Raw genomic sequence first — 288,358 nt, forward strand, 5'->3', positions numbered from 1 at the left:
ACATAACTCACACACAACACAGTATATACAACTCACACACAACACAGTACATACAATTCACACACAACACGGTACATACAACTCACGCGCAACACAGTACATATAACTCACACACAACACACTGTGTAACTCACACAACACACTACGTATAACTCACAACACAGTACATACAATTCACACACAACACAATACATATAACTCACACACTATATATAACTCACACAACACACTACATATAACTCACACACAGCACAGTACATACAATTCACACACACCACTCTACATAAAACTCATACACAACACAGTACCTATAACTTACACACAACACAAGAAGTAATATTGCCACAAATAAATGAACAATTAATCTAAGGCCTCCGTTGGTTAGAATTGACCATGGATATTGTATCCGAGCTGTGTGGCTACACAAGCCTGGGCAGTACAATATGGAGAGCAAGCTGTTCCCATGTAGCAAGCACCCCCTCTCCACACATCTGACGAACCCAAAGGAACGGCAGAGACCGATACAGTTTGGTACCAGCAACAACGCAGGAGTTGCCAGTCAACATGGAACTCAATGTAGGGCTGCTTTAAGGACTCCAGCTCCGGATTTTTCCTTGGAATTTACTCCCAAAGCCTTCCTCATGAGCGGGTACAGCCACAAGGCAACGGAAGTTTGAGATCAGAGTTTTCCTTCACCCAGATGAGCTGCCAGCCACAGCTGACGAGCCCCGTCTGCCTGAAGCGAGAGCTTGTCCCAATTACTACTCCCGGCTGTAACAAACTTAAGGATTAATAAGGCGCATTTACGACGCAAGTTAAAAAGTAAACAGTGTAACACTCCTGGCACTCCATACGTGATGAGACCTGAGCTGTGGCAGGAAGTTCGTAACCTCACTGCCTGTGGGAAGGAGCTGATTCCAACCATAACAGTTCTTGTCCTAACGCTCCGGTACCTCCTGCCTGATGCTCGGAGGCCAAAGAGATTGCTGGATGGGTGGGAGTAATCACCGGCAATGCTGAGGGCTCTGGAGAAATATCTTTGACGGGAGGAAGAAAGACCCCGACGATCCCCTCTGCAGACCTCGCGATCCTTTGCAGGCACTTGCGGTCTGCTGTACTTGTGCCATTGTCAATAAACTCGACTTTGACTTAGATTCAGCAGTCGCTACACGTGAGACTCCTGAGTTTGATATCTTTAAGTGAATTTTATAGAGAGAGGGGTTATAGAATAGACTTTTGACCTCACGATCTACCTCGTTATGACCTTGCACCTTACTATGTGCCTGCACTGCACTTTCCTTGCAACTGTGACACTTCATTCTGTGTCTGTGTTGTTCTCCTCAATGCCTCGTTGCAATGAGGAATGAATGGAAAACGAAGTTTTTCACTGTGCCTCGGCGCATGTCTGCTTGCCATTGTTAGAATTATAACTCGCTGTTTCCTGATCCTTCCACCCCCGTGCTACGTATTTCCAGTATTTTGTGGTTTTATTCAATTCATCTGCGATTTTGCAATTTTGCACAAGTTTCTTGGAGACGCGATCTGAAATCTTCAAATGCAGCCGGCCAATGGGAGAGCGGTACTGTGAGAAAATGCCGGGGGCCTGACCAATCAGTGAGGGTGAGGGCGGGGCCTGCAGGGCGGCGGGGAGACATTCGCGTGTTCTGATCTTCAGCGGGAGGGAGCGCTCCTGCCCTGAAGCGGTCGGAGGGAGCGTCCCGTCTGAAAGCAGCCGCTCTGCGGATGAGAGTCCTGCGCACGGAGGAGGGTCTGATGTGGTCACTGTCCGGGAACTTTGTCAAGTAAGTGAAGACGGAGAGAAGAGTGAGGGTGGAGTTCAGGTGGAGCTGTCCATACTGGTGTGTGTGTGTGTGTGTTTGTGTCTGTGTGTGTGTGCGTGTGTGTGTGTGTCTGTGTGTGCGTGTGTGTGTCTGTGTGTGTGTCTGTGTGTGTGTGTGTTTGTGTGTGTGTGTGTGTGTGTGTGTGTGTCTGTGTGTGCGTGTGTGTGTCTGTGTGTGTGTGTTTGTGTGTGTGTGTGTGTGTGTGTCTGTGTGTGTGTGTGTGTGTGTGTGTGTGTGTCTGTGTGTGTGTGTGTGTGTGTGTGTCTGTGTGTGTGTCTGTCTGTCTGTGTGTGTCTCTGTGTGTGTGGAGCGGGGTGGGGGACGTTAGGCAAGTTCAGCTTTGATAGTCTACGTTTGCTGCTTCTGGTTGGAGCTCAGCTCTCGGCAGCCGCTCCAATACCGGGAGAGATCAGCGGATCGAGCAGCGGCTGACAGTCAGCCCGAGGTGCCGAGAATCCGCGTCAAGATTGACTCGCACCTCTTGCCCTCCCGGACGCTGCTCGATCCGCTGAGGTCTTCGAGCGCTCTGCTCCAGATTCTAGCACCTTCATCCAGCTCTGTGTTCGTTCTCCCGGGGTACGATTGACCCTCTGACGGGCCGGGGCAAGGGGCTAAGAGTGTCCTATGATTCCCAGACGAGTAAGCTCGGGGGTGCAAGATCTTGTGGAGTTGGCGGGCGGAGGCTTCAGCGGCTGGCTGGGGTGGGCGAGGGCAGAGGAGATCACTGGCGCAATGTCAGCGCTAACAGTGAGAGCTAACAATGTAGTTATTCAACACTCCTTCACTACAGCTAGGAGAATCCCCAATCCTCCTTTGGACTGCGGTGCAGTGGACAGAGAGCGGAGACGGACACTTTTATATTCTAGTCCTCTTGAAATGAACGCTAGCGTTTCATTTGCCTTCTTCACCAGCGGTTCAACCTGCAAAATAACCTTTTGGAAAATTCTGCACAAGGACTCCCAAGTCCCTTTGCACTTCGGATTTTTATATTTTCTCCCCATTTAGAAAATAGTCTATGCTTTTATTTCTTCTACCAAAATGCATGATCATACACTTCTCAACACTGTATTCCATCTGCCACTTCTTTGTCTGACTTTGGTCTGTCAAGTCCTTCTCCAGCCTCCCTGCTTCCTCAATACTTCCTGCCCCCCCCCCCCGATCTATCTTTCTATTGCTTGCAAACTTTGTCCACAAAACTATCAATTCCATCATCGAAAACATTGACATACCATGTAAAAAGAGAATCGGCCCCAGCACCGACCCCTGTGGAACACCACCAATCACCGGCAGCCCATCAGAAAAGACTTCCTTTATTCCTAATCTTTGCCTCCTGCCAGTCAGCCAATCGTCTATCTATGCTAGCATCTTTCCTGTAATACTCTGGGCTCAGCCTCACATGTGGCTCCTAACCAAAAGCCTTCCGAAAATCCACGTACATAACACCAACCAATTCTCCTTTGCCTGTCCTGCTTGTTATTTCTTCAAACAATTTCAACAGATCTGTCAGGCAAGACTTTCCGTTGAGGGACCTATGCTGACTACGGCCTATGTTATCATGAGTGATATCTACTTTCGCCTCTCTGTTATTCTTTATATCTATGAAAAATCTTTTGATGTCCTCTTTGAGAGTGTTAAGTTGCGCCTGGTTTGAGGAAGTGAATGTCTCGGACTGGGCTACAGAGAGATCTACAGGCATGGTCACAGTGATAAGTCGTGTCAGCCCCACGGTCAGGATGGTGAAACCGAGGATCTTCTCTCTGGAATAAAGCAGGTGTGGGGAGGTTAGAGAGCAGCAGGGGGATGATGTCAGTCAGGGACGCCTACCCATCATGGGACTGGAAGACACAGGTGATGTGAAGAAGAACATGAACAATGAGAGCAGTGAGCTCAGGTCTGTCAGACGAGGGGTGTGCAATCAGGGGCGATGGTCTCGCCGAGTAACAGTCAGGGGCGATGGTCTCCAGTAACAGTCAGGGGCGATGGTCTCGAGTAACAGTCAGGGGTGATGGTCTCGAGTAACAGTTAGGGGCGATGGTCTTGCCGAGTAACAGTCAGGGGAAATGGTCTCCCCGAGTGACAGCTTGACTGGGGGTGTGCAGTCAGGGGAAGAATGGTCTCCCCGAGTAACAGTCGGGGGAAATGGTCTCAAGTAACAGCTCGACCGGGGGTGTGCAGTCAGGGGAGATGGTCTCGATGTGTTTGTGAACTGGACTGATCTGCACCAGCACAGCTCTAGACTGATACACTGAAAGCAGGGCCAATCCAATGTGTGACTTGGTCCCGTCAGGGAAATTTTCATTGCTAAAAACATGTGTTTTTATGGAAAATGTGGTCCTTTCGCTGTAATGATGTCAATTGAAAAGCAAACTGCTTAATGTTTACATTGAGCAGAACAAAGGGAGAGATTGAAACCACCCAAGGAAGTTTTGATTGCTGAAGAAGATCAATTTGATAAAGGGGAAAGTACCGATGTTCTGATTATGAGTGAATTCCGACCAACAATGATATCTCAACCCGGGATTCTTATGCCTATCTGCTGCATTTCCCGTTGCTCCTGAGTGGAGCACAGAACATTGGAGACTATAAGACATAGTAGCAGAATGAGGCCATTCAGCCCATTGAGTCTGCTGTGTCACTCGATCAGTTTGTGTCAATGACCAACACAGTTCGAGGATTGTGCTGGGGGCAGCCCACAATTGTCGCCACGCTTCCAGTGCCAACATAACTTGTCTACAACTCACTAACCCTACCCGCATGTCTTTGGAATGTGTGAGGAAACCCAAACCGTCACAGAGAGAACGTACAGACTCAATGCAGATAACGGTGGGAACAGACTCCGATCTTGGCACCACAGTAGCATGACACTGTAACAGCTCGGGGTATTGGCGTTCAGAGTTCAATTCCAGGGTCATCTGTAAGAAGTTTGTATATCCTCCCCGCAGAATGATTGAATTTTCTCCTGGTGCTACATTTGCCTCCTGCATCCCAAAGTTGTACCAGTTAGTAGGTTAATTGTTCATTGTAAATTGTCCCATGATTAGGTTAGAGTCAAATCAGGCATCGTTGTGTGGCAAGGCTCGAAAGGAAGGAAGAGCCTATTCTGCACTCTATCTCAATAAATAACCAATGGCAGACTATATATTTACAGCCTGCTGTTGTGAATTAGCTCTTGGAACTATATTGCTTTGCTAGCACACATTTGCATTGTTTTAATCTATTGGGTGCTATGTAAATACTCTTCATCATTGCTGGTCAATTGAGAAAGTTTTTCTGGGGTTGGGAGTAAGCTGACCCTTCAGGTAATAACCCACAGTGCTGCAACCAATCACCTGTTCAACAAATACTGAGGGAGGGTCACACTGTGGGAGGGGCGGTACTGAGGGACAGTCACACTGTGGGAGGGGTGGTACTGAGGGAGCGTCACACTGTGGGAGGGGTGGTACTGAGGGAGAGTCACACTGTGGGAGGGGAGGCACTGAGGGAGAGTCACACTGTGGGAGGGGTGGTACTGAGGGAGGGTCACACTGTGGGAGGGGTGGTACTGAGGGAGGGTCACACTGAGGGAGGGGTGGTACTGAGGGAGCATCACACTGTGGGAGGGGTGGTACTGAGGGAGAGTCACACTGTGGGAGGGGTGGTACTGAGAGAGGGTCACACTGTGGGAGGGGTGGTACTGAGGGAGAGTCACACTGTGGTAGGGGTGGTACTGAGGGAGGGTCACACTGTGGGAGGGGTGGTACTGAGGGAGAGCCACACTGTGGGAGGGGTGGTACTGATAGAGGATCACAATGTGGGAGGGGTGGTACTGAGGGAGAGTCACACTGTGGGAGGGGAGGTACTGAGGGAGAGTCGTACTGAGGGAGAGTCACACTGTGGGAGGGGTGGTACTGAGGGAGGGTCACACTGTGGGAGGGGTGGTACTGAGGGAGAGTCACACTGTGGGAGGGGTGGTACTGAGGGAGGGTCGCACTGTGGGAGGGTGGTACTGAGGGAGAGTCACACTGTGGGAGGGGTGGTACTGTGGGAGAGTCACACTGTGGGAGGGGTGGTACTGATAGAGGGTCACACTGTGGGAGGGGTGGTACTGAGGGAGGGTCACACTGTGGGAGGGTGGTACTGAGGGAGAGTCACACTGTGGGGGGGTGTTACTGAGGGAGGGTCACACTGTGGGAGGGGAGGTACTGAGGGAAAGTCACACTGGGAGGGGTGGTACTGAGGGAGGGTCACGCTGTGGGAGGGGTAGTACTGTGGGAGAGTCACACTGTGGGAGGGGTGGTACTGAGGGAGGGTCGCACTGTGGGAGGGTGGTACTGAGGGAGAGTCACACTGTGGGAGGGTCACACTGTGGGAGGGTGGTACTGAGGGAGAGTCGCACTGCGGGAGGGGTGTTACTGAGGGAGGGTCACACTGTGGGAGGGGTGGTACTGAGGGAGGGTCGCACTGTGGGAGGTGTGGTACCGAGAGAGGGTCACACTGTGGGAGGGGTGGTACTGAGGGAGGGTCTCACAGTGGGAGGGGTGGTACTGAAGGGGAGTCACACTGTGGGGGAGGTGGTACTGAGGGAGGGTCACAATGTGGGAGGGGTGCTCTGTTTTGCTCCCTGACCTGCGTCAATGCCTGAGGACCCCAGAAAAACCACTGAAGCGATCCAGTAATTGGTAAAAGTCTTTGCTTGAGAGTGCCTCTCAGGGATGTGAAGCCAAAGAGGGTGAACGGGGTCTGTTGTAACGCAAACTAAAGGTGGAGCAGGCTTGACGAGCTGCATGGCCTGGAGGAGTCATTGGGCTGGGGAGGTGTCGTGACCATGACCTTGGTGTCGAGGATGGATGCTGGGGTCCCCGTGTCCTTGCTCTGCCGTGAAGTCGCTCCTCAGCACTCCGCCGATGAGCAGAAGAGCGGCGATGGCAGAGAGTGGAGAAGAGCCGAGTCAGCTCGGCGCGCAGGCGCGGCGCAACAACAGCCAAATGACGCCTTGTTCCACAATCTGTATTTTTAGATCTGCTGTGTCAGGAAGAGCACTGATATTCAAAATCCTTCACCTCCCGCACGGGAGGCAGGATGGAGAGTGAGTTGTACTCGTATCACTGTGCATAGTTTGTGTCCCCCTAACTCAATAAAGATGTCCTAGTGTGGTGGACAGTGCAGACGGATGCGAGGCTAATTCTAGGGCTGAGAGCCTCTTCCTACCCTGAAGGGCTGAAGAAGTAGAGTTTGCATTCTTCGGAGTTTAGATGAACGAGTGCTGATTCTCACTATTGTCTTCTCTCTTTCTGCACTAGTTATCATTTTCCAGACACAGTGGCCACTTTATTAGGTACACCTGTACATCTGCTCGCTAATGCCAGTCATGTGGCCGCAGCTCAATGCATGCAGAGGCTCCGTTGTTCAGATCAAACATAGAATTAGGAAGGAATGTGCTGTCAGCGACTTTGACTGTAGGTTGATTATTGGTGACAGACGAGGTAGTTTGAGCATCTCAAAACCTGCTGATTTCCTGAGATTTTCACACACAACTGTCGTGAGAGTTTACAGAGAATAGTGCAAGAACAATAAAATCACCCAGTGAACGGGAGATCTGTGGGTGAAAACATCTTGTTAATGAGAAGTCGAAGGAGAATGGCCAGACTGGTTCAAGCTGACAGGAAGTCGTCAGTAACTGGAATAACCAGGCGTTACAACAGTGATGTGCAGAAGAGCATCTCTGAACACACTCACAACACGCTGGAGGAACTCAGCAGGTCGGGCAGCATCCGTGGAAACAATCAGTCAACGTTTCGGGCCGGAACCCTTCATCAAGACTGAAGAGGGAAGGGGCAGAGGCCCTATAAAGAAGGTGGAAGAGGGTGGGAAGGAGAAGGCTGGGAGGTTCAGTTGAAAAACCAGTAATTTGAAAGACAGAGGGGTGGGGGAGGGGAAGTAGGGAGATGATAGGCAGAGTCGCGATGTAATGATGCAGCTCTACAAAACTCTGGTTAGGCCACACTTGGAGTACTGTGTCCAGTTCTGGTCGCCTCACTATAGGAAGGATGTGGAAGCATTGGAAAGGGTACAGAGAAGATTTACCAGGATGCTGCCTGGTTTAGAAAGTATGCAATATGATCAGAGATTAAGGGAGCTAGGGCTTTACCCTTTGGAGAGGAGGATGAGAGGAGACATGATAGAGGCGTACAAGGTAATAGGAGGAATAGATAGAGTGGATAGCCAACGCCTCTTCCCCAAGCCACCACTGCTCAATACAAGAGGACATGGCTTTAAGGTAAGGGGTGGGAAGTTCAAAGGGGATATTAGAGGAAGGTTTTTTACTCAGAGAGTGGTTGGTGTGTGGAATGCACTGCCTGAGTCAGTGGTGGAGGCAGATACACTAGTGAAGTTTAAGAGACTACTAGACAGGTGTATGGAGGAATTTACGGTGGGGGCTTATATGGGAGGCAGGGTTTGAGGGTCGGCACAACATTGTGGGCCGAAGGGCCTGTACTGTGCTGTACTATTCTATGTTCTATGTTCTAAAACAATGGGTAGTAGAAGGAGGTGGAACCATGAGGGAGGTGATAGGCAGCTGGGGGAGGGGGCAGAGTGATATAGCACCTCCGCTCCATCCGCCACAACAGACAGGATCTCCCGGTAGCCACCCACTTCAACTCTACTTCCCATTCCCATTCAGATATGTCCATACATGGCCTCCTCTACTGCCATGATCAGGCTAAACTCAGGATGGAGGAGCAACACCTCATATACCGTCTAGGTAGTCTCCAGCCCCTTGGTATGAACATAGAATTCTACAACTTCCGGTAATTCCCTCCCCCTCCCTTCCCCTATCCCTATGTCACTCTGCCTCCTCCCCCAGCTGCCTATCACCTCCCTCATGGTTCCGCCTCCTTCTACTACCCATTGTTTTCCAGCCTATCACCTCCCTACTTCCCCTCCCCCACCCCTCTGTCTTTCAAATTACTGGTTTTTCACCTGGGCCTACCAGCCTTCTCCTTCCCACCCTCCCCCCACCTTCTTTATAGGGCCTCTGCCCCTTCCCTCTTCAGTCCTGACGAAGGGTTCCGGCCCGAAACGTTGACTCATCGTTTCCACGGATGCTGCCCAACCTGCTGAGTTCCTCCAGCATGTTGTTAGTGTTGCTTTGATCCCAGCATCTGCAGATTATTTTGTGTCTCTGAACACACAACATGTTGAACCTTGAGGGATGGGCTACAGCAGCAGAAGACCACGAACATAAACTCAGTGGCCACTTTGTTAGATACAGGAGGTACCTAATAAAGTGGCCAGTGAGTGTATTGTATTTTATGGTAATTTTTTAATGTATTGCACAGTACAGCTGCTGCAAAATAACAAATTAAACACTATATGTCAGTGAAAATAAACCTGATTCTGAAACACTTAAGGGAGAAACAATCTATCTGCTGGAGAGACTCAGCAGGTCGAGCAGAGTCTTTGGGGCAAAATCAAAAGACACTTATTACCAAAGTATGCATATGTCATCATACATTACCTTGAGATTCATTTTCTTACAGGAAAATAAAGGAATTTCATAGAATATATGAAAAACTATATATAACCAATGTGCAAGAAAAGACAAATTTTGTAAATAGTATAAAAAGTAAATAATTAATATTGAAAACATGAGATGTAGAGTCATTCGAAGTGAGTCTGTAGATTGTGAAATCAGTTCAGAGTTGGGGACAGTGATGATTGTAGGGTAATAACTGTTCCTGAACCTGGTGGTGTGGGACCTGATGGTTGAGGGGTAATAACTGTTCCTGAATCTGGTGGTGTGGGATAGTGATGGTTGAGGGTAATAACTGTTCCTGAACCTGGAGGTGTGGGACCTGATGGTTGTAGGGTAATAACTGTTCCTGAACCTGGTGGCGTGGGACCTGATGGTTGAGGGGTAATAACTGTTCCTGAACCCGGTGGTGTGGGACAGTGATGGTTGGGGGGTAATAACTGTTCCTGAACCTGGTGGTGTGGGACCTGATGGTTGAGGGGTAATAACTGTTCCTGAACCTGGTGGTGTAAAACCTGATGGTTGAGGGGTAATAACTGTTCCTGAACCTGGTGGTGTGGAACCTGATGGTTGAGGGGTAATAACTGTTCCTGAACCGGGTGGTGTGGAACCTGATGGTTGAGGGGTAATAACTGTTCCTGAACCTGGTGGCGTGGAACCTCAGGTTCCTGCCTGATCATGATAGTGAGAAGAGAGCATGGCCTCCATGGCGAGGGTTCTTGATGATGGATGATGCTTTCTTGTGGCAACACTTCATGTAGATGTGCTCATTGCCGGGGAGGCCTTTGCCTATGATGGACTGGGCTAAATCCACCACTTTCTGTAGACTTTTCCATTCTTGGGCATTGGTATTTCCAAACCAGTTGGAAGGAATTGTCAGTTTTTTAGGTTGAAAACCCTGCATCGGGACAAAAGGGCAGATGTTGAGAGTCTTAAACAGAGGGAGAGAGCTACATGATAAGGGAGCTACAATCGATGTGTCGAAGGTACTCAGTGAGTTGAACAAGACCTCTGTTGTGGGGACGACTGACCATCTCCCTCTCCTCTCTCAGTCCTGATGTGGGGTTTCAACTTGAAGCTTTGACAATTCCTTGCCCAGCATTTGACAGATTGGTTGTTGCTCTGGGTTCCAGCTTCATGTGCCCAGACACAGAATTGGGCTTACTGTCACTAAAGTACAGCACTGTGCTAATGTCTTAGGCACATATACAGTACATAGCAAGGGTGCCTGAGACTTTACAGTACTGTATCTGTCAATGTAGGGTGGAGAGCGAGTTTGTAAATCTGGCCAGAGCAAAGGGTGTTGGGAATTGCAAGGGTGGAGCGCTGTGGGATGGGTGGCAGAGAAGGGGAGCTGGGCAGGGGTGGCACTGGTGCTGACACATCCGGTCCTGAGGCACCAGGCAAAGGCATTTGATCCAAACAATTGATTTACTGATCATTACAGAATGTGTCTCTGGTGCTTCCCACTCCCTGCCCTCTCCCTTCCCCTTTTCCCAACCGTGATTCCCCTCTCCCTGCCCCTTCCCACTCTCAGTCCACAATAGAGACCCACATCAGAATCAGGTTTATCGTCACTCACATATGTCATGAAATTTGCTTTTTATGCAGTAGCAGTACAGTGCAATACATAAAATTTCTACAGTACTGAGCAAAAGTCCTAGTCACCCTAGCTATATATACAGTAAGTAATCTTCTGCCACATAGTACTGTATATTGTGATGTTTGTAGTTTTGCACCACTAGTACAGTGCAATACATAAAATATACTACAAAATAATAAAAAATGTATATTTAAAACAAGATAAACACTGAAATGTCAAAGGAGAGTTACAATAGTGAAAGTAATGTTCATGGGTTCATTGTCTATTCAGAAATCTGATGGCAGAAGGGAAAAATTGGTTCCTAAAACATTGTGAAGGTCTTCAGGCTCCTGTACCTCTTCCCTGATAGTATTAATGAGAGGAGGGCATGTCCTTGGTGATGTGGGCCCTTAATCATGAATACCACCTTTTGAAGATGCCCTCCGTGGTGGGAGGCTAGTGTCCATGATGGAGCTGGCTGCGACTACAAACCTCCGCAGCTTTTTTCCAGTCCTGTGCAGTGCTCCCTCCATACCAGACGGTGATGGAACCAGTTAGAATGCTCTCCATGGTTCATCTGTAAAAATTTACTGGAGGTTTTGATGGCATACCAAGTCTCCTCAAGCTACCCTCTTTGTAATTGTATCAATAGTTTGGACCCGGGATAGATCTTCAGAGATGTTGGCACCCAGGAACTTGAAGCTGCTCACCCTTCCCATCGCTGACCCCTCGATGAGGATGAGTGTGTGTTCTCCCAACTTCTCCTTACTGAAGTCCACAATCAATTCCTTGGTCTTAGAAGTTGAATGGAAGGTTGTTGTTTCAACACCACTCAGCCAACTATTCTGTCGCGCTCCTGCACGCCTCCTTGTCACCATCTGAGATTCTGCCAACAACAATTGTGTCATTGGCAAATTTATAGATGGAACAGCAGTAGATAAGGTGGTATTTATTTGCAAATAAATTGCATAATGATTTCTTTTTGCAGAGTGTGGTGAATCTCTGGTTGTGGAGTTGAGATCACAGTTGGGGGGTGGGATTTAATGTGGTGATGCATATTTGACAGACTGAGTACAGTAGGGAACGTCAGCCATGGAGGGGCCAACAGCCTTACTCTTCTTGCTCCAGTGTTCTTGCAGATGCAGACAGGATTGGCCTGTGGGTGGGTGGGCAGCTGGCAGGCTCCAGGTGTTCAGAAAACACTCCCAGACCCACAGCCCCTCCTGGCGTGGGAGGCCGTGGCCTGTGGGAGTAACTGCACACATAGCAGCCGGTTTATGCAGAGGAAGATGTCATTAATGGCACTGAGCAACCGGATAAAGTATACTACTGGCAGGGACTGAACACTGAGGTGGGCCCAGTATTCGGGGGAGGGCACTGTGCCCCCAACCATCGCCATGGAATCTTTATATTCACCCAAGGGGGCAAGTTACAATCAAAGCAAAAGATTGCAAATGCTAGGAAATCTGAAATAGTGCTTTATTAGAATTAGTTTTATTGGCCACAGGTACATGGAAACCTCCAAACATACAGTGTATCTGTTATTTGCATCAATGACCAATGCATTCTGAGGGTTGCGCTGGGGCAGCCCAGAAGTGAGAAGATGGCCTGTCTCAGATGGTCAGTGATTGATGCTGCCTTTTCAATCTCTCACTGCTACGGGCGGAAGTTCCCACTTGCTTCAAAAAGACACCAGTTATACCAATGCCTGAGAAGAATAATGTGAGCTGCTTTAATGACTATCGCCCGGTAGCACTCACATCGACAGTGATGAAATACTTTGAGAGGTTGGTCATGACTAGACTGAACTCCTGCCTCAGCAAGGACCTGGACCCATTGCAATTTGCCGATTGCCACAACAAGTCAATGGCAGATGTAATTTCAATGGCTCTTCACACGGCCTTAGACCACCTGGACAACACAAACACCTGCGTCAGGATGCTGTTCATTGACTATAGCTCAGCATTCAACACCATCATTCCCACAATCCTGATTGAGAAGTTGCTGAACCTGGGCCTCTGTACCTCCCTCTGCAATTGGATCCTCGACTTCCTAACCGGAAGACCACACTCTGTGTGGATTGGTGATAACACGTCCTCTTCATTGACAAGCAACACTGGTGCACCTCAGGGGTGTGTGCTTAGCCGACTGCTCTACTCCCTATAAACACATGACTATGTGGCTAGGCGTAGCTCAAATACCATCTATGAATTTGCTGATAATACAACTATTGTCAGTACAATCTCAGGTGGTGACAAGAGGGAATACAGGAGCGAGATACACCAACCAGTGGAGTGGTGTTGCAGCCACAACCTGGCACTCAATGTCAGTAAGATGAAAGAGCTGATTGTGGACTTCAGGAAGGGTAAGATGAAAGAACACATAGAGGAATCAGAAGTGGAGAGAGTGAGCAGTTTCAAGTTCTGGGTTTCAAGATCTCTGAGGATCTAACCTGGTCCCAACATATCGATGCAGTTATAAAGAAGGCAAGACAGCGGCTATACTTCATTAGGAGTTTGAAGAGATTTGGTATGTCAACAAATACACTCAAAAACTTCTATAGATGTACCATGGAGAGCATTCTGACAGGCTGCATCACTGTCTGGTATGGAGGAGGGGGCTACTGCACAGGACCGAAAGAAGCTGCAGAGGGTTGTAAATTTAGTCAGCTCCATCTTGGGTACTAGCCTACAAAGCATCCAGGGCATCTTCAAGGAGCGGTGTCTCAGAAAGGCAGTGTCCATTATTAAGGACCTCCAGCACCCAGGGTATGTCCTTTTCTCACTGTTACCATCAGGTAGGAGGTACAGAAGCCTGAAGGCACTCACTCAGAGATTCAGGAACAGCTTCTTCCCCTCTGCCATCCGATTCCTAAATGGACATTGAACCCTTGAACACTACCTAACTTTTTTAGTATATATTATTTCTGGTTTTTGCACAACTTTTAATCTATTCAATATACGTATAGTGTAATTTATTTACTTATTTATTTTTTCTCTCTCTGCTAGATTATGTATTGCATTGAACTGCTTCTGCTAAGTTAACAATTTTCACGTCACATGCCGGTGATAATAAACCTGGTTCTGATTCTGATTCTTTCTTGGTGCACCATCTTTTGAAGGTGTCCTCAATGGTTTGGAGGCTCGCACATATAATGAAGCTGGCTGCGTCTACAACCCTCTATAGCTTCTTTTGATCCTGTGCATTGGAGCCTCCATACCAGACAGTGATGCTACCAGTCAGAATGCTCTCCACAGTACTTCTGTAGAAGTTTGCTGGAGTCTTCAGTGTTGAAACCGCCTCGTCCTGCTAATGAAATATTCAATTGAATTGAATTGAATGATCTTTATTGTCATTATACATAGATACAATGAGATCTAGGTGTTCTTGTACATCAGTCACTGAAAGCAAGCATGCAAGTACAGCAGGCAGTGAAGAAAGCTAATGGCATGCTGGCCTTCATAACAAGGGAAATTGAGTATAAGAGCAAAGAGGTCCTTCTGCAGCTGTACAGGGCCCTGGTGAGACCACACCTGGAGTACTGTGTACAGTTTTGGTCTCCAAATTTGAGGAAGGACATTCTTGCTATTGAGGGAATGCAGCGTAGGTTGACAAGGTTAATTCCCGGGATGGCAGGACTGTCATATGTCGAAAGATTGGAGTGACTGGGTTTGTACACACTGGAATTTAGAAGGCTGAGAGGGGATCTTATTGAAACATATAAGATTATTAAGGGATTGGACATGCTGGAGGCAGGAAGCATGTTCCCGCTGATGGGTGAGTCCAGAACCAGAGGCCACAGTTTAAGAATAAGGGGTAGGTCATTTAGAACAGAGTTGAGAAAAAACTTTTTCACCCAGAGAGTGGTGGATGTATGGAATGCTCTGCCCCAGAAGGCTGTGGAGGCCAAGTCTCTGGATGCTTTCAAGAAAGAGATGGATAGAGCTCTTAAAGATAGTGGAATCAAAGGTTATGGGGATAAGGCAGGAGCTGGATACTGATTGTGGATGATCAGCCATGATCACAGTGAATGGCGGTGCTGGCTCGAAGGGCTGAATGGCCCACTCCTGCACCTATTGTCTATTAATTGCAGTAATAATGCTGGGCCCTGGATAGATCTTCAGAGATGTTGACACGCAGCAGCTTGAACTTGCTCACCAATTCCATGGCTGATCCCTTGATGACAATGGGTGTGTGTTCCCTCAGCTTTCTCTTCCTAAAGTCCACAATCAGTTCCTTGGTTTTACCGATGCTGAGTGCTAAGTTGCTGTGGTACCACTCAACCAGCTGAACTATCTCGCTTCTGTATGCTCTCTCGTCTCCATCTGAAATTCTGCCAACAATAGTTGTGTCATCAGATAATTCGTAGATGGCGTTTGAGTCGTTCCTATGGGTGTAGAGAGTGCAGAGCAGTGGTCTAAACACGCATCCTTGAGGTGCACCAGTGTAGATTGTGGAGATGTTATCTCTATCCACACTGACTGTGGCCTCCTGATGAGGAAGTCAACAATCCAGTCACAGTGGGAGGAACGGAGATGCAGATTCTGAAGCGTGTTAGTGCTGAGGTTATGCTGGTGTTGAACACCGAGCTGTAATCAATAAACAGCTGCCTGACGTAGGTAATGCTGTTGTCCAGGTGATCCAAGGCCTAGAGAAGAGCCAGTGAGAGCCATCTGCTGGAGACCTGTTGTGGTGAGTCCAGGTCCTTGCGGAGGCAGGAGTTGATTCTAGCCATGACCAACCTCTCAAAACATTTCATATAAGTAGACATGAGCGCAATTGGGCGATAAATATCCTTACAGTGCTATCCTGGGGCACTGGGATGATTGATGCCCTTTTGAAGCAGGTGGGAACTGCTGGCTGCTACAGTGAGAGACTGAAGATGTCTTTGAACACCCCTGCCAGCTGGTTGGCACAGGTTGGCAGGTACACTATCGGGCGTTGACATCTTGCAAGGATGTTCTGACGTTGGCCTATGAGGCAGAGATCACAGGGTTGCTGGATGCTGTGGAGAATGGCACAGGTGTAGTTTTATTCTCCCTAACAGAGAGTGCATAGAAAACATTGAGCTTCTTGGGGAGTGAAGCCTCACTGCCGTTTATGAGGTTAGCTTTCACCTTATAGGAAGTCTTGGCTTGTAAACCCTGACATACATATGATCGTATCTGTTACTTCACATCAGATTGCACTTTTGCTCTCACAGTGCCCTTTTGTAGATTGTACCTGGGCTTTTCGTAGGGTTCTCAATCACTGATCTTGAATGCCACAGATCTAGCACTTGGCAGACTATGAATCTCCTGGTTCATCCACGGCTTCTGGTTTGAGTATGTTGGGAGTGTTCTTGAGGTCACACACTGATCCCACACAGCTCTCAGTGAAGTTGGGTGGTGACTGTGGCACATTCATTTAGATCCAAAGATGAATCCCTGAATGAGTTCCAGTCCACCGATTTATAGCAGTCAGAAGATCTCTGCTGGGACCAGTGCATGAGTGCCATCACAAAGAAGGCACAACAGCATCTCTACTTCCTTAAAAGTTTGTGTAGATTCAGCATGTCAGAAAAACTTTGACAAACTTCTATAGATGCATAGTAGAGAGTATCCTGACTGGTTGCATCGCGGCCTGATATGGAAATACCAATTCCCAGGAATGGAAAAGACTACAGAAAGCAGTGGATACGGCCCAGTCCATCACAGGCAAAACCCTCCCCACCCCTGAGCATATTTAGATGAAGCACTTCCACAAGAAAGCAGCATCTATCATCAAGGAGCCCATCTACGCTATGCCCTCTCCTTACAACAGTGATTCGGCAGGTGATACAGGAGCCTTACGTCCCACACCACCAGGTTGAGGAACAGTTATTACCTTGCATCTTCAGGGCCCAGAACCAGCGTAGATAACTTCACTCATATCAACACTGAACTGATTCTACGACCTACAAACTCACCTTCAAGGTCTGGACAACTTGTTCTCAGGATTATTTAATGAACAGTTTGTCTACCATTGCACGTTGGCTGTTTGTCAGCACTGTGCGTCGCTGCGCAGTAACTGAAATGCTCCCGTGCACATAGCCTTTGTTGCCACGCAGCTGGTATTTTCTTTTATATAATGTTTTATTAAAGTGCTCTGCAGTTTTCAGGCCGTATAAAAATTTCCTGTAAAAAAAAAGAGGGAATATATATATATATATATATATATACAACTTCCATTGTATTTCTTTGTAGTATTCCTGTAAATGCCCCTTAGAAAATGAATCTCAAGGTAGTATATGACAACATAAATGTACTTTGGTAACAAATTTACTTTGAAATTTGTAAGTGCTCCTCTACCTCCCTTGGCCATATCTTTGCGGTCCACATAACTCGTGCCCTGGTCCTCAGTCTCTGCCTGTATGCCAGGTGATTGGAATTAGACCATAAGACATGGGAGCAGAATTAACCCATTCAACCCATCATGGCTGATCCCGGATCCCACTCCACCCCATACACCTGCCTTTGCGCCATATCCTTTGATGCCCTGTATTGCCTACGTGCAGGTGCTGGCCGGTGCAGATGTGATGGGCCAAAGAAGCTGCTTCTGTGACCATAGGACCCAGGAGCAGAATTGGGCCATTTGGCTCATCCATTCCTGGGAGCATTCTCTTGAACCTCCTCTGAACCCTCTCCAATGCCAGCACATCCTTTCTTAGATATAGGACCCACAACAGCTCACAATACTCCAAATGTGGTGTGACTAATGCCTTTTACAGCCTCGGCATTACATTCCTGAGGTGACCTCATGCAGCTTTGGCCTTCAATAAGAAGACTGAATGACCTTCACTGAACGGGTGTCAGCAGTTGGAGCGGTGGAGTCATTAATCACTAACAGCAGTGAAGTGAAGTGAGGTGCCCAGGGAGCGCGGCTGAGGAACGCTGGGTGCTGTTGGCGTCGTTGCGCTGACACACTCTTATCAGGCCAAAATCGGCTCAGAGACTGGAAAGCTGCTGTGTACGGACACTGAACTGCCTTCTCAAGAGGGCCAAACCATACTCGTGACAGTTATGATTCTGAACGCTTGTTTAAAGACGGTTATATTGACCTTAACTAACGGAGCAGGTTCTATTGTAATCAGCAGATCAGGGTTAGTCACTGGAGGTGGTGTGTTTCTGTTTGTGTTTCAACTCTCTTTTTCCAAAGAGGAAATGAGTAATAACAGGAAATTCAACATTGTGTTCAACAGTGAAACCTCAGATCATCTTTTGATGTGAACAGATTGGTGGAATGTGATGCTGTCGTGTGTGTGTGTGTGTGTGTGTGTGTGTGTGTGTGTGTGTGTGTGTGTGTGTGTGTGTGTGTGTGTGTGTGTTGTGTATGTGTGTATCACAATGTGCACATGTTATGTGCATGTCAGTTGTGTGCATAGATGTCATCGTAGAACTCTCTATTTGTTGTCTATGGGTGAGGGTTTCTGTGTCAGTCTCTCCATCTCTCTCTCCTTCTCTCTTTCCTATCTCTCTGACCCCCCCCCCCACTATGTTCTGTATGCCTTTACTGGATGAGCCTTTCCGCGCACTCACGTGTGAGTGTGTGTGTATTGCAGGTACACATGTAATGTGCATGTTAGTTGCATGAGCATATGTCATTGTTTCTAGTACTCTCTATTTTGGTTGTCTATGGGTTTCTCTGTCAATGTCTGTCTGTCTGTCTGTCTGTCTCTCTGTCTCCCTATTGTGCGTGCATGTATGTGTGGCTTTACCGGATGACTTTCTCTATGCGTGTCTGTCTGCATCTATGTTTTTATCTCTCTGTCACTGGATGTGTGTGTGTGTGTGTGTGTGTGTGTGTGTGTGTGTGTAAATCAGTGAGTTTAGCCTTGTTACCTTGCAGAGGGTCCCAGCAGGAAATGGCTTTTTGTTTCTCAGCACTGACCAGCGTCTGGTTAAATTGCCCCATTGCCAACCTGCAACATGCCATGTCCAAATGCCCCCCCCCCCCAGAACATGGCAGCGTTGTCTCAATGACAACTAAGCTCATCTGGGGTGAAAACGGTGGATGTTCTCGTCTCTGAGTTTAGCGCTGAGCTCATTGAAGGTTCCCTCTGTTGGAGAGGGAGTGACTAAACAGTTGGTGAATCTCAAGGTAGTATATGACAACATAAATGTACTTTGGTAACAAATTTACTTTGAAATTTGTAAGTGCTCCTCCACCTCATATGGCCATATCTTTGCAGTCCACATAACTCGTGCTTTCTTCAATGGCCTTTTGTCCTCTCCTATCAGATTCCCCCTTCTCCAGCCATTTCTCTCTTTCATCATCCCAGCTCTTTACTTCACCCACTCCCCGTCTCCTGGTCTCACCTATCACTTACTACCTTGTATTTCTTCCTCCCCCCCCCACACCTTCTTACATTGATGTCATCTTTTTCTCCAGTCCTGATGAAGGGTCTCAGCCTGAAACGTCGACTGTACTCTTTTCCATAGATGCTGCCTGGCCTGCTGAGTTTCTCCAGCATTTTGTGTGTGTGGCTTGGGTTAGTTCCCAATCGACCAAGTGTATGGTGAGAGAAGAGGATGATGAGATTAGTTTGGGATTGGCACGTGGCTGTAGAAACATGGGATTATCGTAGGGTACCAATATCTTGTTTGTTATCCGTGTTGTATATTTAATATTTCAGTAATATTTGAGCAATATTGTAAATATATTGTTTGATTAAGCATTCTTTGTTTAAATAATTAATTGCTGGTAGTATCTAAAAGTATGTGAATGGCATACGTCATCACACCACCATATTACAAACATTCCCCATCTCACCTTCAATTCGTACCCTTTGGTAATTGACTTTTTCTCCCAGGAGAAAGACTCTGACTGTCTACCCTAGCAACACACACAAAACACTGGAGGAGCTCGGCATGTCAGGCAGCATCTATAGAGAGGAATAAACAGTTGACGTTTTGGGTGGGACCCTTCTTCAGGACTGAGAAGGAAGGGGGAAGATGCCTTAATAAAAGGATGGGGGAAGGGAAAGGGGAAGGGGAAGGAGGCTAGCTGGAAGGTGATAGGTGAAGCCAGGTGAGTGGGAAAGGTCAAGGGCTGGAGAAGAAGGAATCTGATAGGAAAGGAGGGTGCATCATAGGAGAAAAGGAAGGAAAAGGGGACCGGGGGAATTGATAGGCTGGTGAGAAGGTCAGAGTGGGGAATAGTGGAGGGGAAGGGTGGAATTTGTTTACTGGAAGGAGAAATTAGTATTCATGCCATCAGTCTGGAGGCTACTCAGATGGAATATAAGGTGTTGTTTCTCCACCCTAACAGTGGCCTCATCATCACACAAGAGGAGATCATGGACTAATACGTCAGAACGGGAATGGGCATTAAAATGTTTGGCCACCTGGAAGTCCTGTTTGTGACAGATAGGGCAGAGGTGCCGAATGAAGTGGTCCCTCAATTTATGACTGTCAACCCTGTCTGCACCTCTCCTAATTGTATAAACTTCTATCAGGTCTCCACTCAGCCCCCGAGGGTGCAGAGAAAACAACCCAAGATTGTCCAACTCTCCTCATAGTTCATGCCCTCCAATCCAGGCAGCAGCCTGGTGAACCTCTTCTGCACCCTCTCCGATGCCTCCCCGTCCTTCCTATGTGTGCACATTACAGAAAAAGCAGATCGGCTTTATTTGTCACATGTACATTGAAAAGTACAGTGAAAAGTTCTGTTTCTCGGCAGCAACCTACGCAGTCCAAAGATCTGTTGCTGATAGCCTGTAGGAGTCACCACGCTTCTGGGGCCAACATAGCATACCCACAATTTACTAATCCTAACCCGTACATCATTGGAATGTGGGAAGAAACCGGAACACCTGGAGGAAACCCACGCGGTCACAGAGAGAAGGTGGCGGGAATTGAACCCGGGTTACTGTCTCTGTAAAGCGTTGTGCTAACCATTACGCTACCGTGAAACCCCGCCGGTGGGTGCTGCATCTGTTATTGATTTATTATTTATTGAGATACAGTGCAGAATAGGCCCTTCCAGCCCTTCAAGTCATGTCGCCCAGCAATCCCCGATTTAACACTAGCCTAATCATAGGACACCTTACAATGTTCAATTTAGCTACAAACCGGTACATCCTTGGACTGTGGGAGGAAACCAGAGCCACATGGTGAACCCACTCCTTACGGGCAGCGGTGGGAATTGAACCTGTGTCGCTGGCTTGCTAGCTCTGTAGAGCGTCAAGCTAACCGCTATGCTATCATGCCACAGCTGGCGGGTGTTTGGGAATGGAGCAGGGAGTTCTTCTGGGAAGAACTAGGAGATGGCAGCAGGGGGTTGTGGTGAGGAGTGATGGGAGCCTTGCTTTAATCAGCACTCAAGGGTGCCCGGCTGTGCAAGTACAACAGAAATATTTGTCATTCACCGCTGAGTTTTCAGAACAGGGGAAGGTGTGATGTGAAAGAGCAGGGTGGTTTCAGTGGTCGCCTCAGTCTGAGGTAATATTTGATGCTGTTTTGATAAAGGGTTTGTTGAACCCTGTAGCTTGTTAATGGCAGCATCAGGCAAACACCCAGCTCCCCGTTACCCTGACAACAGGAGAGTTGCCACTTCCGGAGCGCCGCAAGCTTTCTCACAAGCCCCAAAGCAGGACTGGAGCCGCTCACCACCCTGCCCTCCACTGTGTGACTGGCCACTGCCACCGGAAAGACTTTGGACGTGACGGCTGTGACGTCCATCGTCACCCATTACGTCCTCTGACCACATCCCTCTGTCCACCTTCCCTTTCTCTTATTCCTACTGCCGCTCACTTGGGTGCTGTGGTGGCACAGCGGGTAGTGCCGCTTCCTCACACCCCGGTTCGATCCCCACCTCTGGTACCGTCTGTGTGGAGTTGTGTCTTCTCCCTGTGTCCCGGGGGTTCTCTCAACCTTCCCCCTCCCACCACCAGCTGCTCCAGTTTCCTCTCTCATCCCGACAATGTGCGTCGGGTAGGGGGGCAGATAGTGCTTCATTAGTTCCTATAAATCTCCCATGTGTTGGCGCGTGGCCAAGTGTTTAAGGTGTTCGTCTAGTGATCTGAAGGTCGTGAGTTCGAGCCTCAGCTGAGGCAGTGTGTTGTGTCCTTGAGCAAGGCACTTAACCACACATTGCTCTGCGACGACACTGGTGCCAAGCTGTATTGGCCCTAGTGCCCTTCCCTTGGACAACATTGGTCTCGTGGAGAAGGGAGACTTGCAGCACGGGCAACTGCTGGTCTTCCATACAACCTTGCCCAGGCCTGCGCCCTGGAAACCTTCCAAGGCGCAAATCCATGGTCTCATGAGACTAACGGATGTCTATAAGATCTTTCCTGGGGTGCATGTAGGTGGCTGGAGAACTGAAAGGCTGTGGAGTTAATGGGCACATGAGAGAGACCAGGTTACTGTGATATGTACAGGAATGGGAATGCCGTGAGAGCCAGCAGCAACTCAATGGGCTGAATAGCCTCCAATGAAATACGTTAGCTCAGATCTCTGTGAAGTGGCGTTGGGAATGGAGCAGGGATTAGTGACACGGGACCTCAGTGGGGTGGTCTGGGACGGACCCTCAGGTCTCTCCATGGGCAGAGACCACACGGCACTCAGCTTGATACTGCCCCTGCAGGAGTGACGGGAGCTTCCTGGATCGACAGTGGTGCTGACGGAGAGACAGGGATGGCGGAGGGGCTGGACGCAGCGAAGGAGGCCGACAGCGGTGACATGAGCCAGCAGAGCTTCCTGGTCAACCTGTACAAGTTCATGAAGGAGAGGGGAACCCCAATCGAGAGGATCCCACACCTGGGATTCAAGCAAGGTGAGGCACTCCCACCCTTTGAGGAATGGCGGGTGGGAGAGGCTTGGGTGGGGGGAATGTGATTGAGTTCCTTGCAATTCCCCCCCCCCCACATCAAAAAACAACCAGTTGGGCGACCATGAACACAAAATACTCTGCAGGTGCTGGGGTCAAAGCAACACTCACAACACGCTGGAGGAACTCAGCAGGTCGGGCAGCATCTGTGGAAAAGATCGGTCGACGTTTCAGGCCCTTGGTCCTGACGAAGGGTTCCAGCCCGAAACGTCGACTGATCTTTTCCACGGATGCTGCCTGACCTGCTGAGTTCTTCCAGCGTGTTGTGAGTGTTGGGTGACCATGAACCCATGGCTCCCATCTCAGCACAGGAGGAGTGTCATGATACTTGCAATGCACAAGGGGCAGCTTTTCTCTGAAATGTTCCCTGGCCAAGGAAGGAGTCACTGAAGGAAGAGACCCTGTGGAAGCTGCGATGAAGACTAGAATATCTGACTTGGAGATGTCAAGGGGAGTTTCTTTCTCCTTATGAGATCTGTTCCCATGCAGACAGAGTTTCTGCATAGAGTTTATAGAGCACAAGAAAACACGCCCATTGGCCCATCTGTGCCAGGCTCATTTTCCCGTGCTTGGCCCCAATCCCTCTAAACCTTTCCTATCCAGGTACCAGTCCAAGTAACTTTTAAATGTTGTTACTACAACTGTCCCAACCACTTACTCTGGAAGCTCATTCCACATACAGACCGCTGTCTGGGTGAAAACAGTGGCCCTCATGTTCCTTGTAAATCCCCTTTGCCAACTTGCCATCTTAATGGCATCTTTCCCATAGCTGGGTGACCAGAACTACACAGGATGGTGCCAGGACTCGAGAGACTGAGTTATAGGGAGGAATTGGGCAGACTCGGACTTTGGAGTGTAGGATACCAAGGGGTGATTTTATAGAAGGTGTATAAGATCACGAGGGCTGTAGACCCTAGGGTGCTCCTTCACTACCTGCAGCAGGGCTGACGCGAGGGTGCCAGAGGCTGGCCGTGGACACTCACTGCTCAAGATGGGACGACCCGCCACTGGCCACCTGTGGGAGCAGAGGGGGTGTTAGCCGGTGATGGGAGAGGCTGCAGTCACCTCGAACGACGGTCTCTCTGTGCGTGACTGGGTCGCGATAGGCGTCTCTACTTTCACTGACACTGTGAAATCCTCCTCTTCCCAGTGAACCTGGCCACGCTCTACAAGGCGGTTGAGAAACTGGGTGGCTACGAAGCGGTGAGTACCCTTTAACTAGCACCAATCCCTCCTCTCCTGTGGTACGGGCGAGGGTGCCCACCCATTCACCCGCGCAGGCACGAGGTTCCAGCCCGGCATTGGTTAGTCGGCAGGCTTTTCTCCACTTTTAAACTAAAGAGAAAGATTATCTTTACATGCCACATCGAAACATACAGTGAAATGCATTGTTTGAGTCAACAACCAGCACAGTCCGAGGGTGTACAGGGGCAGCCCGCAAGTGTCGGCACACTTCCAGCGCCAACAGCGCATGCCCACAACTCACTCACCCTAATCTGTACATCTGGGGATGTGGGAGGAAACTGATGAAGTCACAGGGAGAACGTACAAGCTCCTTCCAGACAGCGGCCGGAACTGGATGCCTTAAAGCGGATGTGCTAACCACTACACTGCCCTGCCACCCCGCGGGTACAAGGAACAGTAGGCCAGGCAGCGTCTGCTGAGAGGGGAAGCAGCAAATGTGTCGGGACCTGATAAAGGGTCTTGGCCTGAAATGTTGACCGTTTATTCCTCTCCCTCGTCTCCGTGGCACTTGACTATTTTTTTACGAGGCCAAGTTGCCAGCTCGATGCTCAACCCAGCACGGATGGAATACGAACAAGGAGCCAGCTGGATTCGAACCCGAGACCTCTCGGCCCGAAGTCCGGTGCGGACACTACGACGCCACCGGCCGGCTAACTGCGGTTTCACGGACAGGCACGTTCCCTGACAAGACCGTACCGTAGTGGTTAGTGCACGGAAGGATGCCAGCGACCCGAGTTCAATTCCTGATGCTGTCTGCAGTGAGTCTGTACGTTCTCCCTGTGAGTGCATGGGTTTCCCCCGGGTGCTCCGGTTTCCCCCCACAGTCCAAAGACGTACTGGCTGGGTGGTTACCTGGTCACATGGGTGTAATTGGGCGGTAAAGGCTCGTTAGGCGAGGAGGGTCGGTAACACTGTATAACACAATATATGCCAACTGCTCTGTTTCTGTGCTGCCTAATAAAACAGCATCTCTGGGCAACCTAATGCTTTATATATAGTGCCAACAATTGTGTGACAAATAAAGCTATTCGGGATCTGCAGCACTTGTGGTATTTTGGCCATGAAGGCTGATTGGTCTTTCCTTTGACCAATGGGACGGGATCCTTTCCCACTGAACGGGTGTGATTGGTTGGCACCCGATCCACCTAATTCTAACCCCAGGTGCTTGGGTTTGAGTCCAGCTCCGACGCCCCTGCCGGCCGGGAATGCTGACCGGCATGCCCTCTGGGCATGAGTACTTCTCCAGACACTGCTTCCCAGGGTTCCTGGGCTGGGAGTCGGCAAGAGGAGTGGGAGATTATGCCTGAGGTCTGATATCAAGCACATTTCTCCTTCTGTGCGGACATTTCGCTTGGTGGCAGAATAAACCTGCTGATCTGATGGGTGTCCTGTGTGCTGGGGGTGGGGGGAGGCGCGTCCCTGTTTGGGGGTCTTTGGGGAGCCGTTCCTACCGATTTCTGACGGCATTCTAATCTCTGACTACCTGCACTGAGGGTTATTCTGGCCTCTCTAGGGTACAGGGACATGAAGTTATGGAGGGAGGTAGCATACAGAGGCCCTTTGGCCCATTGAATATATACTGATAATCAGCCACCCAGTTACACCAACCCAACATCAGTCCCATCTTCTTTGATCCTCCCACCATTGCCATCAACTCCCCACAGATTCCACCCCTCAAAGGGGCAATTTACAGTGGCTGATTAACCTCCAAACTCACATATCGGTGCGATTAAACTGGGGAACCCATGTAGTAACGGGCAGAATGTACAAACTCATTACTGACTGTATTGGGATTTGAATGCTGGCCACTGGCACTGTAATAGTGTTACCATCAGACCATAAGACACAGGAGCAGAATTAGGCCATTCGGTCCATTGAGTCTGCTCCACCACTCAATCATGGCTGATCATTTTCACCCTCCTTAGCCCCACTTCCCAGCCTTCTCACCGTAACTTTTGATCCCATGTCCAATCAAGAACCTATCAATCTCTGCCTTAAATATGCTCATCGATCTGGCCTCCACAGCTGCATGTGGCAACAAATTCCACAAATTCACCACCCTTTGGCGTTAGAAATTTCTCTGTATCTCTGTTTTGAAAGGGCGCCTCTCTATCCTGAGGTTGTGCCTTCTTGTCCTAGACTCTCCCACCAGAGGAAACATCCTTTCCACAACTACTCTGTCTAGGCCTTAAACATTTGAAAGGTTTCAATGAGATCCCCCCTCATCCTTCTGAATTCCAGTGAGTACAGACCCAGATCCATCAAACGTTCCTTGTATGATAACCCTTTCATTCCTGGAATCATCCTTGTGAACCTCTTCTGGACCCTTTCCAAAGCCAGCACATCTTTTCTCAGATGAGGGGCCCAAAACTGTTCAAAACTCAAGGTGAGGCCTCACCAGTGTCTTATAAAGCCTCAGCATCACATCCCTGCTCTTGTATTCTAGACCTCTTGCAATGAATGCTAACATGGCATTCATCTTCCTCACCACTGACTCAACCTGCAAGTTAACCTTCAGGGTGTTCTGCAGAAGGAATCCCAAGTTCCTTTGCATCTCAAATTTTTGGATTTTCTCCGCATTTGGAAAATAGTCTGCACATTTATTTCTGCTACCAATGTACATGTCCATGCATTTTCCAACATTGTATTTAATTTGCCACTCTCTTGCCCATTCTCCTAATCTGTCTACCTGTTTCCTTAACACTACCTGCCCCTCCACCAATCTTCGTATCATCTGCAAATTTGGCAACAAAGCCATCTATTCCATCATCTAAATCATTGATATACAGCATAAAAAGAAGTGGTCCCAACACCGACCCCTGCGGAACATCTCTAGTCACTAAATACCTGCTACAATGGGACATCCTCTATTGTACTCTGCCTGCAGTCTCATGAACTCACCCGTGCCCCTCCCCAAGATTCAACCGGGGGCATTCCACAGCAAGGTTAAACCCACCACCCCCGATGTGGGAAACGGGCAAACGGCGGGGTCACGGTGAGAACGTACAAACTCCTTACGGACAGTGGCAGGGGTGAGGATTGAACCAGAATCTCTCGCACTCTACACACTGTGCCGTCGAACGTTTCCCGGTCTGGCCAGCGCCCCAGCCTAGCAGGTCCTCTAACCACCCCACCCCCCGTGCGTTGTCGGGGAGAGCAGACGTGCTGACTCGGTCTCTGCCGAGCTTCGTGCTGGCAGCTGGACGCGGTGTGACAGCTTCCAAATCCACAGCTAAAGCACAATTCTCGGCAGCTGCGTCACCTGAAACGAGGGACTGAAATAGGAAGCTGCTGATGACAGCACGTTACCGAGGGTTAGAGATTCAGATTTGGATTTACATGTACCTGGAAACATACAGAGAAATGTGTTGTTTGTGTTCACAACCAACAACCCAAGGATGTGCAGGGGGCAGCCACACATCGCATCACATGCCCACATCACTACAGTAGCAGTTACTACGATGCCATTACAGATCAGAGTTCAATCCCAGCGTCCTCCGTAAGGAGTCTGTACATCCTCCCTGTGGAATGTGTGGGTTTCCTCCGGGTGCTCTGGTTTCCTCCCACAGTCCAAAGATGTAGTGGTTAGTAGGTAAATTGTTTTGTAATTAGGCTAGAGTTGAACCTGTGGGTTGCTGGCTGACTGGTTTAAAGGGCCGGAAGGGCTGTATCTCAAAATGTAAACAATGCTTGGCAGAACTGTGCAGAACACAACGAGCAACAAAACAGTAACAGGAAAATAAGCCCTTCCACCACCCACACACGGTCCCCAGCTCCAGGAGCAGGCGCCTCCAGCTCACCGACGTTGAGCTTTTGACTTCCCCTGCCGACTCTCATAGATGCACAGACCCGGAGCTCTGGTTCTACTTCTGGACTCGCACTCGACCTTTGGGCTTCCGTGTGCGGCGTTCATCACGGGACTCGCTGATTATGATGAATCCAGGCCTCAAACTCCAGACTCGTCTGATGGGACCCGAGCACTAGGCCTCGAAAGACCTTGGATGAGGACCCCGGACCCCAGCCTGGCTGGCTCGTGTACCTGTGGTGGGGGGGGGGGGGTGTCAGCAGTTCTCACAGCCCCTGCCTGTACAGAAATCCAGCCTTGAGAGAGAGCCTGACACGCTCGATTCTGCGGCTTTTCCCTCGCTTTCTACGGGCGCCGCAGTAATGTAGCAGTTAGCGTAACACTTTACAGCGCCTCCAGTCTCCATACGTCAACTTCCATACCACCACAAGACAAAGGAGCAGAATCAGGCCATTCGGCCCATTGAGTCTGCTCCACCATTCCATCATGGCTGATGTAATTTCCCTCCCAATCTCCTGCTTTCTCCCCGTAAACTTTGACACCCTGACTAATCAAAAACCTATCAATCTTTGCTTTAAATACACTCAATGATTTGGCCTCCACCCACAGATAAATCCCACAGATTCATCACCCTCTGCCTAAAGAAATTCCTCTTCGACTCCGGTATCGACCCCCAGTACAGCCGGTGATGGGACGCCGAACTGCAGGCTGATTAATGGACCTGGGTCAGTGGGATTACATACTGTACTGTAAAATGTGTAACATCTACTGTAAGAGTGAAAGGAGGCACAAACTTATCTCCGATTACTGGTTATAGCACAAGTATTCACGGCACTCTGCTGGGCAAAACAGGGAAACCCCCTTCAAACTGTTGATTTTAGACGTGGGAATTAAAGTCTTACTGAGAAATGGTGTCTCACTGTGTCAGGAAGTGTGTACAGATGGAGAGCTGATAAAAATACACCAATAACTTAGAAGCCATGCTAACTTACTGGACAGACACATGCCTCACTGACAGAACTATTTTCCACCAGTCATCTTGTGAGTGGCGGCTTTGTGAACATTTCCTTTGGTTGGACCTGACTGTGGCCAGTCTCAACCATTTGCAAACTTCTTCGTTAGAGCAATGATTTCAGCCTCCAAGAGGACCACAACTGTGTCGTAGGGTTTGCGTGCCTCATTGACCCCAAGTGCTATGTTGGCTGGAGTCAGGGCCTTGTGCTTTGGCTGCAGGCAGGGTCACGCATATCAAACAGGTCAAAGGGTAGAGGCCAGGCAGTGAGCAGTCCACCGGTCCTCCAGGTTCGGGGGTTCAGCTCAGGGTTAACGACCCTGGACGGTCAAAAAAATTGTTACGGAAGGAGCAATGAAGAATCCTTCTACAGTGGCATGCAAAAGTTTGGGCAACCCTGGTCAAAATTTCTGTTACTGTGGATAGTTAAGTGAGTAAAAGATGTACTGATCTCCAAAAGTCATAAGGTTAAAGATGACATATTCTTTTTAACATTTTAAGCAAGATTAGTATATTATTTTTGTCTTGTACAATTTTAGAGTGAAAAAAAGGAAAGGAGCGCCATGCAAAAGTTTGGGCACCCCAAGGGATTTGAGCTCTCAGGTAACTTTTACCAAGGTCTCAGACATTAATTAGCTTGTTAGGGCTATGGCTTGTTCACAATCATCGTTGGGAAAGGCCAGGTAATGCAAATTTCAAAGCTTTATAAATACCCTGACTCCTCAGACCTTGTCCCAACAATCAGCAGCCATGGGCTCCTCTAAGGAGCTGCCTAGCACTCTGATAATTAAAATAAATGATGCCCACAAAGCAGGAGAAGGCTATAAGAAGATAGCAAAGCATTTTCAGGTAGCCATTTCCTCCAGTTCGTATTGTAATTAAGAAACGGCAGTTAACAGGAACGGTGGAGGTCAAGTTGAGGTCTGGAAGACCAAGAAAACTTTCAGAGAGAACTGCTCGTAGGATTGCTAGAAAGGCAAATCAAAACCCCCGTTTGACTGCAAAAGACGTTCAGGAAGATTTAGCAGGCTCTGGAGTGGTGGTGCACTGTTCTACTGTGCAGCGACACCCGCACAAATATGACCTTCATGGAAGAGTCATCAGAAGAAAACCTTTCCTGTGTCCTCACCACAAAACTCAGCATCAGAAGTTTGCAAAGGCACATCTAAACAAGCCTGATGCATTTTGGAAACAAGTCCTGTGGACTGATGAAGTTAAAATAGAACTTTTTGGCTGCAATGAGCAAAGGTATGTTTAGAGAAAAAAGGGTGCAAAATTTCATGAAAAAAACACCTCTCCAACTGTTAAGCACGGGGATAGATCGATCATGCTTTGGGCTTGTGTTGCAGCCAGTGGCATGGGGAACATTTCACTGGTAGAGAGAAGAATGAATTCAATTAAATACCAGCAAATTCTGGAAGCAAACATCACACCATCTGTAAAAAAGTGTCATGGTCCAGTCTGTGAAATCCGCATTCTGGTTCACAGTCCGGTCCATTGTTCCTTATTCCAGGTTTTCCAGTTTTCCCTTGTCCTGGTGTGTGCCTTAATTGAGGCACATGATCCCCATTTTGGGCTGGCTACATAAACAGCTCCTGGGTTCAGCTTCAGTTGCTGGACTGTTCCCTTCCCTTCTGCAGCCCTTGCCTGCTACCTCGCTTGTGTCCATGCCTCTGGTAGGTAGGTCTGGCCGTTTGCTGCTAACTTGAGTTGGGAACCGTCTCTTTGTGCCCTCGCCTCCGCTGGGTAGGTCTGGCCATTTGCCTCTACCTTGAGTGGAGATCTGTCTCTCAGTGTTCTGTGTATGAGTCCTGGCCCTACATTCTGCTCCCTAGGAGGGGTCCTGACTCTGTGTTCCATGTTCCTGTTCTCCCCCAACCAAGGCTCTGCGTTCCTGTTCTCCCACGACCAAGGCTCTGCGTTCCTGTTCTCCCTCGACCAAAGCTCTGCGTTCCTGTTCTCCCTCGACCAAGTCAAGGCTTCGTGTTCTCATCCTGTCCATGTGCCTCGCCCAGCCCAGTGCTGGGCTTCCCTTGTCCTGCCCAGGAGTCTCACATCCAGTCCTGTTGCCACTCCTCGTCCTGTAGCCACATCTTGTCCTCACCTAGATCTGGGATCTGAGCCCAAGTCAAGACCCAGGTTCCAGGTCCCTGTCCAGTCTCTGGCTCGAAATCCTCGTCCAGGTTCCAAGTTCCTAGTTCCTCGTCCAAGTCCCGCTTCTCTAGTCTAGTCCTAGTCCAGGCCCTGTATCCTAGCCTCGTCTAGGGCCTGTGTCTTGTCCAGTGTTGTTTCTTCCCCACTTCCCTTGCTTGCTTGACTCACCTAGTCCTGTTCCTAGTACTTTGGTGTATGTGTCTTGCATTTGGGTCCGCTCCCAGCGCCCCTCTTATGACAAAAAGCTGAAGATGAAAAGAGGATGGCTTCTACAACAGGATAATGATCCTAAACACACCTCAAAATCCACAATGGACTACCTCAAGAGGCGCAAGCTGAAGGTTTTGCCATGGCCCTCACAGTCCCCGACCTAAACATCATCAAGAATCTGTGGACAGACCTCAAAACAGCAGTGCATGCAAGATGGCCCAAGAATCTCACAGAACTAGAAGCCTTTTACAAGGAAGAATTGGTGAAAATCCCCCAAGCAAGAATTGAAATACTCTTATCTGGCTACAGAAAGTGTTTACAAGCTGTGATACTTGCCAAAGGGGATGTTACTAAGCACTGACCATGCAGGGTGCCCAAACTTTTGCTTTGGGCCGTTCTCCTTTTTTATTATTTTGAGACTGTAAAAGATGGAAATTAATAAGTAATCTTGCTTAAAATATTAAAGAAATGTGTCATCTTTAACCTTATGCCTTTTGGAAATCAGGTCATCTTTTACTCGCTTAGCTAACAGAAATTTTAACCAGAGGTGCCCAAACTTTTGCATGCTAACCTTATGCCTTTTGGAAATCAGGTCATCTTTTACTCGCTTAGCTAACAGAAATTTTAACCAGAGGTGCCCAAACTTTTGCATGCTACTGTACATCTGTATGCAATGGTATGGACAGACAGAGCTGGAGGACTGTCGTTGCCGCCCTAAACTTTAGCGTGTAACGGTCAGTAAGTAATCATTTCAAACGCGTGAGAGATCTGTGTGAAATTGGGTTCCTCCAGTTTCCTCGCACTTTCCAAAGGACCGGCTGGCTGGTAAATTATTTGCCCATTGATAATTGCCCTCGGATTGGAGGGAGGAGTGTTAAAGGCTCTTGGACAAGTACACGGATAGGAAGGGATTTGGAGGGATATTTAAAGGCTAGTCTCATTGTCACATGTTCACATGTACATACAGTGAATTGTGGCGTTTGGGTCAATGACTTCCACAGTTTGAGGAGGTGCCCACAGTCACAGCATGCTTCTGGCACTAACATACCATGCCCACAATTTACTAACCCTATGGAATGGGTGAGGAAACCCTCGCAGAGCGTACAGGCATTTGCGGGAATTGAGCCCCATCGCTGGCGCTGTGATAGCGTCTTGCTCGCCACTATGGTACCACACTGCCCTCTGTAGGCAGTGGAGGGGAGCACAGCCCAACTGCGCCGCCCGTTCGGTCGGGCCTGCTGCCCCTTCTCCAGCAGAGGATGCGGGTCCTACGTTGGCCCAGTCGGAGGGGATTGAAACCATTGTTGATGCCGGCAGAGAGCATGTGAAAGGCAGGGTGTCTATGGGTGGGGTGCTGGCATTGCAGCTGGGCTACACAGGCTGCAGACGGTGGGTGGAAGGAGCCCCAGACACGATGTTATGTTTGTAACTTCAAAACTTTAAAGGAAGACATGGAAGTCCAAAATGCGGGTCTAACTTTGTGTTTACTTTAAGTGAGGTGCACACGTATCATGTGGTAGCGTGATGATGTATGGAATTAGCATATTTTAAATGTATAATCCGTAATAAATTATTTAACCGGACAAAAATGTTATACGCACACAAGGTTGCTCGAATATTACTTAAGTATTAAATATACAATGGAGCACGAGCGACCGAGATTCGATTCCCGTCCGTGTGGGGAGAACGTACCAATTCGTGGGCGACAGTAGCAGCTGACATACATAGGTTCCATTCCCGCATCTTCCGTAAGGAGTTTGCCCGTGCTCCCCGAGACCGCCTGGGTTTCCAGTTTCCTCCCACACACAGATTCATGTGTTAACTGGTCATATTGTAAATTGTCCCGTGATTAGGCGAGGATTAAATCGGTGGGTTGCTGGAACGGCGCGGCTCCTTGGGTTGGGAGGGGCTGGTGCGCTGTATCTCTGAATAAATCAAACACCCTGACCTGGGTGAACTGTGACGTGACCCTGATACACCCTGACCTGGGTGAACTGTGACGTGACCCCGAATACACCCTGACCTGGGTGAACTGTGACGTGACCCCGAATACACCCTGACCTGGGTGAACTGTGACGTGACCCCGAATACACCCTGACCTGGGTGAACTATGACGTGACCCTGAATACACCCTGACCTGGGTGAACTGTGACGTTACCCCGAATACACCCTGACCTGGGTGAACTGTGACGTTACCCCGAATACACCCTGATCTGGTGAACTGTGACGTGACCCTGAATACACACTCACAAGGAAATAGAAGCAGGAACAGACCCATCGGCCCATCGAATCCGCCATCTCTGCTGGCCTCTTTTGTCCTGACGTCAGTTCCCCCAGGATAGCTGTCAGAGTGCTAGACCTCGTGTATCCGATGACAGGTAGCTCTCCCTCAGTGCTGCCTGTCCGACAAGGAGGTGCTCTATTGGGATTGCAGTGGGGTGGGGGGTGGTGTTTTTGGGCATGATGTTGTGCTTGGACTCCATCCCTGTGGTGCTTCTTGAATTGGCTGAGGCTTTCCTATTGGTCTCAAGTGGGTAAAGAAAATTCTGGAAAGGCTCTGTGGGGCAGACAGTGGCCCTAACTCATAGAACATAGAACAGCAAGGCCCTTCGGCCCACAATGTTGTGCCAACCCCTTAAATTACTCAAGATCAATCTAACCCTTCCTTCCCCCATGACCCTGCATTTTTCCTTCATCCTTGTACCAGCTTCAATGTCCCTAATTTGAGGGGTCCATCGATGTGGACCCCAAGATCCCTCTGTTCCTCCATCTTGCTCAGAATCCTGCCATTAACCCTGTACCCTGACTTCAAATGATTTTGACATTACTAAGTAAATCACTTCACACTTTTCTCATTTGAATTCCATCTGTCACCTCTCAGCCTCTATTACCACCCGACAGTGCATTCCACACACCCACCACTCTGAGTGTGTAAAAAAACTAGCTGACATCCACCCACCCCCCCCCATACTTCCCCCCAGTCACCTTTAAATTCTGTCCTCTCGTATTAGCCATTTCCACCCTGGGAAGACCTTCCTGTCTGTCCACTTGATCTATGCTTGATATCGTCTTGTACACCTCTATCAAGTCACCTCTCATACTCCTTCGCTCTGAAGAGAAACACCCCAGCTCACTCATCCTTGATCTCCAATCCAGCCAATATCCTGGTAAATCTTCTCTACAGCCCCTCTAAAGCTTCCACGTCCCACCTACAATGAGGTGACCAGAACTGAACACGGTATTCCAAGTGAGATCCCAGCAGAGGCAGAGAAAACCAGGACATGATTCCACTGTTTAGGGAGCTCACCCAGACCATGTTCCCTCTGGCCCTGAGAACAGTATTGCCCTCTGTCCTTATGAGGCTACGCTGGCCAGTATTGCCCTTTGTCAGAGCTGGGAAGGGTTAGAGATGGGATGGGTGTGGAATTGGAGGGAGGGGAGGTCAGAGGGAATGGGGAAAGGCTGTGGTGGGGTGGAATGTAGAGTCCTGGTGTTGTGAGCACCATTGTTGGCGAGCTCAGAGTTCGAGGCCCCGTGTTCGCTGATTGGTGTGTCATTTGGTTAGTGACGATCCAGGTCCGAGGGTCAGATCATAAGTCCATAAGCCAAGACCCATTGGCTGGACCCCCAGGGTCTGCGAACCTCTGCGGGTCCGCTGGGGTAGTGGAGGACCCAAAGTCTGCGTGTTTGCATTCGGATCTGGGTCCGCTGGAGGCCGAAGAAGATGGTCTGCCTTGCGTTAAAGGACTGTGTATGTGGGTGGGGCTGGAAGGAGGAACTGTGTGGTCTGCCATGCAATGTGGTCATGCTATGTTAGTGCCAGAATACTCCTGGGTTGCCCCAGCATGTCCTTGGGTGTGTTGGGTGAGGGTAGCAGACACCAACAGAATCAACAAACTCATTTGTAAGGCCAGTGATGTTGTGGGGATGGAACTGCACTCTCTCACGGTGGTGTCTGAAAAGAGGATGCTGTCTAAGTTGCATGCCATCTTGGTCAATGTCTCCCATCCACTACATAATGTACTGGTTGGACACAGGAGTACATTCAGCCAGAGACTCATTCCACCGAGATGCAGCACAGAGCGTCATAGGAAGTCATTCCTGCCTATGGCCATCAAACTTTACAACTCCTCCCTTGGAGGGTCAGACACCCTGAGCCAATAGGCTGGTCCTGGACTTATTTCCTGGCATAAATTACATATTACTATTTAACTATTTATGGTTTTATTACTATTTATTATTTATGGTGCAACTGTAAAGAAAACCAATTTCCCCCAGGATTAATAAAGTATGACTATGACTATTGTCAACGTGTGGCCCCCCCCCCGGCACATTCTTGGGTGAGTTGATTGTCTGGTTGTCAACATGCGGGCCCCCCAGCACGTCCGTGGGTGGGTTGTTTGTCAACACAAACAACACGTTTCACTGTATGTTTTGATGTACACTTGAGATAGAAACTGGAGCTTGAATCTTGTTCACCCACTGCCTGTCTGCTCTGTGCCCCTGCAGGTCACGGCGAGTCGACTCTGGAAGAATATCTACGACGAGCTGGGGGGTAACCCCGGGAGCACCAGCGCAGCCACCTGTACCCGCCGGCACTACGAGAAGTAGGTGGCAGTGAGCCCTGGCACCCGCCGTTTCCAGGGAGCTCACACACGCCCTTTCATTGTATTTACAGATACAGGCTGTGTTCTGGTCCCAGCGCTCGTGGTAATCTGCCCTTCTCCCGAGGCACGGATTTGACATTGCAACAGAGGGGGTCTACCGCCACACTAGATCAGATGGCAGGCTTTCTAACCCCACCCACCTAAGACCCAAAACCAAAGTGCGTGAGGCTCTGATCCCAGAGGTGCTGTTTGCTGCTGATACAGCAGTTGCATCCCACACTCCGCGGCCTGAGGGATCGCTTCCCTATCAGCCTGGAAAAGGCTAACGTCTTGGGACGAGATGTGACGGCACCATTGGTGACGACAAGCTCGATGTTCACATACCGGGGTCCACCATCAGTGACGACCTCTCCTTGGGCGCAGAAACCCACAACGCATCGGGGAGGCTGCGACAACTCTGGCCTGCCTCCCCATGAGTCTGGGAGAGCTCCAAACTCCCAGTCAGTACAGAGGCGGCAGTGTGCAATGCTGGTGTTGCCAGCGCACTGCTGTCCGGCAGCGAGGCCTGGACAATGTAGGCTAAGCAGGAGAGAAGGCTCATATCCTGGAGAGACAGAGTACCCTGTTCTCTCCCTGGTGTGGAGACTCTGGTCAGGCATGTCTGCCGCATCCCAAAAGACATCCTCTCCGGTGAGCTGGCATCGGGTAAGAGAACCACCAGCAGCCCGCCACTGTGCTACAAAGATGACTGAAACGAGCCACCTAGTTATACCCGTTTAACCAATTAACATACTAACCTTTGGAATGTGGGAGGAAACCGGAGCTCCTGGAGGAAACCCACGCGGTCACGGAGAGAACGTACAGACTCCTTACAGAGGACGCTGGGATTGAACCCTGAACTCCGACGCCCCGAGCTGTAATCGTGTTCTGCTGACCGCTACACTACCGTGAAACCCATAAAAAGGCAGCCGAGAGCGCGATGGGAACGTTTTAGTGTGGGTTTCCTCCGCATGCTCCGGTTTCCTCCCACTTTACAAAGACGTGCCAGTTGGGTTAGTTAAGTTGTGAACACGTTACGTCGGCTCTGGAAGTGTGGTGACACTTCACTGCAGGCTGATCAAATCACTGATTTAATGCCAATAATGTTTTTCACTGCATGTTTTAATGTACACGTGATAAAGCCAATCTTAACCTCTCTGTCACACACACACTCATATTTTCTCTCTCACTCACACACTCACTTTCTCTCTCTCGTTCCCTCACTCACTCTCTCATTCACTTTCTCTCTCTCGTTCCTTCCCTCACTCACATACTCTCTCATTCACACTTTCTCTCTCTCCCTCACTCACACACTCTCTCTCTCCCCTCACTGGGCAGACTGGTGTTGCCTTATGAGCGTCACCTAAAGGGGGAAGAGGACAAACCTTTGCCGGCCAGCAAGCCTCGGAAGCAGTACCGGGTGGTCAAAGCCAAGGACGGGAAGGGCTCGGGTGCCGAACTGAAGGATCAGGGCAGTAAACGGAAACCGACGAAGGATGGTGCACAGCGAATCGGCAGGAGCAATGCGGTAGAGTAACTTACTCACTTGGGGTACGGTTGTTTTGATGGGGTGGGGGGGGGAGTCACAGCGAAGCAAAGGGTGGTTCCACCGCCTCACAGTGCCAGAGACTCTGGTTCAATCCCCACCTCCGCTGCTATCTGTGTGTGGTCTGTACATTCTCCCCGTGTCTGAGTTTCCCCCCGGGTGCTCCCGTTTCCCCTCACGTTCCGAGGACATGCAGGATGGGTGGGTGAACTGATCCCTCGTGTGTGGGTGAGGGGTAAATCCTGGGGGAGTTGATGGAAACGTGGTGAAGGTAGTAATTCAGGGAGGCTGGGGCTGATGGGATTGTCCCGGGACTAGCATAGGGCCGATGGGCCAAACGACCTCCTCTCTCTCTCTGTGTTGGAGGGTAAGAAGAGGAGGGACTAGTGAGATCCAGGGGAAAGGGGTACAGAGGAGGTCAGGGGCAAATGGGCATGGGCCAGAGGGGCCGAGTGGCCCTCTCCTGCTCCTGTCGCCCTTCGGCCCATTGGGTGTATGGCAGTCCCAGGACAATCTCATCTTTGGTCATGTACAAGAGATAGCTCGGATACCCCAGTAACACGCCTCTCTCTCCCCCAGGTCTGCCCCTCAGCAGAAGCCGAAGATACGGGGAGGGGGCAGAGCGAGAGAGCACTGCGGGCGGCCCCTCCGGCCACCGCTGAAGAGCGCGAGTGCCCGCGCGTCGAATCGGCAACGTCGGCGGAGAAAGGCGGCAGCAGGTCGCCGGGACGAGCCGGCGAGGAGTTTTGGGGAGCGGGCGGAGGGGCAGAGGAAGAGACGGCAGCGGCGGGCCAGGGTTCCCTCGTCTCCAGGAGGGAGCAAGACATTATCTCTCCCCTGGCTAAGAAGAAGCGGTTCGCGGCGGCCGAGCTCCCCCTGGCCAGACCGTCGGTCATCCAGCCACCCCGCCCGGCGGCCCCCGTCGCCCCGCTGCCGCTGTACCCGGCGCGGGACGAGAAGGGTTCGCGGGGCTGCGAAGTGCCGCAGACTGGAATCCAGCACGTAGTGAGGCCCCTTCTGCAGCCCTTCCCCACCAGGGCGAGCCCCGTGCCCCGCTGCCGCGGCTTCAGGGACCTCAGCGCCTTTGTTCTCCCGCTCGACAAGGGGTCGCGGCGCCTGGGCCGGACGGGGGATCGTACTGCCGAGCTCGCCTTGCCCCGAGTGGCTCCCTGGGTGTCTGAGTCCAAGGGCGAGGCTCCAGCACTGAGGGTGGGCCCGCTGCCCGCTCCCTCCCTGGAAACCCACCAGCCGAAGGCGTGCTGGGTGCCGCCACTTAGTGTGGCCCTGCCCAGGAAGGTGCCGGCCAAGCGAGCCAAGGTGGACGGGGGGCTTCTTCAGCCGCGACCGGGACTGGGACCGGAGCTCAGGACGAAGGACTGCGAGACTTCTCTCTACGGCAGGAAGCTCCGCATAGTCTCGCCCCTCCACTTGGCCAGGGAGCCCGAGGCCAAGGACAGGCAGGCTGGGGAGGGCAAGGCCCTGAAATCCCCCCTGCCTGCCGTCCCAGGTTGGCTGCTGGCGGCCCCCAGTGTCCCGGACGCCGTCGTTACCGACGGCCTGAGGGCGCGCTTCCCCGCCGGCTACGTGCTCCCGTTCAAGGAGCACGCTCTCTACTCGTCCCTCCCCACCTCGCTGGCCCTCAATCCCTTCGTGGTACCCGCCGTGCCCGGGGAAGGGCTCGGGGTTCCCGGGCTTCCCCTGGACCTGTACAAACACCTAGCCGCCGGTTCCTCTTGCGACAGCCTGCTCCATAACAGACTGTGCCCGCTGGCTGCCTGCTACACCAGCCCGTACCTCCCCGCCTGGCAGGGGCGGCCCCAGCTATAGCCCGGACCCCGGCCCCTTTGCACTTGGCCGAATGCAGCCACGGCGTGGAGCCGGAGCGCTCAGAACGTCGGTAGTGAGCCGGGACCCACCTTCTCGCTTGACCACAGGTCTCGTTTGGCCAGTGATCCTGCGTGCAGCTAAAGGGAACAGGTGCCCAAACAGGCGTGGCCCGGCGTGTAAATAGACCGTGAGAACACCGGGACTGAATCATTGGACACGAGTCGTCCGGCCCCCAAGGGTAGAAGAGATGCCTCCGCCGAACTCAGTGCTCCTGCGGCTTCTGAATCGCCAGTAGAAGTGTTGACCTCAGGTGGACTTTTGGACTGGTCTGGGGGGAAAACAACCCGGGTGCCGGGATCCAACTGGTGAGAGATGGGAGGTCCTGGCATTCGAGGGGACATGATGTCCATGAAGGCAGAGGCAAGGAGAGCGAGCGATCAGAACCAAGTTCATTATCACGGATACACTGTACGTCGTGAAATTTGTAGTTTTACGGCTGCAGTACGTAAAGTTACTATAAATTACAGTAAGAAATATATAAATAAATGTATCTATTGTTTTTTTTATTGAGAGGAGACACAAATACAAGAGTTAAAAACGTCCTGCGGAATTTATATGAAAGCAAGCATCAACTTTATTAATAAACAATGACAGGTTTTGGCAATCTGCTGTGCCCTATTGGTCAGGGCCTGACATACAACAAAAACAATCACACAGGATAGACCATAAGACAAAGGAGCCGAAGTCGGCCATTCGGCCCATCGAGTCTGCTCCGCCATTTTATCGTGAGCTGATCCATTCTCCCATTTAGTCCCACTCCCCTGCCTTCTCACCATAACCTTTGATGCCCTGGCTACTCAGATACCTATCAATCTCTGCCTTAAATACACCAAATGACTTGGCCTCCACTGCCGCTCGTGGCAACAAATTCCATAGATTCACCACCCTCTGACTGAAAAAATTTTTTCGCATTTCTGTTCTGAATGGGCGCCCTTCAATCCTTAAGTCATGCCCTCTCGTACTAGACTCCCCCATCATGGGAAACAACTTTGCCACATCCACTCTGTCCATGCCTTTCAACATTCGAAATGTTTCTATGAGGTCTCCCCTCATTCTTCTAAACTCCAAGGAATACAGTCCAAGAGCGAACAAACGTTCCTCATATGTTAACCCTCTCTTTCCCGGAATCATTCTAGTGAATCTTCTCTGAACCCTCTCCAACGTCAGCACATCTTTTCTTAAATAAGGAGCCCAAAAGTGCCCACAGTACTCCAAGTGAGGTCTCACCAGCGCCTTATAGAGCCTCAACATCACGTCCCTGCTCCTATACTCTATTCCTCTAGAAATGAATGCCAACATTGCATTCGCCTTCTTCACTACCGACTCAACCTGGAGGTTAACCTTAAGGGTATCCTGTACAAGGACTCCCAAGTCCCGCTGCATCTCAGAACTTTGAATCCTCTCCCCATTTAAATAATAGTCTGCCCGTTTATTTCTTCTGCCAAAGTGCATAACCATACACTTTCCAACATTGTACTTCATTTTCCACTTCTCTGCCCATTCTTCCAATCTATCCAAGTCTCTCTGCAGACTCTCCGTTTCCTCAGCACTACTGGCCCCTCCACCTATCTTCATATCGTCAGCAAACTTAGCCACAAAGCCATCTATTCCATAATCCAAATCGTTGATGTACAATGTAAAAAGAAGTGGCCCCAACACTGATCCCTGTGGAACACCACTGGTAACCGGCAGCCAACCAGAATAGGATCCCTTTATTCCCACTCTCTGTTTCCTGCCAATCAGCCAACGCTCTATCCATGTATGTAACTTTCCTGTAATTCCATGGGCTCTTATCTTGTTAAGTAGCCTCATGTGTGGCACCTTGTCAAAGGCCTTCTGAAAATCCAAATATACAACATCCACTGCATCTCCCTTGTCTAGCCTACTGGTAATTTCCTCAAAAAATTGTAATAGGTTTGTCAGGCAGGATTTTCCTTTAAGGAATCCATGCTGAGTTCTGCCTATCTTGTCATATGCCTCCAGGTACTCTGTAACCTCATCCTTGACAATCAACTCCAACAACTTCCCAACCACCGATGTCAAGCTAACAGGTCTATAATTTCCTTTTTGCTTCCTTGCCCCCTTCTTAAATAGCGGATTGACATTTGCAATCTTCCAGTCCTACGGAACCATGCCAGAATCTATCGACTTTTGAAAGATCATCGCTAATGCCTCCGCAACCTCCACAGCTACTTCCTTCAGAACACGAGGGTGCATTCCATCTGGTCCAGGAGATTTATCTACCTTTAGACTATTCAGCTTCCTGAGTACTTTCTCTGTCATAATTGTGACTGCGCATACTTCTCTTCCCTGCCACCCTTGAGTGTCCGGTATACTGCTGATGTCTTCCTCAGTGAAGACTGATGCAAAATACTCGTTCAGTTCCTCTGCCATCTCCTTATCTCCCATTACAATTTCTCCAGCATCACTTTCTATCGGTCCTATATCTAGTCTCATCTGTCTTTTACTCTTTATATTCTTGAAAAAGCTTTTAGTATCCTCTTTGATATTATTTGCTAGCTTCCTTTCATAGTTAATCTTTTCCCTCTTAATGACCTTCTTAGTTTCCTTTTGTAAGGTTTTAAAAACTTCCATATCCTCTGTCTTCCCACTAACTTTTGCTTCCTTGTATGCCCTCTGCTTTAACTTTGGCTTTGACTTCTCTTGTCAATCACAGTTGCATCCTTTTTCCATTCGAAAATTTCTTCTTTTTTGGAATATACCTGTCTTGCACATTCCTCATTTCTCGCATAAACTCCAGCCACTGCTGCTCTGCTGTCTTTCCTGCCAGTGTCCCTTTCCAGTCAACTTTGGCCAGTTCCTCTCTCATGCCACTGTAATTTCCTTTACTCCACTGAAATACCGACACATCAGATTTCGGCTTCTCTTTTTCAAATTTCACAGAGAACTCAATCATGTTATGATCACTGCCTCCTAAGGGTTCCTTCACCTTAATCTCTTTAATCACCTCCGGTTCATTACACAATACCCAATCCAGTACAGCCGATCCCCTAGTGGGCTCAAAAACGAGCTGTTCTAAAAAGCCATCTCGCAGGCATTCTACAAATTCTCTCTCTTGAGATCCAGTGCCGACCTGATTTTCCCAATCCACTCGCATGTTAAAATCCCCCACAATTATCATAACACTGCCCTTCTGACAAGCCTTTTCTATTTCCAGTTGTAATTTGTAGTCCACATCCCTGCAGCTGTTTGGAGGCCTATAAATAACTGCCATCAGAGTCCTTTTACCCCTGCGATTTCTTAGCTCAACCCATAAAGATTCTGCACCTTCTGATCCTATATCACCTCTTTCTAATGATTTAATATCATTTCTTACCAATAAAGCCACGCCTCCCCCTCTGCCTACCTTCCTATCCTTCCGATACACCGGGTATCCTTGGACGTTCAGCTCCCAGAGACATGCATCCTTCAGCCAGGTCTCTGTGATGGCCATAATATCATACCTGCCAATCTGTAGCTGTACGACAAGATCATCCACCTTATTCCTTATGCTGCGTGCATTTAAGTACAACACCTTAAGACCAGTATTTGGTACTTTTCGCTTTGATTTCACTGCACTGCAACTCATCCCGATGGCTACAAATTTGCCCCATCACCTGCCTGTCTTTCCTGACATCTTTACTGCTCACTATCTTAGATTTATTTCTGTTTTCCCCTTCCTCCGCTCTATCATTCCGGTTCCCATCCCCCTGCCAAATTAGTTTAAACCCTCCCTAACAGCTCTATTAAACTTTCCCGCCGGGATATTGGTCCCCTTCGGGTTCAGGTGTAACCTGTCCTTTTTGAACAGGTCATACATCCCCCAGAAGAGATCCCAATTATCCAAGAATCTGAAGCCCCACCCCCGTACCAGTCTCAGAGAATTATATAAAAATAAAGTTAGAGGTTAAAGGACAGATACAGAATAAATATTCCTCTGGAAGAGTTCAGAGTAAATTTATTATCAAAGTACATATATGTCACCATATACAACCCCCAGATTCATTTTCCTGTGGGCATACTCAAGAAATCTATAGAATAGTAACTATAACACAATCAATGAAAGACCGCAGCAATTGTGTGTTCAACCATAATGCAGGAGACAACAAACTGTGCAAATACAAAATGAAAGAAATAATAAATAAACAAACAAAAAACAAATAAATAAATAACTAAATAAGCATTAAGTATCAAGCACTTGAGATGAAGAATCCTTGAAAGTGAGTCCATAGGTTGTGGGAAATTATCAGTGATGGGTCAAGTGAGGTTGAGTGAAGTTATTGTCTTTGGTTCAAGAGCCTGATGGTTGAGAGGCAATAACTCTTCCTGTTCTTGGTGGTGTGGGACCTGAGACTCTTGTACCTCCTTCCTGATGGCAGCAGCGAGAAGAGAGCATGTCCGGGGTGGTGGGGTCCCTGATGACGGATGCTGCTTTCCTACAACAGCGCTTCATGTAGATGTGCTCAGTTGTGCGGAGGGCTTCACCCGTGATGGACTGGGTCATATCCACTACCTTTTGTAGGATTTTCCATTCAAGGGCATTGGTGTTTTCATACCATACTGTCAACATACTCTCCTCTACACATCTGTAGAAGTTTGTCGAAGTTTCAGAAATCTCCACAAACTCCTGATGAGTAGAGGCACTGCTGTGCTTTCTTTGTAATTGTGCTTGTGTGCTGGCTGCAGGGCAGCTTCTCCAAAATAACAACACCCAGGAATTTAAAGTTACTGACCCTCCGATGAGGACTGGCTCACAGGCCTCTGGCTTCCTCCTCCTGAACTTAATAATCAACTCCGTGGTCTTGCTGGCATTGAGTGAGAGGTTGTTGTCGTGGCACCCCTCAGCCAGATTTACAGTCTCCCTCCTCTATGCGGATTCGTCACCACCCTTGATTCGGTCTACAACAATGCTGTCATCGGCAAACTTAAATGTGACATTGGGACTGTACTGAGCCACAAAGTGGTAAGTGTAGAGCATTAGAGCAGGGGCTAAACACACAGACTTGCAGTGCACCTGTGCTGAAGGAAATCGTGGAGGAGATGTTTGTTGCCAATGCAAACTGACTGGGAGCAAATCGAGGATCAAATTGCACAAGGAAGTATTGAGGCCAAGGTCTTGAAGGTTATTGGTTAGTTTTGATGGGATGATGGTATTGAATGTTGAGCTGTAGTCATAGAAACATAGAAGACCTACAGCATAATACAGGCCCTTCAGATTACAATGCTGTGCCGTACATGTCCTTACTTTAGAAATTACCTAGGGTTACCCGCAGCCCTCTATTTTTCTAAGCCCCATGTACCTATCTAGGAGACTATTAAAAACCCTATTGTATCTGCCTCCACCACCATCACCAGCAGCCCATTCCACACTCTCACCACTCTCTGTGTAAAAAAACTTACCCCTGACATCTCCTCTGTACCTACTTCCAAGCACCTTCAAACTAAGCCCTCTCGTGCTAGCCATTTCAGCCCTGAGAAAAAGCCTCTGACTCTCCACACGATCAATGCCTCTCATCATCTTATACACCTCTATCAAGTCAGCTCTCATCCTCCGCCGCTCCAAGGAGAAAAGGCCGAGTTCACTCAACCTATTCTCATAAGTCATGCTCCCCAGTCCAGGCAACATGCTTGTAAATCTCCTCTGCACCCTTTCTATAGTTTCCACATCCTTCCTATAGTGAGGCGACCAGAACTGAGCACCGTTCTCCAAGTTGGGTCTGACCACGGTCCTATGCAGCTGTGACATTACCTCTTGGCCCTTAAACTTAATCCCATGATTGATGAAGGCCAATACACCGTACGCCTTTTTAACCACAGAGTCAACCTGCGCAGCAGCTTTGAGTGTCCTGTGGACTCGGACCCCAAGATCCCTCTGATCCTCCACACTGCCAAGAGTCTTACCATTAGTGCTATATTCTGTCATCATATTTGACCTAATAAATGAACCACCTCACACTTGTCTGGGTGGAACTCCATCTGCCACTGCTCAGCCCAGTTTTACATCCCATCACTGTCCCGCTGTAACCTCTGACAGCCCTCCACACTATCCACAACACCTCCAAACTTTGTGTCACCAGCTAACTTACTAACCCATCCCTCCACTTCCTCATCCAGGTTATTTATAAAAATCACAAAGAGTAAGGGTCCCAGAACAGATCCCTGAGGCACTCCACTGGTCACCGACCTCCATGCAGAATATGACCTGTCTACAACCAGTTTTTGCCTTCTGTGGGCAAACCAGTTCTGGATCCACAAAGCAATGTCCCCTTGGATCCCATGACTTCTTACTTTCTCAATAAGACTTGCATGCGGTACCTTATCAAATGCCTTGCTGAAATCCATATACACCACATCTACTGCTCTATCTTCATCAATGTGCTTAGTCACATCTTCAAAAAATTCAATCAGACTTGTAAGACACGACCTGCCTTTGACAAAGCCTTGCTGACTATTCCTAATCATATCATGCCCCTCCAAATGTTCATAAATTCTGCCTCTCAGGATCTTTTCCATCAACTTATCAACCACAGAAGCAAGACTCACTGGTCTATAATTTCCTGGGCTATCCCTACTCCCTTTCTTGAGTAATGGAACAACATCTGCAACCCTCCAATCCTCCAGAACCTCTCCCGTCCCCATTGATGATGCAAAGGTCATCGCCAGTGGCTCAGCAATCTCCTCCCTCGCCTCCCACAGTAAGCTGGGGTACATCTCATCCAGTCCCGGAGACATATCCAACTTGATGCTTTCCAAAAGCTCCAGCACATCCTTTTTCTTAATGTCTGTATGCTCAAGCTTTTCAATCTGCTGTAGTCATCCCTACAATCACCAAGATCCTTTTCCATAGTGAATACTGAAGCAAGGTATTCATTAAGTATCTCTGTTACCTCATCCGGTTCCATACACACTTTCCCACTGTCACACTTGATTGGTCCTATTCTCTCACGTCTTATCCTCTTGCTCTTCACATACTTGTAGAATGCCTTGGGGTTTTTCTTAATCCTGCTTGCCAAGGCCTTCTCATGGCCCCTTTTGGCTCTCCTAATTTCATTCTTAAGCTTCTTCTTCGAGATCTCTATCATTACCTAGTTTTTTGAACCTTTTGTAAGCTTTTCTTTTCTTCTTGATTAGATTTTCAACAGCCTTTGTACACCATGGTTCCTGTACCCTACCATCCTTTCCCTGTCTCATTGGAACATATCTATGCAGAACTCCACGCAAAGATCCCCTGAACATTTGCCACATTTCTTCCATATGTTTCCCTGAGAACAACTGTTCCCAATTTATGCTTCCAAGTTCCTGCCTGATAGCTTCATATTTCCCCTTACTTTGATAAAACACTTTCCTAACTTGTCTGTTCCTATCCCTCTCCAATGCTATTGTAAAGGAGATAGAATTGTGATCACTATCTTGAAAATGCTCTCCCACTGAGAGATCTGACACCTGACCAGGTTCATTTCCCAATACCAGATCAAGTACAGCCTCTCCTCTTGTAGGCTTATAAGTCAGTGATCCATGCCCAGGGTTTAGCCAGCTCTTGACAGTAACCTTTCATCTCTGGTTGGACCATTTTAACTTTGTCTGCTTTTGCCTGGCATACGGTCCTCTTGATAATGATGGTCTTGAAACCTATAATCCTCCAAGACTTTGAAACCACTCTGTCTGTCAGTGGAGCCCTCTATCTCCGGGATCGTCTGTGACCAGTTTATCCTGGGAGACCGCAGGTTAGTCCAGGAGTATCAGCAAGGCGACATCAAGATTGGTTAAATACTAATAGGATTGGAGGCTCTTCTACCCGATGGAGTGAAGTCAACGTTACACAAAGTTCAAAGTAAATGCATCATCAAAGTATGTATATGTTACCATATACAACCCTGACATTCATTTTCTTGCAGGCATGCTCAATAAATCTATAGAATAATAACCATGACACAATCAATAAAAGACTGACCAACCAGAGTGCAGAAGATGACAAATTGTGCAAATGCAAAAAGAATAAATAATAATATTAAATAAGTAAGTAATAAATATTGCAAACATAAAATGACGAGTCCTTGAAAATGAGTCCATAGGTTGTGGGAACACTTCAGTGATGGGGCAAGTGAGTGTTGTTATCCCCTTTGGTTCAAGAGCCTGATGGTTGAGAGTTAATATTGGTTCCTAAACCTGGTGGTGTGAGTCCTGAGGCTCCTGTACCTCCTTCCTGATGACAGCAGTGAGAAGAGAGCATGTCCTGGGTGGTGGGGGTCCTTGATTACTTCCCTGTAACGGCGTTTCATGTAGATGTGCTGAATGGTGTCATGTGTACAGGTACGGTGATGTAGACACAGTGAAAATTTTGCAACAACAGGCAATATACAATATATAAGACAGAGGAGGAAAGACCTGTGCAAAGCAAGACATTGGTGAACGAAACAAAGATCCGTGCATAGTAGTTCAAAAAGGGAAATTCTTGGCCACCAGGTACCAACAACTTCTCTCTGTCCGCCACAAAAAGAGGGGTTTCCTGGTGACCACCCATTTCAATTCAACTTCCAATTTCCATCCACGGCCTCCTTTACTGTCAAGATGAGGCCACACTCAGGTTGGAGGAATAACTCCTTGTATTCCGCCTGGGTAGCCTCCAACATGATGGCATGAACGTTGATTTCTCCAGCTTCCGGTAAATTCTCCCCACCTCCCTCATTCCCCACTCAACCCCTTCTTTTCTCCTTCCTGCCCACCATCTCCTGTGATGCCCCACACCTTCCCATTCTCCACGGTCCACTCTCCTCTCCTATCAGATTCCTTCTTCTTCAGCCCTTTACCTCTTCCACCTATCACCTCCCAGCTTCTCACTTTATCCCTCCTCTCCCACCATTCCCCCACCCTCCCCTTCACCCGGTATCACCTGCCAGCTTTTACTCCAACTCCTCCCCACCTTCTTGTTCTGGCTTCAGTCCTTTTCCTTTCCAGTCCCGACGAAGGACGTCGGCCCAAATTCCTCCCCACAGATGCTGCCTGACCTGCTGAGTACCTCCAGCATTTTGTGTGTGTTGCTCTGCATTTCCGGCATCTGCAGAATCTCTCGTGTTTCTCAATAACGTTTGAGTCGGAGATCTCCCTGACACGCGGGGAATGTGATCTGGTGCCGTATGTGGGACCAGGAGGGGTGGGGGGTGAGCAGTAAGTGGGTTCAGGGAGAATCTTACACCCGGCCACAAGAACGGGTACAGGCGGGGGGTGGGCAGGTGGGATCTCCAATGTAGTGCCTGGTGGGGCTCGTCAGCCGTGGTTGGCAGCTCATCGGGGAGAAGGATTACTCTGATTTCAAACCTCCACGGCCTTGCAGCTATACCCACTCATGAGGAAGGCGACGGGAGCAAACACCAAGGGGAAATCCAGATCGGGAGCCCCTAACGCAGTCATTCGTTCAGTTCAACGCCGACTGGCAACCCCTGCGACGCCGCTGGTGCCAAACTTTATCAGTCTCTGCCGTTCCTTTAAATTCATTAGTTGCGTGGAAAGAGGGGGCTGCTACACGGGCAACAGCTTGCTCTCCCTATTGTCGAATCAGATGGCGATCTGGGACACAACGTACATGGTCAACCACAACTGCCGGAGGGCTTCCCTCAGCCGCTGAGTACAGTATCTCTTTAATCAAACCTGCAGTCAAGAGCACCCCCTGCTGTTCACTCTGTGCATTCGCAGTCGAGCAACTTTCCTTCAACTCCCGTTTTCAATCCCAAGTACAAAAACTGCAATATCTCGGGTCTCACACCCGCGGACTAACGCGTGGCCCATGCCGTGTTTCGAAACCTGATTTGGACAAACACTGCGCGTGTTCTCCGAGCTCCATGGCTCCATGGAAACACTCACACCCTGCGCTGGACTTGAACCTGTCTGTACAGACGGTGGCCTGTGGATAAGGTTTAGAACATTAAACTGTACAGCCGACGACCAGGCCCTTCGGCCCACTGTGTCTGTACCGACCGTGTACACCCACCTGCACATGGTCCATTTCCCTGCAGTCCCTGTCTCTTAAAATCCACTACATTATCTAGGTTCCTCAAGCCCCACATTTCAGACCTCTACAACTTTGTGTTAAAAATTGCCTCCTAAATCTCCTTTGAACCTTCCCCACTCACATTATGTATAGTTTCCAGTACTAGATATTTCCACAGCCAGAGAAAGATTCTAGCCATCTAGCCTGTGTTTCATAACTTTACTGCACACAGTACTCCAAATGTAGCCTAACCAGACTTTCACACCTCTGCAGTGTGACTTCCCATCTGTTACGTTCAACAGCCAGACTGATGAAAACAAGAATACAAAGTGCTTTCTTTACAACCATTATCTGTTTGTCAGGGCAGTGGGATGGAGATAAGTCTCTACCAAAGGAAGTGTAAGGCACTCCTTCCCTCCGCTAGCCTGCAGGTCACCCTTGGGCAAGGTGTAGCACCTGCTTAGCCCCCGATCAGGGTCAGGTGAAGCCATGGGAGCGGGTGGTGGACGATCGTATGAGCAGCCAGTGCAGATCACAAGTCCTGGTTATGTGACCACTGACACCAGGCAGACAATCTCTGAAGAGTATTGATAATGACTGGGGTCACCTGTCTTGTAAAGACACTGCCCAGAAGAAGGCAATGGCAAATCACTTCTTCAGAAAGATTTGCCAAGAACAATCATGGTCATGGAAAGACCATGATCGCCCATATCAAATGACACAGCACAGAATGGATAAACAGATCTATTTGTATCGCACTTTCAGGGGGCTATGGACCTGAATTCCAAGATCCCTCTGTACACCAGTGCTGTGCGGGCTTCTGCCACTTACTGTCTATTTTCCCCTCATGTCTAATCTCCGACCTCCCAAGGTGCAACATACCTGCCCAGATTAAATTCCATTTGCTATTTCAAGTTTAATCGTCATTCACTCACACATGAGCACAGCCAAATGAACCAAGGCCAAAGTACAAAACACAGTACCAACAGCACACATGACATATAGTACATATAATTATGATTGCAGGAATACACAGAATCACTATATATATAGTTCCATAAATGCCCCTGCCCTCTTCTACACCACCTTGGCACCTCCTGTCCTGGGCAGCTGCAACAGGTGAGACTGCAGCAGGAGAGCCTGGTCTGTGCAACAACTGAGTCAACACAGCTCCCCCCAAACCGGCCGTCAGTCTCACCAATAAACCAGTGAACCAGTCTTGTAGTATTCTGCATTACCAGTGTTCCACCAGGTCTTGCAATCACAATAAAACATCCAAGACAATCATTTGTGCCCTTTGCTGGACCATGTACTGATTCTACCCACGTTTCAACACATTTATGTTGTGCTGAATCCTTTGACAACATTCCTTACTGTACACATTTCAGCCAATGCTACTAATTATTTCACCTACATTTTTGTGCAAACCACAGTGGTCCCAGCACTGATCCCTGTGGTACACCTCTGCTCACGGGACCCCCAGTTAGAGCAACACCTCCCCACAAGTGCGCTCTCCAAGCCAACTTTAATCCTATTCACCTCGTCTCCATGGATCCCCTCTCTGTCACAATGTGTGCTGGCATTACTGGAACCCAAGTGCGGATGAAAGACAGACTCCGATGTAGGGATGGCGATGAGAGTTTGGTCATAATAATTCCAAAAGAACGTCGGTGGTTCAGCTGAGCGACACTGTGAAAAGAAACATTCTCAAAACCAGGACCCCACAATTAGTGCTAATCAGGCATCCACTTAAATAATACCAGTAACATGGAATCCCTGAGCCCATCAAAATAAACTCAACAAGCTTTAACAGAAACATCAGGAGACCTCATTACAAAGAGTGAATCCCTCGGGAAAAATACAAGGAGCTCTAAATGATTAACAACTCTCATTAAACAACAATTAACCAGTTCAGGTGCTCTGAAGACCTTGGAGCCCAATGTTCTTCGCACATTCCCAGAGGGCTCATTACATTTTGGATCAGCCTAATATGAGAGACTTTGTTGAAAGCTTTACTGAAGCCTAGGTAGGCAACATCCACTGTCCTGTCCTCGTCGATCATCAAAGTCTCAATCATATCTGAGAGACAGGACGTTTCCAGCACAGTGACCGCTGACTGGCTGTAATAAGTTTGTACTCAAACAGACCTGGCTCCAATGCCATATTTAAGTTTGCTGACAACACCTTTGATTTGTTGTAGGCTAAATCAAAGGTGGTGATGAATTGGTATATAAGAGGGAGACTGACAATGTGGCTTAGTGGTGCCACAACAACCTCCTCTCACTCAATGTCAGCAAGAGCAGGGAGCTGATGATTGACTTCAGGAGGGGGAAACCAGAGGTCGGTGTGCCAGTCCTCATCGGGAGATCAGAGGTGGAGAGGGTCAGCAACTTTAAGTTCCTGGGCCCAGCACGTAAGTGCGATTACAAAGAAAGCACGGCAGCACCTTTAATCCTTAGAAGTTTGCGAAGATTTGGCATAGCATCTAAAGCTTTGACAAACTTCTATCAATGTGTAGTGGAGAGTATATTGTCTGGCTGCATCACAGCCTGGTATGGAAACACCAATGCCCTTGAATGAAAAATCCTGCAAAAAGTCATTGCGCACATCTACATGAAGGATCATTGCAAGAAAGCAGCATCCATCATCAAGAAACCCTACCATCCAGGTCATGCTCTCTTCTCACCACTGCCACCAGGAAGAAGGTACAGGGACCTCAGGACTCACTCCACCAGGTTTAGGAACAGTTATTACCCCTCTTTTTGTATTTGGACAGTTTGTTGTCTGCCCTGTTGGCGCGGTCTTTCATTGATTCTATTATCGTCATTGGATTTATTGAGTATGCCCACAAGAAAATTATCTTGGGGTTCTATATGGTGAATTTATGTACTTTGATAACAAATTTACTTTGAACTTTCCTATCCTTCAAAATCTTCTACAATATATCACTGATACAAGGCTGACCTGCCTAGAATTTCCTGGTTTGTCTCGATTGCCATTTTGTGGACATGAACCCGATTTTAAACCAGTCAACCAGTGCCCTGGTTGCAGGAGGTGCTCGCCGTCCTCCCCCAAAAAGAGACTCTAGACGTGTCGCAAGTACTGTAATAGAGATCCCGATTTTATTGTTTGTGTGAGGAATTATGGTTTCGAGCAACGTCATATCACTCGCTTAAGTTCTAAACGCCCTTGAATGAAAATGTCTTCCATAATGTTTGGTAGGGATAGATCATCAGCAGAGACAGAGTTTTCCCCCGTGACCTTTGCAGTCTGAAGAATAACAATAAAAGTGAGGACGTTAGCAATTAAATATTTGCATGAAAAGGAAGCGAAATAGCCACTGGGACGTCCCTACTTGATGGGACAGTCTAGCAATACGACAATCTGGTCTGATTGACTTATCAGGATGCAGTAACAGAGTGCATTGACAATGGAACATAACAATTTGTGCTCCGGGTGATAACGGGAACGCAATTATGGCGGGTTGCATTCCCACAATTCAGAGCGGCAGAGAAACCGCTCCATCTGCTCTGCATGATACGAGGACGCGGTTGCGCTTTGAACAGCCGCTTTAACAATTTATCTTCAAGTAGAAAAAACCTTGAACGGTTCCACAAACCGAACTTGCTTCTTTTTCCGGTGGGACGGGGAGCAGCAGTTCCGTTCCCAACAGGGACTGGAGGGGCCTGGTCCTGGGGAAGAGAGCCGGGTGTCTGGGACGGGGGGTGGTGGGCGGATTCGGAACCCGTGTCCGGGTCTTGGGGACCGGGCCCCGGAGCTCGGAGGGGGTACCGGTGAGGGAGGAATCCGTGCCGGCGAGAAGAGGCCCCGGGGAGTGTTTAAATCGGAGACAGGTAAATGTCTGGCAGGGGCGGGGAGTGTCTGGGGAACTGGCGCAGGTGGTCAGTCTAGATGGGCCGAAGATGGTGAATGGTGGGGCGGAATCGAGGGGCCGAGTGGCCTGCTGTTGACCCTGTTCCCTATTTGCGGGGGAGGGAACTGTTGGAGAACTGGTAAACTGGTTTATTACTTGGCGTCCCAATAGACGGGATAACACTAGGCAGGAACGGGGAGTTGATATCAGGCCTGACAGAGCCCGAGTTCCTTCGCACTTTCTCTGTTGTCCGATAGACCATAGCACATCGGAGCAGAATTAGGCCACTCGGCCCATCGAGTCTGTTCCACAATTACATCATGGCTGATTTATTTTCCCTCCTAACCCCATTCTCCTGCCTTCTCCCCGTAATCTTTGACACCCTGACTAATCAGGAAGTGATCAACCTCCACTTTAAATATACTCAATGACTTGGCCTCCACAGCTGCCTGTGGCAATGAATTCCACAGATTCACCACCCCCGGCTAAAGAAACTCCTCCTCACCCCTTGGTTGAAGGGTCATCTCAATGCGGTGGACCGAATGCCTGTTCTCTGGTTCCAGTGCCCAAAGATGTAACATGATCGGTAGGCCCTGCCAGCGACTGGACTGTCTGGGCTTGGCCTGCTGGGGGTCACAGATTGGTAATACTCAGGCCTGGCCAGTGACTGGACTGTCTGGCCTTGGCATATCGAGGTAGAGACACAGACTGGTACTTATTCGGGCCTGGCCAGTGACTGGACTGTCTGAACTTGGCCTGCTGGGGGGCACAGATTGGTAACACTCAAACCTGCACAGTGACTGGACTGTCTAGCCTTGGCGTATCGAGGTAGAGACACAGACACAGACTGGTACTTACTCAGCAGACTACTCCAGAACGAAGCGTAGGTGGCTGCCCCCGTCACAGCCCCCGGTGAGGAGGGGTTCCATCGCGTGCTCTTCACTGTGAATTGGTGACCTGTAGCTTCCTCAACTGGGCCGCTCAGCTCGATGTCCACCACGTGCCAGTCCGTTAAACTGTGGGATCAAAGAGCAAACCACTACTAGACCAGTGTAGGAGGTGGTGTGGAACATCTCCCACCCTGGTCAGACCCACCATAATCATCCCTTGCTACTGGCCAAGGCATCACCTTTGGTGCACTGTCCTGGTGTAATCTGTTCTGGAACACCCAGAGAGTGTGCAGAAAATCCTCGTCATGTGCTATTGATTTGGGTAACATCGTTAACGCTTTCTGGGTGGAGGAGGGAACATCGACTCAGACCATGAGGGGCCTGTGTCGGGCATTTTCATGCCTTACAAGGCGCAGACTGGAAGTCTGTGTGGGGCGTCACTCCTCGCACAGACACTAGAGCAACGTGTGGTTAAGTGCCTTGCTAAAGGACACAAACACACTGCCACAGCTGAGGCTCGAACTAGCGACCTTGAGGTAACCAGACGAATGCCTTAACCACTTGGCCACGTGCCCAACACGGAAGTGAAAGTGGCTGATAAAAGAGGCATCATTTTAAGGTGATTGGAGGAAAACCTAGAGAGGGATGTCAGGGGTAAGTTTTTTTTTAACAGGGAGAGTGCTGGGTGTGTGGAAGTGCCAGGGGTGATGGTAGAGGCAGACACATTTAAGAGACTCTTAGATAGGCACATGGATGATAGAAAACTGGAGAGTGACAGAGGAGGGAAGGGTTAGATTGATTTGGAGCAGGTTAAAAGGCACGTGGCCAAGTGGTTAAGGCATTGGACGAGCAACCTGAAGGTCGTAAGTTTGAGCCCCAGCCGCGGGAACGTGTTGTGTCCTTGAGCAAGGCACTTAATCACACATTGCTCTGCGACGACACCGGTGCCAAGCTGTATGGGTCCTAATGCCCTTCCCTTGGACAACATCGGTGTCGTGGAGAGGGGAGACTTGCAGCATGGGCAACTGCTGGTCGTCCATACAACCTTGCCCAGTCCTGCGCCCTGGAGAGTGAAGATTTTCCAGGTGCAGATCCATGGTCTCGCAAGACTAACGGATGCCTTTAGGTTAAAAGGGCAGCACAACACAGTGGGCTGAAGGGCCTGTAGAGTTCTATGTTGTATGTTTAATTGTTCCAGGGAGGGAGGACTTCACTGGAATCTCCTTTGTACAGAAGGTAGAAGAGGGAAGGGAAACGCAGTGACTGTGATGATTGTCAGGACTCTTATACTGATCCACCCTCCATGACTTCCTCTGAATCTCTGCTGCCCACGTCTCAATCAACTGTGCTCATTTCATCCACACTGACTCCTGCCTAGGCCCTGCTTCCCACCACAGAGTCATGAAGCTCCAGAGCACGGGAGAACAAGCTCGCCATGCATCGTACTCACCTGGGGTCGGCAACCAGGCAGCCCTGCACTTGATCAAAGCCCAGGTTGTGGGCAGCCATGGCTGCAGCGGCCATGGTGTTGACATTGTTGGGTGCCAATGGGCACAGGTCCCTCACAGGGCCCTGGTACAGCACGGTCCGCTCCCCCCTCCCCTTCTCCTTCTGCTCCTCGAGGTGGCCCACCAGCCTGAAGCTGTCTGGGTGCTTGATCATTGTCACCTTCAGACCCTGTGCAGAAGGGGAGAATTTTATTTTAATATTTAAAATTACAGCTTGGTACTGGCTCTTCCAGCCCGACGAGCTGTACCACTGAGCGACCTACCGATTTAACCCCAGCCTCACCATGGGGCAATTTACACTACTACCCAGTAGGTCTTTGGACTGTGGGAGGAAACTGGAGCACCCGGAGGAAACCCACACAGTCATGGCGAGAAAGTATAAACTCCTTACAGAGGACATTGAAATTAAACTCTGACACCTTGAACTGTAATAGCATCACGCCAACCACTACACTACCATACAACCATAAGCAGAATTAGGCCATTTGGCCCATCGAGTCTGTTCTGCCATTTCATCATGGCTGATTCAATTTTTCTCTCAGCCCCAGTCTCCTGCCTTCTCCCCGTATCCCTTCATGTCCTGACCAATCAGGAATCTATCAACTGCCTTAAATATACATAAAGACTTGTAAAGACTTGGCCTCCACAGATTCACCACTCTTTGGCTAAAGAAATTCCTCCTCATCTCCATTCTAAAAGGACCCCTCCATTCTGAGGCTGTGTTTTCTGGTCTTAGATTCTCCCAACACAGGAAACATCCTCTCCACATCCACCCTATCAAAGCCTTTCACAATTTGATAGGTTTTAATAAGGTCACCCCTCATTCTTCTGAATTCCAGCAAATTCAGGCCCAGAGTCATCAGATGCTCTTCATATGACGAGCCATTCAATCCTGGAAACATTTTTGTGAACCTCCTTTGAACTCTCTCCAGTTTCAGCACATCCTTTCTACGATAAGAGCCCCAAAACTGCTCACAATACTCCAAGTGAGGCCTCACCAGAGCTTTATAAAGTCTCAACATTACATCCTTGCTTTTATTCTTGAATTTTATTCTAGTCTTCTTGAAATGACTGTTAACATCGTAACACTCACAACACGCTGGAGGAACTCAGCAGGTCGGGCAGCATCCGCGGAAAAGAATGGTTGACATTTCAGGCCGGAACCCCATCGTAATTGCCTGCCTCACCACAGGTAATTCACAAGCACTCTCAATTCCCTGTGTGCCTCAGTTTTTTTTCTGTATTTTCTCTCCATTTAGAAAATAGTCAACCCTTTCATTTCTTCCACCAAAGTGCATGGCCATATACTTCCCAACATTGTATTCCATCTGCCATTTCCTAATCTGCTCATTCTCCTAATCTGTCTAAGCTCTTCTTTAGCCTCTCTATATCCACAAAACTACCTGCCTCTCCACCTATCTTCATATAATCAGGAAACTTTGCAACAAAGCCATCAATTCCATCATCCAAATCATTGATATATAACGTAAAAAGAATCGGTCCCAGTACAGAACCCTGCGGAACACCACAAGTCACCAGCGCCAGTCAGATAAGGCTCCCTTTGCCTCCTGCCAATCAGCTACTGCTTCATCCATACTAGAATCTTTCCCGTAATACCATGGGCTCTTAGCTTGTTAAGCAGTCTCACATGTGACACCTTGTCAAAGGCTTTCTGAAAATCCAAGTACACAACATCAATCGATTCTCCTTTGTCTATCCTGCTTGTTATTTCTTCAAAGAATTCCAACAGATTTGCCAGGCAAGATTCTCCCTTGAGGAAACTATGATGACTATGGCCTATTTTATCATGTGCCTCCAAGTACACTGAGACCTCATCCTTAATAATTGACTCCAACATCTTCCCAACCACTGAAGTCAGACTAACTGGTCTATAATTTCCTTTCTTCTGCTTCTCTCCCTTCTTAAAGAGTGGAGTGACATTTGCAATTTTCCAGTCTTCTGGAACCATACCAAAATATAGTAGTTCTTGAAAGATCATTGCTAATGCCTCCACAATCTCTTCGGCCACCTCTTTCAGAACCCTGGGGTGTAGTACATCTGGTCCAGGTGACTTATCTACCTTCAGATCTTTCAGTTTCCCAAGCACCTTCTCCCTAGTTATGGTAACTTCACACTCTTCTTGAGCCTAACACCTGGAACTTCCATCACACTGCTAGTGTCTTCCACAGTGAAGACTGATGCAAAATACTTATTCAATTCACCTGTGATTTTGTTGCCCCCATTTCTACTTCTCTAATATCATTTTCTACTGGTCTGATACTCACTCTCGCCTCTCTTTTACACTTTATGTATCTGAAGAAACTTTTGGTATCCACTTCAGTATTATTGGCTAGCTTGCTTTTTTATTCCATCTTTACCACCTTAATTACTTTGTCAGGGTTGCCTTCTGTTGGTTTTTAAATACTTCCCAATCCTCTAACTTCACACTAATTTTTGCCTTCTCTTTGTCTTTTATGTTGGCTTTGAATTCTCTTGTTAGTCATGGTTGTGTCATCTTGCCCTTGGGATAGTTCTTCCTCTTTGGGATGTATATATCCTGTGGCTTCTGGATTGCTTCCAGAAGCTCCAGCCACTGCTGCTCTGTTGTCAGTCCTGCCAGTGTTCTTTTCCAGTCAAACCTGGCCAACTCCTCTCTCACGTCTCTGTAATTCCCTTTACTCCACTGTAATACTGATACATCCGACTTTATCTTCTCTTTCTCAAATTTCAGAGAGAATTCAATCATATTATGATCACTTTCTCCTAAAAGTTCTTTTACCTTAAGCTCTCTAATCAATTCTGGTTAATTGCACAACACACAATCCAGAATAGCTGTTCCCCTAGTGGGCTCAACCACGAGCTGCTCAAAAAAGCCATTTGTGAGTACTCTAGAAATTTCCCCTACTGGAATCGAGCACCAACCTGATTTTCCCAATCTACCTACATATTGAAATCCCCCATGACTATTGTAACTTTGCCCCTTTGGCATGCAATTTCTATCTCCCGTTGTAATTTGTAGGTCACATCCTTACAACTGCTTGAGGGTCTGTATACAACTCCCATCGGTGACTTTTTACCCTTGCAGTTCCTTAGCTCTATCCACACTGATTCAACACCTTCCGACCCTATGTCATCTCTTTCTAATGATTTGATTTCATTTTTTACCAACAGAGCCACACCACCTCCTCTGCCTTCCTGCCTGTCCTTTCGATACAATGTGTATCCTTGGACATTAAGCTCTCAGTTATGATCTACTTTCAGCCATGATTCAGTGAGGCCTACAACATCATACCTGCCAATCTGCAAATGTGCTGCAAGTCCATCTACCACCGGTGGCAGTGAGATTCTGAATGCATACCTGGGGAGGGGGATCTAGGTGGGTCTCCTCAAGGTCTGGTTCAGGGACTTCCACCTCCCATCTCACCTGTTGCCGTAACTACACATCTGGTATGTCGTTTCTCCAAATCAGAATCAGATCATCAGCACCTCATCTCTAACTCCACCCCATCCTCACTACCTCGCTACCCCAGACCTAACCACAAACGTTCTCTACCCCACTCCTTCCCCCTCCCCGCCTTGTCCACTCCTCTCCTCCTCCCCCCCACCCGCGCACTCTACACATTCCTGACCTTCAGGGTCTTTCTGTTGGCCATTTTCTGGATGTCCTCTCCCCCCCACAGTGCTCCGCTGGGTACGTAGAGGGTGTGTCCATGCCTCCTCGCCACCTCACGACACTTGTCTTCAACTGCCTGCTCAGCAAATGCGGTGGGAGAGCCGACCTGGGGGAAGAGTTATTCAATCACGGGCGCCTGCCTTCCCTGAGTGATTCCCCACCCCCCAGCAACACACTGCCACCCCCCCAACCCCTCACGTCAGCACTTGCAGAGCCCATAGGAGCAGCACAAAGTCATTCGACCCATCAAGTCTGCTGTGTCACTCCATCATGTCTGCTGTGTCATTTCATCAAGTCTGCTGTGTCATTCCATCAAGTCTGCTCCACCATTCCATCATTAGGCTGATTTATTATCCCTCTCAACCCCATTCTCCTGCCTTCTCCCTGTAATCATTGACACCTTTACTGATCTGGAATTGGTCAACGCCTGCTTTAAATATACCCAATGACTTGGCTTCCACAGACATCTCTGCAATGTGTTCCAAAGATGAACCACTCTCTGGCTAAAGTAATTCGGCCTCATCTCTGTTCTATTCTATCCTGTTTCAATTCATTTTGGCTGTGCTCTGGTTGGATCAGATTTAGATTTGTCATGGTCAGGGTTGGTCCAGGTTGTCCAAGATTGAGCAGGTTTTTAATTTTTTTCACCATATCTTTTTGCGATTGGGTTCCACTGCTGGTTTTACCTGTCTGTGTCCCTCCTCCCCATCTCAATCACCCTCTGCCATCCCCTGTCCTTTGCAAAGCTCCCTGGGGCTTTCCCTAACGATGGGGCGCTGGGAGGGTCACACACAAGGAATCCTTCAGTCATGGATGTGTTGATGGGGTCAGACAGACCACCATCCCCGAACCTAGGACTCTCGCTGTGTCCCATTGAACACCCTCAGCCTTACCATGAAATCAGCGTGTCTGAGGATCTCCTCCCCAAACTCCTTTGCAATCTGAGGATGGGCGACTTCCACAACCAGATCCACACGTCTGGAAAGAAGAAAGAGCCAGTGGGAAGTGGGCCAGAGGAGCAACACACCCGGATATCCAGTGAGCAGCCCCAGTGGCAGCTGCAGTCGGGATCCCGAGAATGACAAGACCCCTGGAGGTAGAAAGGGGCAGGGAAGCAGGTACTGGTGACCAACCTGACTCTACAGGGATCAGTTCTTCATGCCTGAGGATTACAACATCACTATGGCAGAGGAGAAGACCGTTCAGCCGTCTAGTCTGACCTGGTCCACCTCAGGTGCCTGAAAACAGACGGTTTCTGTTTTCATCATTCTTCTATATTCATTAATTTCAAAGTAAATTTAGTATCAAAGTATGTATATGTCACCATATACTACCTGAGATCCATTTTCTTGTAGGCATTCTCAGAAGAATTGGGGTTCTAACATTTAACTGTCATTCAGTCTTTGGGGCATTCCTCAGTTTTTGTGGATATTTACAAAGAAAAAGAATTTCAGGATGTATATTGTATACGTTTCTCTGACATTAAATGTACCTTTGAAACTGTTGAAGATACAAAGAAATACAGTAGAATCTGTTAAAAACCACAAACAAAGATAGACGAATAACCAACGTGCAAAGGGAAAACAAACTGTGTAAATATGAAAAATTATCCATACTGTACGAGTTCATCATGTACAGTACTGTGAAAAGTCTTTGGCACATACAGTATATATAGTCAGGGTACTCAAGACTTGCACAGCACTGCAGATGAAAACGTAGTGAAACGCATCATTCACATAAACAACCAATACAGCCTAATGAGATGGGCAGTACAGTGACCACAGTCCAGTGACTCTCTGAACATTCCCTCTGGACTTGCTATTGCTGAGACACCAGCAGACCCCTCACTCACCCTGGGGTGTAATAGAGCAGAGCGAAATGTTTCCATTGAACCCGGTAAATCTAAAGGCGTGTTGTGAGAAAAGGCAGCCAGTGAGCTAGATGTTGAGCGGTGGAGATTCCTGAACAAGATTATTGGAGTTTTGCTCCACTTGTGCTCAGACTATGTTCAGTGCAGGTTCAATATAGAACAGTACACGATGTTGTGACGACCTTTTAACCATCTCCAAGATCAATCAGACCCTTCCCTCTCACATTACCCTTCATTTTTTATCTTCCATGTGCCTGTCTAAGAGACTCTTAGATGTCCCTCATGTATCTGCCTCCATCACCACCCCTGGCAGGGCGTTTCATGCACACATCACTCTCTGTGTAAAAAAACCTACCTCTGACATTCCCCCCTGTACTGCCCTCCAATCACCTTAAAACTATGTCCCTTTGTGTTAGCCATTCCCACCCTGGGAAAAAGTCTCTGGTTGTCCACTCCATCTACGCCCCTTATCATCTTGTACACCTCTAAGAGGTTACCCCACATCCTCCTTTTCTCCAGAGAGCTAATCCAGGTAGCATCCTGGTAAATCTCCTCTGCACCCTCGCTAAAGCTTCCACATCCTTCCAAGAATGAGGTAACTAGAAATGAACACAATATTCCACGTGCGGTCTAACCAGAGATTTATAGAGCTGCAACGTGACGTCACAGCTGCTGAATGCAATCCCCGACAGATGAAGGTCAACACACCCTGCACCTTCTTAACCACCCTGTCATCTTGCGTGGCGACTTCGAAGGATCTATAGACGTGGACCCCAAGATTCCCCTGTTCCTCTACAGTGCTAAAACACCCAGTCTTGCCTCTGGCCCTTTCCCATGTCCACACACCCTGAAACACCGTACATTGTCCACACACCCTGAAACACCACACATCCTGCCCCATTCACCACATATCTGGGGGTGACCTGTCACCTCTGCACCATCTCGCTGAGGGATTCCAGCTGATGCTCCCTTTGGACCTTCCCTTCCATCTTTGCTTGGTTCCTGTTCCATACGAAGGCCAGTTCCAGGCTGTTCTGCTCACCCTCCTCTGCGATCTTCCTGGTGAGATATTGTCCTGTGGACAAGGACAAGAGGACACATGAGTAACAGCATAGCCAGCCCCCCCCCCCCCCCCCTGGGAACAGGGCAGTGTGAAAATCATCAACACAGGAGATTCTGCAGATGCTGGAAATCCAGAGCAAGTTCCTCTGGAAATGTGAGGAGTTTCTTATTTCACCCCACTCCCCTTTCTCTTTTTCCATTCTCTGTTCTGGTTCGCCTCTCACACTTTCTCTTCTCTTCACCTGCCCATCAATTCCCTCTGGTGCCCTCCCTTCCCTTCCTCCCATGGTCCTCTTCTATCAGGTTCCTTCTTCTTCAGCCCTTTACCCTTTCCACCTATCACCTCCCGGCTTCTGACTTCTTCCCCCCTTCTCCACCCATCCACCTTCCTCCTCGCCTGGTCTCACTTATCACCTGCCAGCTTGAAGTCCTTTCACTCCCCCACCTTCTCATTCTGGCCTTTTCCCCCTTTTGTCCAGTCCTGAAGAAGGGTCTCGGCATTGAAACTTTGACTGTTGATTCACTTCCATAGATGTCGCCTGACCTGCCGAGTTCCTCCAGCATTTTGTGTGTGAATAACAGTGTAATAGACAGTGGAAATACTCTAAATACAAATTGTGTGACCCAACCCTAGTACATTAAACCATGAAGCATAAACTATAACCCCACAAACAATGTCATAAACCGAACTATAATGCAGCTTTATAAAGTGTAGATAATGCTATATATGATGAGCTCAGTCTTTATCATTGAATTGAATTGAATGATCTTTATTGTCATTATACATGGGGGTACAATGAAACTCTTATTGGCTTCCTCTCAGGCAATTAAATACAGTGCTAGATAAAAGCAAGACAGTAATAGAAAAACAGTATTAAATAGATAAGTAGCAGAAAATAAGCTGCAGCAGCACCAGGATATCACAGTAATGCACAAAGTGTCGTTAGTGCAAGTATTTGAGTCCCTGTGTGTGCATGTGTGTGCTCACAGTTTCAGTCATTGTTCTGTGGGAGTGGTGTGATGGAGGCCGCAGCTCTGGGATACAAGCTGTTCCTCAGTCTATTTGTTCTGGCTTTTAGTGTCCTGATCCTTTTGCTGGAGGGCAGCGGGTCAAACAGGGAGTGGCCGGGGTGTGTGGTGTCTCTGGTTATGCTGATTGCTTTCCTCCTGAGTCTGCTGGAATAGATGGTGTCCAGTCCTGGGAGCTCCATCCTACTGCCTTCACCACGCGATGCAGGTCTTGTCGCTCAGCGGCCGTGCAGCTGGCATACCACACTGTGGCACTGTCGGTCAATTGTGCTTCTGGAGAAGTTAAGCAGCAGCTTTTGTGGGAGTTTGGCCTGTTTCAGCTTTCCGAGGAAGAAGAGTCTTTGTTGTGCCTTTTTTACAAGCAGCGAGGTGTTGGTGGTCCAGCTCAGCTATTGTGACAAAATAACTCCGAGGAACTTTAGGTTCCACACTTTCCACTACCTCTCCATGTATATGGAGGGGTGTGTGTACCCTGTCCTTTGATCTCCTGAAGTCAATGATCATCTCTTTTGTTTTAGAAGTGTTAAGGACCAGGTCGTTGTCCTTACACCACTCCGTCAGATGATCCACCTCAAGCCTGTAGGCTGTTTCATCCTCATCCGAGATCAGGCCAACCACAGAGGTATCGTTCGCAAATTTAATGATGGAGTTGGAGGTGTAGATGGAGATGCAGTCATGTGTGAAGAATGTGTGGAGCATAGGGCTCAGCACACAGCCCTGCGGGGTGCCTATTTTCAAGATGAGGCTGGTGGAGGTGTGCTTACCAATTCTGACTTGCTGGGGTTGGTCTGTGAGAAAGTCCATGACCCATGAGCACAGGGAGGAACCAAGGCCAAGAGTGTTCAGTTTGCAGACCGGTTTATGGGGGATGACTGTGTTAAATGCAGAACTGAAGTCCACAAATATCATCCTCACATAAGTGTTCGGTTCCTCTAAGTGAGTCAGAGCATATGGAGGGCTGTTGTGATTACATCCTCTGTGGAGCGGTTTGCCCAGTAGGCAAACTGGTGTTTGTCCAGATCAGGTGGGATTATAGCCTTAATGTGTGAGAGCACAAGTCTCTCAAAGCACTTCATGGCTATGGGTGTCAGTGTTACAGGGCGATAGTCACTCAGGCACTTCACTGCTGATTTTTTGGGCACTGGGATGATGGTGGAGGTTTGAAGGCGTGTTGGAACAACAGCTTGTTGCAGTGAGAGGTTAAATATATTTGTAAACATCTCAGCTAGCTGGTTGGCACACGCTTTCAGTACCTGGCCGGGCACCCCGTCTGGGCCAGCTGCCTGACTCGCATTCACTTTCCCCAGGGTGGATCTCACCTGACGTTGCTTAAGGACCCGTGTGGACTCATCGTCAGGTGGGTGGATGAGTGGAGCAGCCTCCTCCCTCTGGGCAAAGAACTCGTTCAGGACATCAGGCAGTGTGGCGTCATCATCTGGCAGCAGATTATTGGTTTTGTAGTCTGTCAGCACCTTGATGCCCTTCCACATACCGCGGGGGTTGTTGTTACCAAACCGATTTTCAATGCACAATTTGTATTTGTGCTTTACATCCCTGATGCCCCTGCAGAGATTCCCCCGTGCTTCACTGTTTTGTACATCTTACAGTGTGAATAATCCAGTAACTTTATACACCTGTTAAACACCCTGAGTGACTTGTGCATCTTGTTAGTCCCATGAGCTATCTCTGTAATCCTGTTGGTTTTATTTCTATCTCACTTCCTCCCCCTCTCTGTCTCTTTCTCTCTCTCTCTCTCTCTCTCTTTATACCGTATGTTAACAGACCCTTCCAGCTCAACAACCCCACACCACCCAGTTACATCCATGTGACCTTCCAACCGGAACATCTTTGGAACGTGGGATGAAACCGGGGCACCCAGAGGAAACCCACACGGTCACAGGGAAAACGTACAAACTCCTCAAAGATAGCATCAGGAATTGAACCCAGGTCGCTGGCGTTGTGAAGCAATACGCTAACCGGCACCATGTTGTTCCTAATCTTGAGCAGTGCACCTGAGCGGGAAGTTTCCGAGAATCCCAAAATCTCTAAACTATTCCCGCTAGAGCACAGCGCAGTGGAAGTCGCACTCCTCTCAAGTGCTCCACCCCGCGGTCTGAGCTGCGTGGTATGGTTGGCACGGATCTTCACCTCTTAACCGTCTTCACCTTGCGACCCATTGACCAACTCCAGTACTCCGGGCGCAGGAGAGATGTGTACGACGTACCGGTGTACTCTCTCCGGCTCATGTAGCATTTGAAAAGTAGCAAGGGGAACACACGCAAAACACCGGAGGAACTTAGCAGGCCAGCAAGAGTTGACGTTTTGGGTCGAGATCCTTCATCAGGACTTGTGTTTGTCCCTCAAGATTTGCAACTTCTACAGAAGTTCCTGTGTTTGAGAGAATCAGGGAGAGCTTGTTCACTTTCATATCCAGCTCCCAAACCACCTCAGTCACCTCCAACTGGTGTCCTGGGACCAGTATTCCTCCCTCACAAAATGTCTACTGTGCTTCCTCCACTGCAACTGTGACTTCACTGCAGAGTTGCATCCTCGAGCTATAAGACCAGTGTGCCATCTCTTGCCTTCAACCTTACCTAAGTGTCCGAAGCCGATGATCCCAACTCTTCGAGGCCTCCCCTCTCCCGCCATGGTGGTCTTGCTGCTGGTCCAGTTCGTTCAGCCCCTGCAAGGCACATACAAACAGCTGGACGAGGCTTTTGTGCTGAGGGACACAGAGGGTGGATTCTAAACCCTGAGTTTCTTGTCTCTCCCGCCCGTCGCTGGGCAGGTTGAGGAAGTGACTCATTGTGAGGGGTGGCTTTACAAGTGGCAATTTAGACACAATGTTCTCCACTCTTTTTGGGGCAGGGTCATGCGATTTTCCCATCCTTCCCATTGAGGTGGAAGAGGCCCTTGTGTTCCCTGGGCAGCCATTAGCAGATATTGTAAGGACAACTTACTCCCTCAAAACAAGGCCTGAAGGAGTACGACAGGCCTCGGCCCATGAGGCCGAAGTTAAGCCATTAGAAGGACCACCAGCTGCTCCCACGCTGGGGAAGGTGAAGCTAAAGATTAGCTTTTTCGGTGTAAAAGATTAGCTTTTTCTTTTTACACCGAAGAAGTTTAGATCCTCTCTAAAGATTAGCTTTATTTATCATCGGTACATGGAAACATCGAAGCACACTGTGAAATGCATCATTTGTGTCAGTGACCAACACACTGTGAAATGCATCATTTGTGTCAGTGATCAACCGAGTTTGAAGATGTGCTGGTGGGCAACCCGTAAGTGTCATCACACTTCCAATGTCAACGTAGCATGCCACACTGACTTACACTAATCTGTACGTCTTTAGACTGTGGGAGGAAACCAGAGCACCCGGAGGAAACCCACATGGTCATGGGGAGATGTACAAACTGCTTACTGACAGCGGTGGGAATTGAACCTCCTTTGTTGGTGCTGACTGCTACGCTACTATGCTGCCCTGCTGCCCTATGGTGGGACATGGGGGTGTGCATGACCTCTGGGAAGTGCCTCGGGATTTGGAGGGAAACTCTGTATGGTCAATGAGAATTAACAACAGGAGCCTCTGGCGCTCACTGCTGTCCGTCCGTGAAGCCACAATCCTTGACCTGACCCACGCTCTCTGGAGCGTGTCGGAGATTGTAAGGGCATGTTTGGAAGGAGAGCGAGGAGTTCTGACCGGTGTCCTGGGGTGAACATTCATTCGTCACTCAGCCCCGCTGGGAACTTGCAGTACGCAGGTTGGCCAGGGCCCTCCCCGGAGGACAGCAGCAGCACCGAGCTGCTCACCGGGGGGACGTCAGTGACGCTGGGAGGTGCTGGAGAAAGGTGAGCTGTGTCCCAACCCGTCCCTGACCCCGAGCTCTAGGTACTTGTTTAGATACGGTGAAGAATAGGCCCCTCTGGCCCTGTGAGCCATGCCACCCAGCGATCCCCCACTTTCATTCCAGTCTAGTCACAGGACAGTTTACAACGGCTAGTTAACCTACCAACCGGGTCGCCCAGCACACCTTCGGACGTTGGGAGGAAACTGGAGCACCCAGAGGAAACCCACTCCGTTATGGGGTGGACATACAGGCGGCGGTGGGATTGAACCTGGGTCACTGGTAATGTAAAGTGTTTTGCTAACCGCTACGATACCGCGCCACCCACAACACTCATCTAAGTGCAGAACAAACCTTTGCCGTGAACGAGAACCCCGATCTTCCCACACCACAAGCACCGGGACTCCAGAGGCCTTACTTCTGACGTTCCGGTGCACTTTGACCCCCCTATCCCCCGACGCCTGTTAATAACTAATCGCTAGGCTGGAGGAAGAGGCTGCACATGGTCCGTTTGCCTGACCCTGCTCATTTCACTGAAAGATGAGCTTTCTTTGTTACATATACTTTGAAACATACAGTGAAATGTGTCGCTTGTGTCAACCATCAGCATGCTCTGTGGATGGGCCGGGTGAGCCGTAAATGTCACCATGCTTCTGTTGCCAAAACAGCACGCCCACAACTCACTCACCCTAACCCTTGGAAGTGGGACGATTCACAATGCAGTAGGTGCATTTTCACCGGGGATCTGTGTAATGTTGTAAAATATTACTCCCGTACTCAAACTGACTTGCAATAAAACAAAACTGAGGCTTTGTAGGGCATTGGTCAGATGACATTTGGACTGTGTGAGCAGTTTTTAGGCGTCTTATTGAAGAAAAGATGTGCTGGCATTGGAGAGGGTTGAGAGGAGGTTCAGGAGAATTATCCCAGAACTGAGAAGGTTAATGTATGACCCTTTGGTTGATCTGGGACCGTACTCACTGGAGCTCAGAAGAATGAGGGGGGATCTCATTGAAGCCTATCAAACATTGAAAAGCCTAGATAGAGTGGGTGTGGAGAAGATGTTTCCTATAGAGCGGGGAATCTAGCACCAGAGGGCACAGCCTCAGAATAGAAAGACTTCCCTTTAGAAGAGAGATGAGGGTGAATTTCCTTAGCTGGAATTTAGTGGCAAGTCTGTGGAATTCATTGCCACAGATGGCTATGGAGGCCAAGTCATCTGTATATTTAAAATACAGGGCGACAGGTTCTTCATTGCTAAAGGTATTAAAGGTTACAGGGAGAAGTTAGGAGAATGGGGTTGAGAGGAATAATAAATCAGCCATGATAGAATGGTGGAGCAGACTCAATGGGCTGAATGGCCTGATCTGCTCCTGTGTTTTATGGTCTCATGGTCAAGCACTATGTGCCTTGCCCTGTACCTGCTGAAACCCAAGGCCAACCTGAGCCCTCAGTTTTATTCCATTTCATGTCCCTTCTAATTTTGACACTGACCTGTCTGACCTAACACAAACTAAAGGAACAACAGCTCACATCTCACCTGAGTGGTCTATATCCAGTGGTATGAACATTATACTTTCCAGTTTCAGGTAATACCCACCTGTGGAGTCTATCTGCCCCTCTCCTCCTTCTGGCCCACATCTACTCCTTCAATTTAGAGTCAGAATTGGAACCAGTTTTAATGTCAAAGTACAAGTGTTATCAACATATGCATAAGTTGTACTACTTTGTGATTTGTCTGCTTACAGTCAAGAAACCAGAAAGAACCCAATTTTTAAAAAAGACCGACACCCAAAGTGCAGAGAGAGAAAAAAAAACAAATCATGTAAACAATAAAGCATTCATAATGAAATCGAGTCCATTGACCCGGGGCCCGGAGCAGTCGGAAGGGGCCCGTAGTCTCAGTCCATCACACAGAGGCAGATCACCGCGAAGCTCACAAGCACCGAGCCCGGAGCTGCCGGCACAGTTTCAGCACGGAGCCCGGCACGGTCTCAGCCTCACCACGGAGGACATTGGAGTAAAACATCGTGGAGCAGAACTGGCCCCAACCCTTGCCTCCAGTCCCAACACCCTGCCTTTTCAGTTCATCTGGCCGGCGTTTAAATTGTCCACGCACCAGGTTGTCCCCCTCATTAGTACCTGGGCCATGTTGCTTTGATACCCTCTGGGCCTAGGCCCCGTGTTCTGGCCTGTGCTCGACCTTTCTAAATAGGCTTGGCGCCTACATTGATCCAACCTCGCTCCTGGTTTAGGTGGACAAGCTGTGAAACAAAATCTGCTCCAACTTTTCTCTGCTTTGCTCTCTCCATCTCTAACTTCATCCCATACCTGCACAGCTTGACACTCGGATCAGCCTCCCCTTCTTCGTTGTTTGCGGTGATCATTTACCACAATTTTCTACATAACAAGTGTTATTAATAGAGTACTTAGTCGTATTTCTTGCTTTGAAAAACTGTCAATAAGCTGTTGCCCAATGTCAGTTGCGCCATCTTGAACCAGAAGTTCATTGTCCATTCAGAAATCGGATGGCAGAGGGGAAGAAGCTGTCCCTGAATCATTGAGAGTGTGCCTTCAGGCTTCTGTACCTCCTCCTTGATGGTAGCAATGAGAAGAGCGCATGTCCTGGGTGATGAGGGTCCTTAGTGATGGATGCCAACTTTTGAGTTATCGCCTTTCGAAGATGTCGCTGATTTATCTCACTTTGTCTCCGCTCCCATATGCTCCTCCAGCACCACATCGCCCACGTAGGTTTTCCACCTCCACCTGGTTTCACCTGCTTACAACCCACACCTATCACCCACTGACACCTCCCATCTTCTATCCTATCTACTTGAAACGCTGTTCATATTGTAAATACGTGCCAGTATTTATTTAAGCAAATTTTATTCCATAACCATCCTTTAACCTCGAAGATAATTAATATTTTTATTTATATATAATTCTTTATTCTTTATGTACGGAGTCTTTCTTTTTTGTATGTTAAATTTAAAATGGCTTCTTTGTTATGTTATACTGGGGAATGCTTCTTTGTTATGTTAAATGCTGAGAAAGTCTCCAGCTAGACATTTGCTGGGGTTAATACAGACAGCAGCGTGCTATTAGCCAATGGGTGGTCATGTATCGTTTTTTTCGCATGATAATGCTGTCTCATATAACTGGGGACGGGGTTTTTGGGGGGAGTCAGAGGAGAGACGGGGAGGATGGCAGACGTGTGAAAGGCTCCGGTCGATCACTCCGGGTGGTCGTCAGGAATTGATTGAGCTCCAACGGTTGCGCACGAAGAACTTGGACTTTGATAGGTCTGGCGCCTCTTTTATTCCATTACTTCCTTTTCTGTATGGAATTTATATTAATTTCATAGACTTAGTGATATCTATAAAGTGTACTTGGTAAAATGTACTGGGTGTGCTGGCTGATGATTGATGTTTGGGATTGATTCAGGCGGCAACCGACTCCATGGGAAGCGTTGAGGCAGGTGCTGGGTGGGATTTCCCCTAGACACATACTAGCCAATATAACTGAGCGTTACTTTCATAATTGTTGAAAGATGTTGTTGTTGTTGTTGCATGTCGCTCCCTGACCAGCACACCACAGGAAATTAATTCGTAATGCATGTAAATGTACACGGTGGATGAACTTGATTCTTGATCCTCAGGTGAAGACAGGAGAAACTGAATTCTGGAGCAACAAACATGCTTAGTGATTGAAATAGATGTTAGTCTTGAGTTTCTGGGGATTTATCAGCTTTCCGTCTCAGTAATTCCTTTACTACATTCTTTCTCATGGTTGTTAATTACTTTAGATCTTCAGTCTGAAGCTGTCTATCTCCACTGTTTCCTTTCTGTTTTTTTTCGTATATCCATTCCTGCAAAGACAGACAGACTCTGGCCATTGAGCGTACAGTAGCTCAGTGAAAGTTCTGAAGGTCAACGCTAACATGAAGAAAAGGCAAACTGTTCGAGTTACTTACAAGGTCTTCCCCCTTTCATTCCAGCCCTGACGGAGGCTCGGCCCAAAGTAGCAGCTGTTTATTCATCTCCATAGATGCTGCCTGACCTGCTGAGTTCCTCCAGCATTTTCTGTGTGTTGGTTTGGATTTCAAGATTCAAATTTCGTGTATTATCAAAGAATGTATAAATTATGCAACCTTGAGATTTGCCTGCTCACGGGTACCCACAAAACAAGAAACCCGAAAGAACCCGATTAAAGAAAATTAAAGTCAACACTCGATGCACAAGAGAAAGAAAAAGATACAAATCATGCAGACATTTGAAGTGAACAGTTGAAGGATTTCAGCATCTGCAGACTTTCTTGTCTTTACAATCTTTATTTATTTAATGTTTAAGGGGAATCTGAGGGGGATCTTCTTCACTCAGAGGGTGGTGAGAGTGTGGAACGAGCTGTCAGGGGCAGTGGTGGATGTGGGTTACTTTCTGGGTGAGGTCACTGAGACCGAAGTGTGATTCTCTATGGAAGGTTGTGCGTGCAACGATAGACCTGCAGTGTGGGGAGGTGGGTGGGTGGGGATCAATCCTCTGGTTTGATGGGGGACACAGTGAGCCGTGATCCTACGTCGACGCAGTGACCCAGGGAGGAAGGAACTGACATCGGTGGATTGGAGAGTGACACACAATGGTGGGTGGGCTTAGATCAGTGGACAAGGGTGGGTGGGTTTACATCACTCTATCGGAGAGTGACACACAATGGTGGGTGGGCTTAGATCAGTGGACAAGGGTGGGTGGGTTTACATCACTCTATCGGAGAGTGACACACAATGGTGGGTGAGGTAATAGTGGACAAAGGTGGTTGGGTTTACAACACTCTATTGGAGGGTGACACACAAGGGTGTGTGGGGTAATATCAGTGGACAAGGGTGACCCATTATGGTGGGTGGGCTTACAACACTGTCTCAGAGGGTGACACACAAGGGTGGGTGAGCTTACATCAGTGGACTGGAGAGTGACAGCCAGCGAGACCAGCATTGATACCAGGACCAAGAAGAGCGCGTAAAATGGGGAATTCATTCTTTGCTGCACTCAAGCTGAGGTTTGATGAGCGCATGACAGAATCTGCCACAAAGCAGAATCTAGACTCTGATGAGATCGTGAAGCCTAGTGTTAGCTGTCGGATCATAAGTCAGGACATGTGGTGGGGAGCAATCGGGTCCTCCTTCACGGTGTTTGTCGGAGGTCTATTGCTTATAGTGCTGTATAGAGGCATTAGGATCTGCTACACTGAACTGCACAGAATCGCCTACGGTGAACAAGCCAGGGTGAGTGGCCGATGATTTGCAGAGTGCTGGAATCTGATAACAAGGTCACCCTGGCCTTTTACCTCTTCACCTCACCTCCCCCTGGTGCCCCTCCTCCTTCCCTTTCTCCCATTGTCCTCTCTCCTCTCCTAGCAGATTTCCTTCTTCAGCCCTTTATCTTCTCCATCTACCATCTCCCAGTATCATTCTTCACCCCTCCCCCACACGCCTGGCTTCACCTGTCACCTTCTAGCTTGTACTTCTTTCCCTCCCTCCCCACTTTCTTACTCTGGCACCTTCCCCCTCCCCTTCCTGTCCTGATGAAGTGCCTCGGTCCAAAACATCAAATGGTTCAGGTTAATATCAGAGAATGTATGCAGTATACAGTCTGAAATCCTTACTCTTCCCAGACATCCATGAAACAGGAAACCCCAAAGAATGGATGATGGTGATATCAGAACCCCAAATTCACCCCTCCCCCCTACACGCAAGCAACAGCAGAAACATCAACCCTCCCCCTCCCTCGAACACACCAGCAGAAGCACCACCCCCCACCATAAAAGCAATAGAAAAAACCCCCAAAGGGACCTCAATCTAGAGTCCATCAAACATTACAGTCCATATGCCAGCACTTTGGTATCTCAGACAGGCTCTCGCTCTCCTGTAGCAATGAGGGTGGAGAGCAGCACCCCGCTGTTCACATGTTACAATCTTCTGCGCCATTTCTCCAAGCACCCCCCAACTTGGGAACCGACAGTCTCTCTCCCTCCTGCCATTGAGAGAAGTATTGCTTGAGTGCTGGTGCCTTCAGTGCACGCCGCCCGCGGTCTCGATGCTTTGATCTCCAAGACGCTTCCGTCGGCGAAGTCGGCAAGGAATCGGGTCATCCCCCCCGAAGGTGCAGATCTTCCAGGCCGTTCCTGGAGACATAGAAATGCCAAACCACACGGCCGGTGCGAAAACCCACCTCTCGCTGGGAACTGTAGTTTGTACTGCAGATCACGGGCTTCAACAGAACCCCAGCCACCTCGTAAAGAAAACAAAGACTGAGAAAGGAAGAGTAAGCTGTTTAATGGGTCACGTAGAAGAAGTTGCCTGGGTCTACAAAACCCCTGCTGCCATTTTTCCTAGCTTCTCTCACTCTGCCGACTGTTTATTCCCCTCCATAGACACTACCTGGTCTGCGGAGTTTCTCCAGCATTTTGTGTGTGTTGCTCTGGATTTCCAACATCTGCAGAATCTTGTGTTCATGATCTACTCCCCCTGTGGAGCTGCGTGGCTGTGTTACACCAAGGGACGCAGGGAGAAGAGTGAGATTTTACGTTGGCACTGCACTCTGCCTGCCAATGCAGCAGCTCTTTTAAGATTAGGATTAGTCCTGTTTGTCCACGTACATCGAAACATACAGTGGAATGCGTCGTTTGTGATGACACCCATCACAGTCCGAGAATGTGCTGGGGGCGGCCGGCAAGTGTCGCCATGCTTCCAACACCAACGTAGCAAGCCCGCAATTACTAACTCTAATCTGTATGTCTTTGGACTGTGGGAGGAGACCAGAACACCCGGAGGAAACCCACACAGTCACGGGGAGAACGTACAGACTCCTCTCAGACAACGGTGGGAATTGAACCTGGGTCACTGGGGCTGTAATAACCTTACGCTAACCACTACACTGGATAATTAAAAGATACCTCGTTTGCACTTAGACCATCATGAATGAAGTTTTACCTCCTCGCCTGGATCCACCCGTCACCTCCCAGCTGTAGCTTCACCTCTTCTCCTACCCTCTGGCTTTCTGGCAATTACCCCTCTATCTTTCAGCCCAAATGAAGGGTCTTCATCCAAAATGTCAGCTGTCCATCTGCACAGATGCTGACTGACCTGATGACAAACCAAAGAGGGTAAGAGCAGAAGGCAAGCGGATGTTCGGTCCGTCTGCCTGTGTTTGACCGGTCTCTCTCTCAATGCCGTCGGAGGATGGTGCCGGAGTTCAAGGCTGTGGGAAAGGTTTAATCGCTGTGGCTTGTGGATTGGACTCTATAGTTCAGGATATGATGTGTTTCTGGTTTCTGTTTGCTCCGTTTTTGTTGCTATTTTGTGTGATTTTTGATGGGGGTGGCCTGCAGGTATCAAACGACACAGCGCTAGATTGAACTGAAGTGAACTGTGCTGAACATTCCTGGACTGTTCAGATGACTTTGTAGTTTGACGTGTTTTTTCATTCGTTTTTGCCGTTTGCATGATCTGTTCTATTTTTTTGCACATTAGCGATTTGAATGGGTTCCATGATTTTCCTTGTTTCATAGTTGTCTGTGAGAGACAAATCTCAGGGTTGTATACTGCATACTTAACTTGGTCATAAATGTACTTTGAATCTTTTGAGTTCCTCCTGCATCCTGCTTGTAACTTCACATCCCACTGGGTCTAACTTCTCCCTTTCTGTCCTTGCTGAACATTGGAAGCTGAGTAAGGAGCATGTGAGATCCCGTGGGTCTGTCGTCACTGGAAACCACAGGATCAGCCATCCCATCCTGGAAGACCAAGAGGAGTCACGAACATCAGAGGTAGAGTTGGAGAGAAGCAAGTTCCTTGTCCGCTACGTGAGGACTTCTGCTTCCATATAAAGCGAAACACTCAGCGGGTCAGGCGGCAGCTGTGGAGAGAGAATCAGTCAATGTTTCAGGTCAATAATCTTTCATCAGAACAAGAAGAGAGAGAGAGAGAGATGGTGGTGCAGAGGGAACAGGACTGATAAACGTATAGCAGGAGGAGACGGAAGGAGCAGGTGAAGAAAATTAGAAAGAGAGAGAGAGAAACCAAAAAGCAAGAAATACTCAGCAGGTCAGGCAGCATCTTTAGAGAAAGAGAAAAAGGGTCAATGTTTCATGATGAAAAGTGAGAAAACAAGTTCATTATGGAAAGGACAGACTGATGGGTGAGAGAGAGAGGGAGAAGTAATTTATTATCAAGGTACATATATGGTACCATATACGACCGTGGGATTCATTTTCTTGTGGGCACTCACAGGAAAATAAAGAAATACAGTTGAATTTGTGGGAAACAAAGGCTGAAAAATAGAGAAAATGAGAGACAGAGGAAGAGAAGTGATATAGACAGAGATGGAGAGAAATAGACAGAGAGAGCCATAGATATAGAGGTAAGATTGAAAGAGTCAGAGAGATATAGATAGAGAGAGTTACAGAGAGAGATATAGATCAAGAGAGATATAGTTAGAGAGAGATAGAGGGAGAGAGATATAGATAGAGGGAGATAAAGATAGAGATAGAGAGAGGGAGAGAGATATAGATAGAGGGAGATAAAGACAGAGAGAGGGAGAGAGATATATAGAGAGCGATAGATATAGATAGATGGAAGGAAGGTACTTTGGACGTATGGGAGGTGATGGGAAGGAAGTGAGGGCTGAGAGAAAGGGAACAGTGGAAGAGAAGGACAATGGAAGAGACCTGAGATGTGAAAGTCGAGGAACTTTACACACCCTGCACTCAGCTTCCCATCAGCTATTCTACTCTGTAATTGTCAGGGAAGATGAAAGGAAATGAATTATTTTGTATATTGCTCTGGTTACCCCTTGGATAGCAAGGCAGCTTATCGGTGCTCAGCAAGACACCACTCTCACAAGTCTGTCTCAGTGTGCTAGGGCAATATCTCCCTCTGACCCCAGTCTTGGATGGAGCAGTGTATCCTCACCTCGGCTGTGAGCAGCTGGGTAAAATCCTGATACAATGCAGGAATGTTGCTCTCAAAACGCCTCTGAACCATTTCAGTTGCAACTTGCAAAATTACTGTATGAAAATAAGAAAATCAAGAGACAAGAATTAGCCAATCAGATGACAGAGAGTTAGTTAATTCAGAGTTTGGATGTCACAAGACCAGTGTGGTATGACCAATGTAGGGAAAGCGGGGCCGGGGCATAGATGAAGAAATCGAGTTGAAGTTCTAGTTTAATTTTCATTCACCTACATGCATGAATACAGCCAAATGAAACAGGGTTCCTCTGGGGCAAAGTGCAAAGCACACCAGCAATAGTCACACCTTCCAACAGGATCACAACCTTGTCATAGGGTTTGGAGGCTCGCGTGCCTCAATGACCCGGAGAGCTATGTTGGCTGGAGTCAGGCTTTATGCTTTGGCTCTTGGTAGGGTCACCGATGCCAAGCAGGTCAAAGGGTAGAGGCCAGACTAAGAGAGGTCCACCAGACCTCCAGGTTCAGGGGTTCAGCTCAGGGCTAACAACCCTGACTGGTAAAACAAAACTCTTACAGAAACAGCAATGAAGAATCCTTCTACATCTGAGTGCGACGGTATTCCTGAGTCTCCACCCGGACTTGTGTGACTGACAGTGAAAGCTGGGAGGAGGTGACTGACACGATGAAGGAAGCCCTGAACACTGTCAGAGAAGGAGGGCCTTCATTGCTGCCCTAAATGCCAGTGGTGTTACAGGCAGTAAGTTAGAAACAGTCACACAGGACACAACACATGTAATTATGATAGCAGATAAACACAGAGTTATAAAAAAATGATATAGCCCAAGTTCCTGAGTGTCACGGTTTGTAGATTGATGTTGTCCTGGAGCCATGTCTCTGCAAGAACAGCCTGCAGCAGTTCCTCATTTCACACAGTCTAGCTGCAGATGAATGCAATCTAGCTTGTCTTCCCCCGAGCGAGCACTGGAGGGCAGCACAGAGCAGGGTGGGACACTGGGACGCTCAACACTAGGCTGATACCACTCAGTGGAGGTGACCAGAGGTTCCCAGGCCACCAGGAAGCCTCCCGTCTCCCTGGCTCACTACCAGGATGCCCACCATTATTTGGCCTGGGCTGTCGTCCAGGCTCACTTCGCTGCACTGTCTGATGCTAAATCTGTTTCAGGCGATCACTCATCTGAACTCCACGAGAACACCAAAGTTACGGCACGCTGGCCTGATGATGGAGATCCAGGAATGGGCTCAGCGCATGATATCGGCTCAGTCTTGGGTTGGCCGAGGCCTTGTGAGTACACGAGGGTCCACACTCGGAACAAGGGCATTGGAGCTGGTGTACTGAGGTACAAGTGAGAAGCTTGTCTTGCTCACTGTCCATATTGATCAAATTGCCGTGGCGGTGTAGTGGTGAGCGTGACACTGTTACAGTTCTGGGCATCTGAGTTCAAAGTTCAATCCCGGTCCCGGCATCCTCTGTAAGGAGTCTGTACATCTTCCTGTAGAATGTGTGTGTTTCCTCCACGTTCTCCAGTTTTCTCCCACAATCCAAAGGCGTACAGGTAGGTGAATCGGTCATTGTAAACTGTCCCGTGATTAGGTTCGGGTTTAATTGGGGTAGGTGAATCGGTCATTGTAAATTGACCCATGATTAGATTTGGGTTTAATCGGGGTAGGTGAATCGGTCATTGTAAACTGTCCCGTGATTAGGTTCGGGTTTAATCGGGGTTGTTAGGCGGTGCAGCCCGAAGGCTGGAAGGACCAATTCCAAGCTGCATCTCTGAATGAAGTAAAAGTCATTACACAGTGCACCGAGATAGAACAAGGTCAAACGATAACAGGATGCAGAATAAAGTGTAACAGCTACAGAGAAAGTGCAGTGCAGGTAAACGATAAACTGCAAGACCATAACGAGGTAGAATCTGAGATCGCGAGTCTGTTTTATTGTAGTATGGAAGTGTTCAATAGTTTCTAACAGTGGGGCAGAAGGTGTCCTTGAGTTTGGTGGTACAAGCTTGCAGACTTTTGTATCTTCTGCCTGATGGGAGAGGGGAGAAGGGAACAAGTCTGGGGTTGATATGAGGCACTGAAAAGTGTAGGTAGAGTCCATGGAGGGGAGGCTGGTTTCTATAACGTACTATGCTGTGTCCACAGCGCTCTGCAGTTCCTTGGACAGTGCAGTTGCTGTACCAAGCCAGTGGGAGCGTGTGGGGTCCACGTCCAGGAGGAAGCAGATGAGCGATTGGTTGCCTGCTGACCATCCAGTGGATGGCTGAAGGCCATAAACCCCCAGGTCAATGGATGACCGCCGGTCACTGAGATACTTCATCCTGCTGGGGGTGAAGGGAGGGTCAAAGACTCACTGGCACCCTGGTAGCATGGCAGTTAACACAACGCAATTACAGCTCAGAGTTCAATCCGGCGGCTTCTGTAAGGATTCTCTGTACGTTCTGCACGTGCAATACGTGGAACTTCCCTGGGGGCTTCGGTTTCCTCCCATAGTCCAAAGATGTACCAGACAGGTTAATCGGTCTTTGTAAAGTGTCCTGTGATTGGATTAGGGTTAAATTGGGGCAATAGCGGTTGCTGGGGTAATGTGGCTCGAAGGGCCGATAAAGCCTTTTCCACTGTGTTTCTAAACAAAATAAATAGATAAAATTATGATCTTTAATAAAGACCCAAGTACTTTATTCTGAAACAGTATGAAATTCTATCAATTTATGATCACTCGTTCCCAGAGAATCATTGGCTTTATGTGAACGCGCAGTCCCTGATCTGATACAGTCGACATCTGATTGTCCGTGAACAAATGTGATAGAAATGCAAATTCAGTTCCGTTCGGCCGGTCCAGACATTTTGGCGATGATGTGGAGGGTGGGAGGGGGCTGAGGGGGTATAAAATGAGCTTGTGAATTACGGGCTGGGAATTCGGGACAGCTGGAACAGGGTTTGGATGAGTACAGAGTGTGGGAGTGTTAGGAGTTTGTGAAGGAGGGACCTGGTGAATATTATGAGGAGGACTGGGGGGTGGGGGGCACGCGGAGTTGTCAGTGAGTGAGTAGACCAGAGGGAGGGGGAATTAGCAGTGAGCGAGTAGGAGTTGGCGGTAAGTGAGTAGATGGGGGGGAGTTGGCAGAGAGTGAGTAGGGGAATGAGGGAGGGGGATGTGGAGAGGCTTGGGTCTGGACTGGTCACTAATCTGTGCACACACGTTGACTGCAGCCTCTCTCTGGCAGGTGACGATGGTTTTCCTCCTCAGCTTTGGCTCTCTCTTCATCCACTTTGTGATTTCCTTCCAGTGAGTTCTGCAGCCGGTCGGGGTGAGAGGGGCTGAGGCAGCTGATGTTGGGGAGGGTAGGCATGCAAATACCTACACAGGGGCAAACACACACTACTCACACACACGCACACACACAGGCATAGTTATGCACATAAATAAAGGCATCCGTTAGTCTTGCGAGACCATGGATCTGTGCCTGGAAAGTCTTCACTCTCCAGGGCAAGGTTGTATGGAAGACCAGCAGTTGCCCATGCTGCAAGTCTCCCCTCTCCACGACACTGATGTTGTCCAAGGGAAGGGCATTAGGACCCATACAGCTTGGCACCAGTGTCGTCGCAGAGCAATGTGTGATTAAGTGCCTTGCTCAAGGACACAACACGTTCCCTCGGCTGGGGCTCGAACTCACGACCTTCAGGTTGCTCGTCCAATGCCTTAACTACTTGGCCACGTGCCCACACTTATACACATACACAGACACACAAACACATACACATATGGACATACATATATACAGACAGACAGACAGACACACTCACACTTTCACACACATAAACACACTCACAAACATACACACACACTGACATACACTAACACACACACACACAGGCACACTTACATACACACACAGACCACTTACACATACTCACATAGACACAAGCACACAGACAGCATGCACCCACTCACACACAGACACACATACAGAGACACACTCACAGGCACACTTATACACAAAACACACACTCACACACACACACTGCTCAGAGGCACACACACATTCACCTGCTCAGACACACTTACACATACACAGACACATATAGTCACTCACATACACAATCACTCACCCTCACACACACAAACACACACAGCCACACTGACACATACACAGACACTCACAGATACAGGCATAGGCACACATAGACACAGCCACACAGACATACACACACTCACACACACAGGCATATTTACACACAGACAGACACACATGCACTCACACACTCACGCACACAAACACACACCACTCAGACACACACGTACACACACACATAGAGACACTTACACATGCACATACTCACACATAAACACACAGACACAGACACACACACACACACACACACACACACAGATACACACACACACACACACACACACACACACACACAGGCATACATACACTCTCACACACAAACTCACATACACAGACACACACATAAATTCACACAGAAAGACACACACACTCTCTCTCTCTCTCTCACACAAACACACACACACACACACACATGCATTCACACACACAGACACCCACACAGATACACACACAGACACACTTAAACACATATACACAGACAGATACAGGCACACACACACACATACCACTCACAGACACAGACACACACGTGTACACACGCATGCACAGACACATACACTCACCCTCACCCACAGTTCACAACAGAGTCGGGGGTGCAGAGAGTTCGAACCTGCTGACCCACAGTTATCCACTGGGTGGAGAAGATGAACACTGAGGGGCAGCTCACACAGCAATAGTGTGTGTGTGTGTGTGTGTGTGTCTGTGAGGGATTGTGTGTGAGGGTGTGAGTGATTGTGTGTAAGTGAGTGTGTGTGAGTGTGAGTGATTGTGTGTGAGTGTGTGTCCACAGTACGTCTGACCCCGTGCTAGATGAGACATTGATCTGCTCTCCCCAGCAGGTCCATTGAAGACACTTGGGTAGTCCTGAGGACACTGGAGGTGGTCGACCTGGGATTTAATTCTTTCTTTCTCTTCTACTTTGGCCTACGTGTAAGTTCTTGTTTCTGCCTTGGGAACTAATAGAGAAACAGACTGATTACCTTCCCCACGGTGTGGGGACAATCTAATCAAATCTCAACCAGAATCAGCTTTATTGTCACTGGCATACAGTATATGTTGTGAATGTGACGTTCTGCATAGCAGAGCAGTGTAATACAGACAATAAGTTACAAACAGAAATATCTAAAACAAAAACGTGCAGAAAGAGAGCAAACAGTGAGGTAGTGTTCATGGGTTGGTTCATTGTCTGTTCAGAAATCTGATAGTGGAGGGGAAGAAGCTGTTGCTAAAACATTGAGTGTGTGTCTTTAGGCTCCTGTACCTCCTCCCTGATGGCAGCAATGAGAACTTCCTTTGTGGTGGGTGTCCCGAATGATGGATGTCAGCTTCCCGAGACACTGCTTTTTGAAGATTTTGTCAGTGTTGGGGAGGCTCGGGGCTGTGGTGGAGCTGGCTGAGTTACAACTTTCTGCAGAATTTTCCAGTCCTGTGCAGTAGCCTCCCTGCCCACCATACCTGACGAGAATGCAGCCGGTTAGGATGCTCTCCACGGTACATCGGTGGAAATTTGCCAGTGTCTTTGGTGACATTCTGAATCTCCTCAAACTCCTGATGAAGAATAGCTTCTTTGGAGTTGCGTGAATTTGCTGGGTCTTGGAATAATCTTCAGAGATGTTGGCGCCCAGGAACCTGAAACTGTTCACCCTTTCCCCTGCTGACCCCTCCGCAAGGGCTCGTGTGTATTCTAGGTAACCCAGAGCAGCCTCCCCTGTGGGTTCTGATCCTGCACCTCTAGCAGATTCCTCGTCCAACCTCTCTGACACCACACTGTTCCCTCCCCCCCCCCCCGAGTCACACTCATCAGAAAATATCCCACCCACAGGTCTGTGGTACCTTGTGGTATCCACTCCCTCCTCAGCAACCTGTTACAGGGCCTTTTGGTGCTACCTAACCGGGCCAGTCTGTGACACCCATCAGAACCCCTATCCCCCCCCCCACACGCGCTGCTGCAGGGCAGAGCAAGGACTGTGAGGGTGGGGTGGGGAGAGCAGAGGGGTTGGGGGATAACGAGGGATGGGTAAGGGCTGGTGCAGAGGGTGTGCTGAGTGTACCGGGGTAGGACAAGGGAGGGTGATGAGGGGGAGTGAAGGAAGTGGGCAAGACGGGGTTGGGGGTGATGGTTGATGAAGGGTGGGTATCTGTCTGTCTGGACCATGCTCCCCCGGGTGAGCCTGTGGCAGGTGCACCCCGGGGCCCTGAGTCACCCTTGCCCCTCTTGTTGCTGACAGTTCATCGCCGCCGACGACAAGTTCTGGTTCTGGGTAGAGCTGAACTCCATTGTGGATTTTTTCACCATCCCCCCAGTCATCATCTCTCTCTACTTCAAGCGTGACTGTATCGGTAAGTGGTGCTGACAGAACCGGCCCTTGCCCTGACGCCCGGACCTTTTCAACCTGATCCGGCACTTAAATTATCCAAACTTTGGGCCATTCCTCACTCTCGCGCCTCTCTGGGGCCTGGGGCCTGCCATCACGATTCGGCAAATATCGAACCTTTCCAATTCAGCCGGTCACTTCAATCGATCCTCACTCTTGCCTCCGTCCGCATCCGCCACGCCTCGCCTCCGGCTCCCCCTCCTCCTCCTGCCTAGCTGCGCCACTGCACACCCCTTCCATCGTCAGGGGCCATCGTTGCTAGCAGAGTGTTACTGATAAGGTGTTCAGCAGTTTCCTTTGACTTGCTCTGCCCCGACAGGTCTGAGGTTCATGAGGACACTCCGCCTACTGCAGCTGCCTGAAATCCTGCAATACCTACGGATCCTCAGGAAGCAGTAAGTTGTGTGTCAGCTCCTGGGCCGCGTAGTGATGGGGAGAGGGTGTAGAGAGTGCCAGGAGAATGCACATTGTGTGAGGTCTTCACTTTGCCCTCTCATAATCAGAGTCAGCATTATTCCCTTCGCCATACTGTACTATGTGTATTGCAGCAGAAAAATTGCTCTAAATTACATAAACAGTGAAAAAAGGTTTAACAAGGTAGTGTCAGTCCTGCTGAAGGGTTTCAGCCCAAAATGTCAACTGTACTTTTTCCCTTAGATGCTGCCTGGCCTGCTGAGTTCCACCAGCTCTTTGTGTGTGTTGCTCGGATTTCCAGCATCGGCAGATTTTCTCCTGTTAGTGTTCATGGGCTCATGGACCATTCAGAAATCTGCTGGCAGAGGGGATGAATCTGTTCCTAAAACATTGAGTGTGGGTCTTCAGGCTCCTGTACCTCCCCTGATGGTCGTGGTGAGGGTCCTGAGTGAGTGATGCCGCCTTCATGGGGCTCCGCCTTTTGAAGATATCCTCGATGGTGGGGAGTCCAGTGCCTGTGATGGAGCTGGCTGAGATTACAGCCCTCTGCAGCCTCTTGAGATCCTGTGCAGTGGTCCCTCCACACCAGGCAGTGATACAACCAGTCAGAATGCTCTGCACCATACCTCTATAGGAATTTGGTGAAGTTCCAAACCTCCCTCAAACCCCCCAGTACCACCCACCCTCAGTACAGTTCTGGCACGACCAGCCTGTATAATCAAAGATCAGCTTTAGGAGATTCATTTGTCACACGTACATCGAAACAACAGTCACCGAGGATGTGCCAGGGGCAGCCCGCAAGTGTTGCCTTGCTTCCGGCACCAACACAGCACTCCCGCGATTTACTGACCCTAACCTGTGGAACGTGCCAGGAATCGGAGCACCCAGACGAACCCCACGCGGCCATGGGGTGAACGTACAAACTTCTTGCAGACAGCGGCAGGAATGGAGCCTGGGTCGGTGGTTCTGTAAAGCGTTACGGTGGCTGCTACACTACCGTGCCGCCATGGCACTGGGCTCCCCAGAGGCAAGGCTGCTGCACATTCTCCCGAATCGTTCACTGCCGACAAGTGGAATCCAGTCACTTCCGTACGACGGGCTAACACGGGAGGAACACAGTGGCACGGCAGGTAGTGCTGCTGCCACCCGGTTTGAACCGGAGCCCTGGTGTTGTCTGTGCGGAGTTTGTACGCTCTCTCTGTGACTGCGTGGGATTCCCCCATATCCCAGTGACGTGCATGTCGGGAGGGGCAGTTCATTCCCCACTGTGAGTTTTCCCAGTTGTATTGGGCCAGGGGAAGATTTGGTGGGACTGTGGGGAAACAGTATAAATGGACGAGCACAACGCGTAGGCCAAAGCGTTCGCTTCAGTGCTGTGCAACCCTCTGATCCTGTGAGTTCTGTGGGGAGCGCTGGGCGGACGGTGCCACCTGTGTTCCCTTGGCTCTGAGGTCTCCTCCCACTTGTTCTTCACCCGGTGTTTCTCAATCTGCTTCCCCCACCCCCAGCACCAAAATCAAACTCGTGAGTCTTTTGTCGGTGTTTGTGGGAACCTGGCTGACAGCTGCTGGCTTCATCCACACAGTGAGTACCCGTCCTTTCATCCACACTGTGAGTACCTGTCCTTTCATCCACACAGCGAGTATCTGTCCTTTCATCCACACTGTGAGTACCTGTCCTTTCATCCACACAGCGAGTATCTGTCCTTTCATCCACACCGTGAGTATCCGTCCTTTCATCCACACAGCGAGTATTTGTCCTTTCATCCACACCGTGAGTATCTGTCCTTTCATCCACACCGTGAGTATCCGTCCTTTCATCCACACCGTGAGTACCCGTCCTTTCATCCACACCATGAGTACCCGTCCTTTCATCCACACCGTGAGTATCTGTCCTTTCATCCACACCGTGAGTATCCGTCCTTTCTCACCGCCCTCTCCCTGGGTGGACTCAGCTGGTGGGGAATTTTAGGTGATAGATTTAGAGACACACATGTTAACAGTTCCTTCTGGCCCCCACTGCCCAATTACACCCATGTGACCAATCAACCTATCAACCTATACGTCTGATATACCCCTGGGGAGGGTTTAAATGGAGTTGCTAGGGGGATGGGAAACAGAGTGATAGGGCTGAGGGTGTACAGGTAAATGCAGCGTGCAGTGAGACTGTGAGGAAGGACAGGTAGATGATAGGGCAAAATTGCAGTCAGTGGGATGAGTTAAAGTGTAAAAGAAATCCTCTCACGGCTCTATTCGGTATTGTTGCAGGGCAAGATATCAAGTTGAAGACAACAGATTTACATATTTTGGCCTTTAGCTGGGAGGTTGCTTTTGTTTAAATGGAAAGATGCTTTTCCTCCTACTCATGCTCAATGGTTATGCGACGTTATGTCATGCTTAGATTTAGAGAAGATTCGTTGTTCAATTTCTGAATCTCGTCAAGACTTTCAGACACTGTGGGGACCCTTTCTGTATCACTTTCAAAACTTTCAAAACCCTCAATTCATTGTTTAAATGTAGATGTTGGCTATTATAAATTTTTATTATATGAGAAGGTATTTTACCTTTTTTTCTCCTTAATAAACAGCTTCGGTCTTGGTAGGGGTTAAACTCTAAAAATAAAGAATTATCTTTTTTAAAAAAATGAAAAAAAGAAGTGTAAAAGAGAGCCAAAGTCAAAAAGGGTGATGAATACAGGACTGAAGGTGTTATATTTGAATGCACACAGTGTAAAGTAGATGATTGTGTAGCGCAGTTAGAGATTGGCAGGTATGACATTGTGGGCATCACTAAGTCATGTCCGAAAGATGATTATGGTTGGGAGCTTAACGTCCAACTATTGTATCGAAAGGACAGGCAGGTAGGGAGAGGAGGTGGGGTGGCCGTGTTTGTAAAAAATGAGATCAAATCCTGAGAAAGAGGTGACAAAGATGTAGAATCCTTGTGGGTAGTGTTAAGAAAATGCAAAGGGGAATAAGACCCTGATGGGAGTTATAGAATATATATGGGCCTTCAAACACCAGCCTGTGGGATACAGATTACAATAGAGAATACATAGAGGGCAATGTTACAATAGTTATGAGTGATTTCAGTATGCAGAGAGATTAGGAAAATCAGGTTGGGGCTGGATCCTTGGAGAAGGAATTTGTAGAAAGCTGACCAGATGGCTAGTTAGAGCAGCTTGTGGTTGAGCCCATTATGGGAAAGGCAATTCTGGATTGGGTGTTGTGTGATGACCCAGATTTAATTAGGGAGCTTAAGGTAATGGAACCCTTAGGAGGCAGTGTTCATAATAGAATTGAATTTACCCTGCAGTTTGAGAGGGAGAAGCTAAAGTCTGAGGTATCAGTATTACAGTGGAGTAAAGGAAATTACAGAGGCATGAGAGAGGAGTTGGCCAAAATGGATTGGAAGGAGACACTAGCAGGGATGACGGCAGAACAGCAATGGCTGGAGTTCTGGAGGCATTTTGGAAGGCACAGGATAGATACAGCCTGAAGATGAAGAAGTATTCTAAAGGGAGGAGAGGCAACAGTGGCTGACAAGAGAAGTCAAAGACTGCATTGTGTAAAAGCAAAAGAGAGGTCATATAATAGAGCAAACATTAATGGGAAGCCAGAGGATTGGGAATCTTTTAAAAACCAACAGAAAGCAACTAAAAGAGCATAAGGCAGGAAAAGATGGAAAATGAAGGTAAGCTGTCAAGGTGCCGCACATGAGGTGGCTGAACAGGATGAGAGCCCGTGGTGTTACAGGAAAGACACCAGCATGGATGAAGCATTGCAGGAGGCCAAGAGTGGGCAGAAAGGCTGAGCAACAGGAAGAAGGAGAGACCAGGAGAGAAGAACATCACAAATGTGAATTGGAGTCCCCAGTCCACAGCCCACCTTGATCAGCCCTTGCATCTTCCAACAGCACCCAGAGAGAGAGAGAGAGGTCATTCCAACAGAAGGGCCTTCCCTCGGGAGCAGTGAATGAGAGGGAGAGAGAGGCTGGTAGACGGCACTAAACATTCTCACACCTCGTTCCAATCTTCCTCATTACCTTAAACGGTGAGATTGTAGAGAGATGGAGTCGATCACGGGCTCACGCCCCATCTCCAGGCCGCATGCTTGGGCGGCAACCTCGTGGTACCCTCTCGGAGACGGCAAAGCACCAGATCTCCTGATCGGCTTGAAAACACACCGCCAGAGTGTAGATAACAGGCTCCAGCAGGAGCAGAGCCTCGTCTGAAACTTAAAAAAGACATAAAAGAAATGAAGCTAATTGCCCCGTGACCATCTCGAGGATGTCTTCCTTGGTAGTGCTGCTTGCTGGCACCATCTTCTTCACAGTGTTATTCACGGGATTAGATTAGATTAGATTATGAGGACACTCAGTCCTCGTTCATTGTCATTTGGAAATGCATGCATTAAGAAATGATACAATGTTCCTCCAGTATGATATCCTAGAAACACAGGACAGACCAAGCCTAAAACCACATCATTATAACATATAGTTACAACAGTGCAAAGCAATACTGTAATTTGATAAAGAGCAGACCATGGGCACAGTAAAAAAAGTCTCAAGTCCCGATAGACTCATCATCTCACGCAGACGGTAGAAAGGAGAAACTCTCCCTGCCATGAACCTCCAGCGCCGCAAACTTGCCAATGCAGCACCCTGGAAGCACCCGACCACAGCCGACTCTGAGTCCGTCTGAAAACTTTGAGCCTCCAACCAGCCCTCCTACACCGAGCACCGAGCACCATCTCAATACAGGCCCCTCGGCCCATTCAGTCCATGCTGACCGTGGGTGCCCATAGCTAATCCGAATTTCCTGCATTTGGCCCAACTCCCTTTACGTCCTTCCTATCAAGATGCTTTTTAAATGATTTTAATCCACCTGTCTCACCCACTTCCTCTGGTAGCTCATTCCACTTCCTCACTGTCCTCTGTGTGAAAACATTGCCCCTCAGATCCTTAAACTTTCCACTCACACCTGTGACTCCTTCCCTGGGGAAAACGCTGTGACCATGCACCTTATCTACACACCTCATGGTCTTCTAAGCCTCTATAAGTTCACCATTCACCCTCCTACGCCCTTAGTTCCCAGCAGGAGCGCCTTCCCAGCGGATCACTAGTGGACCTGTTCTGTACTTCCAGATTGAGAATTCCGGAGATCCCTGGAGGCAGGAGAACAACAGCCAACAGTTGACCTACTGGCAGTGTGTCTATCTACTCCTAGTCACCATGTCGACCGTCGGCTTTGGTGACCTGACTGCCAGGACCACTCTCGGCCAGGTCTTCATGGCCTTCTTCATCATCCTGGGCATGGTAAGCCTACAATTGTACAGTGACCGCCTGGGGAATCTTCACGTACCCTGCCCGTCTGCCCCAAGGGGGCTGGGAGAAAGGATCAGTGTAACCCATCATCGTTCAGTCAACAGCCTCTCCCCAACACCCCAACACTCCTAGCAGGAGCCAAACTGACACTGTGCTGCCTGGCCAAAACCCATCAAGATAAAAATTGAATATTAACCTTATTTTATCATGCGTACATGAAAACATACAGTGAAATGTGTCGTTAGCGTCAATGACCAGCCCAGTCCGAGGGGCAGCCCACAAGCGTCCAGCACCAACAAAGCATGTCCACAATTTGCTAATCCTAACCCGTACGCCTTTGGACTCTGGAGGGAAGCTGGGGCACCTGGGGAAAGCCACATGGTCACAGGGAGAACGTACAGACTCCTAGTAGACAGCACCAGGAATTGAACCCATATCGCTGGCACCGTAAAGCGTTGTACTAACTGCTATGCCACTCTGCTGCCCTATATCACTTGGACAATGAATTGATATTTCATTTATAGATCATAAGACTAGAAGACATAGGAGCAGAATTAAGCCATTTGGCCCATCAAGTCTGTTCCACCATTCCATCATGGCTGATTTGTTATCCCTCTCAACCCTGTTCTCTGGTAACCCTTGACCCCCTGGTTACACTTTGGCTTTCTCTATTATGGCCACCCTCGGCTAGGTCTCAGGTGTGAGGTAACTTTTGATCTGGTTTGTACCCCCTCAGGAAATGCCCACACACAAGAAGACCAGTTTGTCAGGCTGACAGATGGTGTGCAAGCCCTCTGGTAATGAGGAGCTCAGAAAAGTGAGGATCTAGTCACCAGAGGCATTACCACCAACAACATCCTGGGAACATCACCGACACCAGCCACAGAGATCCCCCGGTCACAGCGAGAAGGGGCAGAGGTCCCCTGGTCACAGCGGGAGAGGGGCAGAGATCCCCTGGTCACAGTGGTAGAAGGAGAGGAAGGGATGGAACTCACCTGGTCACACCGGAAGGGGGAAGAGGAAGGAATGGAGCTCACCTGGTCACACCGGGAGTGGGAAGAGGAAGGAATGGAGCTGGAAAGTTCAGACGTTGAGTGACCCATGGAGGGTGACTCAGTCACGACAGCTCAGAGCCTTGTGACATCTCCAAGGCACAGTGGGGAGGATAATGGGACACCTTTCAGCTGGCTGAGTGCAGCTCGATACTGTGTAGAGCCGGGGAGCGTGCGTGGTCTCACCCGTTCCACGCTTTTAATGAATGGGTGATTGACATGGACTATCCAGAGCTGCTCCCAGCTAGACCCAGATTTCAGGCATGAGGCGGCTTGGATGGGGACAAAGGAAAACATCAAAATCTGTAGGAACTGAATCCAGAAACAAAGACAGAAATATCAGATCAGTTTGAGTGCTTGCCTTTAATGGTAGTGCAATATAACAGGAATATACAGGCCCTTCGGCCCAACTAGTCCATTCTGGCAGCAGTGTTTGCCCAGCTAGTCCCAATTTCCTGCAGTTGGCTCATATCCCTCCATGCCCTCTCCCCATGTACCTGTCCAGGTTTTTCTTAAATGATAATATTGTACCTGCCTCAACCACTCCCTCTGGCAGCTTGTTCCATATACTCACCAACTCATCACCCTCTGCGTGAAACAGTTGCCCTTGTCATCATCATCATTATGTGCCGTGTCATATGACATGAGCGGGGACCATGATTGTTTTTGGCAGATTTTTCTACAGAAGTGGTTTGCCATTGCCTTTTTCTGGGCAGTGTCTTTAGAAGACGAGTGACCCCAGCCGTTACCAATACCCTTCAGAGATTGTCTGCCTGGTGCCAGTGGTCACATAACCAGGACTTGTGATCTGCATCGGCTGCTCATACGACCATCCACCACCTGCTCCCATGGCGTCACATGACCCTGATCGGGGTGGGGGGTGCTAAGCAGGTGCTACACCTTGCCCAAGGGTGACCTGCAGGCTTGTGGAGGGAAGGAGAGACTTACATCTCCTTTGGTAGAGACGTACTGTATCACCACCCCACCACCCTAGTTTCCCCTCAGGTCCTTTATAAATCTTTTCCCTCTCACCCTAAACCTATGCCCCCTAGTTCTGGGGGAAAGACTGTGACCATCTACCTTGTTAGTACTTCTCATTATCTTAGTCACTTCTACAAGGTTGCCCTTTCAATTCCCAAGGGATCTCTGTCTTTGTTACTGGAGTCCAATGTGGCAGACATAAATTCCACCAGCCAATTTTATTCTGGCTTCCCCACCCCCCTTCCTTTCCAGTCCTGATGAAGGGTCCTGGCCCAAAATGTTGACTGTTCATTCCTCTCCATAGTTGCTGCCTGACCTGCTGAGTTCCTGCAGCAATTTTGTGTGTGTTGCTGTAGATTTCCGTCGTCTGCAGAATCTCTTGTGTGTGTGTAGAATATGGAAGTTATCAGTGTTTCAGTCACTATGGTTGCCTCCTCTCTCCCCCCAACACCCCCCCGCACCGTACTTCCATACCTTCCTGGATGGAGTGGGATAGCTGGGACAGTGAAGAGGGGTCTTTTAGAACCAACACCGAAAAAAGTGGCCCTCAGCCCAGATACTGTCTGCCCAAGTCCTCACAGGGAGATGTTTTAGAATGTGGAATTGACCCTACGGAGGAGGGGGAGGATGAGGTGGGGAAAGGGTAGTTTACCTCATGAGGGAGGGACAGATGGATGTGACGCTGTGGGGAGATGGTGGAGGGTGGGTGGAGGCTGGTGTGAAGGAGAACTTCCTGGCTTGGGGCAGAGGGTTTGGACAATCTGTTCAATGCTGAGTGGGGCAGTGGTAAGGAACACTAGGGATAAATGGAGTATTTCCACCTCCCCCCACCTCCATTTCCCGTTGTGTAATAGTGGCTGGTCTTAAATGTTCACATTTGTATCCTTGGAAACTTGTAATGGATATTACACACAAAAATGCCAGTGGAACTCAGCAGGTCAGGCAGCATCAGGTCTCTTTCAGTCTGTCCTGGTCTAATATGTTGACTGTTCACTCCCCTCCACAGATGCCACCCAACTTGCTGAGGCCCTCCAGCAATGATCTATCCATTTATCTGTATGTCTGTCTGTCTATCCATTTGTCTGTCTTTCTATCTATCGATCATTCTGTCTGTCTATCTGACTATCTCTCTGTGTGTCTGACTACCTATCGATCAATCTGTCTGTCTGTCTATCTATCTATCAGTCTGTCTATCTATCTCTCTATCATTCTGTCTGTCTATCTATCTATCTCTCTATCATCCTGTCTGTCTATATATTTAGGAATACAGCTCAGAATAGGCCCTTCTGGTGCTTCGAGCTGTGCGGCCCCAGCAACTCCAGACAACCCCAATTAACCCTAATCTAACCACGAGACAATTTACAGTGTCCAATTAAGCTACCTGGTACATCTTTAGACCATGGGAGGAAACCAGATGACCTGGGGAAGACGCACACCTTCTGCAGGGACTCCATACAGAGGATGTAGGATTAAATTCCGAACTCCAATGCCCTGACCTGTAATAGTGCCGCGATAACTGCTAAGCGATTGTAACTGTCGGGATTTTGTGCGTATTGCTCAGATTTCCAACATCTTACAGAATCCCTTATCTCTCCAAACAGGTGCTGTTTGCAAGTCATGTCCCTGAGATCATTGAGATCATTGGAAGCCATCACAAGTACACAGGCTCCTACAGAGCAGTCGTGGGTAAGAAGTGAGTATCTCCAACGGAGTACTCGTGGGTAACTGAATATCTCCAACGGAGTACTCGTGGGTAACTGAGTATCTCCAACGGAGTAGTCATGGGGAAGTTGGTATCTCCAACCTCCTTGTGGTTCATTGCATGCTTTCTGGTCAATCAGATTTTACAGCTCGCTGGATGTATCTGAGGCACCCGAGGCTAGATGATAGGTGTGAAACTGTTATGATTTGTTACTTCAAAAATGGATCAAATGAAAAACACAGGAGATGGAATACGTGTGTTCTCTTCATTTTTACTTTAGTGAGTCTCGCACTTATGACTTTGTGATGTAATGCCATTCACGTACTTTCTCATATAACCCATAATGAATTATGTAGACAAAGAATGCTTAATGAAACAATATGTTTACAATATGACTCAAGTATTACTGTTGAATACACAGCAGTGGGGATGTGCTCGGGTGAGGTGACTGACAGTTTCTCATCCAATGCTCTATCAGCATTGGGCAGAGCACACAGAGCTTTGTCAGCTGTTTCGGACCTGTATCTAAGGAAGGATGTGCTAGCATTGGAGAGGGTTCAAAGGAAGTTCACAAGAATAATCCCAGGAATTAAAGGTTAATTTATGAGGAGCACTTGATGGCTCTCGCCTGTATCTCTGAGTTTAGAAGAATGAGGGGCAATCTCGTTGAAATCTATTGAATATTGAAAGGTCTAGATCGAGTGGACTTGGAGAGGGTGTTTCCAATAGTAGACTATAGGTAACAGCCCCAGAATAGAATGCTCCTTTACAATAGAGAGGAGGAATTTCTTTAGCCAGGGGAGGTGAATATGTGGAATTCATTATCACAGACGGCTATGGAGACCAAATCATTGAGTATATTTAAAGCGAAGATTGATAAATTCTTGGTTAGTAGGAGTGTCAAAGCTTACAGGAAAATGGGGTTGAGAGGGATAATAAATCAGCCACGATGGAATGGCGGAGCAGACTTGAAGGCCTGAATGGCTAAACTATGCTTCTATATCTTATGATCTTACGGTCTAATGCTTTTACCTGGAACCTGGATCTTTGAGGCAGGTGGACACCATGGCCAGGCAGAGCCAGTTGCTCTGGGACTCAGAAAGAGAACAGTAGAGTTCTCAGAATCAGCATTGATGGTACCTCCCTGTGCCCACACCTCATCCATCTGTCCCTCCCTCGTGAGTTAACCCATCCCCTCCCTACCTCCACATCTCCCCACAACACCTCATCCATCTGTCCCTCCCTCGTGAGTTAACCCATCCCCTCCCTACCTCCACATCTCCCCACAACACCTCATCCATCTGTCCCTCCCTCGTGAGTTAACCCATCCCTCCCTCGTGAGTTAACCCATCCCTTCCCTACCTCCACATCTCCCCACAACACCTCATCCATCTGTCCCTCCCCACAACACCTCATCCATCTGCCCCTCCCTCGTGAGTTAAACCATCTGTACCTCAACCACCTCCCCACAGCACCTCATCCATCTGCCCCTCCCTCGTGAGTTAACCCATCCCTTCCCTACTTCCACATCTCCCCACAGCACCTCATCCATCTGTCCCTCCCTCGTGAGTTATACGATCCCTTCCCCACCTCCACATCTCCCCACAACACCTCATCCGTCTGTCCCTCCCTCAACCACCTCCCCACAACACCTCATCCATCTGTCCCTCCCTCGTGAGTTAACCCATCCCTTCCCTCCCTCAACCACCTCCCCACAGCACCTCATCCATCTGCCCCTCCCTCGTGAGTTAAATCATCTGTATCTCAACCACCTCCCCACAGCACCTCATCCATCTGCCCCTCCCTCATGAGTTAAACCATCTGTACCTCAACCACCTCCCCACAGCACCTCAACCACCTCCCCACAACACCTCATCCATCTGTCCCTCCCTCGTGAGTTAACCCATCCCTTCCCTCCTTCAACCACCTCCCTCCTCTACAGGCCGGTTCCATATTGTACAGCTCCTTCCAGCTGAGGGCCACTTCTGTCATGGGCCCTGAAATACAGCTTCAGCAGGCAGTCAAGAAATGTGATGGCGGCGGGGGAGTGAAGTGTGGTAGAACACAGGAAACGCGATGGGGAGGAAAGTGAGGTGAGGTAGCCTCAGGTAGAACACAGGAAACGCGATGGGGAGGAAAGTGAGGTGAGGTAGCCTCAGGTAGAACACAGGAAACGCGATGGGGAGGAAAGTGAGGTGAGGTAGCCTCAGGTAGAACACAGGAAACGCGATGGGGAGGAAAGTGAGGTGAGGTAGCCTCAGGTAGAGCACAGGAAACGCGATGGGGTGGAAGTGAGGTGCTCACAATACAAGTGAGGCCTCACCAGTGCTTTATAAAGCCTCAACATTACATCTTTGCTTTTATATTCTGAAAATAAATATAAAAACTTTACCGGGAGCGTTGTAGACCATGGCCAGAAGTATTATTGAGGATCCCTATCACCCATCCTACAATCTCTTTGACTCACTACCATCAGGAAGAAGGTTCAGGAGTATCAGGACTAGGACTGTCGGACTGGGCATCAACTCCTTCCCACAGGCACTAAGACTAATGAATACCCTGCCACCACTAATGTCTTGTCACTAGGACAGTGGGTTGTTTACTGTTTACCTGTGCTGCACACTACATGCATTTCAAATTATATTTTATTAACTTGTTTCTGGTGATATTTTGTTTTATGTGCTGTGTGTGATATATGTATTGTGGGTTCACCGTGGTCCAGAGGAACGTTGTTTCATTTGGTTGTATGGATGTACAGTCAGATGACCATAAACGTGAAACGGTGTTGTGTTTGTTTGTTTGTATGTACAGTCAGATGACCATAAACTTGAACGTGACCCTGATTCACCTGAGATCTGAGTCAGTGTGCATCCACAGAGTAGCAGCAAGAGAACATAGTTGTTCAGTATCCCTTAGGAACAGGGAACCAGGCCTGTCTCACCTCCGAGGAGGCTAGCCCGTGACTTTATTTAGATTTATTTAGAGATACAGAACAGAACAGGCCCTTCTGTCCCACCGAGCCCCACACCCTGCGCCCCAGCAACCCCCCCAACTTAACCCTAGGTGAATCTCTGGAGTTCCTTGCCCAGGTGGCTGTGGAAGCCCAGCTATTGGGTATATTTAAGGCAGAGGTTGATAGATTCTTGATTGGTCTGGGCATGAAGAAATACGGGGAGAAGGCAGGAGATTGGGGCTGAGAGGAAAAGTGGATCAGCCATGAGGAAATGGCAGAGCAGACTTGTTGGGCCAAATGGCCTAATTCTGCTCTTCTATCTTGTAGTCTTATGGACCATTTGCAATGACCAATTAACCTGATATCCGGTATACCTTGGGACTGTGAGAAGAAACTGGAGCACTTGGAGTACCCACACACGGGAAGAACACACAAACTTTCTTTGGGAGGAGGGTGAAACTGAACTCTGACCCCTGATGCCTTGAGCTGTAATAGCGTTGTGCTAACTGCTACACCACCGTGCCGTCTCATCTCTCCGTTCTGTTCCAGGCACATTATAGTGTGTGGCCACATCACCCTCAGCAGTCTTCACGAGTTGCTGAAAAACTTCAGCTGGAAGGAGAGGGAGGAGAGTTCAACCATCATTGTGATCCTCGAGGAGTGAGTATGCAACTGACAGCCTCTACCCCCCTCAATAGATTCCCGTCAAAAATTAAACAAAGAACATGAGGTCGGGACTTCTGTCGGGTAGAAGTGGGGTGTGGGGAAAGAGAGTACAGTCACACCCATCGACACCCAACTCTGACCAGTTCACCCAGGGACTGTGTCCTGGAACCTAACTCCAGGCCAAGCACTCTCACCCGGTGCCGGCTGATCTGGGGCAGAGGGTGGTGGGGGGGGGTGGGGGGGGTGGTGTGGGTATACAAGGAGTGTGGTCTTGTGACCAATCGTGTTGAGCAGAATGCAAAGTCAAAGTCAAGGTCATCTGCACAAATCCACGTGTGCACAGGTGCAATGAAAAACTTCCCTGCAGCAGCACCACAGGCACACAGTGTCAGAGTTAGGCAGCAGTCACAAGAAAATCAAATCAGATCAGAGGTGACTTGATAGAGGCATAGATCGAGTGGATAGCCAAAGATTTTTTTCCAGGGTGGAAATGGGTAATACAACAGGACATAAGTTAAGAAACAGGGTGGAAAGTATTGGGGGGGGGTGGTGTCAGTGGCAGGTTTGTTACACAGAGAGTGGTGGGTGTGTGGAACGCCTTGCCAAGGGCGGTGGTGGAGGCAGGTACATTTGGGGGGCATTTAAGAGACTCTGAGGTAGATACATGGATGATAGAAAAATGGAGGGATATGTACCAGCAAAGGGTTAGAGTGATCTTGGAGTAGGTTGAAAGATCAGTAGAACATCAAGAGCCAATGGGTCTGTACTGTGCTGTAATGTTCTGTGCTCTAACTTAAATATAAAATATGCACAGTTCTTTATAAGAAGGAAAAACAAACAAAATGTATTTTAGTGCAATGTGATCGTTGTGGTCACAGTGTTGCCATACAGAGGCAGTGCCATTTGGCCCAAGAACTGAATGGTTGAAGGGAAGTCAGTGTTCCTGAACCTGGTGGTGTGGGACTCCTGGCTGATGAGAAGATGACATGGCCCAGATGGTGGGGATTTTTGATGACAGATGTTGTCTTCCTGAGGCAGTACCGCCCACAGGTACTACTGATGGTGGGAAGGGATGTGTCTGTGGGCAGTGGAATGGTATCTCTCACATAATGATGACCTCCGGTCTGTCTCAGCTGCCCATGTTCTGCACTAGGTACCGACTGATGCACCAAGGGTGGCTGCTAACACGCATCACCCATCGTGGTCACCTAACCATTTATCATGGACACTCATCCAAGTTGCTCTAAGCCTGGTTTCTCTGGAACTGCCTCTTGGCTGACACTTCCTGTTTCTTCACCTGTTCCAGCTTTATTCCTGGTCTGGAGCTCCAGGCCCTGTTCAAACGCCACCTCATACAGATGCAGTTTTTCCAGGGATCGGTTCTGAAGCCGACGGATTTGGACAGGGTTCAGGTGAGTGCCCCGTGGCTGAGGTGTGCCTGCTTTTCATTCCTTTGGTTACTGGGCAGAATCAGCCATGAAACCAGCTGGCAGGTTTCATCAGGGACTTCTAATACTTTCATCAGAAACTTCTAATCCTCTCATCAGAGACTTCTAATCCTTTCATCAGAGACTTCTAATCCTTACATCAGAGACTTCTAAGCCTTACATCAGAGACTTCTAAGCCTTTCATCAGAGACTCCTAATCCTTTCATCAGGGACTTCTAATCCTTTCATCAGAGACTCCTAATCCTTTCATCAGGGACTTCTAATCCTTTCATCAGGGACCCCTAATCCTTTCATCAGGGACTTCTAATCCTTTCATCAGGGACTCCTAATCCTTTCATCAGAGACCCCTAATCCTTTCATCAGAGACTTCTAATCCTTTCATCAGAGACTCCTAATCCTTTCATCAGGGACTTCTAATCCTTTCATCAGAGACCCCTAATCCTTTCATCAGGGACTTCTAATCCTTTCATCAGAGAGTCCTAATCCTTTCATCAGGGACTTCTAATCCTTTCATCAGAGACCCTTAATCCTTTCATCAGGGACTCCTAATCCTTTCATCAGAGACCCCTAATCCTTTCATCAGAGACTTCTAATCCTTTCATCAGAGACTCCTAATCCTTTCATCAGGGACTTCTAATCCTTTCATCAGAGACCCCTAATCCTTTCATCGGGGACTTCTAATCCTTTCATCAGAGACTTCTAATCCTTTCATCAGAGACTTCTAATCCTCTCATCAGGGACTCCTAATCCTTTCATCAGAGACTTCTAATCCTTTCATCAGAGACTTCTAATCCTTACTTCAGAGACTTTTAATCCTTTCATCGGGGTCTTTTAATCCTTAAATCAGAGACTTCTAAGAGACATTAAGATAGGCACATGAATGTGAGGAAAATGGAAGGATAAGAACATTGTGTAGGCAGACTTACTGACTGCCCATTATGCTGCTGGCGTTTAGGGCAGCAATGAAGGTCCTCCATCTCTCTCTGTCCTTGGCTATCTTCTCTATCGTGCCCCAAGTGTGGTTCAGGGTCCTCACTTCTGCCTCTACGGTATGGCGCCTTTGTCTTTGGTCTCCCGTTTTCCCTCCGCCCTTCAGGTGTCCAGTGAAGTGCTGCCTTGTTGGTGGAGTTGACTTCTCTTCTCATCACGCGCCCAATCCATCTCCAGTGTTTCCCTGCAATGATTGTGGCAGCAGAGATGAGTTTAGTTGGCCATTGGATTACTAATTTAATTGGAACGGCACAATGTTGTGGGCTGAAGGGCCTGTTCCTGTGATGTACTATTCTGTGTTCCTGCTGTGATACACAGGAGGCCATTCAGCCCATCAGCTGGCTGCTGACTCCCAGCAGGATGATCCCATCAATCCAAATGCAAGGTTTTGACCTTTTGACCTGAAATGTGGCCTCCGTCCTCCCCCCCCCCCACCCGCCCATGTCTGCTGCATGGCCTTATGAGTTCCTCCCGCAGGTTTGTGTGTTCCTTCAGGTTCCAGCATCAGCTCTCTCTCATGATCTCTTCAATCTCAGTGCCTTCGCCTCCACCTCCTTATGTCCGTGTAATGCCTGCGCTTTATTCTCCCTCCCATGTTCATAGTTCACCTTTTCATTTCTGCCACCCATCCACTGGGACCAATTCACAGCGGCATATTAACCCAGCGAACTGTCATGGTCCTGTCAACCCACCGACCTCTCACGGTTGTGTTAACCCAGCGACCCGTCGCGGTCCTGTTAACCCAGCGACCCGTCGTGGTTGTGTCAACCCACCGACCTGCTGCGGTCGTATTAACCCAGCGACCCGTCGCGGTCACATTAACCCAGTGACCCATCGCGGTCACATTAACCCAGCGACCCGTCGTGGTTTCATTAACCCAGTGACCCGTCGCGGTCACATTAACTCAGCGACCCGTCGCAGTCACATTAACCCAGCGACCCGTCGCGGTCACATTAACTCAGCGACCCGTCGCAGTCATGTCAACCCAGACCCGTCACGGTGTATTAACCCAGTGACCTGTCGCGGTCGTGTCAACCCAGCGACCCGTTGCGGTCGTGGGTCTGACTGAGTTTATGTATTTAGAGATACAGCACAGTTATGACCCCCCCCCCCCTCCACCCCCGGCTTGATGTGCCCACTGTTTCACTGTTATAAATGTCATTCCCACAGGAGATATCTTTTCTCCAGAAAAAGTTTTTAGATGGATATTTGCAGGCTTCAGTTTAGTATCTCTGAAATGCAGTTCAAACTCATTTTGTAGAATGACTGAAACAGCTGTGCCGGTATCCAATTCCATTTTAATTAGTTTGCTGTTCATTTCTTGTGAAAACTATATTGCTTGCTTGTTGTTAGTTTTCACATTGTAAATCTCAAGGCCACCCAATCCTGTGTCACTCGCATTATCAGATTTTTCATCCACACCATGCAGATTAGTGCTCTTTTTGCAGATGCAAATTGACTTTTTATCTTTTTCTCTTCCCTGTGCAGTTCATTTATTTTTGTCTGTCCAACATGCTCTTTTTTTTTGTATGTGTCTTACTTTGTTGCATTTTCTGCCAGTTTCACCTTTAAACTCGCAAGGGTCTGGTGTATGTGAGTCTCCGTCACAATAGTAACACAAACTTGTTTGGTCAGCCCAGTTTCTGTTTAGACGTTGCAATTTTGTTCACACTTGCTTTCATTCCTGACTGCAACTCGATTGTATCTCTGACTGCTGTTTCCATTGGTACGGTGATTTCAACTGCTCTTTTAAACATTAGTTGTGCCTCAGTTAGGAACAGTTTTTGAGTGATTCCACAAACTAAACGATTTCTCGATGCATCACTGAACTGACAATACTCAGATAGCTTCTTCATTTCAGCCATGTACACTGAAGTAGACTCCTTCCCTTTTTGATTCAACTTATGAAACATAAAGGATTCTGCAATCAACACTGGTTTTGGTTCTAAATGTTCCTGCATTACTTTCACAATATCAGCAAAACTCATTTCAGCTGGTTTGGTTGGAGCAGTTAAACTTCGAAGCAAATTGTATGATTTTAAATCCAATGTGCTCGGCAAGATTTTACATTCTGCTCTCACTGCCTATTTCATTTGCTTTAAAATACTGCTCAATCTGCTCAGTAGATTGTTGTGTGATCAAACACGTCAATCTTTTCAATGTAGCCAGCAACTTCTAATTTTTTATGATTTTTATCACCCAGTACTCACTGTTTATGAACCTGTGAATTCTTCCAGTTTTTGCCTGACTTTTTAACTCAATCATCTCTGCACATGCTTGTTTTTTTGTTATTCGCTGTCCCACACTGTGCTTTTTAAAAACTCAAACGTCTCACTGTGCTTCAATAGGTTGGTTGCTATCTCAAGTTTGTTTCAAAAATACCTCATCACCACTGATATGTTTTGTAACTTCAAAACATTAAACTAATTCAAAGGAAAACAAGAGAGCCAGGAACATGAGTCCAACTTTGGATTTTGCTTTAGCGAGGTGCGCACATATCACGTGGTGATGTGATGATGTACGCCATTCACGTACTTTTACATATAACCCATAATGAATTGTGTAAACCACAAAGAATGCTTAATCAAACAATATATTTATGATATTACTGAAATATTAAATACACTACAGCTATCTCTCTGCAACAGTGCCTCAGCACCTTCGAGCTGATGGAGCTCTTCCCCTCCCCCCCAACATGTGTGGGCGTGCCAAGCACATCTGGTCCAGGCTGAGAAAATGTCACCAACTGTGAACCACTAACACAAGAGATTCTACAGATGCTGGAAAACCAGAGTAACAGGCACAGGGAGGGCAGGAGATCGGGTCTGAGAGGAAAAAATGGATCAACCATGATGAAATGATGGAGCAGACTCGATGGGCCAAATGGCCTGATTCTGCTCCTATGTCCTAAGTCTTATAAAATGCCATGAGAACTCAGCAAGTCAGGCAGCATTGATAGAGGGGAATAAACAGTCGACGTTTCAGGCTGAGATCCTTCATCAGAATCAACATGACATCTATTCAAACCTCTGGTCCAGAGATGGCCCCTGAAGAGTGACCGTGTGTCCAGGTTCCTGTGCAGTGACAGAAACTCCACTGGAACTCACCGACCTGGGGAGAGTGGGTCGTTAGCCCTCATTAACATGACCTTCCAACCTCAGGCATCGACCACAAGGATCGCTAGTCTTCGTGCTTAGTCTGCTGACCCAACTCCATCCAAGTGGTTTGGTGGCCTTCAGCTATGAAGTACTTTGACCTGGACTCCGGTCTGACCTCCAACTCCACCTCATCCCTGTCCCTAAACCATAACGTTAGGTTGAGAGTCTGCGGGCAGTGGGCAAATCAGCCCTCTTGTGCTTTTTGATCTCCTCACTTGAGATTCAGATTCATGCCATCCTGCCACTTTGATCTGGCCCACGCCTTCATTAACCAGGTCCAACACTTGCCTTTCTTGGATCTTACCCCTCCTGACACAGGAAATCGGGTTTGAGGGGGTGTAGTCAGGGTTAATCGGGGTGTGTCTAGGGTTTGTGGGGGTGTAGTCAGGGTTAATCGGGATGTGCCTATTGTTTTCCATTGAGAGTGGGGGAGATTCAAACAAGAGGACATGAGTTGAGAGTTAAGGGGCAAAAGTTTAGGGGTAACATGAGGGGGAACTTCTTTACTCAAAGAGTGGTAGCTGTGTGGAATGAGCTTCCAGCAGAAGTGGTCGAGACAGGTTCGAAGTTGTCATTTAAAATTAAGTCGGACAACTATATGGACAGGAAAGGAATGAAGGGGTATGGGGTGAGTGCAGGTCGGTGGGACTAGGTGAGAGTAAGAGTTCGGCACGGACTAGAAGGGCCGAGATGGCCTGTTTCCGTGCTGTGATTGTTATATGGTTATATGATTATATTAACTCCATCTGCCATCTTTCAGCCCACTCTTCTAACTGGCCTAAATCTCTCTGCAAACTTTGAAAACCTACTTCATTATCCACAACTCCACCTATCTTAGTATCAGCTGCATACTTCCTCATCCAATTTACCAGCCCATCATCCAGATCATTAACGTATATGACAAACAACATTGGCCCAGTACAGATCCCTGAGGCACGCCACTAGTCACCGGCCTCCAATCTGACAAAGTGTTATCCACCACTACTCTCTGGCATCTCCCATCCAGCCAGTGCTGAATCCATTTTACTACTTCAATATTAATACCTAACGATTGAACCTTCCGAACTAACCTTCCGTGTGGAACCTTGTCAAAGGCCTTACTGAAGTCCATATAGACAACATCCACCGCTTTACCCTCATCAACTTTCCTAGTAACCTCTTCAAAAAATTCAATAAGATTTGTCAAACATAACGTTCCACGCACAAGTCCAAGTTGACTGTTCCTAATCAGACCCTGTCTATCCAGATAATTATATATACCATCTCTAAGAATACTTTCCATCAATTTACCCACCACTGACGTCAAACTCACAGGCTGATAGTTGCTAGGTTTACTCTTAGAACCCTTTTTAAATAATGGAACAACATGAGCAATACGCCAATCCTCCGGCACCATCCCCGTTTCTAATGACATTTGAAATATTTCTGTCAGAGTCCCTGCTATTTCCACATTAACTTCCCTCAAGGTCCTAGGGAATATCCTGTCGGGACCCGGAGACTTATCCACTTTTATATTCCTTTAAAGCGCCTGTACTTCCTCTTCTATAATCGTCATACTTTCCATAACTTCCCTACCTGTTTCCCTTACCTTACACAATTCAATATCCTTCTCCTTAGTGAATACCGAAGAAAAGAAATTGTTCAGAACATTCCCCATCTCTTTTGGCTCCGCACATAGCTGTCCACTCTAATTCTCTAAGGGACCAATTTTATCCCTCACTATCCTTTTGCTATTGATATAACTGTAGAAACCCTTTGGATTTATCTTCACCTTACTTGCCAAAGCAACCTCATACCTTCTTTTAGCTTTTCTAATTTCTTTCTTAAGATTCTTTTTACATTCTTTATATTCCTCATTTACTCCCTGCTGCCTATATTTATTATAGATATCTCTCTTTTTCAGAACCAAGTTTCCAATATCCCTTGAAAACCATGGCTCTCTCAAACTTTTAACCTTTTCTTTCAACCTAACAGGAACATAAAGATACTGTACCCTCAAAATTTCACCTTTAAATGACCTCCATTTCTTTATTACATTCTTCCCATAAAACAAATTGTCCCAATCAACTCCTTCTAAATCCTTTTACATCTCCTCAAAGTTAGCCTTTCTCCAATCAAAAATCTCAACCCTGGGTCCAGAACTATCCTTCTCCATAATTATATTGAAACTAATGGCATTGTGATTACTGGGCCCGAAGTTCTCCCCAACACAAACCTCCGTCACCTGCCCTATCTCATTCCCTTACAGGAGATCCAACACTGCCCCTTCTCTAGTTGGTACCTCTATGTATTGCTGCAAAAAACTATCCTGCACACATTTTACAAACTCAAAACCATCCAGCCCTTTTACAGTATGGGCTTCCCAGTCTATGTGTGGAAAATTAAAATCTCCCACAATCACAACCTTGTGCTTACTACAAATATCTGCTATCTCCTTACAAATTTGCTCCTCCAGTTCTCACTCCCCATTTGGTGGTCTATAATACACCCCCATAAGTGTTACTACACCTTTCCCATTCCTCAATTCCACCCAAATAGCCTCCCTAGATGAGCCCTCTAATCAATCCTGCCAGAGCACCGCTGTAATATTTTCTCTGACAAGCAATGCAACACCTCCCCCTCTTGTCCCTCCAATTCTATCACACCTGAAGCAATTAAATCCAGGAATATTTAGTTGCCAATCACACCCCTCCTGCAACTATGTTTCACTAATAGCTACAACATCATACATCCAGGTATGAATCCATGCTTTAAGCTCATCCACCTTTCTTATAATGATCCTAGCATTAAAATAAATGGATTTAAGAAATTTCCCACCTCTTACTCTCTGTTTATCACTAACAGTGCAAACAACTTTACTATCTCCTTTTTCTTCCTCCTCCCCTACATCTGTTCTACACTCTGGTTCCCCTCCCCCCTTGTATCTAGTTTAAATCCACTGGAGCATCTCTAGCAAACCTATCTGCAAGAATATTTGTCCTCCTCCAGTTCAGATGTAAACCGTCCTGCTGGAACAGGTCCCACCTTCCCTGGAAAACTGCCCAATTATCTATAAATCTGAAGCCCTCCCTCCTGCACCATGTCTTCAGCCACGTGTTGATCTGCGCTATCTTACTATTTCTAAACCCACCTGCACGTGGCACTGGTAGCAATCCTGAGATTGCTATCCTGGAGGTCCTGTCCTTTAACTTGGCGCCGAACTCCCTAAACTCACCTTTCAGGACCTCCTCACTCTTCCTACCCACGTCATTGGTCCCTACATGGACCACGACATCTGGCTGCTCACCCTCCCTCTTGGGAGTACCGAGATCTCGATCCGAGATATCTCGACCTTGGCACCAGGATATTAGTTGTATTATACTGTGTAGATAGTTGAAACACACTCTCTGTTGAGTTGAAGTTTATAGCTATGATGGAGGAGTGTGCTGCATTTAATATTTCATCACTACTTGAGTAATATTGTAAGTACATTGTTGTTAGGCACAATAGTAAGTGAATTGCATACGTCATAACGCCATCACGTGATACATGTGCCCTTCACTTAAAGTAAAAACCAAAGTTAGACTTGCATTTTTCAACTCTCCTGAGTTCCTTTGAATTAGTTTAACATTTTGGAGCTACAAGGCATAACAGATGGGGGCCAGCAGTTTAGTTTTGAATGAGTGGGGATATATGCAGAGGTTGAGCGAGTTTCTGCGCTCTGACTGGTGCCAGATGAGGTCCAATTCCCACGTTTCCGGGGAGTGAGGATGTCTGGACGTGACAGAATCCTGGGAGTGATCGTACAGTCACAGAGTAATTTCTGCCTCCCGTCACAGCTGGACAAAGCCGACGCCTGTCTGATTTTAGCCGACAAGAATTGCCTCAACCCTGAAGCTGAAGATTCTGCAAACATCATGAAGTAAGAAACGATTGAGGGAGACCCCTGACCCCTGAAGCTCCTGAACCCTGACCCCTGCTCTCTGACCCTCCTACATCTGACATATGCACCCTCACCATTCTAACCCTTGACCTTCCTCCACCCTGACTCCTGACACCCTATTATCCTGCAATCCCCGGGTGCGTCTTGTATCAGTGGTGTGACTGAGGACAGGAGGACGAGGTCGGGAGGGTCCCCACCGCTCTCTGGGTGTCAGACAGATCATCAGTGACACTGGGTTTGGGATGGTTGCGCTTGCCGGGTATCATTCTGACCCTGTTGCCTGCCGGTTACAGGGCCATTGCTGTGAAACAGTACTCACCCAAGATTCGGATCATCGCCCAAGTGCTTCAGTACCACAGCAAGGTGAGTGTCAGGGCTCCTGGTAACATCCGCACTGCCCACATGTCCCTCCCACTAGAGAGGATCACCTCCCCAGAAACAGGCAGGAGCATCTCTCCGGCCGCTGTACTCACCTTATCCGAAACGGGCAGGGGGAAGGGGAGAGGAGAGTGGGGTCTGTCTCCTTTTCTATCAAGGGCAGCTGGTGCTTTACTTTGTTTGATTGGACAGTAGCAGGCGCTTTGAGGCCACGCCACTGTGACCAGTTACACACGTGTGACCAATCAACTTACTAAGCTGTACGTCTTTGCAATGTGGGAGGAATCGTCGTTGTCATTATGTGTTCTGTCGTAAGACGTGGGCAGTCACGCTCTTTCCACGACCATGACTGTTCTTGGCACTGTGGGGGGTGGTACTGAGGGAGAGTCACACTGTGGGGGGTGGTACTGAGGGAGGGTCACACTGTGGGGGGTGGTACTGAGGGAGGGTCACACTGTGGGAGGGGTGGTACTGAGGGAGGGTCACACTGTGGGGGGCGGTACTGAGGGAGGGTCACACTGTGGGGGGTGGTACTGAGGGAGGGTCACACTGTGAGAGGGGTGGTACTGAGGGAGAGTCACACTGTGGGAGGGGTGGTACTGAGGGAGGGTCACACTGTGGGAGGGGCGGTACTGAGGGAGGGTCACACTGTGGGAGGGGCGGTACTGAGGGAGGGTCACACTGTGGGAAGGTGGTACTGAGGGAGGGTCACACTGAGGGAGGGGTGGTACTGGGGGAGGGTCGCACTGAGGGAGGGTCACACTGTGGGGCTGATATGAGGTGTATGGTGAACAGGGGTACCTGCAGAACCTGCCGAGCTGGAACTTGGTGCACAGGGACAGTGTGATCTGCCTGAACGAGCTGAAGATGGGCTTCATTGCACAGAACTGCCTCTTGCCAGGCTTCTCCACTCTGCTCGCCAACCTGTTCATCAAAAAATCCCAGGTGGAGGTAAGGAGGTGGGGCATGTGTGACCAAGGCGTGACTTCCCCGACCAAGGCTTGACGTCTTTGATACGGTGTGATACGTTTGACGATGGTGTGATATGTTTGGTACGGTGTGATACGTTTGATACGGTGTGATATGTTTGATAATGGTGTGATATGTTTGATGACGGTGTGATATGTTTGATAATGGTGTGATAATAGACAATAGACAATAGGTGCAGGAGTAGGCCATTCGGCCCTTCGAGCCAGCACTGCCATTCACTGTGATCATGGCTGATCATCCACAATCAGTATCCAGTTCCTGCCTTATCCCCATTACCTTTGATTCCGCTATCTTTAAGAGCTCTATCCATCTCTTTCTTGAAAGCATCCAGAGACTTGGCCTCCACAGCCTTCTGGGGCAGAGCATTCCATATATCCACCACTTTCTGGGTGAAAAAGTTTTTCCACAACTCCGTTCTAAATGGCCTACCCCTTATTCTCAAACTGTGGCCTCTGGTTCTGGACTCACCCATCAGTGGGAACATGCTTCCCGCCTCCAGCGTGTCCAATCCCTTAATAATCTTATATGTTTCAATCAGATCCCCTCTCATCCTAAATTCCAGAGTATACAAGCCCAGTCACTCCAATCTTTCAACATATGACAGTCCTGCCATCCCGGGAATTAACCTTGTGAACCTACGCTGCACTCCCTCAACAGCAAGCACGTCCTTCCTCAAATTTGGAGACCAAAACTGCACGCAGTACTCCAGGTGTGGTCTCAGCAGGGCCCTGTACAGCTGCAGAAAGACCTCTTTGCTCTTATACTCAATTCCCCTTGTTATGAAGGACAACATGCCATTAGCTTTCTTCACTGCCTGCTGTACTTGCATGCTTGCTTTCAGTGACTGATGTACAAGAACACCTAGATCTCATTGTGCTTCCCCTTTTCCTAACTTGACTCCATTTAGATAATAATCTGCCTTCCTGTTCTTACCACCAAAGTGGATAACCTCATATTTATCCACATTAAACTGCATCTGCCATGCATATGCCCACTCACCCAGCCTGTCCAAGTCACCCTGCATTCTCATAACATCTTCCTCACATTTCACACTGCCACCCAGCTTTGTGTCATCAGTAAATTTGCTAATGTTACTTTTAATTCCCTCATCTAAATCATTAATATATATTGTAAACAGCTGCGGTCCCAGCACTGAATCCTGCGGTACCCCACTGGTCACCGCCTGCCATTCCGAAAGGGACCCGTTAATCGCTACTCTTTGTTTTCTGCCAGCCAGCCAATTTTCAATCCATGTCAGTACTCTGCCCCCAATACCATGTGCCCTAATTTTGCCGACTAATCTCCTAAGTGGGACTTTATCAAAGATGGAGAGTGATATAGTTAATACAGAAACAAAGGTTCTGAACTTAAAGAAGGGTAACTTTGAAGGTATGAGACGTGAATTAGCTAAGATAGACTGGCAAATGATACTTAAAGGATTGACGGTGGATATGCAATGGCAAGCATTTAAAGATCACATGGATGAACTACAACAATTGTTCATCCCAGTTTAGCAAAAGAATAAACCAGGGAAGGTAGTGCACCCATGGCTGACAAGGGAAATTAGGGATAGTATCAATTCCAAAGAAGAAGCATACAAATTAGCCAGAAAAAGCGGCTCACCTGACGACTGGGAGAAATTCAGAGTCCAGCAGAGGAGGACAAAGGGCTTAATTAGGAAAAGGAAAAAAGATTGTGAGAGAAAACTGGCAGGGAACATAAAAACTGACTGTAAAAGCTTTTATAGATATGTGAAAAGAAAAAGATTGGTTAAGACAAATGTAGGTCCTCTACAGACAAACAGGTGAATTGATTATTGGGAGCAAGGACATGGCAGACCAATTGAATAACTACTTTGGTTCTGTCTTCACTAAGGAGGACATAAGTAATCTTCCGGAAATAGTAGAGGACAGAGGGTCTAGTGAGATGGAGGAACTGAAGGAAATACATGTTAGTAGGGAAGTGGTGTTAGGTAAATTTAAGGGATTAAAGGCAGATAAATCCCCAGGGCAAGATGGCCTGCATCCCAGAGTGCTTAAGGAAGTAGCCCAAGAAATAGTGGATAATTTTTCAAAACTCTTTAGATTCTGGACTAGTTCCTGAGGATTGGAGGGTGGCTAATGTAACCCCGCTTTTTAAAAAAGGAAGGAGAGAGAAACCGGGGAATTATAGACCGGTAAGCCTAACATCAGTGGTGGGGAAAATGCTAGTTATCAAAGATGTGATAACAGCACATTTGGAAAGCGGTGAAATCATCGGACAAAGTCAGCATGGATTTGTGAAAGGAAAGTCATGTCTGATGAATCTCATAGAATTTTTTGAGGATGTAACTAGTAGTGTGGATAGGGGAGAACCAGTGGATGTGGTATATTTGGATTTTCAAAAGGCTTTTGACAAGGTCCCACACGGGAGATTAGTGTGCAAACTTAAAGCACACGGTATTGGGGGTAAGGTATTGATGTGGATAGAGAATGGGTTGGCAGACAGGAAGCAAAGAGTGGGAATAAACGGGACCTTGTCAGAATGGCAGGCAGTGACTAGTGGGGTACCGCAAGGCTCAGTGCTGGGACCCCAGTTGTTTACAATATATATTAATGACTTAGATGAGGGAATTAAATGCAGCATCTCCAAGTTTGCGGATGACACGAAGCTGGGCGGAAGTGTTAGCTGTGAGGAGGATGCAGGGTGACTTGGATAGGTTGGGTGAGTGGGCAAATTCATGGCAGATGCAATTTAATGTGGATAAATGTGAGGTTATCCACTTTGGTGGCAAAAACTGGAAAACAGATTATTATCTGAATGGTGGCCGATTAGGAAAAGGGGAGGTGCAATGAGACCTGGGTGTCATTATACACCAGTCATTGAAAGTGGGCATGCAGGTACAGCAGGCGGTGAAAAAGGCGAATGGTATGCTCGCATTCATAGCAAGAGGATTCGAGTACAGGAGCAGGGAGGTACTACTGCAGTTGTACAAGGCCTTGGTGAGACTACACCTGGAGTATTGTGTGCAGTTTTGGTCCCCTAATCTGAGGAAAGACATCCTTGCTATAGAGGGAGTACAAAGAAGTTTCACCAGATTGATTCCTGGGATGGCAGGACTTTCATATGATGAAAGACTGGATGGACTAGGCTTATACTCTCTGGAATTTAGAAGATTGAGGGGGGATCTTATGTAAACTTATAAAATCCTAAAGGGATTGGACAGGCTAGGTGCAGGAAGATTGTTCCCGATATTGGGGAAGTCCAGAACGAAGGGTCACAGTTTGAGGATAAAGAGGAAGCCTTTTAGAACCGAGATGAGGAAAAACTTCTTAACACGGAAAGTGGTGAATCTGTGGAATTCTCTGCCACAGGAAACAGTTGAGGCCAGTTCATTGGCTATATTTAAGAGGGAGTTAGATATGGCCCTTGTGGCTAAAGGGATGGGGGGTATGGAGAGAAGGCAGGTACAGGGTTCTGATTTGGATGATCAGCCATGATCATACTGAATGGCGGTGTAGGCTTGAAGGGCTGAATGGCCTACACCTGCACCTATTTTCTATGTTTCTATGCTTTCTAAAAGTCCAGGTACACTGCATCCACTGGCTCTCCCTTGTCCATTTTCATAGTTGCATCCTCAAAAAAATTCCAGAAGATTAGTCAAGCACGATTTCCCCTTCGTAAATCCATGCTGACTCGGACCACCTGATATATTTGATATGTTTGACGACAGTGTGATATGTTTGATGACGGTGTGATATGTTTGATGACGGTGTAATATGTTTGATGACGGTATGATATGCTTGATACGGTGTGATATGTTTGACGATGGGGTGATATGTTTGACGACGGCGTGTTATGTATGATGACGATGTGATATGTTTGACAACAGTGTGATATGTTTGACAACGGGGTGATATGTTTGATGACGGTGTGATATGCTTGGTACGGTGTGATATGTTTGACGATGGAGTGATATGTTTGATGACGGTGTGATATGTTTGATGACAGTGTGATATGCTCGATATGGTGTGATATGTTTGACGATGGTGTGTTATGTTTGACGACGGTGTGATATGTTTGATGACGGTGTGATATGCTTGATACGGTGTGATATGTTTGATGGCGGTGTGATATGATTGATACGGTGTGATATGTTTAACGACGGTGTGATATGCTTGATGATGGTGTGTTATGTTTGACGACGGTGTGATATGTTTGACGACGGTGTGATATGCTTGATACGGTGTGATATGTTTGACGATGGTGTGATATATTTGACGACGGTGTGATATGTTTGACGACGGTGTGATATCTTTGACGATGGTGTGATATGTTTGATGACGCTGTGATATGTTTGATGACGGTGTGATATGTTTGATGACGGTGTGATATGTCTGATGACGGTGTGATATGTTTGATGATGGTGTGATATGCTTGATATGGTGTGATATGTTTGACGATGGTGTGTTATGTTTGACGACGGTGTGACATGCTTGATGACGGTGTGATATGCTCGATACGGTGTGATATGCTTGAGGATGGTGTGATATGTTTGACGACGGTGTGATATGTTTGATGACGGTGTGATATGCTTGATACGGTGTGATATGTTAGACGACGGTGCGATATGTTTAATGACGGTGTGATATGCTTGACGACGGTGTTATATGTTTGACGACGGTGTGATATGTTTGAAGACCGTGTGATATGTTTGACGACGGTGCGATATCTTTGATGATGGTGTGATATGTTTGACGACGGTGTGATATGCTTGATACGGTGTGATATGTTTGACGACAGTGTGTTATGTTTGAGGATGGTGTGATATGTTTGACGACGGTGTGATATCTTTGATGATGGTGTGATACATTTGACGACGGTGTGATATGCTTGATACGGTGTGATATGTTTGACGACGGTGTGATATGTCTGATGACGGTGTGATATGTTTGATGATGGTGTGATATGCTTGATACGGTGTGATATGTTTGATGACAGTGTGATATGCTTGATACGGTGTGATATGTTTGACGATGGTGTGTTATGCTTGATACGGTGTGATATGTTTGACGACGATGTGATATGTTTGATGGCGGTGTGATATGTTTGACGACGGTGTGATATGTTTGATGACAGTGTGATATGTTTGATAACAGTGTGATATGCTTGATACGGTGTGATATGTTTGATGGCGGTGTGATATGCTTGATACGGTGTGATATGTTTGACGACGGTGTGATATGTCTGATGACGGTGTGATATGTTTGACGATGGTGTGTTATGTTTGAAGACGGTGTGATATGTTTGACGACGGTGTGACATGTTTGATGATGGTGTGATATGCTTGATACGGTGTGATATGTTTGACGACGGTGTGATATGTTTGATGGCGGTGTGATATGTTTGACGACGGTGTGATATGACGACGGTGTGATATGTTTGATGACGGTGTGATATGTTTGATAACAGTGTGATATGCTTGATACGGTGTGATATGTTTGACGACGGTGTGTTATGTTTGAAGATGGTGTGATATGTTTGACGACGGTGTGACATGTTTGATGATGGTGTGATATGCTTGATACGGTGTGATATGTTTGACGACGGTGTGATATGTTTGATGGCGGTATGATATGTTTGACGACGGTGTGATATGTTTGATGACGGTGTGATATGTTTGATGACAGTGTGATATGCTTGATACGGTGTGATATGTTTGATGGCGGTGTGATATGATTGATACGGTGTGATATGTTTAACGACGGTGTGATATGCTTGACGACGGTGTGTTATGTTTCACGACGGTGTGATATGTTTGACGACGGTGTGATATGTTTGAAGACCATGCGATATGTTTGACGACGGAGTGATATGTTTGACGACGGTGTGATATGCTTGATACGGTGTGATATGCTTGATACGGTGTGATATATTTGACGATGGTGTGATATATTTGACGAAGGTGTGATATGTTTGACGACGGTGTGATATCTTTGATGATGGTGTGATATGTTTGACGACGGTGTGATATGCTTGATACGGTGTGATGTTTGACGACGGTGTGATATGTCTGATGACGGTGTGATATGTTTGATGATGGTGTGATATGCTTGATATGGTGTGATATGTTTGACGACGGTGTGTTATGTTTGACGACGGTGTGACATGCTTGACGACGGTGTGACATGTTTGATGACGGTGTGATATGCTCGATACAGTGTGATATGCTTGACGATGGTGTGATATGCTTGATGATGGTGTGACATGTTTGACGACGGTGTGGTATGTTTGATGATGGTGTGATATGTTTGATGACGGTGTGATATGTTTGACGATGGTGTGATATGTTTGATGACGGTGTGATATGTTTGATGACAGTGTGATATGTTTGACGACGGTGTGATATGTTTGACGACGGTGCGATATGCTTGATACAATGTGATATGCTTGATACGGTGTTGTATGTTTGACAACGGTGTGATATGTTTGACGATGGTGTGTTATGTATGATGACGGTGTGATATGTTTGACGACGGTGTGATATGTTTGAGGATGGTGTGATATGCTTGATACGGTGTGATATATTTGACGACAGTATGTGATGTTTGACGACGGTGTGATATGCTTGACGACGGTGTGATATGTTTGATGACCATGTGATATGTTTGACGACAGTGTGATATGTTTGACGACGGTGTGATATGCTTGTTACGGTGTGATATGCCTGATACGGTGTGATATATTTGACGACGCTGTGATATATTTGACGACAATGTGATATGTTTGACGACGGTGTGATTTCTTTGATGACGGTGTGATATGTTTGACGACGGTGTGATATGCTTGATACGGTGTGATATGCTTGATACGGTGTGATATGTTTGACGATGGTGTGATATTTCTGATGACGGTGTGATATGCTTGATATGGTGTGATATCTTTGACGATGGTGTGATATGTTTGATGATGGTGTAATATGTTTGACGATGGTGTGATATGTTTGATACGATGTGATATGCTTGATACCGTATTGTATGTTTGACGACAGTGTGATATCTTTGACGATGGTGTGATATGTTTGACGACGGTGTGATATGCTTGATACGGTGTGATATGCTTGATACGGTGTGATATGTTTGACGATGGTGTGATATGTCTGATGACGGTGTGATATGTTTGATGACGGTGTGATATGCTTGATACGGTGTGATATGTTTGATGACGGTGTGTTATGTTTGACGACGGTGTGACATGTTTGACGACGGTGTGACATGTTTGATGACGGTGTGATATGCTCGATACGGTGTGATATGCTTGACGACGGTGTGATATGTTTCACGATGGTGTGATATGCTTGACGACGGTGTGATATGTTTGACGAGGGTGTGATATGTTTGAAGACTGTGTGATATGTTTGATGACGGTGTGTTATGTTTGACGACGGTGTGACATGTTTGACGACGGTGTGACATGTTTGATGACGGTGTGATATGCTCGATACGGTGTGATATGCTTGACGACGGTGTGATATGTTTCACGATGGTGTGATATGCTTGACGACGGTGTGATATGTTTGACGAGGGTGTGATATGTTTGAAGACTGTGTGATATGTTTGACGACGGAGTGATATAGTTGACGATGGTGTGATATGCTTGAGACGGTGTGATATATTTGACAACGGTGTGATATATTTGGCGACGGTGTGATATGTTTGACGACGGTGTGATATGCTTGATACGGTGTGATATGCTTGATACGGTGTTATATGTTTGACGACAGTGTGTTATGTTTGAGAATGGAGTGATATGTTTGACGACGGTGTGATATGTTTGACGACGGTGTGATATGTTTGAGGATGGTGTGATATGTTTGACGATGGCGTGTTATGTATGACGATGGTGTGACATGTTTGACGACGGTGGGATATGTTTGACGACGGTGTGATATGTTTGATGACGGTGTGATATGCGTGATACGGTGTGATATCTTTGACGACGGTGTGATATGTTTGATGATGGTGTAATATGTTTGACGATGGTGTGATATGTTTGATACGATGTGATATGCTTGATACCGTGTTGTATGTTTGACGACGGTGTGATGTTTGACGACGGTGTGACATGTTTGATGATGGTGTGATATGCTCGATATGGTGTGATATGCTCGATATGGTGTGATATTCTTGATGATGGTGTGATATGTTTGATGGCGGTGTGATATGTTTGACGATGGTGTGATATGTTTGATGACGGTGTGATATGTTTGATGACAGTGTGATATGCTTGATACGGTGTGATATGTTTGATGGCGGTGTGATATGATTGATACGGTGTGATATGTTTAACGACGGTGTGATATGCTTGACGACGGTGTGTTATGTTTCACGACGGTGTGATATGTTTGACAACGGTGTGATATGTTTGAAGACTGTGCGATATGTTTGACGACGGAGTGATATGTTTGACGACGGTGTGATATGCTTGGTACGGTGAGATATGCTTGATACAGTGTGATATGCTTGACGATGGTGTGATATGCTTGATGATGGTGTGACATGTTTGACGACGGTGTGATATGTTTGATGACGGTGTCATATGCTTGATACGGTGTGATATGTTTGACGACGGTGTGATATGCTTGACGACGGTGTGATATGTTTGACGATGGTGTGATGTGTTTGAAGACCATGTGATATGTTTGATGACGGTGCAATATCTTTGATGATGGTGTGATATGTTTGACGACGGTGTGATATGCTTGATACGGTGTGATATGCTTGATACGGTGTGATATGTTTGATGATGGTGTGTTATGTTTGAGGATGGTATGATATGTTTGACGATGGTGTGATATGTTTGAAGACCGTGTGATATGTTTGACGACGGTGCAATATCTTTGATGATGGTGTGATATGTTTGACGACGGTGTGATATGCTTGATACGTTGTGATATGCTTGATACGGTGTGATATGTTTGACGACGGTGTGATATGTCTGATGACGGTGTGATATGTTTGATGATGGTGTGATATGCTTGATACGGTGTGATAGGCTTGATGACGGTGTGATATGTTTGATGACAGTGTGATATGTTTGATGACGGTGTGATATGTTTGACGAAGGTGTGATATGTTTGACGAAGGTGTGATAGGCTTGATACGGTGTGATATGCTTGATGATGGTGTGATATGTTTGACGATGGTGGGATATGTTTGATGACGGTGTGATATGCTTGATACGGTGTGATATGCTTGATACAGTGTGATATGTTTGACGAAGGTGTGATATGTTTGATGACAGTGTGATATGTTTGACGACGGTGTGATATGTTTGACGACGGTGCGATATGCTTGATACAATGTGCTATGCTTGATACGGTGTTGTATGTTTGACAGCGGTGTGATATGTTTGACGATGGTGTGTTATGTATGATGACGGTGTGATATGTTTGACGACGGTGTGATATGTTTGATGACGGTGTGATATGTTTGATGATGGTGTGATATGTTTGACGACGGTGTGATATGTTTGATGATGGTGTGATATGCTTGATACGGTGTGATATATTTGACGACAGTGTGATATGTTTGATGACAGTGTGATATGCTTGATATGGTGTGTTATGTTTGACGACGGTATGTGATGTTTGACGACGGTGTGATATGTTTGACGACGGTGTGATATGTTTGATGACCATGTGATATGTTTGACGACAGTGTGATATGTTTGACGATGGTGTGATATGCTTGTTACGGTGTGATATGCCTGATACGGTGTGATATATTTGACGATGCTGTGATATATTTGACGACAGTGTGATATTTTTGACGACAGTGTGATTTCTTTGATGACGGTGTGATATGTTTGATACGGTGTGATATGTTTGACGACGGTGTGTTATGTTTGACGACGGTGTGTTATGTTTGACGACGGTGTGACATGTTTGACGACGGTGTGACATGTTTGATGACGGTGTGATATGCTCGATACGGTGTGATATGTTTGACGACGGTGTGATATGTTTCACGACGGTGTGATATGCTTGATACGGTGTGATATGCTTGATACAGTGTGATATGTTTGATGAAGGTGTGATATGTTTGATGACGGTGCGATATGCTTGATACAATGTGATATGCTTGATACGGTGTTGTATGTTTGACAGCGGTGTGATATGTTTGACGATGGTGTGATATGTTTGACGAGGGTGTGATATGCTTGATACGGTGTGATATGCTTGATACGGTGTGATATGTTTGACGACGGTGTGATATGTCTGATGACAGTGTGACATGTTTGATGACGGTGTGATATGCTTGATACGGTGTGATATATTTGACGACAGTGTGATATGTTTGATGACGGTGTGATATGCTTGATATGGTGTGTTATGTTTGACGACGGTATGTGATGTTTGACGACGGTGTGATGTGTTTGACGACAGTGTGATATGTTTGACGACGGTGTGATATGCCTGTTACGGTGTGATATGCCTGATACGGTGTGATATATTTGACGATGCTGTGATATATTTGATGACAGTGTGATATGTTTGACGACGGTGTGATATGTTTGATACGGTGTGATATGTTGGACGACGGTGTGATATTTCTGATGACGGTGTGATATGCTTGATATGGTGTGATATCTTTGACGACGGTGTGATATGTTTGATACGATGTGATATGCTTGATACCGTGTTGTATGTTTGACGACGGTGTGATATCTTTGACGATGGTGTGATATGTTTGACGAGGGTGTGATATGCTTGATACGGTGTGATATGCTTGATACGGTGTGATATGTTTGACGACGGTGTGATATGTCTGATGACGGTGTGACATGTTTGATGACGGTGTGATATGCTTGATATGGTGTGATATGTATGACGATGGTGTGACATGTTTGACGACGGTGGGATATGTTTGACGACGGTGTGATATGTTTGATGACGGTGTGATATGCGTGATACGGTGTGATATCTTTGACGACGGTGTGATATGTTTGATGATGGTGTAATATGTTTGACGATGGTGTGATATGTTTAATGAGGATGTGATATGTTTGATGACGGTGTGATATGCTTGATATGGTGTGATATGTTTGCTGACGGTGTGATATGTTTGATGACAGTGTGATATGCTTGATACGGTGTGATTTGTTTGACGACGGTGTGATATGTTTGATACGATGTGATATGCTTGATACGGTGTTGTATGTTTGACGACGGTGTGATATGTTTGATGACGGTGTGATATGCTTGATACGGTGTGATATGTTTGACGACTGTGTGATATGTTTGACGACTGTGTGATATGTTTGATGACGGTGTGATATGTTTGATGACGCTGTGATATGTTTGATGACGGTGTGCTATGCTTGATACGGTGTGATGTGTTTGACGACAGTGTGATGTGTTTGACGATGGTGTGTTCTGTATGACGACGGTGTGATATGTTTGACGACGGTGTGATATGTTTGACGACGGTGTGATATGTTTGATGATGGTGTGATATGCTTGATACAGAGTCATTTGTTTGACGATGGTGTGATACGTTTGATGCTGGTGTGATACGTTTGATGTCGGTGTGATATGTTTGATGACGGTGTGATATGCTTGATACGGTGTGATATGTTTGACGACGGTGTGATATGTTTGACGACGGTGTGTTATGTTTGACGAAGGTGTGATACATTTGACGAAGGTGTGATATGTTTGATGACAGTGTGTTATGCATGATGACGGTGTGATATGTTTGACGATGGTGTGATATGTTTGACGACGGTGTGATATGTTTGGCGACGGTGTGATATGCTTGATACGGTGTGATATATTTGACGACGGTGTGATATGTTTGATGACGGTGTGATACGCTTGATATGGTGTGTTATGTTTATCTACGGTGTGATATGTTTGACGACGGTGTGATATGTTTGACGACGGTGTGATATGTTTGAAGACCGTGTGATATGTTTGACGACGGTGTGATATAGTTGACGATGGTGTGATATGCTTGAGACGGTGTGATATATTTCACAATGGTGTGATATATTTGACGACGGTGTGATATGTTTGACAACGGTGTGATATCTTTGACGACGGTGTGATATGTTTGACGACAGTGTGATATGCTTGATACGGTGTGATATGCTTGATATGGTGTGATATGTTTGACGACAGTGTGTTATGTTTGAGGATGGTGTGATATGTTTGACGATGGTGTGATATGTTTGAGGACGGTGTGATATGTTTGACGATGGTGTGTTATGTTTGACGATGGTGTTATATGTTTGATGATGGTGTGATATGTTTGACGACGGTGTGATATGTTTGAGGACGGTGTGATATGTTTGACGATGGTGTGTTATGTTTGACGATGGTGTTATATGTTTGATGATGGTGTGATATGTTTGACGACGGTGTGATATGTTTGACGACGGTGTGATAGGCTTGATACGGTGTGATATGCTTGATACGGTGTGATATGTTTGACGACGGTGTGATATGTTTGATGACGGTGTGATATGCTTGATACAGTGTCATTTGTTTGACGATGGTGTGATACGTTTGATGATGGTGTGATACGTTTGATGTCGGTGTGATATGTTTGATGACGGTGTGATATGCTTGATACGGTGTGATATGTTTGATGATGGTGTGTTATGTATGACGACGGTGTGATATGTTTGACGATGGTGTGTTATGTATGATGACGGTGTGATATGTTTGACGACAGTGTGTTATGTATGACGACGGTGTGATATGTTTGATGATGGTGTGATAAGTTTGACGACGGTGTGTTATGTATGATGACGGTGTGATATGCTTGATACGGTGTGATATGTTTGAGAAGAGACTGGGTACCCAAGTAGGTAGCAGTTAGTGCAAGGCCATTACTGCTCGCAGAGTCGGAGTTCACGGTCAATTCTGCCGCTGTTCTGTAAGAAGTCCCTGCATGCCCTCACCGTGGAGTACGTGGGTTTCTCGTCCTGTGGTTAGGTTAGAGTTAGTCAGGGCTGTTGGAAGTTGCTAGGTGGGGCAGCATGAAAAGCTGGATCGCTAAATAATTAAATATGTTGGAGGCGTGACGTGTGTGAAGCGAACTGGTGTGTGAACGTGTCGTGATGTCACCCTTTCTGAGCACAGCCCTCTCACCCCAACACATCTGCCACACTGGCCTCTGTCTACACATCAGATTTCCCTCAGCAAATCTGGAACTGCCTCCCCTCCCCTGTTCACATCTGAATATTCACCCCCTCTCTGCTGTTCACATCTGGATATTCACTCCCCCCCTCCTCTGTTCACATCTGGATATTCACCCTCTCTCTTTCTCCTCTGTTCACATCTGGATATTCACTCCTCTCTTTGTCTCATCTGGATATTCCCTCCTCTCTTCGCCACATCTGGATATTCACCTTCTCTCTCTCCTCTGTTCACATCTGGATATTCATCCTCTCTCTCTCCTCTGTTCACATCTGGATATTCACTCCCTCCCTCTCTCTCTCCTGTTCACAGCTGGATATTCACTCCCTCTCTCTTCGCCACATCTGGATATTCACTCTCTCTCTTTCCTCTGTTCACATTTCGATGCATCCTGGTAGAATGGTTTCTATGGTGCATTGATAAAAATTGGTGAGGGTCAAAGGGAACATGCCAAATTTCTTTAGCCTCCTGAGGAAGTAGAGGTGTTGATGAGTTTTCTTGGACATGGCTTGTAGGTGGTTGGACAGGTACACGGGTGAATGGGAGTTGGGATGGATGAGCGGTGGAGGAGATGGGTGGATTGGGGTGAGGGGGGAGCGGGAAGGGCCAGTGATGTGGGACTGGAACGCTTCCTTTGTATTGTGAACTCTCCGTCTGTTTTCAGCATAAGACAGGAACCTGGCTGGATGTCTACCAAGAAGGAGTCAGCCAAGAGATTTTCACGGAATATCTGTCAGACGCCTTTGTGGGGATGTCGTTTCCTGCAGTGTGCCAGTGAGTGACCCACCCCACCCCCCAGAACCCTGCAATAATGTCAGCACTTGTCCAAGGCTGCTGGGGCAGGACAGAAGCTCACTATTGACTGAAACCTCCGGTCCAAGAGGGGCCCGAGGGGCGAATACAAAGGGTAGGGAGGTAGGGGACTGGGAAACCAGGTTAAGGGTAGGTTATCAGAGGAACTGTGGAGGTAGTTAAGACGTTATTTCATTACATTTCGTTGAATAGGGAGAAAGATCCAGTGAGGAAAATTGGACAAGATAATTACTGTCAGGCATAGCAAGGTACAGGGAGAAGCATAGTTTTGCGTGCCCTCATATAGATCGTCCCATTACACCAGCACTCTGAGCTAGAACAATAACAGAATGCAGAATCTGTTATACCGTCACAGTGCCTGTGACATGGGTTCAGCTCCCAATGCAGTCTGTGAGTGTTACATGTACACAGAGCAAGAACGAGAATGGGACAATAGGGTTAAGTGTTTCTGCTCAGTCATGTCAGTAAAGGCAACTTGCATCGTGGGAGCAGTGAACCAGGCCTGACGAGACAAGAACACGAGCACTCAAAGGCCCATGTGAAAAAGAGAGTGCTTCCCGTGCACAATGGATACACTGCGCGATCACTCGGCCGCATCCTACTTGCCACACTCCCGCATTCGGTTCAGTAAGGAGTTTGTACGTTCTCTCCGTGGCCGCTTGAGTTTCTCCAGGTGCTCCAGTTTCCTCCCACATTCCAAAGCCCTGCTCCCTCATCCCAATCCACTCACCTCCTCCACCCCTCCTTAATCCTACCTCTCCCATCCACCCTTGCCCCTGTCCAATCAGCAAGATGCCACAGCCAAGATAACTCACCTGCTTGCTCAGGGGCTAAAGAAACGTGTTGCAGGCACTCACCGCTTTCTGTGTTTTAAAAATAAAATTGTCTTATCAACTCCTTTAAACTTTCTCCCCTAACCTGAAATCTGTACCCTGTGTCCGGGGCCTCCGTTGGTGGGGTTCAACCAGGATGTTGCGTTCGAGCTGTCTAAATGATGCGCAAGCCGGGCAGAGCGATATAGGGCAGGCTGCCCCTCTCCACACAGCTGACGAACCCAAGGTAAAGGCAGAGACGGTCACCGTTTGGCACCAGCAGCATCACAGGAATTGCCAGTCAGCGTTGAACTCAATGTAGGGCTGCCTTAGGGACCCCAGCGATGGATTTTTCTCTCGGGGTTTATTCCCGAAGCCTTCCCCAAGACTGGGTATAGCTTCAAGGCAGCGGAGGTTTGAGATCAGAGTTTTCCTTCTCCTGGATGAGCTGCCAACCACGGCTGACGAGCCCCGTCTGCCCGAAGCGACTGGTTTTAAAGCGTCAGTAACTCCCCTCCTACCCCTCTCCTGTCAGTAGACCATTCTGCTGGGCTTAGTAGCTGGGCCATGCATGAAGGCCAGGAGCTGGACTTGGTTGTCAGAGGCTATTTGAGACAACACCACTGGGAGTATTTATTAGGTAGAGGGAGCTTGTCCCCATGACCGCCTCCAGCTATAACAGCCTTAAGGAACCCATTAGTGTGTGACGTTTCCAACCGGGAGATGGATTCTGACTATCTGCCTCTCAGAACTTTATTCAGTAGTATTTGAGTCATCTTGTGGATATAACATTCTTGTTTGTTTAAATAATCCACTACGGGTTATATGTGGAAAATATATGTCACCACACTACCACGTGATACGTGTGAGCCTTGCTTAAAGTAAACTCAAAGTTAGACCCGCATTTCCGTCTCTTGTGTCTTCCTTTGAATTAGTTGAAAGTTTTGAAGTTACTAACTAGGGTTAGTCAGTTGTGGGCATACCATGCTGGTGCCAAAAGCACGGTAACACGTGCGGGCTGCCCCAGCGCATCCTCGGACTGTGTTGGTCATTGACACAAGCGACGTGTTTCCACATTTAGACGTACATGTGACAAATAAATCTAATCTTTAAATCTTCTGATTGTGGGAGTGTGCGATATACCTGTCAGCCAGCTGAGGGCAGTGCTGGCCAGCCTTAGGAGCCCTGTATCAGCACAGTTTTCATGACAGTCCTTGTCCATGGAAAGATGGCACGTGTACCCGGTGGGCACCTGGGTGACGAAGGTGTGGAGGACCAGAGACAAAGTGCTGGGAAATGGGATGAGCAGGGCTGGGAATTGTGGGTCAGTATCAGCAGGATGGGCCAAAGGCCCCTTATTGCACTGAGTGCCTCTGTGATGTGTCAACTTGATGGTGAATCATAGAAATCAACAGCACAGAAATGAGACCATTCAGCCCATCTGGTCCATGCTAACCCTGATTGTTATCTACATTAATCCCATTTGCATGCAGTCTAGACCTTCCCAAACCAAGTGCCTGTTATAACGAGTTCAGGACAGTTAATGTCTGAGTTAGCTGCAAACTGATCAGCGGGTAAAAGGGACGCCCCAGAGTGTGATGGAGGGAATATTGAGCTGTACAATGTGGGAGCACTGTAATCCCTGATACTGGACTGTAATCTCCGACACTGAACAGTAATCCCAGCACTGGACTGTAATCCCAACACCAGATTGAATTCCCAACATTGGACTGTAATATTGACACTGGACTGTAATCCCAACACCAGACTGTAATCCAACACCAGACTGAATTCCCAACACCAGACTGTAATACTGACACCGGACTGTAATCCCAACATCGGACTGTAGACCCAACACCAGACTGTAATCCCAACACCAGACTGTAATCCCAACACCAGATTTTAATCCCAACATTGGATTGCAATCCCTGGCCCCGGACTGTAATCCCTGACACCCGACTGCAACACCAACACCTGGCTGTAGTCCCCAAAACCTGGACTGCAATCCCCAACACTGGACTGTAACATGGAACAGCGGATTGTAACCCACACTGCACTGTAATCCCCAGCACCAGACTTTAACCCCCAACACTATAGAGGCATTCCAGGACACTTGGGCTCTGCGGGGGGTGAGCGCCATCATTGACAGAGATAGAAAGAATTTAGTTTAATGCCGTTTGTCTAGTAGTTGTGTAGTAATTGTGATAGAGACCGGTTTGTGTACATTGTAGCACTGAATTTGTAATAAAGATATTTTATATAAAAAAACAAAAAAAAACAGCGGACCAGAACCCCCAACTTGCTCCTGGGGCTGGCGAAAATTGCCATCCGTGGCTCCTGGAAAAGGGTGGCAGGAGGTTCTCCCCGGGCGGACTGCCTGGCTATGTTTAGGGGGTATGTTCGAGCCCGGGTGAACATTGAAAAGGAATACGCACAGTCCACGGCGACCGTCGAGATGTTCCGGGACCGTTGGGCTCCGCGGGGTGTAAATGCCATCATTGATGAGGATGGCAATATATTGGTTTAACATGTATTGTCTGTTTGTAGTGTAGTAAATGTGTTATTCACTGGGTTTGCAAATATTGTATAGCACCGACATTTGTAATAAAGAATTTTGTTAAAAAAAAACAAAAAAAAAACAAAAAACAAAAAAAAAAAAGACACCGGACTGTAATCCCTGACAGCAGACTGTAATCCCCAACACCATTCTATAGGGGCATGGAGGGATAGGATATCCTTGTCAACTTGCTCCTGGGGCTCCTCCTGCCCCCTTTGTAGCGAGAATGCAGAGGAAGTTAGTGGACTTCTTCTGGGGTAACAGGAAACACTGGGTCTCTGCAGCAGTCTTGAGTCTCCCAGTGGGAGAGGGCGGACAGTCACTGGTGTGTGTACGTACGCGACTGGCGGCTCTTCGCCTCAGGACTCTGCAGAGATTCCTGTACGCCGAGCACCCTCCCAGGTGGCACGTGTTGGCGACTTTCTTCCTCTGGAGGGACTGCTGTTTTCATTGAGATATGCAGCTGCCTCCGGCGGGCGTCAGCCCTGCTGCTTTGCAGAGTCTGCCCGGCCTCTATCAGGACCTACTGTGAGTCTGGAACGTGGTTGCCTCGGGCTGGGAATCCCCTCCTCTGGCAGAAGGTGGAGTCCTGGCCGACCCTTGCTCTGCCTCAATGGGTGTCAGTGCGGCTCAGGTATGTGGAATGACCCAGGCTGAGTTGCTCGTCGGGCCCAGGCTCTGCAATCTGATCCGAGAGCCGAGTCCACACAACTTGAGCCGTCTCTCCGCGACACCCACAATCCCGTTCAGGGATGCAAGTAGGAGGTATTTGTATGGGCTGCTGCTCCACACCCTCCACCTCCTAGCCCTTGTCCACCGACCCAACGTGCCATGGCGGGCTGTCTTTCCACCTGGAGGTGAGGGGGGTCCCCAATGGAAGTCCCTTTGCTCCACGGGGGTTAATTGCCATCATTGACAGAGATGGAAACACTTTGGTTTAATGTGTATTGTCTATTTGTAGTGAAGTAATTGTGTTAGGCACTGTTTTGTATATCTAGCACTGAATTTGTAATAAAGATATTTTGCATATAAAAAAAATCGAACTAGGCCTCACCCTGACTCCGGGCTGTGTCTCACCCCTCGGTTCCTTCGCTCCACAGGATTTGCTACCTGAAACTGAAGCTGCTGCTCATCGCCATTCAGTACCAGACAGACCCAGGAACGGTCAGGTAACACACCCCTCAGAGCAGTCACCCGCGTGGCCAGCACCTAGCTTCCATCCCTGGGGTGATGGGAGGGGGGAGCCCTGCGACCCGTCACCTGATCTTTGACCTGGCTGCCTGACCCCAGAGCTTCTAACAGGCCCCTTTGCCCATCTGGTCATATGACTCTGGCAAGTTTCTCTGGTCATGTGATGACTGGCCTGGCTGGTCAGCTGACCAGTCACTATGATGCAGGCAACCTCGTGTACAGGAACCACGGGAGTGGGACCCAGCCACTCTGACGCACCGTGAACAGCCTCAGATCTGTGTACAGGGACTGTGTACACGTTTCAGGGTGGGAGGCATCTGTGCAAGCCTGTCTATCGTGGCCACATCCGGTCAGCCAGGGCTAAGAGCTGCATCTGGACATGGAGAACTCCCTCGGACAATCCGGTGGGGGTGGCGGGGGGATGGAGTGTTATTCAGGGTGAATAGCGGTGTGGCAGCTGTAAGGGTGAGTGAGTGAGTGTGTGTGTGTCAGGGTGAGTGTGTGTTTATATGTGTGTGTGAGAGTGAGTGCGTGTGTGTGTTTATGTGTGTGAGTGTGAGTGTGTGTGTGTATGAGACTGTGCGTGTGACAGAGTGTGTGTGTGTGAGAGTGTGACTGTGTGTGTGTTTATGTGTGAGTGTGAGGGTGAACAGTGCCAGTGTGTGAGTTGTGCTGGACTGTGAGTATGTGTTCCTCAGAGGGAGAACATGTTGGAGTGTGTGTTTGTCAGGTGGTGAGTGTGTCAGGGAGTGTGTGTGCCAGGATGTAGCTACATTGCAGAGTGAGTTGTTGAGTGTTAGGAGTGAGTGAGAGCAGTGCAGCAGGTTCTGTGTGGGTGTGAAAACGTGCGGGTGGGTGTGCCAGCTCACATCATGAGTGTCCAAGCAGTGTGCCTTTACAAGAGTGGGCAGGTGAGTGTCAGTGGTTGTGTGAGAGTGTGCCAGTGTGTGAGGGTGTGTGTGGAAAAGAGTGTGTATTCGTGTGTGAGAGTGTGTATCAGGGTGTGTGTTTGAGAGCGTGTGTGTCAGGGTTGTGGGAGTGTCAGTGTGCCAATGTGTCTGGTGCACTGTGATCCGCGCCTGATCCCAGTAACCCCTCTCTCCCTGCAGTATTGTGATAAACCCAAATGCCAGCATCCTGATCGAGGAAGAAACCCTTGGCTTCTTCATCGCCAAGAAGCAAAGCCACGTACAGAGGTGAGATGTACAACAGCCCCTTGAGTGAACACACACATCCTGACACTCCCAGGATGCGCAGGGGAAAAGATTATTGTGGTTCTGTGAAGTGCGAGAAAATTCCCTCCCACAGTGAGACACTCCCTCAGTACCACCCCTCCCACAGTGTGACTCTCCCTCAGTACCACCCCTCCCACAGTGTGACCCTCCCTCAGTACCACCCCTCCCACAGTGTGACCCTCCCTCAGTACCACCCCTCCCACAGTGTGACCCTCTCTCAGTACCACCCCTCCCACAGTGTGACCCTCCCTCAGTACCACCCCTCCCACAGTGTGACTCTCCCTCAGTACCACCCCTCCCTCAGTACCACCCCTCCCACAGTGTGACCCTCCCTCAGTGTGACTCTCCCTCAGTACCGCCCCTCCCACAGTGTGACCCTCCCTCAGTACCACCCCTCCCACAGTGTGACTCTCCCTCAGTACCACCCCTCCCTCAGTGTGACCCTCCCTCAGTACCACCCCTCCCACAGTGTGACCCTCCCTCAGTGTGACTCTCCCTCAGTACCGACCCTCCCGCAGTGTGACCCTCCCTCAGCACCGCCCCTCCCGCAGTGTGACCCTCCCTCAGTACCACCCCTCCCGCAGTGTGACCCTCCCTCAGTACCACCCCTCTCACAGTGTGACCCTCCCTCAGTACCACCCCTCCCAGAGTGTAACTGTCCCTGCATCCACAACTTCTGCTGGTAGCTTGTTCCACGTTCTCACCACTCTCTAAGTAAAGAAGTTCTTACTCAGGTTACCTTTAAATATTTCACTTTTAACCCTTAATGCATGACCTCTAGTTCTAGTATCACCTAACCTCAGTGTAAAAAGCCTGCTTGCATTTACCCCATCTGTACCCGTCTTAATTTTGTACACCTCTGTCAAATCTGCCCTCTTTCTCCTGCACTGCAGGGAATAAAGACCCAATCTACCCAGCCTTTCTCTGTAACTCAGGCCCTCGAGTCCCTGCAGCGGCCTTGTAAATTTTCTCTGTACTCTTTCAATCTTATTTATAACTTTCTTGTAGGTAGGTAACCAGAACGGCACACAATTCTCCAAATTCGGCCTCATCAACGTTTTATACGATTTCAACATAACATCCCATCTCTTGTACTCCGATTTATGAAGGGCATTGTGCCAGAAGCTTTCTCTATGACTCTATCTACCTGTGTCACCACTTCCAAGGAAAATAAATCTGTATTCCGAGATCGCTCTGTTCCACCACATTCCTCCGCGCTCTACCATTCTCTCTGTAAGTTCTGATCTGGCTTGCCCTCCCAAAGGGCAGCACATTACACTTGACACAAGATTCAGGACTGTTTCATGTAATTTCCAGTAAAAGGAGAACAAAATAATTGTTGCTTCAGATCGGATGCAGCTCACAAAAAGACAGTAAGATAAAGAAAAATCATTGAAACACAATAAATATAAATACATAAGATAGCTTATATACATAGATCGATTTTATGTCCATAAAGTGCCGCTGGGTGACTGACAGGAAATAATAAAGTTGTGGTGGAGGTGTTGACCAGCCTTACTGCTTGGGGAAAGTAACTGAAGCTAATGATTACATTTCTGTCTGGCATGGCCCACAGAAGAGCCTTGCTCTGTTCCCCTGGCCCCTGGGGAGCCTTGCTGTACAGTCCTGGGTGTTTGTTGGTGGGTTCGTTGCAGTGTTGGGAGACTGTGGGGTGGGGGAATAGGAGGAATTTGTCTGACTGCATTCTCTTTCTTCTTCCTTGGTCTGGTCCAACAGGGCAAACTTCTACTGCACTGAGTGTCACGGTGATGTCCACAACCCCCGGCACATCAGGACGTGTACTTGCCGCAAGAGTGAGCCATTCCATTTCTGCACTCGACCTTCCGAGTTTCCCTACCTCCCCCGCTCTCTGCCTCAGCACTGACCCCTGTCCACGGACCTCCCAATCTCCCAGCACTCAGAGAGCTAAGGAGAGCAGCGTGGATTAGCCTATTGCAGGCCCTTCTGCCCATCAGGGTTATGCCAGTTATCGCCAACCCATCCTAATCCCGTGTACTGGCTTTTATTTAATGGTTCGGAGTGTGTGAGTGTGAGTGACTGTGTGTTGGGGGAGAAGAAGTTGGTTAAACTCTCCTCCCAGTGGTGGTTGCTCACAAGGGGAACTCGGCCCATGGCTGACCTGTGGATCAGCTGCCTCCCTGACCTGCTTCGGGGCCTGTTCCTACTCACCTCCGTGCCTTTCCCCCGTGGGGGACCTGCCCCTGTGCCTGTCTCCGGAATTTTCCACTGTAACGTAGCAGTCAGCTTGACATTATTACAGTTGGAGTTCAGAGGTCAATCCCTGTGGCCTCTGTAAGAGGTCTCTGTAAGTCCCCCCATGGAATGTGTGGGTTTCCCCTGGGTGCTCCAGCGTCCTCCCACAGTCCAAAGGCGTACCGGATAGGTGAATCAGTCGTTGTAAATTGTCCCGTGATTAGGTTAGGGTAAATCGGGGTTGCTAGGCGCACGGCGTGGCTCAAAGACCTGGAAGGGCCTGTTCTGTACCCAATCTCTAAATAAATAAATGATTTGCTCTTGCAGAGTTGAACAAGGACAAGCCGATTGATGGTGTCATTCAAGTGCAGTCGTTCGGGGTCCTGCCCAGGCAAACAGCCTCTACTGAATTGTGAGTCCGAATCATCCCAGAGCAAGGACAGCCGTACTCTAGTCATGACCACCTTCCCTCCGCTCTCAAACCTCCCGCCAATGCTCACTCACTCAGTTCTCCCTCTCTCCCTCCCTCTGCCCCTCACAAGGGGGGTCTCCACGCCCCAGACATAGAGATGCCGCTGAACTAACCCCATGTCCCTCAGTACTGCCTCTTTCTGTACAAAGGTTAGGGGTTACAATACAGTAAATGAGTTCTAATTAAAATATGGTTATTACCATCTATAACGCACCTAATTCCCTGGGAGGGCTCTCTGTTCCCAGAAATTCCTCACTCTACCCATAGTGATCACATGCTCCCTCTTCAAGTGTACAACTATATACACTGGAGATTTCTATGTTCTGTATACATAATAGCTAAATTTACTAAATCGTGCAAAGAAGTAGTGAGGTAGTGTACATGGGTTCATTGTCCATTCAGAAATCTGATGGTGGAGGGGAAGAAGCTGTAGCTGAAATGTTGAGTGTGTGTCTCTAGGCTCCTGTACCTCCTCCCTGATGGTAGTAATGAGAAGAGGGCATGTCCTTTGTGATGGGGGTCCTCAATGACAGATGCTGCCTCTTTGGGGCATTGCTCCCTGAAGATGTCCTGGATACTCTGGAGGCTGTTGTCCATGATGGAGCTGACTGAGTTTACAACTCTCAGCAGCTTTTCACAATCCTGAGCAGTGCCCTCCACCTCCACCATAGCAGACGGTGATACAGACAGTTAGAATGCTCTCCACTGTAGAAATCTGCGAGTGTCTGTGGTGACATACCAAATCTCCTCAAACTCCTAATGTGTTGCCTTCTTTGTAATTGCAGCAATATGTTGGGTCCAGGTTAGATCCTCAGAGATGCTGACACCCATGAACTCGAAACTGCTCTTCCACTTCTGATCTCTCTATGAGGACTGGTTTGTGTTCCCTCATCTCACCCTTTCTGAAGTCCTCAATCAGCTGTTTCGTCTTACTGCTGTTGAGTGCCAGGTTGTTGCTGTGACACCACTTAACTAGCTGATCTATCTCACTCCTGTACGCCCTCTCGTCACCATCTGAAATATATCTCACTCCTGTACTCCCTCTCGTTTCCATCTGAAATATATCTCACTCCTGTACTCCCTCTCGTCTCCATCTGAAATATATCTCACTTCTGTACGCCCTCTCGTCACCATCTGAAATATATCTCACTCCTGTACGCCCTCTCATCTCCATCTGAAATATATCTCACTCCTGTACTCCCTCTCGTCTCCATCTGAAATATATCTCACTCCTGTACTCCCTCTCGTCTCCATCTGAAATATATCTCACTCCTGTACTCCCTCTCGTCTCCATCTGAAATATATCTCACTCCTGTACGCCCTCTCGTCTCCATCTGAAATATATCTCACTCCTGTACGCCCTCTCGTCTCCATCTGAAGTATATCTCACTCCTGTACTCCCTCTCATCTCCGTCTGAAATATATCTCACTCCTGTACGCCCTCTCGTCTCCATCTGAAGTATATCTCACTCCTGTACTCCCTCTCATCTCCGTCTGAAATATATCTCACTCCTGTACGCCCTCTCGTCTCCATCTGAAGTATATCTCACTCCTGTACTCCCTCTCATCTCCGTCTGAAATATATCTCACTCCTGTACGCCCTCTCGTCTCCATCTGAAGTATATCTCACTCCTGTACTCCCTCTCATCTCCGTCTGAAATATATCTCACTCCTGTACGCCCTCTCGTCTCCATCTGAAGTATATCTCACTTCTGTACTCCCTCTCATCTCCGTCTGAAATATATCTCACTCCTGTACACCCTCTCGTCTCCATCTGAAGTATATCTCACTTCTGTACTCCCTCTCATCTCCGTCTGAAATATATCTCACTCCTGTACGCCCTCTTGCCTCCATCTGAAATATCTCACTCCTGTACGCCCTCTCACCTCCATCTGAAATATATCTCACTCCTGTACGCCCTCTTGCCTCCATCTGAAATATCTCACTCCTGTACGCCCTCTCGTTTCCATCTGAAATATATCTCACTCCTGTACTCCCTCTCATCTCCATCTGAAATATCTCACTCCTGTACACCCTCTTGTCTCCATCTGAAATATCTCACTCCTGTACACCCTCTCGCCTCCATCTGAAATATCTCACTCCTGTACGCCCTCTCGTCTCCATCTGAAATATATCTCACTCCTGTACGCCCTCTCGCCTCCATCTGAAATATATCTCACTCCTGCACGCCCTCTCGTCTCCATCTGAAATATATCACTCCTGTACGCCCTCTCGTCTCCATCTGAAATATATCTCACTCCTGTATGCTCTCTCGTCTCCATCTGAAATATATCTCACTCCTGTACTCCCTCTCGTCTCCATCTGAAATATCTCACTCCTGTACGCTCTCTCGTCTCCATCTGAAATTCTGCCAACAATAGTCGTGTCACTGGCAAATTTATAGATGGTGTTTGAGCTGCACCTGGTCACACAGTCAGAGTGTAGAGGAGTGGAGCAGTGGGTTAAGCACACATCTTTGAGGTGCACCAGTGTTGGCTGTCAGCAGGGTGGGGATGCTATTTCCAATCTGCGCAGACTGTGCTCTTCAGGCAAGGAAGCTGAGTGTCCAGTTGCAGCGGGAGGTACAAAGACCCAGGTTTTGGAGCTTTTTGATCAAACCTGTGTTAAACACTGAGTTGTAGTCAATAAACAACAGCCTGATGTAAGTATTACTATTGTCCAGGTGATCCAGGGCCGAGTGGAGAGTCAGTGAGATTGTATCCACCGTACAACTACTGTGGTGACATGTCTAGGTTCTTGCTTAGGTAGGAGTTGATTCTAGCCATGACCCACCTCTCAAAGGACTTCATCACCATAGATGTGAGTGTGACAATGGTTGGAGAACAGCCAGAACTTGAGGTGCAGCCCCCTCAGATATTCAATCAGGGGCTGCACCCTCTCACACTCCACGTAGACATGGTACCCTGACTCCTCCCGGCCCCAGAAAAGGACAGGTGGACGGGGTGTCAGTGAACCTGCTCAGGAACCTATTAAACGGTGCTGCGACCCCGGTCCCCAATGTATCGAGGAATGAGCCCTGCACAGGGAGACTTCCTCCACCTGACGGTAAGGTAAACTGCTACGGCATGTCCGGACGGCAGTCGAGGGCATCGTAGTGAAAAGTATGCAAGAGCAGCCCCTGCAGGAACTTTGCGGGATGGTACGATACGGCGGGTCTCCGTGATGCAGCTCACGCTGTGTGGGACCGGCTCCTGAAGGAGATCTCAGGGGTCTGGATTCCATGAACAACTCTGGCGGGGCAGGGCTTGGCGTGGCTGGAGCCGTGATGGGATGGGAAATGGCCTCTCTCGTGGCCGGGGCGCTGGGAGAGTGAAAGAGCACTCTGACCAGAGGAGACCCTACTCCTGACCTGCACTCGCTCTCGGTAAAAGCCTGGCAGCTCCTGATGCTGATGGTCACCTCTGAGAGCTGTGTACCCTCCTGAAGGCCCCTTCCCTGGTGGGACGTGCCCTCCTACCATGGCAGGATGCTCCCTCAGTACTACCCCTCCTATAGCAGGATGCTCCCTCAGTACCTGACCCTGATCAAACCAAGGTGCCTGAGGCTGTGAGGAAGCAGCACTACCTGCTGTGGTGTTCTCGTCTCCTCCCGTCCACTCCCCCTGTTTGTTGCACATCAGAACCCAACCCCCTCGACACCTGAGGGGATGGGTGAATGATATCCCCCCTCCCCTCCCCTCCCCACTGCCTTCCTCCCTTCACAGTAGAGCTCTGCCTGACTGCAGCCCCACAGCGAAAATCCTTACGCTCCGCTCGGCTGACCGTTCGGCCCCTTGAACCTGACCTGTTGCTCAGTCCTGCATCCTAACTGTGCCATCCTTAATCCCACCTGTCTCCACCTCAATTGTCACTTGACCACCCCCTGGCTATTACCAGTTCATCCCTGGCCCCTTGTTCTGGACCGTACCCCTTTGTCCCTCCATGGCCAGTCGTTCCCTTCATTCCTTGATTGCTCATATCAGTCTCTCCTCTTTCAAAACTGGGGCCAGAACCAGCCCCTCTGTGTGCCCAGCACTGTGGCACTCGTCTCTGCCAAACCTCACCCCTCCATGGTGAGGAGGTACTCACCTACCCCCATGTACATCAAACGTAGCACATACAGGACAGGCTCTAGGATCAATCTAACCCTTCCCTCCTACGTAGCCCTCCATGTGCCTATCTCAGGGTCTCTGAAATATCCTTAATGTATCTGCCTCGACTACCGCTCTTGGCTTGGAAAGTTTATGTGGGAGGGAAGGGTTAGGTTGATCTTAGAGTAGAGTTTCCCAGCCTGGGTCCACGCACCCCTTCTTTAATAGTATCGGTCCATGGCATAAAAATGATTGGGAACCCCTGTCTTAGACTTACACACACAAAATGCTGGGGGAACTCAGCAGGTCGGGCAGAATCTATGGAAGTGAATAACCAGTCAACATTTTGGGCCAAGACCCTCTTCAGAGTCTCAGCCTGAACCATCGCCAGGCCTGATGAGGGTGTCTTGGCCTGAAACGGTGACTGGTTATTCATTTCCCTAGGCCAGGGATTCCCAATCTTTTTTATACCATGGGCCAATACCAGTAATCAAGGGGTCCATGGACCACAACTTGAGAACCCAGTCCAAGGCACTGCCTGACCTGCTGAGTTCCTCCAGCATTTTGTGTGTGCTACTCTGGATTTCCAGCATCTGCAGAATATCTTGTCTTCTAGATAGTTCTTAGAGTAGGTTAAAGGGTCAGCACAACATTGCGGGCCGAAGGGCCTGTACTGTTCTAAGTTCAAACGTTCCATCACCAAGCACGCACAGTATCTGAGGCCTGACGACTCCCATCCACTGCAGACACCTCTGGGAAGCTTCAGACCTCTCCCCCCTGCACCCCACCCTCCCAGACCCAGCCCAGACTATCCCAACGCGTGCCCAGTAATTTCTTGCATGGACGAGATGGACCTAGGGGCCTGCTTCTGTGCTGTATGACTCTATAGTCTGGAGATCATAGACTGCTCGCTGTGTGACGTGCGGCCCTATCAAAGTTCCTGAGAACACTGTGAGTGTTCTGGGCTGTGCACAGAATCCGGGAGTGAATGGGAGGGGATGATTTATATCGTGCTCCTAATCTGTTTACTGAACCATCGCTCACAGTCTTCCTGGTGACAGATCTTAATAACAGTGACCCCTCCAGCAAGTTATAGTATCAGCGATGGAGATATTTATCAAAGTGTCAATCTCAGTAAATGAAACTACAGACACAGCAACGCTCCGTGTTTAAAGCATCTCCGAGATCCCTGATGGGCTTCTTTCGACCCCCGTTATATTTCACTCCCCGACATGAGTGCTCAGGGCAGGTTCACTCTTCCCGCTGTTGGACAGTGAGCCGCCCAGCTCCACAGCCAGGGAGAGTTGCCCGTCATGGTGCAGGGGTACAGGGTGCCGATCCCACACTGACACTGGCAGAGGGACCTTCCCTGGGCATCAGGGAGTTCTCTGATCTTCACAAAGATTCACATCACCCCCTAAGAAAACACAGTATGACCCTCCCTCAGTACCACCCCCCACAGTGTGACTCTCCCTCAATAACAACCCCTCCCACAGTGTGACCCTCCCTCAGTACCACCCCCCCACAGTGTGACTCTCCCTCAATAACAACCCTTCCCACAGTGTGACCCTCCCACAGTGTGACTCTCCCTCAGTACCGCCCCTCCCACAGTGTGGCTCTCCCTCAGTACCATCCCTCCCACAGTGTGACTCTCCCTCAGTACCACCCCTCCCACAGTGTGACTCTCCCTCAGTACCATCCCTCCCACAGTGTGACCCTCCCTCAGTACCAACCCTCCCGTAGTGTGACTCTCCCTCAGGTACCACCCCTCCCACAGCGTGACCCTCCCTCAGTACCACCCCTCCCACAGTGTGACTCTCCCTCAATAACAACCCCTCCCACAATGTGACTCTCCCTCATTACCACCCCTCCCACAATGTGACTCTGTCAGTACCACCCCTCCCACAGTTTGACCCTCCCTCAGTACACATCCCACAGTGTGACCCTCCCTCAGTACCACCCCTCCCTCGGTGTGACTCTCCCTCAGTACCATCCCTCCCACCGTGTGACCCTCCCTCAGTACCACCCCTCCCACAGTGTGACTCTCCCTCAATACCAACCCTCCCACAGTGTGACCCTCCCGCAGTACCACCCCTCCCACAGTGTGACTCTCCCTCAGTACCGCCCTTCCCACAGTGTGACCCTTCCTCAGTACAACCCTCCCACAGTGTTGTGCTCCCTCAGTACCACCCCTCCCACAGTGTGACCCTCCCTCCATACAACCCCTCCCACAGTGTGACCCTCCCTCAGTACCACCCCTCCCACAGTGTGACTCTCCCTCAGTACCGCCCCTCCCACAGTGTGACCCTCCCTCAGTACATCCCCTCCCACAGTGTTGTGCTCCCTCAGGAGTAATCCTCACCATGTTACGTAGGAACAGAAAGTGAAAGTTCACTTTGTTGAGACTGGAAGTGTGGATCATTCAATCGTGACTGGGTTGGAGTGTCTCTGGTGTTGAGTTGTCTCTGGTGTTGGAAGTGTCTCTGGTGTTGGGGTGTCTCTGGTGTTGGAAGTGTCTCTGGTGTTGAGGTGTCTCTGGTGTTGGGGTGTCTCTGGGTTTGGGGTGTCTCGGGTTGGGACGTCTCTGGTGTTTTCGTGTCTCTAGTGTTGGGGTGTCTCTGGGTTTGGGGTGCTCTGGTGTTGGGGTGTCTCTGGTGTTCGAAGTGTCTCTGGGATAAGAGGATATCCCCAGGGTGATGGTCTCTGTGAAGAAAGTATTGCTGGTCTGGCTGTGTTCCCTGAGCCTTGCCCTCGAGCTAGGTGTGTGCCCCAGTGGTTTGGAATGAGATGCCTGGGATTAATTTAAGAATCTGAGAACTTCCCCTCCCTTCATTCTCCTGTTTATTCCCCCGTTTTACTGCCATCTCTCCCACATTCCATAACTTCTTGCATCCTTCTAAAATCTCTGCAGTTCACTGTTCCGGCCTTCCTTTCAATTGGCCGCATCTCACACCCCTCCCTCCCCTACCCCCGTCAATGGCAGACACATCTTACTCTCCCTCCCCCCACTACCCCCGTCAATAGCAGACACATCTCACTACCCCTCCCTCCCCTATCCCCGTCAATGGCAGACACATCTCACACCCCTCCCTCCCCTACCCCGGTCAATGGCAGCTGGTGTGCCTCAGCTGCCCAGTTCCGGGTCCTCCTCCCCGAACCTCTCCCCATCTCCCTCTTCTCTGTAAGATGTTGCTGCCTCACAGTACTTCAGAAACACAGCATGCTTACCTCTCCCGACCGTCCCCACACCATTGCCACGCCCCGGTCAGTTTCCCCCGGAGTTTCTGTCTCCACAGGATAGATTCTGCGTTGGCCAGGGAGAAGGTGAGCCTGGATTCCACCGGAATGTTCCACTGGTGTCCACCCAAGGCTATCACGGAAGTGACCCTGGTGAGTACCTTGGCCGGAGATGCCGACTGTTTACCGGTGGAGAGTGGGGGATGGATTCTGACTGATCTCTGGATCTTCGGGAGTGGATTCTGTCTGGACAGTCCTGAGTAGTTCAAGCCTTGGCTAGTTGTATTCAGAGATACAGCTTGACAAAAGGCCCTTCCAGCCCAGTGAGGCCTGGTTGCCTAGTTACACCCATGTGACCAGTTAACCTACTAACCGGTACGTCTTTGGATTGTGGGAGGAAACCGGAGCACCTGGAGGAACCTCACGTGGCCACGGGGAGAACGTGCAAACTCCCTACAGATAGTGGCGTGAAATTGAACCCGATGTTACAGCCACGTGCCTGAGGAATGGCTGGTGTTGCCACGCTTCTGACGCCAACATAGTATGCCCACAACTTATAGCCCTAATTGGTACCTCGTTGGACTGTGGGAGGAAACCAGAGCACCTGAAAGAACTCACGTGGTCACGGGGAGAACGTACAATCTGAGGGAAAGATTGGTGCAGGATCTAAGGTTGGGGTTGGACTTTATTACTGGGGCATCAGAGAGTGGTTTTGCTGTGTGCTACTCCTACCCTGAGCCCTTGCTGGGATGCTGGAGAGGGAGGTTCTCCAAACACCTCGGAGAGTGGATAAAACTTGCACTATCTCACTTCAGATTGTTGTTGAGGCGGCGTGCCTTTCAGAGTTTTGAATATTGAGATTAAAGGCCTTGTGGGACAGAACAGCCTGTTATACAAACTGTTTGCGTACAAAATGTTGAGGGTATGGATAGGGTAAACGGAAACAGGCTTTTTCCACTGAGGCTGGGTGGGACCTCAACCAGAGGTCATGGGTTAAGGGTGAAAGGTGAAATGTTTAAAGGGAACTTTAAATTTAGGTTTACTAAAATGTTGCCTGGGTTTCATCACCTAAGTTACAGAGAAAGGTTGAACAAGTTGGGTCTTTATTCTTTGGAGCGTAGAAGGTTGAGGGGGGCTTGATAGAGGTGTTTAAAATTATGAGGGGGAGAGATAGAGTTGACGTGGATAGGCTTTTTCCATTGAAAGTGGGGGAGATTCAAACAAGAGGACATGGATTGAGTGTTAGAGGAAAAAAGTTTAAGGGTAACATGAGGGGGAACTTCCTTACTCAGAGAGTGGTAGCTGTGTGGAACGAGCTTCCAGCAGAAGTCGTTGAGGCAGGTTCTATGTTGTCGTTTAAAGTTAAATTGGATAGATATATGGACAGGAAAGGAATGGAGGGTTATGGGCTGAGTGCAGTTCGGTGGGACTAGGATAGGGTAAGAGTTCGGCACGGACTAGAAGGGCCGAGATGGCCTGTTTCTGTGCTGTAATTGTTATATGGTTATATATGGAGCATAAGGGGAAATCTCCTCACTCAGGGTGGTGAGAGTGTGGAATGGAGGATGAGGGTTAGATTTCATCATTTATGAGAAATTTGGGTAGGTACATGGATGGGAAGGGTATGGAGGGCTCTGATCCACCTGGGGCTAGGAGAATAATAAATCAGCTGGGACTAGGTGGAGCAAAGGGCCTGTTTCTTTGCTGTAGTGTTCCAGACTCTATGACCATTTAATGGAGATGTAGGCACAGCCTGAAAACAGGCCATTCAGTCTAACTAATCCAAACTGACCCATTCAGCTTTCCCATTCGCCAACATTTGGACCAAACCTTTCCAATCATGTCCTCAATGAACCTGCCTCAACCATCTCCTTTTGACCGCACGTTCTGGATGCCCACTCCCCTCTGGGTAAATACACTGCTCCTTGGCTTCTCTCTAAATTCACTTACCTCTTGGGTTCTGCATGGGAAGCCGGGCAGCCAGGCCATTGGCTATACTTAAGGCTGAGGTTGTCTCGAAAGGACATCAAAGTTTATAGAGAAAAGGCAGGAGAATGGGATTGAGAAGAAAAATAAATCGGCCTTGATGGAATGGAAGAACAGACTCGATGGACTGAATGACCTAATTCTGCTCCCATCTCTTATGGTTTATGGTCTAAATCTGCCCCCCTTCCAACTCAAAACCTGTGCCCTTTAGTTTTGGAATCCTCTACCCTGGCATAAAGACTGTGGAGATGTGGATGGTCACAGTCTTTACCCCAGGGTAGGGGAGTCTAATACTTGAAGGCACGTTTAAAACTACACCCCTTGTGATTTTATAAACCTCAGTGAGGTCACCCCTCAGCCTCCTCCTGTCCTTGTGGTTGGTACCCTGAAGGCAGAGCGATGTGCTGCCATCCCAAAGAGACGGAGTGGCCTTGGGCATTCCAGCACTCTGCTGAGGGCCCTGACCCTGCAGTGTCGGGTACAGATAGTGTCTGCTTCCCTCCGCAGAGCCGTGCCACAGTATCGCGCCTGCAGCTGTCGAACCATGTCATCGTCTGCATCTTTAGCGAGCCCAAGTTCCCTCTGATCGGCCTGCGCAACTTCGTGATGCCTCTGCGTGCCAGCAGCTTCACCTACAAGGAGCTCAAGGCCATTGTGTTCGTGGTGTCCCTGGAGTATATCAGCAAGGAATGGGAAACCATCAGTAACTTTCCCAAGGTCTTCATCCTGCCGGTGGGTACTTTCACCTTGTTCCACCTCAATGCACTGTGTAACAATCTGATCTGTACGGATACTGTGCAAGGCAAGATCTTCACTGAATTCCAGTTCTGAGGGGGGGTTGGGTGTCTGTATAGCTCATTATAAACTTGCACCCTAAAATCTACCTTGGTAAACCAGCCAGCATAATCAAAGACCTCACCCACCCTTGGCATTCTCTCCTCTCCCCCTCCCACTGGACAGAAGATACAAATTCTCTCCTCTCCCCCTCCCATTGGACTGAAGATACAAATTCTCTCCTCTCCCCCTCCCATTGGACAGAAGATACAAATTCTCTCCTCTCCCCCTCCCATTGGACAGAGGATACAAATTCTCTCTTCTTCCCCGTCCATTGGACAGATTACAAATTCTCTCTTCTCTCTCTCCCATTAAACAGAAGATACAAATTCCCTCCTCTCTCTCTCCCATTGGATAGAAGATACAAATTTTCTCTCTCCCCCTTGCACTGGACAGAATATAGAAATTTTCTCTTCTCCCCTCTCCCGTTGGACAGAAGTTACAAATTCTCTCTTCTCTCTCTCCCATTGGGCAGAAGATACAAATTTGCACTTCACTTACAATAATATTCAATTCTGAGATTAATAAAATTTCAATTCTGGGAGGGGGCTGTATCCCTCACCAGGCCCATGATGAACCCCCCCCCCCCATAACGGGCTGTGGTAACATTAGACTCCACCCAAGGGTCCTGATCCTGTGAACGAGGCCCAATTGCGGGTGCAAGACTGAGGCAGTGCTGTAGTGTTGTTGCTGCCTCGTGGACGGGGGCATTGAAGTCAGATACCCTTGGGTGCCCAGACAGTAATGCTCATTAGCCGTGAGTCCATGCCCAGCAGCCTGTCCACAATTTGTCAGTGGGATTTTACTCTCATGTCAGCTGCAGTGGCGGAGTAGGGCGGGCAGTTGAGCTTCTCCAGACCCAATGGGCCGAATGGCCCTCCTATCCTGCAAAGGCTTGGCGTGTGGTGAAGCAGGCTGAATTTGAGATGGTCCCCTCTCCTTTAAGCCCCCTTGCTTCCCCCCCCCCCCCATGGCCGGGTGTTGGCAGGGTCCCAGGCGGTAACCTCTCACTGATCGGTACAGGGATCTCCACTCTGCCGAGCTGACCTAAAGGCGGCCAACATCGCTACCTGTGACATGACTGTGGTCATCTCCTCCAATCGGACCCACTTCGAGGAGAAGAGCCTGGAGGACAAAGAGTGTATCCTGGCCACCCTGAACCTGACGTCCATGCTCTTTGAGAAGATCAAGTACTCCGATGGCCCAATGACAAAGTCTGAAGGTACTTATCTCAGCAGTTCCCCATCTGCACGGGCTGTTCGAATAACGGACGTGGGAGTGGGCTGGTTCACTTTCTGCTGTCTCCTCTCCTCTGCCCTGAAGCTATGCGGGCCCCAGGGTAGGGCTGCCTTTCTGAGCGGCTCAGGTCAACAGAGCGGAGGGTGCTGGCAGAGGGGAAATGGAGAAATCGGAATCGCTCACAAACGCACACTTTATCAGCCAATCATATGGCAGCAACTCAATGCGTGTTGATATTTTTATCTTAGACATACAGTGCAGAGTAGGCTGTCCCGGCCCCTTGAGCCTTACCACCCCAAGACCCCCGACAACTCCCATTTAACCCATGTGACAATTTGCAATGACCAATTAACCCACCTGGTACACCTTTGGACTGTGAGAGGAAACTGGAGCACCCGGAGGAAACCCACGGGGAGGACATATAGATTCCTCACAGATGACGGCAGCATTGAACTCTGAACTCTGACACCCCAAGCTGTAACAGTGTCATGCTATGTTGCCGTGGTGCCCCAGGCTCAAAATGTTCAGTTGTTGTTCGGACCAAACATCAGAAAGGGGAAGAAATGTGATCTAAGTGACTTTGGCTGTGGAATGATTGTTGGTGCCAGACAGGGTGGTTTGAATATCTCAGAAACTGCTGATCTCCTGGGATTTTCACACAACAGTCTCTAGAGTTTACAGAGAATGGTGTGAAAAACACAAAACATCTGGTTCATGGGTAAAAACACCTTGTTGATGAGAGAGGTCAGAGGAAACTGGTCAGACTGGTTCAAGCTGACAGGAAGGCGACAGTAACTCAGATAACAACACATAACAACAGTGAAGTATAGAGAGCATCTCTGAATGAACAGCACGTCAAACCTTGAAGGGGATGGGCATCAGCAGCAGAAAACCACAAGCATACACTCAGGGGCCATTTTATTAGGTAAAGGGGTGTCCGGTAAAGTGACCACTAAGTGTATGTTGTGAAATGTGTTGTTTTGAGGCAGCAGTACAGTGCTATCAAGTTTATTGTCATCTACACAAGTCTATGTGTGTACAGCTACAGTGAAACACTTACAGCAATATCACAGGCGCAGAGCGGCAGGTAAGTGACATTCGCAGCGAAGAATTATACACACCTTTACAAGAAAACACAACTAGATCAAAAGAAAAGTTTATTTTAGTGCGAAGTGGTCAAAGTGGTCATGGTGTTGCTGAGCTGTAGTGATTGGGTTGTTGGGGTTCATTGCCTGCTACCGTCTGTAACGAGTTTGTGTGTTCTCCCTGCGCAATACTCCAGGTGGGCTCTGGCTCTGACCAATGCCTTATAAAGCCTCTGCATCACATTCTTTAGTCCTCTCGAAATGAATGCTAACATTGAATTAAATGCACACGCCAATTATATGGCACTAGATTCAAATACACAGAAGGCTATTTAACTCTTGGCATCAGGAACAAGTGGATACGTGAAACTGGGGACTAGCCCTCAGCACAGTAATGTAGTGGTTAGCGTAACTCTATTACAGTGCCAGAGACACAGATTTAATTCCCGCCTCTGACTGGAACAAGCTTGTACATTCTCCCCGTGAACATGTGGGATTTCTCGGAAACCTCTGCCGGCTTCCACATTCCAAAGTCGCGGGGGTTAAAAGGTTAATTGGTTACTTTGGTGTAACTGGGCAGCAGTAACTTGGGCCGGAGAGACCTGCTACTGTGCTGTATCTCTAAATAAATGAAACAAAGTCTTAAACTTCAGCTGGCCCACCCTCCACGGATGCTGCCTGGCCTGTTGTGGTTCCAGTACTTCTGGTATTCACCTTATGGCAGACAGGTTACTGTATATCTGTACGCAGAGCAGTCACACCATCGAAACAGAACTGGTACCAAACTACAGCAGAGATCGGATCCCAGTGGGGCCAACATGGAAGGATTCACCTGTGCAGTGCCTGAGGGGTCCTACAAGGGGATGCTGAGTGGGCTGGGATTGTTCCCTTTGAACAGAATGGGAGGGGCACACTGTGGGAGGGGTGGTACTGAGGGAGAGTCACACTGAGGGAGGGGTGGTACTGAGGGAGAGTCACACTGTGGGAGGGGTGGTACTGAGGGAGGGTCACACTGAGGGAGGGGTGGTACTGAGGGAGAGTCACACTGTGGGAGGGGTGGTACTGAGGGAGGGTCACACTGTGGGAGGGGTGGTACCGAGGGAGAGTCACACTGTGGGAGGGGCGGTACTGAGGGAAGGTCACACTGTGGGAGGGGTGGTACTGAGGGAGAGTCACACTGTGGGGGGTGGTGCTGAGGGAGAGTCACACTGAGGGAGGGGCGGTACTGAGGGAGAGTCACACTGAGGGAGGGGTGGTACCAAGGGAGAGTCACACTGTGGGAGGGGCGGTACTGAGGGAGGGTCACACTGAGGGAGGGTCACACTGTGGGAGGGGTGGTACTGAGGGAGGGTTGATACTGTGGGAGGGTCACACTGAGGGATGGTAACAGGGTGTTTGCTAAGAGTGTTAAAAGCTGAGTGTATCCAGACAGGTGTAACACATCACACTGCTACTCCTTAGAGGAATGGCTAGCTGGTCAGTGACTGTCCCGGCCAGCTCATCACCCCTGCACGTGTCCGAGTACAGGAACGCTGGCCGACAGTGGGCCTGACCAAGGTCACACTGTTGTTGATTTACTGTTCTCTGTTGTTGTAGTGAACTTCTTGGCCAATACGGATGCGTGTGCCTCAGTTGACAGATATCATTACAGAGTCCCTATCATTACTTCACTCGGTAAGGAATGCATTTGTTCAGTATCATTTTTGGAATCAGGTTTATTATCGCTGACACACTGTATAGAAACATAGAAAACCTACAGCACAATACAGGACCTTTGGCCCACAATGCTGTGCCGAACATGTACTTTAGAAATTACCTGGGGTTACCCATAGCCCTCTATTTTTCTGACTTCCATGTACCTATCCAGAGGTTTCTTAAAAGACCCTATCGTATCCGCCTCCACCACCGTCACTGGCAGCCCATTCCACGCACTCACCACTCTCTGCGTAAAAAACTTACCCCTGACATCCCCTCTGTACCTACTTCCAAGCACCTTAAAGCTGTACCCTCTCGTACTAGCTATTTCAGCCCTGGGGAAAAAGCCTCGGACTATCTATTGTATGTCATGAAATGTGTTGTTTTGCTGCAGCAGAACAGTGAAATACAGATTATAATTACTATACGTACAATAAGAAATATGAAAGTAAGTGAAGTAAAAAGAGAGCAGAATATTGAGGATGTGCTCTTGGGTTCAATGTCCATTCAGAAACCTGACGGCGGAGGGGAAGGAGCTGTTCCTGAATCACTGAGTGTGTCTCCTCAGGCTCCTCCCCGAGATGGTAATGAGAAGAGGGCATGTCCTGGGCAAAGGGGGCCGTTAATGGTATATGCCATCCTCTTGAGACATTGTCTTTTAAAGATGTCCTTGCTGCTGCAGAGACTAGTGCCCATGATGGAGCTTTTTCCAATGCTGTGCATTGCCCACCCCCTCATAACAAACAGTGATGTGACCAGTTAGCAGGCTCTCCACAGAACATCTGTAGAAATTTGTGGGTGTCTTCAGTGACACACCAAGCTCCTTAAACTCCTAATGAAATATAGCCACTGTGGTGCCTTCTTTGTAATTGTATCAGTATATTGACACCAAAGAACTCGAAACTGCTCACCATTTCCACTGTTGATCCCTGAGGACTGGTGTATGTTCCCTCGACTTCTCCTTCCTTGAAGTCCACAATCAATTCCTTGGTTCAACATTTAACCTCCTCCCAATTCCTCTCTGCCTCTCCCAAATAATTTGTGGCTCTTGCTGGGTTCTGCTGGAGCCTGTGGGGTGTGGTGGGTTCAAGCTCCCTATCTGGAGGCTGGCTAGTTGAAATCCCACACTAAGGGCTGGGGTTCACAGTCCAGATGGATACTATGAAGCAGTGGGGAAGTATGGCTGTCTGTCTTTGGAGGCCTGAGAGGAGAGAAGCAGCTAGCTGGATTGCATTCATCCACGCTGTGTGCTTGTTCTTACAGAAACGTGGTTCCAGTACAACAGCCCATGAACCATGGTGAAGACATTCAGTGACTTGGGACGATATTTCTTTTGTGACTCTGTGTCTTTGCTTTTGTATTATATGTGCTTTGTGCTGTGTATGACTGTTGATACTGTCTTTTGTGCCTTGACTCCAGAGTAGCACTGTTTTGTTTGGCTGTGTTCATGTGTGTGGTTGAATGCCAATTAAGCTTGAATTTGAAGTTGTTGCTTGCCCCCTCTCTCAATGTTCATTCCCCAGTCAAAGTTTACGTGTTGGTTTCATGACTGGCTCGGGTGGGATGGGATCTTCCTGTGTGTGGAGGGACCACTGTGCTTCTCACACTGCAGAAGTGTAGGAGCAGGAGGTGGCTGTTCGGCCCCTTGAGTCTATGCTATCATTCACTGACTGACCTGATATGGGCCTCAACAGCACATTGGTGCCTCTTCTCCAGTTATGTCTGATGCCCCAAGGCTAGGTAATTGGCTTGGTGTTGTTCACATGATTTGAGGTATTGGAAAACTGTTCTGCATGTCCTGTGTAGGGCTAATTGTTAATGCTATTGTGCAGTACCTTTGGGATGACACCAGTTGTAGATATTACTATCAGGACGATGTATAGCTTCTTTACGTTCCACAGTCTTTCAATTTCCTCTTTTAATTCTGCATATCTCTGCTGGTTTTCACTTACTGATTTCTTTTTTTTAATTTTTTTATTGAAGGAATGACACAATACAGAATATATAATGGATTACATTTTCCTCCATTTTGCTTTTATATCTTACCCCCAAACGAACCTCCCCCCACCCGCCCTCCCTGACCGTATCATGGCAGCTAATGTATTTACAACACAACAATTCACAAATACAAATACGGACATTTCACAACCATACCCCACACTACTTCAAGATGAAGGCACACACACATCCACAACATGTCAGATGATCCAAAATACACTCATATTACTGATTTCTGTATGCTATGTGTGTTTTGAATGGCTATATCTGTCAAGTAAAATATTCCTGCTTGTTTATCCTGCAATATTATATCAGGATTGTTATTATGGATTGTCCTATCTGTAATAATGGATCAGTCAAAATATAATTTGTTGGACTCTGAATTTTAAAGCTGCATTTATAGTAAGGTGTCATTTATGAGCTTCTATTTCAAAGCAAGATTTTGGTAAATGATGCTTGCCACTAGATTGTGCCTGTTAAACTGCTACCAGATCCTGTAATGTGTTGTAATACTTTGCCTGCCTCTTCGTAGGTTATGTGGAACAGTCTATGCTCCAAACCTATTCTGGTACTGCTCCCCAACTTTTCCTTTGATACACTGACGACTACATTGGTGCTGCTTCCTGCACCCATGCTGAGCTCGTCAGTTTCATCGACTTTACTTCAAACTTCCACTCAGCCCTCAAATTCACTTGGTCTATCTCGGACACTTCTCTCTCCTTTCTCGATCTCTCGGTCTCCATCTCTGGAGACAGACTGTCCACTGACGTCTTCTATAAACCCACTGACTCTCATAACTACCTCGACTATACCTCTTCCCACCCTGCCACATGCAAAAATACTAATCCCTATTCCCAGTTCCTCCGTCTCCACGGCATCTGCTCCCAGGATGAGGCTTTCCATTCCAGGACATCTCATATGTCCTCTTTCTTTAATGATCGTGGTTTCTCTTCTGTTGTCATCAATGATGCCCTCACCCACATCTCCTCCGTTTCCCGCACTTCAGCTCTCACCCCATCCTCCCATCACCACAACAGGGACAGAGTTCCCTTTGTCCTCACCTACCACCCCACCAGCCTCCGGATCCAGCACATTATCCTCCACAACTTCTGCCACCTTCAACAGGACCCCACCACTAAGCACATCTTTCCCTCTCCACCCCTCTCTGCTTTCCACAGGGATCGGTCCCTCCGTGACTCCCTGATCCACACGACCCTCCCCACGGATCTCCCACCCGGCACTTATCCCTGTAAGCGTAAGTGATACACCTGTCCCTACACCTCCTCTCTTGCCACCATTCAGGGCCCCAAACAGTCCTTCCAGGTGAGGCAACACTTCACTTGTGAGTCTGTTGGGGTCATCTATTGCATCCGGTGCCCCCGGTGCGGCCTCCTCTACATCGGTGAAACCCGACGCAGATTGGGGGACCGCTTCGTCAAGCACCTCCCTTCGTCCGCCACAACAGACAGGATCTCCCAGTAGCCACCCACTTCAACTCTGCTTCCCACTCCCATTCAGATATGTCCATACATGGCCTCCTCTACTGCCATGATGAGGCTAAACTCAGGTTGGAGGAGCAACACCTCATATACTGTCTAGGTAGTCTGCAGCCCCTTGGTATGAACATTGAATTCTCAAACTTCCGGTAATTTCCTCCCCCTCCCTTCCCCCATCCCAGTTTCACTCTGCCCCTCCCCCATCTGCCTATCACCTCCCTCATGGTTCTGCCTCCTTCTACTACCCATTGTGTTTTCCCCTATTCTTTCTTCACCTTTCCTGCCTATCCCCTCCCTGCCTCCCCTCCGCCACCCCTTTATCTTTCCCCCTACTGGTTTTTCACCTGGAACCTACCAGCCTTCTCCTTCCCACCCTCCCCCCACCTGCTTTATAGGGCCTCTGCCCCCTCCCTCTTCAGTCCTGACGAAGGGTTCCGGCCGGAAACGTCGACTCATCGTTTCCACGGATGCTGCCCGACCTGCTGAGTTCCTCCAGCGTGTTGTGAGTGTTGTATGTGTTGGTTTGTTTCTGGTTTCTGGTTTGTTTTTGGCATTTTCTGCGTTTATCATCTTGAATTTTTTGTTCTTTTATTATGTATTTTGATCATTTGTTATGTTCACTACCTGATCAAGTGTTGCCACAAGCAACCCCTCTGTGTCTGGGAAGAGGTCTCCAACCCTGACCCAGGCGCTCAATGATTCCCTATTAACATGTAGTCTGTTCAGCTCATGAGGATGTCTTCTCTGAAGAGTCGTGCTCGTCCATTGGTTAACTTCTTCTTCTGTAGTGATAATTCCTTTATTTTTCTAGATTGTACTTTCACTTAAGTTTAGTGGTGAATACTTCTTATCAGAATTGCATGGAGTGCCGAATCCTGTTTTCGCTGATGAAAGTATATCCTCAGAAGTCTTATCAGACTGTTGTGTAAATTTTTAATGTCTGTCATTCCTCTTCCCCCTTTGGTCAGGTAGTGTTAATCTAGGTGTGGTTGAGTGTATATGGTGTTTTATAAAATATGTATTTCAGTTCTTATTTTTCTTTGTAAGTTTTACAGAATGGTTTTGGACCAAGATAATATGCCAAAAGAATATGTTAATATAGCGAAAGTGTTTGTTGCCTTTGTTGTATTTATACTATTGATTGGCAGATTTCGTTGCTTTGAAGTAAATGCTGTTGAAAGTTTTCTCTTTATTGCACTGTGATCTATTTTCTTTGCTTGTTGATATCACAGATACTTGTATATTTCATAATCGTCCATCGGTTGTATTGTATCCCGCTGTTCTGTTTTGTATTCTGTTGCACCTTTCCTTATGTTTAATGTTCTGCACTTATCCAGTCCAAAGTTCATATGTATATCTTTCGAGAAAAGTTCTGTTATTTGAATTCATTGCTTTAGCTTTACTGATGAAGGAGCGTATGAACATAGAACGTAGATCATAGAAATCTACAGCACATTACAGGCCGTTCAGCCCACAATGTTTTGCTGACCGTGTAACCTACTCTAGAAACTGCCCAGAATTTCCCTACTGCATAGTCCTCTATTTTTCTAAACTCCATGTACCTATCTAAGAGTCTCTTAAAAGACCCTATTGTATCCACTTTGACCACCATCATTGGCAGTGCATTCCATGCACCCACCACTCTGTGCGAAAAACTTACCTCTGACATCCCCCTTGTACCTTCTTCCAAGCACCTTAAAACTATGCCCCCTCATGTTAGCCATTTAAGCCCTGGAAAAAAACCTCTGGCTATCCACACGATCAATGCCTCTCATCCTCTGTCGCTCCAAGGAGAAAAGGCCAAGTTCACTCAACCTATTCCATAAGGCATGCTCCCCAATCCAAGCAACATCCTTGTAAATCTCCTCTGTGCTCTCTCTATAGTATCCACATCCTTCCTGTAGTGAGGTGACCAGAACTGAACACAGTACTGCAAGTGGGGTCTGACTAAGGTCTTATAAGCTGTAACATTACTTCACAGCTCTTGAACTCAATCCTATAGTTGATGAAGGCCAACACACCACATTCTTAACAACACTGTCACCCTGTTCAGCAACTTTGAGTCTCATATGGGTATGGACCCCGAGATCTCTCTGATCCTCCACATTGCTGTGAGTTTTACCATTAATATTACTTTCTGTCTTCAAATTTGACCTACCAAAATGAACTACTTCACACTTATCTGGGTTGAACTCCATCTGCCACTTCTCAGCCCAGTTCTGCATCCTATCGATGTCCCGCTGTAACCTTTGACAACCCTCCAGACTCTCCACAACACCCCCAACCTTTGTGTCATCAGCAAACTTACTAACCCACCCTTCTACTTCCTCATCCAGGTTATTTATAAAAATCACAAAGAGAAGGGGTCCCGGAAATAGATCCCTGTGGAACACCACTGGTCACCGACCTCCATGCAGAATACGAATCATCTACAACCACACTTTGCCTTCTGTGGGCAAGCCAGTTCTGGATCCACAAAACAAGGTCTCCTTGTATCCCATGCCTTCTTAATTTCAGAAGGAGCCTGGCATGGGGAACCTTATTAAATGCCTTGCTGAAATCCATATACACTACATCCACTGCTCTACCTTGATCAATGTGTTTTGTTACATCCTCAGAGAATTCTGTCAGGCTCATAATGCACGACCTGCCCTTGACAAAGCCATGCTGACTATCCCTAATCAGATTATGTCTCTCCAAATGCTCATAAATCCTGCCTCTCAGGATCTTCTCCAACAACTTGCCCACCACTGAAGTTAGACTCACTGGTCTATAATTTCCTGGATTAGCTCTACTCCTTTTCTTGAACAAGGGAACAACATTTGCAACCCTCCAATCCTCTAGCACTTCTCCCGTCCCTATTGATGACACAAAGATCATCGTCAGAGGCTCAGCAACCTCCTCCCTTGCTTGGTTTTAAATTGTCCATGTATAGAAGATGTGTCAAGGTATAATTTGTTTGGTTGTGTCTGATTCAGTAAATTATAGATTGAGTTTGAAGCTAGACAGAACCATAGTAGGTTTTGAGAGTTGCTCCGGAAAATCGCTGTTTATTTTGGTAACAGTGGTTGTTTATTCTTGATTGTTAATAGTGTAATTATAGTACACCAATGCTATATCAAATTTTGTAGGAATTTCACAAGTACAGGGTGTAGTTTATGTATATTAAGAGCTTCTATTAATCGTGACTGTGGGGTGGGACAGAATCAAATGCTTTCTTGTAGTCAATATAACAACATAAAAGATTTCTGCTTTTCTGCTGACTTGGTTTAGAATTACAAAATCTATTATCAGTTGTAGTTGACATCATTTCATACCCTCACAGCATCCTTTCTGCTCTTCTGTAAGTACACTGTGGTTATCTCAGTGAATGGTGATTGGTTATGAGATACATGATGTTACAGTTGTATTATTAATTTTATTACAATTTTGTTATCTACATTTTATTGTTATTATATCCAAACATTACTGCATTTAGGTAGTCATAGAGCAAAGTGATCACAGAACGTAGACTAAAGAGTTCCACTTCCAGAGAAAGCGCAGTGCAGACACACAGCAAGCTGCAAGGTCCAGATTCCATCTTTATTGCACAAGAGGTCTGTTCAAGAGTTTGTACACTCTCCCCGTGACAGCACAGTCTGCATGATGTTTGTGTCTTCCTCCCGTGACCACGTGGGTTTCCTCCTACATTCCATGGGGTAAACCGGCCACAACGGCGTAACTGGGCCATGTGGGCGGGTTGCCCCAGAAGGGCCAGTTACCGTACTGTATCTCTAAGTGAGACGTGAAACAATCCCTTCAGCCTAGCACCCTAAGTCACCATTTCCCAGGGTGATTCCCTATCCATCTCTCTCACCTTCTTCTTCAGCCCATCACCACTACTGGGGCACAGGGTGCCGAAAGCAGCTCACCAGAGTCCTCTGGCCTGGGCCAGTGGAAGGCTGATCAGCCCTGTGGCTTCTACTTTCACCACACGACTTCGTGCGTATTCTAGGTGAAGACGGCCGGCTGGGGATGGGCAAGGCAGCAGCAGCCAAACCAACGGCACTGTGGTCATCTCTGAGCCTCAGAAGGGTAGGGTGAAGTTAGGCGAAGCAATAGTCAGGGGCGACTCGATAGTTATGAGGACAGGTAAGAGATCCCGCAGCAGCAAAAGAGATGCCAGGATAGTGTGTTGATGTTTCCGAGCGGTTGCAGAATATTCTTGAACAGGAGGGTGAGCAGGCAGAGGCTGTGATACATATTAGTACTGCAGAGCCCTGGGAAAACGGTCTTTCTGGAGCAGTAGTGTTTGGGTGATAACGGGTGCTTTGGAATGTGATCTGAGCCCTTTGTTTAGCGGGAGATAAAGAGAGAAGATGCTGAAGAGAACCGGATGTAGGAATCAACCCAGTGGGGGACTGTGGTTCGATGGAGCAAGGTTCTGCAGTCAACTGAGGATCAATGAATATGACTCTGGGAAGAGCTCAGCTCCAACTTGTGCACATTAGACTGTTTAATTATAATGGGTCCTTTTCATTTTTTTCCTTTCTTTTCTTTACTACGCCTTTAATTAAGTTAACATTCATAAATATAGTTCATTTAATCGTATATAGTGTGCTGTCTGTTATTTCTTGGCACTGAGTTGTAACAGGGTAGCAAATTACACAGCATTACACAAACCAGGGGTGGGTTGGGACAGCCCAGTCTTGCTGGTTTGGCGGGACTAGACTGTACATCACAGAGCCATTACAGAGGCTTGGGTGTCTCGGTGGCGGGATTGGCTGCTGAGTGCTTTAGATGCTTCAAAAAGGACTGGGAGGGTGGCAAAGGAGATGGGGGCGTGGCGTTGCTAATCAGGGATAGTATCACGGCTGCAGAAAAGGAAGAATTCATGGAGGGATTTTCTACTGGGACAGTGTGGGTGGAAGTCAGAAACAGGAAGGGAGCAATAACTCAACAGGGTGTTTTTTATAGACCACCTAATAGTAACAGAGACATCGGGGAGCAGATAGGGAGGCAGATTCTGGAACGGTGCAATAATAATAGGGTTGTTGTGATGGTGATTTTAATTTGCCTAATATTGACTAATATCTCCTTAGAGCAAGGGGTTTGGATGGGGTAAAGTTTGTTAAGTGTGTTCAGGAATATGTAATGTGATGCAATATGTAGATAAGCCAACTAGAGGAGAGGCTGTACTTGATCTGTTGTTGGGAAATGAACCTGGTCAGGTGCCAGGTCTCTCAGTGGGAGACTATTTTGTAGCTAGTGCTCACAACTCTATCTCCTTCACCATAGCGCTGGAGAAGGATAGGAACAGACAATCTGAGAAAATATTTAATTGGGGTAGAGGGCAACATGATGCTATTAGGCAGAAACTTGGGAGCATAAATTGCAAACAGATGTTCTCAGGGAAATGCACAGCAGAATTGTGACAAATGCTCAGGGAACATTTGCATGGCGTTCTGCATGGGTACGTTTCATTGAGGCAGGGAAAGGATGATAGGGTAAAAGAACCATGGTGTACAAAGGATGTAGAAAATCTAGTTAAGAAGAAAAGAAAAGCTTACGAAATGTTCAAGAAAGTAGGTACTGTTAGAGCTCTAGAAAATTGCAAGGGTGTTAGGAAGGAGCTTAAGAATGGAATTAGGAGAGCCAGAAGGGGCCATGAAAAGGCCTTGGTGAGCAGGATTAAGGAAAACTCCCAAGGCATTCTACAAGTCTGTGAAGAGGAAGAGGACGAGCCAGGTGAGAATAGGACCAATCAGGTGCAATCGTGGAAATGTGTGCATGGAGTTGGAGGAAGTAGCGGAGATACTGAATGAATCCCGCCCCCCCCCCCCCACCGGGTTGACTCCTACATCCGTTTCTCTTCAGTATTCACCAGGGAAAAAGACCTTGGCAGTTGTGGGGATGACTTACAGCGGACTGAAACGCTTGAGCATACAGACATTAAGAAAGAGGATGTGCTGGAGCTTTTGGAAAGCATCAAGTTGGATAGGTTGCTGGGTCCAGACAAGATATACCTCAGGCTACTGTGGGAAGCGAGGGAGGAGATTGCTGAGCCTCTGGCGATGATCTTTGTATCATCAATAGGGACGGGAGAAGTACCAGAGGATTGGAGGGTTGAGAATATTGTTCCCTTGTTCAAGAAAGGGAGTAGAGATAAGCCAGGAAATTATAGACCAGTGAGTCTGATTTCAGTGGTGGGCAAGTTCTTGTAGAAAATCCGGAGAAGCAGAATTTATGAGCATTTGGAGACACATAATCTGATTAGGGATAGTCAGCAAGGCTTTGTCAAGGGCAGGTTGTGTTTTATGAGCCTGACAGAATTCTTTGAGGATGTAACAAAGCACATTGATAAAGGTCGAGCATTGGGTGTAGTGTATATGGATTTCAGTAGGGCATTTGATAAGGTTCCCCATGCAAGGCTCATTCAGAAATTAAGGAGGCATGGGGTCCTTTTGTGGATCCAGAATTGGCTTGCCCACAGAAGACAAGTGTGTTTGTAGTTGGTTCATATCCTGCATGGAGGACAGTGACCAGTGGTGTTCAGCAGGGATCTGTGCTGGGACCCCCTCATCTTCGTGATTTTCATAAATGACCTGGAAAAGGAAGTACAAGGGAGTTCTGGGTGTGTGGAATGCACTGCCAGTGATGGTGGTAGGGGCAGATACAATAGGGTCTTTTAAGAGACTCTCAGGCAGGTACAGAAGTTCTACAGAGAATGAAAACAAAATGTACATTTCTTTAAAAAATCAGAAAACAGCAATCAAAATTCTTTGGACACATCATGCGAAGAGAGACATTAGAACATTTAGTTACAACTGGAAAGCTGGAAGGAAAAAGAATCAGAGGCAGACAGAGAATGAAAATGATAGATGGAATAACATCTATAGAAACAGGGGAGGCAACAACTACAATTCGGAGGGTCAGGGACCGTGATGGATGGAGAGACATGATCGCCCACGCCGAACGGCAAGGCACCTGAATGAATGAATGAAGGTAGGTACATGGTGCTTAGAAAAATAGAGGACTATGTGGCAGGGAAATTCTAGACAGTTTCTAGAGTAGATTATATGGTAGTCACAACATTGTGGGCTGAAGGACCTGTAATAACAATAACAATTAACCATATAACAATTACAGCACGGAAACAGGCCATCTTGGCCTTTCTAGTCCATGCCGAACCCTTACTCTCACCAAGGCCCACCAACCCGCACTCAGCCCATAACCCTCCATTCCCTTCCTGTCCATATATCTATCCAATTTAACTTTAAATGACAACATAGAACCTGCCTCAACGACTTCTGCTGGAAGCTCGTTCCACACAGCTACCACTCTCTGAGTAAAGAAGTTCCCCCTCATGTTACCCCTAAACTTTTGCCCTTTAACTCTCAACTCATGTCCTCTTGTTTGAATCTCCCCCACTCCCAATGGAAAAAGCCTATCCACGTCAACTCTATCTATCCCCCTCATAATTTTAAACACCTCTATCAAGTCCCCCCTCAACCTTCTATGCTCCAAAGAATAAAGACCCAACTTGTTCAACCTTTCTCTGTAACTTAGGTGATGAATCCCAGGTAACAGTCGAGTAAATCTTCTCTGTACTCTCTCAATTTCGTTATGTGCTATAGATTTCTATGTTCTATGTTCTACAATCCTCCCTCTCCCAGGAATGAGGCTTTGGAGCTTCTGTTGGCGTATCTGTAGCTCTGGATTGTTACAGGGTGGGGTGGCTCACTCCATGCCCAACCCCCCTCCTTTCGCAGCCGGGCTTGGGACCGTCCATGGTGGAGTTCCCTGACTCTGTTTCCTCTTTAATTACAGTTCACCAATCGAACGTCTATTTTCTGGACCAGGGAGACCGAGGTGAAGCGGACACTGATCTGTATCTCACCAAGCCTCACGCCAGTGGGTGTGTGTTTGCCTTCAGTATCCTGAACTCTCTGACATGTATGGTGAGTGCAACCTGTCTGACCGATAGTGAAGAAGACCCTTGGCTCGCCGGCCTTCATCAGTCAGGGCAACCAGTGTGGAAGTTGGAAAATTATGTTGCAGGTGTACGAGGTGTTGGTGAGGGTGCATTTGGAATATTGAGTTCAGTTTTGGTCAGATTCCGATTCGTTTCTTTATCACATGTACATTGAAGCATATAGTGAAATGTGCTGTTTGTATTAGCAGCCAACACAACATGTGCTGGGGGCAGCCCGCAAGTGTTGGCACACACTCCAGCGCCAACATAGGATGCCCACAATGTTCATAGTCATACTTTATTGATCCTAGGGAAAACTGGTTTTCGTTACAGTTGCACCATAAATAATTAAATAATAATATGTAAATTATGCCAGGAAATAAGTCCAGGACCAGCCTATTGGCTCAGGGTGTCTGACCCTCCAAGGGAGGAGTTGTAAAGTTTGATGGCCACAGCAGCGGAACAAACAAAACAACAACAACAAAACATGCCCCCTTCTCACCCTCCTACACACCCACTACATTGATTGGCCTAATCTCAACCAATAACAAGGTGGCCTACAGGGAAGAAGTCATCTCTCTGACACAGTGGTGTCAAGAAAACAACCTCTCCCTCAATGTCACAAAAACAAAGGAGCTGGTTGTGGATTTCAGGAGGAATGGAGACGGGCTAACCCGTTTTGACATCAGTGGATCTGGGGTTGAGAGGGTAAACAGCTTTAAGTTCCTCGGCATCCACATCACCGAGGACGTCACGTGGTGTGTACACACCGACTGAGTGGTGAAAAAGGCACAACAGCACCTCTTTCACCTCAGACGGTTGAGGAAGTTTGGTATGGGCCCCCAAATCCTTAGAACTTTCTACAGGGTCACAATTGAAAGCATCCTGACTGGCTGCATCACTGCCTGGTACGGGAACTGTACCTCCCTCGATCGCAGGACTCTGCTGAGAGTGGTGCGGACAGCCCAGCGCATCTGTAGTTGTGAACTTCCCATGATTCAGGACATTTACAAGGACAGGTGTGTAAAAAAGGGCCTGAAGGTTCATTGAGGACCCGAGTCACCCCAATCACAATCTACTCCAGCTGCTACCATCCGGGAAATGGTATCACAGCATAAAGGCTGGGACCAACAAGGTCCGGGACAACTTCTTCCACCTGGCCATCAGACTGATTAACTCCCGCTGATTTGAGTGTATTTCTACGTTACACTGACTGTTCTGTTTATTATAAATTATTATAAATTACTGTGTTTGCACATTGCACACTTAGACGGAGATGTAATGTAAAGATTTTTGCTCCTCATGTATGTGAAGGATGTAAGAAATCAAGTCAATTCAATTCACACACACAGACAGACCTCCATCTCTAGGCCCATAGGAACATAGAAAACCTACAGCACAATACAGGCCCTTCGGCCCACAAAGCTGTGCCGAACATGTCCTTACCTTAGAACTACCTAGGCTTACCCATAGCCCTCTATTTTTCTGAGCTCCATATATCCATCCAGGAGGGTCCCCTGGCAACAGAAAAGATGCCATTAAGCTTAAAAGAATGGAAAGAAATTGGGCACAGGTATCGATTATAACAGACGTTTCCATGACAAACTCTGCCATCTTCTTCAGGGATGATGCCTGGGCATATCTAGTCCGGTGGTATTTATACCCCCATTGCCCGACCCTCCTGATTGGTTAGAGCTCACCCAATAAGATTTCTGCTCTCCCACCATGTTTACAGTGAATTCCAGTTCTTACTTAGAACAAGACCTTTGTCTTTGTTAAAATTCTTTTTCTCCCGTTTTATTTCAATGGCTTCCTTTACCAGGCAGTCCCAAAAGCCATTGGCACGGCACAGTAGTTTTGTGCCATTGAAATCAATCCTATGGATGTTGAGAATGCAGTGTTCTGCTACCACTGATTTGGGGAAGGAGCTGCCAGAGGAAATGGATTGGGCAGGTGTATGAACAACACTTAAAAGATACTTGGAATGGAACATGGATTAGAGCAGGGGTTCCCAACCTGCGGTCCATGGACCCCTCAGTTAATGGTAAGGGTGGGAACCCCTGGTTTGGGGGGGATTGAGCCAAACATGGGCACATTGGACTTGTTTAGGTTGGCATGGACCAGTTGTGCCAAAAGGCCTGTTTCCATGCTGTGTGGCTGCGGAATTCAGACTGGCCAAGGGCAGGAGATAGATGAGACCAGGTGAAAGGGAACATAGGTGGCAGGGGAGAGGAGGGATGGAATGGAAGGGTGTCAGATCAATTCTCGGTGACACATTTCACTGTATGTTTTGATCTACATATGACAAATAAAGCTCATCTTTAAACTGTTAAACAAGGAAGGGAATTAAAATGGTGCCTTGTTTAACCTGGAACTAGGTAGTTGGGGGGGAGATGTGTGGAAGTGTGGGCTTTGCTGAAGAAGATGAAGTTGGAGTGTGAGGGATATTACGCTTCTCTTGCTCTCAGTTCAGAGGCTAGTGTGCCATGGCAAGTCCAAAGGAAGCTGGTTGCATCCCAGCCTGGTCTGGAAACACCAATGTCCAGGAATGGAAAGGTCTACAGAAAGTGGTGGACACAGCTCAGTCCATCACAGGCAAAACCCTCCCCACCATTGAGCACCATCTACAAGGAGCACTGCCACAAGAAAGCAGCATCGATCATCAAGGACCCCCACCATCCGGGCCATACTCTCTTCTCAGGGCTGCCATCGGGCAGGAGGTACAGGAGCCTCAGGACACACACCACTAGGTTTAGGAACAGTTATTACCCATGAACCATCAGGTCCCACACCACCAGGTTCAGGAGCAGTTATTACCCCTCAACCATCAGGTCCCACATTACCAGGTTCAGGAACAGTTATTACCCTACAACCATCAGGTCCCACACCACCAGGTTCAGGAACAGTTATTACCCCTCAACCATCAGGTCCCACACCACCAGGTTCAGGAACAGTTATTACCCCTCAACCATCAGATCCCACACCACCAGGTTCAGGAACAGTTATTACCCTACAACCATCAGGTCCCACACCACCAGGTTCAGGAGCAGTTATTACCCCTCAACCATCAGGTCCCACACCACCAGGTTCAGGAACAGTTATTACCCCTCGACCATCAGGTCCCACACCACCAGGTTCAGGAACAGTTATTACCCTACAACCATCAGGTCCCACACCACCAGGTTCAGGAACAGTTATTACCCCTCAGCCATCAGGTCCCACATTACCAGGTTCAGGAACAGTTATTACCCCTCAACCATCAGGTCCCACACCACCAGGTTCAGGAGCAGTTATTACCCCTCAGCCATCAGGTCCCACATTACCAGGTTCAGGAACAGTTATTACCCCTCAACCATCAGGTCCCACACCACCAGGTTCAGGAGCAGTTATTACCCCTCAACCATCAGGTCCCACATTACCAGGTTCAGGAACAGTTATTACCCTACAACCATCAGGTCCCACACCACCAGGTTCAGGAACAGTTATTACCCCTCAGCCATCAGGTCCCACATTACCAGGTTCAGGAACAGTTATTACCCCTCAACCATCAGGTCCCACACCACCAGGTTCAGGAGCAGTTATTACCCCTCAGCCATCAGGTCCCACATTACCAGGTTCAGGAACAGTTATTACCCCTCAACCATCAGGTCCCACACCACCAGGTTCAGGAGCAGTTATTACCCCTCAACCATCAGGTCCCACATTACCAGGTTCAGGAACAGTTATTACCCCTCAACCATCAGGTCCCACATTACCAGGTTCAGGAACAGTTATTACCCTACAACCATCAGGTCCCACACCACCAGGTTCAGGAACAGTTATTACCCCTCAGCCATCAGGTCCCACATTACCAGGTTCAGGAACAGTTATTACCCCTCAACCATCAGGTCCCACACCACCAGGTTCAGGAGCAGTTATTACCCTACAACCATCAGGTCCCACACCACCAGGTTCAGGAACAGTTATTACCCCTCAGCCATCAGGTCCCACATTACCAGGTTCAGGAACAGTTATTACCCCTCAGCCATCAGGTCCCACACCACCAGGTTCAAGAACAGTTATTACCCCTCAACCATCAGGTCCCACACCACCAGGTTCAGGAGCAGTTATTACCCCTCAAACATCAGGCTCCTGAACCAGTGTGGATAACTTCACTCACCTGAACTCTGAACTGACTCCACAACCTGCAGACTCATGTTCAAGGACTCTACTACTTATGTTCTCAGTCTTATTATCTATTAATTTGTCTGCCTATCTATTTATTTGTTTTTTGTTTGTGTTTGCACAATTTGTTTTCTTTTGCATATTGGCTGTTTGTCAGTCTTTGTGTGGAGTTTTTCATTGATTCCATTGTATTTATTTGTTCGGCAAGAAATTGAATCTCCAGATAGTCAGTATATGGTGACATACTTTGCTAATGAAGAGTAACGCATGCACATTGATGGCCAGCATCTGCAGAATCTCTTGCGTTTGTGTCTTTGATAATAAATTTACTTTGAGCTTTGAGCTCTTGATCTCTGCCTCTTTCTACAGACGTACTTCAATGACAATATTCTGCTGCTGATCCGCACCCTGGTGACAGGAGGTGCCTCCCCAGAGCTCGATGAGCAGCTGGCTGATGAGGACGCACTGAGGGGCAGTATCAATGCCCAGGACAACATGGACCAGAGGAACCGCTGCAAGCTGGCCTATATCACCATGTGCGACAGGCGCTTTGAGGAGTTTGCGGTGGGTCACGTTGCGTTCTGATGTTATTCATCCAAAATCAGGAAAGAGGAACAAAACTTGACTCACAGTCATTTTGTTAAGTTAGTAGAACAAAAAAATGGAACAGTGGACAGTGATAGAGGTCTAGTAATTGAAGAGAGAGAACAGCAAAAAGATGGCACCAGTGCACGGTGAGCTCCTCTTATACCCATTGATAAGAAACATCCCATTCAAATTTGTAAATAAGAGTCAACCAATCAGAAAGCCCCTATTCAAATAATGCAGCACTGGTGAAATTTCCAGAGCTTTCCAGAATCATACAGGTGTAACTATTCGGGGATATATTGAACATCTGTGTAAACATATTGTGACCAATAGGGGACACACTGAACAAGTGCACATACACACTGTGACCACTAGGAGGCATACTAAACAGTTACAAGTATATAAGAACTCAATGTTTGGATGGAGACTTAAGCACTGTGCCAATTCGGAAAGGTTGGTTACAGGCCAATTCGTGGTAGCAAGGTCCAGGCACCGGAACGTTCCAAAGCGTTCCAGAGTGTGAACCTGACCTTTGGATGGAGACTTCAGCAGGGCTAAATTGGGAAGATTGGGATACAGGCCAAATCGAGGCAGTTTTGTGCTGGCCTCAGAGCGTATCGAGGCAATTGAACCCAATGTTTGAACGTCAGTTTAGGCGCCAGGACAGATTGAGAAGGTCGGGGTGTTGGGGCCTAAGGTGAGGGATGGGCCTATTCGGATCGCTGCTCCATGAGACACTGTAATGCTGAACTATGGGACTTACTTCATGGACTTAAGTTCAGAATTCTATTTACTCGCTGTCACTGGTTTTCCTCTCTGCTCACCGGGTGTTCAACAGTCTTTTTTTAACAGGTTCTTTTTGGTTTCTTTGCTTATGGCAGTCTGCTAGGAGACAAACCTCAAGGTTGTATGATGTATGCATACTTTAATATTAGAAGTTCTTTGGACTTTAAAATACAACCAGTTAAGCTGTGTTCATCTGCCAAGAAATAATACTTCAACAGTCTAATCCGACTGTCACCTGGTGTATGAGGGGTGGGGGCTGGAGGAGGAGAGGAGGTGAGGAGTTCAGAATGGAGGGGGAGGGGTTTGGAGTGGAGGAAAGGGGTGGGCAGTAGAGGAGGAGAGGTAGGGAGTGGAGGGAGGGGTTCAGAGTGGAGTAGAAGGGGTGGGGAGTGGAGAAAGAGGGGAGGGAAGGGGGAATGGAAGGGGAGAGGTGGGGAGGGAGGGGAGAGGTGGGGAGTGGAAGAAGGGGTGGGGATTGGAGGAGGAGTCTGGGGAGGGGAGGGGTTCAGTGGAGGGGGAGTGGTGGGGAGGGGAGGGGAGATGTGGGGAGTGGAGAGGGAGGCATGGCCTCTTATGGGTATTGTTCATGTTTTGCAAGTGCTCCTGAGTGTGAGTTCAACTGGGGAAGTCAGAGGTCTGTTGTCTGCCAGTCTGCTGGAGGCCCAGAAGCCTGTCCTGGGTTTGGAGGATTGTCTGTGTGTGAGAGGGAGGGAGAAACGGGGTTTGTTTTGCTGCGGGTGTTTTGTTGCTTGCTCTGTTTTGTGTTGTTCTGATGAACATTGTGGGCATGCTGTGTTGGCACCGGGTGTGTGGCAGCCTCCAGCACACCCTCGGGTTCGTTGGTTGTTAACACACAGGACACTTTTCAATGTCCGTGTGGTAAATGGAACGGATCTGAACCTGAACGTTAATCTGATGACGCGGAGGTCGGAGGAGTTGTGGATAGTCTAGAAGGTTGTTGTAGGTTACAATGGGAGGCAGAGTCGGGCTGAGAAGGGGCAGATGGAGTTCAATCTGGAGAAGTGTGAAGTGGTTCACTTTGGGAGGCTGATCTTGAAGGCTGAGTGGTTAATGGCAGGATTCTCAGCAGTGTGGAGGCCAGAGGGATCTTTGGGACCACGTCCGTAGATTAGGGACATTTAGAGACTCTTGGACAGGAACATGGGGTATAGATAGGGTAAATGCAAGCAGGCTTTTTCCACTGAACCACAGATCATGGGTTAAGGGCAAAAGCTGGAAAGTTTAAGGGGAGCATGAGGGAAAACTTCTTCATTCAGAGAGTGGTGAGAGTGGAGCGAGCTGCCAGCACGAGTGATGGGTGCGAGTTTGATTTCAACATTTAGTACATGGATTTTGGGGTATGGTCCAGGTGCAGGTCAATAGACTAGGCAGTTTAAATAGTTCAGCACAGACTAGATGGGCTGAAGGGCCTGTTTCTGTGCTGTAGTTTTCCATGACTCTATAATTCCATCAATGAAAGAGAACTGGAAGGGAATGTGGCAAGGAAGGGTTAGGTTGATCTTAGGGTATGTTAAGAGATTGGCATAACATTTGGAGGGAAGGGAGATGTTCCTAAAACATTGAGTGAGTGTCTTCAGGCTCCTGTACCTCCTCCCTGATGGTAGTAGTGAGAAGAGGGCATGTCCTGGGTGATGATGGACGCTGCTGTCTTGAGGTGCCACCTTTTGAAGATGTTCTCGATGCTGGGGAGGCCATTGCCCATGATGGAACTGGCTGAGTCTGCAAGCGTCTGCAGCTTTTTCCAGTCCTGTGCATTCAAGAAGCTTTTGTGTTTACTGTTTGGGCCTTGCCCTGGGCAGATGTAGAGGGGGTGACGGAGATGTTGAGTCAATGGGTATGGCTGTGGGCAGAGGGGATGGAGGTACAGCCCCTGGCGTGAGTTATCTGTCAGGAAGCAGCAGATCTACTTGTCCCTAATGGCCACCTCTGTCCCCCCAGCATGGTGGAAAGTATGGAGACCTGTTCTGCAAAGCTCTGCTCCAGTACGGGATCCTCTGCTTTGGTGTATTTCGACTGCAAGACCCAGGCAAACTGTCAAAGAAACGGTAAGTCCCCCTGCACACCGGCTCTGTCTGAGCACAGTCGCACTGGCCACACCGACAGCCCCGGAAACCCTGTAACAGCTGGCAGGGCACCTGGCCCCTCGATCTTTCTTTCCCCACTCTGTACCTGCTGACTAAACAGCTGCCAGATGTGTCGTTTGGGTGCTTTGGGGGACAGGCAGGAATGTTTTGGATGTCCTCTGCCCCAGAGCTTAAAGATAAAAAATCTTTAAGGTTCGCCTTATCTGTCCCATTGAAATGTGTTTTTTGTGTCAATGACCAGCACAGCCCGAGGATACGCTGGGGGCAGCCCACAAGTGTCACTGTGCTTCCAGTGCCAACATAGCATGCCCACAACTGACTGACCCGAACCCATACGACACGGCGTGTGGGAAGAAACCAGAGCACCCGGAGGAAACCCACAGACTGCGGCAGGAGTTCAACCAGGTGGCTGGCACTGTGAAGCATTACGCTGGCACTGTGCCATCCAGTCCGCCAGCTGCCTTAAACCTGAGTCCCTGTCTACAGGTCTCTGTGCCCAGTGAAATAGTTCAACCGCATTTACTTTTCCTCTGAATCTTCCCTGCATCATTACCGGTTTAATGTCATCTTTCTACAGCAGGTCAATCAGAGGGGCCAGTGCCAGTGGGATAGCACAATGTTGTCCAGTGCCAGCGGGGTAGCACAGCACTTTCTAGTGCCAGCGGGGTAGCACAACGCTGTCCAGTGCCAGCAATCAGGGTTCAATTCCCACTGCAGTCCGTAAAGAGATGGGTAGCGGGGTGGAGATGTACCTTAACCAAAGGAGGTGTGAGGCACTCCTTCCCTCCGCTAGCCTGCAGGTCACCCTCGGGCAAGGTGTAGCACCTGCTTACCCCCTCCCACCCCGATCAGGGTCACGTGAAGCCATGAGAACAGGTGGTGGGTGGTCGTACGAGCAGCTGGTGCAGATCACAAGTCCTGGTTATGTGACCACTGACAGCAGACAGAGTATTGATAATGGCTGGGACACTGCCCAGAAGAAGGCAATGGCGATGTAGAAAAATTTGCCAAGAACAATCATGGTCACCATGATTGTCTATGTTATACAACACAGCACAATAATGATGACGATGTCTGTAAAAGTTTGTACATTCTCCCCGTGACCACATGGATTTGCTCCGGGTGCTCCAGTTCTCTCCCACGCTCCAAAGGCTTGCGAGTTAGAGTTAGTAAATTGTGGGCATGATTTGTTGGCGTCGGAGGCGTAGCAACACTTAGAGTCATAGAACATAGAACGTAGAATAGTACAGCACATTACAGGCCCTTCGGCCCGCAATGTTGTGCTGACCCTCAAACCCTGCCTCCCATATAAACCCCCACCTTAAATTCCTCCATATACCTGTCTAGTAGTCTTTTAAATTTCACGCACTGTGTTGGTCATTGGCACAAACGACGCATTTCCCTGTATGTTTCAATGCACGTGTGACAAATATAACGAATCTTCAAGTGCAGTCTCAGCGATATCGTTCCGACTGCTGCTCTGAACCTGTTGTACTTTGCTCTAGGTTTGTCATTACAAATCCTTCGTCTTGCTTTGAGCTGACCGAGTCGGACTTCATCATGTGTACTGTGCCCTCCTATGACACTCAGACCATAACCAGCAACATCTCCTCCCGAATAAACTACCTGTCCAGGTTCATCCCACTTCACACAGTATCCAGGCAGTCCTCCCTTGGCATGAGGACTGACTACGATGCTTATAGCCGTGACTACACTGAGCTGACAAGGCAGGAGGTGGACAGGGACAGGGAGCGGGTGGGGAGGGGAGGTGCGGTCAGGGCTGCAAAGCCCAGGAAGCGGAGATGCTTTGAGAGCTCGACATTGAAGATGCTGAGGAAAGTACTGAAACCCACCATTACGCAAAGGGCTTCCCAGGGGAGGAAGAGGAGGTCCTCGCCGTTCATTACAGTCCGTCACTACAGGGTAGACACAGACGCTAGCAAGGAAAGTCAATCCTTGAGATCGTCCACCGAGGTTGAAGTCAATATGATAATGGATGAAGGGATGGAGTCCGCAAATCCTGATGCCGAAGGTCAAGCTGCAGCTCTGAAAACCACCGGGACATCTGTGGATACAGTTCCAGAAATCAGTGTGCCACCTGTAGTCACAACAACTGGTTCTGCTGTAGCTGCAATGCCCGGGCCCAGTGCACAGCCTCTGGGCACAACACCCAGACCCAGTGTACTGCCTGTGACCACAACACCCGGACCCAGTGCACTGCCTGTGGGTACAACAGCCGGACCCAGTGCACAACCTGTAGACACAACACCCAGACCCAGTGCACAGCCTCTGGGCACAACAGCCGGACCCAGTGCACAACCTGTAGACACAACACCCGGACCCAGTGCACAGCCTGTAGTCACAACAGCCGGACCCAGTGCACAACCTGTAGACACAACACCCAGACCCAGTGCACAGCCTCTGGGCACAACAGCCGGACCCAGTGCACAGCCTGTAGGCACAACACCCGGACCCAGTGCACAACCTGTAGACACAACACCCAGACCCAGTGCACAGCCTGTAGACACAACATCCGGACCCAGTGCACAACCTGTAGACACAACACCCGGACCCAGTGCACAACCTGTAGACACAACACCCAGACCCAGTGCACAACCTGTAGGCACAACACCTGGGCCCAGTGCACAGCCTCTGGGCACAACAGCCGGACTCAGTGCACAGCCTGTAGGCACAACACCTGGGCCCAGTGCACAACCTGTAGACACAACACCCAGACTCAGTTCACAGCCTGTAGGCACAACACCCAGACTCAGTTCACAGCCTGTAGGCACAACACCTGGACCCAGTGCACTGCCTACAGCCACAACACCCAGACCCAATGCACAACCTGTAGCCACAACATCCGGACCCAGTGCACAACCTGTAGGCACAACACCCGGACCCAGTGCACAACCTGTAGGCACAACACCCAGACCCAGTGCACAACCTGTGGGCACAGCACTCGGACCCAGTGCACAACCTGTAGGCACAACACTCGGACCCAGTGCACAACCTGTAGCCACAACAGCCGGACCCAGTGCACAGCCTGTAGGCACAACACCCGGACCCAGTGCACAACCTGTAGCCACAACACCCGGACCCAGTTCACAACCTGTAGCCACAACACTCGGACCCAGTGCACAGCCTGTGGGCACAACACCCAGACCCAGTGCACAACCTGTAGCCACAACACCCGGACCCAGTTCACAACCTGTAGCCACAACACCCGGACCCAGTTCACAACCTGTAGCCACAACACTCGGACCCAGTGCACAACCTGTAGCCACAACACCCGGACCCAGTGCACAGCCTGTAACCACAGCACTGCAGCCCAGTGTGGGGAGCAAGGACATACAGCCAGAGCAAAGGCCCAAACTTGGTGGGGGCCCAGAATGATTTGTTTATTGCCATACAGATTTGCAGACAGGCTCTGTATTCCTTGGACATTTATTTTTAATAAATCAATATGGTTTAAGATTCAAGATTGCTTAATGTCATTTCCAGTGCACAAGTGTAAAGGAAAACAAAATAACCGTTACTCCGGATCTGATGCACAATAATAATAAAATAACACAATAATTATAAATACATAAGATAGCTTCTCTGCATATTGAACGTCCGTACAGTGACGCTAGGCACAGGAGTCTCTGTACATAAGGTGATGTAGTAGTGGTGGTTGGGGGTGTGGAGGGGTGGGTTACTGGGTGGAGGGGTTGACCAGCCTCACTGCTTGGGGAAAGTAATTGATTTTGAGTCTGGTGGTCCTGGTGTGGATGCTACGTAGCCTCCTCCCTGATGGGAGTGGGACAAACTGTCTGTGTGCAGGGTGGGTGGGATCCTTCATGATATTACTGGACCTTTTCCAACATTTACAGTATTACTGAAATTTACTGGGGCTGTTGGCATCCTTCTGTCTCATAAGATGATAGTAGCACACGGGAAAATTCAGATTGTGGTGGTGTACTTCCTAGAGTGGCTGAGGAGTCCCTCTCCGGAAGACAATCTCTTCTACACTGGCTGCAGGTGAAGGAAGATGGGCATCTGGTTGGAGCGGCCCTCTCCTTTGATCGAGCTCTTTTAGCAGCTAGCTTATTGATGTAGGTACTTTTCTGCTCTTCGCATGCTTTTTCGAGTTGCCAGACTCCAGGCAGCCCGGTCATCTGCTATGTCTTCCCAGTTGTTTGACATTGGCCACCTTCAGATCCTTTTTATAGATACCCTTAAAGCGAAGCTGTGGGCAACCAACTGGGCGTGCGCCCTCTGCCAGCTGTCCATACAGCAGATCTTTTGGGACTTGACCAGAGCCCATTTGTCTGGCACACCTATTACTGAAATATTAAACACCTAAGACTCCTTCATACTGAGCTATAAACTCCAACTCAATGTAGAATGCAACTCAACTCAAATATGTAATGTATTGCTCTCTATATAATATATAGTATAAATAGAGTATATTATACATATAGCATACTTAAAGTATACTATATAATACAACTACTACATAGACATCCACAGCATAGTAAATTTTAAATTGTCCCCTTCAGGCTGAAAGATTTAATCACCGTGGAGGATTTCTTACTCTTTCCTGACAAGAAGGGTCACTCTGCTCGGCAGGTGAGACATGTGGCTGTGAAACAACCTCAGGTTCTGGGGCCTCCTCCATGGTAGGAGTTGGCTCTGGGACTGCAGGAAGTGGTTCTGACAGCTCTGGGCACCTTTCTTCTCTAACAATTGACTCTCCTCTCCTCAACTGTTTGACGTGTCATCTCCAGATGACATTAGATGCAACCTTCACTGTGTAGGAGAGTTCTGTGCTTAATCTTTCCAAGTACCCACTTTTGATCACCTCTGTAGTCTCTCGCCAGGACGGTTTGCCTAGGATTGGAGCATCGAACCTCCTTGGTCATGATAAAATGGCGGAGCAGACGCGATGGGCCGAATGGCCGACTTCTGCTCCTTTGTCATATGGTTAGGAACCCTCAGTTTCTCTCAGCTGTTTGTCCTGCACACTCTTTCTGAGATTAGATTTTAGTGAGTGATGATCTAGGAGCAACATCGCTAGTGAGTTGTTGGCTGTGGAGTGTGCTGCATTGCGATGTACAAGGAGGAAGAAATTGGTGAGTTTCTGATTCAGTGTTAGTGTAGTGTGTTCTGCTGACGTTGCTTGCAGTGCATTCTTTGGACTCTGAACAAACCTTTCCATCAAGTTATTTGTAACCAGGTGGTGCATTGCAGATGGAATATGTCTTACTCCATTCACTTTCAGGAATGACTGAACGTGTTCCACAACAAACTGTGGTCCATTGCCACTGACAGAGTGTTCTGGAACACCGGTTCTTGAGAAGAGGCTCTCGACACATCAACAGTGTGTGAGGCTGCAGCGGATGCTGTTGGGAACACTTCTGGCCACTTTGTAGCTGCATTCTCCGCTACCGAGAAATTTGTGCCCATGAATGGTCTGACAAAATCCACATGAATCCTCTGCCTGAGCAATGCAGGCCATTCCCAGGGAGGGAGAGATACTGCTCTTGGCATCTTCTGGGTGTGCTGGCATCCTGAAAAGTGCATGGTAAGCTGCTCGATCTTCTGCTCAATTCCAGGCCACCAGACAAAGCCTTGAGCCAATGCTTTCATTTTGACCGCACCTGGATGACTGGCATGCAGCTCCTCCAACACTTCAGCTCCCAGCCTGGATGGTACAACAACTCTCAATCCCCACATAATCCAACCCATGTCAAGGGCAAATTCATCCCAGGCTGAGAAGAAAAGGAGGAACTGGACTTTCTGCTGCACATCCCAGCCATTTTGGGTGCCTATGTGGACCTGAGACAGTGCGGGGTCTTTTCTGGTTTCCCTTTGGATCATCTCTGCTGCAATCCAGAGACTTTCAATTTCCATTAGGGAGAAAACATCAAGAAGAGTGTCCTCTTTTGTGACTTTTTCAAGCATTTCCTTCTCAAGATTTAAAGTACATTTATTTTCAAAAAATCTATAAATTATACAACCATGAGATTTGTTTGCCTACAGGCAGTCACAAAGCAAGAAACCTGAAAGAACCCTATTTGAAAAAAAGACCAACCCAAATGTACAGAGAGAAAAAAAAACAAATCATACGAAGAATAGAAACGAACAGCAACAGCTTTTCGAACTGAACAGAATCCCTAGATTCAGTTCTTCATATTAGCGGGGTATATCTCTGCAAAGTTCGCTGGCACGAAGCACGGCAGCCAGGGCAGTCTCACATCCTTAGCGTTGTGAAGAGAGGAACCCCTCTATTTGGGCCACATTTAAATTGTCCAAACAGCCGATTGCACCTCGCACTAGGACTGGGGCCCTGCCATGGCAAATCGCCCCTGCCTAGATTTCACCGCTGAAGAAGCTGTTCTCAACCTGTCCAAATTGGCTTGGTGCCCAAAGCGATCCGACACTTCGCCCGACTCGCGACACCCTGCCCTTCCAGTTTATGTGGGCCAGCGTTTAGATTGTCCGAACAGCAGATTGTACCTCGCATTAGGACCTCGGCCTCGCTGTGGTGAATCGCTCCGGGCTGAGAGCACACCTGTTCCGAGGGTAAAAGGGGCAGTCTATCAGCATCTCTGTGGTAACTTGTCCTATTCAATTCATTTTTGTAAGTGTGTCCTCAAAGGAACAGAACCACCTCTGCATTCATGCTCCTGCTGTTAGTGGAACACCCTCCTATGGACTGAAAATGGCCACTAGTGTCTGATGATCAGTAACAAGGGTTATCTCTCTCCCATACCAGTACTGGTTGAAATGTTTCACACCCCAAACCAGACTCAAGGCCTCTCTGTCAATCTGTGTGTAAATTTGCTCTATAATGGTAAGGGAATGTGATGCAATGGGTGCTCACTTCCGTCACTCATAACATGTGACACGACTGCACCTATATCACAAGGTGAGGTGTCACAGACAAGCTTCACTGGATGATGTGGATCATAATGTGTGACTACAGTGTCTGACATCACTATTTCCTTTACCTATTGGAAAGCCACCAAAAACTGCTTGTCCATTGCCATTTTTTCCTGATCCTCCCGCTTGGACTACTCCGACTCCCTCCAGTCGTCCCTGTCCCGCCTGCAACTGGTCCAGAACGCCACAGCCAGGCTCCTGACAGGTGCCCGGAAGAGAACCATATGACTTCTATCCTGGTCTCCCTCCACTGGCTACCAGTACAGTTTAGAATTGATTTTAAGCTTCTCCTGTTTGTTTATAAAGCCCTAAATGGGCTGGCCCCCTCCTATATCACAGACCTTCAAACCCCTTATTCTACTTCCAGGTCCCTCAGGTCGGCTGACTTGGGGCTCCTGGCTGTCCCGCGATCTAATTTTAAGTTCAGGGGTGACCGCGCCTTTGCTGTTGTAGCCCCTAGACTGTGGAACAGCATTCCCCTCCCTATCAGATCTGCCCCCTCCATTGACTCTTTTAAGTCCAGGCTCAAAACTTACCTTTATTCACTAGCGTTTGAATCTTCATGATGTGGCTGATTTTTGGCTTGTGCCTAGGCTCATGTGTTGTTTATTTTGTGCCTATAAGTGGTGTGCCTTGCTGTTTATATCTGTGTTTCTTGTATTTGTGATTTTTGCTACCTGTTATTGTTTGTACAGCACTTTGGTCAACATGGGTTGATTTTAAATTTGCTTTATAAATATATTTGACGACTTGACTTGACTGTATTAATGAGCTCAAGGGGTAGAGCACAGTAGCCAGGTCTGGCATGAATCTGTTATAGTAATTAACAAATCCTAAAAAGGACTACAACTGTGACACATCCTTTGGCCTTGGGGTATCAACCACTGCTTGAATTTTCTGAGCACACTTCAGTAATTCTTGTGCATCAGTGGTGTGACCGCAGTAAGTGATGCTTGGTTGAAAGAATTCACACTTGCTGTGTTGTACTCTGGGCCCATAATCTTCCAATCTTTTTCACAGCCTTGAGATTTTGGAGATGTTCTTTGTCATCCTCATCAGTAACAATGATGTCATCCAGCTAACACTGAGTGCCTGGGCAGCCTTGCAGCACCTGTCCCATAGCTTTCTGCCAGAATGCAGGTGCAGATGCTGCTCCAAAAATAAGCCTATTATAGTGATAAAGCCCTTTGTGAGTGTTTGTGGTGAGAAACACTTTGGACTCTTCTTCCATCTCCATCTGTAGGTTGGCCTCAGATAAGTTCACTTTATTGAAACGTTTCCTTCCAAAAGGTTTGCAAAGACATTCTCTATCCTGGGCAGAGGGTATTGATCTACTTTCTCTGCTGCGTTGGTGACCTTAAAATCACCACCGGTCCTGACAGACCCATTAGGACTACTGGTGTTGCCCGTGGGCTCCACTCAACCTCGGAAAGAATTCCTTCAGCCTCCATGTGATCGAGCTGACTGGCTACTTCATCATGGATGAACTGGACAGGCTTGGTAAAACTTGGGTGTGGCATTGTCATTTAACACTGTCTTACCCTTGATATATTTGAGTTTTCCAATGCCATCCTTGAACACTCCTGTGGCATCATCCAATCCCTTCCTTCATTCGCTTTCAGTTGACTTTATTACAGGGGATGAGGCACACAAATGCTGGATGGATCTCCAGTCAAGTGGTAGTTGTCTCAATCACTCATGACCCCACAATGCCAGCCCTCTTGTTTTTAACTACATACAAGCCCAACGTGGCTTGTTGGTTGTTGTGTTTCACAGTTACAAATGTCATTCCCACAGGAGATATCTTTTCCCTAGTATAGTCTCTTAGCTGGATTATTGGCAAGCTCGACAAGTGCAACAGAAAGAAGATTGGTGGAGGGGCAGGTAGTGTTGAGGACTTTGATGGTAGAAATAAATGTGCGGACTATTTTCTAATTGGGGAGAAAATCCAAAAATCAGAGATGCAAAAGGAATTGGGAGCCCTTGTGCAGAACACCCTAAAGGTTAACTTGCAGGGATATTGATGGTGAGGAAGGCAAGTACAATGTTAGCATTCATTTCAAGAGGTCTAGAATACAAGAGCAAGGATGTGATGCTGAGGCTTTGTAAGGCATTGGTGAGGCCTCACCTTGAGTATTGTGAACAGTTTTGGGTCCCTCATCTTAGAAGAGATGTGCTGGCATTGGAGAGGGTCCACAGGAGGTTCACAAGGATGATTCCAGGAATGAAAGGGTTATCATACAAGGAATGTTTGATGGTTCTGGGTCTGTACTCGCTGGAATTCAGAAGGATGAGGGGGGATCTCATTGAAACCTTTCGAATGTTGAAAGGCCTAGGTAGAGTAGATGTGGAAAGGATGTTTCCCATGGTGGGAGAGTCTAGGACAAGAGGGCACAGCCTCAGGATAGAGAGGCGCCCTTTCAAAACAGAGATGCAGAGACATTTTTCTCGCCAAAGGGTGGTGAATTTGTGGAATTTGTTGCCACATGCACCTGTGGAGGCCAGGTCGTTGGGTGTACTTAAGGCAGAGATTGATAGGACATGGCATCTTGATTGGACATGGCATCAAAGGTTATGGGGAGAAGGCAGGGAACTGGGGTTGAGGAGGAGAAAAAAAAGGATCAGCCATGATTGAATGGTGGAGCAGACTCGATGGGCCATCATAGTTAAATAATAATTAGCTGACATGTGCATATGCATGAGTGCAATTGCCAAATCTGCTATGCCGCTGAGTCCATGGTTGTGACAGGTCCCCCATCCCTAGGCACAGCTCCTGAGGCCCCACAGACCCGCCTGCTGGAAGTCCCAGGTGAGTGACTTGTCCAAGATGTCCTTCGCCGGGACCCAAGTACCTTCGTCTGGACCATACCCCTCCCAGTCCACAAGGTACTGGACTTTACCCCTTACCCGACAAGGTGCCAGGAGGTGCTACACAGGGAACCGTCTAGCAAGTGGGGAGGTGGGGTGTTTAGGGCCACGGCAGAGGTAGTAACCAGCTTGAGCTGGGAAACATGAAACAATGGATCTTCATTGATACTGGCAGATGCAATCTATACAAGACCTTGTTGACAGCCTTTTCCACTACAAACGGTCCCATGAAGCGTGGAACCAATTTGCAGTTCTCGGCTTTCAGGGGAAGATCCCTTGATGCCAAGCGGACCTCGTCTCCCGGCTTGAATGTCCTTACCTGTCGACGGAGTCGATCAGCTTGCTGGGAATGCTGTTTCTGGGCACTCAGCAGAGAAGTCCTGGCTCGTATCCCGGTGCGCTCGTAGCCCTGGATCAGCTGTTCGACAGCAGGAACTCCACGTCGATCTGCTGATCAGGGAAGAGCAGGGGCTGGAATCCCTTCTAGCATTCAAAGGGAGACATACCCGTGGAGGACAACTGGAGCTAATTGTGGGCGATTTCTGCCCAAACCAATTGGGAGCTCCAGGACATGGGGTTGGAAGATGCAATACAGTGCAGGGTTGTCTCCAACTCCTGGTTCACACTCTCAGTCTGGCCATTAGATTGGTGATGAAACCCAGATGAGAGGCTGACCGTGGCTCCTACATGAGAGCAGAAAACCTTCCAAAAGCAGGAAGTGAACGGTGGTCCACGATCAGACACTCTGTCTTGAGGAAAGCGATGGAGACTGAACACATGTTGAACTATGAGTGTGGCAGTCTCACGAGCCAATGGGAGTTTGTGGAGGGCAATGAAGTGGGCAGCCTTGGAAAGTCGATCCACAACGACCAAGGTGGTGGTGTTTCCATTAGAAGGGGTCAGATCAGTGATGAAATCTACTGAGAGATGGGACCAGGGGTGATTGGGCACAGGCAGTGGATGTAACAGACCTGCAGGACGCTGGCATGATGTCTTGTTCCAAGTGCAGGTGCTACAGACAGATACAAAGTTGTGGACATCCTGGGCCATAGATGGCCACCAAAATTGTCTCTTTATAAACTCCTGGGTCCTTTGAACTCTCGGATGCCCAGCCAGACAGGACATTCCAACACTTTGGAATGCACCGCAACAGGGACAAACAGCCAGTTGGGAGGTCCCCCACCTGGGCCTATGTCCTACTGTTGGGAATAGAGGTGGAGGTGAGGCCCCCCCCCCCAATGACCGACAACAATATATGACTGAGGAAGAATGAGTTTTGGATCGGTATTGTCCTCAGATCCGTCGAACTGCTGGGAAAGAGAGTTGGCCTTGATATTGTCGCATCCTGAATATAGGAGAGATTCTTGTGATCTGTCCAAACCAGGAAAGGATGCTCTGCCCCTCCAGCTGATGTCACCATTACTCTAGGGCATCCATGACAACCAGAAGGTCCCAGTTCCCAACGTCGTAATTCCTCCCGGGCAGAGTCAAGTGACGGAAAAGGTGCAGCCGGCTATCCGCAGACGAGCGCTGAGAGAGGACAGCTCCAATGCCTACATCGGACACATCCACCTCGACAACGAATGGCTGTGATGTGTCTGGGTGTTGCAACACTGGGGCAGTGGTGAAACGTCGCTTTAACTCCGATGCTTAGTCACCACCGTCTGTCCAATGGACCCCGCCGGGATCTTCCTAGCGAGTGCGCTGATGGGAGCAGTGATCGAAACAAAATTACTGATGAAGCGGTGATAAAAGTTCACAAACCCAGGAAGCACCATAACTGTTTGACTCTAGATGGTTTGGGCCACTCCATAACTGCCTGAACTTTATTAGGGTCCATTTGAACACTGGATAGGGTAAGTCTAGAGCCCAAAAATGACATACAGAACATAGAACACAGAAATCTACAGCACATTACAGGCCCTTCAGCCCACAATGTTGTGCCGACCATGTAAACTACTCTAGAAACTGCCCAGAATTTCCCTACTGCATAGCCCTCTATCTTTCTGAGCCCCATGTACCTATCTGAGAGGCTGTTAAAAGACCCTATTGTATCCACCTCTACACCGCTGGTGGCAGTGCATTCCACGCACCCACCACTCTCTGTGTGAAAGCTTTACCCCTGACAACTCCTAGGTATCTATTTCTAAGCACCTTAAAACTATGCCCCCTTGTGTTAGCGATTTCAGCCCTGTCCACATGATCAATGTCTCTCAACATCTTGTACACCTCTATCAGGTCACCTCTCATCCTCCGTCACTCCAAGGAGAAAGGACCAAGTACACTCAACCTATTCTCATAAGGCACACTCTCCAATCCAGGCAACATCCTTGTAAATTTCCTCTGCACTCTCTCTATAGTATCCACATTCTTCCTGTAGTGAGGTGACCAGAACTGAACGCAATGCTCCAAGTGGGGTCCGACCAAGGTCTTATATAGCTGTAACACTACCTCACAGGGCTTGAACTCAATGCCATGGTTGATGAATGCCAACACACCATACACCTTCTTAACAACACTGTCAACCAGCACAGCAACTTTCAGTGTCCTATTGACATGGGCTCCAAGATCTCTCAGATCCTCCACACTGTCAAGAGTCTTACCATTAATACTATATTCTATCTTCAAATTTGACCTATCAAAATGAACCACTTCACACTTATTTGGGTTGAAGTCCATCTGCCACTTCTCAGCCCAGTTCTGCATCCAATCAATGTCCACTGTAACCTCTAACAACCCTCCAGATTATTCACAACACCCCCAACTTTTGTGTCATCAGCAAACTTACTAACCCACCCTTCTTCCTCATCCATGTAATTTATAAAATTCACAAAGAGGAGGCGTCCCAGAACAGATCCCTGCAGAACACCTCTAGTCACGGACCTCCATGAAGAATACAAATCATCTACCACCACTCTTTGCCTTCTGTGGGCAAGCCAATGCTGGATCCACAAAGCAGAGTCTCCTTGGATCCCATGCCTCCTTACTTTCTGAATGAACCATATCAAATGCCTTGCTGAAATCCATATTCACTACATTCACTGCTCTACCTTCATCCATACGTTTTGTTACATCCTCATCCTCTTTCTTAATGTCTCTACGCTCAAATGTTTCAGGCCACTGTAAGTCATCCCCACAATTGCCAAGATCCTTTTCACTGGTGAATACTGAAGTGAAGTATTCATTAAGTACCTTCGCTACCTCCTCCGGCTTCAAACACCTGTTTCCACTCTTGCTCCTGATTGGTCCTATTCTCACGTGGCTCATCCTCTTGCTCTTCACATACTTGTAGAATGCCTTGGTGTTTTCCTTAATCCTGCTCACTGAGACCTTCTCATGGCCCCTTCTAGCTCTCCTAATTTCCTTCTTGAGCTCCTTCCTAGCAACCTTGTAATTTTCTAGAGCTCTAACTGTGCCTAGTTTCTTGAACCTTTCGTAAGTTTTTCTTTTCTTAACTTGATTTTCTACATCCTTTGTACACCATGGTTCTTTAACTCCACTATCCTTTCACTGCCTTAATGAAATGTACCTATGCAGAATGCCATGCAAATTTTCCCTGGACATTTGCCATGTTTCTGCCATTTTCCTGAGGACATCTGCTCTCAGTTTCTGTTCCCAAGTTCCTGCCTAATAGCATCATATTTCCCCCTACCCTAATTAAATGTTTTCCCAAATTGTCTGCTCCTATCCCTCTCCAGCGCTATGGTGAAGAAGATAGAGTTGTAATCACTACCTCCAAAATGCACTCCCACTGAAAGGTCTGACACCTGACCAGGTTCATTTCCCAATAACAGATCAAGTATAGCCTCTCCTCTAGTTTCCTTGTCTACATATTGCATTAGGAAACCATCCTGAACACACCTAACAAACTCCACCCCATCCAAACCCCTTGCTCCAAGGAGATACCAATCAATATTAGGAAAGTTAAAATCTCCCATCACAACAACCCTATCATTATTGCACCATTCCAGAATCTGCCTCCCTATCTGCTCCTTGATGTCTCTGTTACTACTGGGGGGGGGGGTCTATAAAAAACACCCAGTTGAGTTATTGCCCTCTTCCTATTTCTGGCTTCCACTCACACTGAGTCAATAGATAATCCCTCCATGACTTCCTCCTTTTCTGCAGCCATGATTCTATCCCTGATTGGCAATGCTCTGCTCCCATCTCTTTGCCTTCCCTCCCTGTTCTTTTTGAAAGTCAAAGTCATAGTCATAGTCATACTTTATTGATCCCGGGGGAAAATGGTTTTCTTTACAGTTGCACCATAAATAATAAATAGTAATAGAACCATAAATAGTTAAATAGTAATATGTAAATTATGCCAGTAAATTATGAAATAAGTCCAGGACCAGCCTATCGGCTCAGGGTGTCTGACCCTCCAAAGGAGGAGTTGTAAAGTTTGATAGCCACAGGCAGGAATGACTTCCTATGACGCTCTGTGTTGCATCTCGGTGGAATGAGTCTCTGGCTGAATGTACTCCTGTGCCCACCCAGTACATTATGTAGTGGATGGGAGACATTGACCAAGACGGCATGCAACTTAGACAGCATCCTCTTTTCAGACACCACCATGAGAGAGTCCAGTTCCAACCCCACAACATCACTGGCCTTACAGATGAGTCATGAAACATCCAAAGCCTGGCACATTCAGTAGCCACTCCTGCTCCCGAGATATTCAGGTTTCTGTAATGGCCACAACGTCATAGTTCCATGTATTGATCCATGCTTGAAGTTCATCTGCCTTGTCTATGATACTCCTTGCATTGAAATAGACACATCTCAAACCATCTGTCTGAGTGCATCTTTGCTCTATCATCTGCCTATCCTTCCTCACAAACTCCCTACAAGCTGTCTATACTTTTGTGCCAACCTCCCCGTCCTCTGCCTCTTCACTTTGGTTCCCAACCCCCTGCAAATCTAGTTTAAACCCTCCCCAACAGCATTACCAAACTTCCCTGCCAGGATATCGGTCCCCCTTGGATTCAAGTGTAGCTCATCCCTTTTGTACAGGTCATGCCTGCCCCAGAAGAGGTCTCAATGATCCAGAAATCTGAATCTCTGCTCCCTGCTCCAATCCCTCAGCCACGCATTTATCCTCCATCTCATTCTATTCCTATACTCACTGTCACGTGGCACAGGCAGCAATCCTGAAATTACTACCCTTGAGGTCCTGGTTCTCAGCTTCCTTCCTAACTCCCTGTATTCTGCTTTCAGGACCTCCACCCTTTTTCTACCCATGTCATTGGTACCAGTATGTACCACGACCTCTGGCTGCTCACCCTCCCATTTCAGGATATTGTGGACACACTCAGAAACATCACGAACCCTGGCACCTGGGAGACAAACTACCATCCTTGTTTCTTTTTCACATCCACAGAATCGCCTATCTGTCCTCCTAACTACAGAGTGTCCTGTTACCGCTACTCTCCTCTTCAGTTCCTGACCCTTCTGAGCCACAGAGACAGACTCAGTGCCTGAGGCTTCCCTCAGGTAGGCCGTTCCCCTCCCCCCCCGCAACAGTACGCAAAATGGAGTGCTTATGGTTAAGGGAGAACGGCCACAGGGTTGCTCTCCATGATCTGATGCTCTCCCTTCCCTCTTCTGACAGTCACCCACTTAGCTGTCTCCTGAGGCCCCAGAGTGACTGCCTGCCTGTAGCTCCTGTCTATCACCTCCTCACATTCCCTAACAAGCCGAAGGTCACTGAGCTGCATCTCCAGTTCCCTAACTCGGTCTCTAAGGAGCTGCAGCTCGATGCACCTGGTACAGATGTGGCCATCAGGGGGGCTGGAAGTCTCCCAGATATCCCACAACTACCACCTAGAGCAGAAAACTGGCCTTGCAGGCATACCCACTATTCTTAAGGTAAAGGAAAAAAGAGATATAAAAGTAACTTACCTCCCTACCTCGCCTAGGCCGGTCCTTGCCAAAGCCCTGATGAGGCAAAGCCCTACTACTCTGACTCACACTACTCTGACGACCGCTCCTTCGATGACCACTCCACTAGGCTGTGTTCTCCCTTTTATCCCAAAATCTTCTCGGCGGCCTTGAGTGACGATGAGCTACTGTGTTTGTGTGCTTCCCCCCAGTCGAAACTCCCGCTGAAAGAAGCTCCTCGCTTTTTAAATCTCAGCGGCCTTGCGCAGTGATGAGCTACTGCATCTGCACGCTTCTCCCAATCGCATCTCCCGCTAAAAGAAACTCCTCACTTTTTAAATCTTCTCGGTGGCCTTGCGCGGAGACGTGCTACCGCGTCTGCGCACTTCTCCCAATTGAGTCTGGTCTTTATGGAACTCATTTCTCGGGCTTGGTGTACAGGCTGTTTTTCAGGACACTACAGACATGCAGAACATGTTCCTGATGAGAGTGGGAATAGATAGGATGTTGTCTAAATATTTATTTATTTAGATGCAATGCGGAATAGGCCCTGTGATCCACCAGGCCAGCAATTCCCTGATTTAATCCTAGCCTAATGATGGGACAATTTACAATGGCCAATTAACCTCCCAACCAGTACATCTTTGGACTGCACTGTAACAAGGTCAGCTGCTCTCTGTCTGCTGGGTCCGTCTTTGTCTGGTTAAGACCTGCTGTCAGTAGGTTTGGATATGGCCCAAGTACAGAAACAGAGACACTGAAATGGGTCGATAGTTCACAGACTTTAATGAGAGCGGGGTTTTAAGGGAAAAGAAAACAATAAACACTGGTCTAAACAGGGACATTAACTAAAACTCTCAGATGGAAAGCTAGATGCCAACACCGCGACCAAAAGGAATATCTAAGTATAAAATGAACGCCGCTAGTCTTCAGCGTCTGTTGACACTATAGTCCACTTTCTCAGGCAAGGATGAATGCAAGCAGGTTACTGTGCCTTGCTCAAGTCTCGACAAGTGCTACAATGAAAAGAAGGGAGTTAAATACCACCATAATGAAATAAGAATTAGCTGACATGCACATATTCATGAGTGTAATTGCTGAATCTGCAGCGCTGCCAAGCTAGCGGTTGTGACAAAGTAAATGCTTTTCCACCTAATGCTCAGCAAAACTGGCACTCACTTTTGATTAGCTATTTCATTTGCTTCAAAATACTGCTTAATTTGCTCAGTATACACCAGCCAGTTATCCTTTGGTGCAATTGAACACATCTATCTTTCTGATGTAGTCAGCCATTTCTACTTTTTTTCAATTTATGATTATTATCACCCAGTACTCACTGTTTATGAATTCGTCCATTTTCTGCCCTTTTTTTAACTCGACCATCCATATCTCTTCCCAAAGAAGCACGTGCTGCACTGTTTTCTTTTATGAAACTATTTCTCACTGCACTTTTTGAAAACTCAAACGTTGCGCTGCACTTCAACACCGTGTGGTCATCTTGGTTTGTTTAAAACTTCCTTGTTGCCATGTTATGTTTTGTAACACCAAATTATAAAACTAACAGAAAGGAAAACAAGGAGGCCTGAGGGATGAGCGTAAACTTCATTTTTAATTTTAGTGAGGCATGCACTTATGACGTGGTGGTGTGATGACGTGTGCCATTCATGTACTTTTACATATAACCCTTAATGAATTAAGTAAACATTCAAAGGATGCTTAATCAAACAATATATTTACATTATTACTCAAATATTACTGAAATTTTAACTATACAACACCTTCCCCCCTGAGCAGAGCTGAGCCCCTGAGTTTAGTCTGAAGCATCCAGGTGGGGATAAGACTAGCCAAGATTGACAGAGCAACTCAAAACACAATAAACACAAGAGATTCTGCAGATGCTGGAGAAACTCAGCAGGTCAGGCAGCATCTATGGAGGGGAGTAAACTGTCAACGTTTCGGACCCGAAATGTTGGCTGTTTATAGATGCTGCCTGACTTGCTGAGTTCTTCCAGCATTTTGTGTGTGTGTGTGTTATTCAAGGCCCAAGTAGTTCAGTAAATTGACTGTTGGAGATAAAGCGGATTGGCCAGAAGCTGCTGGGACTGTGTGTACATTTAGACATTTCATTACTAGTTTCATTAGTTGAGCACAACATTGTGAGCTGAATGGCCTGACCCTGAATTGTACTGCTTCACCCCAGGGAGCTACGGATATTAAATTATTTATTTAAAAGAGAAATGGATACATCTTTGAAAGATCAAGTGAAAATGTTGAGGAACTGTGGCAGAGGTCTAGGGTAGGTCACTCAAGACCTTAGTGAATGGTGGAGAAGGATGGATGGGCTGAGTGGCCTCCAGCTCCTTTTTGCCTATCCTTCACTGCATGACAGGACTCAGAGCTGGACTGAGACGTGGCAGATGGAGTTCAATTGAGAGAAGTGTGGGGTGATTCACTTTGGAAGGTCGACAGAGTACAGAGTGAATGGCCAGTCGATGTTTCGGGCTGACACCCTTCATCAGGACTGTATGAGGGAGTTCTGATGAAGAGTCTCAGCCCAAAACATTGACCTCCATAATGCTGCCTGACCTGCTGAGTTCCTCCAGCATTTTGTGTGTTGTGTGTTGCTGTGGATTTCCAGCATCCACGGGATTTCTTGGGTACAGGGGTTAGTGACAGAATTCTAGCTCCGTGGAGGAAGAGAGGGAGCTTGGGGTCCAAGGCCATTACCTCTAAGTGGATAGGACGGTTAAGAAGGCACATGGTGTGTTGGTGCTCATTGGTCAGGAAGAGCCGTGAGGTGATGCTACAGCTCTCTAAAACTCTGGCTGGACCACACTTGGAGTAGAGTGTTTGGTTCTAGTCACTTCATTAAAGGAAGGAGTTGGAAGCTTTAGAGAGGGTGCAGAGGAGGTTTACCTGGATCCTGCATGGATTAGCGAGCGTGTCTTATGAGGACAGGTTGACTGAGTGAGGGCTTTTCTCTCTGGAGTGAAGGCCGATGAGAGGCGACTTGATAGAGGTGTACAAGCTGATAAAAGACATAGATTGAGAGGACAGCTGGAGACTTGTTTCCCAGGGCGGAAATGGGTAATACCAGGGGGCATAACTTTAAAGTGATTGGAAGAAACTATAGAGAGGGTGTCAAGAGGTAAGTTTTCTGACATAGAGAATTGTGTGTGCCTTGATCAGGTGTGGTGGTAGAGGCAGATACATTAGGAGCGTTTAAATAGGGACACAGGTGATTTAAAAATGGAAGGCTGTGTGAGTGGGAAGGATTAGATTGACTTTAGAGTAGGTTAAAAGGTTAGAACAGTATTGTGGGCCAAAGGGTCTGGACTGTGCTGTGTCTACAGTACACAGGCGGAGTACGGCTAACCAGCCGGAGAGCTGGCACCCCGTGCAGACAGCAGACAGCAGACACTTTCTGTGCGAGGTTCCCTTCTCAGGCGCAGCGCCCCCCGCCTCTCTCCTTCCTCTGCTCGCCGTCTCTGACCTTGGGGCGCTCTGAGCCATCAGTCCCACTGCTGCACCGAGCTCGCACTGCGAGATTAATGCTGCACTCACCCCTCATCCATCACACTTCGCCGAGATTGTTTTGACATCCAGTTAATTTGTGCTAGATGATTTATCAAACCCTTATTACTGTGTTCAGAAGGGCCCCATTTATTTTCTTGATTCATGATAATGATGGGGCGGTAACGTGGCCTGAATGTTAATGACACCCTGCCGTCACCACAGCGCTCGCAGAAAGCAGGCGTTTCCTCCAGTCAAGTTGCCCATTTCCAGGCGAGAGGGGATTCCGACCTCTCTCCTCCCCCTCTCGATGCGGATTGGGAATAAAAAGGAGGTGCATTTTCACAGCACCACTCAGCACCTCTCCCTCACCACCTGGGACAGGTGTGAGGTCAAATAATAGAGTCATAGTACACTACAGCAAGAAACAGGCCCTTCAGCCCGTCTATTGTATGTATTTAGAGATACCGTGTGGAGCGGCCCCTTCTAGCCCAAAGAGCCGAGCCACCCAGCAACCCACCAATTAGCCCTTCAGGCTGCTGTACCTTCTCCCTGATGGTAACAGTGAGAAGAGGGCATGCCCTGGGTGATGGGGGTCCTTAATGATCAACGCTGTCTTTTTGTCTTTGTGCGTCATTTTTTCCTTGATTCTGTTGTATGTCGTTCTTCTGCTGTGAATGCCTGTGAGGAAACGAATCTCAGGGTTGTATATGCTGACATGTATGTACTTTGATAATAAGTTTACTTTGAACTTTGAGAATTTCCTTGTTATAACACAGAGGCCATTCAGCCCATTGGGTCCATGCTGCCCCCCCCGCCACATCCCCGCTCTTACTTTCCTGTACCTCTGCAACGTTCTCTCTCACACACCGCAACCTCCCCTTTGATCCTTTTGCTACGTACCCGGGGCACTTTTCCCAAAGTGACCTGGGTAAGGGATGCCGTTTCGACATAGCCCTGGAAATCCTTTGGAGGATTTTATTATACCACCTCCAAACACCCAGCAGGAAATCAGCCATCTCATGCCCATGGGGTGTGACTGCTGAAAACTCCCTTAATCGTGGAGAGAGCGGGCCCATTGTGACGTTGTGCGAGGACAGAGTGCTACCTTCCCCTAATTGTTTATCTGGGAAGATTAAGATTAGCTTCATTCGTCGTATGTACGTCAAAACATAGAGTGAAAGGCGTCATTTGCTTCAAATCAGATCAGTGACGGTCAGCCATGCTTCCAATGGTAACATTGCACATGCACAGCTCGCTAATCTCAACCCACCTGTCTTTGGAAATCGGAGCACCTGGTGCTGGGGAGAACGTACAAACTCCTTATAGACCGCGGCGGGAATCGATTGCTGGTGTTGTAAAGCGATTGTGCTAGCCACTACACTACCATTTGTCAGTTCCTGCAGCTCCGGTGATGCTGCTGGAAGACACAGATGCTGGGATCCAGAGCAAACACCAAAATAGTGGAGGAACTCAGCAGGTCAGGCAGCATCTGTAGGGGAAAGGAATCATTGATGTTTTAGATTGAGGCCCTGCACTGGTGGGGAAATTATTGGAAAAGTTCTGAGGGATAAAGTTAGCATACACAGTATTACAGAAAATAATTATGAATATTATCTGACTTTGTTAACAGATAACCCTGTCTGGCTGATTTGTTTCATTAGGAGTGTCAATGAGGGCCATGTAGTAGAGGTCATCCAAACGGACTTTACAGAGAACACGGAACGTAAAACACCTGCATCACATTACACTCCCTTTGGCCCTCAATGTTGTTCTGACCTTTCAACCATCTCCAAGATCAATCTAACCTGACCCTTCCCACAAAAACCTCAATTTTCCTTCCATCTCTCTTGCTACCTAAAAGGCTCTTAAATGCCCCCAACATATCTGCCTCTACCACCACCCCTACACACCCATCACTCCCTGACTGAAAAAAGCTACCTCTGACGCTGCCCCCTATACTTTCCTCCAAACATCTTAAAATGATGTCTGTTTCTGCCCTGGAAGAAGTCTCCAGCTGTCCACGTATCTGTGTCTGTTATCATTTGTACACTGAACCCTCGTCACAGACACAGACTATCCTGTTTCACTGTGGTCCTTGACAAGGTGGCGTCAGACGTGCGATAGATGCGTTCGGGATGTTTTGGAGCACAGGGCAGGGTAGAGCAGCATTACTGGGAGCTCTTGGTTAATGAACAGACAGACCCATGGATGGATGCTTCCCGCTCCACTACATTTATAACCTTTTCTTTGCCGTCTGACTCGTTCATAAATTATACGGGCAGTGTAATTAAATGTTGCCTGTTTCTGACTTCTCCATTTGAAAGCCATGGAAACTAATCGAATCAGCAAGATAACACAGAGGTACACAGCCAGCAGAGCGTGTGAGTTTTACCCAGAACCTGCCCGTGCCGCGGGCAAACACTCCCGTCTCGGGACAGCCCCACACCTCCGGTCCTGTACACCTCCCAACAACGTTTGTGGTCAGAGGGTATCCAAAGTCACTCCTGAACATCTCAGACCCAAGGTCAAAGGGGATGTGAAGTGCTCCACTCTCTTTGGAAAGAAAAATGGAGGCTTTGTGGGCAGCAAGAGTTAAATTGGATCTCGGAGTAGGTTAAAAGGTCGGCACTATATTGTAGGCTGGAAGGCCTGTACTGTTCTGGTTTTAAATTGAGGTTGTTTTTTCTGGACCCACAAAGGCTGAGGGGAGGTAATAAATGAAGTCATAGAAAAGTACAGCTCAGAAACAGGCTCTTTGGCCCATCTAGTCAATGCTGAACCTGTAACAAGAGGCCTAGGCGAGGATAGTAAGGACCCAGGTCTGGAATATCCGAGACTAGAATCGAGACACGATTTTCAGACTGAGATGAGAACAGGGTTCTTGACTGGATACTAGACGAGAACCTGCCAAGACTAGATGAGAATCCAAACGAGACAGAAATCCTAAACGCAGTCGCAGACGGAACCAAAGTTGAGGTGACGATTGAACACTGACCTGAGTTCAGGCGCTCTTTAAATACCCGGACCTTGCTGGCAAAACACGGTTGGTAATTAGCGGAGTGGGTCAGAATCTTTAAGGGGACTGCGCCAGCTATCCATACTCCAGGGAATTGGAGCACCTAAATCCCAGAGGCTGGGGTGTTGTAGCAGAACCATTTAAAATGCCTAGTCCTATCGACCTGCACCCGAACCATAGACATCCATGTTCATGCCATTATGAAAGGCAAATTTAGAGTAGATAAAGTCATTTCTCCAGGGTAGAAATGTCAAATTCTAGATCACATGAATTTAAAGTGAGAGTGAGATTTTTAAAGGGGATGTGTGGGTAAGATTTTTTACACAGAATGAGGGGTGATTGGAAGGGGTTGTACTTCATTTCTCCCTCTACATGGTAGTGTAGAGGTTAGCATAATACTTTACTGTGCCAGGAATCAGAAGATTGGGGTTCGATCCCTGCTACTGTTAGTAAGGAGGCAGATATGTTAGAGGTGCTTCAGGGTCTGTTGGACAGAGGAATATTTGGGGAATGGAGCATAGCCAGTAGATATGTAGCTTAATAGAGTATTGTGTTCAGCAGAAACAGGGTGGGCCGAAAGGCCTGTGCTGTGTTCTACGGCTCGGCGACCAGCAGGTTAACTTCGCCAGGCTTTCCTCCGACCTTGACACTCTGCTCTGTTGCTCAAAATGCTGCCCGTTCTGTCACCATGGAGCAGTCCCAATTTGTCACTGTTAATATTGAATTTTCCAAACGTCAGCACAGTGCATAAATCAAAGGCTCCTCTCCTCGGCCCACCCCATTCTAACCAGCCCCTCTCACCTCTGACGCTCCTGCGCCCATCGCTCCCGATTGCTGATTTATCCGCAGCTTCGGAGCAAAGGCCTCCTGTCATTCCCCGGGCTGTTGCCCCATCCATCTCCTGCCGCAGATCGATGGACTGGGCCTTGTCCGGCCTCTCTCAGCAGATGGATTGGGCAGGAAGTCTCAGGCTCCCATTGATTAACTAATGGATTAATCGCACGGATGGATCAATTATTACACTACACGTCTGTAACAAGACCCGCTACACAAAATATCAAGTGAGGTAAAAGTGGCACTTAAACGCACAATATTTATTCCTATCGGTAAAGGCTCATGATGATTGAGTACAGTCGGGCTCCCTCCGTGTGAGCCAATAACAAGCTGCTCTGCCTGTCCCTTGCTGCTGCTCACAGCCTGGGATCACGCTGGGATGGTGGCCGCGCCGTGAGAGCTCGGATTTTCCTGAGAGAGGTTGGCCTCAGTGTCCAGTACTAGCTGAGCCGAGGTGAAGGGTCTCACCCTGAGACACCGGCTGTCTACTTCCATCCACAGAGGCTGCCTGACCCGCTGTGTTCCTCCAGCACAGTATTAGTTCAATTAGCCAGATTAAAAATCCCCAGATCCCCTGGGGGGATTTGAACTTGTTCTTTTGGATGGTTAGTCCAAACCCTTTCGATTACTTGTGCAGGATTCCCTCAAGGTTAACTTGCAGGTTGAGTCCGTGGAGAGGAAGGCAAATGCAACGTTAGCATTCGTTTTGAGAGGGAGGATGTAAGGCATTGGTCAGACTGTTATTGGATAGTTGTCAGCAGTTTTGGGCATCCTATGGAAGGTGTGGCAACAGGGAACAGTCCAACCACTACGACCTTGCTGCCATTGAGATGGCCGGCCTCTCCCCTGCTCTAGGCCTTTGCCTGTGGTAACCAGAAGAAATAGTTTGGATTTTATACATATCATTCTGGCTTTTAAAATCCAATGGTGCAATAAATCTTCCAGGCAGGAGAGCAGCTGCAAATGGGGAATGTTTACTTAATGAGAATTCACAGCAATGGTTCGTAAACAGTGCTGACAGGCCGATGGAACAGTCTGGAATCAAGGCTGCGGCCTGGCCAAAAGAAACATGCCAGGCCTGCCTCGGAATTCCTCTGTGTGGAATAAACCGAGGCCACGGCAGGAATCCCTCCATAATTAACGAGCAGCCAACAGATTTACTGTTCCTGCTTGATGTAGCGTCCCTGAGCATCTCTTCTCTCAGTGCCCAGTCCACGCTTCGTTGGTGCTTTACAGTAAAGGTTCAAAGTTCAAAATTCAAAGTCCATTTATTATCAAGTTATGTATAGTTCATCTTATACTCTCTGAGATTCATCTTCTTGCAGGCATTTACAGTAGAAAAAAGAAATACAATAGAATGAATGAAAACTGCACACAAAAACAGCAAAAGAATCAATGTGCAAAACATGAAAAACTGTGCAAACAGAAAAATAAATAAATAATACCGATTACACCAGTTGAAGAGTCTTTGAAAGTGAGTCTATAGGTTACAGAATCAGTTCAGTGTTGAGGTGAGTGAAGTTATCTGCACTGGTTCAGAAGCCTAATAGTTGTCGGATAATAACTGTTCCTGAACCTGGTGGTGTGGGACCTGATGGTTGAGGGGTAATAACTGTTCCTGAACCTGGTGGTGTGGGACCTGAGGGTTGAGGGGTAGTAACTGTTCCTGAACCTGGTGGTGTGGGACCTGATGGTTGAAGGGTAGTAACTGTTCCTGAACCTGGTGGTGTGGGTCCTGATGGTTGAGGGGTAATAACTGTTCCTGAACCTGGTGGTGTGGGACCTGATGGTTGAGGGGTAATAACTGTTCCTGAACCTGGTGGTGTGGGACCTGATGGATGAGGGGTAATAACTGTTCCTGAACCTGGTGGTGTGGGACCTGATGGATGAGGGGTAATAAGTGTTCCTGAACCTGGTGGTGTGGGACCTGATGGATGAGGGGTAATAACTGTTCCTGAACCTGGTGGTGTGGGACCTGATGGATGAGGGGTAATAAGTGTTCCTGAACCTGGTGGTGTGGGACCTGATGGTTGAGGGGTAATAACTGTTCCTGAACCTGGTGGTGTGGGTCCTGATGGTTGAGGGGTAATAACTGTTCCTGAACCTGGTGGTGTGGGACCTGATGGTTGAGGGGTAATAACTGTTCCTGAACCTGGTGGTGTGGGACCTGATGGTTGTAGGGTAATAACTGTTCCTGAAGCAAGTTGTGTGGGTCCTGAGGCTCCTGTACCTCCTTCCCAATGTCAGCAATGAGAAGAGGGCATGACCTGGGTGGTGGGAGTCCTTGATCATGGATACTGCTTTCTTGTGACAGAACTCCTGGATGTGCTCAGTTGTGGGGATGGCTTTGCCTGTGATGGTTGGGCTAAATTCACCACTTTCTGTAACAGTTTACGTTCTTGGGCACTGGTGATTGATTGTGAGGAGTGTTTTGTGCTCAGACTAAGCAGGGTCAGGGGCTGGAACCAGCTTCCACGCGAGCAGAGGTGTCAGGGCTGAGCTCGAATGTGTGAGAGACGAATCTGAATCTCAGTTGTGTGGCCGGAGCTGTAACTGGTGCTGCGTCACCTGGCCACAGAACTGTCAGAGTCATGTGTGGGGGGCAGAGCGCAGATGGGGCGGTGAACGGGCCATTTCCATAAGATACCATGAGAGATAGGAACAGAATTAGAACACTCGGCCCATCAAGTGCACTCTGCCATCCTATCATGGCTGATTTAGTATCAACCCATTCTCTTGCCTTGTCCCTGTAACCTTCAACACCCTGACTAATCAAGTCTATCTTTAAATACATCCAGTGACTTGGCCTCCACAGCCGTTCATAGCAACAAATTCTATGGATTCACCGTCCTCTGGCTAAAGAAATTTCTCTCATCTCTGGCTGAGCTGTGTCCAAAGACGGCACCTCTGATGTCCCTGCCAATCACCTTGACGCTGGAAAGGTGAGCAGACACAGTGATGTCCTTTCATTTCCTGTACAAGGACCTTTGATTTAATCCTACTGCCACAGCACCAAATGACCTGTCTGACAGCAAACGAGCTCAACAAGATTTATATTAGGCAACCTTTCCACCAGAGCCACTGGATCAGAATGTGCATTTACATCTATTATTTATCATTTCGTCTGAAGGGTCAGTCAGTTCTTGTATTGTCTTGGCTAATTTCTTTTCGATAAGGCTCCCTGACAGGAGCTCATCCATATATGCCGACTCTGTTCACCTTAATATGGCAGGGGTGGGGGGGGACTTCACCACATCAATCCCACTAGATCATTGTCGGCAAGTACCTGGGCCCCTCTCCGTTGTGAAACAGGACAGAAAAGAACAGGCTTCAATAACCCATGATTTGAAGGCTGATTAATAACGACAGCTTGACGTGTCCTAAGCAAAGATAATGACATTTTGGATCATGTCTGCAGAGCTGACGTGTCTATCAGCCTGCTGAGTAGTTCTGGACGAGGCAGCGGTGTCCTTGGAAGGTGTACGTGAGGCACTGGTGTTGGAAGTGGTCGCCGAGGCCTGTAGGTCAAACTCGTGTGCAGTGAGTCCCGATGTTGATTCCCAGAGGTTGGCCAAATCTGCAGGGGAAGGCTGAAGGTCAAAGTTCAGAGCTCGGCAAGACTGGGGTAAAAATCCGAGACCGTAGGCAAAAATCTAAAGGATGACAGTGAGCCTGCAAGTCCACGCCAAGGACTGGAGGTTAGAGGCTCAGAGTCCGGGGCCAAGGACTAGAGGCCTGTCCTGGGTTTGAAGGCCTGTCTGTTTGAGGGCGGGAGGACGGGAGGGGGGCTTGTTTTGCTGCTGTTGTCTTGTTTTCATTAGTTTTGATTTGTTGTTGATTGTGTTGTTCTGCTGAGTGTTGTGGGCAGGCTGTGTTGGCGCTGGAATGTGTGGCGACACTGTGGGCTGCCCCAGAGCACATCTCTGGGTGGGTTGGTTGTTAACGCAAACGACACATTTCACTATATGTTTTGATTTACACATGAAAATATACATAAATCTGTTTGATAAGAGCAATAACTAGGGTTTTGGATGGTGTGGTGGAGGTATGCTCTACCAAAGGAGGTGTAAGGTGCTCCTTCCCTCTGTTAGCCTGCAGGTCACCCTTGGGCAAGGTGTAGCACCTGCTTAGCCCCCCTGATCAGGGTGACATGAATCCATGGGGTCAGGTGGTGGATGGTCGTATGAGCAGCTGGTGTAGATCTGCTGGTTATGCGACCACTGACACCAGGCAGACAATCTCCGAAGAGTATTGATAATGGCTGGGGTCACCCGTCTTGTAAAGTCACTGCCCAGAAGAAGGCAATGGCAAACCACTTCTGTAAAAAAAATTTGGTAGAAACAATTATAGTCATGGAAAGACCATGATCGCCCATGTCATATGACGAATATGCCCACATCAAATGTTAAAAGGCATGGACAGAGTGGATGTGGCAAAGTTTTTTCCCATGATGGGGGAGTCTAGTACGAGAGGGCATGACTTCAGGATTGAAGGGCGCCCTTTCAGAACAGAAATGCCAAAAAATTTTTTTAGTCAGAGGATGGTGAATCTATGGAATTTGTTGCCACGGGCAGCAGTGGAGGCCAAGTCATTGGGTGTCTTTAAGGCAGAGATTGATAGGTATCTGAGTAGCCAGGGCATCAAAGGTTATGGTGAGAAGGCAGGGCAGTGGGACTAAATAGGATAAAATGGATCAGTTCATGATAAAATGGCAGAGCAGACTCGATGGGCCGAATAGCCTACTTCTGCTCCTTTGTCTTATGGTCTTGTGGACAAGGCAGGTAACAAGCAAACAAATAACCAGGGAATTATTGATCAGTGAGCATGACACAGAGATTCAAAGTTCAAGGTAAGTTTGTTATGAAAGTGTGTGTGTCCATCCCTAAGATTCAGTTTTTGCAGTCATTCACAGTAGTGGGGAATTATTGGAGAAGTTTCTTAAGGATTGGGTCTACACACATTCAAAAGAGCATGGAGTTGTTTATGCAACACTCATCAAAGTTGCTGGTGAACGCAGCAGACCAGGCAGCATCTCTAGGAAGAGGTACAGTCGACGTTTCAGGCTGAGACCTTTCGTCAGGGTCCTAATGAAGGGTCTCGGCCTGAAACGTCAACTGTACCTCTTCCTAGAGATGCAGCCTGGCCTGCTGCATTCACCAGCAACTTTGATGTGTGTTGTTTGAATTTCCAGCATCTGCAGAATTCCTGTTGTTGGAATTGTTTATGACAGGTAATATGGCTTCGTATGGTGGTGGGAGCGTATGTCTGACAAACTTATAGTCATAGTCACAGTCATACTTTATTGATCCTATTGGTTTTCGTTACAGTTGCACCATAAATAATAAATAGTAATAAAACCATAAATAATTAAATAGTAATATGTAAATTATGCCAGGAAATAAGTCCAGGACCAGCCTATTGGCTCAGGGTGTCTGACCCTCCAAGGGAGGAGTTGTAAAGTTTGCTTGGCTGAGATTTTTGAAGTGTTGATGAAGGCAGAGCTGCGGTACTCAAATGTTTAAAACAGCCAACGATGCCAAGAAGTATCTAAACTGGGCAAGGCTTCACCTGAAAGGTTAGGGAAAGTGGGAGGGAGATCAAGGGGAGCGAGGAGAGGGGTGGGGAGGGGGAGAAGGGAATGAGGAGAGGGGTGGGGAGGGGAGAAGGAGAGGGGTGGAGAGAGGAGAAGGGGGAGAGGGGTGGGGAGGGAGAGAAGGGGAGTGAGGAGAGGGATGGGGAGGGGGAGAAGGGGAGGAGAGGGGTGGGGAGGGGGAGAAGGGAATGAGGAGAGGGGTGGGGAGGGGAGAAGGAGAGGGGTGGAGAGAGGAGAAGGGGAGAGGGGTGGAGAGGGGGAGAAGGGAATAAGGAGAGGGGTGGGGAGGGGGAGAAGGGGGAGAGGGGTGGAGAGGGGGAGGGGAGGGGAGAAGGGGGTGAGGGATGGAGAGGGAGAGAAGGGGAGCGAGGAGAGGGATGGGGAGGGGGGAGAAGGAGGAGAGGGGTGGGGAGGGGAGAAGGGGGAGAGGGGTGGAGAGGGGGAGAAGAGAATGAGGAGAGGGGTGGAGAGGGGGAGAAGGGGGAGAGGGGTGGAGAGGGGGAGAAGGGAATGAGGAGAGGGGTGGGGAGGGGAGAAGGGGGTGAGGGATGGGGGGTGAGAAGGGGGAGAGGGGTGGGGAGGGGGAGAAGGGGAGGGGTGGGGAGAGGGAGAAGGGGAGAGGAGAGGAGTGGGGAGGGATAGAAGGGGAGTGAGGAGAGGGATGGGGAGGGGGAGAAGGGGGGGAGAGGGGTGGCGAGGGGGAGAAGGGAATGAGGAGAGGGGTGGGGAGGGGAGAAGGGGAGAGGGGTGGGGAGGGGAGAAGGGGAAGGGGGTGGAGAGGGGGAGAAGGGAATGAGGAGAGGGGTGGTGAGGGGGAGGGGGTGAAGGGTGGGGAGGGGAGAAGGGGAGAGGGGTGGAGAGGGGGAGAAGGGGAGAGGGTGGGGAGGGGGAGAAGAAGGAGAGGGGTGGAGAGGGAGAGAAGGGAATGAGGAGAGGGGTGGGGAGGGGGAGAAGGGGGAGAGGGGTGGAGAGGGGGAGAAGGGGATGAGGAGAGGGGTAGGGAGGGGGAGAGGGGTGGAGAGGGGGAGAAGGGAATGAGGAGAGGGGTGGGGAGGGGAGAAAGAGAGAGGGGTGGGGAGGGGAGAAGGGGAAGAGGGGTGGGGAGGGGGAGAAGGGGGAGAAGGGTGGAGAGGGGGAGGGGAGGGGAGAAGGGAGTGAGGGATGGAGAGGGAGAGAAGGGGAGCAAGGAGAGGGATGGGGAGGGGGAGAAGGAGGAGAGGGGTGGGGAGGGGAGAAGGGGGAGAGGGGTGGAGAGGGGGAGAAGAGAATGAGGAGAGGGGTGGAGAGGGGGAGAAGAGAATGAGGAGAGGGGTGGAGAGGGGGAGAAGGGAATGAGGAGAGGGGTGGGGAGGGGAGAAGGGGGTGAGGGATGGGGGGTGAGAAGGGGGAGAAGGGTGGGGAGGGGGAGAAGGGGAGGGGTGGGGAGAGGGAGAAGGGGAGAGGAGAGGAGTGGGGAGGGGAGAAGGGGGAGAGGCGTGGGGAGGGAGATGGGCTGGTTCATAGATGCTGGGGCAGGTCTGGTGGAGTAAGTTGTGGACAGGTGCTTGGTGAGTTGTGGACAGGTGCTTGGTGGCACCTGTGATGGTCAGGGGCAGAATCAGGTTTAATGTCACTGGTATATGTCATGAAATTTGTTTTGTGGTAGCTGTACATTGCAAAATCATAAAACAAAATGTTATAAATTTCAATAAGAAATATATATACACATATATATATACCTCAAGTGCCTAAGACTTTTGCACAGTACTATATTTGATATCTTCAACCTCCATAAGACTATAAGACATAGGAGATGAATTAGGCCATTCAGCCCATTGAGTTTGCTCCACCATTCCATCATGGCTGATTCCAGAGCCCACTCAAACCCATTCACCTGCCTTCTCAGCATATCCTTTGATGCCCTGACCAATCAGGAAATGACCAACTCCCACCTTAAATATACACATGGACTTGGCCTCCACCGCAGTCTGTGGCAGAGCATTCCACAGATTCACCAATCTCTGGCTAAAAAAATTCCTCCTTTATTCTGTTCTAAAGGGTCACCCCTCAATTTTGAGGCAGTGCCCTCTTGTTCTGGATACCCCACCACAGGAAACATCCTCTCCACATCCACCCTATCTAGTCCTTTCAACATTCGGTAGGTTTCAATGAGATCCCCCTGCATTCTTCTAAATTCCAGTGAATACAGGCCCAAAGCTCCTCATATGTTAACCCGTCATTCCCAGAATCGTCCTTGTGAAACTCCTCTGGACTCTTTCCAATGACAACACATCCTTTCTGACATATGGGGCCCAAAACTGTTGACTATACTCAAAATGCGGCCTAATTAGTGTCTTATAAAGGCTCAACATTATCTTCTTGCTTTTATATTCTATTCTCCTGGAAATAAATACCAACATTGCATTTGCCTTCTTTACCACAGACTCAACCTGTAAATTAACCTTCTGGGAGTCTTGCACGAGGACTCCTAAGTCCCTCTGATGTTTGAACCTTCTCCATATTTAGATAATAGTCTGCAATATTGTTCCTGTTACCTCTCACTCTGGCAATGTGTGGTACCCACCTGCTTCAAACAGGCTTCAATCGTACTGGTGCGCAGGGGGAGTGTGGTAATCTTTCTAAATGACTATCACCCAGTGGTCTTTCTATCCACAGTGGTGAAGTGTTTTGAGAGGCTGGTGTGGAAGCAACTGGTCCACAGCAGATGCCATCTCATTGGCTCCTCATGCAACCCTGGAACATCAGGACAGCAAAGATGCAAACATCAGGATGCTCTTTATCGACCACAGCTCAGCATTTAACACCATTATCCCCTCAAACCTGATCAGCAAGCTCTGAGTCCGGGGCCTCAAAACTCCCTTGTGCAATTGGATCCTGGATTTCCACACTTGTAGAGCCCAGTGAGTTTGGATTGGCAGAAACATCTCCTCCACAGTCTCCACCAGCACAGGAGCACCGCAGGGATGTGTATTTAGCCCCTGCTCTACTCACTTTACACCAATGACTGTGTGGCCAAGATAAGCTCCAACACCATATACTAGTTTGCCGACGACACCACTGTTGTGGGCCGTATCAAAGGTGGTGATGAATCAGCACACAGGAGGGAGATTGAAAATTTGGCTGAGTGGGGTAATAACAACAACCTCTCACTCAATCAGGAACTGATTGTAGACTTCAGGAGGGGGAAAGCAGAGGCCCACGAGCCAGTCCTCATTGGAGGGTCTGAGGTGGAGAGGGGCAGTAACTTTTAAATTCCTGGGGTGTCACTGTCTCAGAGGACCTGTCCTGGACCTTTCATATAAATATAATTGCAAAGAAAGCACGACAGCGCCTCGACTTCCTCAGGAGTCTGTGGAGCTTCGGAATGTCATCAAAAACCTTCACAAACTTCTATAGATGTCTGGTGGAATGTGTGCTGACTGGCTGCAATACGGCCTGGTATGGGAACACCAATGCCCTTGAAAATCCTACAAAAGGTAGTGGATTTGACCCAGTATATCACGGGTAAAGCCCTTCACCCATTGAGCACATCGACATGAATGTTGCCATAGAAAAGCAGCATCTTTCATCAACGATCCTGACCACCCAGGACGTGCCCTCTTCTCATTGTTACCATCAGGGAGGAGGTACAGGAGCATGAAGACCCACGCTCAGTGATTCAGGAACAGCTCCTTCCCCTCTGCCATCCGATTTCTGAACGGACATTGAACCTGTGAACACGACCTCGTTACCTTGTTTTTTTATTATATCTCTTAGTAATTTTTATGTACTGCTGCCACAAAACAAGGAATTTCATGACAGATGTCAGTGATATTAAACCTGATTCTCTTCCCCAGAAGCTGTGGGGACAGTCACTGACTCCCTTTGAACAGAGGCTGATAGATTGCTGGATATCATGGGAAATGTGAAATGTGGGAAGAAGGTGGAAAATTAGTTATGACGTGTTACTTGTTTTCTTCATTACAGGAGGAGGCAATTTGACTCAGTGAAAGCTAGTCCACAGGGTCCATGCTGGCCCTGAACAGAGCCATCCCATCTGACCCATTCCACTCCCTATTCTTACTGCTCTCTATCTCTTTGTGGGGAGGCACAGTAGCATAGCAGTTAATGTAACACCTTAGTGACTCAGGTTCGATTCCCGCCACAGTCTGTAAGGAGTTTGTGTGTTCTCCCTGTGACTGTGTGGATTTCCTCTGGCTGCTCCCGTATCACCCCCCCCCCAACATTCCAAGTTCGTAGGAGATAGGGTTAGTAAATTTGGGATGCTGTGTTGATGCCAGAAGCGTAGTGACACCTGCGGGCTGCCTCCAGCAAACCCTCGGACTGTGCTGGCTGTTAACACAAACAATGCATTTCACTGTATGTTTCAGTGTACATGCAAATAAATCAGAATCAGTTTTAACATCACCAGCAAATATCATGAGGCTTGTTGTTATGTGCCAGCAGCGCAATGCAAAATGTAGGCAGAAAAACTGTAAATTACAGTTAAGGTGTATATATATATATATATTTTAAAAGAATTAAATTAAATCAGTAGTGAAAAAAGACAAAAAAAAGTAGTGAGGTAGAGTTCGTGGGTTCATTGTCCATTCAGAAGTCCGACAGCAGAGGGGAAGAAATTGTTTCTGAATTGTTGAGTATGTGCCGTCAGGCTTCTGTACCTCCGACCTGATGGTAGGAACGGAACTAATCCAATCAAATCACTTTGTTCCCCTACAATTGCTCTCACTCAGGGCCCGTCAGTTCCCTCTTAGTCCCATTGCCAACAACAACACTAGGCAAAATTTACAGTAGCCAGCTAACTCGCCCACCTGCACATCTCTGGGCACACCCAGGGGAAGCCATCTAGCCACTGCACAGAAAAGCTATGAGTATGTTGTGTTGGAGAACTGACCCACAGACCATCTGTCTTCAGTTTCTCTCTGCCTCAGGATCCACACCACCAGGTTCAGGAACAGTTATTACCCCTCAACCATCAGGTCCCACACCACCAGGTTCAGGAACAGTTATTACCCCTCAACCATCAGGTCCCACAACACCAGGTTCAGGAACAGTTATAACCCCTCAACCATCAGGTCCCACACCACCAGGTTCGGGAACAGTTATTACCCCTCAACCATCAGGTCCCACACCACCAGGTTCAGGAATAGTTATTACCCCTCAACCATCAGGTCCCACACCACCAGGTTCAGGAACAGTTATTACCCCTCAACCATCAGGTCCCACACCACCAGGTTCAGGAACAGTTATTACCCCTCAACCATCAGGTCCCACACCACCAGGTTCAGGAACAGTTATTACTGTCAACCATCAGGTCCCACACCACCAGGTTCAGGAACAGTTATTACCCTACAACCATCAGGTCCCACACCACCAGGTTCAGGAACAGTTATTACCCCTCAACCATCAGGTCCCACACCACCAGGTTCAGGAACAGTTATTACCCCTCAACCATCAGGTCCCACACCACCAGGTTCAGGAACAGTCATTAGATCTCAACCACCAGGTCCCACACCACCAGATTCAGGAACAGTTATTAGATCTCAACCATCAGTCTCCTGAACCACAGGCGATGACTTCACTCAACTTCACTCATCCCATCACTGAACTGTTCCTCCAACCTGTGGGCTCACCTTCAATGACTCTTCATCTCATGTTGTTGATAATTATTGTTTGGTTATTTATTATTATTATTGTATTTTTTCCTTTTTGTTATTGTATTTGCACAGTTATCTTTTGCACATGGGTTGTTTGTCTATTTTGTTATGTGTGGTCTTTCATTTATTCCATTGAATTTCTTTCTACATACTGTGAATACCCAAGAAAATCTGAATCTCAGGGTTGTGGTAGTTGTCTATCATGTCCAACGATGACAGGAAACCTGTGTGGGAGAGTTTTTAAGGTGGAAAATCCATTGCAGTGGGCAGTTCCACTGTCTTGACCTCAGAAGTCCTGATCCAGTTGTACGAGCAAGTATCACAAACTGGGATCTTCCTTGGTTGCAGTGGATGACCATGACATCTTCTGTGCCTTTGTGTTCTTCATTCTCCACGGAGTGCAGTAGAACCAACTTCCTGGCTGTTGGATCTCACTGTAGATCTCATTCGCCCAGTCTCCCGGAGCTGACTGCATGCTAGGATAGGCCTGTGCCTATCTCACTGGGGTAAGAGGCTGCTGGCTACCCTCACCTGGTTTAGCCCTCCTGTCAAAGTGGTGTACCGAGGTGTGGCCACTGTCACATGCAAAAAGCTTCTTGCAGCCACCGAGGAGAACTGAGTGTCCAGTGTGGGCCAAAGGTGAGCGAGTTGCCCTGGAATGGACGTGACAAGCCCCTCCCTGGACACCCCCCCCTGTGTTGTATACGGACATGACAAGCCCCTCCCTGGACCCCCCCCTGTTGTATATGGACATGACAAGCCCCTCCCTGGACACCCCGTGTTGTATACGGTGACATATATGTACTCTAGTAATAAATTTACTTTGAACTTTGATTCCTGGTGAGGTGGAGTTGGGGGTGAAAAGGGAACCAAGAGAAGGAAGTAACAGATACATTCCTATTCACTGGATCAGACCTGGTATTAACACACAGAAGCTTCAGTGGTGTCAGTTTAATGAATCAGCCTCCCCGTTCCACTCACACAGTCAGGGAAACAGACAAGATGTTTGTTTCTTTGGCATTTGCAGAATTACCTTCTTGAGCACTGAAGGATAGCGGTAAAGTCTGGAGCTATCACAGCCGGACTGGCTGTGACAAGCCACTTTGATTTATGAGCCTAATTCTCCTGCAACAGATACTCAGGCGAGTTATAAAAGTATTTTTCTTGCCTTTATTTTGCTCTTATCATGTCTGTGTTTGATAAAATGATTGATGATCTCGCCTCCACCACAGGAGCAAATCTAAAACTCAGCTGGTATTAGACCATAAGACATAGGAGCAGAATGAGGCCATTCAGCCTGTCGAGTCTGCTCTGCAATTCCATCATGGCCGATTTATTATCCTTCTCAACCCCATTCTCTCTTCTCCCCGTAGCCTTTGACACCCTGACTAATCAAGAACTTATCAAAGTCACTTTAAATATACCCGATGACTTGGCTTCCACAGTTGTCTGTGGCAATGAAGTCCACAGTTTTGCCACCATTTGGTGAAGGAAATTCCTTCTCATCTCTGTTGTAAAGGGATGTCCTTGTATTCTGAGGCTGTACCCTCTGGTCCTAGTCCATAGGAACCATCCTCTCCATGTCCACTCTCATCATCAGGTGCCATGCCCAGTTTGAGCTTTGACTGCCATGGCCCACACACTCCTGTATCGGGTCAAGTGGATCAATTCATTGGTGTTCATTTCCAGTTCTCTGGCTGCTGTCTCCATCATCATTTGTTTTTGCCTTCCTCTTGCTTTCTTCCCTTCAATCTTTCCCATAATTACCGTGCATTCTAACCTCTCTTTCCTAATCACATGTCCAATGAAGTCTCGTTACCTCTTCATGATCTCATACATTATTTCTCTTTTTGTGTTTGCTCTGTTCATGACATCCTCATTAGATATTCGTTTTATCCATGATATTCTTTGCATCCTCCTCAAAAACCACATCTCTGCTGCTACAATTCGTTTCCTCATGTTACTAGATATTGTCCAACATTCTGAGCCATATAACATAACTGTCCACTCTATCTAAGCCTTTCAACATTCAATATTCAATATTTCCACCAACCCACCCCCAGCATTCTTCTAAACTCCAGCAATTTCAGGCCCAGAGACATCAAATGCTCCTCATACATGAGCTCTTTCATTCCTGAGATCATCTTGTGAACCTCCTCTGGACTGTCTCCAATGCAAGCACATCTTTTCTTAGATAAAGGGCCCAAAACTGCTCATGGTGCTCCAAGTGCGGTCTGACCAGTGCCTTATAAAGCCTCAGCATTACATCATTGCTCTTATATTCTAGTCCTCTTGAGATGAATGCTAACATTGCATTTGCCTTCCTTACCACTGACTCAGCCTGCAAGTTAATCTTTAGGGAATCCTGAACAAGGACTCCCAAGTCCCTTTGCACCTCTGATTTTATTTTTGAAGTGCATCCCTATTTATATAAGAGTCTACGCCTTTATTCCTTCTAACAAAGTGTACGACCATATGCTTCTCTGCACTATATTCCATCGGCCACTTCTTTGCCCATTCTCCCAATCTGTCCAAGTCCTTCTGCAGGCTTCCTGCTTTCTCAACACTACCTGCTCCTCCACCTATTTTTGCATCGTTTGCAAACTTGGCCACAAAGCCATCAATTCTGTCATCCAAATCGTTGACATAAAATGTGAAAAGTAGCAGTCCCAATACCAACCCCTGCAGAACACAACTAGTCAATGGCAGTCAACCAGAAAAGACATCCTTTATTCCCACTCTGCCTCCTGCCAGTCAGTCAATCTTCAGTCCATGCTAGTATCTTTCTTTTAATACCATGAGCTCTTAACTTATTAAGCAGCCTCGTGTGTGGCACATTACCAAAGGCCTTCTGAAAATCCAAATAAACAACATCCACTGACTCTCCTTTGTCTACCCTGCTTGCTACTCCCTCAAAGAATTCCAACAGATTTGTCAAACAAGATATCCCCCTAAGGAAACCATACTGAATTTGGCCTATTTTATCATGTGCTTCCAAATACTCCAAAACCTCATCTTTAATAATTACGGACTCTAATATCTTCCTAACCACTGAAGTCAGTCTAATTGGCCTATAATTTCCTTTCTTCTGCCTCCCTCCTTTCTTAAAGAGCAGATTGACATTTCTGATTTTCCAGTTCTCTGGAACCATTCCAGAATCTACGTTCTTGAAAGACCATTATTAATACCTCCACTACCTCCACATACAGTCATCTAGCACAGAAACAGGCCCTCAAGCCCATTGGATCAGTGCTGGTCATCAGGAACCGATCCATCCCATTCCGATTTACCAGCACTTGGTCTGTGACCTTGACGATGTTAGATGCTTTTGAAATGTTGCGAGAGTTTCTGCCTCAGGCAGTGAGTTCCAAATTCCAACATCTCCCTGCCCCTGGGTAGAAGACAGTCCTCAGATCCCCTCAAATACTCTTACCCATCACCTTTTAAAGGAAGATTAAAGATTCAAAGTTCAAAGTAAATTTTATTAGCAAAGTACATATACTGTATATCACCATATACAACCCTGAGATTCATTTTCCTGTGGGCATACTTAATAATTCAATAGAATAGTAATTATAACAGGATCAATGAAAGATCAGCCAGAATGCAGAAGACAACAAACTGTACAAATGCAAATATAAATAAATAGCAATAAATAACCAGAACATGAGATAAGGAGATAGAGAGCCCATAAAGTGAGATTGTTGGCTGTAGGAACATCTCAATGGATAGGCAAGAAAGTATCCCCTTTTGTTCAAGAGCCTGATGGATGAGGAGTAGTAACTGTTCTTGAACCTGGTGGTGTGAGTCCTGAGACACCTGTACCTTCTACCTGATGGCAGCAGCGAGAAAAGAGCATGTCCCACACCACCAGGTTCAGGAACAGTTATTGCCCTAAACCATCATGTCCCACATCATCTGTTTCAGGATCCCCACAAACATCAGGCTCTTGAACCGTGGCAGATAACTTCACTCACCTCTACTTTGAACCGATTCTGCAACCTACAGAGTCACTTTCAAGGACTCTACTACTCATAGTCTGGATATTATTTATCAATGTATTTATTATTAGTGATATTGTTTATTCTTTTTGTATTTGCACATTTTGTTTTCTTTTGCACATTCGTTGATTGTCAGTCTTTGTGCAGAGTTTTTCATTGATTCTATTGTATTTATTTGTTCTACTGTGAATGCCTGCAATTAAATGAATCTCAGGGTTGTATATGGTTGGCATACTGTATATATACTTTGTTAGTAATTTTTAAAAAAAACTTTGATTGTCCTGAAGGAACTTGGCAGGTCGAGCAGCATTCATCAGAGGAAAGGAATTACTGCTCTATCCGCCAAGTTTCTGCAGCAGACAGTGTGTTATCTCACATTCCAGCGTCTACAGGGTCTGGTGTCTGCACTGTTACACTGAGGGAGCCCTGCTCTCACTGGAGATCAAAGTTGCTGGTAAACGCAGCAGGCCAGGCAGCATCTATTGGAAGAGTTTCGGTCAACGTTTCAGGCCAAACTCAGGTTCCAATCTAAAGGTGTAGCCATGGGCACCCGTATGTGTCCTAGCTATGCCTGCCTTTTTGTTGGCTTTGTGGAACAATCTATGTTCCGTGCCTATTCTGGTATCTGTCCCCCACTTTTCCTTTGCTACATCGACGACTGCATTGGCGCTGCTTCCTGCACGCATGCTGAGCTCGTTGACTTTATTAACTTTGCCTCCAACTTTCACCCTGTCCTCAAGTTTACCTGGTCCATTTCCGACACCTCCCTCCCCTTTCTAGATCTTTCTGTCTCTATCTCTGGAGACAGCTTATCCACTGATGTCTACTATAAGCCTACTGACTCTCACAGCTATCTGGACTATTCCTCTTCTCACCCTATCTCTTGCAAAAATGCCATCCCCTTCTCGCAATTCCTCCGTCTCTACCGCATCTGTTCTCAGGATGAGGCTTTTCATTCCAGGACGAGGGAGATGTCTTCCTTTTTTAAAGAAAGGGGCTTCCCTTCCTCCACTATCAACTCTGCTCTCAAACGCATCTCCCCCATTTCACGCACATCTGCTCTCACTCCATCCTCCCGCCGCCCCACTAACAATAAGGTTCCCCTGGTCCTCACCTACCACCCCACCAGCCTCCGGGTCCAACATATTATTCTCCGCAACTTCCGCCACCTCCAACGGGAACCCGCCACTAAGCACATCTTTCCCTCCCCCCCCCCTGCTTTCTGCAGGGATCGCTCCCTACGCGACTCCCTTGTCCATTTGTCCCCCCCATCCCTCCCCACTGATCTCCCTCCTGGCACTTATCTGTGTAAGTGGAACAAGTGCTACACATGCCCTTACACTTCCTCCCTTACCACCATTCAGGGCCCTAGACAGTCCTTCCAGGTGAGGCGACACTTCACCTGTGAGTCGGCTGGGGCGATATACTGCGTCTGGTGCTCCCGATGTGGCCTTCTATATATTGGCGAGACCTGACGCAGACTGGGAGACCGCTTTGCTGAACGCCTACGCTCTGTCCGCCAGAGAAAGCAGGATCTCCCAGTGGCCACACATTTTAATTCCACATCCCATTCCCATTCTGACATGTCTATCCACGGCCTCCTCTACTCTAAAGATGAAGCCACACTCAGGTTGGAGGAACAACACTTTATATTCCGTCTGGGTAGCCTCCAACCTGATGGCATGAACATCGACTTCTCTAACTTCTGCTAATGCCCCACCTCCCCCTCGTACCCCATCTGTTATTTATTTTTATACACACATTCTTTCTCTCTCTCTCCTTTTTCTCCCTCTGTCCCTCTGACTATACCCCTTACCCATCCTCTGTTCCCCCCCCCCATCTTTCTCCCTGGACCTCCTGTCCCATGACCCTCTCATATCCCCTTTGCCAATCAACTGTCCAGCTCTTGGCTCCATCCCTCCCCCTCCTGTCTTCTCCTATCATTTTGGATCTCCCCCTTCCCCTCCCACTTTCAAATCTCTTACTAACTCTTCCTTCAGTTAGTCCTGACGAAGGGTCTCGGCCCGAAACGTCGACTGCACCTCTTCCTAGAGATGCTGCCTGGCCTGCTGCGTTCACCAGCAACTTTGATGTGTGTTGCTTGAATTTCCAGCATCTGCAGAATTCCTGTTCTCACTGGAGATGTTTACATTAGGGTATGTTAGGCTGCAACCTTCGTGCTCCCCATGGTTTGGTCCAACATTCTAACTGTGTGCATCACCGTCTGGTATTTAGGGAAACTACACAGGACTGATAAAACTGCAGAAAGTTATAAACTCAGCCAGTTCCCTCATGGGCACTCGCCTCACCAGCATCAAGGAAATCTTCAAAAGGCAATGCCTCAAATACGCGACATCCAATATTAAGGATCCCCATCACCCAAGACAAACCCTCTTCTTGCTGGTACCATCGGGGAGGAGGTACGGGAGTCTGAAGACGCACACTCAGTGATTTCGGAGCAGCTTCTTCCCCTCTGCAGTCACATTTCTGAACGGTCCCTGAACCCACCAACACAAACTCACAATTTTCCTCTTTTTGCACTCCTGATTTGTTTTAATATTTTTACTGTATATTTAGTACTTTTTTGGGTATTACACTACACTGCTGCAGCATGACAACACATCTTACGGCATAAGTCAGTGATAGTAAGCCTGATTTTGATTCCGAGTCCTCTCAGAATGGGGTTTATTTCTACGTTTAGTGATAAAACGTGGAGTAGGTGGCAGGCTGCACTGTCCCAGCAACAACTGACAAACCTGATTAACCCTAACCTATTCGTGAGACAATCTACAATGACCAATTAACCTACCCAGTATGTCTTTAGACTGTGGGAGGAAACTGGAGGACCCAGAGGACACCCACACTTTCCACGGGGAGGACGTACAGAGACTCCCGACAGGACAGTGCCCGGCTTGAGCTCCGAACTCCGCAAGAGTCCGAACCGTAACCGCGTCACATGAACTGTATAACCGCTACCATGCCTTCTGGGTTTTGGACAGCTAGTGGAGTCAGATGCCTGCTCCAACACCAAGTTCCTTCCCTTCAGCTGCTGGCTTGGGAAGAATCCCCTCTGGCAAGCAGCAGTGAGCATTTTTCAATAAAAGTGCATTGAAGATTGAGTGAAATGGGGAGAAAAATAAATCTGATTTCTGCTGGATTGATGTGGTGCTCAGAGAAAGGGATGATTAATTGAGCAGCAAAGCAAGCTTGCAAGTCAGAGAACATCGCTTGTCAGCGAGTCATTACTATTCTTTAACTTCTCATTTCGATGTGCGTGGAGTGTTCGGTGAATTTAATCTCCTCCAATGGTTTTACATTTGTGTTTTAATACCTGCAGCTCCCAGAGCATACAAATTATACCTGATCACAGATAATACCCATGCAGGCAGCAGCAGAATTTAATTGCCAGTTTAAATGTAGGCTTGCAGAATGCAGTTACTGTTTAGTTTGTTTTAAACAGAGAATGCAGCAAGAGGCCATTCAGCCCCTCTGCTCCATACTGGTATTTCTGTTTGGTTGATACAGTGCAAGTAGCTTTCTCATCCTCTCATCCCATCCTTCCCATCACCACTTCTCTCTGTTCATTTCTCCTTCAAGTTCAGAGTAAAGTAATTATCAAATTACACATACGTCACCACACACTACCCAGAGATCCAGTTTTGTGCAGGCATTCACAGTAAACAAAGAAATACAACAGAATCAATGAAAAACTACAGATAAAGACTGACAAACAACCAATGGGCAAAAGAAGACAAACCTTACAAATACAAAAATAATAGTTTTAATAATAAATAAGTAAATAAAAACAACTGAGAATATGACCTATAGAGTCCGCGACAGCGAGTCTGTAGTTGTGGAATCAGTTCAGAGTTGATGTGACTGAAGATATCCACACTGCTTCAGTAGCCTGATGGTTGAGGGGTAATAACTGTTCCTGAACCTGGTGGTGTGAGACCTGATAGTTGAGGGGTAATAACTGTTCCTGAACCTGGTGGTGTGGGACCTAATGGTTGAGGAGTAATAACTGTTCCTGAACCTGGTGGTGTGGGACCTGATGGTTGAGGGGTAATAAGTGTTCCTGAACCTGGTGGTGTGGGACCTGATGGTTGAGGGGTAATAACTGTTCCTGAAACTGGTGGTGTGGGACCTGATGGTTGAGGGTTAATAATTGTTCTTGAACCTGGTGGTGTGGGACCTACTGACTGAGGGGTATTAACTGTTCATGAACCTGGTGCTGTGGGACTTGATGGTTGAGGGGTAATAAGTGTTCATGTACCTGCTTGTGTGGGACCTGATGGTGGTAGGGTAATAAGTGTTCCTGAACCTGGTGGTGTGGGACCTGATGGTTGAGGGGTAATAACTGTTCCTGAACCTGGTGGTGTTGGACCTGACGGTTGAGGGGTAATAATTGTTCCTGAACCTGGTGTTGTGGGACCTGACGGTTGAGGGGTAATAACTGTACCTGAACCTGGTGGTGTGGGACCTGACGGTTGAGGGGTAATAAGTGTTCCTGAACCTGGTGGTGTGGGACCTGATGGTTGAGGGGTAATAACTGTTCCTGAACCTGGTGGTGTGGGACCTGATGGTTGAGGGGTAATAACTGTTCCTGAACCTGGTGGTGTGGGACCTGATGGTTGAGGGGTAATAACTGTTCCTGAACCTGGCGGTGTGGGACCTGATGGTTGAAGGGTAATAACTGTTCCTGAACCTGCTGGTGTGGGACCTGACGGTTGAGGGGTAATATGTGTTCGTGTACCTGCTTGTGTGGGACCTGATGGTGGTAGGGTAATACGTGTTCCTGAACCTGGTGGTGTGGGACCTGATGGTTGAGGGGTAATAACTGTTCCTGAACCTGGTGGTGTTGGACCTGACAGTTGAGGGGTAATAACTGTTCCTGAACCTGGTGTTGTGGGACCTGACGGTTGAGGGGTAATAACTGTTCCTGAACCTGGTGGTGTGGGACCTGATGGTTGAGGGGTAATAACTGTTCCTGAAACTGGTGGTGTGGGACCTGATGGTTGAAGGGTAATAACTGTTCCTGATCCTGGTGATGTGGGACCTGTTGGTTGAGGGGTAATAACTGTTCCTGAACCTGGTGGTGTGGGACCTGACGGTTGAGGGGTAATAAATATTCCTGAACCTGGTGCTGTGGGACCTGATGGTTGAGGGGTAATAACTGTTCCTGAACCTGGTGGTGTGGGACCTGATGGTTGAGGGGTAATAACTGTTCCTGAACCTGGTGGTGTTGGACCTGACAGTTGAGGGGTAATAACTGTTCCTGAACCTGGTGTTGTGGGACCTGACGGTTGAGGGGTAATAACTGTTCCTGAACCTGGTGGTGTGGGACCTGATGGTTGAGGGGTAATAACTGTTCCTGAACCTGGTGGTGTGGGACCTGATGGTTGAAGGGTAATAACTGTTCCTGATCCTGGTGATGTGGGACCTGTTGGTTGAGGGGTAATAACTGTTCCTGAACCTGGTGGTGTGGAACCTGACGGTTGAGGGGTAATAACTGTTCCTGAACCTGGTGGTGTGGGACCTGATGGTTGAGGGGTAATAACTGTTCCTGAACCTGGTGGTGTGGGACCTGACGGTTGAGGGGTAATAAATGTTCCTGAACCAGGTGGTGTGGGACCTGATGGTTGAGGGGTAATAACTATTCCTGAACCTGGTGGTCTGGGACCTGATGGTTGAGGAGTAACAACTGTTCCTGAACCTGGTGGTGTGGGACCTGATGGTTGAGGGGTAATAACTGTTCCCGAAACTGGTGGTGTGGGACCTGATGGTTGAGGGGAATAATTGTTCTTGAACCTGGTCATGTGTGGGACCTGCTGACTGAAGGGTAATAACTGTTCCTGAACCTGGTGCTGTGGGACTTGATGGTTGAGGGGTAATAAGTGTTCGTGTACCTGCTGGTGTGGGACCTGATGGTGGTAGGGAAATAACTGTTCCTGAACCTAGTGGTGTGGGACCTGATGGTTGAGGGGTAATAACTGTTCCTGAACCTGGTGGTGTTGGACCTGATGGTTGAGGGGTAATAACTGTTCCTGAACCTGGTGGTGTGGGACCTGACGGTTGATGGGTAATAACTGTTCCTGAACCTGGTGGTGTGGGACCTGATGGTTGAGGGGTAATAACTGTTCCTGAACCTGGTGGTGTGGGACCTGATGGTTGAAGGGTAATAACTGTTCCAGATCCTGGTGATGTGGGACCTGTTGGTTGAGGGGTAATAACTGTTCCTGAACCTGGTGGTGTGGAACCTGACGGTTGAGGGGTAATAACTGTTCCTGAACCTGGTGGTGTGGGACCTGATGGTTGAGGGGTAATAACTGTTCCTGAACCTGGTGGTGTGGGACCTGACGGTTGAGGGGTAATAAATGTTCCTGAACCAGGTGGTGTGGGACCTGATGGTTGAGGGGTAATAACTGTTCCTGAACCTGGTGGTCTGGGACCTGATGGTTGAGGAGTAACAACTGTTCCTGAACCTGGTGGTGTGGGACCTGATGGTTGAGGGGTAATAACTGTTCCCGAAACTGGTGGTGTGGGACCTGATGGTTGAGGGGAATAATTATTCTTGAACCTGGTCATGTGTGGGACCTGCTGACTGAGGGGTAATAACTGTTCCTGAACCTGGTGCTGTGGGACTTGATGGTTGAGGGGTAATAAGTGTTCGTGTACCTGCTGGTGTGGGACCTGATGGTGGTAGGGAAATAACTGTTCCTGAACCTGGTGGTGTGGGACCTGATGGTTGAGGGGTAATAACTGTTCCTGAACCTGGTGGTGTTGGACCTGATGGTTGAGGGGTAATAACTGTTCCTGAACCTGGTGGTGTGGGACCTGACGGTTGATGGGTAATAACTGTTCCTGAACCTGGTGGTGTGGGACCTAACGGCTGTAGGGTAATAACTGTTCCTGAACCTGGTGGTGTGGGACCTGATGGTTGAGGGGTAATAACTGTTCCTGAACCTGGTGGTGTGGGACCTGATGGTTGAGGGGTAATAACTGTTCCTGAACCTGGTGGTGTGCGACCTGTTGGTTGTAGGGTAATAACTGTTCCTGAACCTGGTGGTGTGGGACCTGATGGTTGAGGGGTAATAACTGTTCCTGAACCTGGTGGTGTGGGACCTGATGGTTGAAGGGTAATAACTGTTCCTGAACCTGGTGGTGAGGGACCTGATGGTTGAAGGGTAATAACTGTTCCTGAACCTGGTGGTGTGGGACCTGATGGCTGAGGGGTAATAACTGTTCCTGAACCTGGTGAAGTGGGACCTGATGGTTGAGGGGTAATAACTGTTCCTGAACCTGGTGGTGTGGGACCTGATGGTTGAGGGGTAATAACTGTTCCTGAACCTGGTGGTGTGGGACCTGATGGTTGAGGGGTAATATCTGTTCCTGAACCTGGTGGTGTGGGACCTGATGGTTGAAGGGTAATAACTGTTCCTGAACCTGGTGGTGTGGGACCTGATGGTTAAGGGGTAATAACTGTTCCTGAACCTGGTGGTGTGGGACCTGATGGTTGAGGGGTAATAACTGTTCCTGAACCTGGTGGTGTGGGGCCTGATGGTTGAAGGGTAATAACTGTTCCTGATCCTGGTGATGTGGGACCTGTTGGTTGAGGGGTAATAACTGTTCCTGAACCTGGTGGTGTGGGACCTGACGGTTGAGGGGTAATAAATATTCCTGAACCTGGTGGTGTGGGACCTGATGGTTGAGGGGTAATAACTGTTCCTGAACCTGGTGGTGTGGGACCTGATGGTTGAGGGGTAATAACTGTTCCTGAACCTGGTGGTGTTGGACCTGACAGTTGAGGGGTAATAACTGTTCCTGAACCTGGTGTTGTGGGACCTGACGGTTGAGGGGTAATAACTGTTCCTGAACCTGGTGGTGTGGGACCTGATGGTTGAGGGGTAATAACTGTTCCTGAACCTGGTGGTGTGGGACCTGATGGTTGAAGGGTAATAACTGTTCCTGATCCTGGTGATGTGGGACCTGTTGGTTGAGGGGTAATAACTGTTCCTGAACCTGGTGGTGTGGAACCTGACGGTTGAGGGGTAATAACTGTTCCTGAACCTGGTGGTGTGGAACCTGATGGTTGAGGGGTAATAACTGTTCCTGAACCTGGTGGTGTGGGACCTGACGGTTGAGGGGTAATAAATGTTCCTGAACCAGGTGGTGTGGGACCTGATGGTTGAGGGGTAATAACTATTCCTGAACCTGGTGGTGTGGGACCTGACGGTTGATGGGTAATAACTGTTCCTGAACCTGGTGGTGTGGGACCTAACGGCTGTAGGGTAATAACTGTTCCTGAACCTGGTGGTGTGGGACCTGATGGTTGAGGGGAATAATTGTTCTTGAACCTGGTCATGTGTGGGACCTGCTGACTGAAGGGTAATAACTGTTCCTGAACCTGGTGCTGTGGGACTTGATGGTTGAGGGGTAATAAGTGTTCGTGTACCTGCTGGTGTGGGACCTGATGGTGGTAGGGAAATAACTGTTCCTGAACCTAGTGGTGTGGGACCTGATGGTTGAGGGGTAATAAGTGTTCGTGTACCTGCTGGTGTGGGACCTGATGGTGGTAGGGAAATAACTGTTCCTGAACCTGGTGGTGTGGGACCTGATGGTTGAGGGGTAATAACTGTTCCTGAACCTGGTGGTGTTGGACCTGATGGTTGAGGGGTAATAACTGTTCCTGAACCTGGTGGTGTGGGACCTGACGGTTGATGGGTAATAACTGTTCCTGAACCTGGTGGTGTGGGACCTAACGGCTGTAGGGTAATAACTGTTCCTGAACCTGGTGGTGTGGGACCTGATGGTTGAGGGGTAATAACTGTTCCTGAACCTGGTGGTGTGGGACCTGATGGTTGAGGGGTAATAACTGTTCCTGAACCTGGTGGTGTGCGACCTGTTGGTTGTAGGGTAATAACTGTTCCTGAACCTGGTGGTGTGGGACCTGATGGTTGAGGGGTAATAACTGTTCCTGAACCTGGTGGTGTGGGACCTGATGGTTGAAGGGTAATAACTGTTCCTGAACCTGGTGGTGAGGGACCTGATGGTTGAAGGGTAATAACTGTTCCTGAACCTGGTGGTGTGGGACCTGATGGCTGAGGGGTAATAACTGTTCCTGAACCTGGTGAAGTGGGACCTGATGGTTGAGGGGTAATAACTGTTCCTGAACCTGGTGGTGTGGGACCTGATGGTTGAGGGGTAATAACTGTTCCTGAACCTGGTGGTGTGGGACCTGATGGTTGAGGGGTAATATCTGTTCCTGAACCTGGTGGTGTGGGACCTGATGGTTGAAGGGTAATAACTGTTCCTGAACCTGGTGGTGTGGGACCTGATGGTTAAGGGGTAATAACTGTTCCTGAACCTGGTGGTGTGGGACCTGATGGTTGAGGGGTAATAACTGTTCCTGAACCTGGTGGTGTGGGGCCTGATGGTTGAAGGGTAATAACTGTTCCTGATCCTGGTGATGTGGGACCTGTTGGTTGAGGGGTAATAACTGTTCCTGAACCTGGTGGTGTGGGACCTGACGGTTGAGGGGTAATAAATATTCCTGAACCTGGTGGTGTGGGACCTGATGGTTGAGGGGTAATAACTGTTCCTGAACCTGGTGGTGTGGGACCTGATGGTTGAGGGGTAATAACTGTTCCTGAACCTGGTGGTGTTGGACCTGACAGTTGAGGGGTAATAACTGTTCCTGAACCTGGTGTTGTGGGACCTGACGGTTGAGGGGTAATAACTGTTCCTGAACCTGGTGGTGTGGGACCTGATGGTTGAGGGGTAATAACTGTTCCTGAACCTGGTGGTGTGGGACCTGATGGTTGAAGGGTAATAACTGTTCCTGATCCTGGTGATGTGGGACCTGTTGGTTGAGGGGTAATAACTGTTCCTGAACCTGGTGGTGTGGAACCTGACGGTTGAGGGGTAATAACTGTTCCTGAACCTGGTGGTGTGGAACCTGATGGTTGAGGGGTAATAACTGTTCCTGAACCTGGTGGTGTGGGACCTGACGGTTGAGGGGTAATAAATGTTCCTGAACCAGGTGGTGTGGGACCTGATGGTTGAGGGGTAATAACTATTCCTGAACCTGGTGGTGTGGGACCTGACGGTTGATGGGTAATAACTGTTCCTGAACCTGGTGGTGTGGGACCTAACGGCTGTAGGGTAATAACTGTTCCTGAACCTGGTGGTGTGGGACCTGATGGTTGAGGGGAATAATTGTTCTTGAACCTGGTCATGTGTGGGACCTGCTGACTGAAGGGTAATAACTGTTCCTGAACCTGGTGCTGTGGGACTTGATGGTTGAGGGGTAATAAGTGTTCGTGTACCTGCTGGTGTGGGACCTGATGGTGGTAGGGAAATAACTGTTCCTGAACCTAGTGGTGTGGGACCTGATGGTTGAGGGGTAATAACTGTTCCTGAACCTGGTGGTGTTGGACCTGATGGTTGAGGGGTAATAACTGTTCCTGAACCTGGTGGTGTGGGACCTGATGGTTGAGGGGTAATAACTGTTCCTGAACCTGGTGGTGTGGGACCTGATGGTTGAAGGGTAATAACTGTTCCTGATCCTGGTGATGTGGGACCTGTTGGTTGAGGGGTAATAACTGTTCCTGAACCTGGTGGTGTGGAACCTGACGGTTGAGGGGTAATAACTGTTCCTGAACCTGGTGGTGTGGGACCTGATGGTTGAGGGGTAATAACTGTTCCTGAACCTGGCGGTGTGGGACCTGACGGTTGAGGGGTAATAAATGTTCCTGAACCAGGTGGTGTGGGACCTGATGGTTGAGGGGTAATAACTATTCCTGAACCTGGTGGTCTGGGACCTGATGGTTGAGGAGTAACAACTGTTCCTGAACCTGGTGGTGTGGGACCTGATGGTTGAGGGGTAATAACTGTTCCCGAAACTGGTGGTGTGGGACCTGATGGTTGAGGGGAATAATTGTTCTTGAACCTGGTCATGTGTGGGACCTGCTGACTGAAGGGTAATAACTGTTCCTGAACCTGGTGCTGTGGGACTTGATGGTTGAGGGGTAATAAGTGTTCGTGTACCTGCTGGTGTGGGACCTGATGGTGGTAGGGAAATAACTGTTCCTGAACCTAGTGGTGTGGGACCTGATGGTTGAGGGGTAATAACTGTTCCTGAACCTGGTGGTGTTGGACCTGATGGTTGAGGGGTAATAACTGTTCCTGAACCTGGTGGTGTGGGACCTGACGGTTGATGGGTAATAACTGTTCCTGAACCTGGTGGTGTGGGACCTGATGGTTGAGGGGTAATAACTGTTCCTGAACCTGGTGGTGTGGGACCTGATGGTTGAAGGGTAATAACTGTTCCTGATCCTGGTGATGTGGGACCTGTTGGTTGAGGGGTAATAACTGTTCCTGAACCTGGTGGTGTGGAACCTGACGGTTGAGGGGTAATAACTGTTCCTGAACCTGGTGGTGTGGGACCTGATGGTTGAGGGGTAATAACTGTTCCTGAACCTGGTGGTGTGGGACCTGACGGTTGAGGGGTAATAAATGTTCCTGAACCAGGTGGTGTGGGACCTGATGGTTGAGGGGTAATAACTGTTCCTGAACCTGGTGGTCTGGGACCTGGTGGTTGAGGAGTAACAACTGTTCCTGAACCTGGTGGTGTGGGACCTGATGGTTGAGGGGTAATAACTGTTCCCGAAACTGGTGGTGTGGGACCTGATGGTTGAGGGGAATAATTATTCTTGAACCTGGTCATGTGTGGGACCTGCTGACTGAGGGGTAATAACTGTTCCTGAACCTGGTGCTGTGGGACTTGATGGTTGAGGGGTAATAAGTGTTCGTGTACCTGCTGGTGTGGGACCTGATGGTGGTAGGGAAATAACTGTTCCTGAACCTGGTGGTGTGGGACCTGATGGTTGAGGGGTAATAACTGTTCCTGAACCTGGTGGTGTTGGACCTGATGGTTGAGGGGTAATAACTGTTCCTGAACCTGGTGGTGTGGGACCTGACGGTTGATGGGTAATAACTGTTCCTGAACCTGGTGGTGTGGGACCTAACGGCTGTAGGGTAATAACTGTTCCTGAACCTGGTGGTGTGGGACCTGATGGTTGAGGGGTAATAACTGTTCCTGAACCTGGTGGTGTGGGACCTGATGGTTGAGGGGTAATAACTGTTCCTGAACCTGGTGGTGTGCGACCTGTTGGTTGTAGGGTAATAACTGTTCCTGAACCTGGTGGTGTGGGACCTGATGGTTGAGGGGTAATAACTGTTCCTGAACCTGGTGGTGTGGGACCTGATGGCTGAGGGGTAATAACTGTTCCTGAACCTGGTGAAGTGGGACCTGATGGTTGAGGGGTAATAACTGTTCCTGAACCTGGTGGTGTGGGACCTGATGGTTGAGGGGTAATATCTGTTCCTGAACCTGGTGGTGTGGGACCTGATGGTTGAAGGGTTATAACTGTTCCTGAACCTGGTGGTGTGGGACCTGGTGGTTAAGGGGTAATAACTGTTCCTGAACCTGGTGGTGTGGGACCTGATGGTTGAGGGGTAATAACTGTTCCTGAACCTGGTGGTGTGGGGCCTGATGGTTGAAGGGTAATAACTGTTCCTGATCCTGGTGATGTGGGACCTGTTGGTTGAGGGGTAATAACTGTTCCTGAACCTGGTGGTGTGGGACCTGACGGTTGAGGGGTAATAAATATTCCTGAACCTGGTGGTGTGGGACCTGATGGTTGAGGGGTAATAACTGTTCCTGAACCTGGTGGTGTGGGACCTGATGGTTGAGGGGTAATAACTGTTTCTGAACCTGGTGGTGTTGGACCTGACAGTTGAGGGGTAATAACTGTTCCTGAACCTGGTGTTGTGGGACCTGACGGTTGAGGGGTAATAACTGTTCCTGAACCTGGTGGTGTGGGACCTGATGGTTGAGGGGTAATAACTGTTCCTGAACCTGGTGGTGTGGGACCTGATGGTTGAAGGGTAATAACTGTTCCTGATCCTGGTGATGTGGGACCTGTTGGTTGAGGGGTAATAACTGTTCCTGAACCTGGTGGTGTGGAACCTGACGGTTGAGGGGTAATAACTGTTCCTGAACCTGGTGGTGTGGGACCTGATGGTTGAGGGGTAATAACTGTTCCTGAACCTGGTGGTGTGGGACCTGACGGTTGAGGGGTAATAAATGTTCCTGAACCAGGTGGTGTGGGACCTGATGGTTGAGGGGTAATAACTATTCCTGAACCTGGTGGTCTGGGACCTGATGGTTGAGGAGTAACAACTGTTCCTGAACCTGGTGGTGTGGGACCTGATGGTTGAGGGGTAATAACTGTTCCCGAAACTGGTGGTGTGGGACCTGATGGTTGAGGGGAATAATTGTTCTTGAACCTGGTCATGTGTGGGACCTGCTGACTGAAGGGTAATAACTGTTCCTGAACCTGGTGCTGTGGGACTTGATGGTTGAGGGGTAATAAGTGTTCGTGTACCTGCTGGTGTGGGACCTGATGGTGGTAGGGAAATAACTGTTCCTGAACCTAGTGGTGTGGGACCTGATGGTTGAGGGGTAATAACTGTTCCTGAACCTGGTGGTGTTGGACCTGATGGTTGAGGGGTAATAACTGTTCCTGAACCTGGTGGTGTGGGACCTGACGGTTGATGGGTAATAACTGTTATTGAACCTGGTGGTGTGGGACCTGATGGTTGAGGGGTAATAACTGTTCCTGAACCTGGTGGTGTGGGACCTGATGGTTGAAGGGTAATAACTGTTCCTGATCCTGGTGATGTGGGACCTGTTGGTTGAGGGGTAATAACTGTTCCTGAACCTGGTGGTGTGGAACCTGACGGTTGAGGGGTAATAACTGTTCCTGAACCTGGTGGTGTGGGACCTGATGGTTGAGGGGTAATAACTGTTCCTGAACCTGGTGGTGTGGGACCTGACGGTTGAGGGGTAATAAATGTTCCTGAACCAGGTGGTGTGGGACCTGATGGTTGAGGGGTAATAACTGTTCCTGAACCTGGTGGTCTGGGACCTGATGGTTGAGGAGTAACAACTGTTCCTGAACCTGGTGGTGTGGGACCTGATGGTTGAGGGGTAATAACTGTTCCCGAAACTGGTGGTGTGGGACCTGATGGTTGAGGGGAATAATTATTCTTGAACCTGGTCATGTGTGGGACCTGCTGACTGAGGGGTAATAACTGTTCCTGAACCTGGTGCTGTGGGACTTGATGGTTGAGGGGTAATAAGTGTTCGTGTACCTGCTGGTGTGGGACCTGATGGTGGTAGGGAAATAACTGTTCCTGAACCTGGTGGTGTGGGACCTGATGGTTGAGGGGTAATAACTGTTCCTGAACCTGGTGGTGTTGGACCTGATGGTTGAGGGGTAATAACTGTTCCTGAACCTGGTGGTGTGGGACCTGACGGTTGATGGGTAATAACTGTTCCTGAACCTGGTGGTGTGGGACCTAACGGCTGTAGGGTAATAACTGTTCCTGAACCTGGTGGTGTGGGACCTGATGGTTGAGGGGTAATAACTGTTCCTGAACCTGGTGGTGTGGGACCTGATGGTTGAGGGGTAATAACTGTTCCTGAACCTGGTGGTGTGCGACCTGTTGGTTGTAGGGTAATAACTGTTCCTGAACCTGGTGGTGTGGGACCTGATGGTTGAGGGGTAATAACTGTTCCTGAACCTGGTGGTGTGGGACCTGATGGTTGAAGGGTAATAACTGTTCCTGAACCTGGTGGTGAGGGACCTGATGGTTGAAGGGTAATAACTGTTCCTGAACCTGGTGGTGTGGGACCTGATGGCTGAGGGGTAATAACTGTTCCTGAACCTGGTGGAGTGGGACCTGATGGTTGAGGGGTAATAACTGTTCCTGAACCTGGTGGTGTGGGACCTGATGGTTGAGGGGTAATAACTGTTCCTGAACCTGGTGGTGTGGGACCTGATGGTTGAGGGGTAATATCTGTTCCTGAACCTGGTGGTGTGGGACCTGATGGTTGAAGGGTAATAACTGTTCCTGAACCTGGTGGTGTGGGACCTGATGGTTAAGGGGTAATAACTGTTCCTGAACCTGGTGGTGTGGGACCTGATGGTTGAGGGGTAATAACTGTTCCTGAACCTGGTGGTGTGGGGCCTGATGGTTGAGGGGTAATAACTGTTCCTGAACCTGGTGGTGTGGGACCTGATGGTTGAAGGGTAATAACTGTTCCTGAACCTGGTGGTGTGGGACCTGATGGTTGTGGGGTAATAACTGTTCCTCAACCTGGTAGTGTGGGACCTGATGGTTGAGGGGTAATAACTGTTCCTCAACCTGGTGGTGTGGGACCTGATGGTTGAGGGGTAATAACTGTTCCTGAACCTGGTGGTGTTGGACCTGACGGTTGAGGGGTAATAGCTGTTCCTGAACCTGGTGGTGTGGGACCTGATGGTTGAGGGGTAATAACTGTTCCTGAACCTGGTGGTGTGGGACCTGATGGTTGTAGGGTAATAACTGTTCCTGAACCTGGTGGTGTGGGACCTGATGGTTGAGGAGTAACAACTGTTCCTGAACCTGGTGGTGTGGGACCTGATGGTTGAGGGGTAATAACTGTTCCCGAAACTGGTGGTGTGGGACCTGATGGTTGAGGGGAATAATTATTCTTGAACCTGGTCATGTGTGGGACCTGCTGACTGAGGGGTAATAACTGTTCCTGAACCTGGTGCTGTGGGACTTGATGGTTGAGGGGTAATAAGTGTTCGTGTACCTGCTGGTGTGGGACCTGATGGTGGTAGGGAAATAACTGTTCCTGAACCTGGTGGTGTGGGACCTGATGGTTGAGGGGTAATAACTGTTCCTGAACCTGGTGGTGTTGGACCTGATGGTTGAGGGGTAATAACTGTTCCTGAACCTGGTGGTGTGGGACCTGACGGTTGATGGGTAATAACTGTTCCTGAACCTGGTGGTGTGGGACCTAACGGCTGTAGGGTAATAACTGTTCCTGAACCTGGTGGTGTGGGACCTGATGGTTGAGGGGTAATAACTGTTCCTGAACCTGGTGGTGTGGGACCTGATGGTTGAGGGGTAATAACTGTTCCTGAACCTGGTGGTGTGCGACCTGTTGGTTGTAGGGTAATAACTGTTCCTGAACCTGGTGGTGTGGGACCTGATGGTTGAGGGGTAATAGCTGTTCCTGAACCTGGTGGTGTGGGACCTGATGGTTGTGGGGTAATAACTGTTCCTGAACCTGGTGGTGTGGGACCTGATGGTTGAGGGGTAATAACTGTTCCTGAACCTGGTGGTGTGGGACCTGATGGTTGAGGGGTAATAACTGTTCCTGAACCTGGTGGTGTGGGACCTGACGGTTGAGGGGTAATAACTGTTCCTGAACCTGGTGGTGTGGGACCTGATGGTTGAGGGGTAATAACTGTTCCTGAACCTGGTGGTGTGGGACCTGCTGGTTGAGGGGTAATAGCTGTTCCTGAACCTGGTGGTGTGGGACCTGATGGTTGAGGGGTAATAACTGTTCCTGAACCTGGTGGTGTGGGACCTGATGGTTGAGGGGTAATAACTGTTCCTGAAACGGGTGGTGTTGGACCTGACAGTTCAGGGGTAATAACTGTTCCTGAGCCTGGTGGTGTGGGACCTGACGGTTGAGGGGTAATAACTGTTCCTGAACCTGGCGGTGTGGGACCTGACGGTTGAGGGGTAATAACTGTCCCTGAACCTGGTGGTGTGGGACCTGATGGTTGAGGGGTAATAACTGTTCCTGAACCTAGCGGTGTGGGAACTGATGGTTGAGGGGTAATAACTGGTCCTGAACCTAGTGGTGTGGGACCTGATGGTTGAGGGGTAATAACTGTTCCTGAACCTGGTGGTGTTGGACCTGACGGTTGAGGGGTAATAACTGTTCCTGAACCTGGTGGTGTGGGACCTGATGGTTGAAGGGTAATAACTGTTCCTGATCCTGGTGATGTGGGACCTGATGGTTGAGGGGTAATAGCTGTTCCTGAACCTGGTGGTGTGGGACCTGATGGTTGTGGGGTAATAACTGTTCCTGAACCTGGTGGTGTGGGACCTGATGGTTGAGGGGTAATAACTGTTCCTGAACCTGGTGGTGTGGGACCTCATGGTTGAGGGGTAATAACTGTTCCTGAACCTGGTGGTGTGGGACCTGATGGTTGAGGGGTAATAACTGTTCCTGAAACTGGTGGTGTGGGACCTGATGGTTGAGGGGTAATAACTGTTCCTGAACCTGGTGCTGTGGGACTTGATGGTTGAGGGGTAATAAGTGTTCGTGTACCTGCTGGTGTGGGACCTGATGGTGGTAGGGCAATAACTGTTCCTGAACCTGGTGGTGTGGGACCTGATGGTTGAGGGGTAATAACTGTTCCTGAACCTGGTGGTGTTGGACCTGACAGTTGAGGGGTAATAACTGTTCCTGAACCAGGTGGTGTGGGACCTGACGGTTGAGGGGTAATAACTGTTCCTGAACTTGGTGGTGTGGGACCTGACGGTTCATGGGTAATAACTGTTCTTGAACCTGGTGGTGTGGGACCTGATGGTTGAGGGGTAATAACTGTTCCTGAACCTGGTGGTGTGGGACCTGATGGTTGAGGAGTAATATCTGTTCCTGAACCTGGTGGTGTGGGACCTGACGGTTGAGGGGTAATAACTGTTCCTGAACCTGGTGGTGTGGGACCTGACGGTTGAGGGGTAATAACTGTTCCTGAAACTGGTGGTGTGGGACCTGATGGTTGTGGGGTAATGACTGTTCCTGAACCTGGTGGTGTGGGACCTGATGGTTGTGGGGTAATAAGTGTTGCTGAACCTGGTGGTGTGGCACCTGATAGTTGAGGGGTAATAACTGTTCCTGAACCTGGTGGTGTGGGACCTGATGGTTGAGGGGTAATAACTGTTCCCGAAACTGGTGGTGTGGGACCTGATGGTTGAGGGGTAATAATTGTTCTTGAACCTGGTGGTGTGGGACCTGCTGACTGAGGGGTAATAACTGTTCCTGAACCTGGTGCTGTGGGACCTGATGGTTGAGGGGTAATAACTGTTCCTGAACCTGGCGGTGTGGGACCTGATGGTTGAAGAGTAATAACTGTTCCTGAACCTGCTGGTGTGGGACCTGACGGTTGAGGGGTAATATGTGTTCGTGTACCTGCTTGTGTGGGACCTGATGGTGGTAGGGTAATACGTGTTCCTGAACCTGGTGGTGTGGGACCTGATGGTTGAGGGGTAATAACTGTTCCTGAACCTGGTGGTGTTGGACCTGACAGTTGAGGGGTAATAACTGTTCCTGAACCTGGTGTTGTGGGACCTGACGGTTGAGGGGTAATAACTGTTCCTGAACCTGGTGGTGTGGGACCTGATGGTTGAGGCGTAATAACTGTTCCTGAAGCTGGTGGTGTGGGACCTGATGGTTGAGGGGTAATAACTGTTCCTGAACCTGGTGGTGTGGGACCTGATGGTTGAGGGGTAATAACTGTTCCTGAACCTGGTGGTGTTGGACCTGACAGTTGAGGGGTAATAACTGTTCCTGAACCTGGTGTTGTGGGACCTGACGGTTGAGGGGTAATAACTGTTCCTGAACCTGGTGGTGTGGGACCTGATGGTTGAGGGGTAATAACTGTTCCTGAACCTGGTGGTGTGGGACCTGATGGTTGAAGGGTAATAACTGTTCCTGATCCTGGTGATGTGGGACCTGTTGGGTGAGGGGTAATAACTGTTCCTGAACCTGGTGGTGTGGAACCTGACAGTTGAGGGGTAATAACTGTTCCTGAACCTGGTGATGTGGGACCTGATGGTTGAGGGTTAATAACTGTTCCTGAACCTGGTGGTGTGGGACCTGACGGTTGAGGGGTAATAAATGTTCCTGAACCTGGTGGTGTGGGACCTAATGGTTGAGGGGTAATAACTGTTCCTGAACCTGGTGGTGTGGGACCTGATGGTTGAGGAGTAACAACTGTTCCTGAACCTGGTGGTGTGGGACCTGATGGTTGAGGGGTAATAACTGTTCCCGAAACTGGTGGTGTGGGACCTGATGGTTGAGGGGAATAATTGTTGTTGAACCTGGTCATGTGTGGGACCTGCTGACTGAGGGGTAATAACTGTTCCTGAACCTGGTGCTGTGGGACTTGATGGTTGAGGGGTAATAAGTGTTCGTGTACCTGCTGGTGTGGGACCTGATGGTGGTAGGGAAATAAATGTTCCTGAACCTGGTGGTGTGGGACCTGATGGTTGAGGGGTAATAACTTTTCCTGAACCTGGTGGTGTTGGACCTGACGGTTGAGGGGTAATAACTGTTCCTGAACCTGGTGGTGTGGGACCTGACGGTTGATGGGTAATAACTGTTCCTGAACCTGGTGGTGTGGGACCTAACGGCTGTAGGGTAATAACTGTTCCTGAACCTGGTGGTGTGGGATCTGATGGTTGTAGGGTGATAACTGTTCCTGTACCTGGTGGTGTGGGACCTGATGGTTGAGGGGTAATAACTGTTCCTGGACCTGGTGGTGTGGGACCTGATGGTTGAGGGGTAATAACTGTTCCTGAACCTGGTGGTATGCGACCTGTTGGTTGTAGGGTAATAACTGTTCCTGAACCTGGTGGTGTGGGACCTGATGGTTGAGGGGTAATAACTGTTCCTGAACCTGGTGGTGTGGGACCTGATGGTTGAAGGGTAATAACTGTTCCTGAACCTGGTGGTGTGCGACCTGTTGGTTGTAGGGTAATAACTGTTCCTGAACCTGGTGGTGTGGGACCTGATGGTTGAGGGGTAATAACTGTTCCTGAACCTGGTGGTGTGGGACCTGATGGTTGAAGGGTAATAACTGTTCCTGAACCTGGTGGTGTGGGACCTGATGGTTGAGGGGTAATATCTGTTCCTGAACCTGGTGGTGTGGGACCTGATGGTTGAAGGGTAATAACTGTTCCTGAACCTGGTGGTGTGGGACCTGATGGTTAAGGGGTAATAACTGTTCCTGAACCTGGTGGTGTGGGACCTGATGGTTGAGGGGTAATAACTGTTCCTGAACCTGGTGGTGTGGGGCCTGATGGTTGAGGGGTAATAACTGTTCCTGAACCTGGAGGTGTGGGACCTGATGGTTGAGGGGTAATAACTGTTCCTGAACCTGGTGGTGTGGGGCCTGATGGTTGAGGGGTAATAACTGTTCCTGAACCTGGTGGTGTGGGACCTGATGGTTGAAGGGTAATAACTGTTCCTGAACCTGGTGGTGTGGGACCTGATGGTTGTGGGGTAATAACTGTTCCTCAACCTGGTAGTGTGGGACCTGATGGTTGAGGGGTAATAACTGTTCCTGAACCTGGCGGTGTGGGACCTGACGGTTGAGGGGTAATAACTGTCCCTGAACCTGGCGGTGTGGGACCTGATGGTTGAGGGGTAATAACTGTTCCTGAACCTAGCGGTGTGGGAACTGATGGTTGAGGGGTAATAACTGTTCCTGAACCTGGTGGTGTGGGACCTGATGGTTGAGGGGTAATAACTGTTCCTGAACCTGGTGGTGTTGGAACTGACGGTTGAGGGGTAATAGCTGTTCCTGAACCTGGTGGTGTGGGACCTGATGGTTGAGGGGTAATAACTGTTCCTGAACCTGGTGGTGAGGGACCTGATGGTTGTAGGGTAATAACTGTTCCTGAACCTGGTGGTGTGGGACCTGATGGTGGTAGGGAAATAAATGTTCCTGAACCTGGTGGTGTGGGACCTGATGGTTGAGGCGTAATAACTGTTCCTGAACCTGGTGGTGTGGGACCTGATGGTTGAGGGGTAATAACTGTTCCTGAACATGGTGGTGTGGGACCTGATGGTTGAAGGGTAATAACTGTTCCTGAACCTGGTGGTGTGGGACCTGATGGTTGTGGGGTAATAACTATTCCTGAACCTGGTAGTGTGGGACCTGATGGTTGAGGGGTAATAACTGTTCCTGAACCTGGCGGTGTGGGACCTGACGGTTGAGGGGTAATAACTGTCCCTGAACCTGGTGGTGTGGGACCTGATGGTTGAGGGGTAATAACTGTTCCTGAACCTAGCGGTGTGGGAACTGATGGTTGTGGGGTAATAACTGTTCCTGAACCTGGTGGTGTGGGACCTGATGGTTGAGGGGTAATAACTGTTCCTGAACCTGGTGGTGTTGGACCTGACGGTTGAGGGGTAATAACTGTTCCTGAACCTGGTGGTGTGGGACCTGATGGTTGAGGGGTAATAACTGTTCCTGAACCTGGTGGTGTGGGACCTGATGGTTGTAGGGTAATAACTGTTCCTGAACCTGGTGGTGTGGGACCTGATGGTTGAAGGGTAATAACTGTTCCTGAACCTGGTGGTGTGGGACCTGATGGTTGAGGCGTAATAACTGTTCCTGAACCTGGTGGTGTGGGACCTGATGGTTGAGGGGTAATAACTGTTCCTGAACCTGGTGGTGTGGGACCTGATGGTTGAAGGGTAATAACTGTTCCTGAACCTGGTGATGTGGGACCTGATGGTTGAGGGGTAATAAATGTTCCTGAACCTGGTGGTGTGGGACCTGATGGTTGAGGGGTAATAGCTGTTCCTGAACCTGGTGGTGTGGGACCTGAATGGTTGTGGGGTAATAACTGTTCCTGAACCTGGTGGTGTGGGACCTGATGGTTGAGGGGTAATAACTGTTCCTGAACCTGGTGGTGTGGGACCTGATGGTTGAGGGGCAATAACTGTTCCTGAACCTGGTGGTGTGGGACCTGATGGTTGAGGGGTAATAACTGTTCCTGAAACTGGTGGTGTGGGACCTGATGGTTGAGGGGTAATAACTGTTCCTGAACCTGGTGGTGTGGGACCTGATGGTTGAGGGGTAATAACTGTTCCTGAACCTGGTGCTGTGGGACTTGATGGTTGAGGGGTAATAAGTGTTCGTGTACCTGCTGGTGTGGGACCTGATGGTGGTAGGGTAATAACTGTTCCTGAACCTGGTGGTGTGGGACCTGATGGTTGAGGGGTAATAAGTGTTCCTGAACCTGGTGGTGTTGGACCTGACAGTTGAGGGGTAATAACTGTTCCTGAACCTGGTGGTGTGGGACCTGACGGTTGAGGGGTAATAACTGTTCCTGAACTTGGTGGTGTGGGACCTGACGGTTCAGGGGTAATAACCGTTCTTGAACCTGGTCGTGTGGGACCTGACGGTTGAGGGGTAATAACTGTTCCTGAACCTGGTGGTGTGGGACCTGATGGTTGAGGAGTAATATCTGTTCCTGAACCTGGTGGTGTGGGACCTGACGGTTGAGGGGTAATAACTGTTCCTGAACCTGGTGGTGTGGGACCTGACGGTTGAGGGGTAATAACTGTTCCTGAAACTGGTGGTGTGGGACCTGATGGTTGAGGGGTAATAACTGTTCCTGAACCTGGTGGTGTGGGACCTGATGGTTGTGGGGTAATAACTGTTCCTGAACCTGGTGGTGTGGCACCTGATGGTTGAGGGGTAATAACTGCTCCTGAACCTGGTGGTGTGGGACCTGATGGTTGAGGGGTAATAACAGTTCCCGAAACTGGTGGTGTGGGACCTGATGGTTGAGGGGTAATAATTGTTCTTGAAACTGGTGGTGTGGGACCTGCCGACTGAGGGGTATTAACTGTTCCTGAACCTGGTGTTGTGGGACTTGATGGTTGAGGGGTAATAAGTATTCGTGTACCTGCTGGTGTGGGACCTGATGGTGGTAGGGTAATAAGTGTTCCTGAACATGGTGGTGTGGGACCTGATGGTTGAGGGGTAATAACTGTTCCTGAACCTGGTGGTGTTGGACCTGACGGTTGAGGGGTAATATCTGTTCCTGAACCTGGTGGTATGGGACCTGACGGTTGAGGGGTAATAACTGTTCCTGAACCTGGTGGTGTGGGACCTGATGGTTGAGGGGTAATAACTGTTCCTGAACCTGGTGGTGTGGGACCTGCTGGTTGAGGGGTAATAGCTGTTCCTGAACCTGGTGGTGTGGGACCTGATGGTTGAGGGGTAATAACTGTTCCTGAACCTGGTGGTGTGGGACCTGATGGTTGAGGGGTAATAACTGTTCCTGAAACGGGTGGTGTTGGACCTGACAGTTCAGGGGTAATAACTGTTCCTGAACCTGGTGGTGTGGGTCCTGACGGTTGAGGGGTAATAACTGTTCCTGAACCTGGCGGTGTGGGACCTGACGGTTGAGGGGTAATAACTGTCCCTGAACCTGGTGGTGTGGGACCTGATGGTTGAGGGGTAATAACTGTTCCTGAACCTAGCGGTGTGGGAACTGATGGTTGAGGGGTAATAACTGTTCCTGAACCTGGTGGTGTGGGACCTGATGGTTGAGGGGTAATAACTGTTCCTGAACCTGGTGGTGTTGGACCTGACGGTTGAGGGGTAATAACTGTTCCTGAACCTGGTGGTGTGGGACCTGATGGTTGAAGGGTAATAACTGTTCCTGATCCTGGTGATGTGGGACCTGATGGTTGAGGGGTAATAGCTGTTCCTGAACCTGGTGGTGTGGGACCTGATGGTTGTGGGGTAATAACTGTTCCTGAACCTGGTGGTGTGGGACCTGATGGTTGAGGGGTAATAACTGTTCCTGAACCTGGTGGTGTGGGACCTGATGGTTGAGGGGTAATAACTGTTCCTGAACCTGGTGGTGTGGGACCTGATGGTTGAGGGGTTATAACTGTTCCTGAACCTGGTGGTGTGGCACCTGATGGTTGAGGGGTAATAACTGTTCCTGAACCTGGTGGTGTGGGACCTGATGGTTGAGGGGTAATAACTGTTCCCGAAACTGGTGGTGTGGGACCTGATGGTTGAGGGGTAATAATTGTTCTTGAACCTGGTGGTGTGGGACCTGCTGACTGAGGGGTAATAACTGTTCCTGAACCTGGTGGTGTGGGACCTGATGGTTGAGGGGTAATAACTGTTCCTGAACCTGGCGGTGTGGGACCTGATGGTTGAAGGGTAATAACTGTTCCTGAATCTGCTGGTGTGGGACCTGACGGTTGAGGGGTAATATGTGTTCGTGTACCTGCTTGTGTGGGACCTGATGGTGGTAGGGTAATACGTGTTCCTGAACCTGGTGGTGTGGGACCTGATGGTTGAGGGGTAATAACTGTTCCTGAACCTGGTGGTGTTGGACCTGACAGTTGAGGGGTAATAACTGTTCCTGAACCTGGTGTTGTGGGACCGGACGGTTGAGGGGTAATAACTGTTCCTGAACCTGGTGGTGTGGGACCTGATGGTTGAGGGGTAATAACTGTTCCTGAAACTGGTGGTGTGGGACCTGATGGTTGAAGGGTAATAACTGTTCCTGATCCTGGTGATGTGGGACCTGTTGGTTGAGGGGTAATAACTGTTCCTGAACCTGGTGGTGTGGGACCTGACGGTTGAGGGGTAATAACTGTTCCTGAACCTGGTGGTGTTGGACCTGACAGTTGAGGGGTAATAACTGTTCCTGAACCTGGTGTTGTGGGACCTGACGGTTGAGGGGTAATAACTGTTCCTGAACCTGGTGGTGTGGGACCTGATGGTTGAGGGGTAATAAGTGTTCGTGTACCTGCTGGTGTGGGACCTGATGGTGGTAGGGAAATAACTGTTCCTGAACCTGGTGGTGTGGGACCTGATGGTTGAGGGGTAATAACTGTTCCTGAACCTGGTGGTGTTGGACCTGACGGTTGAGGGGTAATAACTGTTCCTGAACCTGGTGGTGTGGGACCTGACGGTTGATGGGTAATAACTGTTCCTGAACCTGGTGGTGTGGGACCTAACGGCTGTAGGGTAATAACTGTTCCTGAACCTGGTGGTGTGGGATCTGATGGTTGTAGGGTGATAACTGTTCCTGAACCTGGTGGTGTGGGACCTGATGGTTGAGGGGTAATAACTGTTCCTGAACCTGGTGGTGTGGGACCTGATGGTTGAGGGGTAATAACTGTTCCTGAACCTGGTGGTGTGCGACCTGTTGGTTGTAGGGTAATAACTGTTCCTGAACCTGGTGGTGTGGGACCTGATGGTTGAGGGGTAATATCTGTTCCTGAACCTGGTGGTGTGGGACCTGATGGTTGAAGGGTAATAACTGTTCCTGAACCTGGTGGTGTGGGACCTGATGGTTAAGGGGTAATAACTGTTCCTGAACCTGGTGGTGTTGGACCTGATGGTTGAGGGGTAATAACTGTTCCTGAACCTGGTGGTGTGGGGCCTGATGGTTGAGGGGTAATAACTGTTCCTGAACCTGGAGGTGTGGGACCTGATGGTTGAGGGGTAATATTGTTCCTGAACCTGGTGGTGTGGGGCCTGATGGTTGAGGGGTAATAACTGTTCCTGAACCTGGTGGTGTGGGACCTGATGGTTGAAGGGTAATAACTGTTCCTGAACCTGGTGGTGTGGGACCTGATGGTTGTGGGGTAATAACTGTTCCTCAACCTGGTAGTGTGGGACCTGATGGTTGAGGGGTAATAACTGTTCCTGAACCTGGTGGTGGGGACCTGATGGTTGAGGGGCAAAAACTGTTCCTTAAACTGGTGGTGTGGGACCTGATGGTTGAGGGGTAATAATTGTTCTTGAACCTGGTGGTGTGGGACCTGCTGACTGAGGGGTAATAACTGTTCCTGAACCTGTTGCTGTGGGACTTGTTGGTTGAGGGGTAATAAGTGTTCGTGTACCTGCTGGTGTGGGACCTGATGGTGCTAGGGTAATAACTGTTCCTGAACCTGGTGGTGTGGGACCTGATGGTTGAGGGGTAATAACTGTTCCTGAACCTGGTGGTGTAGGACCTGACGGTTGCGGGGTAATAATTGTTCCTGAACCTGGTGGTGTAGGACCTGATGGTTGAGGGGTAATAACTGTTCCTGAACCTGGTGGTGTGGGACCTGATGGTTGAGGGGTCATAACTGTTCCTGAACCTGGTGGTTTGAGATCTGATAGTTGAGGGGTAATAACTGTTCCTGAACCTGGTGGTGTGGTACCTGATGGTTGAGGTTTAATAACTGTTCCTGAAACTGGTGCTGTGGGACTTGATGGTTGAGGGGTAATAACTGTTCCTGAACCTGGTGGTTTGGGACCTGATGGTTGAGGGGTAATAACTGTTCCTGAACCTGGTGGTGTGGGACCTGATATTTGAGGGGTAATAACTGTTCCTGAATCTGGTGGTGTGGGACCTAATGGTTGACGAGTAATAACTGTTCCTGAACCTGGTGGTGTGGGACCTGATGGTTGAGGGGTAATAAGTGTTCCTGAACCTGGTGGTGTGGGACCTGACGGTTGATGGGTAATAACTGTTCCTGAACCTGGTGGTGTGGGACCTAACGGCTGTAGGGTAATAACTGTTCCTGAACCTGGTGGTGTGGGATCTGATGGTTGTAGGGTGATAACTGTTCCTGAACCTGGTGGTGTGGGACCTGATGGTTGAGGGGTAATAACTGTTCCTGAACCTGGTGGTGTGGGACCTGATGGTTGAGGGGTAATAACTGTTCCTGAACCTGGTGGTGTGCGACCTGTTGGTTGTAGGGTAATAACTGTTCCTGAACCTGGTGGTGTGGGACCTGATGGTTGAGGGGTAATATCTGTTCCTGAACCTGGTGGTGTGGGACCTGATGGTTGAAGGGTAATAACTGTTCCTGAACCTGGTGGTGTGGGACCTGATGGTTAAGGGGTAATAACTGTTCCTGAACCTGGTGGTGTTGGACCTGATGGTTGAGGGGTAATAACTGTTCCTGAACCTGGTGGTGTGGGGCCTGATGGTTGAGGGGTAATAACTGTTCCTGAACCTGGAGGTGTGGGACCTGATGGTTGAGGGGTAATATTGTTCCTGAACCTGGTGGTGTGGGGCCTGATGGTTGAGGGGTAATAACTGTTCCTGAACCTGGTGGTGTGGGACCTGATGGTTGAAGGGTAATAAGTGTTCCTGAACCTGGTGGTGTGGGACCTGATGGTTGAGGGGTAATAACTGTTCCTGAAACTGGTGGTGTGGGACCTGATGGTTGAGGGGTAATAACTGTTCCTGAACCTGGTGGTGGGGACCTGATGGTTGAGGGGCAAAAACTGTTCCTTAAAACTGGTGGTGTGGGACCTGATGGTTGAGGGGTAATAATTGTTCTTGAACCTGGTGGTGTGGGACCTGCTGACTGAGGGGTAATAACTGTTTCCTGAACCTGTTGCTGTGGGACTTGTTGGTTGAGGGGTAATAAGTGTTCGTGTACCTGCTGGTGTGGGACCTGATGGTGCTAGGGTAATAACTGTTCCTGAACCTGGTGGTGTGGGACCTGATGGTTGAGGGGTAATAACTGTTCCTGAACCTGGTGGTGTAGGACCTGACAGTTGCGGGGTAATAGATTGTTCCTGAACCTGTGGTGTAGGACCTGATGGTTGAGTGGTAATAACTGTTCCTGAACCTGTGGTGTGGGACCTGATGGTTGAGGGGTCATAACTGTTCCTGAACCTGGTGGTTTGAGATCTGATAGTTGAGGGGTAATAACTGTTCCTGAACCTGGTGTGTTGGTACCTGATGGTTGAGGTTTAATAACTGTTCCTGAAACTGGTGGCTGTGGGACTTGATGGTTGAGGGGTAATAACTGTTCCTGAACCTGGTGGTTTGGGACCTGATGGTTGAGGGGTAATAACTGTTCCTGAACCTGGTGGTGTGGGACCTGATATTTGAGGGGTAATAACTGTTCCTGAATCTGGTGGTGTGGGACCTAATGGTTGACGAGTAATAACTGTTCCTGAACCTGGTGGTGTGGGACCTGATGGTTGAGGGGTAATAAGTGTTCCTGAACCTGGTGGTGTGGGACCTGATGGTTGAGGGGTAATAACTGTTCCTGAAACTGGTGGTGTGGGACCTGATGGTTGAGGGGTAATAATTGTTCTTGAACCTGGTGGTGTGGGACCTACTGACTGAGGGGTATTAACTGTTCATGAACCTGGTGCTGTGGGACCTGATGGTTGAGGGGTAATAACTGTTCCTGAACCTGGTGGTGTGGGACCTGACGGTTGAGGGGTAATATGTGTTCGTGTACCTGCTTGTGTGGGACCTGATGGTGGTAGGGTAATAAGTGTTCCTGAACCTGGTGGTGTGGGACCTGATGGTTGAGGGGTAATAACTGTTCCTGAACCTGGTTGTGTTGGACCTGACAGTTGAGGGGTAATAACTGTTCCTGAACCTGGTGTTGTGCGACCTGACGGTTGAGGAGTAATAACTGTTCCTGAACCTGGTGGTGTGGGACCTGACGGTTGAGGGGTAATAAGTGTTCCTGAACCTGGTGGTGTAGGACCTGATGGTTGAGGGGTAATAACTGTTCCTGAACCTGGTGGTGTGGGACCTGATGGTTGAAGGGTAATAACTGTTCCTGATCCTGGTGATGTGGGACCTGTTGGTTGAGGGGTAATAACTGTTCCTGAACCTGGTGGTGTGGGACCTGACGGTTGAGGGGTAATAACTGTTCCTGAACCTGGTGGTGTGGGACCTGACGGTTGAGGGGTAATAAATGTTCCTGAACCTGGTGGTGTGGGACCTGATGGTTGAGGGGTAATAACTGTTCCTGAACCTGGTGGTTTGGGACCTGATGGTTGAGGAGTAATAACTGTTCCTGAACCTTGTGGTGTGGGACCTGATGGTTGAGGGGTAATAACTGTTCCTGAACCTGGTGGTGGGGACCTGATGTTTGAGGGGTAAAAACTGTTCTTGAAACTGGAGGTGTGGGACCTGATGGTTGAGGGGTAATAATTGTTCTTGAACCTGGTGGTGTGGGACCTGCTGACTGAGGGGTAATAACTGTTCCTGAACCTGGTGCTGTGGGACTTGATGGTTGAGGGGTAATAAGTGTTCGTGTATCTGCTGGTGTGGGACCTGTTGGTGGTAGGGTAATAACTGTTCCTGAACCTGGTGGTGTGGGACCTGATGGTTGAGGGGTAATAACTGTTCTTGAACCTGGTGGTGTTGGAACTGATGGTTCAGGGGTAATAACTGTTCCTGAACCTGGTGGTGTGGGACCTGATGGTTGAGGGGTAATAATTGTTCCTGAACCTGGTTGTGTGGGACCTGATGGTTGAGGGGTAATAACTGTTCCTGAACCTGGTGGTGTGGGAGCTGATGGTTGAGGGGTCATAACTGTTCCTGAACCTGGTGGTGTGAGATCTGATAGTTGAGGGGTAATAACTGTTCCTGAACCTGGTGGTGTGGTACCTGATGGTTGAGGTTTAATAACTGTTCCTGAAACTGGTGGTGTGGGACCTGATGGTTAAGGGGTAATAACTGTTCCTGAACCTGGTGGTGTGGGACCTGATGGTTGAGGGGTAATAATTGTTCTTGAACCTGGTGGTGTGGGACCTGCTGACTGAGGGGTAATAACTGTTCCTGAACCTGGTGCTGTGGGACTTGATGGTTGAGGGGTAATAAGTGTTCGTGTACCTGCTGGTGTGGGACCTGATGGTGGTAGGGTAATAACTGTTCCTGAACCTGGTGGTGTGGGACCTGATGGTTGAGGGGTAATAACTGTTCCTGAACCTGGTGGTGTGGGACCTGACGGTTGAGGGGTAATAAATGTTCCTGAACCTGGTGGTGTGGGACCTGATGGTTGAGGGGTAATAACTGTTCCTGAACCTGGTGGTTTGGGACCTGATGGTTGAGGAGTAATAACTGTTCCTGAACCTTGTGGTGTGGGACCTGATGGTTGAGGGGTAATAACTGTTCCTGAACCTGGTGGTGGGGACCTGATGGTTGAGGGGTAATAAGTGTTCCTGAACCTGGTGGTGTGGGACCTGATGGTTGAGGGGTAATATCTGTTCCTGAACCTGGTGGTGTGGGACCTGATGGTTGAGGGGTAATAACTGTTTCTGAACCTGGTGGTGTGGGAGCTGATGGTTGAGGGGTAATATCTGTTCCTGAACCTGGTGGTGTGGGAGCTGATGGTTGAGGGGTAATAACTGTTCCTGAACCTGGTGGTGCGGGACCTGATGACTGACGGGTAATAACCGTTCCTGAACCCGGTGGGGTGAGTCTGAAGCTCCTCTAGCTCGTCCCGCAGGGTAGCAGGGAGAAGAGACCATGGCCCGTATGTGTGGGGGCAACTTAATGACCGAGGGGTTGAGGTGGGAAACATTTCTGGATTTTTCTGTGCTGTAGTGGGCCTCTGTAACTGATGGGAACCAAGGGGCCGTTGGCTCAGGCTGGTGTCAAGCCTTGGTTGGAAGATCCTGTTTCGTGATCACCATTACTGCCGTCTGTCCTGTTGTGAACAATCGGAGTAAATCCAGTCCCACGCTGGGAAATGCCACACCACATCAACAATTATTACCTGACAGTTTACAATGCATTTAATTTACCAAACCTTGTAAGCACCAATTCTTTTGTTTCATTCTTTGTTGAAGTGTGGGCTTGTGACAGATGTATTCTGGGCCCTGACATCGTTCTGAAACATTATTCAAAAGCGCAGGATATTGGTTAAGGCAGGAGAGTCATCGATCTCGGTTTATGTGACTGTGAGAGGGTGGGAGTGCCAGGAGAGGTGGTTTCTGTGAAGTGGCAGGGAACAGGGAGAAGAAAGGTTATGAATGTGATGACAGTGAGAAATCCCTCCTTACAGCAGGGTCGTTCAAATTGCCCGTGTCTGTGACAGGCCCCGTTAATCACGGGCAGCGCAGGAGTAATCAGTGAGTGGAGTCAAATCCATCAGATACAACACTGTCCATCATCTGAAATGGTATCTCGACCCATTCTACTCCTCAGCCCTGTAAAAATCTCCCCACCATCCCCAATCCACAGCTCACCGTCCTGTCACAATCTCCCCGTCACCATCTCCCTCCGCCTCCCCGTCACCATCTCCTTCCCCCTCCCCGTCACCATCTCCCTCCCCCTCCCGTCCTCCAACCCCTCCTCGTCACCACCTCCCCTCTCCCTCCTACTGTCACACACGGAGTCTGAGATTGTGCTGCACAGACTACAAGTGCCGCTACACTTTACCTGCCAGTAACCCATCCATGGAGCTCTCTAATCTTACCATTTCATGTGGCCCGACCACCAGTTTCCACTGGATGCAGTACTGGCCAGAACGAATTCCCTCCCCTGTGAACACTGGAGTCAGTGTTTGTCAAACCTCTTTGAGCACTGGATCCCACGCTAATTCTCTCTGACGAACACTGGATCCAATTATCGGATTATTTGTGAACACTGGAACCAGTGTGGTTCCGCTCTGCTGTAAACACTGGATCTGGTGCTTCCCCCAAGAAAAGTTGATCCAGTGCTGGCCAGTCTCCCTGTGAACAGTGGATTCAGTGCTGACCCAGCATTCTGTGAATACTAGAACCAGTGTGGTCCCATCACCCTGTGAGTACTGGAACCAGTGCCAACCCACCACACTGTGAACACTGGGACCAGTGCTGGCCCACCACTCTGTGAACACTGGAACCAGTACTAACCTAGTTCTCTCTGAACTCTGGAACCAGTGCTAACCTCATTCTCTTTGATCCCTGGAACCAGTGCTAACCTAGTTCTCTTTGATCCCTGGAACCAGTGCTAACCAAGTTCTCTCTGAACTCTGGAACCAGTGCTAAGCCAGCTCTTTCTGAACACTGGAAGCAATGCGAACCCAGCGCCCTCCCTCCCTCCCCCCCCCCTCTCTCTCTCTCTCTCTCTCTGTCTCTGAACTCTGGACCAATCACTCTGTGACACTGGAACCAGTACTGACCCAGAACTCTGTGAACACTGGAACCAGTGCTGGTCAGGCCCCACTGTTATCTTTGTTCAGGGAGACCCGTGGGTGGCGCTCAGCACCGTGCTACAGGTTGGAGGAAAGTCGCTCAGTTGGCAGTCAGACCATGAAAGCAAGAAGGAAGAGGAATCAGTCATGGTGACATGCAGTTTTCTAAATTGCCAAAATGTCATTGTTACGAGGAAATATTGCAGCGTTGTAGAAGGGCGAGGGCAATTTATTAAAGCTATTTGATTTCTTTTATCGCCGTCTCATATCAGTATTGCTGAGAAGCACAAAACATCCTACAAATGGAGTGCTTTCAGTCTGGCTGTGTTACATGGGCACTGGAATGAAATATAATTTGTCCCTCTGCATCTAATTATCTGTCATCTCCCAGCGGTTTGTTTTCTAAATCACCAGAAAGCCTCAAACGCACAGGTCAGAAAGTGTCGCAGCTCAGAGAGCACGGAATGGCAGAGACAGCAGAACTTTCAGATGAGTGATTTCAGGTGAGGTGACCAGTGTGAGTGGGCAGTGCAGGTAACTCGGGCAGGAGTGGTGACACTACGGCAACCGAGCACGGCACAGGCTGGCCAAAACACAGTGACACCAGAGGAGAGCCACACTGTCGGAGGGGCAGTACTGAGGGAGAGTCACACTGTGTCAGGGGAGGTACTGTGGGAGAGTCACACTGAGGGAGGGGTGGTATTGAGGGAGGGTCACACTGTGGGAGGGGTGGTACTGAGGGAGGGTCACACTGTGGGAGGGATGGTACTGAGGGAGGGTCACACTGAGGGAGGGTGGTACTGAGGGAGGGTCACACTGAGGGAGGGTGGTACTGAAGGAGGGTCACACTGTGGGAGGGATGGTACTGTGGGAGAGTCACACTGAGGGAGGAGTGGTACTGAGGGAGGGTCACACTGTGGTAGGGGCGGTACTGAGGGAGGGTCACACTGTGGGAGGGATGGTACTGTGGGAGAGTCACACTGAGGGAGGAGTGGTACTGAGGGGGGTCACACTGTGGGAGGGGTGGTACTGAGGGAGAGTCACACTGTGGGAGGGGTGGTACTGAGGGAGGATCACACTGTGGGAGGGGTGGTACTGAGGGAGGGTCACACTGAGGGAGGGGTGGTACTGACAGAGTCACATTGAGGGAGGGGTGGTACTGATAGAGTCACACTGTGGGAGGGGTGGTACTGAGGGAGGGTCACACTGTGGGAGGGGTGGTACTGAGGGAGAGTCACACTATGGGAGGGGTGGTACTGAGGGAGGTCACACTGTGTCAGGGGATGGTACTGAGGGAGGGTCACACTGTGGGAGGGGCTGTACTGAGGGAGGGTCACACTGTGAGAGGGGTGGCACTGAGGGAGAGTCACACTATGGGAGGGGTGGTACTGAGGGAGGGTCACACTGTGGGAGGGTGGTACTGAGGGAGAGTCACACTGTGGGAGGGGTGGTACTGAGGGAGGGTCCCACTGTGAGAGGGGTGGTACTGAGGGAGGGTCACACTGTGGGAGGGGCGGTACTGAGGGAGGGTCACACTGTGGGAGGGGTGGTACTGAGGGAGGATCACACTGTGGGAGGGGTGCTACTGAGGGAGAGTCACACTGTGGGAGGGGTGGTACCGAGGGAGAGTCACACTGTGGGAGGGGCGGTACTGAGGGAGGGTCACACTGTGGGGGGTGGTACTGAGAGAGGGTCACACTGTGGGAGGGGCGGGTACTGAGGGAGAGTCACACTGTGGGAGGGGTGGTACTGAGGGAGAGTCACACTGTGGGAGGGATGGTACTGAGGGAGGGTCACACTATGGGAGGGGAGGTACTGAGGGTGGGTCACACTGTGGGGGGGTGGTACCGAGGGAGAGTCACACTGTGGGAGGGGTGGTACCGAGGGAGAGTCACACTGTGGGAGGGGTGGTACCGAGGGATGGTCACACTATGAGGGGGTGGTACCGAGGGAGAGTCACACTGTGGGAGGGGTGGTACTGAGGGTGAGTCACACTGTGGGAGGGGTGGTACCGAGGGATGGTCACACTGTGGGAGGGGTGGTACCGAGGGAGAGTCACACTGTGGGAGGGGTGGTACTGAGGGTGAGTCACACTGTGGGAGGGGTGGTACTGAGGGATGGTCACACTATGGGAGGGGTGGTACTGAGGGAGAGTCACACTGTGGGAGGGGTGGTACTGAGGGAGGGTCACACTGAGGGAGGTGTGGTACTGAGGGAGGGTCACACTGTGGGAGGGGTGGTACCGAGGGAGAGTCACACTGTGGGGGGGTGGTACTAAGGGAGGGTCACACTGTGGGGGGTGGTACTGAGGGAGGGTCACACTGTGGGAGGGGTGGTACTGAGGGAGAGTCACACTGTGGGAGGGGTGGTACTGAGGGAGGGTCACACTGAGGGAGGTGTGGTACTGAGGGAGGGTCACACTGTGGGAGGGGTGGCACTGAGGGAGAGTCACACTATGGGAGGGGTGGTACTGAGGGAGGGTCACACTGTGGGAGGGTGGTACTGAGGGAGAGTCACACTGTGGGAGGGGTGGTACTGAGGGAGGGTCCCACTGTGAGAGGGGTAGTACTGAGGGAGGGTCACACTGTGGGAGGGGGCGGTACTGAGGGAGGGTCACACTGTGGGAGGGGCGGGTACTGAGGGAGGATCACACTGTGGGAGGGGTGCTACTGAGGGAGAGTCACACTGTGGGAGGGGTGGTACCGAGGGAGAGTCACACTATGGGAGGGGCGGGTACTGAGGGAGGGTCACACTATGAGGGGGTGGTACCGAGGGAGAGTCACACTGTGGGAGGGGTGGTACTGAGGGTGAGTCACACTGTGGGAGGGGTGGTACCGAGGGATGGTCACACTGTGGGAGGGGTGGTACCGAGGGAGAGTCACACTGTGGGAGGGGTGGTACTGAGGGTGAGTCACACTGTGGGAGGGGTGGTACCGAGGGATGGTCACACTGTGGAGGGGTGGTACCGAGGGAGAGTCACACTGTGGGAGGGGTGGTACTGAGGGTGAGTCACACTGTGGGAGGGGTGGTACTGAGGGATGGTCACACTATGGGAGGGGTGGTACTGAGGGAGAGTCACACTGTGGGAGGGGTGGTACCGAGGGATGGTCACACTGTGGGAGAGGTGGTACCGAGGGAGAGTCACACTGTGGGAGGGGTGGTACCGAGGGAGAGTCACACTGTGGGGGGGTGGTACTAAGGGAGGGTCACACTGTGGGGGGTGGTACTGAGGGAGGGTCACACTGTGGGAGGGGTGGTACTGAGGGAGAGTCACACTGTGGGAGGGGTGGTACTGAGGGAGGGTCACACTGAGGGAGGTGTGGTACTGAGGGAGGGTCACACTGTGGGAGGGGTGGCACTGAGGGAGAGTCACACTATGGGAGGGGTGGTACTGAGGGAGGGTCACACTGTGGGAGGGTGGTACTGAGGGAGAGTCACACTGTGGGAGGGGTGGTACTGAGGGAGGGTCCCACTGTGAGAGGGGTAGTACTGAGGGAGGGTCACACTGTGGGAGGGGCGGTACTGAGGGAGGGTCACACTGTGGGAGGGGCGGTACTGAGGGAGGATCACACTGTGGGAGGGGTGCTACTGAGGGAGAGTCACACTGTGGGAGGGGTGGTACCGAGGGAGAGTCACACTATGGGAGGGGCGGGTACTGAGGGAGGGTCACACTATGAGGGGGTGGTACCGAGGGAGAGTCACACTGTGGGAGGGGTGGTACTGAGGGTGAGTCACACTGTGGGAGGGGTGGTACCGAGGGATGGTCACACTGTGGGAGGGGTGGTACCGAGGGAGAGTCACACTGTGGGAGGGGTGGTACTGAGGGTGAGTCACACTGTGGGAGGGGTGGTACTGAGGGATGGTCACACTATGGGAGGGGTGGTACTGAGGGAGAGTCACACTGTGGGAGGGGTGGTACCGAGGGATGGTCACACTGTGGGAGGGGTGGTACCGAGGGAGAGTCACACTGTGGGAGGGGTGGTACTGAGGGAGGGTCACACTGTGGGAGGGGTGGTACCGAGGGAGAGTCACACTGTAGGGGGGTGGTACTGAGGGAGGGTCACACTGTGGGAGGGGTGGTACCGAGGGAGGGTCACACTGTGAGAGGGGTGGTACCGAGGAGGGAGAGTCACACTGTGGGAGGGGTGGTACCGAGGGAGGGTCACACTGTGGGAGGGGTGGTACCGAGGGAAGGTCACACTGTGGGAGGGGTGGTACTGAGGGAGAGTCACACTGTGGGAGGGGTGGTACCGAGGGATGGTCACACTGTGGGAGGGGTGGTACCGAGGGAAGGTCACACTGTGGGAGGGGTGGTACCGAGGGAGAGTCACACTGTGGGAGGGGTGGTACTGAGGGAGAGTCACACTGTGGGAAGGGTGGTACTGTTCCTGAACCTTTTGGTGTGGGACCTGAGGCTCCTTTATCTCCTTAATGATGGTCGTAGCCGGAAGAGATGTTGACGTAGGTGGTGGGTATCTTTGATGATGGATGTTGCTTTCCTGTGACAGTGCTCCGAGTAGATGTGCTCAGTGATCTCATGTCCCTGCTGGAAAACGATGAATTAAGCAAATCCGCACAGCCCAGGTTGTTCAGTTTTACGTGTCCCAAAGCCAAGGCTCACATCGCAACATCCACCACCGCCCTTATTATCATTCCCCATTCCAGCAGATTTTATAGCCGCTGAAATAAATTGTACCCAATTAAACTTTATGGCTGAAAGATGGGCACTGAATTTATCGTCATGTCGCTCTAAATGATTATGTGTGGCAGTAATGGACTGGTGGGAAAGTAATGATTCAACACAACGTTTGTTTTGAGAGCTGAATTTTTAGTTTGAAATGATATTTGAAAGTAATGTTCCGCTCTCCCTCTCTCTTGCACACAAACGAGCGAGTCAGCGAGAGAAGCCAAGGCTGACACCCCTGACACCCTCCTCTTCTAATTGCTGCTCTTTGGTGTTGAGGCTTGGCATGTTTGATAATTACCGATGTTAAAACCTACTGCAGGTCTTTGGACAACTGCCCTGAGCCCAGGGAGAATCAGTTTACCCTGACCAGCTTCCTCATGTTCCAAGTCATAACTGAGTCGTGCTGCCGGCCGTTGTGGACAGGGAGGTTGTGGAGGGAGTGTCCCAGCAACTGGGGCGGTTGCGCCAAGGTCACAGAGTTTGCAGACTGCTCACGGCAGTCTGAAAATCTTCGAAAGGCGATGCCTCAAAAAGATGGCAACTATCATTGGACCCCTGCCACCCAGGACATGCCCTGTGGAGCAGACTTGATGGGCCAAATGGCCTAATTCTGCTCCTAAACCTTATGGTCTCATGGTCTCTTCTCATCACTACCACCAGGGAACAGTCTGAAGACCCACACTCAAAATTTTAGGGACTGCTTCTTCCCCTCCATCATCAGAGTCCTTAATGCATGAACCCATGAACACCACCCCACTATTGGTGCTTTCTTTCCACGCTAGTTTTTTCCCGTATTTATAAACTTCCTGTCATCTTCCTCCTTCCCCTTGATGAAGAGTTTGGCCTGAAACAGTGAATGCTCTTTCCCCTCAATTGAAGCTGTTTCATCTTCTGAGAGCCTCCACCATGTTGTGCGTGTGTTTCTCAAGATTTCCAGCACCTGCAGAATTTCTTCTGTTTATATATGGTGGTATTCTGCTGTGTCCAACGATGCCAGGGAACCTGTGCAGGAGAATTTTTAAAGTGGAGAAGCCTCTGCACTGGGGCAGTTCCACTTTCAACCTCAGAAGTCCGCGTCCAGAGGTACGAACAAGCGTCACCAACTGGTGTCTTCCTTGCTTGCAGTGGATGTCCTTGACGTCCTCTGTGCCTTGCTGTGCCCTTTGATCTCCACAGAGCGTTGCAGAGTCACCTCCTGGCCGTTGGACCTCACAGTAGATCTCATCTGCCCTGTCTGCCAGAGCTGACTTCACATGCTAGGACATAGCTACCTGGTGATGTCTGCACCTATCCACCAGCACACACAATCATGTGAAAACCACAATTCTACATGGAGATCCTCCCTCAAAAGCCCCTCCCTGTTGTGCCCGTCGGAGCCCCAGCCAGCTTCCACACAGTGGATGGGTCTGGGAACTGGAGGGAGGAGTTTATGTGCCGCAGGCCTCTGTAAATACCACTCACCGTGGTAAAATGATGCCAATGTTGTGTGTTTGACTCAGGCAGCACCATGTCCAATGGTTATAAACTGAAAATTAAAGTGAAATTCGCAATTAAAATACTTCATTCAACAAGAGGTCCTGTCATTAATAGATTAATTAACAAGTCTTTTTTCTTGGATAGAATTCATTCGATGTTAGTGCTGACACCGAGTTCTAACTAAAAGCCGAACTAGGCGGATTGTTACTTTAATTAAGCTGCTTGTCTTTCTAAAGCCGTTGTGGATGGTCCTGGGGAATTTGTTGGGGAAAACCGGTCAGTTAATGGGTGAACGGCCCGTCTGTAGACGGGGCCTCTCAGCTGTTCCACACGCGTAGGGGGGCTCTGTGTGAGACACACCCACCTTCCTGATTTCCCGAGGGAGAAGTTTCACCTCTGTCCACATTAAGTCATGGAGTCAGAGCGTTACAGAACAAAAACAGGCCCTTCAGCCCATCTAGTTTGTGCTGAAATGTCATTCTGCCTAGTCCCATTGATCCACATCTGGATCATAGCCCTCCATAACACTCCAATCCACGTACATACCCAAATTTCTGTAAAATGTTACAATCGAACCCACATCCACCACTTCTGGCAACTCATTCCACACTCTCACCACCCACTGAGTGAAGAAGATCCCCCTCAGTTTCCCTTTGATCATTTCACCTTTCACCCTTAACCCATGACCTCACCCAACCTCAGTGGAAAAAGTATGCCTGCTTGTATTTACCCTAGCTACATCCCTCATAATTATGTGTACCTCTATCAAGTCTCCCCTCATTCTCCTACGTTCCAGGGAATGAAGCCCAAACTTATTCAGCCTTCCCCGAAGACTCAGATCTTCAAGTCCTGGCAACATTCTTGTTAATTTTCTCCTCAATCTTTCAATCTTATTGATATTTTTCCTGTAGGTGACCAGAACTGCACACAGTACTCCAAATTAACCCTCACCAACATCTTTTTCAAATTCAACATAACACTCCAACTCCTGTATGCATTGATTTATGAAGGCCAATGCACCAAAAGCTCTCTTTATGACCCTATCCACCTATGACGCCACTGTCAGTGAATTATGGGCCTGTATTCCCAGACGAGTTTACCCAGCCGACACATCTGTCCATACACACATACCTGTACCCATTAAATCCCATCTGCCAGTACACTCATCCTCAGCAACAGAAGACCTGACCCGCGATAACATGGTGCCATCCCCATCCTATGATCTTTTCTTATAACACAGGGGGAGGCTATTTGGCCCATCATCTATGCTGGCCCTTCAAGCAATCCCACAATCCAATTCCTCCACTTATTCTCCCGTAACTCACTCTCCCCACACTCTCTCAAACTCCCCACAGATTCTATCCTGGACGTACATACCGGGGCAATTTACACAGCCAAAAACTGCACAGCAAGATCCTGTAACGATCCCAACTATATCCGGTAACTCTTCCTGTAACTGTTTGTAGGTCAATAACACTAGGCAGAGGACATCCCCACTGTTCACAGAATCCTACCTTGGGGCTATTAACATCCATCTAGGAGACTCTGATTGACAAACAAGAATGGTTGGGGGGTGGGAATCAAATTAAAGAGGCTAGGCGTGAGGAGGTTAGTTCACAACAGGGGGATGGGAACCAGTGCAGAGAGACGGGGGGGTGTAAAGTGAGGGTAGAAGCAAAAAGTACTAAGGAGAAGAGTAAAAGTGGCAGGCTGATTAATCCAGGGCAAGCATTAAAAAGGGCCACTTTTCAACGTAATTGTATAAGGGCTAAGAGAGTTGTAAAAGAGCGCCTGGAGGCTTTATGTGTCAATGCAAGGAGCATTCGTAATAAGGTGGATGAATTGAAAGTGCAGATTGTTATTAATGATTATGATATAGTTGGGATCACAGAGACATGGCTCCAGGGTGACCAAGGATGGTAGCTCAACGTTCAGGGATATTCAATATTCAGGAGGGATAGACATGAAGGGAGGGGAGGTGGGGTGGTGTTGCTGGTTAAAGAAGAGACTAACGCAATAGAAAGAAAGGACATAAGCCGGGAAGATGTGGAATCGATATGGGTAGAGCTGCGTAACACTAAGGGGCAGAAGACGCTGGTGGGAGTTGTGTACAGGCCACCTAACAGTAGTAGTGAGGTCGGAGATGGTATTAAACAAGAAATTAGAAATGTGTGCAATAAAGGAACAGCAGTTATAATGGGTGACTTCAATCTACATGTAGATTGGGTGAACCAAATTGGTAAAGGTGCTGAGGAAGAGGATTTCTTGGAATGTATGCGGGATGGTTTTTTGAACCAACATGTCGAGGAACCAACTAGAGAGCAGGCTATTCTGGACTGGGTTTTGAGCAATGAGGAAGGGTTAATTAGCAATCTTGTCGTGAGAAGCCCTTTGGGTAAGAGTGACCATAATATGGTGGAATTCTTCATTAAGATGGAGAGTGACATAGTTAATTAAGAAACAAAGGTTCTGAACTTAAAGAGGGGTAACTTTGAAGGTATGAGATGTGAATTAGCTAAGATAGACTGGCAAATGACACTTAAAGGATTGATGGTGGATATGCAATGGCAAGCATTTAAAGGTTGCATGGATGAGCTACAACAATTGTTCATCCCAGTTTGGCAAAAGAATAAATCAAGGAAGGTAGTGCACCCGTGGCTGACAAGAGAAATTAGGGATAGTATCAATTCCAAAGAAGCAGCATACAAATTAGCCAGAGAAAGTGGCTCACCTGAGGATTGGGAGAAATTCAGAGTTCAGCAGAGGAGGACAAAGGGCTTAATTAGGAAGGGGGAAAAAGATTATGAGAGAAAACTGGCAGGGAACATAAAAACTGACCGTAAAAGCTTTTATAGGTATGTAAAAAGGAAAAGACTGGTGAAGACAAATGTAGGTCCCCTACAGACAGAAACAGGTGAATTGATTATGGGGAGCAAGGACATGGCAGACCAATTGAATAATTACTTTGGTTCTGTCTTCACTAAGGAAGACATAAATAATCTTCCAGAAATAGTAGGGGACAGAGGGTCCAGTGAGATGGAGGAACTGAGCGAAATACTTGTTTTGTTAGTAGGGAAGTGGTGTTAGGTAAATTGAAGGGATTGAAGGCAGATAAATCCCCAGGGCCAGATGGTCTGCATCCTAGAGTGCTTAAGGAAATAGCCCAAGAAATAGTGGATGCATTAGTGATAATTTTTCAAAACTCGTTAGATTCTGGACTAGTTCCTGAGGATTGGAGGGTGGCTAATGTAACCCCACTTTTTAAAAAAGGAGGGAGAGAGAAACTGGGGAATTATAGACCGGTTAGCCTAACGTCGGTGGTGGGGAAACTGCTGGAGTCAGTTATCAAAGATGTGATAACAGCACATTTGGAAAGCGGTGAAATCATCAGACAAAGTCAGCACGGATTTGTGAAGGGAAAATCATGTCTGACGAATCTCATTGAATTTTTTGAGGATGTAACTAGTAGAGTGGATAGGGGAGAACCAGTGGATGTGGTATATTTGGATTTTCAAAAGGCTTTTGACAAGGTCCCACACAGGAGATTAGTGTGCAAACTTAAAGCACATGGTATTGGGGGTAAGGTATTGATGTGGATGGAGTATTGGTTAGCAGACAGGAAGCAAAGAGTGGGAATAAATGGGACCTTTTCAGAATGGCAGGCGGTGACTAGTGGGGTACCGAAAGGCTCAGTGCTGGGACCCCAGTTGTTTACAATATATATTAATGACTTGGATGAGGGAATTAAATGCAGCATCTCCAAGTTTGCGGATGACATGAAGCTGGTTGGCAGTGTTAGCTGTGAGGAGGATGCTAAGAGGATGCAGAGTGACTTGGATAGGTTGGGTGAGTGGGCAAATTCATGGCAGATGCAATTTAATGTGGATAAATGTGAAGTTATCCACTTTGGTAGCAAAAATAGGAAAACAGATTATTATCTGAATGGTGGCCAATTAGGAAAAGGGGAGGTGCAACGAGACCTGGGTGTCATTATACACCAGTCATTGAAAGTGGGCATGCAGGTACAGCAGGCGGTGAAAAAGGCGAATGGTATGTTGGCATTTATAGCGAGAGCATTTGAGTACAGGAGCAGGGAGGTACTACTGCAGTTGTACAAGGCCTTGGTGAGACCACACCTGGAGTATTGTGTGCAGTTTGGGTCCCCTAATCTGAGGAAAGACATCCTTGCCAAAGAGAGAGTACAAAGAAGGTTCACCAGATTGATTCCTGGGATGGCAGGACTTTCATATGAAGAAAGACTGGATGAACTGGGCTTGTACTTGTTGGAATTTAGAAGATTGAGGGGGGATCTGATTGAAACGTATAAAATCCTAAAGGGATTGGACAGGCTAGATGCAGGAAGATTGTTCCTGATGTTGGGGAAGTCCAGAACAAGGGGTCACAGTTTGAGGATAAAGGGGAAGCCTTTTAGGACCGAGATTAGGAAAAACATCTTCACACAGAGAGTGGTGAATCTGTGGAATTCTCTGCCACAGGAAACAGTTGAGGCCAGTTCATTGGCTATATTTAAGAGGGAGTTAGATATGTCCCTTGTGGCTACGGGGATCAGGGGGTATGGAGGAAAGGCTGGGGCGGGGTTCTGAGTTGGATGATCAGCCATGATCATAATAAATGGCGGTGCAGGCTCGAAGGGCCGAAGGGCCGAATGGCCTACTCCTGCACCTATTTTCTATGTTTCTATGTTTCTATGTTAAGAAGACAATGCTGACTCCAGACCCTCCCTCAGTACCACCCCTCCCACAGTGTGACCTTCCCTCAGTACCATCCCTCCCACAGTGTGACCCTCCCTCAGTACCACCTCTCCCTCAGTGTGACCCTCCCTCAGTACCGCCCCTCCCTCAGTGTGACTCTCCCTCAGTACCTCCTCTCCCACAGTGTGACCTTTCCTCAGTACCACCCCTCCCACAGTGTGACCCTCCCTCAGTACCACCCCCCACAGTGACCCTCCCTCAGTACCACCCCTCCCTCAGTGTGACCCTCCTTCAGTACCACCCCTCCCACAGTGTGACCCTCCCTCAGTACCACCCCTGCCAGTGTGACCTTCCCTCAGTACCACCCCTCCCAGTGTGACCCTCCCTCAGTACCACCCCTCCCATAGTGTGACCCTCCCTCAGTACCATCCCTCCCACAGTGTGACTCTCCCTCAGTACCACCCCTCCCACAGTGTGACTCTCCCTCAGTACCACCCCTCCCACAGTGTGACTCTCTCTCAGTACCACCCCTCCCACAGTGTGACTTTCCCTCAGTACCACCCCTTCCACAGTGTGACCCTTCCTCAGTACCACTCTTCCCACGGTGTGACCCTCCCTCGGTACCACCCCTCCCAGAGTGTTACTCGCCCTCAGTACCACTCCTCCCACAGTGTGACTCTCTCTCAGTACCACCCCTCCCACAGTGTGACTCTCCCTCAGTACCACCCCTTCCACAGTGTGACCCTTCCTCAGTACCACTCTTCCCACGGTGTGACCCTCCCTCGGTACCACCCCTCCCAGAGTGTTACTCGCCCTCAGTACCACTCCTCCCACAGTGTGACTCTCCCTCAGTACCACCCCTCCCAGTGTGACTCTCTCTCAGTAGCACCCCTCCCACAGTGTGACCCTCCCTCAGTACCACCCCTCCCAGTGTGACCCTCCCTCAGTACCACCCCTCCCACAGTGTGACCCTCCCTCCCTTTCTGTGCAGCTGGAGGAGCCTGTATTTCTGTCCCTGGAAGGGGCTGAGACGACCGGAGGGCTGTGGGTTGTGCACCCAGATACGGAGAGGGGAGAAGATCCTGGCGGCATGGTCCAATCCTGGGCTGTGGATCCAGGGGAAAGGGTCAGGTACGTTCGGCTGAAACCTTGGCTTGCCTAGGACAGCATTCAAAAAGATTAAAAAATGTAAACGATGCTAAGAGCCTCGCGAGTAACAATAAATCAGTAGGCGGGAGCAGGGAGCCTCTGACCTCAGAATTCCCAGTAATCCGGGCTGTCACCATGAATTTATGAGGTCTGTTTTATTGGGCTGGGTGACCTTGGCTGCTACACTCAGTTTTTTCAACATATCCATTCACACAGCCTCGGGAGCTCAGTGTTGGCCTGAGAGGAAGGAGGGACAGGGTGGGCACTTGCCAAAGCTTTCCGACGCTGCTCAGGGTCGGGGCTGCATTGGTGCTGCTGCACACGGCAGGCAGGCAGCGCAGCACAGCAGGATCACACTGTCATGGAGACGGATGTGGGCTGAACATTGGTCCCAGAAATTGTGCTGCTTTTCCTCAGAGTACAGACATAGGGGTGTTTGCTTACATCTGAGAGTGCATTGCACAGAGAATGGGCAGGACACAGGACACTGTACGGGATTCAGGGCACTATACAATCCTTGTACAGGACACAGGACAGTGTACAATCCTTGTACAGGAGACAGGATACTGTACAATCCTCGTACAGGAGACAGAGCACTGTACAAACCTTGTACAGGAGACAGGATACTGTACAATCCTCATACAGGATACAGAGCACTGTACAAACCTTGTACAGGAGACAGAGCACTGTACAATCCTCGTACAGGACACAGGACAGTGTACAATCCTGGTACAGGACACAGAGCACTGTACAAACCTCGTACAGGACACAGGACAGTGTACAATCCTCGTACAGGACACAGAGCACTGTACAAACCTCGTACAGGACACAGGACAGTGTACAATCCTCGTACAGGAGACAGAGCACTGTATTGAAACATTGACTGTTTGTTCCCCTTTGTCGATGCAGCCTGACTTCCAGCATTTTGTGTGTGTTGCTCAAGTGTAATACTGTATATCCAAGTTTGCTGAAGATACTGAACTAGGTGGCTCTGGAGAGGATTTAAAGGAAATTAGACAGGTTAATGAATGAGAAATGATAGAACAGGTGGAATGGTACCTAGGTTGTGAAGACAAAGTACTTTATAAAAGGTGTTGGTTTTGGGAGGAATCTTACAGTATCTGTGTTCACTCACCAGTTCAAGTGGGCATATGATATGTTGGCTTTCAGAGCAACAGAATTTGAGAAGAGGCCCTTTGCTCGGCAACTTTGAGGCCTGACTAGAAAATTGGAAGTTGAGGCTTAATAAGGCAGTGGTCAGACCACATCTGGAGTATCGTGAGCAGTTTTGGGCCTCTCATCTAAGAAAGGATGTATTGATATTGCAGAAGGTCTCAAGGAGTTTCATGAGAATGATTCCGGGAATGAAAGGGTTACCATATGAGGAGTGTTTGATGGCCCTGGGCCTGTACTCACTGGAGTTTAGAAGAATGGGGGTTGGGGAATCTGACTGAAACCTATCAAATATTGAAAGGCCTGGAGTGGACATGGAGAGGATGGTTCCAGTAGTGGGGGTCTTGGACCAGAGTGCACAGCTTCTGTATAGAGGGACATGTGGTAAACCGTATATATGTTGTAACTGGGTTAACTGTCTGGACACGTCCCTCTGCTGACTGCCCCTGTGGCTCCTCCCACAAATCCCCAAATAAAGATGATTTCGCCATTGCCCCTCCCCCTCAGTCCAGGGGCAGACACTCAGCATGGAGGTCATACTGTACAGCGAATAAAAGCCTTTCAATATTTACCCTACGTCAGTCTTTCGGAATTATTGAAGGTGCTTCCAGCCATCCATTTAGAACAGTGCTGAGGAGGGTTTCTTTAGCCAGGGGGTGGTGAATCTGCAGAATCCATTGCCAAAGATGGCTGTGGAGGCCAAGTCATTGGGACTATTTAAAGTGGAGGTTGATAGGTTCTTGATTAGTAAAAGTTACAGGGAGAAGGCAGGAGAATGGGGCTGAGAGGAAAAATAAATCCGCCACGATGGAATGGCAGATCTTATGGAAAGGAAGGTCTAATCAGGATGGAAGGCGTGCAGCAAGGATACTACTACTACTATTACCACTATTACTACTACTACTGCTGCTGCTACTACTACTACTACTACTACTATTACTACTACTACGTTGATTCAGCCCTAGGGGGCCAGCATCGGCACGATGACGGACTCTTCACTTCTCCCTCTCCCTCATCAGTGTGTTCAGTTCGTCTACATTAGCCGCGCCGCTGTCTTCTAGGTCATAGTCATAGTCACCTGAGCTGTCTCCGCAGACTCCTCCACATCAGGTGGCAGGACAAAGTCCCCGACACGGAAATCCTGGAACGAGCTGGGCTCTGCAGCGTCTACACCCTCCTGCTGAAAGCCCAAGCCAGGTGGGCTGGGCATGTGGTCAGAATGCCAGACAGCCGATTGCCTAAGCAGCTGCTGTACGGAGAACTGTGTCAGGGCAAGCGCTCAGTCGGGGGGCAGAAGAAACGTTACAAAGACTGCCTCAAAGCGTCCCTCAAAGGCCTGGGTGTTGACATCAACACGTGGGAGACGCTTGCCCTCGACTGTCCAGCTTGGCGCAGCAAGATCACCACAGGAGCCCGTGCAGCTGAACTCAGGCGCAACGATAGCGTGCTGTGCGCAAGGCCTGAGCAGCATCTACTGCCACGACAGCACCTACCCACTCGTGTCCCACATGTGGGCGAGCCTTCAGGGCCTGGATTGGCCTCATCAGTCACCTCCGGACCCACAGCCACCAATCTCCCATTTGACTTTGAAGCCATGGTCATCTTCGACTATGAAGGACGAACAACAACAACAGTCATAGTCATACTTTATTGATCCCGGGGGAAATTGGTTTTCATTACAGTTGCAGCATAAACAATTAAATAGTAATAAAACCATAAATAATTAAATAGTAATATGTAAATTATGCCAGGAAATAAGTCCAGGACCAGCCTATTGGCTCAGGGTGTCTGACCCTCCAAGGGAGGAGTTGTAAAGTTTGATGGCCACAGGGAAGAATGACTTCCTATGACGCTCCGTGTTGTATCTCGGTGGAATGAGTCTCTGGCTGAATGTACTCCTGTGCCCATCCAGTACATTATGTAGTGGATGGGAGACATTGTCCAAGATGGCATGCAACTTGGACAGTATCCTCTTTTCAGACACCACCGTGAGAGAGTCCAGTTCCATCCCCACAACATCACCGGCCTTACGAATGAGTTTGTTGATTCCGTTGGTGTCTGCTACCCTCAGCCTGCTGCACCAGCACACAACAGTAAACATGATCGCACTGGCCACCACAGACTCATAGAACATCCTCAGCATCGTCCGGCAGATGTTAAGGGACCTCAGTCTCCTCAGGAAATAGAGATGGCTCTGACCCTTCTTGTACACAGCCTCAGTGTTCTTTGACCATAGTGTTGGGAGGGCGCCCAGGGTTCATCCTCCCGTGCTTGGGCTCCCATATGATGACTAGGCTGGCAGGTAGCTCGGGGTGGCATAGACAGTGCCCCGCTAGTTGCAGTCTTCTCGCCTCGATTTTAGTGGTGAGCATCGGTAGGTTGTTATAGAGCTCAACGTTCGACATGTGCTGTTGCCAACACACGTCAAGAGCCATCCGGAGCATTTGTGTATAGCAACCATCTAGAGACTTTCGCATAGTCTTGGTGAGTGTCCACGTCTCACATCCGTACGTGAGAATGGACTCTATGACTGCTATGAATAGCATAGCAAGGATACACTGGTGTAATTCCTGGGACGGCAGAGTTTGTCTTCGAAACATAGAAACATAGGAAATAGGTGCAGGAGTAGGCCATTCGGCCCTTCGAGCCTGCACCGCCATTTATTATGATCATGGCTGATCATCCAACTCAGAACCCCGCCCCAGTACTCCCTCCATACCCCCTGATCCCCGTAGCCACAAGGGCCATATCTAACTCCCTCTTAAATATAGCCAATGTACTGGCCTCAACTGCTTCTGTGGCAGAGAATTCCACAGATTCACCACTCTCTGAATGAGCAAGTTTTTCCTAATCTCGGTCCTAAAAGGCTTCCCCTTTATCCTCAAACTGTGACCCCTTGTTCTGGACTTCCCCAACATCGGGAACAATCTTCCTGCATCTAGCCTGTCCAATCCCTTTAGGATTTTATACGGTTCAATCAGATCCCCCCTCAATCTTCTAAATTCCAACGAGTACAAGCCCAGTTCATCCAGTCTTTCTTCATATGAAAGTCCTGCCATCCCAGGAATCAATCTGGTGAACCTTCTTTGTACTCCCTCTATGGCAAGGATGTCTTTCCTCAGATTAGGGGACCAAAACTGCACACAATACTCCAGGTGTGGTCTCACCAAGGCCTTGTACAACTGCAGTAGTACCTCCCTGCTCCTGTACTCAAATGCTCTCGCTATAAATGCCAGCATACCATTCGCCTTTTTCACCGCCTGCTGTACCTGCATGCCCACTTTCAATGACTTGTGTATAATGACACCCAGGTCTCGTTGCACCTCCCCTTTTCCTAATCGGCCACCATTCAGATAATAATCTGTTTTCCTATTTTTGCTACCAAAGTGGATAACTTCACATTTATCCACATTAAATTGCATCTGCCATGAATTTGCCCACTCACCCAACCTATCCAAGTCACTCTGCATCCTCTTAGCATTCTCCTCACAGCTAACACTGCCACCCAGCTTCGTGTCATCCGCAAACTTGGAGATGCTGCATTTAATTCCCTCATCCAAGTCATTAATATATATTGTAAACAACTGGGGTCCCAGCACTGAGCCTTGCGGTACCCCACTAGTCACCGCCTGCCATTCTGAAAAGGTCCCGTTTATTCCCACTCTTTGCTTCCTGTCTGCTAACCAATTCTCCATCCACATCAATACCTTACCCCCAATACCATGTGCTTTAAGTTTGCACACTAATCTCCTGTGTGGGACCTTGTCAAAAGCCTTTTGAAAATCCAAATATACCACATCCACTGGTTCTCCCCTATCCACTCTACTAGTTACATCCTCAAAAAATTCAATGAGATTCGTCAGACATGATTTTCCCTTCACAAATCCATGTTGACTTTGTCCGATGATTTCACCGCTTTCCAAATGTGCTGTTATCACATCTTTGATAACTGACTCCAGCAGTTTCCCCACCACCGACGTTAGGCTAACCGGTCTATAATTCCCTGGTTTCTCTCTCTCTCCTTTTTTAAAAAGTGGGGTTACATTAGCCACCCTCCAATCCTCAGGAACTAGTCCAGAATCTAATGAGTTTTGAAAAATTATCACTAATGCATCCACTATTTCTTGGGCTACTTCCTTAAGCACTCTAGGATGCAGACCATCTGGCCCTGGGGATTTATCCGCCTTCAATCCCTTCAATTTACCTAACACCACTTCCCTACTAACAAGTATTTCGCTCAGTTCCTCCATCTCACTGGACCCTCTGTCCCCTACTATTTCTGGAAGATTATTTATGTCCTCCTTAGTAAAGACAGAACCAAAGTAATTATTCAATTGGTCTGCCATGTCCTTGCTCCCCATAATCAATTCACCTGTTTCTGTCTGTAGGGGACCTACATTTGTCTTTACCAGTCTTTTCCTTTACCAGAGATCTTTATCAGACTGAGATATTGTTGAAACATTGGAAGGATCAGTGATCTCGGGGAATTGTCGGTGTGGAAGTTTTCCCTGAATCAGCCCCCTGAGCTATAGGTCACAGTCTCAGCTAATCAGGGCAGAGATAAGAAAAAATGTCTTCCTGTGAAGAGTGAAGAATCTTCGAAATTCTCCACCTCAGGACAGCAGAGGGTTGAGGCTGGGATTGAACCTGGGTTTCTGGAGCTCTGAAGTTTAGGGTCTACTCACTGCTTGTCAATAGGAAGCTCTCACTACTTGCCGCCAGTCAGTGCTCAGAAACTCTTAGACAATTCCTTCCCTGTGAACCATGGACACCTCCTGTCCATTACATTACACTTCACTTCCCCCTCCTCTGTAACACGAGACAGCAATTTTTTTTGAAAGTGTTGCTTCCTTGGATTTTTGTTCTTTATGATAGACTGCTTGAAACTGAACACAAATATAATTTCAGACTATTTGTATCACGTAGGGATTTGGAAAAACAAGAAATTAACTTTTCTTCAATATAATGCATTTAATTGCACAATGGTGCTGATGCTTTGCAATAGTTCAACTAAGCTATAAATGTTTTCATTTGTACTCAGTGTCTGAGGCTTCTCATCTAAGTGTCCAACAATAATCAGCCAGCATTGATGGATTCCTGTTGCCCTGATACCATTTCTCCATGACCGCAATGTCCTGGTAAAACCTTTCACCATGCTCGTCACTGACAGTGCTGAAATTTGCAGAGAAGAAATCTAAATAAAGTCTAAACAAGTCTAAAAATCCTAAATTGTTAGGCATTAATATCGAAGTAGTCAAAAGAATTCAGCAGTGGCTAGATGGGAGACGCCAGAGAGTAGTGGTGGATAACTGTGTGTCAGATTGAGGGACGGTGTGTAGCGGTGTGCCTCAGGGATCTGTACTGAGTCTAATGTTGTTTGTAATATATATTAATGATCTGGGTGATGGGGTGGTAAATTGGATGAATAAGTATGCAGTTGATACTAAGATAGGTGGTGTTGTGGATAATGAGGTAGGTTTTCAAAACTTGCAGAGAGATTTAGGCCAGTTTGAAGAGTGGGCTGAAAGATGGCAGATGGAGTTTAATGCTGAAAAATGTGAGGTGCTACATTTTGGTAGAACTGATCAAAATAGGACATACATGGTAAATGGTAGGGCATTAAAGAATGCTTTAGAACAGAGGGATCTAGGAATAATGGTATATAGTTCCCTGAAGATGGAATCTCATGTGGATAGGGTGGTGAAGAAAGTTTTTGGTATGCTGGCCTTTATTAATCAGAGCATTGAGTATAGGAATTGGGATGTAATGTTGAAATTGTATAAGGCATTGGTAAGGCCAAATCTGGAGTATTGTGTACAGTTCTGGTCACCGAATTATAGGAAAGATGTCAATAAAATTGAGAGAGGACAGAGGAGGTTTACTAAAATGTTCCCTGGGTTTCATCTCCTAAATTACAGAGAAAGGTTGAACAAGTTAGGTCTTCATTCTTTGGAGCGTAGAAGGTTGAGGGGAGACTTGATAGAGGTGTTTAAAATTATGAGGGGGATTGACAGAGTTGACGTGGATAGGCTTTTTTTCATTGAGAGTGGGGAATATTCAAACAAGAGGACATGGATTGAGAATTAGAGGACAAAAGTTTAGGGGTAACATTCTTTACTCAGAGAGTGGTAGCTGTGTGGAATGAGCTTCCAGCAGAAGTGGCTGAGGCAGATTCTATGTTGTCGTTTAAAGTTAAATTGGATAGATATATGGACAAGAAAGGAATGGAGGGTTATGGGCTGAATGCAGGTCGGTAGGACTAGGATAGGGTAAGAGTTCGGCACAGACGAGAAGAGCCGAGATGGCCTGTTTCCGTGCTGCAATTGTTATGCTTATAAATGGGAATGCAAGAAATGAATCTTTAGAGACATATTGCACTTCATGGTTTTGTCTGCTTGAAGCATGTTGTCAACCAGCTGCATGTAGTTTGATGCTCTGGAGTTGCCAAAAAAATTTTCAACAACATCCTTGAATGCCTTCCATACGATTTTCTCCGGTCCCACTAGAAAATCTTCGATTGCCTGTCATTGATGACCACCAAAAATGCCTTCATCAGTCTTGGTACCAGTTATTCTGACTTGAACTATGAATTTAAGCAGCAAATATTGGCGATCTTTTAAAAAATGGTGCATGATAGGGAAATTCCATGGTGATTTTCATGATTAGCCGTGAAAAACCCATAAGATACATCCAAAAGTATTGAGGAAGCAAAATCTTTGTGTCCAGTGTAATGGCAGTTCACCTCGTGAAGACAGGAGTGTCTCCTGCAGCTCCTTCAATGAATGTGTTGGCAGGCTACCCACATTTAAGGCGTTCTGCGATTTGTTTCATTTATCTAGTCCACGTCGTAGATGAATCGTATTCTGCACATTCTGCAAAAAATCTTTTCTGCAGAGGTTTCATTAAACTCTACTTCTCTGAGCCCCTAAACCCAAAGGAGCTGGGCACTACAGAGGAGATATTGCAATCACCAGACCTGCCAAATCATTTACTCAAGAAGTCAATAAAAGGAGTTCATTTACTCCCTGCCTGTATATTCATTATTTTTAATAAAATGTTATGTGTGCCCTGTCATTTGATTTTCTGTTAAGTTCTTTCTCCCGCTCCTGGGACTTGTATCTCTTCAGCTCTTAATGAGTGGTTTCACAATTAATAGTGGGGTCCTGGGGTCTTGTGTCCTGAACCCAATGCAGCTCACCAACCAGCCTTGCTCCTCCGTCTTATGGGTCTCTGGGTCCCCAACAATTAGTGTTTATATCTGTAGCAAAGACTGCTGTGAAATTCATAGTTCAGAGTAAATTTATTATCAAACTACGTATATACTACCTTGAGATTCATTTTGTTTCAGGCATTTACAGGAAAATAAAAAAGTACAATAGAATTTATTAAAAACTATACATAAACACAGACTGACAAATAACCAATGTGCAAAAGAAGACAAACACGATAAATAAAAAAGTACTGAGAACATGTCATAGAGCATGGAATATATTACAGCTAAATACAGGCCTTTTGGTTCTTTATGAACCAACTCTTAACCTACTCGAAAATAAATTTAACCCCTCCCTTCTACATAGCCTTCCATTTTCCTATCATCCATGTGCCTATCTTAGAGTTTCTTAAATGCCCCAGATGTATCTGGCTATAACACCTATCCCGGCAGGGTGTTCCACACACCCAAAACTCTCTGTGAAAAACACCTACCTCTGGCATCAACAACCTACACCTTCCACTAGTCACCTTAAAATAATGCACCCTTGTATTTATCCATTTCTGCCCTGGGAAAAAGACTCTGGCTGTCCACTCTATGTGTCTTCTCATCTTAGTCAACAGGATATTGATGGCTGAGTTTCAAAGTTCAAAGAAAATTTATTATCAAAGGAGATATGTTACCATAGACTATCATCAGATTCATTTTACTCCAGGCACTTACAGGAAAATAAAGAAATACAAAAGAATTTACTGAAAACTAAATGCAAACAAAGACTGACAAACAACCAATGTACAAAAGAAGACACATTGTGCAAATAAAATATAACACTGAGAACATGAATTGTCGAGTCCGTGAAATTGAGTCTTAGCTTCTGGAATCAGTTCATAGTGTTGAGTGGTGTTATCCTCGCTGGTTCAGAAGTCTGATGATTCAGGGGTAATAACTGTTCCTGAACCTGGTGGTGTGGGACCTGATGGCTGAGGGGTGATAACTGTTCCTGAACCTGGTGGTGTGGGACCTGATGGTTGAGGGGTGATAACTGTTCCTGAACCTGGTGGTGTGGGACCTGATGGTTGGGGGGTAATAACTGTTCCTGAAATTGGTGGTGTGGGACCTGATGGTTGAGGGGTAGTAAGTGTTCGTGTACCTGCTGGCGTGGGACCTGATGGTGGTAGGGTAATAACTGTTACTGAACCTGGTGGTGTGAGATCTGATGGTTGAGGGGTAATAACTGTTCCTGAATCTGGTGGTGTGGGACCTGGTGGTTGTAGGGTCATAACTGTTCCTGAACATGGTGGAGTTGGACCAGATGGTTGAGGGGTAATAAGTGTCCCTGAACCTGGTGGTGTGAGACCTGATGGTTGAGGGGTAATAACTGTTCCTGAACCTGGTGGTGTGGGACCTGATGGTGGAAGGGTGATAACTGTTCCTGAACCTGGTGGTGTGGGACCTGATGGTTGAGGGGTAATAACTGTTCCTGAACCTGGTGGTGTGGGACCTGACGGTTGAGGGGTAATAACTGTTCCTGAACCTGGTCATGTGTGACCTGACGGTTGAGGGGTAATAACTGTTCCTGAACCTGGTGGTGTGGGACCTGACGGTTGAGGGGTAATAACTGTTCCTGAACCTGGTGGTGTGGGACCGGACGGTTGAGGGGTAATAACTGTTCCTGAACCTGGTGGTGTGGGACCTGACGGTTGAGGGGTAATAACTGTTCCTGAACCTGGTGGTGTGGGACATGACGGTTGAGGGGTAATAACTGTTCGTGACATGGTGGTGTGGGACCCGACGGTTGAGGGGTAATAACTATTCTTGAAACTGGTGGTGTGGGAACTGACGGTTGAGGGGTAATAACTGTTCCTGAACCTCGTGGTGTGGGACCTGACGGTGGAGGGGTAATAACTGTTCCTGAACCTGGTGGTGTGGGACCTGACGGTTGAGGGGTAATAACTGTTCCTGAACCTGGTGGTGTGGGACCTGACGGTTGAGGGGTAATAACTGTTCCTGAACCTGGTGGTGTGGGACCTGACGGTTGAGGGGTAATAACTGGTCCTGAACCTGGTGGTGTGGGACTTCACGGTTGAGGGGTAATAACTGTTCCTGAACCTGGTGGTGTGGGACCTGATGGTTGAGGGGTAATAACTGTTCCTGAACCTGGTGGTGTGGGACATGGTGTTTATAGGGAAATAACTGTTCCTGAACCTGATAGTAAGGGACCTGACGGTTGAGGGGTAATAACTGTTCCTGAACCTGGTGGTGTGGGACCTGATGGTGGTAGGGTAATAACTGTTCCTGAACCTGGTGGTGTGAGATCTGATGGTTGAGGGGTAATAACTGTTCCTGAACCTGGTGGTGTGGGACCTGGCGTTTATAGGGAAATAACTGGTCCTGAACCTGGTGGTGTGGGACCTGACGGTTGAGGGGTAATAACTGTTCCTGAACCTGGTGATGTGGGACATGATGGTTGTAGGGTAAAAACTGCTCCTGAATCTGGTGCTGTGGGATCTGATGGTTGAGGGGTAATAACTGTTCCTGAACCTTGTGCTGTGGGACCTGACGGTTGAGGGGTAATAAGGGTTCGTGTACCTGCTGCTGTGGGACCTGATGGTGGTAGGGTAATAACTGTTCCTGAAACGGGTGGTGTGGGACCTGACGGTTGAGGGGTAATAACTGTTCCTGAACCTGGTGGTGTGGGACCTGACGGTTGAGGGGTAATAACTGTTCCACAACCTGGTGGTGTGGGACATGATGGTTGTAGGGTAATAACTGTTCCTGAATCTGGTGGTTTGGGATCTGAAGGTTGAGGGGTAATAATTGTTCCTGAACCTTGTGCTGTGGGACCTGATGGTTGAGGGGTAATAACTGTTCCTGAACCTGGTGGTGTGGGACCTGATAATTGAGGGGTAATAACTGTTTCTGAACCTGGTGGGGTGGGATCTGATGATTGAGGGGTGAGAACTGTTCCTGAACCTGGTGGTGTGGGATCTGATGGTTGAAGGGTAATAACTGTTCCTGAAACTGCTGCTGTGGGTCCTGATGGTTGAGGGGTAATAACTGTTCCTGAACCTGGTGCTGTGGGACCTGATGGTTGAGGGGTATTAAGTGTTCGTGTACCTGCTGGTGTGGGACCTGATGGTGGTAGGGTAATAACTGTTCCTGAACCTGGTGGTGTGAGATCTGATGGTTGAGGGGTAATAACTGTTCCTGAACCTGGTGGTGTGGGACCTGGCGTTTATAGGGAAATAACTGGTCCTGAACCAGGTGGTGTGGGACCTGACGGTTGAGGGGTAATAACTGTTCCTGAACCTGGTGATGTGGGACATGATGGTTGTAGGGTAAAAACTGCTCCTGAATCTGGTGCTGTAGGATCTGATGGTTGAGGGGTAACAAATGTTCCTGGACTTTGTGCTGTGGGACCTGACGGTTGAGGGGTAATAAGGGTTCGTGTACCTGCTGGTGTGGGACCTGATGGTGGTAGGGTAATAACTGTTCCTGAAACGGGTGGTGTGGGACCTGACGGTTGAGGGGTAATAATTGCTCCTGAAACTGGTGGTGTGGGACCTGACGGTTGAGGGGTAATAACTGTTCCTGAACCTGGTGGTGTGGGACATGATGGTTGAGGGCTAATAACTGTTCCTGAACCTGGTGGTGAGGGACCTGACGGTTGAGCGGTAATAACTGTTCCTGAACCTGGTGGTGTGGGACCTGACGGTTGAGGGGCAATAACTGTTCCTGAACCTGGTGGTGTGGGACCTGACGGTTGAGGGGTAATAACTGTTCCTGAACCTGGTGGTGTGGGACCTGACGGTTGAGGGGTAATAACTGTTCCTGAACCTGGTGGTGTGGGATCTGACGGTTGAGGGGTAATAGCTGTTCCTGAACCTGGTGGTGTGGGATCTGACGGTTGATGGGTAATAACTGCTCCTGAACCTGGTGGTGTGGGACCTGACGGTTCCGGGGTAATAACTGTTCCTGAACCTGGTGGTGTGGGACCTGATGGTTGAGGGGTAATAACTGTTCCTGAACCTGGTGGTGTGGGACCTGACGGTTGAGGGGTAATAACTGTTCCTGAACCTGGTGGTGTGGGATCTGACGGTTGATGGGTAATAACTGTTCCTGAACCTGGTGGTGTGGGACCTGACGGTCGAGGGGTAATAACTGTTCCTGAACCTGGTGGTGTGGGACCTGACGGTCGAGGGGTAATAACTGTTCCTGAACCTGGTGGTGTGGGACCTGACGGTTGAGGGGCAATAACTGTTCCTGAACCTGGTGGTGTGGGACCTGACGGTTGAGGGGTAATAACTGTTCCTGAACCTGGTGGTGTGGGACCTGACGGTTGAGGGGTAATAACTGTTCCTGAACCTGGTGGTGTGGGACCTGACGGTTGAGGAGTAATAACTGTTCCTGAACCCGCTGCTGTGGGTCCTGATGGTTGAGGGGTAATAACTGTTCCTGAACCTGGTGCTGTGGGACCTGATGGTTGAGGGGTATTAAGTGTTCATGTACCTGCTGGTGTGGGACCTGATGGTGGTAGGGTAATAACTGTTCCTGAACCTGGTGGTGTGGGACCTGATGGCTATAGGGTAATAACTGTTCCTGCACCTGGTGGTGTGGGACCTGATGGTTGAGGGGTAATAAATGTTCCTGAACCTGGTGGTGTGGGACCTGACAGTTGAGGAGTAGTAACTGTTCCTGAAACTGGTGGTGTGGGACCTGACGGTTGAGGGGCAATAACTGTTCCTGAACCTGGTGGTGTGGGACCTAACGGTTGAGGAGTAATAACTGTTCCTGAACCTGGTGGTGTGGGACCTGATAATTGAGGGGTAATAACTGTTTCTGAACCTGGTGGTGTGGGACCTGATGGTTGAGGGGTAATAACTGTTCCTGAACCTGCTGCTGTGGGACCTGATGTTTGAGGGGTAATAACTGTTCCTGAACCTGGTGGTGTGGGACCTGACGGTTGAGGTGTAATAACTGTTCCTGAACATGGTGGAGTTGGACCTGATGTTTGGGGGGTAATAACTGTTCCTGAAACTGGTGGTGTGGGACCTGATGGTTGAAGGGTGATAACTGTTTCTGAACCTGGTGGTGTGGGACCTGATGGTTGAGGGGTAATAACTGTTCCTGAACCTGGTGGTGTGGGACCTGATGGTTGAAGGGTGATAACTATTTCTGAACCTGGTGGTGTGGGACCTGATGGTTGAGGGGTAATAAGTGTTCCTGAACCTGGCGGTGTGGGACGTGATGGCCGAAGGGTAATAACTGTTCCTGAACCTGGTGGTGTGGGACCTGATGGTTGAGGGGTAATAAGTGTTCCTTAACCTGGCGGTGTGGGACGTGATGGTTGAAGGGTAATAACTGTTCCTGAACCTGGTGGTGTGGGACCTTATGGTTGAGGGGTAATAACTGTTCCTGAACCTGGTGGTGTGGGACCTGATGGTTGAGAGGTAATAACTGTTCCTGAACCTGGTGGTGTGGGACCTGACGGTTGAGGGGTAATAACTGTTCCTGAACCTGGTGGTGTGGGACCTGACGGTTGAGGGGTAATAACTGTTCCTGAACCCGCTGCTGTGAGTCCTGATGGTTGAGGGGTAATAACTGTTCCTGAACCTGGTGCTGTGGGACCTGATGGTTGAGGGGTATTAAGTGTTCATGTACCTGCTGGTGTGGGACCTGATGGTGGTAGGGTAATAACTGTTGCTGAAGCTTGTGGTGTGGGACCTGATGGTGGTAGGGTAATAACTGTTCCTGAACCTGGTGGTGTGGGACCTGACGGTTGAGGGGTAATAACTGTTCCTGAACCAGAAGGTGTGGGACCTGATGGTTGAGGGGTACTAACTGTTCCTGAACCTGGTGGTGTGGGACCTGATGGTGGTAGGGTAATAAATCTTCCTGAACCTTGTGGTGTGGGACCTGATGGTGGTAGGGTAATAACTGTTCCTGAACCTGGTTGTGTGGGACCTGACGGTTGAGGAGTAATAACTGTTCCTGAACCTGCTGCTGTGGGTCCTGATGGTTGAGGGGTAATAACTGTTCCTGAACCTGGTGCTGTGGGACCTGATGGTTGTAGTGTAATAACTGTTTCTGAACCAGGTGGGGTGGGATCTGATGGTTGAGGGGTGAGAACTGTTCCTGAACCTGGTGGTGTGGTACCTGATGGTTGAGGGGTAATAACTGTTCCTGAACCTGCTGCTGTGGGTCCTGATGGTTGAGGGGTAATAACTGTTCCTGAACCTGGTGCTGTGGGACCTGATGGTTGAGGGGTATTAAGTGTTCATGTACCTGCTGGTGTGGGACCTGATGGTGGTAGGGTAATAACTGTTCCTGAACCTGGTGGTGTGAGATCTGATGGTTGAGGGGTAATAACTGTTCCTGAACCTGGTGGTGTGGGACCTGGTGTTTATAGGGAAATAACTGTTCCTGAACCTGGTAGTGAGGGACCTGACGGTTGAGGGGTAATAACTGTTCCTGAACCTGGTGGTGTGGGACATGATGGTTGTAGGATAATAACTGTTCCTGAACCTGGTGGTGTGGGACCTGACGGTTGAGGGGTAATAACTGTTCCTGAACCTGGTGGTGTGGGACCTGACGGTTGAGGGGTAATAAGGGTTCGTGTACCTGCTGGTGTGGGACCTGATGGTGGTAGGGTAATAACTGTTCCTGAAACGGGTGGTGTGGGACCTGACGGTTGAGGGGTAATAACTGTTCCTGAACCAGGTGGTGTGGGACCTGACTGTTGAGGCGTAATAACTGTTCCTGAACCTGGTGGTGTGGGACCTGACGGTTGAGGGGTAATAACTGTTCCTGAACCTGGTGGTGTGGGACCTGACGGTTGAGTGGTAATAACTGTTCCTGAACCTGGTGGTGTGGGACCTGACTGTTGAGGGATAATAACTGTTCCTGAACCTGGTGGTGTGGGACCTGACAGTTGAGGGGTAATAACTGTTCCTGAACCTGGTGGTGTGGGACATGATGGTTCTAGCGTAATAACTGTTCCTGAATCTGGTGGTGTGGGACCTGATGGTGGTAGGGTAATAAGTGTTCGTGTTCCTGCTGGTGTGGGACCTGATGGTGGTAGGGTAATAATTGTTCCTGAAACGGGTGGTGTGGGACCTGACGGTTGAGGGGTAATAACTGTTCCTGAACCTGGTGGAGTGGGACCTGACGGTTGAGGGGTAATAACTGTTCCTGAACCTGGTGGTGTGGGACCTGATAATTGAGGGATAATAACTGTTCCTGAACCTGGTGGTGTGGGATCTGATGGTTGAAGGGTAATAACTGTTCCTGAACCTGCTGCTGTGGGTCCGGATAGTTGAGGGGTAATAACTGTTCCTGAACCTGGTGCTGTGGGTCCTGATGGTTGAGGGGTATTAAGTGTTCGTGTACCTGCTGGTGTGGAACCTGACGGTGGTAGGGTAATAACTGTTCCTGAACCTGGTGGTGTGAGATCTGATGGTTGAGGGGTAATAACTGTTCCTGAACCTGGTGGTGTGGGACCTGGCGTTTATAGGGAAATAACTGGTCCTGAACCTGGTGGTGTGGGACCTGACGGTTGAGGGGTAATAACTCTTCCTGAACCTGGTGGTGTGGGACATGATGGTTGTAGGGTAAAAACTGCTCCTGAATCTGGTGCTGTGGGATCTGATGGTTGAGAGGTAATAACTGTTCCTGAACCTTGTGCTGTGGGACCTGACGGTTGAGGGATAATAAGGGTCCGTGTACCTGCTGGTGTGGGACCTGATGGTGGTAGGGTAATAACTGTTCCTGAAACGGGTGGTGTGGGACCTGACGGTTGAGGGGCAATAACTGTTCCTGAACCTGGTGGTGTGGGACCTGACGGTTGAGGGGTAATAACTGTTCCTGAACCTGGTGGTGTGGGACCTGACGGTTGAGGGGTAATAACTGTTCCTGAACCTGCTGGTGTGGGACATGATGGTTGTAGGGTAATAACTGTTCCTGAATCTGGTGGTGTGGGATCTGATGGTTGAGGGGCAATAATTGTTCCTGAAACTTGTGCTGTGGGACCTGACGGTTGAGGGGTAATTAGGGTTCGTGAACCTGCTGGTGTGGGACCTGATGGTGGTAGGGTAATAACTGTTCCTGAAACGGGTGGTGTGGGACCTGACGGTTGAGGGGTAATAACTGTTCCTGAACCTGGTGGTGTGGGACCTGACGGTTGAGGGGTAAGAACTGTTCCTGAACCTGGTGGTGTGGGAACTGATAATTGAGGGGTAATAACTATTCCTGAACCTGGTGGGGTGGGATCTGATGGTTGAGGGGTAATAACTGTTCCTGAACCTGGTGGTGTGGGATCTGATGGTTGAAGGGTAATAACTGTTCCTGAACCTGCTGCTGTGGGACCTGATGGTTGAGGGGCATTAAGTGTTCGTGTACCTGCTGGTGTGGGACCTGATGGTGGTAGGGTAATAAATGTTCCTGAACCTGGTGGTGTGGGACCTGACGGTTGAGGGGTAATAACTGTTCCTGAACCTGGTGGTGTGGGACCTGACGGTTGAGGGGTAATAAGTGATCCTGAACCTGGTGGTGTGGGACCTGACGGTTGAGGGACAATAACTGTTCCTGAACCTGGTGGTGTGGGACCTGACGGTTGAGGGGTAATAACTGTTCCTGAACCTGGTGGTGTGGGACCTGACAGTTGAGGAGTAGTAACTGTTCCTGAACCTGGTGGCGTGGGACCTGACGGTTGAGGGGTAATAACTGTTCCTGAACCTGGTGGTGTGGGACCTGACAGTTGAGGAGTAGTAACTGTTCCTGAACCTGGTGGCGTGGGACCTGATGGTTGAGGGGCAATAACTGTTCTTGAACCTGGTGGTGTGGGACCTGATAATTGAGGGGTAATAACTGTTTCTGAACCTGGTGGTGTGGGACCTGATGGTTGAGGGGTAATAACTGTTCTTGAACCTGGTGGTGTGGGACCTGATGGTTGAGGGGTAATAACTGTTCCTGAACCTGGTGGTGTGGGACCTGGTGTGTATAGGGTAATAACTGTTCCTGAACCTGGTGGTGTGGGACCTGATGGTTGAGGGGTAATAATTGTCCCTGAATTTGGTGGTGTGTGACCCAATGGTTGACGGGAAATAACTGTTCCTGAACCTGGTGGTGTGGGACCTGACGGTTGAGGTGTAATAACTGTTCCTGAACGTGGTGGAGTTGGACCTGATGTTTGAGGGGTAATAATTGTCTCGGAACCTGGTGGTGTGCGACCTGACGGTTGAGGGGTAATAACTGGTCGTGAACCTGGTGGTGTGGGACCCGACGGTTGAGGGGTAATAACTGTTCTTGAAACTGGTGGTGTGGGACCTGACGGTTGAGGGGTAATAACTGTTCCTGAACCTCGTGGTGTGGGACCTGACGGTGGAGGGGTAATAACTGTTCCTGAACCTGGTGGTGTGGGACCTGACGGTTGAGGGGTAATAACTGTTCCTGAACCTGGTGGTGTGGGACCTGACGGTTGAGGGGTAATAACTGTTCCTGAACCTGGTGGTGTGGGACCTGACAGTTGAGGGGTAATAACTGTTCCTGAACCTGGTGGTGTGGGACTTCACGGTTGAGGGGTAATAACTGTTCCTGAACCTGGTGGTGTGAGACCTGATGGTTGAGGGGTAATAACTGTTCCTGAACCTGGTGGTGTGGGATATGGTGTTTATACGGAAATAACTGTTCCTGAACCTGGTAGTGAGGGACCTGACGGTTGAGGGGTAATAACTGTTCCTGAACCTGGTGGTGTGGGACCTGATGGTGGTAGGGTAATAACTGTTCCTGAACCTGGTGGTGTGAGATCTGATGGTTGAGGGGTAATAACTGTTCCTGAACCTGGTGGTGTGGGACATGACGGTTGAGGGGTAATAACTGTTCGTGAACCTGGTGGTGTGGGACCCGACGGTTGAGGGGTAATAACTGTTCCTGAACCTGGTGGTGTGGGACCTGACGGTTGAGGGGTAATAACTGTTCCTGAACCTGGTGGTGTGGGACCTGACGGTTGAGGGGTAATAACTGTTCCTGAACCTGGTGGTGTGGGACTTCACGGTTGAGGGGAATTAACTGTTCCTGAACCTGGTGGTGTGGGACCTGATGGTTGAGGGGTAATAACTGTTCCTGAACCAGGTGGTGTGGGACATGGTGTTTATAGGGAAATAACTGTTCCTGAACCTGGTAGTGAGGGACCTGATGGTTGAGGGGTAATAACTGTTCCTGAACCTGGTGGTGTGGGACCTGATCGTGGTAGGGTAATAACTGTTCCTGAACCTGGTGGTGTGAGATCTGATGGTTGAGGGGTAGTAACTGTTCCTGAACCTGGTGGTGTGGGACCTGGCGTTTATAGGGAAATAACTGGTCCTGAACCTGGTGGTGTGGGACCTGACGGTTGAGGGGTAATAACTGTTCCTGAACCTGGTGATGTGGGACATGATGGTTGTAGGGTAAAAACTGCTCCTGAATCTGGTGCTGTGGGATCTGATGGTTGAGGGGTAATAACTGTTCCTGAACCTTGTGCTGTGGGACCTGACGGTTGAGGGGTAATAAGGGTTCGTGTACCTGCTGCTGTGGGACCTGATGGTGGTAGGGTAATAACTGTTCCTGAAACGGGTGGTGTGGGACCTGACGGTTGAGGGGTAATAAGTGTTCCTGAACCTGGTGGTGTGGGACCTGACGGTTGAGGGGTAATAACTGTTCCTGAACCTGGTGGTGTGGGACATGATGGTTGTAGGGTAATAACTGTTCCTGAATCTGGTGGTTTGGGATCTGAAGGTTGAGGGGTAATAATTGTTCCTGAACCTTGTGCTGTGGGACCTGACGGTTGAGGGGTAATAACTGTTCCTGAACCTGGTGGTGTGGGACCTGATAATTGAGGGGTAATAACTGTTTCTGAACCTGGTGGGGTGGGATCTGATGATTGAGGGGTGAGAACTGTTCCTGAACCTGGTGGTGTGGGATCTGATGGTTGAAGGGTAATAACTGTTCCTGAAACTGCTGCTGTGGGTCCTGATGGTTGAGGGGTAATAACTGTTCCTGAACCTGGTGCTGTGGGACCTGATGGTTGAGCGGTAATAACTGTTCCTGAACCTGGTGGTGTGGGACCTGACGGTTGAGGGGTAATAACTGTTTCTGAACCTGGTGGTGTGGGACCTGATGGTTGAGGGGTAATAACTGTTCTTGAACCTGGTGGTGTGGGACCTGATGGTTGAGGGGTAATAACTGTTCCTGAACCTGGTGGTGTGGGACCTGGTGTTTATAGGGTAATAACTGTTCCTGAACCTGGTGGTGTGGGACCTGATGGTTGAGGGGTAATAATTGTCCCTGAATTTGGTGGTGTGTGACCCAATGGTTGACGGGAAATAACTGTTCCTGAACCTGGTGGTGTGGGACCTGACGGTTGAGGTGTAATAACTGTTCCTGAACGTGGTGGAGTTGGACCTGACGTTTGAGGGGTAATAATTGTCTCGGAACCTGGTGGTGTGGGACCTGACGGTTGAGGGGTAATAACTGTTCGTGAACCTGGTGGTGTGGGACCCGACGGTTGAGGGGTAATAACTGTTCTTGAAACTGGTGGTGTGGGACCTGACGGTTGAGGGGTAATAACTTTTCCTGAACCTCGTGGTGTGGGACCTGACGGTGGAGGGGTAATAACTGTTCCTGAACCTGGTGGTGTGGGACCTGACGGTTGAGGGGTAATAACTGTTCCTGAACCTGGTGGTGTGGGACCTGACGGTTGAGGGGTAATAACTGTTCCTGAACCTGGTGGTGTGGGACCTGACGGTTGAGGGGTAATAACTGTTCCTGAACCTGGTGGTGTGGGACCTGATGGTTGAGGGGTAATAACTGTTCCTGAACCTGGTGGTGTGGGACATGGTGTTTATACGGAAATAACTGTTCCTGAACCTGGTAGTGAGGGACCTGACGGTTGAGGGGTAATAACTGTTCCTGAACCTGGTGGTGTGGGACCTGATGGTGGTAGGGTAATAACTGTTCCTGAACCTGGTGGTGTGAGATGTGATGGTTGAGGGGTAATAACTGTTCCTGAACCTGGTGGTGTGGGACATGACGGTTGAGGGGTAATAACTGTTCGTGAACCTGGTGGTGTGGGACCCGACGGTTGAGGGGTAATAACTGTTCTTGAAACTGGTGGTGTGGGACCTGACGGTTGAGGGGTAATAACTGTTCCTGAACCTCGTGGTGTGGCACCTGACGGTGGAGGGGTAATAACTGTTCCTGAACCTGGTGGTGTGGGACCTGACGGTTGAGGGGTAATAACTGTTCCTGAACCTGGTGGTGTGGGACCTGACGGTTGAATGGTAATAACTGTTCCTGAACCTGGTGGTGTGGGACCTGACGGTTGAGGGGTAATAACTGTTCCTGAACCTGGTGGTGTGGGACTTCACGGTTGAGGGGTAATAACTGTTCCTGAACCTGGTGGTGTGGGACCTGATGGTTGAGGGGTAATAACTGTTCCTGAACCTGGTGGTGTGGGACATGGTGTTTATAGGGAAATAACTGTTCCTGAACCTGGTAGTGAGGGACCTGATGGTTGAGGGGTAATAACTGTTCCTGAACCTGGTGGTGTGGGACCTGATCGTGGTAGGGTAATAACTGTTCCTGAACCTGGTGGTGTGAGATCTGATGGTTGAGGGGTAATAACTGTTCCTGAACCTTGTGCTGTGGGACCTGATGGTTGAGGGGTAATAAGGTTTCGTGTACCTGCTGCTGTGGGACCTGATGGTGGTAGGGTAATAACTGTTCCTGAAACGGGTGGTGTGGGACCTGACGGTTGAGGGGTAATAACTGTTCCTGAACCTGGTGGTGTGGGACCTGACGGTTGAGGGGTAATAACTGTTCCTGAACCTGGTGGTGTGGGACATGATGGTTGTAGGGTAATAACTGTTCCTGAATCTGGTGGTTTGGGATCTGAAGGTTGAGGGGTAATAATTGTTCCTGAACCTTGTGTTGTGGGACCTGACGGTTGAGGGGTAATAACTGTTCCTGAACCTGGTGGTGTGGGACCTGATAATTGAGGGGTAATAACTGTTTCTGAACCTGGTGGGGTGGGATCTGATGATTGAGGGGTGAGAACTGTTCCTGAACGTGGTGGTGTGGGATCTGATGGTTGAAGGGTAATAACTGTTCCTGAAACTGCTGCTGTGGGTCCTGATGGTTGAGGGGTAATAACTGTTCCTGAACCTGGTGCTGTGGGACCTGATGGTTGAGGGGTATTAAGTGTTCGTGTACCTGCTGGTGTGGGACCTGATGGTGGTAGGGTATTAACTGTTCCTGAACCTGGTGGTGTGAGATCTGATGGTTGAGGGGTAATAACTGTTCCTGAACCTGGTGGTGTGGGACCTGGCGTTTATAGGGAAATAACTGGTCCTGAACCAGGTGGTGTGGGACCTGACGGTTGAGGGGTAATAACTGTTCCTGAACCTGGTGATGTGGGACATGATGGTTGTAGGGTAAAAACTGCTCCTGAATCTGGTGCTGTGGGATCCGATGGTTGAGGGGTAACAACTGTTCCTGGACTTTGTGCTGTGGGACCTGACGGTTGAGGGGTAATAAGGGTTCGTGTACCTGCTGGTGTGGGACCTGATGGTGGTAGGGTAATAACTGTTCCTGAAACGGGTGGTGTGGGACCTGACGGTTGAGGGGTAATAATTGCTCCTGAACCTGGTGGTGTGGGACCTGACGGTTGAGGGGTAATAACTGTTCCTGAACCTGGTGGTGAGGGACCTGACGGTTGAGCAGTAATAACTGTTCCTGAACCTGGTGGTGTGGGACCTGACGGTTGAGGGGTAATAACTGTTTCTGAACCTGGTGGTGTGGGACCTGACGGTTGAGGGGCAATAACTGTTCCTGAACCTGGTGGTGTGGGACCTGACGGTTGAGGGGTAATAACTGTTCCTGAACCTGGTGGTGTGGGACCTGACGGTTGAGGGGTAATAACTCTTCCTGAACCTGGTGGTGTGGGATCTGACGGTTGAGGGGTAATAGCTGTTCCTGAACCTGGTGGTGTGGGATCAGACGGTTGATGGGTAATAACTGCTGCTGAACTTGGTGGTGTGGGACCTGACGGTTGAGGGGTAATAACTGTTCCTGAACCTGGTGGTCTGGGATCTGATGGTTGAGGGGTAATAACTGTTCCTGAACCCGCTGCTGTGGGTCCTGATGGTTGAGGGGTAATAACTGTTCCTGAACCTGGTGCTGTGGGACCTGATGGTTGAGGGGTATTAAGTGTTCATGTACCTGCTGGTGTGGGACCTGATGGTGGTAGGGTAATAACTGTTCCTGAACCTGGTGGTGTGGGACCTGATGGCTATAGGGTAATAACTGTTCCTGAACCTGGTGGTGTGGGACCTGATGGTTGAGGGGTAATAACTGTTCCTGAACCTGGTGGTGTGGGACCTGACAGTTGAGGAGTAGTAACTGTTCCTGAAACTGGTGGTGTGGGACCTGACGGTTGAGGGGCAATAACTGTTCCTGAACCTGGTGGTGTGGGACCTAACGGTTGAGGAGTAATAACTGTTCCTGAACCTGGTGGTGTGGGACCTGATAATTGAGGGGTAATAACTGTTTCTGAACCTGGTGGTGTGGGACCTGATGGTTGAGGGGTAATAACTGTTCCTGAACCTGCTGCTGTGGGACCTGATGTTTGAGGGGTAATAACTGTTCCTGAACCTGGTGGTGTGGGACCTGACGGTTGAGGTGTAATAACTGTTCCTGAACGTGGTGGAGTTGGACCTGATGTTTGAGGGGTAATAATTGTCTCGGAACCTGGTGGTGTGGGACCTGACGGTTGAGGGGTAATAACTGTTCCTGAACCTGGTGCTGTGGGACCTGATGGTTGAGGGGTATTAAGTGTTCGTGTACCTGCTGGTGTGGGACCTGATGGTGGTAGGGTATTAACTGTTCCTGAACCTGGTGGTGTGAGATCTGATGGTTGAGGGGTAATAACTGTTCCTGAACCTGGTGGTGTGGGACCTGGCGTTTATAGGGAAATAACTGGTCCTGAACCAGGTGGTGTGGGACCTGACGGTTGAGGGGTAATAACTGTTCCTGAACCTGGTGATGTGGGACATGATGGTTGTAGGGTAAAAACTGCTCCTGAATCTGGTGCTGTGGGATCTGATGGTTGAGGGGTAACAACTGTTCCTGGACTTTGTGCTGTGGGACCTGACGGTTGAGGGGTATTAAGTGTTCGTGTACCTGCTGGTGTGGGACCTGATGGTGGTAGGGTATTAACTGTTCCTGAACCTGGTGGTGTGAGATCTGATGGTTGAGGGGTAATAACTGTTCCTGAACCTGGTGGTGTGGGACCTGGCGTTTATAGGGAAATAACTGGTCCTGAACCAGGTGGTGTGGGACCTGACGGTTGAGGGGTAATAACTGTTCCTGAACCTGGTGATGTGGGACATGATGGTTGTAGGGTAAAAACTGCTCCTGAATCTGGTGCTGTGGGATCTGATGGTTGAGGGGTAACAACTGTTCCTCGACTTTGTGCTGTGGGACCTGACGGTTGAGGGGTAATAAGGGTTCGTGTACCTGCTGGTGTGGGACCTGATGGTGGTAGGGTAATAACTGTTCCTGAAACGGGTGGTGTGGGACCTGACGGTTGAGGGGTAATAATTGCTCCTGAACCTGGTGGTGTGGGACCTGACGGTTGAGGGGTAATAACTGTTCCTGAACCTGGTGGTGTGGGACATGATGGTTGAGGGCTAATAACTGTTCCTGAACCTGGTGGTGTGGGACCTGACGGTTGAGGGGTAATAACTGTTCCTGAACCTGGTGGTGTGGGACCTGGCGTTTATAGGGAAATAACTGGTCCTGAACCAGGTGGTGTGGGACCTGACGGTTGAGGGGTAATAACTGTTCCTGAACCTGGTGGTGTGGGACCTGACGGTTGAGGGGTAATAACTCTTCCTGAACCTGGTGGTGTGGGATCTGACGGTTGAGGGGTAATAGCTGTTTCTGAACCTGGTGGTGTGGGATCAGACGGTTGATGGGTAATAACTGCTGCTGAACCTGGTGGTGTGGGACCTGACGGTTGAGGGGTAATAACTGTTCCTGAACCTGGTGGTCTGGGATCTGATGGTTGAGGGGTAATAACTGTTCCTGAACCCGCTGCTGTGGGTCCTGATGGTTGAGGGGTAATAACTGTTCCTGAACCTGGTGCTGTGGGACCTGATGGTTGAGGGGTATTAAGTGTTCATGTACCTGCTGGTGTGGGACCTGATGGTGGTAGGGTAATAACTGTTCCTGAACCTGGTGGTGTGGGACCTGATGGCTATAGGGTAATAACTGTTCCTGAACCTGGTGGTGTGGGACCTGATGGTTGAGGGGTAATAACTGTTCCTGAACCTGGTGGTGTGGGACCTGACAGTTGAGGAGTAGTAACTGTTCCTGAAACTGGTGGTGTGGCACCTGATGGTTGAGGGGCAATAACTGTTCCTGAACCTGGTGGTGTGGGACCTAACGGTTGAGGAGTAATAACTGTTCCTGAACCTGGTGGTGTGGGACCTGATAATTGAGGGGTAATAACTGTTTCTGAACCTGGTGGTGTGGGACCTGATGGTTGAGGGGTAATAACTGTCCTGAACCTGCTGCTGTGGGAACTGATGTTTGAGGGGTAATAACTGTTCCTGAACCTGGTGGTGTGGGACCTGACGGTTGAGGTGTAATAACTGTTCCTGAACGTGGTGGAGTTGGACCTGATGTTTGAGGGGTAATAATTGTCTCGTAACCTGGTGGTGTGGGACCTGACGGTTGAGGGGTAATAACTGTTCCTGAACCTGGTGCTGTGGGACCTGATGGTTGAGGGGTATTAAGTGTTCGTGTACCTGCTGGTGTGGGACCTGATGGTGGTAGGGTATTAACTGTTCCTGAACCTGGTGGTGTGAGATCTGATGGTTGAGGGGTAATAACTGTTCCTGAACCTGGTGGTGTGGGACCTGGCGTTTATAGGGAAATAACTGGTCCTGAACCAGGTGGTGTGGGACCTGACGGTTGAGGGGTAATAACTGTTCCTGAACCTGGTGATGTGGGACATGATGGTTGTAGGGTAAAAACTGCTCCTGAATCTGGTGCTGTGGGATCTGATGGTTGAGGGGTAACAACTGTTCCTGGACTTCGTGCTGTGGGACCTGACGGTTGAGGGGTATTAAGTGTTCGTGTACCTGCTGGTGTGGGACCTGATGGTGGTAGGGTATTAACTGTTCCTGAACCTGGTGGTGTGAGATCTGATGGTTGAGGGTAATAACTGTTCCTGAACCTGGTGGTGTGGGACCTGGCGTTTATAGGGAAATAACTGGTCCTGAACCAGGTGGTGTGGGACCTGACGGTTGAGGGGTAATAACTGTTCCTGAACCTGGTGATGTGGGACATGATGGTTGTAGGGTAAAAACTGCTCCTGAATCTGGTGCTGTGGGATCTGATGGTTGAGGGGTAACAACTGTTCCTGGACTTTGTGCTGTGGGACCTGACGGTTGAGGGGTAATAAGGGTTCGTGTACCTGCTGGTGTGGGACCTGATGGTGGTAGGGTAATAACTGTTCCTGAAACGGGTGGTGTGGGACCTGACGGTTGAGGGGTAATAATTGCTCCTGAACCTGGTGGTGTGGGACCTGACGGTTGAGGGGTAATAACTGTTCCTGAACCTGGTGGTGTGGGACATGATGGTTGAGGGCTAATAACTGTTCCTGAACCTGGTGGTGTGGGACCTGACGGTTGAGGGGTAATAACTGTTCCTGAACCTGGTGGTGTGGGACCTGACGGTTGAGGGGCAATAACTGTTCCTGAACCTGGTGGTGTGGGACCTGACGGTTGAGGGGTAATAACTGTTCCTGAACCTGGTGGTGTGGGACCTGACGGTTGAGGGGTAATAACTCTTCCTGAACCTGGTGGTGTGGGATCTGACGGTTGAGGGGTAATAGCTGTTCCTGAACCTGGTGGTGTGGGATCAGACGGTTGATGGGTAATAACTGCTGCTGAACCTGGTGGTGTGGGACCTGACGGTTGAGGGGTAATAACTGTTCCTGAACCTGGTGGTCTGGGATCTGATGGTTGAGGGTAATAACTGTTCCTGAACCCGCTGCTGTGGGTCCTGACGGTTGAGGGGTAATAACTGTTTCCTGAACCTGGTGCTGTGGTACCTGATGGTTGAGGGGTATTAAGTGTTCATGTACCTGCTGGTGTGGGACCTGATGGTGGTAGGGTAATAACTGTTCCTGAACCTGGTGGTGTGGGACCTGATGGCTATAGGGTAATAACTGTTCCTGAACCTGGTGGTGTGGGACCTGATGGTTGAGGGGTAATAACTGTTCCTGAACCTGGTGGTGTGGGACCTGACAGTTGAGGAGTAGTAACTGTTCCTGAAACTGGTGGTGTGGGACCTGACGGTTGAGGGGCAATAACTGTTCCTGAACCTGGTGGTGTGGGACCTAACGGTTGAGGAGTAATAACTGTTCCTGAACCTGGTGGTGTGGGACCTGATAATTGAGGGGTAATAACTGTTTCTGAACCTGGTGGTGTGGGACCTGATGGTTGAGGGGTAATAACTGTTCCTGAACCTGCTGCTGTGGGAACTGATGTTTGAGGGGTAATAACTGTTCCTGAACCTGGTGGTGTGGGACCTGACGGTTGAGGTGTAATAACTGTTCCTGAACGTGGTGGAGTTGGACCTGATGTTTGAGGGGTAATAATTGTCTCGGAACCTGGTGGTGTGGGACCTGACGGTTGAGGGGTAATAACTGTTCCTGAACCTGGTGGTGTGGGACCTGATGATTGAAGGGGTGATAACTGTTTCTGAACCTGTGGTGTGGGACCTGATGGTTGAGGGGTAATAAGTGTTCCTGAACCTGGCGGTGTGGGACGTGATGGCTGAAGGGTAATATCTGTTCCTGAACCTGGTGGTGTGGGACCTGATGGTTGAAGGGTAATAACTGTTCCTGAACCTGGTGGTGTGGGACCTGATGGTTGAGGGGTAATAAGTGTTCCTTAACCTGGCGGTGTGGGACGTGATGGTTGAAGGGTAATAACTGTTCCTGAACCTGCTGGTGTGGGACCTTATGGTTGAGGGGTAATAACTGTTCCTGAACCTGGTGGTGTGGGACCTGATGGTTGAGAGGTAATAACTGGTCCTGAACCTGGTTGTGTGACACCTGATGGTGGTAGGGTAATAACTGTTGCTGAAGCTTGTGGTGTGGGACATGACGGTTGAGGGGTAATAACTGTTCCTGAACCTGGTGGTGTGGGACCTGACGGTTGAGGGGTAATAACTGTTCCTGAACCAGAAGGTGTGGGACCTGATGTTTGAAGGGTACTAACTGTTCCTGAACCTGGTGGTGTGGGACCTGATGGTGGTAGGGTCATAACTCTTCCTGAACCTTGTGGTGTGGGAGCTGATGGTGGTAGGGAAATAACTGTTCCTGAACCTGGTTGTGTGGGACCTGACGGTTCAGGGGTAATAACTGTTCCTGAAACTGGTGGTCTGGGATCTGATGGTTGAGGGGTAATAATTGTTCCTGAACCTTGTGCTGTGGGACCTGACGGTTGAGGAGTAATAACTGTTCCTGAACCTGCTGCTGTGGGTCCTGATGGTTGAGGGGTAATAACTGTTCCTGAACCTGGTGCTGTGGGACCTGATGGTTGTAGGGTAATAACTGTTTCTGAACCAGGTGGGGTGGGATCTGATGGTTGAGGGGTGAGAACTGTTCCTGAACCTGGTGGTGTGGTACCTGATGGTTGAGGGGTAATAACTGTTCCTGAACCTGCTGCTGTGGGTCCTGATGGTTGAGGGGTAATAAGTGTTCCTGAACCTGGTGCTGTGGGACCTGATGGTTGAGGGGTATTAAGTGTTCATGTACCTGCTGGTGTGGGACCTGATGGTGGTAGGGTAATAACTGTTCCTGAACCTGGTGGTGTGAGATCTGATGGTTGAGGGGTAATAACTCTTCCTGAACCTGGTGGTGTGGGACCTGACGGTTGAGGGGTAATAACTGTTCCTGAACCTGGTGGTGTGGGACATGATGGTTGTAGGGTAAACACTGCTCCTGAATCTGGTGCTGTGGGATCTGATGGTTGAGAGGTAATAACTGTTCCTGAACCTTGTGCTGTGGGACCTGACGGTTGAGGGGTAATAAGGGTTCGTGTACCTGCTGGTGTGGGACCTGATGGTGGTAGGGTAATAACTGTTCCTGAAACGGGTGGTGTGGGACCTGACGGTTGAGGGGCAATAACTGTTCCTGAACCTGGTGGTGTGGGACCTGACGGTTGAGGGGTAATAACTGTTCCTGAACCTGCTGGTGTGGGACATGATGGTTGTAGGGTAATAACTGTTCCTGAATCTGGTGGTGTGGGATCTGATGGTTGAGGGGCAATAATCGTTCCTGAAACTTGTGCTGTGGGACCTGACGGTTGAGGGGTAATTAGGGTTCGTGAACCTGCTGGTGTTGGACCTGATGGTGGTAGGGTAATAACTGTTCCTGAAACGGGTGGTGTGGGACCTGACGGTTGAGGGGTAATAACTGTTCCTGAACCTGGTGGTGTGGGACCTGACGGTTGAGGGGTAAGAACTGTTCCTGAACCAGGTGGTGTGGGACCTGATAATTGAGGGGTAATAACTATTCCTGAACCTGGTGGGGTGGGATCTGATGGTTGAGGGGTAATAACTGTTCCTGAACCTGGTGGTGTGGGATCTGATGGTTGAAGGGTAATAACTGTTCCTGAACCTGCTGCTGTGGGACCTGATGGTTGAGGAGTAATAACTGTTACTGAACCTGGTGCTGTGGGACCTGATGGTTGAGGGGCATTAAGTGTTCGTGTACCTGCTGGTGTGGGACCTGATGGTGGTAGGGTAATAAATGTTCCTGAACCTGGTGGTGTGGGACCTGACGGTTGAGGGGTAATAACCGTTCCTGAACCTGGTGGTGTGGGACCTGACGGTTGAGGGGTAATAAGTGATCCTGAACCTGGTGGTGTGGGACCTGACGGTTGAGGGGCAATAACTGTTCCTGAACCTGGTGGTGTGGGACCTGACTGTTGAGGGGTAATAACTGTTCCTGAACCTGGTGGTGTGGGACCTGACGGTTGACGGGTAATAACTGTTCCTGAACCTGCTGGTGTGGGACATGATGGTTGTAGGGTAATAACTGTTCCTGAATCTGGTGGTCTGGGACCTGATGGTTGAGGGGTAATAATTGTTCCTGAACCTTGTGCTGTGGGACCTGACGGTTGAGGCATAATAAGGGTTCGTGTACCTGCTGGTGTGGGACCTGATGGTGGTAGGGTAATAACTGTTCCAGAAACGGGTGGTCTGGGACGTGATGGTTGAGGGGTAATATCTCTTCCTGAACCTGGTGGTGTGGGAGCTGAAATTGAGGGGTAATAACTGTTTCTGAACCTGGTGGGGTGGGATCTGATGGTTGAGGGGTAAGAACTGTTCCTGAACCTGGTGGTCTGGGATCTGATGGTTTAAGGGTAATAATTGTTCCTATACCTGCTGCTGTGGGTCCTGATGTTTGAGGGGTAATAACTGTTCCTGAACCTGGTGGTGTTGGACCTGATGGTTCAGGTGTAAAGACTGTTTCTGAACCTGGTGGTGTGGGACCTGACAGTTGAGGGGTAATAAGTGTTCCTGAACCTGGTGGCGTGAGACCTGACGGTTGAGGGGTAATAACTGTTCCTGAACCTGGTGGTGCGGGACCTGACAGGTGAGGAGTAGTAACTGTTCCTGAACCTGGTGGCGTGGGATCTGACGGTTGAGGGGTAATAACTGTTCCTGAACCTGCTGCTGTGGGTCCTGATGGTTGAGGGGTAATAACTGTTCCTGAACCTGGTGGTGTGGGACCTGATAATTGAGGGGTAATAACTGTTTCTGAACCTGGTGGTGTGGGACCTGATGGTTGAGGGGTAATAACTGTTCCTGAACCTGCTGCTGTGGGAACTGATGTTTGAGGGGTAATAACTGTTCCTGAACCTGGTGGTGTGGGACCTGACGGTTGAGGTGTAATAACTGTTCCTGAACGTGGTGGAGTTGGACCTGATGTTTGAGGGGTAATAATTGTCTCGGAACTTGGTGGTGTGGGACCTGACGGTTGAGGGGTAATAACTGTTCCTGAACCTGGTGGTGTGGGACCTGATAATTGAAGGGTGATAACTGTTTCTGAACCTGGTGGTGTGGGACCTGATGGTTGAGGGGTAATAAGTGTTCCTGAACCTGGCGGTGTGGGACGTGATGGCTGAAGGGTAATATCTGTTCCTGAACCTGGTGGTGTGGGACCTGATGGTTGAAGGGTAATAACTGTTCCTGAACCTGGTGGTGTGGGACCTGATGGTTGAGGGGTAATAAGTGTTCCTTAACCTGGCGGTGTGGGACGTGATGGTTGAAGGGTAATAACTGTTCCTGAACCTGCTGGTGTGGGACCTTATGGTTGAGGGGTAATAACTGTTCCTGAACCTGGTGGTGTGGGACCTGATGGTTGAGAGGTAATAACTGGTCCTGAACCTGGTTGTGTGACACCTGATGGTGGTAGGGTAATAACTGTTGCTGAAGCTTGTGGTGTGGGACATGACGGTTGAGGGGTAATAACTGTTCCTGAACCTGGTGGTGTGGGACCTGATGGTTGAGGGGTAATAACTGTTCCTGAACCAGAAGGTGTGGGACCTGATGTTTGAAGGGTACTAACTGTTCCTGAACCTGGTGGTGTGGGACCTGATGGTGGTAGGGTCATAACTCTTCCTGAACCTTGTGGTGTGGGAGCTGATGGTGGTAGGGAAATAACTGTTCCTGAACCTGGTTGTGTGGGACCTGACGGTTCAGGGGTAATAACTGTTCCTGAAACTGGTGGTCTGGGATCTGATGGTTGAGGGGTAATAATTGTTCCTGAACCTTGTGCCGTGGGACCTGACGGTTGAGGAGTAATAACTGTTCCTGAACCTGCTGCTGTGGGTCCTGATGGTTGAGGGGTAATAACTGTTCCTGAACCTGGTGCTGTGGGACCTGATGGTTGTAGGGTAATAACTGTTTCTGAACCAGGTGGGGTGGGATCTGATGGTTGAGGGGTGAGAACTGTTCCTGAACCTGGTGGTGTGGTACCTGATGGTTGAGGGGTAATAACTGTTCCTGAACCTGCTGCTGTGGGTCCTGATGGTTGAGGGGTAATAAGTGTTCCTGAACCTGGTGCTGTGGGACCTGATGGTTGAGGGGTATTAAGTGTTCATGTACCTGCTGGTGTGGGACCTGATGGTGGTAGGGTAATAACTGTTCCTGAACCTGGTGGTGTGAGATCTGATGGTTGAGGGGTAATAACTGTTCCTGAACCTGGTGGTGTGGGACCTGGTGTTTATAGGGAAATAACTGTTCCTGAACCTGGTAGTGAGGGACCTGACGGTTGAGGTGTAATAACTGTTCCTGAACCTGGTGGTGTGGGACATGATGGTTGTAGGATAATAACTGTTCCTGAACCTGGTGGTGTGGGACCTGACGGTTGAGGGGTAATAACTGTTCCTGAACCTGGTGGTGTGGGACCTGACGGTTGAGGGGTAATAAGGGTTCGTGTACCTGCTGGTGTGGGACCTGATGGTGGTAGGGTAATAATTGTTCCTGAAACGGGTGGTGTGGGACCTGACGGTTGAGGGCTTATAACTGTTCCTGAACCTGGTGGTGTGGGACCTGACGGTTGAGGGGTAATAACTGTTCCTGAACCTGGTGGAGTGGGAACTGACGGTTGAGGGGTAATAACTGTTCCTGAACCTGGTGGTGTGGGACCTGATAATTGAGGGGTAATAACTGTTCCTGAACCTGCTGGTGTGGGACATGATGGTTGTAGGGTAATAACTGTTCCTGAATCTGGTGGTGTGGGATCTGATGGTTGAGGGGCAATAATCGTTCCTGAAACTTGTGCTGTGGGACCTGACGGTTGAGGGGTAATTAGGGTTCGTGAACCTGCTGGTGTGGGACCTGATGGTGGTAGGGTAATAACTGTTCCTGAAACGGGTGGTGTGGGACCTGACGGTTGAGGGGTAATAACTGTTCCTGAACCTGGTGGTGTGGGACCTGACGGTTGAGGGGTAAGAACTGTTCCTGAACCAGGTGGTGTGGGACCTGATAATTGAGGGGTAATAACTATTCCTGAACCTGGTGGGGTGGGATCTGATGGTTGAGGGGTAATAACTGTTCCTGAACCTGGTGGTGTGGGATCTGATGGTTGAAGGGTAATAACTGTTCCTGAACCTGCTGCTGTGGGACCTGATGGTTGAGGAGTAATAACTGTTACTGAACCTGGTGCTGTGGGACCTGATGGTTGAGGGGCATTAAGTGTTCGTGTACCTGCTGGTGTGGGACCTGATGGTGGTAGGGTAATAAATGTTCCTGAACCTGGTGGTGTGGGACCTGACGGTTGAGGGGTAATAACCGTTCCTGAACCTGGTGGTGTGGGACCTGACGGTTGAGGGGTAATAAGTGATCCTGAACCTGGTGGTGTGGGACCTGACGGTTGAGGGGCAATAACTGTTCCTGAACCTGGTGGTGTGGGACCTGACTGTTGAGGGGTAATAACTGTTCCTGAACCTGGTGGTGTGGGACCTGACGGTTGACGGGTAATAACTGTTCCTGAACCTGCTGGTGTGGGACATGATGGTTGTAGGGTAATAACTGTTCCTGAATCTGGTGGTCTGGGACCTGATGGTTGAGGGGTAATAATTGTTCCTGAACCTTGTGCTGTGGGACCTGACGGTTGAGGCATAATAAGGGTTCGTGTACCTGCTGGTGTGGGACCTGATGGTGGTAGGGTAATAACTGTTCCAGAAACGGGTGGTCTGGGACGTGATGGTTGAGGGGTAATATCTCTTCCTGAACCTGGTGGTGTGGGAGCTGAAATTGAGGGGTAATAACTGTTTCTGAACCTGGTGGGGTGGGATCTGATGGTTGAGGGGTAAGAACTGTTCCTGAACCTGGTGGTCTGGGATCTGATGGTTTAAGGGTAATAATTGTTCCTATACCTGCTGCTGTGGGTCCTGATGTTTGAGGGGTAATAACTGTTCCTGAACCTGGTGGTGTTGGACCTGATGGTTCAGGTGTAAAGACTGTTTCTGAACCTGGTGGTGTGGGACCTGACAGTTGAGGGGTAATAAGTGTTCCTGAACCTGGTGGCGTGAGACCTGACGGTTGAGGGGTAATAACTGTTCCTGAACCTGGTGGTGCGGGACCTGACAGGTGAGGAGTAGTAACTGTTCCTGAACCTGGTGGCGTGGGATCTGACGGTTGAGGGGTAATAACTGTTCCTGAACCTGCTGCTGTGGGTCCTGATGGTTGAGGGGTAATAACTGTTCCTGAACCTGGTGGTGTGGGACCTGATAATTGAGGGGTAATAACTGTTTCTGAACCTGGTGGTGTGGGACCTGATGGTTGAGGGGTAATAACTGTTCCTGAACCTGCTGCTGTGGGAACTGATGTTTGAGGGGTAATAACTGTTCCTGAACCTGGTGGTGTGGGTCCTGACGGTTGAGGTGTAATAACTGTTCCTGAACGTGGTGGAGTTGGACCTGATGTTTGAGGGGTAATAATTGTCTCGGAACTTGGTGGTGTGGGACCTGACGGTTGAGGGGTAATAACTGTTCCTGAACCTGGTGGTGTGGGACCTGATGATTGAAGGGTGATAACTGTTTCTGAACCTGGTGGTGTGGGACCTGATGGTTGAGGGGTAATAAGTGTTCCTGAACCTGGCGGTGTGGGACGTGATGGCTGAAGGGTAATATCTGTTCCTGAACCTGGTGGTGTGGGACCTGATGGTTGAAGGGTAATAACTGTTCCTGAACCTGGTGGTGTGGGACCTGATGGTTGAGGGGTAATAAGTGTTCCTTAACCTGGCGGTGTGGGACGTGATGGTTGAAGGGTAATAACTGTTCCTGAACCTGCTGGTGTGGGACCTTATGGTTGAGGGGTAATAACTGTTCCTGAACCTGGTGGTGTGGGACCTGATGGTTGAGAGGTAATAACTGGTCCTGAACCTGGTTGTGTGACACCTGATGGTGGTAGGGTAATAACTGTTGCTGAAGCTTGTGGTGTGGGACATGACGGTTGAGGGGTAATAACTGTTCCTGAACCTGGTGGTGTGGGACCTGATGGTTGAGGGGTAATAACTGTTCCTGAACCAGAAGGTGTGGGACCTGATGTTTGAAGGGTACTAACTGTTCCTGAACCTGGTGGTGTGGGACCTGATGGTGGTAGGGTCATAACTCTTCCTGAACCTTGTGGTGTGGGAGCTGATGGTGGTAGGGAAATAACTGTTCCTGAACCTGGTTGTGTGGGACCTGACGGTTCAGGTGTAATAACTGTTCCTGAAACTGGTGGTCTGGGATCTGATGGTTGAGGGGTAATAATTGTTCCTGAACCTTGTGCTGTGGGACCTGACGGTTGAGGAGTAATAACTGTTCCTGAACCTGCTGCTGTGGGTCCTGATGGTTGAGGGGTAATAACTGTTCCTGAACCTGGTGCTGTGGGACCTGATGGTTGTAGGGTAATAACTGTTTCTGAACCAGGTGGGGTGGGATCTGATGGTTGAGGGGTGAGAACTGTTCCTGAACCTGGTGGTGTGGTACCTGATGGTTGAGGGGTAATAACTGTTCCTGAACCTGCTGCTGTGGGTCCTGATGGTTGAGGGGTAATAAGTGTTCCTGAACCTGGTGCTGTGGGACCTGATGGTTCAGGGGTATTAAGTGTTCATGTACCTGCTGGTGTGGGACCTGATGGTGGTAGGGTAATAACTGTTCCTGAACCTGGTGGTGTGAGATCTGATGGTTGAGGGGTAATAACTGTTCCTGAACCTGGTGGTGTGGGACCTGGTGTTTATAGGGAAATAACTGTTCCTGAACCTGGTAGTGAGGGACCTGACGGTTGAGGTGTAATAACTGTTCCTGAACCTGGTGGTGTGGGACATGATGGTTGTAGGATAATAACTGTTCCTGAACCTGGTGGTGTGGGACCTGACGGTTGAGGGGTAATAACTGTTCCTGAACCTGGTGGTGTGGGACCTGACGGTTGAGGGGTAATAAGGGTTCGTGTACCTGCTGGTGTGGGACCTGATGGTGGTAGGGTAATAATTGTTCCTGAAACGGGTGGTGTGGGACCTGACGGTTGAGGGCTTATAACTGTTCCTGAACCTGGTGGTGTGGGACCTGACGGTTGAGGGGTAATAACTGTTCCTGAACCTGGTGGAGTGGGAATTGACGGTTGAGGGGTAATAACTGTTCCTGAACCTGGTGGTGTGGGACCTGATAATTGAGGGGTAATAACTGTTCCTGAACCTGGTGGTGTGGGATCTGATGGTTGAAGGGTAATAAATGTTCCTGAACCTGCTGCTGTGGGTCCTGATGGTTGAGGGGTAATAACTGTTCCTGAACCTGGTGCTGTGGGACCTGATGTTTGAGGGGTATTAAGTGTTCGTGTACCTGCTGGTGTGGAACCTGACGGTGGTAGGGTAATAACTGTTCCTGAACCTGGTGCTGTGAGATCTGATGGTTGAGGGGTAATAACTCTTCCTGAACCTGGTGGTGTGGGACCTGACGGTTGAGGGGTAATAACTGTTCCTGAACCTGGTGGTGTGGGACATGATGGTTGTAGGGTAAACACTGCTCCTGAATCTGGTGCTGTGGGATCTGATGGTTGAGAGGTAATAACTGTTCCTGAACCTTGTGCTGTGGGACCTGACGGTTGAGGGGTAATAAGGGTTCGTGTACCTGCTGGTGTGGGACCTGATGGTGGTAGGGTAATAACTGTTCCTGAAACGGGTGGTGTGGGACCTGACGGTTGAGGGGCAATAACTGTTCCTGAACCTGGTGGTGTGGGACCGGACGGTTGAGGGGTAAGAACTGTTCCTGAACCTGGTGGTCTGGGATCTGATGGTTTAAGGGTAATAACTGTTCCTATACCTGCTGCTGTGGGTCCTGATGTTTGAGGGGTAATAACTGTTCCTGAACCTGGTGGTGCGAGATCTGATGGTTGAGGAGTAATAACTGTTCCTGAACCTGGTGGTGTTGGACCTGATGGTTCAGGTGTAAAGACTGTTTCTGAACCTGGTGGTGTGGGACCTGACAGTTGAGGGGTAATAAGTGTTCCTGAACCTGGTGGCGTGAGACCTGACGGTTGAGGGGTAATAACTGTTCCTGAACCTGGTGGTGCGGGACCTGACAGTTGAGGAGTAGTAACTGTTCCTGAACCTGGTGGCGTGGGACCTGACGGTTGAGGGGTAATAACTGTTCCTGAACCTGGTGGTGTGGGACCTGACAGTTGAGGAGTAGTAACTGTTCCTGAACCTGGTGGCGTGGGACCTGATAATTGACGGGTAATAACTGTTTCTGAACCTGGTGGTGTGGGACCTGATGGTTGAGGGGTAATAACTGTTCTTGAACCTGGTGGTGTGGGATCTGATGGTTGAGGGGTAATAACTGTTCCTGAACCTGGTGGTGTGGGACCTGGTGTTTATAGGGTAATAACTGTTCCTGAACCTGGTGGTGTGGGACCTGATGGTTGAGGGGTAATAATTGTCCCTGAATTTGGTGGTGTGTGACCCAATGGTTGACGGGAAATAACTGTTCCTGAACCTGGTGGTGTGGGACCTGACGGTTGAGGTGTAATAACTGTTCCTCAACGTGGTGGAGTTGGACCTGATGTTTGAGGGGTAATAATTGTCTCGGAACCTGGTGGTGTGGGACCTGACGGTTGAGGGGTAATAACTGTTCCTGAACCTGGTGGTGTGGGACCTGATGGTTGAAGGGTGATAACTGTTTCTGAACCTGGTGGTGTGGGACCTGACGGTTGAGGGGTAATAACTGTTCCTGAACCTGGTGGTGTGGGACCTGACGGTTGAGGGGTAATAACTGTTCCTGAACCTGGTGGTGTGGGACATGATAGTTGTAGGGTAATAACTGTTCCTGAATCTGGTGGTCTGGGATCTGATGGTTGAGTGGTAATAATTGTTCCTGAACCTGGTGGTGTGGGACCTGACAGTTGAGGGGTAATAAGTGTTCCTGAACCTGGTGGTGTGGGACCTGACAGTTGAGGAGTAGTAACTGTTCCTGAACCTGGTGGTGTGGGATCTGATGGTTGAAGGGTAATAACTGTTCCTGAACCCACTGCTGTGGGACCTGATGTTTGAGGGGTAATAACTGTTCCTGAACCTGGTGCTGTGGGACCTAATGGTTGAGGGGTAATAAGTGTTCGTGTACCGGCTGGTGTGGGACCTGATGGTGGTAGGGTAATAACTGTTCCTGAACCTGGTGGTGTGGGACCTGATGGTTGAGGGGTAATAATTGTCCCTGAATTTGGTGGTGTGTGACCCAATGGTTGACGGGAAATAACTGTTCCTGAACCTGGTGGTGTGGGACCTGACGGTTGAGGTGTAATTACTGTTCCTGAACGTGGTGGAGTTGGACCTGATGTTTGAGGGGTAATAATTGACTCGGAACCTGGTGGTGTGGGACCTGACGGTTGAGGGGTAATAACTGTTCCTGAACCTGGTGGTGTGGGACCTGATGGTTGAAGGGTGATAACTGTTTCTGAACCTGGTGGTGTGGGACCTGATGGTTGAGGGGTAATAACTGTTCCTGAACCTGGTGTTGTGGGACCTGATGGTTGAGGGGTAATAAGTGTTCCTGAACCTGGAGGTGTGGGACCTGATGTTTGAGAGGTAATAGCTGTTAATGAACCTGGTGTTGTGGGACGTGATGGTTGAAGGGTAATAACTGTTCCTGAACCTGGTGGTGTGGGACCTGATGGTTGAGGGGTAATAACTGTTCCTGAACTTGCTGGTGTGGGACATGATGGTTGTAGGGTAACAACTGTTCCTGAATCTGGTGGTGTGGGATCTCATGGTTGAGGGGTAATAATTGTTCCTGAAACTTGTGCTGTGGGACCTGACTGTTGAGGGGTAATTAGGGTTCGTGAACCTGCTGGTGTGGGACCTGATGGTGGTAGGGTAATAACTGTTCCTGAAACGGGTGGTGTGGGACCGGACGGTTGAGGGGTAATAACTGCTCCTGAACCTGGTGGAGTGGGACCTGACGGTTGAGGGGTAATAACTGTTCCTGAACCTGGTGGTGTGCGACCTGATAATTGAGGGGTAATAACTATTCCTGAACCTGGTGGGGTGGGATCTGATGGTTGAGGGGTAATAACTGTTCCTGAACCTGGTGGTGTGGGACCTGATGGTTGAGAGGTAATAGCTGTTACTGAACCTGGTGGTGTGGGACCATATGGTTGAGGGGTAATAACTGTTCCTGAACATGGTGGTGTGGGACCTGATGGTTGAGGGGTAATAATTGTTCCTGAACCTGGTTGTGTGACACCTGATGGTGGTAGGGTAATAACTGTTGCTAAAGCTTGTGGTGTGGGACCTGATTGTGGTAGGGTAATAACTGTTCCTGAACCTGGTGGTGTGGGATCTGACGGTTGAGGGGTAATAACTGTTCTTGAACCAGAAGGTGTGGGACCTGATGGTTGAGGGATACTAACTGTTCCTGAACCTGGTGGTGTGGGACCTGATGGTGGTAGGGTAATAACTCTTCCTGAACCTTGTGGTGTGGGACCTGATGGTGGTAGGGTAATAACTGTTCCTGAACCCGGTGGTGTGGGACCAGACGGTTGAGGGGTAATAACTGTTCCTGAAACTGGTGGTGTGGGACCTGACGGTTGAGGGGCAATAACTGTTCCTGAACCTGGTGGTGTGGGACCTGATGGTTGAGGGGTAATAACTGTTCCTGAACCTGGTGGTGTGGGACCTAATGGATGAGGGGTAATAAGTGTTCCTGAACCTGGTGGTGTGGGACCTGATGGTTGAGAGGTAAGAGCTGTTCCTGAACCTGGTGGTGTGGGACCTGATGGTTGAGGGGTAATAACTGTTCATGAACCTGGTGGTGTGGGACCTGATGGTTGAGGGGTAATAACTGTTCCTGAACCTGGTGGTGTGTGACCTGATGGTTGAGGGGTAATAACTGTTCCTGAACCTGGTTGTGTGGGACCTGATGGTGGTAGGGTAATACCTGTTCCTGAACCTGGTGGTGTGGGACCTGAAGGTTGAGGGGTGATAACTGTTCCTGAACCTGGTGGTGAGGGACCTGACGGTTGAGGGTTAATAACTGTTCCTGAACCTGGTGGTGTGGGACCTGACGGTTGAGGGGTAATAACTGTTCCTGAACCTGGTGGTGTGGGACCTGGTGGTTGAGTGGTAGTAACTGTTCCTGAACCTGGTGGTGTGGGACCTGACGGTTGAGGGGTAATAAGTGTTCCTGAACCTGGTGGTGTGGGACCTGACGGTTGAGGGGTAATAACTGTTCCTGAACCTGGTGGTGTGGGACATGATAGTTGTAGGGTAATAACTGTTCCTGAATCTGGTGGTCTGGGATCTGATGGTTGAGGGGTAATAATTGTTCCTGAACCTGGTGGTGTGGGACCTGACAGTTGAGGGGTAATAAGTGTTCCTGAACCTGGTGGTGTGGGACCTGACAGTTGAGGAGTAGTAACTGTTCCTGAACCTGGTGGTGTGGGATCTGATGGTTGAAGGGTAATAACTGTTCCTGAACCCACTGCTGTGGGACCTGATGTTTGAGGGGTAATAACTGTTTCTGAACCTGGTGCTGTGGGACCTAATGGTTGAGGGGTAATAAGTGTTCGTGTACCGGCTGGTGTGGGACCTGATGGTGGTAGGGTAATAACTGTTCCTGAACCTGGTGGTGTGGGACCTGATGGTTGAGGGGTAATAATTGTCCCTGAATTTGGTGGTGTGTGACCCAATGGTTGACGGGAAATAACTGTTCCTGAACCTGGTGGTGTGGGACCTGACGGTTGAGGTGTAATTACTGTTCCTGAACGTGGTGGAGTTGGACCTGATGTTTGAGGGGTAATAATTGACTCGGAACCTGGTGGTGTGGGACCTGACGGTTGAGGGGTAATAACTGTTCCTGAACCTGGTGGTGTGGGACCTGATGGTTGAAGGGTGATAACTGTTTCTGAACCTGGTGGTGTGGGACCTGATGGTTGAGGGGTAATAACTGTTCCTGAACCTGGTGTTGTGGGACCTGATGGTTGAGGGGTAATAGCTGTTAATGAACCTGGTGTTGTGGGACGTGATGGTTGAAGGGTAATAACTGTTCCTGAACCTGGTGGTGTGGGACCTGATGGTTGAGGGGTAATAACTGTTCCTGAACATGGTGGTGTGGGACCTTATGTTTGAGGGGTAATAACTGTTCCTGAACCTGGTGGTGTGGGACCTGATGGCTGAGAGGTAATAACTGTTCCTGAACCTGGTTGTGTGACACCTGATGGTGGTAGGGTAATAACTGTTGCTGAAGCTTGTGGTGTGGGACCTGATGGTGGTAGGGTAATAACTGTTCCTGAACCTGGTTGTGTGGGACCTGACGGTTGAGGGGTAATAATTGTTCCTGAACCAGAAGGTGTGGGACCTGATGGTTGAGGGGTACGAACTGTTCCTGAACCTGGTGGTGTGGGTCATGATGGTGGTAGGGTAATAACTCTTCCTGAACCTTTTGGTGTGGGACCTGATGGTGGTAGGGTAATAACTGTTCCTGAACCTGGTTGTGTGGGACCTGATGGTTCAGGGGTAATAACTGTTCCTGAAACTGGTGGTCTGGGATCTGATGGTTGAGTGGTAATAATTGTTCCTGAACCTTGTGCTGTGGACCTGACGGTTGAGGAGTAATAACTGTTCCTGAACCTGCTGCTGTGGGTCCTGATGGTTGAGGGGTAATAACTGTTCCTGAACCAGGTGCTGTGGGACCTGATGGTTGTAGGGTAATAACTGTTTCTGAACCAGGTGGGGTGGGATGTGATGGTTGAGGGGTGAGAACTGTTCCTGAACCTGGTGGTGTGGTACCTGATGGTTGAGGGGTAATAACTGTTCCTGAACCTGCTGCTGTGGGTCCTGATGACTGAGGGGTAATAACTGTTCCTGAACCTGGTGGTGTGGGACCTGGTGTTTATAGGGAAATAACTGTTCCTGAACCTGGTAGTGTGGGACCTGACGGTTGAGGGGTAATAACTGTTCCTGAACCTGGTGGTGTGGGACATGATGGTTGGAGGATAATAACTGCTCCTGAATCTGGTGATGTGGGATCTGATGGTTGAGGGGTAATAACTGTTCCTGAACCTTGTGCTGTGGGACATGACGGTTGAGGGGTAATAAGGGTTCGTGTACCTGCTGGTGTGGGACCTGATGGTGGTAGGGTAATAACTGTTCCTGAAACGGGTGGTGTGGGACCTGACGGTTGAAGGGTAATAACTGTTCCTGAACCTGCTGCTGTGGATCCTGATGGTTGAGGGGTAATAACTGTTCCTGAACCTGGTGCTGTGGGACCTGATGGTTGAGGGGTATTAAGTGTTCGTGTACCAGCTGGTGTGGAACCTGACGGTGGTAGAGTAATAACTGTTCCGGAACCTGGTGGTGTGAGATCTGATGGTTGAGGGGTAATAACTGTTCCTGAACATGGTGGTGTGGGACCTTATGTTTGAGGGGTAATAACTGTTCCTGAACCTGGTGGTGTGGGACCTGATGGCTGAGAGGTAATAACTGTTCCTGAACCTGGTTGTGTGACACCTGATGGTGGTAGGGTAATAACTGTGGCTGAAGCTTGTGGTGTGGGACCTGATGGTGGTAGGGTAATAACTGTTCCTGAACCTGGTGGTGTGGGACCTGACGGTTGAGGGGTAATAATTGTTCCTGAACCAGAAGGTGTGGGACCTGATGGTTGAGGGGTACGAACTGTTCCTGAACCTGCTGGTGTGGGACCTGATGGTGGTAGGATAATAATTGTTCCTGAAACGGGAGGTGTGGGACCTGACGGTTGAGGGGTAATAACTGTTCCTGAACCTGGTGGTGTGGGACCTGACGGTTGAGGGGTAATAGCAGATCCTGAACCTGGTGGTGTGGGACCTGATAATTGAGGGGTAATAACTGTTCCTGAACCTGGTGCTGTGGGACCTGATGGTTGAGGGGTATTAAGTGTTCGTGTACCAGCTGCTGTGGAACCTGACGGTGGTAGGGTAATAACTGTTCCTGAACCTGGTGGTGTGAGATCTGATGGTTGAGGGGTAATAACTGTTCCTGAACCTGGTGGTGTGGGACCTGGCGTTTATAGAGAAATAACTGGTCCTGAACCTGGTGGTGTGGGACCTGACGGTTGAGGGGTAATAACTGTTCCTGAACCTGGTGGTGTGGGACATGATGGTTGTAGGGTAAAAACTGCTCCTGAATCTGGTGCTGTGGGATCTGATGGTTGAGAGGTAATAACTGTTCCTGAACCTTGTGCTGTGGGACCTGACGGTTGAGGGGTAATAAGGGTTCGTGTACCTGCTGGTGTGGGACCTGATGGTGGTAGGGTAATAACTGTTCCTTAAATGGGTGGTGTGGGACTTGACAGTTGAGGGGCAATAACTGTTCGTGAACCTGGTGGTGTGGGACCTGACGGTTGAGGGGTAATAACTGTTCCTGAACCTGGTGGTGTGTGACCTGACGGTTGAGGGGTAATAACTGTTCCTGAACTTGCTGGTGTGGGACATGATGGTTGTAGGGTAACAACTGTTCCTGAATCTGGTGGTGTGGGATCTCATGGTTGAGGGGTAATAATTGTTCCTGAAACTTGTGCTGTGGGACCTGACTGTTGAGGGGTAATTAGGGTTCGTGAACCTGCTGGTGTGGGACCTGATGGTGGTAGGGTAATAACTGTTCCTGAAACGGGTGGTGTGGGACCGGACAGTTGAGGGGTAATAACTGTTCCTGAACCTGGTGGAGTGGGACCTGACGGTTGAGGGGTAATAACTGTTCCTGAACCTGGTGGTGTGCGACCTGATAATTGAAGGGTAATAACTATTCCTGAACCTGGTGGGGTGGGATCTGATGGTTGAGGGGTAATAACTGTTCCTGAACCTGGTGGTGTGGGATCTGATGGTTGAAGGGTAATAACTGTTCCTGAACCTGCTGCTGTGGGACCTGATGGTTGAGGAGTAATAACTGTTACTGAACCAGGTGCTGTGGGACCTGATGGTTGAGGGGCATTAAGTGTTCGTGTACCTGCTGGTGTGGGACCTGATGGCGGTAGGGTAATAAATGTTCCTGAACCTGGTGGTGTGAGATCTGACGGTTGAGGGGTAATAACTGTTCCTGAACCTGGTGGTGTGGGACCTGACGGTTGAGGGGTAATAAGTGATCCTGAACCTGGTGGTGTGGGACCTGACGGTTGAGGGACAATAACTGTTCCTGAACCTGGTGGTGTGGGACCTGACGGTTGAGGGGTAATATCTCTTCCTGAACCTGGTGGTGTGGGACATGACGGTTGAGGGGTAATAACTGTTCCTGACCCTGGTGGTGTGGGAGCTGATAATTGAGGGGTAATAACTGTTTCTGAACCTGGTGGGGTGGGATCTGATGGTTGAGGGGTAAGAACTGTTGCTGAACCTGGTGGTCTGGGATCTGATGGTTTAAGGGTAATAACTGTTCCTCTACCTGCTGCTGTGGGTCCTGATGTTTGAGGGGTAATAACTGTTCCTGAACCTGGTGCTGTGGGACCTGATTGTTGAGGGGTATTAAGTGTTCGTGTACCTGCTGGTGTGGGACCTGATGGTGGTAGGGTAACAACTGTTCCTGAACCTGGTGGTGTGAGATCTGATGGTTGAGGGGTAAAAACTGTTCCTGAACTTGGTGGTGTGGGACCTGATGGTTGAGGGGTAAAAACTGTTCCTGAACCTGGTGGCGTGAGACCTGACGGTTGAGGGGTAATAACTGTT

General features: G+C 48.8%; 3 protein-coding genes and 1 long non-coding RNA gene across 4 annotated transcripts; 3 read left to right on the forward strand and 1 right to left on the reverse strand.

The window, feature by feature from the left end:
• The first annotated feature begins 1,715 nt into the window (after positions 1-1,715).
• LOC140202357 (AT-rich interactive domain-containing protein 5A-like) lies at positions 1,716-39,781 on the forward strand. Its single transcript, XM_072267268.1, has 6 exons — positions 1,716-1,802; positions 22,544-22,732; positions 23,937-23,989; positions 35,722-35,819; positions 37,197-37,386; positions 37,984-39,781. The coding sequence occupies exons 2-6, from the start codon at positions 22,594-22,596 to the stop codon at positions 39,229-39,231; spliced, it is 1,728 nt and encodes a 575-aa protein (XP_072123369.1). The 5' UTR covers positions 1,716-1,802; positions 22,544-22,593; the 3' UTR covers positions 39,232-39,781.
• Positions 39,782-52,396: 12,615 nt separating this feature from the next.
• aspdh (aspartate dehydrogenase domain containing) lies at positions 52,397-67,451 on the reverse strand. The gene is made up of 8 exons (XM_072267269.1): positions 67,383-67,451; positions 65,777-65,865; positions 62,022-62,166; positions 60,115-60,199; positions 59,178-59,327; positions 55,491-55,717; positions 54,009-54,166; positions 52,397-52,546 (listed from the first exon to the last, which is right to left on the reverse strand). The coding sequence occupies exons 2-8, from the start codon at positions 65,829-65,831 to the stop codon at positions 52,509-52,511; spliced, it is 858 nt and encodes a 285-aa protein (XP_072123370.1). The 5' UTR covers positions 65,832-65,865; positions 67,383-67,451; the 3' UTR covers positions 52,397-52,508.
• A 4,591-nt stretch (positions 67,452-72,042) lies between these two features.
• On the forward strand, positions 72,043-159,342 carry LOC140202104 (calcium-activated potassium channel subunit alpha-1-like). The gene is made up of 24 exons (XM_072266962.1): positions 72,043-72,303; positions 77,133-77,347; positions 80,986-81,076; positions 82,375-82,486; positions 82,841-82,916; positions 84,444-84,519; positions 88,080-88,250; positions 91,894-91,985; positions 95,497-95,607; positions 96,920-97,025; positions 105,028-105,110; positions 105,425-105,494; positions 106,305-106,460; positions 120,350-120,459; positions 124,968-125,036; positions 126,168-126,254; positions 128,031-128,107; positions 128,835-128,919; positions 136,366-136,459; positions 138,800-139,024; positions 140,150-140,348; positions 143,047-143,124; positions 154,449-154,579; positions 159,127-159,342. The coding sequence occupies exons 1-24, from the start codon at positions 72,043-72,045 to the stop codon at positions 159,340-159,342; spliced, it is 2,991 nt and encodes a 996-aa protein (XP_072123063.1).
• A 624-nt stretch (positions 159,343-159,966) lies between these two features.
• On the forward strand, positions 159,967-163,963 carry LOC140202360 (uncharacterized). Its single transcript, XR_011887081.1, has 3 exons — positions 159,967-160,042; positions 162,091-162,197; positions 163,742-163,963. It is a non-coding gene; the product is annotated as an uncharacterized lncRNA (long non-coding RNA).
• Positions 163,964-288,358: the final 124,395 nt, after the last annotated feature.

Source organism: Mobula birostris, chromosome 8, assembly GCF_030028105.1.
Source record: "Mobula birostris isolate sMobBir1 chromosome 8, sMobBir1.hap1, whole genome shotgun sequence".
Classification (NCBI taxonomy): Eukaryota; Metazoa; Chordata; class Chondrichthyes; order Myliobatiformes; family Myliobatidae; genus Mobula; species Mobula birostris.

What these genes read in the sequence shown, in the direction of transcription:
- LOC140202357 (XM_072267268.1), top strand. Translation starts at nt 22,594, where the DNA reads ATGGCGGAGGGGCTGGACGCAGCGAAGGAGGCCGACAGCGGTGACATG. An exon ending in AACTGGGTGGCTACGAAGCG is followed by an intron (nt 23,990 to 35,721) that starts GTGAGTACCCTT and finishes GTGCCCCTGCAG; the next exon opens with GTCACGGCGAGTCGACTCTG. An exon ending in GAATCGGCAGGAGCAATGCG is followed by an intron (nt 37,387 to 37,983) that starts GTAGAGTAACTT and finishes TCTCTCCCCCAG; the next exon opens with GTCTGCCCCTCAGCAGAAGC.
- aspdh (XM_072267269.1), bottom strand. Translation starts at nt 65,831, where the DNA reads ATGGCGGGAGAGGGGAGGCCTCGAAGAGTTGGGATCATCGGCTTCGGA. An exon ending in CATCGGCTTCGGACACTTAG is followed by an intron (nt 62,167 to 65,776) that starts GTAAGGTTGAAG and finishes CCTTGTCCACAG; the next exon opens with GACAATATCTCACCAGGAAG. An exon ending in TGCCTGGTTGCCGACCCCAG is followed by an intron (nt 54,167 to 55,490) that starts GTGAGTACGATG and finishes TTGATCCCACAG; the next exon opens with TTTAACGGACTGGCACGTGG.
- LOC140202104 (XM_072266962.1), top strand. Translation starts at nt 72,043, where the DNA reads ATGGGGAATTCATTCTTTGCTGCACTCAAGCTGAGGTTTGATGAGCGC. An exon ending in ATTGGAGCTGGTGTACTGAG is followed by an intron (nt 77,348 to 80,985) that starts GTACAAGTGAGA and finishes TCTCCCCAGCAG; the next exon opens with GTCCATTGAAGACACTTGGG. An exon ending in ATCATTGTGATCCTCGAGGA is followed by an intron (nt 95,608 to 96,919) that starts GTGAGTATGCAA and finishes CACCTGTTCCAG; the next exon opens with CTTTATTCCTGGTCTGGAGC.